Source organism: Puma concolor, chromosome C1, assembly GCF_028749965.1.
Source record: "Puma concolor isolate L17-30 chromosome C1, mPumCon1.1.hap2, whole genome shotgun sequence".
Taxonomy (NCBI): domain Eukaryota; kingdom Metazoa; phylum Chordata; class Mammalia; order Carnivora; family Felidae; genus Puma; species Puma concolor.
The window spans coordinates 77,543,493-77,831,850 of NC_141674.1; the positions used below are offsets into that span (position 1 = coordinate 77,543,493).

A 288,358-nucleotide genomic window follows, 5' to 3' on the forward strand; every position below is an offset into this window, starting at 1 on the left:
CAGAAGTAACCTTCATGGGTTTTGTTACCACTTTCCGCCGCAGGACAGATAAAACTGCCGCAAAGTTCCTTAAGGGATACTTAAGAACAGGTCCTTCCAACTACCCATCACTCCCCTGATATGACGAGCTATCTTCAGTGGCTATAGTGAGCCTTCTGCTGGAAGTGACTGCCTTCCACACAGCACCACCATTTTTTTTTGCCAGGCACCTCCATAGCCTAACTGTCAATCTGGAATACACATGGTGCTAAGGCAGCGCTGGGACCCCTAGTCTAAGCTTCCATTTCCATGGACTATTTTTTTTTTTTAAATACCTACCACATGTCAGGCCTTTTACTAGTCACTGCAGAGACTGTAGTGAAAAATCCACATGCTCACTACGTACAGCTGTGGAGTTTGTGCACTACACAAAGATACTCAGCCAAGCAGGAAGTGGAGGCTAAAATCCAGCCTGTTTTCCACTCACCAAATCGTGCCCATAGTGCAGGGCTGAATTTTTCTTCAGGAAAGGATGCTGTTTTCCTCCTACAAAAGTGCCTTTCCTTGTGGAGCAATCCTCACACCTGTGGGTCTGCACTACACATTTACAATTCTTCTGCACAAAGCATCACCTATTTTTTTTTTAAGCATTTATTTATTTATTTATTTTTTGAGAGAAAGTGAAAATGGAGGAAGGGCAAAGAGGGGGGGGGAGAGAGAGAGAGAGAGAGAGAGAGAGAGAGAGAGAGACAGAGACACAGAGACACAGAGACACAGAGAGAGAGATAATTCCAAGTAAACTCCATTCTGTCAGTGTGGAGCCAGACCCAGGGTTTGAACCGTAAACCATGAGATCATTACCTGAGCCAATATCAAGAATCAGATGCTTAACTGACTGAGCCACCCAGGTACCCCTAGAGCATCACCTTTTTAACCTCTCTGCCAGAGAGTCTTTCTTGGTGTTTCCACTTCACACAAAGGGAATTGATAGGCTACTTGGTCCTAAATACTCATTCTCTGCCCTCAAGGAGCTTACAGTCTAATGGAGGGAGATGAACGAAGAAAAAGACCATTGGGGTGTGTGTGATAAATGTAAGACAGGAGTAAGCACACAGTAGGGCCTTGGAAACATGAAGGAGGAGGACCTAAGCTAGTCTGGGGGATCAGAGAAGGCTCTCCTTGCCTGGAACCATCTTTCTACTCCTTCACCTGGTCTAACTCCTATTCATCCTTCAAGTTGCAGTTGAATATCCCTGTCTCAGAGAGGCTTTGCCCCACTCCCTTACTTCACACCCACATACCTCTTTGTTTTCCCTTTGTTATACTTGTCTTCTACGTACAGTAACCCCCACCACGACTGAACAAATAGAGCCCCCAAATTCGATTTCATAAATTACAAGTTCATATTATTATGAGATTAATGAAACAACTGGAGTGAGCCTGTATAATTTGCTGGCTAGAGTTCCAGAGGTCTGGCTGTGTGATTAAAATTCATCCTCGGCTCAGCTAGAGTTTGGAGCAATCTGCTGGTACTTAACCTCTCCAGCTTAAATATAGTAGGAGTGATTCTAGGTCCTGTAACTAGCCAGGAATTCCAAAATCACAGCACTGATTCTAGGAATCTTTCAGTTACTTTCAGTTACTTTCAGTTACTCGGCACCCATTTCACTTGCTTAATCCAGGAAGATTGGGTTGAGAGAATATTGGGAATACAGAATCCCACTTCTTCCACTTCACCTTGTCTCTCTCCATCCCAATTTAAGAATGTTAGTCTAACTTATATGAAAATGGAAACTGGGCAGAGGACAGGATTAATGGCCAGATGTATTACACTGGTTTTGCATTATCAGGGAACATGATTTTATTAGATGTTATTTTCTACATCATCGTAGATATGGATTTTACTTACTAAGACTCACAAGATAAATACTTGTTTATGTCCTTTTCCTCCTGTAGACTCTATGCTACATGAGGGTGTTAGATACCCATATTGTATCTCTTACTCATAGTGCAGTTTTTAACTCATAGTAGTTGTTTAACAAACATTTGCTGAACTGAGCTGATGTTATGGCTAAGCTAAGATTTACAAGACTTCTAAAAGCTAGCTTGCGGAAAAGAGCTGGAGGGAAATTTTCTATGTAGAAGGAGAATATGAAAAATACCTAAGAAGAGCAAGAGAGGGTGGTATGTTTGGGGAATGGCACGTAATTCACACGGCTAGAATATAGCACACAACTGGAGAGTGGGGAATGCTAAGAATTGAAACTGAAAGGGAAAGCAGACGTTGGATCTCAAAGGTCAAGAACCTTGGATTTTACCCTAAAGGCAATTAGGAAATGACTGATGAAGTTTTCAAAGGAAATTATAAGATTAGAAAGGTCTACTATGTAAAAAAAAATTATTTTATTATTGTTTTAAACTTTTTTTGTATTTTTTATTAAGTCGGCTCCATGCCCAACATGGGACTTGATCTCACAATCCTGAGATCAAGAGTTGCACACTTTACCAACTGAGCCAGGCAGGCACCCCCTTAAAAAATTTATTGAAGGGAGTAAAACTTCAGGCAGAGAAAGAGTGGGATATTTTCAGGATAGAACGTGGTGCCATATAACCATAGCACATGTTAAAGGAAACTGTCCTGCCCTCAGCCCACATGGATAGTTCTCAGCAACTCTCCTTTGTACTTTGTGAGCCTGCTCCCTCTAACACTTGGCTGCAGTGACTGGCCAATTCATAGGCTGGCAAGTGGTCTATGATGTAACCAGCATGGAAAATACTAATCGTGATAGTGTGGCAGTGTGGCATTGTGATAGACAAATAGATAAATGGAAGAGAATAGAGGGCCCAGATATAGACCCACAAATACATGGTCAATTAATTTTCAGCAAAGGAGAAAAGGTAATTCAGTTAAGAATCAGCTTTTCAACAAATGATACTGGAAAAAATGAATATCCATATGCAAACTTTGAATCCATATATAAAAATTAACTCAAAACAAATCATAGACCTCATGTAAAACCTAAATTGGAAAACTTCTAGGAAGAAAAAAACCTTTGTGAACTCAAGTTAGGCAAGGATTTCTGAAATAATGACACCAAACACACTACTCATAAAAGAAAAAAATGATAAAATGAGCTTCATCAAAATTAAGAATTTTTGTTCTTTGAGAGACTGTTAAGAGAATGAAAAGACAACCCACAGATGGGCAGAAATTTTTTGCAAACGTCCTAATTGTTAAAGGACTTACATTCATAACATATAAAGAATTCTCAAAACTCAATAAGTAAACAAACAACCTGATAAAAAGTAGACAAAAGAGTTAACAGTTACTTTGCCAACAAAAGATATACTGACACCAAATAAGCCCAGGAAAAATGTTCATTAGTCATTAGTGAAATACAAAGTAAAACCACAAAAGAGATACCACAACATACCTGGAAGATGGCTAAAATTGACAAGACTGACCATGCCAAGTGTGGCCCAGGATACCTAGCAACTAGGATTCTACTACACTGCTTGTGGAAACGTAAAATCATACAACAACCTTGGAAAAAAGCTTGGTGGTTTCTTTAAGAAATTAAACATACACACCATGTAGTTAATATGGTTCATCCCTTTCATCCCCGAGTATTTACCCAAGATAGAAGAAACATACATCCACACAAAGACTTATACAAGAATGTTCATGCTAGCTTTATCTGTAATAGCCCCAAAAGTCCATCAGTAGTCGAGTGCATAAACCCAGCCACCCAAAAGAATATTTAATGTATGATTTTCTTTAGGCACAACTCTAGAAAATGCAAACTAATCTATAGTGACAGAAAGCGGATCAGTGTTTGCCTGCCATGGAAGAGGAAAAAGAGACAAGGGTGGAGGTAAGGGGTTATAGAGGGACACAAGGATATATTTGGAGGTGATGGATATGTTCATTTCATTATCTTGATTGTAACGATGGCTTCGGAGGCTTACCAAATTGTATACTTTAAAGATGTACAGTTTATTGCTTCAATAAAAGAGTTTCAATAAAGAGATTCCATGAAAAACTTTAAAAATTTTCTAAGAGATAATGGAAGGAGTGAGTTCCTTGAAGGAATGGAATAGAAGGGTATTAAGATTAGACTTGGACAGGGAGAGATAACACCCCCATTTGACACATTTCTACATGAGGTGTCAGGCAGATGAGCTTATTTCTTTTGCTAGATGTTATCCAATTTCTCTGCAAAGTTGGCAGCAAGACTTTCCATACTAAGTGACCTGAAGGAGGCAGGCAGAAGGCTGGAGGATAGTGGAGCAAGTCCGAAACAGCTGCTGCAGAGAGTGAGTGAGCCCAGACATTAACATTTGGACATCATCGGGGTTTCCGTTGATATTAGAGAACAAGAATGTCTACTTCTGTATAATTATGTAATTTTCTCTAGCACAAGTCAGCAGTACAAGTGAAGGAACAGTTCTCTCACTTCTCTGAACACATCTTTCAGAAACTTCAGAAATCTTTCGAGCACTCAGATTTCTATGGCATCTGTTCCACCATTTTGTCAGGCATATCAAGACATTTTTCGTTCATTCATCCGTTCACCCAGAAAATATATATTGAGTCTTTTGACTCAGGTATGAGGCGTCTAATGGCAGTGAAGATACAATAGTCTAAATAAATATGGTCCCTGCTTTCAGGCTTCCATGCCTAAATAAGCAATGTGCTCCCCCAGGCTCTACTGTGATCCCTTGCAGACTTCAGGAGACCACACACTACCTAAGTATATAGGTCACCATGGGACTCACACCAGTTACAGGTCACTTGACCATCCATGATCAAGGTGACTCCATTTTCAAACTGGACTCAATTATGTTCCTTCTTTCTAGGGTGAGTATTGTGAGCTGGGAGAAGTATATGGCCAATATTGAATTCCTAGGATCTATAGCTAGAGACCCAACGGTGAAAGGAAGTATACACAGCCATCTAGTACACTGTCAGCAACAGCTCCAGGTATTTTCTTCCCTTAAAATTCAATAAACTTTCACAATGACCTTCCACTAAAGATGAATGCTAACCTGGTATCTCACTCAGTTTGGATAACAGATTATTGAGAAATCTTTACATATTAAATAATGTGGCTCTACTGCATAAAATGAAAGTGACACATTAAATCAGTTTCTTTGCCTTCTGAAAAGAGATATATCAGATGTATAATAGTCAAATGCATACAAGTGTGTATTTAGACATTTTGAACATTGGGTTAGGAATCCCTTCACACCGCTTTGAAGGAAGACAGAAAAGCAAGAGTTTCTTCCTACTTTTGTAAATCTGTTTTCAGTAGAGTAAGAAATCTTACATGAACTCGTGTTTTGGGGCCAGAATCCAGGGCACAGTGGTCACCTAGCTGACTGTCAATATTCTGTCTGTGAGAGCACTAAGAAGAGACAGTTAACAGTAATAAAAGAAAAAACAAGATATAAAAAGATATATGCATGTCATTTCCTCTACTGTTGTGATCCAAAAAATTAAAATTAAAAATATACACAGATGCATAAGGGATGTTTCTTTTAGTGAAAAGGGGAAAAATGAATCCCCAAGGGTTGAAGATACAAATTGATGAGTTTGGCAGTAGGTTTTGGAAAAGAGCAGTGATAGCCAACCTGACTAATAAGAAAAAAATGTTGCAAAGAAGCACTAGGACCAAAAAAGCAACTTTTTTTTTTAATTGCACAGGAAGACAAAATGGTCTTGTAATTGCCCCTGAGGGAAGCTTTCTTGTGACAATGAAAATTTTCCAAAGGAACAAAATGGAAAAAGGGGACTCTTCCGCAATATCTCTAAAGAGATCAAGTATTAATCTCTTTATCCCTATGGGTAATAATAAAGTTTTTAAGTTTAAAACTTTTTTTTATGTTTATTTATTTTTGAGAGACAGGGAAAGACAGAGGGTGAGCAAGGGAGGGGCAGAGAGAGAGGGAGACACAGAATCCGAAGCAGGCTCCAGGCTCTGAGCTGTCAGCATAGAGCCTGATGCAGGGCTTGAACTCACGAACCGTGAGATCATGACCTGATTCGAAGTCAGACGCTCAGCCGACTGAGACACCCAGGCGCCCCAATAAAGTTTTTTAAGTTTATTTTTATTTATTTTGAGAGAGAAAGAGAGAGAGAGAGAGAGAGAGAGAGAGAGAGAGAGAGAGAGAGGAGAGAGAATCCCAAGCAGGCTCCATGCTGTCAGTGCTGGGGCTGACACAGGGCTCAAACTCACAACTGTGAGATCATGACCTGAACCACAATCAAGAGTCAGACGCTTAACTGACTGAGTCACCCAGGCGCCCCAATAATGAATTTTTTTTATAGGAAAAGTAATCGTGTACCAGATATTTCCCTAAATCAGGTCAATGCACAAATTCTCCACGTAGCCATCTGTGGTAAGGAATCTTGCATAGATTCCAGGATGATCACCATTCATAAATGGGTGTAAAGGTCATATCTAGCCAACTATTAATATTTTGCCTGCAAATCTATGTGGCAGAAGAAATTTCTGAAATGGTAACAGAAAACAAGAGATGATCCACGAATTAACTGTAATTTGATCAGCATCCACCTGCCCCACCAAATGAAGAAGATTGGTGCTGGGATTCATCATTTCCCCCAGCTTTTTGAAACCTTAACTATTGAGATAGGGAATTCTGAGAAGTTTATTATTATAAGTATGTTCTTAGTATTTTTGTTTAGATAAATAATCAGAGAATAATACTTATATAAATAATTCTGAAACATTCTTTTTTTAATATGTTTTTTAATGTTTATTTTTATTTTTGAAGGAGAGAGAGACACAGTGTGAGCAGGGAGGGCCACAGAGAGAGGGAGACACAGAATCTGAAGCAGGCTCCAGGCTCTGAGCTGTCAGTACAGGGCCTGACGTGGGGCTCGAACTCACGAATGGTGAGATCAAGATCTGAGCCGAAGTCAGACACTTAACCAACTGAACCACCCAGGCGCCCCAATTCTAAAACGTTCTTAAGACGATTACTTTGTGAATTCTTTATGATGACTGGTGAAGAATTTCCCTTTCTCCCATAGACAACTTGCTGTGTCTCTCCTCACTCATTCATTGGTTTGTGTCCAGAAGGACTGGCCTGCAGGGCCTTTAGGCAACCTTCATGAAAATGGTCTTAATCAGCTGAGCTTCCGATGGGTACTTGACATCCGTGAATTTATGATTTTCTTCTTTGTCAAGTGCCAGAGTACAAATATCTGTGTTGCTGTGATTGTCAGCCAAGTTAGGGGCTACATCACCATCAAATGAATTCAGTCAACTATTACCTATCAAGTGCTACTGGATGCTGGGAATCACACTGTTCCTGACACTGGGCATAATTCTGCAAACAAGATCAACAAGGTCCTGTCTTCATGAAGCTTTCACTCTAGTATGTTGACTATAACTCAACACAAGGGGTTGATGTGTAAGAAATCACTCTGGCCCTTCAAGCAAAGACTTCAGAGGTAATCCTATGAGTAAAGTGGGATAAGAACTGTTTGGAAAAGAAAAAAAAAAATGAAATTAGAGTATTGAACCCAAGACAGACCTCCTGCTTGGGAAGCCAAGGTTTGCTCAGGCAGGCAGGCTTAGGGGAGGGAATGAAGAAAAAAACCTATTGTTTGGCAGGTTGGGTGGGCAACTCAGTGGGGGCTCAATCGGACCCAGAATAAAGCATTCTTGGAGTGAGAGCATATTGTTGCTTATGTGCTATGATTTGAGATGAATTGGGAATGCTGCCAGTTCAAAAACGTCTCTTCCACAGATGTCTGGAAAATGTGAATGTTTACTTCTCTTGGGAGAAGTGGTGGTTAAAAGCATGGACTTTGGAATCAAGCAGATTTATTTGTGAATTGCAGCTGTGTAATTTACTGACTATGTAATTTTGGAGAACTTACTTTTCTCTCTTAGCCTCAGTTTTTTCATCTATAAGATGGGAACAGTCATGCCTCATCGTAGGGTTTTTATAAGGCTTAAAAGAGTTATTATAAATCAAGTACCAACACAGCGCCCAGACACAGAAAAATATTCAATAAATGATAGATATTCTCAATCATATTTCTATTGATTAATTTACTCATTCATTCAATGAACATTTATTGAACTCCCACGATGTGCCAGGTTTTGTGCTGGTCATGATATACCAGGAAAGATACTCATGGAAGCAACAGACTATAGTAAAATGTGAAAGGTGTCCTAGGAGACAGTAATACATTGAAACTTTTTTTTCTCTTTCCCAAAGCAGAGAGGAGAGAGAGGACATTCCAGGGAGATGGGACATAAAAGGCTCAGTAAATGAAAAATGTTTGAGATCATTTCTTCCTAGAAACAGATGTAGATATTAGAAATTGGACTATCAGTATAAGAGGATACTTGCTCCTAAAAACACTGGCTTCAGTGACACCTTACTCTCCTGCTTTTTCTGTAGTCTCTCTGGTAGGTCTGTCTCAGTCTCCTTTGTGGTGTCTTTCTCCTTTACCATTATATGTTGGAGTTCCTTAAGATTGTCTGAGATGATTTTCTCACTCTGTATACTCCTCCCCTTAGGCATCTCATCCATTACCGATAATATCCTAAGGATTTTAATTACCACCCACATGATAACTCTCAAATTTGTGTATCCATGTCAGATCTCTCTTATAAACTTCTCCTATTTCTGACTCATATTTCCAGTTATTTAGTGAATATCTTCACCTGGTTGTCTTAAAAATTAGAATATGCACAAAATTAGAATACCCAAAACTAACTTATCTCTTTTTTCTTTGATGTTTTTATTTATTTATTTTTTGAGAGAGAGAGACGGAGAATGAGAGAGAGAGAGAGAGAGAGAGAGAGAGAGAGAGAGCATGAGTGGGGGAGGGGCAGAGGGAGAGAGGGAGACACAGAATCCAAAGCAGGCTCCAGGTTCTGGGCTGTCAGCACAGGGCCTGACATGGGGCTCCAACTCACGAGCCATGAAATCATGACCTGAGCCAAAGTTGGACACTTAACCAACTGAGCCAACCAGGCGCCCCTAACTTACCTCTCTTCCAAAGCCCTTCCCAGTGTTCTCTATCTCAGTATGTGCACCATTATCCACTCAAGTACTGTCCAAGTTAAAAACTTGGCAGTCATTCCTGACTCCACCCTCTCCTTCATCACATTTAATCAGTCATCAAGTCTATTCCTTCTACCATCTTCAATATGGGCCTCAAGTCTACCTTGCCAAGTTCATTGCAACCACCATAGTCTACCTAGACCTTCAGGTCATCTCCCCACATTTAGCCTCCTACAACCCCACCCAATCCAGTCTCTAACAGCAGACAAGAAGTGCAAATATATAGGCCACTACCTTGCTTAAACACTTCAAAGTCTCCTCACTGTCCTTAGGATAAATTCCAAACTCTTTACCAAGCTCCAGTCATTCTGTGACTTTCATTTTCTGGGATACACTATCCAGGGTATTGCTTGCCTCATAGGTTTCCTCACTTGTTGTACCCTCTGCCTTGAATGCTTTGTTCTCCTTCTCTTCACCCGACTGCTTAGTTATCCTCCCTGTCTCACTTAAAGGTCACTTTCCTCCCTGAAACCTCACAACCCTCATTCTAGGGTCTAACTCCCCTCTGACTCTGGTGTTTCAATATCGTGGATACTTATCAAGAACCTTCTATGGGCCAGATACTGGAACTGGAACCCAAGGTACATGTTAGCAAGGGAAAAGAGACATAGTACCTTCCTTACATAGCTCAGAGCCTTATGGGAGAGACAGAAATTACCAAACAATCATACATGTAAATGTAAAACTGTAACAATGAAAAGGGCTACGAAATAGAGGTACATGATACTTTGAGAGGACTTGGCAGGACAGGAAAGCATCCCCAAGGCAATGATGATTGATCCAGATGTGAAGGTTGAAGAGGAGCTAACAGTGAGCTGGATGGAGGAAGTGAGTTGCCTTCCTGAAGACAGCATATCCCTGAGGGAGGAGGGATTTAGATGCATTTAAAAACAGAAAGAAGGCCAGAATAATTGGAGAGCAAAGAGCAAGAGGACACCCATCAAATGTCCCAAAGCAGAAGATGGGGCCAGACTTTGCAAGACTGTCAGGGCTATGCAAGGGATTTGAGTTTTTAACACTAAGAGCTAAGAATAAGGGGGAAAGTAGAAAGGATGAGAAGAAAAATTATGATCAGATTTGCATTGTGAAAATGATCGCTATGGATAATGTGTGGAGAACAGGTAGGAAATAGGTTGTCCTATAAGAAAGAGATTGTCCTTCTGAGGGGAGGGCTGCAGTGGTGTGGTGCTCCCTGGGACCGGATAGGTAAATCCCCCTAAAGCTGGGATTCAGAGTTGTGAAACTCATTTTTGCCATGTACCTAAGTCACATTCTTCAACCTGGTCTTTATCAGTACTAAAGCTGATCTCTGTCTTTCTGAGTCTTAATCTTAATTTATTCAGATCTCAGATGGGGTTTGGGGGAGGGAGTAGACAATGAACAATGATGACTCCTCAATTTCTAGCTTAATACAACTGCATGATTTATGGTGCCATTCTTTTTCCTTCTTCCTTCCTTCCTTCCTTCCTTCCTTCCTTCCTTCCTTCCTTCCTCCCTTCCTTCCTTCCTCCCTTCTTTCCTTCCTCCCTTCTTTCCTTCCTTCCTTCCTTCCTTCCTTCCTTCCTTCCTTCCTTCCTTCCTCCCTTCTTTCCTTCCTCCCTTCTTTCCTTCCTTCTTTCCTTCCCTCCTCCTTTTCTTTTTTTCAAATGGGACAGTCAGAACTCACAAATTCAAATTTGGGGACATGTTGAACTTGAGATAACTTTAAAATGTGATATGGAAATTTCAAGTAGGCAACTGTATATACAGGTCTGGGGCTTAAGGACCCAGCCTAGACCAGAGATAGAAATTTGGGTGCTGTCAGCACATAGGTCAATCATGGGCATGGATGAACTCACCCGGGGAGAGATTATAGAGAAGAGAAGGAAGTTAGGCCTGAGAGTCAGTGAACTAGAATATTAAATATCCAGCTTGAGGTAGACAAGTCTGGGAATATAGGCCAGTTTGTTGATATTGGAGCAGTTCCAGACCCCAGAGAGGAAGGATTTAGAAGATGAGCAATGGGGAAGGACTGAACAAGGGGCAAGAAAACACAGAGCCTTATGAAGATGACAATGCATAGAGATAGAAGACCAAAGGTGGGTTTATATTTTGGGCAGTGAACACAGGGCTCAGATTTAGTCTTAGAGCTTATAATAACGTAATTATTTATCATTATTTGTATAATGCATGGCTTCCCCTCCAGTTAAAGACTTTGAAAGACTCTCATTTCTTGGTCACTGATAAATCCCCAGCCATATCCAACAGCACAATTCCAAAAATAAAGTAGTAACTCAATATCCTTTGATATTCCTACCCCTTTATTTACTGCTAAGATCTGAGAAAGAGAAACCCTACTAGCATTTCTTAGGGTAAGCACTAATTACAGGCATAAAGAGAAAGGGACTGGTGAGAAGAAATACATGTTTGTTACTTAGTGCATTCCATACTGACTAAATGTACGTTCTTACCCATTAGTATTAGCCAGAACTATTCTCCTTTGGTGTTATAATTATTTGAATGCATGGATCCCCTCATCGAATAATTTGAAATAAATATTCAGGCTCCCCCAAATATATCTTACTGAAAAAATCATAATTGCAACTATGTCAAAATATGCATTAAAACAAGACTGGAAGGGGGTGCCTGGGTGGCTCAGTCGGTTATGGGTCAGACTCTTGATTTCAGCTAAGGGTTTGCAAGATCAAGCCCTGCATCGGGCTCTGTGCTGACAGTGCTGAGGCTGCCTCAGATTCTCTCTTCCCCTCTTTCTGTCTTTCTCTTTCTCAAAATAACTAAATAAACTTTAAGGAAACTGCTAAATTGTTCCTAAGTAGCTGTAACAATGTGAGAGGCTTTCAGTTTCTTCAAATCCTTGTCATCTCTTAGTATTGTCAGTCTGAGATTTTAGCCACTCTTTGAGTGTGTACTGAAACCTCATTGTGCTTTTAATTTGCACTTACCTAATCACTAATGATTCTGGGCATCTTTTCATGTCCTTATTGTCATCTGTGTATGTTTTCAAGGAAGTAACTAAACAAACATTTTGTCCGTGTCTTTTATTGGGTTGTCTGTCTTTATTATTGAGTTGTAGGAGTTTTTTAAAATATATTCTGGATACAACTCTTTTCTGAAATACGTGTCTTGCAAATATTTCCTCTCAGTCTGTGGCTTATCTTTTAGTTTTTAAAATGGTACTCTTACAAGAATAAGCCTATTTAATTTTAGTAAATTTAAATTTATCAATTTAAACATTTTATTGTTTGGGGCACCTGAGTAGTTCAGCAGTTAAGCTCCTGACTCTTGATCTCAGCTAGATGTTGACCTCAGGGTCATAAGTTCAAGCCCTGTGTTTGGCTCTGTGCTGGACAAGAAGTCTACTAAAAAAAAGAAAAAAATTACTCTTTGTGCTTTTTGTGTCATGTCTAAGAAATCTTTGCTTACCCAAGATCACAAAGATTTTTCTCATGTTTTCTAAAAGCTCCAGAGTTTTGGCTCTTATATTTTGGTGTATTATATATTACAAACCATTCTATTTTGACTCAAGTTATGTGTATAAGTGAGGTAAGAGCCACAGTTTTGTTTTGTTTCTACAAAGATGTCCAATTATACTAGCGCCAGTATTTGAAAAAAAATTCCTTCCACTGATTTATCTTGGCACCTTGCCAAAAAAATCAATTAGCCTCAAACGTATGTCTAAATTTTCTATTTTATTTCCTTAATCTGTATGTCTATCCTTACACCCAAACCATATTGTTTTGGTTACTATAGCTTTAAGGTATGTTCTGAAATCGGGTGTAAACGTCCTCCAACCTGTTTCTTCTTTTTCAAAATTGTTGTGGTAATTCTAGGCTCTTTGTGTTTTCAACATAAATTTTAGAATCAGTTTCAATACCTACAAACAACAAAACGCACAAACACACATACACATACACACACACACAACAAAACAAAACAAAAAACAAAAATACCCGCTAACTTATTAAGTATTGCATCGAACCTATAGATCAATCTAGGAAGAATTGCCATTTAACAATATTTAGTGTTCTAATTCTTGAAGATGGTCTAGCTCTCCAACTATTTAGATATCTATGTGCATTATTTTTATTATCAGAAAAAAAATCAACAACACTTCTCCCCCTTTCCTCCAATAGCTTTTTGTTGTTGTTGTTGGCACCATATATTCTTAAAAGAGAATGGATTTCTCCTATAGCTACTAGTTACAGGTGAAGGTAAGTGTCACAGGCAGGTGGGGAGGCTGCTCTAAGGGAAGTACTCTAAGCTATTCAGAATGTTGCTGACACTGGTAATTTGCTACAGAAGAAAGAGATGCAATGAAAGTGTGGTGAGTGGGCTGCAGAGGTCAATCGGTCAAAATCATTCTCTGCTCTGCTTCTTTTCCACTTGTTTACAATACTTTTAAGAAAGAGTCATTTAATTTGCCCATTTTCATGAAGACTAAATATGTAATCTTATAGAAAGTAAGTACCCAATAATTTTTAGTTATTGAAAAATCCTTAGAAAATTCTGGAAGAATTGCTCATGATAGTACTTTCAACACAAGAAGAATAACAGGTGAATACATTGCTGTTTTTTAGAGATCATTATTTAAGACTTTTCTTGCTGCATTTTGTTGATAAAGTAAATTACCTTGAAATGCATATTCTTATCCAAACCAGACAATTTAAGGAATGTCACTCAAATATCAATCCCAATATAAGTAAATTGTAAATGCGGTAAACCTACTGGAAGATTTTTTCAAAACGCTATTACCTGTGAATATATTAAAAATACTAGATGTATGTATAAAGTAACTTTAATAAATGAAAAGGAAACAACAGCAAACCTTCCTTTATACAGAGTGAGAACAATTTTTTTCTTTACAATTTTCCTATTTGAGGAAGCAAAATACATTTGCACTAAGATAGAATAAACTAAAAAAAGAGCAAGCAGTAGCCTGCAGAAAATAAAATGTAACACTTGGTAGCTCCAATTACAGAACTGTAGAATAAGACAGAAATAAATGAGATGCAACAAATATAAACACTTTGTATCTTTCATATTCAATGCTTCATATTATCAGCTTCAATCATAAGGAAAACATAAAAAGACTGCAGTAAAAAAAAAAAAAAAGGAGAAAGATACAAAGCTAACCCAACTGCATTCTTAAATCTGTAAATTTTCCTCAAATATAAAAAGACACACTTCTAAACAATCAACTATGATAATGCTACTTAGAGTAGAAAATATTAGGATTCAAATATTTCTACCTATTTAATAATTTATTAATACTAAATGGCTTTATTAATGGCCCAGTGGTAACTAAATATATAGGTCAAAAAGAAATGTTGTACATAGAAAGGAGATAGGCAACAGATATAAATTTTTGTGACACTTCTACTTAGGTATGTTTTTTCACTGTATTTTATCTTTCTGGAGGATCATTTTGTAGGCCCTTAATAATGTTTCTGAATGGATGGATGAATTAATCTGTCCTGATTTCTTCATTTTGCATTTGACAGATTGGTGGTCCAGAAAAGTAAAGTGACTGGTGCTCATTCATTCATGCCCACATACAATTACTGAACAAATAATTTTTGAGCACCTACTATGTGCCAAGTCCTGAGCTAAAAAGTGGGAATTCAAGGGTAAACCACAACCCACAAAGTACTTGACCTAACTTACTGTATAGTGGAGGAGACAGACATTAATTAAACAAATCAATTACAACTGTGGAAAGTGCCCCAAGAGGTATGTGTGGAGCTCTGCCGAAATAGAAGATGATGTCATCAGGTACATCAAGGAAGAGTCCCCAAGGTGAAGTCATATGAAATAGTAGTTTGGAAGGTGCCTTTTCTCCACGAGTTTCAGAGTGAGGTCCTGGAGCTCCCAGTAAAGAGCAGAAAGTTTGGAATCAGAAAGTCTGGGGTTTGAAGTCTCTCTACTACTTACTAGCTACGGGATTTAGAACAACTTACATAACTTACCTCCGACTTAGTTTCCTCTTCTGGAACATGGGATTTATAAAATCCCTACTTCTCTGGTTTATTATAAAGATTAAGGGAGATGTTTGTTAAGAATAAATGTCCAGTAAAATATAGCTATTCTTAAAAACAAACACACATACCTGTGCTAGAACCTACAGGTCCTTTCTGGATAGACATCACTTCCACATCAAGCTTGCAATCCTTTCCTGGATTGGTCTTGCTTTTCCTTGAAATACAGTGACCAGCTTTAAGTATGTTCTGATAAATCAGCTATTGTGTAATGCAAACCTGTTATGACCCTCAAAGACCAGGACAAAGATCAAGGCTAGGAAGGATTGTGCCTTTTCCTTTGCACCTATGGTACCCTTCAGTCATTTGTGTGCTGTTGTAATTATTTGTCCTCTTAAATAGAGGATAGAAATAAAACATTATACAACGCCATTTACAAATATCTAGAAAAACATTTCTTACAGACTACGCCAAAAAAAAAAAAATCAGGGCTGTTAGCACATCGGAAAGGAGTGAATAAATACCGTTAATTGTGCTTTAAAATAATCTCTTTTTAATATGCTAAGAATCCCCACAAAGGATACTATGTTGAAAATCATCCACATAGTTATTTGAGTTAATTTGCTCATTTAATGACTCAGCAGAAAAATGCAAGGGTATCTTCAATGCCTCAGGAAATCCATCATCTTCCCCTTAAGCCTGCTCTTCTACCGTATTCCACCAAATGTCACTACTAGAGAGCCGTTTCTGAGTCTGCCTGGCCACAACATCCACATGTAATCAGTTACCAAAGCCATTTGATTACTAACTGGTCTTAGCCCCTTCTATTCTAGTTAGATTACCGCATACAGCCTGCTGAGTAGCCTAGCAAAAAAATATGATCACAAAACATGGAAGTAGAGTTCTCTCCCTCACCAGTCTGAAAAGTGCCCTGATCCCTGGAACCTTTGAATGTCACACTACATGGCAGAGTAATTAAGGCTCGAAGCCTCATTATAGGGAGTTTGTCCTGGAGTATCTGTGTGGGCCTAATCTTGTCACATTAGTCCTTAAAAGTAGAGAACTTTCTCCAGCCAGAGTCAGAGAAATGTAGAGTGGGAGAGGAAGAAGAGAGATATGGCCAAAGGGGAAGTCAGAGAGATATCAAGGGAGAGAAGGATTTGACATGTTGTTAGTTACTGGCTCTGAGAGTAGGCGCCTATGAGAGGCCTCTAGGGGCTAAGAATAGCCCCCAGGTAACAGCAGCAAAGAACTGGATACCTTGGTCCCTGTAACCATAAAGGGCTAAATTTTGGCCAAAACCATGAATGAGCTTAAGAACAGATTCTTCCCAGGAATCTCTAATAAGAAACACAGCTCAACTGGCACCTTTATTTTAGCTTGATGAGACCTATGTTGGAGTTTTAACTTTCAGGTGTCATTTTAAAGTGTTTTTTTTTTTTTCCCCTAAGTTGTATTTATTTATTTATTTGGGAGAGACAGAGACAGCATCAGTGGGGAAGAGGCAGAGAGGGAGGGAGAGAGAGAATCCCAAGCAGGTTCCATGCTGCCAGCAGAAAGCCTGATGCAGGGCTCGAACTCACAAAACTGCAAGATCATAACCTGAGCCAAAACCAAGTGTCAGATGGTTACCCGAGTGAGCCACCCAGGCACCCCTCAGGTGTCATTTTAAATTGTGGTCATTTTGCTACAGTATCAATAGAGAACTAATATACAAGAGTTCACTGTTCAAAGTTAATGAGTGGTTCCAGTCATACAAAGGATAAAATCTAAGCCCCTTAGCATAATGTAAAAGTGTCAGCATTCTCTGTTTCCAGCTTACCCACCTCGCATGCTCTCCCAACATTACCTCTCTCCCCATTCTTGTTCTTCTTATACCCCAATTCTCTGAACACATGTTGTTTATTCACATTCTGAATGTGTCAACCTGGCAGACTTTAGCTTATTCATGTCCTGACCAGAAGTTCCCTTCTCGGTGAAGATCTCAGTGACACTCCTGGGAAGTTTCTCTTTTATTCACTTAATAAATATTTATTTAACACCTACCATGCCAGGCACTGTTCTAGGTGCTGTGAACCAGACATTAATTAAAAGCCTAGGGGTGCCTGGCTGGCTCAATCAGTAGAGCATGTGACTCTTCTTTTTTTAATGTTTATTTTTGAGAGACAGAGAGAGACAGAGCGTGAGTGGGGGAAGGACAGAGAGAGAGGGAGACACAGAATCTGAAGCAGGCTCCAGGCTCTGAGCTGTCAGCACAGAGCCCGATGTGGGGTTTGAACTCATGAACCACAAATTCATGACCTGAGCTGAAATCTGATGGTTAACTGACTGAGCCACCCAGGCACCCCAAGCATGTGATTCTTGATCTCAAGGGCTGTAAATTCAAGCCCCATGCTGGGTGTAGAGATTATATTAAAAAATGAAATCTTAAAAAAAAAAAAAGTCTTAGTTTTCATGGAGCTACCACTCCAGTTGAAAGAAGGGGAGAAAGAATGTAAAATAAACACGCAAGCAAACACATAATTAGGTTCATATCTTGATAAATGTTATGAAGGAAATGAATAGGTTGACATGATAGTGTTTTGATGCAGAAACAGTAACTTTAGGTACGGAGGCCCCAAAAGGATTTGAAGGCAGATCTGTAGGACGTGATGAGCTGACCATATAGATGAGCTATGGAAGGGCAGTCCAGTCAGAGGAACCTCGAGTGAAAAGGTCCTGGAACATAGCCTGTTCCAAGGAAAGAAAAGCTACCAAGGTAGGGGGAGAGCTGCGCTGAGAGGAATTATAGACCAAGATGAGGCTCCTCTGTGAAGAGCAGACTGTAGAAATATAAACATAGGAGTAGGAAGAGCCATGCTAGTGGTTGAGTGGGAGAAAGAGAAGGTCTGGCTGAGAGTGGTACCCATGGAGAATAAGCAAAGCAGACAGACTGGAAAGATACCCTGGAAGTGAGATCAAGGGCATTTGTTGTTAGATGAGCCTGAAGATAAAAATCTGTTAAATATTCCTTAGTTCCAGCCCTTATTCTTGGTTTCCTGGTTTTTTGATTCCTTTCCCAGAGCTCGGTCCAAGTTTTTGTTCTGGATGGTTGGTGGTGCCATTTACTAAGACAAGGAAACCACGGAGAGGAACAGGTTTGGGATAAAAAACCAATAGTTCTGTTTATATTGTGTTAAATTTATGCCTCTTAGGCATCAAAGAGGAAATATCAAATAGTTTTTGTATATGCCTGGAAGCAAGAGAGAGGTCAAGGTTAGAAATGTAAAACTTGAAGTCATTGATTTGCAGATGGTATATAGACTCAGGCACTCTTTTCCATGCTCTAACCGAACTGTGTAGAGATCTCTCTTTCAACAACTATCACACCATCTTGTTAAGTGTCTTTGCATGAATGTCTTCTCATTGTAACCCTTTTAGCGAAGGAATTGTGTTATGTCTGTATTCTCCTTTGTTACATGATGGTTCCCTCAAGTGATAGATAGAATATATATATATATATATATATATATATATATATATATACACACACACACACACATACATATATATATATACACACACACATATATATACATATATGTACACACACATATATATATACATATACATACACATATATATATATATGCTCATTTAATCCTCACAAAGAACCTCATAGAGCAAATATTATCAGCATCCTGATTTTCTTGAATTTATAGAAAAGGATACTGGGGAACAGGGAGGCAAGTAACTTGCCCAAGATCACATAGATAATAAGTGATAGAGGAGGGATCTAAGCCTAGCACCCTGGCTCCTGGGGCTCCAACTTGTAACCATACTCTCCAGGAATGCGGTATTGTTCAATACTGTTCAAAGCACAACATATTGTGTTAGAACAAAATTATGAAAACATTATTGCAACTTTACAATTCTCACAAATGGAACTCTATCTCAGACCTGTACTCTAAAGGGCCACTGTGATGGACAACTCCAAATGTACTCCTCCGCATAGAAGAGGACGTGAATGCTGTGCTTCCCAGAATTGTGCAAAGTGGTAGACCCTCTTGGCTGATAATTAAGTTAACTATTTCCACACAGGTTTGGGTTTGAGTAATTATTAAAAAGAACCTCATTTAGGGTCAAGATTTTTTTTTTAAGTAGGCTCCACACCCAGCATGGAGCCTGACACAGGGCTTGAACTCACAACCCTGAGATCAAGACCTGAGCTGAGATCAAGAGTAGGATGCTTAACTGACTGAGCCACCCATGCACCCCTAAAGTTAAGATTCTTGGTGTCTAACTTATTCTAACTTCCTGACTTGGTTAAAGTTTAATATTTAAACTTGGCATTTTGTCATCATGTGAAACAATAGGCAATTGTTGGAACATATGTATTGGATATTCCTCAAATCCATAAGCGCACAGGAAAGGGAGAAATCAAGTAGAAGCAATAGAGCATTAAACACTTTTCTATTTATTGAGCAGTGAGTATGGACCAAGCACAGTGCTGAACACTCATTTCACTTTCCATCAGCAGTATAGTTAGACAAAAAATGGGAAGTAATTCACCCCAGAGAAACCCTAAGGGAGATGATTCAGCTAAGCCATGCCCAGATCCACAGAAATAGGGAGATGATAAATGCGTGGGTTTTAAGCCATTAAATTTGTGCTAATTTGTTATACATCAATAGATTACTCTCTTAGGATATGAACAGGCAATTTATAAAGGAAAATATACCAATGATTAACAAATATACTTTAAAAATGCTTAATCTCACAAGTGAATAGAAAAAGCAGAGGAAAAGAGTTCTCTTATACAGTGTTGGAAACAGTGTGAACTGGTACAATATCCTTTTTGGAAAATACTTTGGCAGCACCTTTGAAAGGTTTAAACACATAGACTGTCAACTTGTTTAAATCTCTCTCTTGGAATCTATGCCACAGAAAGAATAGAGACATGTATCTCAATGTACATTGCAGCATTTGATGTAGCAAAATATTGGAAATTATATAAATATCCATTAATGGGGCAAGTGACTGAATAAATTATGACATATTCATATAATCAATGGTAGTCAATAAAAGTGGATCTGTGTGTAATAACCTGGAAATGTATTCATGATTTACTAGTGGGTTAAAAATCAAGTTGCAAAACAATCTGTTTAGTATGATACCATTTCTATGATATAGATCTACTCATATATATGTTCATATATGCACACATATGTATGTGCATAGGAAAAAGTCTAGAAGAATCCACACCAGCTGTTATCGATGGTTACTCCTAGGAAGTAGGAATAGAGCAGATGAGAGAGGTGCTTTCACTTTGTACTTCCTATTGTTTGGATTTTTTTCAGGGAGCAGTTCATCCTTTTTATATAATATTCGTAACTTTTCAACCAGTGAAAATAAATAAAAGGAAATATAAAGCAAAACTAAAGCATTCTTTTCTTGTTGAAGGAGGAGAACTTTGATATTCCACTTTGTCGTGTAACAAAAGAAGACTGAAAACAGAAACAGATGTCCCTCATTCAAGCATAGAGAAGGAAGCAAAAATAAGAGAACTGTTTAGGAAAGAAAGGTTTTAAAACAAAAGTAATCTCTTAGAATTTAATCTACACAAACGCATATGGCTTACATTAAAAAAAAAATCGGTTTATAAACGTAAAGGAGAAACAGAAATAACTTGTTCATTTTACCACTAAGAACAAAAAATACATTTGATAGCCATGAAAACTTTACCAAATAGAAAGTGTCCAAGAAAAGACAGATAAAACAAACAAAACAATGGAAACTATTTCTCAAAGAAACCAAGATTATATGTGATTAAATGAGGAAACTTTTAGGTTGAACAATATGAAATTGCCATTTCTGTAAGTCAAAAATAGTAGACAATCAGAGTTTTATATTGTTCAACCAAATATACAGGAGAGTTTCCACCTTAAACAAGACTTCAGGAAAACAGCAAAAGTAAAGAAAAATTTAAATCTCAAGGGCTTTTCACCCTTTTTTTTTAAATATACCATTAAACTTTATGGGACAAACCTGAGACCCCTCTTTATTTTCCAGACAGGACAAGTCACTTTTTTCATACTAAATTCTAAGTATAAAGGCTAATGTTTGAGGGGATCACTCAGATATCTTTCGTGCCTAATTAGTGTTCAAAGAAGAAAAGAAATAAATAACTTAAAAAGTCATCCTTCAAAACAAGAACAACAACAAACACAAAAAGTTATCTTTCATGAAACTCTGGTTGAGAATAAGAGATAAAGTTTAGACAAAGCTTTTCCACCAACAGCTAAACTTTGAAACAATCTCTAGATACAGAGAAAGCATCAAAATTCAGATTGTTCCAAATCTAAATTAATTTTTTTAAGCAAAGGAAAACAAAAACCCACTTAGCTGTAGACAAATACATTGCTTTAACAGTGTAACCTGTAGATAATTGGTTCAGAGTGAACGCTATGGTGTCAGAAGATAAAAGTAGAGAAAAGAGTTGAGTTGAGACCCCGCCTGGGCCCCGAGAACACAGGGATGAGACGACACAGCCTGCGCCCTCTGGAAACTCACGGTGACATAGGGATCTAGGCCATGTAAACAACAACCTCAGTCCAATGTGGTAAGAGCTGCAAGTGTGGGATGTAGAAGCTGCAGTACCCAAGAGAGAGGCCGTGACCAGACCATGGGCTGGGGTGGGGGTATCAGAAAAGTCCTCATCTTTGCATTGAGTGTTAAAGGAAGCAGAGACTTTAGTCAGGTGAATGAGGGAGGAGAAGGATGCCCCAGGATGGGGGAGCAGTGTGCAAGGCACGTCGTAGAGTTACTACCGACCAATGGAGTGGCATTAGCTCGATATGTAGCTATTGATCTCTTTTATCACAAAAATGGGGTCATGAAAACTTTCAGACACAAAAAAAAGTTGAAGGAATATTATAGTGAAAACCCATATACTGCTTCTCAGGTCTCACCACTAATATTTGTATGCTATTTTATCACATATCTATCCATAGGAATTTCTAAATGCTAAGAAAAAAAAAAAAGTATGTGCTAATAAGGATATTTTTCGTCCATAATAAATTACCATGGTTTTGTAGCTCTTTCCAAATTCGAATTTATATTGGAATCGGAGGTTATATGAATATAATTTTTTGATAAGACCTCAAATAAAGAAATTAAGGGCATATTTGTGGTATTAAAAAACAAAGAAAAATGCTATTATGGAAAATTATAATCCATATGCTTTCATCTATCGAGAAAGTGCCTTTGTTTTGTGTTATTTTTGTCTTTTACATATTTTGTTGCAACTGCATAAGGCCTTATCCTGATTAGGAATACTAGGTTTGTGATTTAAATTATATTTGGTGGTCTAACTTCCCCATTCAACTGATAATTGGATTTCCAGTTCCTAGATTTTTATGAAGGTTGTGCTGTCAAGCATTCTCAGGATTTTTAAAGTTTTATACACTCCTTATGGTAATTTAAGTATGCTACTAAGAATATGTTATGAATATGTATTATAAATATGAAGAAAATGAAAAGATGTACTGAGAAATAATCTCTCTCTTATAAATGAATGCTTGGCTAATGCATATTCCAGGCGGGAAAGCTTTAGAAACATTCCGTTTCTGGGAATGTATGAGATTTAATTTGGAACCATGCCTTAGTTCAATTGTTCTGAACTTCGGTGCACACAAGAATTACCTGCAGAGCTTATAAAAATGCAGATCTGGTTTGATCCCCCAGATTCTAATCAGAAGGCCTAGGATGGGCTCCAGAATCTGCATTTCTGGCAGAGGATGCAATTAGCACAATGGCACCCTTTCAGAGACTCCGTGAAGCAGGTCTCAATTCTGTGGCTCTTGGGCTTGACCTAGCAGATCCTAGTAGATCTCCCTAGTCCTTTTGGACACAATATTAGTGACCTCTTCTTTAAGTACTTATTGTATGCTAATATTAGGAATGTGAGGACAGGTGATTTGAACTAACCCTCCTGCTAGAAACAACTAAAAATTCTGGATGAAAAATGTTTTAAAATATCTTCTTAAGAGTATGTTAACATTATCAGGCCAAAATCTGGGTGAAGGTAGGAATCCTGAGTGTAGCTCAGAAGCAAAGCTACTTTTACTCCGAGAGTGTTTGCTGAAAAGGGGGGAAAATGAGGGGCAGTTTTCGTAGTTTTGGCTTATGGGACACTCAAGCTAGGGAGTCTAATGGGGACCCCCCCCCAGTAAAGTTGAGACTCACAAGTGCTAGACTCTAGAGTAGAATAACCCAGAAGCAACTTCCCCAATCCTCACTGCTAGAGTAAACAAGGAAAATTGCCCTGTTCTGAGGAGTTGGGGAGGAAAAGAAGACCCTTATGTGAGAACTTGTAGCCACAAGCTGGCATTTGTTCTGTTTTCCAGCCCAGATTTATATCATCTGAGTTGCACAAAACTATTACACCATGTAAGCAGAAGGCAGATGGATTGCCAGCCTGGAGGCTTGTAGAGTGGGAACTTTCTAGGGGTCTCCAGACTAAACCAGGGTAAAGGGTACCTGACATTTGTTTCCCCACCCTCCTTTCTGTTAGCGAGATGAAGTTCAACTGCTCCAGCAAGAAAGAGAATCTTGAGTTCAGTGGTATGCAGCTGTCCCCTAGACACTGTTTCAGGGTACAGTGGCAAGAGCAGAGTTTCTCAGCCTGCAGGGCTGAAAACCATAGCCTGCCTGTGAAGTCCTTTGTCAGTTATTGCTACACTGGGAAGTTTTGCTCGGAGGCCATCAAATCAAGCCACCAACCCATTGCTTCCAAACAACTACTGGAAATTTCTTCCCAAAGTTAGTACACTTAAAAGAAGCATGCAACTGTTTTCCACAGAATCCCTATAAACCAAGAGCAGATCTGAAAGAGCTTTCTTCCAAAAAGAGCACTGTCCTAGGAGTCAGAAGAAGTAGGTTTAAATTTCATCTCTGCTACTTACTAGCTTGTGAGATGTTTAAACAGTTTCAACATCTGTAAAATGGGGTTGACAATATTTGTTTGCAGTATTATCATGAAGATTAAATAGAGTTACATATGAATATGTATAACATCTAACATAATGCATGGCCTTTAATAATAAATATCAATAAATATCAGTTTCCTTCCTTGCTTCCACTACTTTTTTTAAGTTTATTTCTGTATTTATTTATTTATTTTTTAAAGTAATATCTACACCCAATGTGGAGCTCGAACTCATCACCCAAGTCACATCACTAAGAGTCACATGTTCCTCTGACTGAGCCAGCCAGGTGTCCCAATTTCTTTCTTTCTTTCTTTCTTTCTTTCTTTCTTTCTTTCTTTCTTTCTTTCTTTCTTTCTTTCTTTCTTTCTTTTCTTTCTTAATTTGTGTTTTTTAAAGTGTATTTATTTATTTATTTACTTACTTACTTATTTTTAGTAATCTCTACACCCAATGTGGGGCTTGAACTCACAATCCTGAGAGCAAGAGTTGCATGGTCTTCTGACTGAGCTGCCAGGTGCACCAACTACTTTCTAATAATACTGACACATTTGAGAATTTTTTGACCCCTCATCCTATCAAATTTGTATCTGGAAGGGCTGGTGGCTGGTTTGCTGCTATTGATAATCACAGTAAGGAGAAGAGTAATACAGAAAAATCAGTGCCAGGTTTAATCAAGGAAGTTTGGTTTTCTAGATTTTTCTTTTATCCCCCAAGGAAGAAAGGAAATGCCAAAAAGATTGAGCAGTAGCGACCCTAGAAGTACAAAGAAAAGCAGTGAAGGATGATGTTCTGGAGACCAAGGGAAGAAGGAATTTCAAAAAGAGAGTGATTAAAATGTGGTAGAGATTAAATAAAGACCGAACTTTCCATCTGACTTAGTAACTTGGAGGCCCTTGGTGGCTTTAACAGGTTTGCAACGGAACTGAGTGGGGAAACCAGTTTGCAACACGTTGAGGAAAGAGAGGGGAAAAAAGGAAGTAGAAGAGTTTGGACAAATGTTTTCAAGTCTCAGTATGAAGAAAAGGGAGGAGGTAAGGCAGTAGCTGTAGAAGGACATGGCATTGAGAAGGCTTGTTTGTTCAGATAGGAGAGAGAAGTGTGGAAGTTAAAATGCTGGATGGAGAGGAGACAGAAGAGAGGGGAAGGTACAAGATACGGAGGACAGAGAATAATGGAGAGAGGAAAGTTCCTGGAGAGGCAAAAGAGACTGGGACCAGGACTCAAGGGGAAAGAAGGCCTCCTATTTAATTGTAATGGGAAAAGGCAGGGTGCAGACACAGGTTCACTCGTAGATTTGGAGCCAGGAAGCTGAAGGAGCACTCCTTGGATGACTTCTGGGTTTTTTCTGTGAAGTAGGAATTTACATTGTCTTCTTAGAGGTTGGAGAAGGAGGGGGAGGGTTAGATGTTGGAAGGAAGTGGAGAAGGTAAGGAAAATGCCCATCTGCAGTGTGGAGGAGGAAACTGACCAGAGAAACACAAGACTGCAGAGCAGAGCTGAGAGCCCATCTGAAATGGATTTCCCTGAATTATACCAACACCGATACGTACAGCTCTGTAGTTTTCTTCAGGCTTTGTAGAGGGAATACCTGGGTTCTCCTGTCGTGTTGCACAGTGAGGTCCTGGTAAATACTGTGCAACTGCTTTAGGGGTTGCAATGGGAAGAACCCTGATTCTGTAGCAGGGATGTAAACAATCCCACTATGGCTGACTTCGAGCTGTCAATGGGATGTCACTGAACTCAGACTCAGAAAGAGACGCCCAGTGGCACACTATTGCATAGTATTCCTACCATACAGATACAAGAGACATGAATAACCATAAGCGCATAGAAAATAGTAAAATGTGGTAAAATAATTAAGAAGTAAAAAGTTTTATTTATTACCTTTGGTTTTATATAATTTTCTTACTTGTAAGTTTATATAACTTAATTTTTTTAAGTTTGTTTACTTATTTTGAGAGAGAGAGAGAGAGAGAGAGAGAGAGCGTGAGCAAGCATGCACATGAGCTGGGGAGGAGCAGAGAGAGAGAATCCCAAGCAGGCTCTCAAGGTCAGTGTGGAGCCCAATCTCATGAACTGTGAGATCATGACCTGAGCTGAAACCAAGAGTCAGATGCTTATGTGGGGCGCCTTGGGTGGCTCAGTCGGTTGAGCATCCCACTTCAGCTCAGGTCAAGATCTCACAGTTGGTTCGTGGGTTCGAGCCCCAGATCGAGCCTGGGTTGGGATTCTGTGTTTTCCTCTCTCTACTCCTCCCCCGCCCCCAATTAAAAAAAGAAAAAAAAGTCAGACCCTTAGCTGAGGGAACCACCCACATGCCCCTACACATTTAATTTTTAATAATAACTATTTTAACATCTGGCTTGCGAAACTCCTGGAAATTTTACAATCAGCCTGAGCTGGCTGCAGGCATACCACTGGCTGTAGAAAACCCATGTTCAAATGGCCCGCTCTATAAATTTCATATTAAAAAAATAAATTAAAAAAAAAAAAAAGAAATGGTCTGCTCTAAGCGATTGGGCGGGGCTGGGCACGGGGAGGGAGCTGAGACATAAGTGACTAGATTGCTTTCTTGGGCAGAAGGACTCTCCCCTGGGCCTGGCAGAGGAAGTCTGAGTTCCCTGGGAAAGGGGGTGGGAAATGATGGAAAAAAGCTTGACCCTGGGGAAGGGGTAGGAGGTGTTAGGTGGGACACGAATCAATTGTCAAACAATTCCATATTGGAGTAGTTACCAACTTTGTATCTATTTTGTGGCCATTTTCTCTTACTGTACCGTAAATAGTCATAAAGATCCGACAGAGTAGATTGCCACAGAGTGGGGGAAGGGCGCTGCTGGCGAAGAGCAGAGAGAGTGGTTGTGAGCCCAGGGGCAGGAAACCTGGGCCCCCTGGATAATGTCAGAAGAAAGTCACCTCTGCAAAGGCAAAACCAGCTGGGAGTCTTGCTGTTGGCAGTTTCCCTGAGCTGTGCTTTGTTATAGGTTGGCAGGAAGATACTGGTGGGGGGGGGGGGGGTTGGAAGCTCTTTTTGGTTCTAAAATTACACTATAGGAATGAATGCCCGTACCTAAGTGTCTTCTTTCAAGTAGCTTACTAAATAAACTTAGACAAAAATCCTTTTGTTGTCATTCTTTGAAGTTCTTTGCATAAGGTACAGGTACGAGAATAAATTCGCTTCGCTTCTGTGCAGTACACTTTTCTGGTATTGGAAAGTCACTCTCCACAAAAGAGCTAACACATTAATGACATCAGTCTGGCTTTTATAATCGTGACTGGGTGCAATTCAGAACCATGTTTGGTGTGAGATACCTCAGCAGGCAGCATTTTCACTCTTTTTAGAGAAAATATTTCAGAGAGTAGCTGTATTGTCAACATCTCCCTGTTTGCAAAAATCCTGCCTGTTCAGGCTACAGTCACAATTACAAAGACATTTAGAGATTTTATTACATTTGATCAGATTTCAGAAGCAGTAACAAGAACAGGAGGATCTAGGAGAAAAATAGGCAAATGTATTAACATTATTTTTAAAAAAGCATATGTTAGGGTAGCAGTTCCCAGAGCAGTAAAATTATGGAGAGAGGCAGGAAGCGGGAGGCAGGGCAAACACATAGTTGCCAAGTCATGCCATTAAAGAGAAATTACCCGTTACTATCATGATCATTTCTTAAAAGAAAGATATTTTAATATAGATAAATAGTAAGAAAAGAATCTTTGAATAAAGAGATTACATTTAGTTTATAGAAAACTCAGCACATCGTTTTTATTTTTCTCGTTTAGGGCTTAGTAGTGAAAAGCATCTCCATGAGCCAGTGTAGGACACTGATATTTGAGGGTTTTTAAGAATTTAGTGATTCTCTCTTCTACTTTTTCTAAAAAAATTTTTTATTTTTGAGAGAGCACAAGCACAAGCAGGGTAAGGGCAGAGAGAGAGGACGACACAGAATCTGAAGCAGGCTCCAGGCTCTGAGCTGTCAGCACAGAGGCCAATGCGGGGCTTGAACCCATGAACCACAGGATCATGGCCTGAACTGAAGTCAGATGCATAACCAACTGAGCCACCCAGGTACTCCTTTCTTCTACTTTTTTGATAAATCTTTAATATTCTGCTACAAAGAGAAAGGAAAGAAAGAAAAGAAAAAGAAATAAAGGGGCAGTGTAATGTTTCTAGCTTAAAAAGCTAGTTTTCGGGGCGCCTGGGTGGCGCAGTCGGTTAAGCGTCCGACTTCAGCCAGGTCACGATCTCGCGGTCCGTGAGTTCGAGCCCCGCGTCGGGCTCTGGGCTGATGGCTCAGAGCCTGGAGCCTGTTTCCGATTCTGTGTCTCCCTCTGTCTCTGCCCCTCCCCCGTTCATGCTCTGTCTCTCTCTGTCCCAAAAATAAAAATAAAAACGTTGAAAAAAAAATTTTTTTTAAATAAAAAAATAAAAAAAAGCCAGTTTTCTTTGAAAAGTAAAAAGAACTATGGGCGTTTCCCATGGCTCTGAGAGGAAGAAGAAGGATGTGATTGGGAGGAAAGTTATGATTATGTAAAGTCTGGCATAATAGGGAGAACACGGTTTTCAGAACTGGGACAGGCCTAAACAAAGGAACATCTGAAAAAAAAAAATAAAGAAAACAATCCCATTCACAAGAGCATCAAAAACAATAAAATACTTCGCAATAAATTTAACGAAGGAAGTGAAAGACCTATACACTGAAAACTATAAGACTTTGATGAAAGAAACTGAAGAAGATACAAATGGAAAGATACCCCGTGATCATAAATAAGAAGGGTTAATATTGTTTAAATTCCCAGTTTATTCAAAGCTGTTTATAAATTCAATACAATCCCTATTGAAATTCCATGGCATTTTCACAGAAATAGAAAAACAATTCTAAACTTTCTACAGAGCCACAAAAGATCCCCAATAGCCAAAGCAATCTTGAGAAAGATGGAGGCATATGCTTCCTAATTGCAAACTATGCTACAAAGCTATAGTAATTAAAATGGTCTGATACTATCCCAAAAATAGAAACATTGACCAATGGAACAGAACAGAGAGCCCAGAAATAAACTCCTGCACATATGTCAACTAATATTTGACAAGAGAGTCAAGAATACTCAATGGAAAAAGAATAGTCTCTTAAGCAAATGGTGTTTGAAAAACTGGATAGCCACATGCAGAAAAATGAAATTGGATCTCTATCTTACATCACTCACAAACATTGACAGAAATTGATTTAAAGACAAACATAAGATCTGATACTATAAAACTCCTAGAAGAAAACATAAGGAAGAAGATCCTTGATATTAGTCTTAGCAATGATTTTTGGATATGACATCAAAAGCACAAGCAACAAATGCAAAAATCAACATGTGGGACTACATCAAACTAAAAAGCTTCTGTGCGGTGGAGGAAACCATCAACAAAAGAAAAAAACAACCTGGAATGGGAGAGGGTATTTGCAAACCAAACCACATATTGAATAAGGGATTAATATCCAAAATATATAAAGAATTCATACAACTCAATAACAAAAAACGAACAAATAGATTTTAGAAGTGGACAGAGGAACCAAATGGACATTTTTCCAAAGAAGATATCCAAATGTCCAATGGGCATGAAAAGATGCTCTACATCACTAACCATCAGGGAAATGCAAATCAAAACCACAAGGAGATATCATCTCACACTCATTAGAATGGCTATCATCAAGAAGACGAAAGATAACATGTATTACTGAGGATATAGAGAGAAGGGATTCCTTGTGTACTGTTGGTGGGAATGAATTGGTTCCGCCACTATGGGAAATAGTACAGAGGGTCCTCAAAAAATTAAAAATACAACTACCATATGATCCAGCTATCCCACTTCCAGGTATAAATCCAAAGGAAATAAAAACAGAATATTTTTACTGACGTATTATGCACTCTCATGTTTATTGAAGTATCATTCACAATTGCCAAGATATGGAAACAACCTAAGTGTCTGTCAGTGGATGAATGGATAAAGAAGAAACGGCAAGTATATACAATGGGATAATATTCAGCCATGAGAAAGAAGAAAATCCTGTCATTTGCAAGAGCATGGATGGACCTTGAGGGTGTTATGCTAAGTGAGGTAACTCAGATCAACATAGATAAATTCTGCATGATATCACTTGTATATGGACTCTAAAAAAGCCAAAATCAGGGCACCTGGGTGACTCAGTCAGTTGACTGTCAGACTCTTGATGTCGGCTCAGGTCACGATCTCACAGTTGTGAGATCGAGCCCTGTGTCAGTGATGAGTGTGGAGTCTGCTTGGGATTCTCTCTCTCCTCTGCTGCTGCCCTGCCCTCTCCACATGCCCCCCTCCTGCTTGTGCTCTCTCTCTTTCAAAATAAATAAACATTTTTTTTAATTAAGTAATAAGTAAATAAATAAACAATCCAAACTCTTAGAATTGGAGAGTAGAATGGTGGGTACCAGGGACTGGATATGGGGAAATTGAGAAGATGTTGTTTAAGGGTACAGACTATCAACCAACAGGTAAGTTCTGAAGATGTAATGCACAGCATAGTGACCATAGTCAACAATACTGTTTCAGTTGCTATTACTGGTTGGATTGTGAAAGTTGTTTTAAAATATTTGTGTTTATATACTAGAGAAATGTTTGGTCTGTAACTTTTTTCCTTATAATATCTTTGTCCAGTTTTTGTATCAAGGATATGCTGGCTTCATAATGCAGTATTCTCTCCTCTTGATACTTTTTGAGTTTGCATAAGATTTATGTTGTTTCTTAAATGTTTGATAGCATTACCAGGGAAAATAAATCTATGTCTTAATCTGTATTAACTTTTTAGTTAATGAGTACCTTATGTTTATGCAATGATTTTCTTATTGTGACCTCAAATAGAAATGATTATGAGAATAGGAGCATCTGAGTGGCTCAGATGGTTACATATCTGACTCTTGATTTCAGCTCAGGTCATGATCTTGCAGTCGTGGGTTCAAGCCCTGCATCAGGCTTTGCAATGACAGCATGGAGCCTGCTGGGGATCTCTCTCTCCCTCTCTCTGCCTCTCCCCCACTTGCATGTGCTCTCTCTCTCAAAATACATAAACATTATTTTTTTAAGGGAAAAAAAGAAATGATTACCAGGATAATTCAGTTGGGAAATTATAATGTATTTAATTATAAAACAAAAAAATATTGTATGATAAGCTTCAAAGTTGCTAAGAGATTATTAGATCATAATTATTCCAGCCACAAAAAAGAAAATTGTGTGATGCATTGTGATAGAGGTGTTAGCTGATGCTGTGGTGGTAAACGTACTGGAATATATAAGGTGTATCAAATCAACATACTGTATACCTTAGACTTAGACAGTTACATTCAGTTATATCAAAAACAAACAAACAAACAAAAACAAAAAAACTGAGACCCAGGTTCAAATCCTAGCCCTGCCACTTATAACCAGGGGACTTGGACAAGTAGCTGAACGAGTCCAAACCTCAGGTTTCTTCTTTTCAAAAGTAGGATAAGGATACAGGATCCCAAATGGTCATGATGATTTGATGAAATAAAATATAAAATATGGCTGGAAGATTGTCTAACATTCAGTAATTGTTTGCTCTTATCTTCTGTCATCCTCATATCTTCCCATTTAAAATGATAATGACAAAAACTGGTAATAATTTCTTTCCAATGTCTTGAACCTGACTTTATGTTGGTAACCTCACACTCTTTAGAAACACACACATACACCCTTCCCCCTCTGACACCAATTTTTCTGGTCTGGGAACTAACAAAAGTAAGTTCCCTGTAGTAAGTCCCCACTAAAAATTAGCTATATGGTTTTTTATACTTCACTATTTTCCTTTTTTGTTTTAAAATGGATTTCTCATGCTTGTAAATTGGTGTCGCAGTCTCGTGAATACTCAGCGCTTCCCAAATTTGATCAGCATGAACTGCTTGGAGCTGCTGAACTAAGCAGACGAATATCCAGAAGCCAGGGCCCTCTCCTAGTGGCACCAGTTGCTTACCTAACGCTTTCCATTCAGGTGGTGACCCAGCTTGCCCCTGGCTACTTTGTGCTTCTATACCTCTAATGTTTTATTGCATTTTTTTGCATAAGGGAATGAGTATAAGGTTAACTGTCAGTTAAGTCGAATGTGAAGTCGAATGTGAATGTGGAGCATCTGTAGTTCATTTATCTCATTAACATTGTCAACAGAAATGTATTGTCTGGGTTAGATGCTGGAGTTAAGATACAAAAACAAGAACTCCAGTTCCTGCCTTCCAGAAACTCAGTGTGGGGAAGGGGTGACAGCCACTTGAGCAATTAGACATTTGGACAAGGGTGTTGTTAGGGGTCTTCATGGAGATGTGGTTGCTCCTGCTGCTAGTGAGCAGGAGTTGGGGGGGGTGGGCAAGGTGGAGTGCAGATGAGCCCCCCCACACCAGCAAGAGCTTAGGTCTGCCTCAGCCCCAGAGGCATAGATGGGGAGGAAGGTGGGTGTTCAAAGCAGTGGGGACAGCGCCAACAAAGACATGGAAGCTAGAAACAGCTTGTGGTGTGTGAGCGTATATATGTCAAGAACCAAAAGCAGGAAGAGCAGGAATGAGAGTGTGTCTGGGCCCCCGACAGAGACCACAGCACAGAAGCCCCTGGGAGTCCCAAGACAGCAACAGGGAGGGAGCCCTTGCAGATCCACCACAGGGTCTGATTTGCCATCTCTGTCCTCTGTGCTCAGACAATTTCCATCTGCCTGAAATGCCAGCTTACTCAGACTGTAAGGACTTGGTCCCTGCCAGCTCAAGGCCACGTTTCCTCTGACTCTCTCTGGCCACAGCAATTTCTGCTTTCTTTAAACTCTTACAACATTCAGTGTATAAACCTTATGGAAGTTAATACTCATGGCCCTGCCCAGTGAATTATTTCTATATGAAAATGTTTCTTGGCTCTTCTGTAAGATAGTGATTCCTTGAGCACACGATCTACTTCTACTCTTTCTGTCCTCCACAGAGGCCATATTAGAGCTTTAAAATACTAATTGCAATACATGTTTGTTGTTAGAGGGTTGTATCTCGGGCTTTGTGAGAAAAGTAGAACCAGGGTCAGATCCAGAAGTCTGATGCAGACATGCTATATTCGGGGGAATTTCCGGCCTTCCAGGCCACAGACAGGGAAACAGGACGATAGTCTCAAAATCTTTTTTTTCTAGGTTGCAAGTTACCACTTTCTCCTGGTTTCCTCCCATCTCTGACTCTTCCTTCTCCGTCTCTTTTGTCAGCCTCTCCTTAAGGAAACATGCTGAAAAGCCTTTCTTTCTTTGAAATTCTCTCTCCTTGGAAGATTTCAGCTCACTCCTGAAGCTTCAAGTTGCCATTTTTATACCAATGGCTCTCTGATCAGGACTTCTGCTGGCCCAGCCCTTCTCTCTGACCCCACCCACCACCCCCAGCCCATCTCCCCATGACTCTTCACTCAATCTCTGCTTGGGCATCTCACAGACACTTCAGTGTTCCTGAAACTGAACTCATCTTCATATTCCCTACCTTGCAAAGTAAAAAACCAATAGAAAACAAACAAAACTCCTGCCACTCCTCCAGTGTCACCCTGCTTCATAAACGGCCCTTGGCATTCAGTTGCTCAAGTCAAAAACCTGGGAGCCCTTCTGGCCTCCTTCCCCCAACTCCCCCACCCCCTGCCCCAATTCCCACATCAAGTCAATCACCCATTGCCAAATCTTCCCCTACTTCTCCCCGCTCCCATTCATGGAAACCTAGCTCCCTGCCTGGATCACTTCAAAGGGTTCCCTGGATACACTCCTGACCCTCTTACAATCTATTCGCTGTCCTACAGCTAGGAAAAAAAAAAAAACGTATAATCATGTTAATCTGATTATGTGATTTCTTTTTTTTTTTTTTTAATGTTTATTAATTTTTGAACGAGGGAGAGACAGAGCATGAGCAGGGGAGGAGCAGAGAGAGAGAGAGAGAGACAGAATTCAAAGTAGGCTCCAGGCTCTGAGCTGTCAGCACAGAGCCTTGAAGCTGGGCTCAAACCCATGAACCGTGAGATCATGACCTGAGCCAAAGTCAGATGCTCAGCCCACTGAGGCACCCAGGAGCCCCAGATTATGTGACTTCTTTACTTAATGCTCCTCAGTGGCTTCCCACTGCCCTTAGGACGAGGCAAAACCCTTGCAGACTTGGACTCTTCTCCATATGCTGCCTCTCTTCTTACTCTTCTCAATCTGCACACCTAACTTTCCCCGACTTATTTCTGTAGTATTCCATGCTCTGTCTCATCTCTAGGTCTCTATGTCTGCTGATTTCTTTTCCTTGATCGCTCTACTTGCTTACTCTCAGCCTGGCAAACAAATAAATTATGAGTCACTTGCTGCTGCTCTGCTTGGAAACATGAACAAGGCAAGGAGGTGGTAGGGTCTAGCATACTGAATGGCCAGGTCTCAGCCTTGTCAAATTTCACGTCTTCTATGTATTAAAGTTATCAATATGTCTGCAGGCTCTTGTCCTGCTTTCTGGTGTACCCAGACTCAGTGGGTCTACGATAACTGATGGGTATGTGCCGAGCCCTCTTCTAGGTATGGTTTGGGGACCCATGCTGTACCTCTCTCTAGTGTGTGGGTTTTTTTTAACATATGTAGTAATCAGGAATGTTCCATTTGTTCTAGACAATATGTATTTCAGAGATGAGGTACAATGATAGGAAATTCATGGCCCAAGAAAATAAATATCACATGATTTAATGTTTTTAAATATGAGGACTGCTGCTTAGGTCTATGCCATCTTGGAATGATTACCCCAAGATACTCATTAAGCCTGGGTGTCAATTTACGGGGCAGCAACTGTATTTCACCAACAATTGAACTGGAGTCCTGGAAGGCCATTAAAATGAAATGAATAACCTAATCTCCTCTGCAAAATCAGCATAAGATTCTAATTTATACTTATCGAAAAAATCACTTCTATCCAAATTAACCAATCAGTAATATAATTTTAAGGCAATTATATCAGACAATGTTTCTAAGAGATTGAATTACATCAAATTAATTCCACATTGGCTTAGATCTCCAAGCCAGGTATTTTCCAGAAGCCATGTGTTATGAATATTTGTGCCACATCTGGGTTTCTCTGGGCCAAGAGGGGTCCTCATAATCATAACATGAATTAAACATGTTTATATGACCCACAGTATAATGAACGATGGTAAACTATTTTGGAGCAATTGATTAGGAAAGGTTAAAGAGGCTAATGCCATAGTCGGGAAAGAGATATTCAACCACCAGCAGTAAGACATTAAAAAAAAATTTCTAGGACAAGTGAGTCCTATATATGAGTATATATATTTAGTATATATAACAGTCAACAGCGTGTCCAGAATATTTTTAAAAAACACATGCTTTCCTAGCTCAATAGCTGAGTATCTTCAACAGCATCACATCACATGCACACATACAAATCCAAATAAAAAATGATTGTTTTCTCACTAGGCACAATTCAATATATTTGAAAATAATAATTTGGCAGCTTGATAGAAACAGGGAGAAGCTAACTCTGCCCAAAAGAGGGGGCACTGAAGTGCTGCATGCCACCTTTCTCTTTTTGAGACAGAAGTTGCTGCTTTAACCATTTCATGCCAGATGTGACCACGGGCGTTCCGGGCTCTCTTTGGGTATTGGTGTCCTGAAGTCCAGCACAACGTAATCCCTTCCCAGAAAGGAAAGAAATTCACTATTTCAGTGCTTAATACGAGCTTGCTTATTTGCTGTATGGTATCTAATTTAATCTCCCTCCAGCAGCTTTATTGGTAGAGAGGTATGAGAATCCCAGTTTTGCCAGTGAGGAAACTGAGGTCCAGGGAACAGAGAGGATTTACCTAGCTTCATGGCTAATTTCAGCAGAGAGCTCAGGCTCCTCAAGGCATCCCAGAACATTTTATACCCATCAAGCCGCCTCTCCTGGCACAAAACCCATGCTGTAAGAAACTTCTATAGCATGTGATTCCACTGACAGAAGACCAAGCCCAAACGAGCAGGAAATCGTTGCTGCTTGGAGAGGCCACAGCACGAGATGTCAATCCAAACCACCCACCCACCCACCCACCCATCCACCCAACCAACCAACCAACAAACAACAAAACAAAACAAAACAAAACAAAAACACAAAAAACGTCTCTTTACTTTCAAGGAAGATTTGGATCTAAATTCAGCAGATGTTCACCAAGTACCTTCTATGACCAGATCCTGTGCTATGTACTTTCATATATCTCTTCACTGTCATAAGAAAGTATTTGACTGATATGCACGAAGGTAGCAGAAGCTTCAGATTTAAAAAGAACCAAGTACACCCTGTGGATAAGGAGGGGCACTTTTAGAATTTTCTCTGTGTCTCCCATTCTTGGAAACAGGTGGGATTACGGTCTTAAAAGTAAGCTCATTTGAATGCCCAGACATCAGCTAGTGCACATTTACTTTGTTCTATCAAGCTTTGTGGGTTTTTTTTTAATCTTTAGCGTGACTAAGAATTAGCATTGTATACCCATTTTAGAGGTTTTGCAAGGATGATTTTGAGATGTGTGATATTTTAGCTTTAGGCTGATGTCAGGACCTAGCCAGTCAATGCTCCAGATATGACCTTTTGGTCAACTACGACTGGGGAGGCTGCCAATAATTCTCCTCGCATCCATGTTGGTATCATCCCCTTCTTTGGGTGCACAACTCTTCCTTCCTGCACTCTCACCTGATGGTCTAAACGGAAGTGGCCATCTTCTTGTGGGATGCCTCCCTGGCCCCAGTGATCGGTTCCAGATATTGGACTATGATCCATATGATCCAAGCTGGAACATCGCAACTGTTTTCCCAGGACTTTTCAAAGAGGAGTTACAGAGATTCACACATACTTTCTCCTTTCTGGTTGTGGTGCTCCGAGCGTGTGAGCCTGGAGCCACCACTGCCTCCCATGAAGAGATAGACAATGCTGGTGGTGCTGGGGTCTCTGAATCCAGTCTTTCCTCAGGCCAGCTTCATCCTGCCCGTCCCAGGCTCTGTGAGTCCATAGATTTACCAATTTTCTTAGGCACAAATTAGGGGGTTGTGTTGTGCAACTAAAGAGTTCTGACTAAAGACATCAGTGAAATATTTTTTGAGCGTACACTTAGCTAAAAGGCAGTATGCTGTAATAAAAGGCATGCCGGTTTTAAAATAACATTAGAAAGAATTTTGAGTATTAGGAAGTATCAAGCATCTATTGTTAACACGTGGTGTTGGGGGAGAGTGTGAGAGAGTATGAAAGAGAGCTAAACAGTTCATTTAGCTCAATTCAGGAATTGGTCAGTCTGCCGCTCTGACCCAGATGCATCAGAATTCTCTTCACAACCTGGGCGCCTGGATGGCTCAATCCATTGAGTGTCAGACTTCGGCGCAGGTCTTGATCTCCCAGTTTGTGAGATCGGGCTGTCTGCTGTCAGCACAGGGCCCTCTTCAGATCCTCTGTCCCCCTCTGTCTCTGCTTCTCTCCTGCTCATGCTCTCTCTCTCTCTCAAAAATAAATAAACATTAAAAAAACAAACAAAACCTAACGAACTGTTTCACCTTGACCGTTTCCCCATTGAGTTGTGAGGGCCCATCTTCTGTTAACCTTTTTGCCCACAGAAATGGCAGAGCCCTTGTCCTTCCAGGTACTGAGCTGACCACGAGCACAAGCATGCAAATGCCAGTCCCGAACACCAGCAGCTGTACAGATACAACTGCTCATAGGCAATCCTACACTATTGAGCCACAGGGGCAGGGATAAAGTGTGGGGGACATTTAGAGCCCCGCAGAACTTGGTTTTAATTTCACTCTGTTGCTTACCCACTGAACTCTCTGAGCGCCAGGTTTTTCATCTATAAAGTGAGAATGATAATATTAAACCTTTAGGGCTTTCATGGGGATTAAATAAAGGAACTATGGAAAGCACATAGTTAGCACTTAATATGCGGTACTTGTAGTGAGGATGATGATGTAGGTAGTGATAATAACAGTAACATTTTAACTAGAAAGTAGTCCCATTCTTTTTTTCCAATAGACAAATACTGCATGGGAAAGTGGTCTTTTTTTTTTTTTTCAAGGCCACATGATGAGTAGCTAACAAAGACAGGATTCAAATAACCGACTCATTTTAGGGATTTTATTATGAGCCAAAAAGGTTTCAAATGCTAGAAGTGCCTAGTTAGTTTCATGAATGAAGTGTGGATCACTGTTATTTTGCTTTTTAAAAAATATTTCAGTTTCCAGAATAAGATTTAATGGAAGTATGCTTTTGCAGTGTCTTAGACCCCAATTTGGGGTGGTGCTTACTCTTAGATTATACTGGAAACATACTTTTAAATTCTTCCTTCTTGATGCTGATATTTTTTCAAAATTTTAAAGTTTTCTTCTCATTTTTCAAAGGTGAGGCACTGTTTCCTATCTTAATGAAAAGAAAATGAAGCTATTGCATTTACCCAAAGAGATGTCTTGAGGAAACGCAGATCCCTGAGAGGATATTGTTAACTGCCTGCTTCTTATAATTGAGGTCTCTTCTCAAACAACTCTGCTGGTTAATTCCGGCTCGCACCAATAACCCTTTCCTCTTTTTGATCAAGTGTTTAATTTCCTTGAAAGATTTTCTCAGATTTCAACTATTATTGAGGGGATTTTCATTTCACCCCAACCCTTTAATGGCTAAATCTTGCATATCCATTATTTCAAAAAAGGGTATTTCTGTTCATCTGGGTAAATAGTTCACGGATTTGATCTTCTTTTCTTGCCTATCACTGCTGAAATGAGGAATTATTTGGGAACTTCTTTTGCTAAACGACTATCTTGTAAAAAATCTCGTAAAATAAAGCATTTACAAAAACCAATCTTAGACAACTCTCAATTATCTACAGCAATATAGATTAAAGCGTAGATTACTAAAAACGGATAAACTCCTGAACATAATTTTGGCCATTCTGTTACTTTCTTCCAAGTAAAATATATGCTTAACCTTCAGTTCCGTTTTTCTTACAACGCTTAAAAACTTTCTAATTTTAGGAAAACATAAAATATTCATAAGGAAGTAACAGGAAAATGAAGAAAGAGGTGGCCAGGATAACACAGAAGTCTAAGGGTAAGAAATATTGCCATTAATTTTTAAATATATAAGAAAGAAAATTATTCTTTTTAAAAACACATGAAAATGAAAATAATAGTAACAAACCAATCCAGTGTAGCCTTTGCTACATTCTTCCACAGACTTCAATTTATCTCGACGCTAATTATAAACCTTAGCTGGCTTTCAAATCTGGGTTAGGTCCTGTATACTAAGGAATTGGCTTTATCTGAGGAGAAGGTCTGACCTTTGCTCTCAGCTTCTGGGATGCACTCTGTCATATCTGGTAGGAGTGTCTTTGTTTAGGGCAGGGACTGTCCATACAAGAAAGACCAACAATGTACTTGGGGTCAGGGCTTTGGGTCATGCAGTGTCATTGGACCTGGAGCCTGAGTTCACTCGTGTGGCAATCAACTGGCCACGCCTACGTAACGAAGCCCCAGAGAAAACTCTGGACACTGAAGCTCAGGCTTCTGTGCCCCTGTGAGCATTGTCATTCACTGATGTTGGGAGCATAACACATCCTAACTCTATGAGAAGGGTACAATGGAAGCTTTAAATTTGAAGCCGTCTCAGTCTCTGCCATATGCGTTTCTTCTTTCACTTGATTTTTATCTGTATTCTTTCCCTGTAATTCAACTGTGACGGCTTTCTGTGAGTTCTGAGACGTTACAGGGAATTATGGAAGCTGAAGATGATTTGGGGACTCCCTGAACATGGAGTTCGTGAGGGCAGTCTTGGGGACTATGCCTTCAAATTTGGAAGCTTGTCTAACTGTGTGGTGTACATCTTCAATCCTCCCACAGCACGCTGTCACTACTCCTATTATAGCATCCAACACATTGTTCTTCTTGTCTGTCTGTTTTTTAAATATTTAATTATGTTATGGCAATAAAAATGCCCAGTAGAAAGGTGTGTCTGTTTTCCTATCAGTCGTCGTATAGTGATAATGGGGAAACTGAGGTTCAGAGTGAATAAGCAGCTTGCCCAGAGTCACTTAGTTAGTAAGGGGTAGAGCCAGGATTCATCGGAGCCTAGTCACTCTGGCTCCAGAGTTCAAGTTATTAATCACCACACCATTCTGCCTCAGCGTTTGCTGCAAATAACGGAAACACAACATAGAACTTAAGTTTAAATCCTAACCCCCACAAACAAACAAAGAATTCGTTGTTAGTTCTCCTCCTCTTCCTCCTCTTGTTTCACTCTCTCCTTCTCCCCACTCTGCTTCTGCTTTTGTCTGTGCAAGACAGATGAAAACAATAGATGTACAGCATGGGGAAGTACGGAAGGGAGTAACAAATGGAGAGACTTCAAAGGGAAAAGCCACTGGACCTCTGGCTAACTGGATTTGGAAGACAAAGAAGGAAAAGTCAACAAAGTCTTCACAGTTTTTAACCTGGTTAACTTGGAGGATGTTCTGGTCCATGATAGAGAGAGACAATTTCAAGGGAAAATAATAAAATTGCTTTTTTTTTTTTTTTTACTTTATTAAGGTATAATTTACATACAATAAAATTTACACACGTTGAGCACATAAGTTGACTTTTGACAAATGTACATCAAGAGATAAAACATTTACAGGTCACCCAAAAGTTCCCACACATCCCTTCTTTCCCTTGTCATGTCTCACAGCCACTAATTTGATTTCTATTTCTAAAGATTGATTTTACCTGTTCCAGAACTTCATTTAAACAGAATTATACTCCTCCTTATATTGTTTGTATCTAGTTTCTTTTGCTTAGTATAATGGCTATGTGTCTCATCCGTGGTGTTGCATATATCAGTAATTTGCAGAGGTGAGGGATGGTGTAAATGGTATCTCATTGTATGAACAAACCATAATTTGTTTATTCCTTTATCGGTTTATGAACATGTAGTTAGGTTTCCAATTTAGAGTAATTGTAAATGAAGCTGCCATAAACATCCAGTATATGTTGTCGGGGGGCAAGAATTTCTTGTTTCCTTCAAGGTCCTTCTAGCTGGACTAGGAATCAAATTGACATGAGACAGAAGAAAATCAAATTTAATAGCGTACCTATGGGGAATGTGCATAGACATGGAAATTCCAAAGGTAGGCAAAGTGAGATATATATATATATATATATATATATATATATATATATACCTCCTGAACTAAGGAGAAAGGGGTAGGGTTCAAGGCGACTTCAAAGGGAAGGAATGCAATTCACAGGAAGATGAAAAAGAGTAAGTGTTTGGTAAACAAAGGTTTATGGGGCCACTTAGAAATAATGGGATCTGGAGCATTTGATCAAACAGGCCTTGCTGTTCCTCCCTATCTACAATTACCTACTTCACAGTATAATGTTGTTTTCTACGGTGATAGCTCTCTTCGTGGAGCAGGTCCTCTATCTAAATTCTTTTTAGGCAATGGTAGGGGAGGTAAAGGGCTTTTCCTGAATCTGTTGGGTTTTTGATGGCTTTTTAACTCAAAATAATCTTCATGCCAAAGTGAGCAGGGGAGGCCTGCTCTTGTCCCCTTTTATTGACAGATGTTTTCATTTCTTGTGGCTAAATACCTAGGAGGCAGAATTACTGGCTCATAGGGTTGATGTGTGTTAAACTCCTAAATGGTTTTTGGAAGTGGTCGCCCCATTTTATGCTCCGACCAGCAATGCAGGAGTGCTGCTTCCCAACTTTGCCAATCCACACGGTAGCCAGTCTTTTTAATTTTGTGAATCTGTGAGTGTGAAATAGCATCTAACTGTGTGTATTAAACACCTATTGGTATTACCAATATACCACACCATAAGAATTCACCCCTTATAAGTACACACACTGTTCAATGACTTTTTAAAAAAATTTTCCCTAATGCTTATTTTTGAGAGAGAGAGACAGAGTGAGTGGGGAAAGGGCAGAGAGAGAGAGAGAGAGAGACAGAATCCAAAGCAGGTCCAGGCTCTGAGCTGTCAGCACAGAGCCAGCTCAGAGCCTGACACGGGGCTCGAACTCATAGACTGCAAGATCATGACCTGAGCCAAAGTCAGATGCTTACCCGACTGAGCCACCCAGGTGCCCCCTACACAGTTCAATGATTTTTAGTAAATTTAGAGACTTGCGTAAATATGACCACAAGCCAGTTTTAGAATATTTCTATTTTCCCCAAAAAAGTTTCCTCACATTCACTTGCAATTGGTCTCTGCTCCCATTCCCAGCCCAAGGGAATCTACCCATCTACTTTCTGTCTCTGTAAATTCACCTGTTCTGGCTATTTTAGGTAAATGGGATCCTACAATGGGTAGTCTTTTGCATCTGGCTTCTTCTGCTTATAATATTTTTGAGATTCATTCATGTTGTAGTTTGTATGTCAAGAACCATGGAAGGTCTGAAATTTTACCCTAATTGCAAGCTAGCAACTTAGCCTGCCACAATTTCATGACTGAAGACAGGAGGCTCCCGGGTCAGGGAGAAAGGACTTCATTACTCATGGCCCAGCAGGCAGCATGAGCTCACTTTTGTGCTGATCCCTCTGCCCCTCAAGTCCCACAGGTATGCTGCAAGTGGGGCCACATGAATGCACATCCAGTGGGCTTATGTCAAAGCTGAGGAATTCTAAGCTTAGGAAATCCCAATTTTTTTGTAATGGGCTGCAAGCAAACCCACTCGACGTTTGCGCTGGAGAGAGACATTATCTTTATTATACTGGACATTAAACAAATCTTCCCTCTGCTCCACAGGGAGGCACTATCTCAATCTTCCCCATCTGTTTGCTAAACAACCATCATTGGGAAAAAATGGTCTGGAATGAAGACAATCAGTGCCCTAGACCATGGAGAATTTTCTCCAAACAATATTTCAGTAGTTTCTTTCTTTCTTTCTTTCTTTCTTTCTTTCTTTCTTTCTTTCTTTCTTTCTTTCTTTCTTTCTTTCTTTCTTTCTTTTTTTTTGCAAAATAATATTCCATAGGAAAAAAAGATCTTATATGTAGAAAGAAAGAAAGTTTTTTTTTTTGGTAGAGTATGCCACATTTTGTTGATGTCTTCCTCGGTTGTTAGATATTTGGATTATTTCCAGTTTGGGACTATGATTCACAAGCATGCCTTTGAACGAGAAATTTCATTTCTCTAGATTCTTAGGAGTGGGATTGCTGGATCATATGGTAACTTAATGTTAAATTTTTAAAGAAACTGCCAAACCGTGGGGCGCCTGGGTGGCTCAGTTGGTTGAGCGTCCGACTTCAGCTCAGGTCATGCTCTCACACTCCGTGGGTTCAAGCCCCATGTCGGACTCTGTGCTTACAGCTTGGAGCCTGAGGCCTGCCTCAGATTCTGTGTCTCCCCCATTCTCTGCCCCTCCCCTGCTCATGCTCTGTCTCAAAAATAAATAAAAACATTTTAAAAACATTAAGAAAAAAGAAACTGCCCAACTGTTTTCCAAATTGGCTCTATCATTGTACATTCCCATTAGCAAAGTATGACGGTTCCGGTATCTAAACATCTTTTCCAACACTGAGCATTAGCTATCTTTTTGAGAGTAGCCATTCTACAGGATATGAAGTGTTCTAATTTGTAGTTCTAATTTGCATTTCCCTAATGACTAATGCTGTTCAGCATCTTTTCACATGCTTATTAGCCATTTGTGTAGTTTTCTTAGTGAAAGGTCTACTTAAACCTTTTTCTCATTTCATAATTAGATCATTTGTCTTATTATTGAGTTATAAGTGTTCTTCCTCCCTTCTGGATACAAGTTCTCTTCCACAAATGTGATCTGCAAATATTTTTTCCCAGTCTGTGTCTTGTTCTTTCATTTTCTTAATGGTGTCTTTTGTTGTTGTTATTAGTTTTTTGAAGTTTTATTGAGATAAAATTTTCATACCATAAAGCCCACCTGTTCAAAATGTACATACAACTCTATGGCTTTTAGTGTACTTACAGAGTTGTGCAGTATCACCATATTCTTATTTTAGAACATTTTCATCATTTTCAAAAGAAACTTTGAACCCATTAGCAGTCATTCTCCATTCTCCCCTCCCATGTAGCCTCTGGCAATAATGAATCTTTCTGTGTCTGAAAACTTGCCTATTCTGGACATTTCATATAAAAGGGATTATACAATATGTAGTCTTTTGTGACTGGCTGCATTTACTTAGCATGATGTTTTTGTTCATCCATACTGTCACATATATTAATACTTCCTTTTTTTTCCTTTGAATCAATGATAATGTGGCATTGCATGGATATACCACATTTTGTTTAGCCACTAACCTAGTTGATGGACATTTGGGTTGTTTCTACTTTTTGGCTGTTATGAATAATGCTCATTCATGTGCAAGTTTTAGCATAGACATATGTTTTCAGTTATTGTGGGTAGATATCTAAGACTGGACTTGCTGGGTCAGATGACACCTCTATGTTTGACATTTTGATGACCTGCCAAACTGTTTTCCAAAGTGGCTGCGTCTTTTCACATTCCCCCCAGCAGTATATGACAGTTCTAATTTTCCCACTTCCTCACCAATAGTTGCTATTCTTTTTAAAAAAAATTTTTTAATGTTTATTTATTTTTGAGAGAGAGAGACAGAGTGTGAGTGGGGGAGGAGCAGAGAGAGAGGGAGACACAGAATCCGAAGCAGCCTCCAGGCTCTGAGCCGTCAGCACAGAGCCCTATGCGGGGCTTGAACTCAGGAACGGTGAGATCATGACCTGGGCTGAAGTCGGACGTTTACTGACTGAGCCACCCAGGCACCCCAATCTTTTTTTTTTTATCATAGTCATTCCAGCAGATGTAAATTGGTATCTTATTGCAGGTGTTAATCTGCATTTTCCTAGTGACTACTGATGTTGAGCAGCTCTTCATGTGTGTATTTACCATTTGTGTATGTCTGAAGAAATATCCACTCAAAAGCCTTGCTCATTTTCTAATTTCATTATTTTTTTATTGTTGGGTTATAAGAGCTCTCTCATATTCTAGCTATGAGTGCCTTATCAGATTAATGGTGTTTTTTGAAGTGGCAAAGATTTTCATTTTCGTGAGTTTGCTTTGGGCATTGTATCTAAGAAAACTTTGCCTCATCCAAAGTCACAAAGGTTGCCTTCCATGTTTTCTTGTAGAAGTTTTATATTTAACTATTACACTTAGGTCCATGATCCGACACTGAGGTCTTTAAGATCATCTTTGTGTATTTCGTGAGGTAAGTGCACTTTTTTGTATATGCATATCAGATTGTAGGGATTCCTGCATATGGACATCCAGTCCCAGCATTTATTTATTGGAAAGGTTACAGTTGGCTCATTGAATTGTGTTTGTACCTCTGTTGAAAATCAACTCACCACAACTGTGAGATTTATTTCTGGACTCTCAATTCCGTTCTATTGACCTACATGTCTGTCCTTGTACCAATGCTACACTGTCTTCACTACTGTGATTCCTGTGTCTCTATAGGAAACTCTGTGAGTGAGTAGTATAAGTCCTCTTTGTTCTTTTTGACAATGGTTTTGGGCTATTCCAGTTCCTTTGTATTTCCATGTAAACTTTAAGATCATGTTGTCAACATATACGAAAAGGCTGGGATTTTGATAGGGATGTGTTGAATTTATGAATCAATTTGGGGAGAAATGTCACCCTAACAATATTGATTGATTCTTCTAATTCATGGGCCTGGGATGTCTTTTCCTCTATTTAGATCTTCTCTAATGTGTCCCATCCACGTATTGTCCTTTTTAGTGTATGTCTTCCACCGTTAAATTAAATTTATTGCTACATATATTTTTTGATGTTATTGCGAATGCAATTGTTTTCTTAATCTTATTTTTGGATTGTTGGATGTGCATATACAGGAGTATAACTGGTTTTTGTGTCTAGCTCTTGTGTCTTGGGACCTAACTCAACCTGCTCGTTTGTTCTAGTATTTTGTCCTAGATTCTTTGGGATTCTCTACGTACAACGCTTTTTTAAATATTTTTTTTAAGTTTATTTATTTGTTTTGAGAGAGAGAGAACATGAGCAGGGGAGGGGCGGAGAGAGAGGGAGAGAGAGAATCCCAAGCAGGCTGCCAGCGCAGAGCGCGATGCTGGGCTCGAACTCACAAACTGCGAGAACATGACCTGAGCGGAAACAGAGTCGGATGCTTAACCTACTGAGCTCCCCAGGAACCCCCTGTACATACAATGTTGTGTCATGCATGAATGAAGATAGTTTTACCTATTTCTTTCCAATCTAAATGCATACATTTATTTGCCTCACAGAAAGGGTAGGAGGAAACATCCTTGCCTTGTTCCTGATCTTAGAGAGAAAGTATTTCATCTTTCACTATAAATATAATGTTAGTTGTATGCAATTGCTCCTCAAGAGTTTTCAGAAACACAGAAAACAAGAGTGTACATCCTGATGATAGAGTCCTTGCTAATCTAATTGGCTTGGCTGAAAGAAGAGAAAGAGAATGGGACAGAGACAGGGATAGAGATGGATATAGAGATAGGATGGTAAAGGCATGAACGATTCATGTGAATGACATCAGCCACGTTGATTCTGTCAATGGGTTGTAACCAAGAAGGAAGGAGGGCCTGGACAGGAAATGATAAAAATCAAGACAATGCCCAGTGGCATTCTGTCATCACAAAAATCCTTATCTCAAGATAAGAGTAAGTGCTATCTTAAACTGAGAGCTGGGAAAAAGAGGCTCCCTGAACTGGCATTATCTGTGTGGAAAATGCTGTTGGAAGGATTGGGACAGGATGTAGACATGCATTAAGGGAGGGCAAATCCCTTCAGTATGAAAACAGAGCTTGAAATATTACATTAGCCAAGTGTACCGGCTGCCCTGCGCATTAAATATTCATACTAAAATCCCCGTCAATCAACAGGAACAACCTTGTCCCACTCAGATCTACTAAAGAGAAGCTGTGCAGGTTATTCAACAAATTACAACGGAAAAGGGACTTGGCTTTTGTTGTCCACAATGTTGCCAAAGATGCATTTGGTACTGAAGATCAGACTGTCCCCTTTCTTGCCTATCTTTTGACAGACATGATGCATTACGCTGGAAGTGTAACTTAACCTGTAAGGGCCTCAGTTTTCTCACCTGATGGATGGAGATCATAAGAGTGCTTATGTCCTCAGAGGGCTATAGTAAGAATCAAAGGAAATAATGTGGGTAAAGTACCGATATGAAACACTCAAGAAATGGGGGCTATTGTTATCCTGAATTCAGGCAGAAATACATTCATTAGCCAACTCATAACCACATCAGCAGGAACCTTAGGCCCCACTGCACCTCACAACCCTATATACATTGGGATGTAGCAAAGAGTTAAATATCCCCCAAAGGCCTTTGGCTTGGCTCCGAGGCTGACACGGGGAAACCACGCTTCCCACAGAGAGGTGGTGGCCTGACCTATGGGGCCGGGGTGCGGTGATCTATTGGCCAAGTCTGCTTTACAAAACCCTGCCCGCAGGGGTCTGTGTGACCTGAGACTTTCCTTACTTGGCCTCTGCGTGAAGGGCCTGCAGGGAATATTAGCCGTTCAGGAAGCTGTGCTGTGTGAAGGAAGGCACACTGACCCAATTTCCCGTCCCGCCTTTCCCTCTTGTAAGCTGAGAGATTGTGCACCCGTCAGGTCATTTCTGTCAACGTTAGTCTCCTATCTCCCAAAATAAGGACAGATCGGAGATTTATATGTGGGCATGGGGTTTAGCACTTTAACATACAGTCTCCCTTTTGATTCCTGCAAGACTGTGGGTTGCTCAAAGCAGGAATTCTCTCTCCCAATTCACCGTGAGCACACTGAGCCTGAAAAGGTTAAAGGGCTTGTTCAAAGTCACAGAGCTCACCCCTGATTCCTCCAGGGCACTACATGGAGGAAAGAAGATTAAGGATGTGAAAGCACTTGGCACACTTTGTGACTTGAAAGCACCATGCCACATCCTCGCATCCTCATCAGCCGGACCAGAACACGCAGGTGGGGGGCTATTTATAGAGAACTACGGTTTGGCTTTGGCCTGCTGCACCACTGTATTTTAGAGGAATATCGACGCCACCAATGCTTAGTATACCAAGATTTCTTAAACGTATTGTGTGGAAAAAGTGTGCTCTCACCATCTCACTGTCATCTTCCTTACCATTGACAACACCATTGCTGAAGTCATGCTGGCACAACATGCACCAGGGCCCCGTAGGGCTTCACGTTCCACATCACATTTATTCCCCCAATGTCAACTGAGGACTTAAAAAATACCTCTGAGAAAGGTACTATTATTATATACCCATTACATAGAAGAAGCAACTGAGGAACAGAGTTTGAATACTTGACTATCGTTTATGTATAACAAAATAGAAACGGCATTATATTTGGGTACTTGAAAAAGTTACATTTTGCAGGCATGTAAACATTTATTAATTTTGATGCTGTACAGTTTACAGCCAGTTTTTTTTTAAGTCTGAAACCTTTTTTATAGGTCCTTAGGAATTGTGCCTATAATGCCTTGTTCACGTCCCTGCAGGAAGAAACCACTGTGAGCTGAGACATGAGCTTTACATAACAATGAGAGAAGGAACTGCGATCTAGCAGATGGTTGTGCTGGCTCACTGTCATGCAAAACATGACACCACTAATGGAGAAGCTCCCAAATTGAATCCTTGGCGGAAGCTTAAAAAAAATACAGATTCTTAGGCCAAGTTTCTCTGTGTGCTCAAGGCCCCATCCCCAGCCCTACCTCCCTCCTACTGGTCTGTTAGGTCTAATCCACCGCCCCCTATTTTAATTCTGTCAAATGGCAAAACAAAAACAATTTAGTAATGAATATGACGTCCTTCATTTAAGGGAAAACAATCCATGGGTTGGGGGAGTACAGCACTCACACAAGCAGTGGAGCCCTCTTGCAGAGGGATATTTGGGCAAGAGCCAGTGGAAGAGGCAACAAGAAACAGCATGATTGGCTAGAAGATGAGAATTTCCTTATAAGGCTAGCAGGTCCTGTTTTGTAGGGTAAGGTGAGCTAGCCAAATCGGAGTTGGTGTTCTGATTGGTGTATGTTAGGTTTCCTTGGCAGTGAGGTGTTTTCCTGTAAATGCAGGCTGACTTAGGTTTTAGATCTGTGACCTGGGACAGGGCACTGTGGGGTGGCCTCCATTTTGTGGGTTTCAATACACGAATTGGCTTTGTCACTATAGAGTGCTATGTAGACATAGCTTCAAATCACCATTCTGTCAGGATTACTGCCCTCGAGTCCCTGCACCAGAATTCCTGGAGAGGCCTTTAGAGTCTCTCCCCTCCCCTGACTTCACTCTGCTTGTAAAGTCAACGTGTCCTCCCCCTTGGCTCACCCCTCGGCCTCGATTTCTCCCTGATTCAACTTCCCTGTCTCCTCTGGGCCCACCCCCTCCCCATTGCCTCATCTGCTGCTCTCTCTTGATGGGCTGGTTCTCTACCCTTTGCCTGCAGACTTGCTGGTGACCCACCTGCTCTTGCTTCCAGCTGGACCTGGACCAGAATTGTGAGGCAGTTTCTCTGGTGGTGAAATACTTCATATCAGGTGCAAATTATGGTCACCCCTGAATAGCTGCCCTCAATAGGCCTTACCCATGCATGCGTCTGTTACGGGAATTCATCAATGTTTTCAGGTTTCATCCAATCATCCCCTTCTGACATTATGAAATAAATCTCCGAGGCAGGTAGGCACGGCAGCAGTTTTGATTGAAGGAAGGAGTTTGGGGGCAGGTGGGAGGAGGGCAGAAGCAGCAGAAAATGAAAGTAATATTTACTGAGCATTTGTTTGGAGCATTTAAATATCGGAGGAAGGAGATCTCAGCGTACTAAGTCATAAGTACTCACAACAAGCCTGTGAGGACAATGTTGTTATTCCTGTCACACAAATAAAGATACTGGGACTTAAAGAATTTAACTATTTTGTCTCAGGTCAGACTATCAATAGGAAACAGAACCAGGACTAGAATCCACACTTTGGAATTGGCCCCAAAGCCCATTGCTCTATGAGGTCATAATTCCTGAGACTACTAGATGACTACTTTTTAACCTTCCCAGATGATCCCTTGTGTCTAGAAACCCCCAGCTGAACTTTAAGGAGGCTGAACCCCGCCTCCGCTGGGCTTCACTTTAGAGCATCCTTGCTTTCTGGCTCCACAAAGCCCAAGGAAAGACTTTTCCCTTTGAAGTACAGCTTCTCTCTCAGGTGATTTGTAACATGCGAGGCAAAGCACGAGCGTTTGCCTGGTTCATAAGCACAAGTCCCCGAGAACCTGCAGAGATCACGTGGTGCAGTGAAAAGCTGGCGCATGCCCATAGAGGCGCGGCTTCTGCCACCAGCCGGCTCTACCCAGCTTCAGCGGCTCTGAGCTGTATAGGCCCCTGCAGTTGCTGCCCAAGTCTTGTATGGATCTGCTTTCTAATGCTTCTAATTGGGCTTTTCGATTTTATAAGGTTGCATTTGACAGGAAAACTCATTTCTGTTCTTTAGAGAAGGTTGGTTGCGTGGAGCCTTTCGTGTATCAGGAAAACTTCTTTTACACTCCAGAGTCGTCTGTCTCTGACCAAATGAAAATCACAGAGGAGACAGATTTTAAATGAGAGGAAACGAAGGGTGAGTCAAACAGTAACACTAGACTGGGCTCTTGCTTTTAGCAGATAATCTCCAATAATCCACATAAAGCAAGAATAAAATGCCACAGTTATGAAATGCCCTGAGGTTCTTGCTTTAATCCTTCTTTCCTTAAAAAAGTTATCTGCTCCATATGTACATGCCACTTCCTACCATCCCCCACTCCCTCCACACCACTCCCTCCCCAGAGCTGAGAGATTCATTTATTCAAGGATTTATTTAGTGTCAATCCACAGCCCATCTGCCTTGCACCAAAAAAAAAAAAAAAAAAAATTAAAAAGCAAAATATGCTCCCTTTCTGTTCTTTCAACACAGGAATGAACACCCTTCCCCCACACTCCTCACTCACTCACTTGCCTCCTTTTTCAGTTATTCTGTGTGTAAAGCAAAGAAATTCTTTGCTTCACTTATCCTTCCTAAACTTACCAAATCTAGGCTTTGTTCCTAGGCCTCTAAAATCACTCCTCCAGAAACACAAGTTTTTGAGGAGTGAGGTTGGACCAAAGTTGGTATTTTGTCAATCAGTCTGTTTGAGAGCTTTTTACACTTGTAAAGTCCTTTCAAAAGTCTTTATGATTCTGGATAAACATCTGGATGCAGGCTGCCTGAGGGGGGCTCAGGAAACTTCATTTTACCTTTCTTTTGCATGAATATTGGTAAGAAGTTTTGCAAAAAGATGACAATAACACTGACAGCAACACTAAGTGGTGACTAAAACAAGAAAATGGATAAATGTTACACGCAGAGGCTGAAGGTGAAGTCGGTGAAATTAGTGATTTTGATAAAACCAAAGAGCCAGTCTCCACAGTTGCTTTTCTCTCTGCTTTTTCTAAATCGACCAGAGGTAGCTTCTCCTAGTCACATTTTCTTTCCTGTGACATCTGGAGACCTGGGGTACTGAACTCAGGCAGCAGATCATGAACAAACCAGTAAGCACCTGCTGTAAGAAACAGAACATGCTTCTCGCACAGCATCCGTGGGACAGAGGACAAGCTTTTGCTTTCACTGCAGATGGATTAGAGGCAGTGATTGGGGAGCGGGTTAGAGGGACTGCTGTTTTGTCAGGACCTAGAGACACTCACAAGACTTGTGAATTTTAAACAGGTTGCCCGACCTGACCTCACTTTGATTCAGGGGAACTTACCCATCTGGGACCATTAGAGACTTTTCATTATTCTAAGGTTCCAAGAGAAAAGGTGTTATGGACGCCTGAGAGTTGCTTATATGTGAAAGCAAATGCAATATCAGGAGAGAGGCTGGGAAAGAGGCTTGGGGTGTGTGAGCCTTTGGATAAGAGAGAACAGAATGGTCAGTATCTGGCTGGCCACCAGCCAAAGGACCATCAGCACCAGTGATTCCCAGAAGGCTGGTTTAAAATGCAGATGCCCCAGATGGACTGACCCAGAGTCCTTGGGGGTGGGCCCAGCACTCCAGAGTTTCCCTAGCTTTTCAGGCCTTTCTGATGCACATTGCAGTTTGAAAACCATTGCTTTAAAAACCATTGGAGGAGTGCCTGACTGGCTCTCGGGGTGGTGAGTTTGAGACCCATGTTGGGTGTAGAGATTACTTAAAAAATTTTTTTAAGTTTGTTTATTTTTGAGAGAGAGAGAGAGAGAGAGAGAGAGTGAGAGTGAGCATGCAGGGGAGGGGCAGAAAGAGAGGGAGAGAGAGAATCCCAAGCAGGCTCCTCACTGTCAGTGAGGAGCCAGATGAGAGCCAGTTCTCTCATGAACTGTGAGATCAAGACCTGAGCCTAAGTCAGATGCTTAACTGACTAAGCCACCCAGGTGCCCCTCACCAAGTTTTTTTTTTTTTTTTTTTTTTAACTATAGAAACAAAAGAAAAAAAAAAACTGGAGCCAATCTTACCTGTCACAACTTGGAGGTAGATACAGATGATCACTCATTGATTCTAACAAATGAACATATACTTAACTATAGCTTGTTTCATGTGGGTGCCTAGATAGCACCTAGCCAGGACCATTGGGGCCCCTATTCAGCAGAAAGTGGCCACATGGAGACTGCAGATTCTGACCAGTCCCTCTTAACATCTCTCCTTCTTCATCTCCTTTACCTCCCTTCTTTCGTTTGTACATTGTAAAATGTATAAACTCACTGTATTGCCATTACTTTTCTCTACGTTGCCACTTTCTAAGAACTGTGGAATGCTGACTTTATCTAAGGGCAATACAGCTTGACTCATTGGAATAGATTAAATGTGGGGACAGTTGGCCGAGGCTACCTTCTCTGCTTGGTGAGAGGAAAGGACATTTGAGAAGGTGGGTTCTAGCTGGATCTTGAGTGCTAGGCAGGCTTTTAGCATTTTAGAATCAGTTTCTAGAACCGAGATAGTAAAGCCTAGGCATGGGAGTTGGGCGTTTGGGGTACACTGGAAGACACAAAATCCAATGGGTCTCTCAGACTCAGATTAGAGAAGATGAGTTGAACACAGAAAGGATCTTACCAAAGGGGCACCTGGGTGGCTCAGTTGGTTAAGCATCTGACTTCAGCTCAGGTCATGATCTCACAGTTCAGGAGTTTGAACCCTGCATCAGGCTCTCTGCTGTCATGCAGAGCCTGCTTCAGATCTTCTGTCCCCCTCTCTCTCTGCCCCTCCCCTACTCACATGCTCTCTCTCAAAAATAAATAAAACATTAAAAAAAGAGAGAGAAAGAATCTTACCAATTATCTTCATTGATCAATATCAATCATCTTCATTGATCACCATGAGCTGGGTACCTTACTTATTACATCCCATTTCATAACAATCCTACAAGGTGGAATTCTACCTTACAAATATATAAAGCGAAGCACAAAGAGACCACATTTGTATGGATCTGAACTGAAATATTTCTACGTCTGGCTCCAAAGTCCATGCTCTTTCTTTGTACCAACTTTCTCCGTTGACCTTGAGTGACAGGATAATTATGGCTGGCAGTCACATCCAGTACTTCCTATGTGCCAGGAACTGCACAAAGCACTTTATATCCATCAGCTCATTTACTCTTTACAATAAGCCTATGAGTTAAGTATTCTTGTTACCATTACAGATAAGGAACTGAAGCCCAGAGAAAATTAGCAAATACAGAGCCAGGTTTTAACCTAGGACTCTGATTCTGGAACCCAGGCTCTTAATCATACTGTGAGATTGTGTCTGTTGTGGAAAAGTTTCTGAGCTGGGGTCCCAGAATCCTGGTACCATATACTAATACTTTTCCTGGATGAAGCCAGTAACAGATCAGGGAATTGTTCTTTCTTCCCTTAAGTCCTCAGCCTTTCCTGTATCCTCCTTGTTCCTCTCTGTCCCAAACACACAACTGTGCTGCATTTGTTTAACAGACAATGTACATTGGAACTCGTTGAGCTCAAGAAACTAGCTGTCTCCCCTACCTGAGTAGGGTCTTTGGCGATGGCAATGGCCCCCTAAGTTCCCCTGACAGGGACAAAAGATTGTTCTTGCAGTGCTAATGCCTGGGAAGACACCCTGATTATGAAACCTCTGGTCAACCATGTTTAAAAAAAACATCTCATACTAGTCTTTCTTTGGTTTAGAAGGTACTTCAGTTCTATCAGGGGTGTCTATACACAACTGAGAAAACATTAGTACAAGTTCACAGTTTTTAGTACAAGTTCAACTAAAAGCATTTATTGAGCACTTATTTTATATCAAGCACAAGGAATATTGAAGGGTTTGGGGGATATTTTCCATGTAGAGTGGCCAACCCAATCCAAGTTTTTTGGGACTGTCTTGGTTTTATAACTGAAAGTCCTAAGCCCCAGAAAAACCTTCAGTCCTGGGCAAACCAGGATGGTTGGTCATTCTAACAGATGACCTACATAGGGTCTCTGTCCTCAAAGAGCTCACTGTCCAGAGATGATGTAGGAAAACACATAAAGTAATCATGACAATGTAAAGATTTAGGCGCAGGGTTTCATTAAGGAGGAAATGGCAACCTGATGTATTTACTGGGCCCATTAATTCTGTAATACAGAAATAGTTTTGGGGCGCCTGGCTGGCTCCGTGGAGTGGACAACTCTTAATCTCAGGGTTGTGAGTTCGAGTCCCATGTTGGGTAAAGAGATTACTTAAAAATAAAATCTTTTAAAAAAATAAAAGAAAGAATTTCCATTCATTATAACCTCTGGGCATTAGCTCATTAATGGATTGCACTGTGAAATGGAAATTATGATGGAACTAATAATTCAAGCAAAGTTTTGGTTTTGTCTAAAATGAACTATTTTCCCCTGTAAGGAATTCTCCCTTCACTCTGTTGGTGATCCAATCTTCATGGTTTTTTTTTGCTACAATATTTACTGAGTGCATCTAGGCATTGTCTCTACCAGTGCTGTCCAATAGAAATATAATACAGATCACGTATGTAATATAAAAATTTCCATTAACCATGTTTAAAAAAAGTAAAAAGGAACAGTTAATATTAATTTTAGTACTATATTAAACCAACATATTAAAATGTTATTATTTAAAAATTTTTGAATGTTTATTTTTGAGAGAGAGACAGAGTGTAAGCAGGGGAAGGGCAGAGAGAGAGGGAGGTACAGAATCTGAAGCAGGCTCTGAGCTGTCAGCACAAAGCCTGATGCAGAGCTTAAGCTCACAAACAGTGAGATCCTGAGCTGAAGTCAGACACTTAACCAACTGAGCCACCCAAGCACTCCTAAAATGTTATTATTTTAATATGTGATCAATGTTAAAATTATTGAGGGTTTTTTTTTGTTTTTTTTTTTTGTAACTAAGCCTTCAAAATTCAGCCTAGACATACTTCAAGGGCTCAGTAGCCGGAATTGGCTAGTGGTTAGTTATAGTAGTTACAGTTTGTGGTGCCACCCAGCCAAGTGTAGAATAGAAACAGTTTGCTAATTCAAGTCAAAACTCTTTGACTAAATTAATAGACTATTTTGAAGGAAAGTACTCACTTCTGCATACATTTTTGACTCATCAATAATCTGGATTATCCTGCCACTTGTCCCTAGGTTTAAACTGAGCTGAACACGAATTCTAAGTAAAGAAGAAGGCTGTGAGCTTGAAACTGTGTGCTCTTTCTTAACCATGGGAGCCCTGCTGAGCACCTTGGGAAATGGCCATTCTTAGGCCTGGTTTCACAACATCACCAGGTATTTCCAGTTATCTCAAAGGGGTATCATGAAGTTTGCAAAGCAAAATATAATTTAAATTCTTGGATATATAAAAAGCAATTATTGTATGTGCCTCATGGTATGTGCTTGATGGGAAGGGAGAATTGTGAAACCCAGCAGACAGCGAATTGATGTTGTAATCCCCAAAAGGCTGCAAAACACAAACAAAAATAATGTGACAGAGATGATAAAGCCAGTATGAAAACAACATTGAGCTGGGGTTTAGAAAACCCAGGCCTCCCTCAGCATGCTCTGCCAAATGACTTATCTGTCCAATAATGCTGAATGAACTTTCCATCTTTCTCTCTGTCAAATTTTTCACTCTCCCCACCTTTTGTTTGCTATAAGCAGTTCTGCTATTTTTCTTCATTGACTCTCAAAATGGCTGCCCCCTTACTCTTTTTATTTTTCTTTCTTTGTTCGTTTTGCAAACATTTACTAGGTCTTCCTATGTTTCCAGCATTGAGCGAGGCTCTGGAATTGGGGAAGGAATCACAAAAATGCTCACGATCTAGAGGCTGAGCTGGAGAAACAAACAAAAGTGCTGCAGACTGATCATTTCTGGAAGCAAGTTCTACATAAAGGGTAAGGGTACAGAACTGTGAAGTCAGTTCTGTTCTGCGTCTGGCTAGGTATGGGTTAGTCCGAGCGGGGATGACTTTACAGTGGTATTACTTGACCCAGTTGGAGGGTAGGGCAGAGACAGAGGAAGCCTCTCAATGCAAACAGGCTGGGTCAGGGAGCAAATGTGTTGAACTTTTATGAACTTTCATTGTCAGTTAACATCTCAGCAGCTTGTGGTTAGACTGGAATTGGACCAGGACCCAGAAGGGCATCAGAAGCAGGCAGGACCGGAATGACTCTGGATGAGAAGCAACTTTTATTGACTTTAACACAGTTTTCTCCAGGGTTGGCCTTGACCTGCCATTCAAAGTAACATCAGTGACACCTCTCACACCATTCCTTCCTCCCTTTTATTTATTCATCAAATAGTGTTGAACACTTACTAGATTCCAGGTGTAGGCTGGTGCTAAGAGCAGGAAAATGAATATGAACAATCCCTTATGCTGGGGTGCAGGTGAGGGAATCACTCACAGGCACGTGTGTTAGGATGTGGTGTCTTCACTGATAAAGACAAACGTGGAAAATGGGGAAAGTCCCCTACTCAGTACCTTGGAGTTCAGGAGCCAGAGCGCTGGCAAATGGAACATCACCCCACTGCTCCCCTGAGTTCTCAGAAATATTCAAGAGGGCTTTTGACTTCCACAGGCCATGGGAATTGGGGACGTGTATAAGGCAGACACTGTACAATTTCACCTGGGTTTTGAGGGCAAAGGAGAGCCCCAGCTGGCATCCAGTCCTGGGAGGGAAGCTATGACTGGAAGCAAGTGATCTCAATGTCCTCACTTTGGGGGCAATGGTGTGTGTGTGTGTGTGTGTGTGTGTGTGTGTGTGTGTGTGTGTGCATGTGTGTGCAAGAACTGGGTAAGCACTCTCAGAGTGGTGCCACTGTCTGTTCTCTGACTCCTGAATCACAGCTTTTGTTGGAACCAGATTGTCCTTAGCCATCCTTTCTTCTTTTTTCAAAATCCTTTCTTTAACGACTGAGAAGTCTGGCATAGAAAGAAATGCAATGTGTCCTCAAATATTGTGACTGGACTCCATTATTTCCTGACTCCCCGTGTCCCTATTGCCATCATGCTGCCTTTCTGACCAACTTTGTGAACAAATAGGGGGGCACAGTGATAGACACAGGAAGACCATATCCAAGCCCACTCTGAGCAAGTTTGGGCAGCACTGGCCCAGGCCTTCTGCTCTGTCAGCATGCCCTGAGCAATTACTTAAAGCTCCACTTCTTTCTGGCTGGAGAGCCTTGTCTGTCTTGTTCAGGGCTGCGTCCCAGCACCTGAGAGTTAGGGGCTACTCTGTCACTATTGATTGATGGATGGGATGTAACTTCATTTAGTTCCAGTCATACAAACCCACACTAAAGCCTCAAGAAACTCTGGGCTCCTTCCCACCGTCAGCAGCAGCTGCCATAGTGGCAATAATGCCCTGCATTCAGATGGCCATTTGCTATTTCCAAACCATTTCACTTGCTTGGCCACATTCAATCTCAAGTATCCCTTCAGGGTGAGCATTTGCCTGAGAGTAAAGGAAGCCTGAAAAGTTGTAACCTATTCTTTGGTACTTTCATTTAGGCCCACAAAGCCTGAAAAACCAACAAATTACTGTATGTTATATAGACTCTGGGGGGAATTGCATAGTTTACCAGAGTTTAAGGTGGATTCTTAAACGTATGGCATTAAAGGGGCTGTTCTAAAGGTACATTTAGCCCAATCTTAGGGGCACTTGGTGAGCACAAACGCAGGTTTCTTATAAGCCTTTTGGTTTGGGAATGCAAAGAAATTTTAGGCCAATACAGGCTTGAGTTCACGCCTTCCTCACATCTGACTGGAAGCTCCCTGAGGGGAAGGACCACATCTGTGATCAACTCTGCAATCCAAGACCTAGCAATCTCAGTGGATGGATGGATGGATGGATGGATGCTTGAATGGGTGGAAGGAAAGACTGGTGACACTTTACAGCATCTTCCCACTTCAGAGAAGTTTTGAGTCCTCCCTTTTTTGCCATTCCAGTTGATTTCTTCACATGAGAGTGTTGTGATGGGCGGACAAAAAGGAGTGCATTAGTTGATTTAGAGAATAGTTAAAAAGGCTAGACAGCAGGGAGTTCCCCATAGGGATTTTCTCCACAGAGAGAAAGAAACTAGAGGAAAAGTAATGTTAAAAATACGCATGTTTGTGGGACATCTGGGTGGCTCCTTCGGTTAGGCATCTGACTCCTCAGTTTGGCTCGAGTCATGATGTCACAGTGGTGGGGTTGAGCCCCGAGTTGGGTTCTGTGCTGACAGCATACAGCCTGTTTAGGATTCTCTCGCTCCCTCTCTCTCTTTGCCTCTGCCTTTGTCTCTCAGACTCTCTCTCTCAAAATAAATAAATTTTAAAAAAGAAAGAAAAAAGATTCAGGACCCTGTGGGATTATTTCAAAAATCATTCTTTTTAAACAAACTTACTTTATTGAAAAGGCATTTCATGCTCTTGGTATAACATTCAAACCATACAAAAGGGGATACAGTGAAAACTGATTTTTCTCTCCCCTATCCTTCAATTACCGTAGTTCCCTTCCCAAGAACTACTCACTCTCCAACACTAGGGGTATATGTGTGAGGGATAACCTCAGCCTGTCCCACCCCCCAATACACACACACACACACACACACACACACACACGAGGTGGGGGAGTCTCCACAGGGGAAGGGACAGAGAGGAAGAAGAGGATGGAGGCCATGGAATGAATGACATCTGCCCCTCCTGGCTCCCTCTGGAGACAGGAAGTTAGAGACCAAGGTGATGTAACTATGGGAGGGACACTGAGTGAGACCCTGGAGCCCAGCCCCACTGCGTCGGGTGAGTGGGGGGGGGTCCCTTCCTCCTCCTCACTGCAGTAAAGTCCACCCAGTCTGTCACTGGCACTGGGAGCTTTGGGAACATCCAGAGTCCACTCCCACTGGCACTTTTCTGATTGGCTGGGAGTCACCTCTATGGGACACAAGAGGAGGAAGAAGGCTGAGGCAGCCTGGTAATAGTAGCTGACCACTTGGGTGTGAGACATGTCCCCTCTGGGGACATTTTGGGGGTGTGGACTGAGGTCACACTTTTAAATGAATGGAGGCAATCAAGCAATACACATAAACCTAAACCTAAACCTAAATGTGCTACTGGGCTACATGAGTTACAGCTCAGCCCTGCATGAGAACTCCTCAGAGGGAAACAGCTTGGGCTGGCCCAGTATTCGTCTCCCTGGAGGCTGGTGAAAGTAGAGGATACTGGAAAAACAATGAAGAAAGAAGTCTTGCTCAATGCCCAGATCGTACGTAGCTTAAAGGGGAGAAATGCCTGACCTCTATGGTTGGCAGCAGAAAATGTCCTGTGAATGACATTGGTTACTGCTGTTTTAGTCAGCCTGGAAGAAGCCCTCAAGATGATTTTATCTAGATCTCTTCCACTCATAGAGGAAAAGCTGTGGCCCAGTGACATGCCCAAGGTCACACGGTCAGTACACGTGTCACCTGGCTGGAGACCCATCTGGCTGGCAGGTGGAGGATCCATCCCACTTGGTCCCAGCCTGGCCAGAGCAGTTCCCCACAGCCCTGTTAGTGCTTGTCTGCATGTTCATTGTCTCTGAGTTCTAGGGCTGGAAAATCAGGTTTTTCAAGTCTAAAAACCCCACAACCTATTCTTCATTTCCCCAATAGTGCCTCAGAGGCCTCAGGAAATAGACTTATGATAACTAAACTCTGCTGAGGTTGATTTGTAATCAAGGAAGCTAATAATTTACAAGGGGGACTTATTCTATTCCAGAATCTCTTTACCTGGTAGTAGGCTTGCTTGTGAAATCAAAAACATAATAGGATAGGCAGAGAATGATATAGCAGGAAGAATATATCTAGTAAAATTTATTCAATATTGGGGCTGGAAAATGTTATCCTTGGCTTAATACAAAGAGTTGCATCTTGGGATTGAATTTTAGTTCTGACATTGTTAGCTGTGTGACTTTGGACAAGTTGTTTAACCCCTCTGAGATTTCACTTCTCTGTAAGTCTGAAGGGAATCACTACCAAATATAGTCTCTTTCTCTTGGATGGTGTGGGATGCACTGAGATTTGGCTTCTCAAATGTTATTACGTGGGCTGTCATTTTTCACCAGTCCTTTGTTGGGTGAAAAAGGACAATGTAGAGGGTTTCCATCATGTTCAATTCATTGAAATATTGAATGCTAAAATGTCCTTTATTTCGTCAAATGATGGTGATGAGAGATCATTTTTTAAAAAATGTTTTTACTGGGGTGCCTGGGTGGTTCAGTTGGTTAACTGTCCAACTCTTGGTTTCAGCTCAGGTGATGAGTACATGGGTTTGAGTCCTGCCGTTGGGCTCTGCACTGACAGTGTGGAGCCTGCTTGTGATTCTCTTTCTCCTGTCTCTGCCCCTCCCCCACTCATATTCTCTCTCTCTCTCTATCTATCTATCTATCTATCTCAAAATAAATAAACTTAAAAAATATTTTTACTTAGCTATCTAAGAAGTCAGTCTCTTAATCTAGTTACTTGGGACTTGTACCTACATAGGCAGAAGTATTTGGATTAAACAACTCCAGTGAAATAAAAAGGTGTGCCCTCTTCTGCATTCAGGTCTTCTATTTAGTTAGTGGTTTCAGTTAATTTAGGAATAAAAATGGAAATTTCTAAAACGAAATTGTATGTCCATGCTTCATTCTCTCATACCTGTCATTTGTCTCAAGAGAGAATGTTAGCATTTGGTGGTATCCAGGTTTTGGTGGCATTTTCTTCCCCATCTGCCTACCACATCAACCTTCGTAGCCCTCCTTTGAATCCTCCAGTGTCTAGTGACTTAGATTATATAAGACCTTTAATGAGGGTGCAGATATTATGACTGAATCTGTTGAAGTTTCTAGCTCGGGTTGGGAGGTTTGTCCAGCAGGTAGAAATAGGAAGAGGGGAGCTCAGAGCCAGGACAGTAGTGTCACTCTGCTTAAGGGCCAGTAACTTCTAGAACCATCAGAAGGGATGGATGAGGCTGCTGAGGAAGACTTCAGTCTGTGGCTTTATATGAAGAGAAAAGAAAAGAGGAAAAAGAAAGTGAGAAGGAGGGAGAGAGGGAGGGAGGAAGGAAGGGAGGGAGGGAGAAAGGAAGGCCAGAAGAGGGTGAGAGGTGGAGATTATTATTTGAGCCAGGCAAGCTCTTCAAATAAAAAATCCATATGGCCCTCTGGAGAAAACAAAACAAAACAAACAGTTAAACTTTGGGATCTAGATTGTGAGGGACACCTGTTGTGTTTAGAGGCAGAGCTATTTAAATAGCAGCACCCCAGGCACCACTTCAGGTTCACACAAGCTGTTATTTCGCTCTGAAAACAGGCATGGGGAAGGGAGAAGGAAAAAGAGCCTGGGTGAACTAACTAAACCCAAGGTTGGGTTAGATGAAGGGCATATCTGGCTGCTACTTTAAGCCTCAGGTAACTGTAACTCAGTAAGAGAACCCTGGGGTAGGGACCCTCACTCTACCCCTTGTCCTTGTTAGATAGTCACCTGGTTCCATTCTAAACCAGCCAGCAAAAACCAAGATTTTCATCTCATTCACAAACTTGCAAGTTTTTTTTTATACTTTTATTTGCAACCTATAGCTGTAGACTGTAATTATTTTCACTCTTGTGGATCTTTTCATGGAAATCAGGAGAGGTTGAAAACCCAAGGATGGCCTTTCTGGAAGCTTTCTGGCTGCCCCCTCCTTGGAACAGTTGGGGAGAAGTGTTACCAGAATATCTGAGGGTGTTTGCAAACATGGGTCTGGGAAGATGAGCTAAAGGGGGAGGAGATATTTCTTTGTTGATTCTCTTTTTGTTTTGTTTTGTTTTCGTTTTTTTTTTTTTTTTTTTTTTTTTTTTTTTTTTTTTTTTTTTTTTTTAATGTTTATTTACTTATTTAGGCAGAGAGAAAATCCCAGGCAGGCTCCCCACTCAGCACCAAGCCTGACCTGGGGCCCAATCTTAAAACGGTGAAATCATGACCTGAGCTGAAATCAAGAGTCACATGCTTAACTAAGTCACACAGGCGCCCCTCTTTGCTCACTCTTAAAGGATGTAGGCCCACACTTTTGTCCTGGAGGTAAGACTGTACATGAATGCTAGGGAGATAGGGAGATAGCCTCACCCTCATATGTCATAGCAATGTTTGGAAAATCTTGGTGATATTTGGTGGCGGTGGTGATGTTTGTGGTGGAGCAGGGAGTTTCAGCCACTGGCATACACAGAACACTGGGTTAGCTCCAGCTGTGTGTTCAAAGGACATGAAAGTTTAGACTACCATCATCTTTTTTTCTGGAGTAGCTTTCTAACTCGCTTTATTGCCTCAGCATCACTGAAACCATCTCTACAGGTTCACAAGAGTTGATCATGCATGTCTCTGCCTGAGTCTGCATTCAGTAGCATCAAATTGGTGAGTGTGAGGTTGGCCATGGCAGGAGTATTTACACACCATAAATCAACAAGTGCCACAAATCCAGGCTTTTGTTTTTCCCCAAAGATGCCATCTGTCAGCACAGCCTAGTGGCTTCCACTCCTGTGCCCCTTCATTGACCTCCTTCCATAGCTACAGTGGGCCTTCGACAGCTACAGCTGAGATTGTTGTCACCATCCAATGTCTTCCATTGCTCTAAGAAAGACCACAGCCTTCACCATGGCTTATGAAGCCAGCCTACACAGTCTGAGCCCTACAGGTCTCCCCTGCCCTTTTTTGCATTATGCTTCATCTCTCTACTTGCGCCCTATCATTTCTCCCAAAGGAGCTTCAGTTTCTCACCACACATTCTTTGTCTGTGGTACCTGGAGCCATTTGCTGCTCACCAAATATTCACAAACTTTCTCACATCTTCCAGCCCTCTTGCAGTTGGGTGGGGCCCTGTGACCAGTTCTGTGAGTGGACGTGACACAGAACAGAAGAGTTAGGAGCTGATGTGCCATTTTCCAGCTTTCTTTTCCAGAACAGCAATGGTGGAGGCCATATGTCGAGACAGCAGAACCACAAGATGGAGTAACCTGGGTGCTGAGTCAGCGCGTGGAAGACAGCTGTCTTTGGAGAGTTGCCTGATTGTGCATGAGACAGACATAAACATTTGTTCTGTGTGGCCAGAGATTCAAGACAATTTTGTTACTGCAAAATAATCTAGTCCAGCAGTTCTCAACTATTTGGGTCTCAGGACCCCTTTAAACTCTTAAAAATTATTGATGATCCCAAAGAGCTTTTGTTTATGTGGATTATATCTGGCAATATTTCCAGATTAGACATTAAAACTGAGACATTTAAAAAATGTGTACATATTAATTCATTTTAAAATAACAATATAACCATTACATGTTAATATAAATAACATATTTTTATGAAAACCAGCCAGCTTCCAAAACAAACTAGTGAGAATGACAGTATTTCACATTTTTGCAAGTTTCTGGATTAATTGAAGACAGCTGGATTCTCATCTCTGCTCCTGCATTTAATCAGTTGCAATCTGTTTTGTTACTGTTGTTGAGGTATGTGAAGAAAATCTGGCCTCAAACAGATCATGTAGTTAAAAGGGGAGTATTTTAATAGCCTTTTCTGATGATGGTGGATATTCTTTTTGCATAATACATCAAAACTTGACAAGTGGAAGTTTCTTAAAAGTTAGTTAAAATATGGAGGCACCTGGGTGGCTCAGTCAATTAAGCATCTGACTCTTGGTTTCAGATATGTCATGATCTTGGGGTCATGGGATGGAGCCCCACATCGAGACCCTCCTCGGACTCCATGCTGAGTGTGCAGCCTGCTTAAGATTCTGTCTCTCTCTCCCTCTCTGAATCCCTCTCTCCACTCGCACTCTTTTTCTCTCTCTAAAATGATAAAAAAATTTTTTTAAATTTAAAAGTGAGTTACAGTATGGAGTCTGAAACTATGCCAATGAAAATTTCATACTCTGTTATATTAAGCCCATTAGGGCTATCTTGCACTTTGAATGGATCCTTTACTCATGGCATGATTTTGTAACCTCTTGCATTGGTTATTTGGAAAAGACAGGTTCACCGAGTTAAACACATCTTCCAAATGGTGACATATTTCATTATATAATATATACAAAATCACATTAATTAGTATCACCATCAACCTCATTGCAGTCTTTAAGTATTAGGAAGATATTAAGCTCATGGTAGTACGTACAAGTTTTAAAGTTCTAATTTTTGTTTGAAAGCTTGAGTTTCATCTTTGGTAACAAACACTTTCAGTTATTTTCCTTGAAGTGACAGATGGGCTTCATTCATTATAAAACAAGAACAAGAACAACAACAACAACAAAGGTCTGCCAAGAACCTAAGTTTGAATAACCACGAACTATGGTTTATGGTTTATGGTCAGTAGTTTTTGGTTTTGGTTTCTTTTTTTTTTTTTCCCCAGCGAAAACTGTATTTCATGATAAAAGCAGCTAGTTCCATTTACAGCTCAAAAAATCAAACAAGTGCTTTTTCTCAAGGCAGCCATTACACTTTGTATGCAGAAGTGCTTTATGCGTACTTCCCATTTGTCACCCAGAATATTAAAAAGATGTGTACTCAAGGGTGGTGATTTAATTAAAGAATAACTTTTATTGCTTAATCAAAGGCATTTCTAGGTGAAACTGGCTTTTCTCCCAGCTACAAGTACGTGGAAAAGGAATAGTGGTTACAAGTACAGTTCAGTGCCACTGCCTTGCTGACACCCCAAAGTTTTGCCACCAGTGCTTTTATGTCATTGGTGCAGATGTCAACCCAGTGAAAAGGAGCAATGACATCCTGGTATAATTATGAGAATACTTTTGACCTCATGGAACCTCTGAAAGGACCTTTGGTACCCACAGCAGTCTGAACACCACACTCTGAGAACCAATAGCCCATCCTTGCTAATTCTAGCCTATCCTCACTAATTCATTTATACTTTTCCTTCTGACTGGAATGAAATGCCACCACCACCTCGTCACCAGCCCATCACATTGTAGATGTGATGCTCAGGTTCACGATCGAGTTCTGGGGGGGTCCTTCCTCGATGTCCTGGGTCTGTTTCCATTTTAACAATATTACATCCCTCAATGTACCTTCACTTACAACAGTAGTAATTTTACACTCACATTTGTCTTCCTCACTAGATTTTAAGCACCAGTAGGGTAGGGGGGATGGTGTCAGGGGTTCACTATAACATTTTTTAGTGTCTAGCATGGTATCTGCATAACAGGGCTCAAATCTTAGTTGACTGAATGAACGCGGGGGTCTGAAGCAGCCATGTGCAAAGGCACATTGAGCTTAGATGGGGGCTCCTGTTCCTTAGAAGGACTCTGCAGCCTTGATTAAACTTTAGTTCACTCAGGTTTTCCTACAAACAGGTTCCCTATAAAAAAAGATAGCAGGCCTGTGGCTGGTATCTAAAATATCTATGTTTAGCCCTTTCCTGTTTCTGAAGAAGGTATGTGTCTGTGTGCACATGTGCATGCACTGGAGAGAGACAGAAAGAGAGAGAGAGACAGAGAGAGGCAGAGAGAGACAGAGAGAGAGAATGGATCTGGGAGAAGAGACTTTAAAGTCGTTAATTAACTCTATAATGGGGAAAAGCACCAATAATCTCTGAAAATGTTATGTAATCCTACTTTTATGTCTCATCTCAACCTTTAATAAGAGCTGTTAAGGGGCGCCTGGGTGGCGCAGTCGGTTGAGCGTCCGACTTCAGCCAGGTCACGATCTCGCGGTCCGTGAGTTCGAGCCCCGCGTCAGGCTCTGGGCTGATGGCTCAGAGCCTGGAGCCTGTTTCCGATTCTGTGTCTCCCTCTCTCTCTGCCCCTCCCCCGTTCATGCTCTGTCTCTCTCTGTCCCAAAAATAAATAAATGTTGAAAAAAAAAAAATTAAAAAAAAAAAAAAAAAAAATAAGAGCTGTTAATATGTAGGAAACTGATTTCCATACTATTGTATTTGCTTCCCTGGTGAAGGTTGTTGTTAAACTCTCTGAGGATAAGGACCATGTCTTTTTCTTCTCTTTCTCTGTATATTGCCCAGCCCAGCACCTGGCATATGAAAATATTCCGTAAATGTTCATTAAATTGTCATGTGGCAATAAGACCATGTGATGGGAAGAAAGGCAAGAAACTTGAGTTGGGGGCTGCCCACGAGGATCATACAGTCCTACCATCTTCCTTGTGCAATAGAGGCTTAGGTACAGCTGGCCCACCCAGTGGCTGCTGTCAGCCATGAGTAGCAGCTCTGAGGCCCACCTCATTTCTATTTTTTTATATCCAAGATGTCCAGGACCAAAGTACTCAACCAAGCTGGAGAAGGGTCGAGGCCACTCCCATGCTTCTCAGCTCGGGCTGCTCATTAGGTCCTCCCAGGGAGCTTGTAAAAAATACCATCCTTTTGATAAGACCCCTAGGCATCAGTATTTTAAAGAGCTCCCCAGGTAATTCTGACACTCAGCCAGGATACAGAACCACTGGGCTAGTTGAGGAGAAGGGGCCTCAGGTGCTCCCCCTACCTCCATGGGAATAACCTGAAAACCAGATAATGAGTCCCTGAGAAGTTATCATGGCTTCCAGTTGCCATGATGGTTGTCACTGCTAGAGAAGAGTGCACAGGACTGGAGCCATTTCCATGCCTGATTCCTGAGCCATGGGACCACCTTTGAGTAGTTTCAGCCTTGTGCTGCTTGAGTTCTCCCTGCATAGTCAACCTCTAAGGCATCATGATCTCAAAATCCATTGTTCACACTTTTCAGGTACTTGAACTAGAGGCAAGTGGAGTGGTATGATGCCCTGGAAAGACAGATGTGTGATTAAATTCTGCTTGCAATGAAACTCCCAAAGGGAGTCACAGGCTGAGTACTGGGAGCAGAGCTTATAATAAGCCCTTGTTTGTTGTTCAATTAGAGTTCAATAGCTCAACAACCCCCTTCTCTCCCTTCTGCTCCCCACCCTTACACCCAATGGTTTTCTTCTAATAAGGTTCTTTAAGCTACTCTCTATTGGTGGGGTAGATACACAACCCGGGTCCAGTTATGCTTTTAATGGTGTTTACACAAAGTAGCTCAGCTTGTTAGACCCTCGAGCCACAAGGACAGGCAGAGCATCTGCTGGGGGCTCTGTTAAATTAACCTTTAGTCAGTTTGCCCTAATTGATCCAGTGCTTCACTCCCAGGGTGTTCTAAGTATTTAAAAGCATGTAATGAAAGATCTGACTAGCCTGGAACCATAGAGGTTTAAGAGAACTGCTGCAGATTCCTTTTGAAATATCTCATTGAATTCAATATTACTGAGGAGAGATACAGGGCTGAGCCTAAATTAATTCATTTTGGGTGAAATTCGTCTCCAAAATGTAGACCAAAAAATGTGTAAATATGAAATAACTTGTTTTATATTCAAGGAAGAGCTGCTGCAACTCTGACATCCCTTCACGTGGTGAGAATGTTTATAGGAGCCTGGATGCCCTGGCGGCTTCCACAGGAGAGAGGTACATGGTGACCCCAGTGTCAACAAATGGAATTCACACGGCAGAGATGCTTGGACTTCAGAGGCCTGTCTCAGCTGGACTGGGCTCTAGTTCTGGCCAGAAGCTTGCCAGCCACAGGCCGACGGAATATATGGCATAGGGTCTGGAATGGGGGGAGGCCCAGGTTAAAATCTCAGCTTTCATACCTACGGGCTTTGTGACTTTAGTCTGTTATAGCCTCTTTAAGCTTCCATGTTCATATCTGTAAAGTGAGGATGATGATACCACTCACCTCCCAGCATTGTTATGAGGATTAACAGAGATAACACATGTTAAGTGCTTAGTGTAGCCCTTAGCATATAGTAACTATATAATGAATGTTCACAAAAGAAAAAACAAAGCAAAACAAAACGAAATTCAGTCAGCCAAATAACAACAAAAATAGGACAATATGGGGCACCTGGGTAGCTCAGTCAGTTGAGCATTGGACTCTTGATTTTGGCTCAGGTCACAATCCCAGGGTCGTGGGATTGAGCCCCATGTTGGGCTCTGCACTGAGTATGGAACCTGCTTGGGATTCTCTCTCTCACTCGCTCTCTCTCTCTCTCTCTCTCACTCTGCCCCTCTCCCCTGCTCACTCTCAATCTCTTTCTTAAAAAAAAAAAAAAAAAAAAAAAAATAGGACAAGCAACCTATATGAAATTTTTAGCAGCTTAAAACTGCCACTGCCCCCTCCTTTCCCCCCTGTTTACAAGTGTGCTAACTGCAGTGACCTCAAAGGAAACCATATTTAAATAAATATATTATAGGGACCTAAAGTTCAAGTGCCCATAGTAAATTCAGGACAAAATTACAAAGTGAAGACAGGCCCCTTGATCCTGCTCCTCTCAAGAGATACTTCTAGAACTCATGAGTGTCCATGAGAGTGCTCTTCTTCCAGAGCACAGACTACATTTCCCAGAGTCCCTTGCAGTTACATGTGGCCCCCTGACTGAATTCCAGACAATGGAAGTGAGATGGGCCACTTCCAGGCCTGGCCTGCTAAACCCTCCCAGGTACCATCCTTGCTCTGTTTTTTTAATTTTCATTTGCTGGCTGAATGAACAGGACACCAAGAACACCAAGAGCCTAAGAGAGGGCTCACCCAGAGGGAAGGGGGAAGGCCCACCGGCTACTTACATTGGATTGTGACAGAAACAAGAAACAAATTCTCATTGTATCAAGCTACTGATACTTGTGGCAGTGTTTATAGCAGGTGGCCTATCCTGATGAGTACAATGAGCTTTTCTATTTTTTTGCTCATGTCTGCGGGGTGGGTAAAGCACCAGATAGGCAGTCAGGAGAGCTGGTCCTGGTCTGGGCTCTATCCCTCACTTCCTGATGGACCTAAATGGTTTCAGAGATCTGAGAGTCTAAGAAGGTCAACAAGTGCTTCCTCTGTGATGACGACACGGCTGCCTCTCTGCCTCTGCAGAGACTTGGCTGGGAAAGCAGCTGTGCTTGGAAGAAGATGCCAGCTGTCTTTCCTCTCCTTTTCCTGTAGCCTGTCCCATGCGCAAGCTCTGCGGCTCCTCACACTGCAAAGATTATCTGGTGCATTCACTTAAATTACTTCAATGCCTTTGGCCAAGTCCCTTAGCCACTTTGTGTCTCAGTTTCCTCATCCATATAATGGGAATAATGATTCACCTACAAAAGAGAGTTCTGCTGAGAATTAGAAATCATTTTTAGGGGTGCCTGCCTGGCTCAGTCAGTGGAGTGTGACACTCTTGATCTCAGGGTGGTGGCTTTGGGCCCCACGTTGGGTGTAGAGATTACTTAAAAATAAAAAAAATCTTTAAAAAGGAAAAAAAAAAAAGAAATCATTTTTTAGAAAGCATGGGTCACAGTGTCTGGCACTGTGGTTATTGCTAATGAATTAGCATACTTAAACGTGATGCATTCCGCACCCATTTGCAGAGTACTTGCTACAGCCAGGCAAATCGCTAAGGATGCAAAGGCAAAAGGAAGGACAAATCTCTGCCCTCAGTGCATTTATGGTCTAGTCCTGCACCCTCTAGCCTCCCCCTCCCCTCCTCCTCACCGCTAACATGCACATAGGTAGGACATGACAATATGAAGTAGAAAACAAATACATTTTCCAGGGGATAAATTCAAGGGGGTACCTGGGCCAGACTTTGGTTCGCCCCCAGGTTGTTACATGGAGTCAAGTGTTCTTTCCTTAAGGAATTTTTCCCTCTGTGGCAAAACTCCCTGGTGGGACCCTGGGCAGAAGGAGTCAAATCTCAGAGGGCTTGTGGTCAGTAGAAAAACCAGATCTTTAACAGCAGCTTAAGCCTGACTCCTTTGCCCTGAAGGAGGCTGGGAAGAAAGGAGAGGTCAGAGTTCAGAATCATTACTTTGTTGCTCTGGAATAGGATGAGGGAAACCAGAAGCTGCGCAGTGTTAAGATGGGGAACAGATAATTATATGTTCGTGCATTACTGTTCTGAATGTAAAATCTCCAATAGTCATTCCACACACAATGTAACAAAGCCTTTAAGGACAGGCTTAAGAAGGATTAATTTACAAAGACTCAACAGCTAGAAACCTCTAAAATAATTGTAAATGGAAAAAAGGATGCTCAAAATCACAGAGTTTAAAAGCTAGAGAGAACTTCAAAGTGTCATCCAACTTAGATTGTTAAATGCTGATCCATGATGAAATTGTTGCTGGTCTGTGATGAAATGAAAACAATCAGGACAATTTATTGTCTTTCCATACAAGAAAGGCTATTTATTTTAAATGACTTATCCTTTATTTTAAGATTATATAGTCTTCCTAGTTTTTTGGTTGTAATAGTCTTTCTCTTTCAGAACAATGATAGTATTTTAGATGGCAGTGTGTCTTTGTTTTTCCTCTTTTGCCTGTGGGTTTTAGAAAAACCTTACCTGTAAAAATGAAATGGCAATTCTGTGTTGGTCCCTAAGTTTTTAAAAATTTTGTTTCCTGAAACCCAGTCTAGAAACCAGTCATCAAACTTAACCATCATTCATAATATATTAAGAAACTGGCTCCTAAAAAGCAGTTATGTAATTTCTCCCAAGTTTTGAGAATACATCCATTTTTTTGAGAGAGAGAGAGAGAGAGAGAGAGAGAGTGAGCATTCACAAGCAGGGGAGGGGAGAGAGAGAGAGAGAGAGAGAGAGAGAGAGAATCTTAAGCAGGCTCCACATTCAGTGCAGAGTCTGACATGCAGGGCTCTATCTCATGACCCTGAGATCATGACCTGAGACATTCAGGTGCCCCAAGAATATATCCAAATATGGAAGCTTACTTTGATAAGTAGGACACAGAAACAACTCCCTCAAAGCAAAGTGAATCTGAAGATAGCATTTCTGCAGATGCTAATAAAATTAGCCTAAAAAATATTAACTTATAAAGTGGAGTAGTGAGGGAAACACATTGAAATGAAAGCCGGGTCCTGGGTTTTAGTCCATCTTGCGCCTCTAACAAGATTTGCTGTCTTAGGAAAATCTCTTTCATTTGCCTCAGGCTCTGTTTCCCTTCTGTAGAATGAGGGGATAGAAGCAAGGTGATTTCTAAGACCATTTCCTGCTTAAATGTTTGCTATTCTAATTGGAGACAACATGGTTTAGTAGCAGAAGATTCAGACTCTAGAAGAGACCGTCTGGTTTGACTACTGACTCTGATACTTACTGAATGAGGGCCTGGGTAAATTATTTAATCTTTCTGTGCCTTAATTTCCTCATTAGTAAAGTGGGGTGAGGATAGTAATTACCTCATGAGGAATAAACTACATAAAAATTGCAAAGCACTAAATGTAGAGTCTGATATTAATAAGCTTTCAACAAATACTAAATATTAGTAGCAATAGTCGGTGATTTTTTCTAAATTAAATGCTTTACCCTCCTCACTTGGGAATATAATTGCTCTGCATAAACTGGACTACACCACAGAGCAGATCCCATTCTGAAAGGGAGACTAACTCGGGAGGCTGCCAAGAGGATTCCAGATGCTAAGATGTAATAATTAAGTGCAGGTGCAACTCAAAGCACTTTACATACGTTATCTTATTTAGTCCTCAAAACAAATCTCTGAGGTCAGCAGAATATGTTGGTTTCTCAGCCACAGTCCAACCCAAAAGCTCACTAAAATCACTGCTCTGCTTTGCCCTAAATTTTGAATCTCCTCCCTTCAGGGTCGAGGGGAATGGCTGGGGTAGAGGGTGGGTAGAGATGGGGTGCTGGCGTATCATGGCTAGGAGAGAGGTACCTCTTATGCCAAGCAGCAAGTGTGAGCCACAGCAGCGTGGGTCATGGGAAGGAGGAGGATGGCTTGGGGACAGTGGTGGGATCTGGAGAATTAACCCAAGGCATTCCAGAAGGCACATGAAAGGTAGGGGTGGGCGGAGAGCTGCTATTGGAGCTGTGGTCAAGGCTGTTTTCTAGGTACAGTGCTTCCTGTGTAAATGGATAAGCCTCATTTAAAGGCTGGGGATTGAGTGCACACTGGGCAGCAGCTTATTGTTCTAGGAACAGATAAAACAAAGTTCCAAAAGTCTCTGATATTGTTCCAGGACATTGTATTGTATGGATGATCAGACATTGTTTGGAGGATGACTATAAAATCATCTCCTTTAGAACATATGAAGCAAATTAGAACTATGGCCCTATCTTCTATCCACAAAAGTAATACTCTTAGGGCCAAATTTAGCAACGCGGTACAGCGACATGCCCTTTCCCTTTATCCCTTTATAAGGGTAACTGCCCTCCCATACTCCCCTGCTTCAGGAATCAGGGCCTTAGGCTGGGGTTGCAGGAATCAGGGCCTTAGGCTGGGGTTGAAACATGGCATGGCCCCTGGACTGGACCAAGGCAGGGCGGCCACCAAAGGCAGCCAATCCAGGGGATGGATACAGATCTGTGAAATGGTCTTGTCTGAGAAGCTCTGCTCTGCCCAGGAAACCATTTCAGGTAACTTTGAATGGGGAGGCAGAGAGAGAACCAGTTTTAATGCAGAGAGGCAGGGAGGAGAAAGGAGAAAGGAGCAGACACATGGCTGCAAGATGTACAGGGCCAGCAAGATTAGGAGTCACCATAACAATAGAGAAGAATGGAGACACTTGGCTCTTGTAACTGAAGAAGAGACAAAAACACTTGGATCTCGGGCCTGTCTTGGATCTTGAGCAGGTGCTACTCCTTGGTTTCCATGAGCTTCTTTACCTAGTACCTCCATGTAATAGATACGCCAAGAACAACCCCCCTCCACCTCCCCCCCCCCCCATTACTGGAGGTACCTTAGATTTCTATTCTTTACAACCAAAAGAACCTAACAAAGTATGAATCTTGGTCTTAGTACTTATGAACTGGAGCTGTAGAGTCAGGGGAAGGATCTGATTGGATGACTAAAATTTACTAGGCTCTGTGGGGGGAGACTTTTCTAGGGGGACACAGCTCACCCAGGTATAGAGGCATGGAAGGTCAAGGTGGGTGCTGAAAAAAGGTGGGAAGATGGATATGATTTCAGAGAAGGATGGGAGAGGATGGCAGTCTTTGGGGTTGGAACAGTAGGGTCCAGATTGTCAGCAGTCTGCTTGTTATGCTGAGGTTTACACAAGATCCTTAAGCAGGGTGGAGAATGGGGACATGATCAGATTCACTCCTCTGTTTGTTTCCTTGAGGTTACAAATGCAGTTAATACTGGTGAAGAGACACTGAGAAAAAGGAGGCCAAGAAACCATCACATCAGCTACACTTTCTGGTTTCATGGAGAAGTGGAATGTCAGTCAGGACAGGCATAGCTCTAGGGAAATTGAGGCCTTTAAAAAGATTATTTTGAATTCTAGATGATGCCATTTTGCTTTTTCACAACTCAATATTCCAGCCACAGAATTGTCCCCTTGGAACATTCTCCTACTTGAAGTTTCCACGGCTTGAATGAAAGACGTGTAAGAAATATTTTCATATTGTCCTTCACACTTAAATTCAAATGTTCATGTTTAATGAACCACAGGGTACTGATCTCAAAAAGAAAGCATTAATTGTTCAAGGACTAGAGTGAAGTCAGAATTAGTGTGATAATGAGAATCCCTTTGACCACATTATTTAAGTGATGGGATGTTGGTCCTTCACAAAACATGGCATGAAAGACCCATGTAATATGTTGTAATCAAAATAATAATAAATTGATGTAAGCTTCCTGGAAGACTATTTGACAGTATGTGTCAGAAGCCTTATAAATATAGGCTTAGACTCAGAAATTCCACCTTTAGGAATAACATCTTAATCAAATATGTCTCAAGACAAATACCCAAGGATGTTTATCACAGCATTATTTATACTAGACCCAAACTAAAAACTTTTGAAAGGTCCAATTGTAAGTAAGTTATTAAGTAAATTATGGTGAAGCCATATGGTAAATTATTAAGAAGTCATATGTTGTTTTCAAAGAATACTTAATGACATGGAAAATTACTCATAACCTGAGTAAAAGAAGGACATAAAACTATACACACATGTACACACACATGTATATAAAGTTTCTTGTATGTATTTATATGTTCTTTGTAAATGCTCTAAAAGATAACCTGGAAGAAAATACTCCAAATTGAAATATGCAATGATTAAAATGTTAATAGAGTTTATCTTTCAGTAGTAGAATTACAAATGCTTTAATATTTTCTTTTTCTATTAATTTTTCAAATTTTCATGACTGCATATACATTATTAATATAATCAGGAAAGATTTTACTTACCCACATACAAAATTATCATTTGGGCTAGCTGTGACCAGACAGCATGATTATAGTTAGAAAACAAAGAATAGACACCAGAGCTTTCAGTCCCTTAACCTATTGACATCATTACAGGGAATAAGCAGGTGACCTGATTTGGGTCTCTGCTCTTTTTCAGCTCACTCCTTGGGGGAATTCCCAAGATTCACTGAGATCTTCCAGGCTTATCACCATCACCACCATCATCATCACCATTATCATCATCAACGCAAACAGTCATTGAGCACGTACGAGGTACCAGGCATTGTTGGAAGGGTTTAACAAATATTGTCAATTCCCCCTCACAACTCTTGGAAGTAGGTACTACTATTACTCCTGTTTTACTGAGGAAGAAACCAAGCAACAGAGAAACTTGCTCAAGGCCCCACCATTAGTAAGGGGTAGAGCTGGATTCAGACTCCAGGCAGTCTGATGTGCTGTAACACAATGCCTTAGGTTGCATGGCCTCTCAAAAAGCCACGAAGAACTTTGGAATTTGGGGGACTAGAGATCACATAGCTTTTTTTTAAGCAAAGGGAAATTTTTTCAAATCTAACTCTATGTATAATTCCCTTATTCCTGGTTTAGTTGAAAGAGATGCTAGGGTCCCTTCTGTGCCTCTCCCTCATTTCCCAATGAGGTCACTGTGGTGCCTCACCTCTGTATAACTCTTCTGAGAAACTACTGCCCTAATCTAACTATTTCTACTATGAAATGAGAAATCTGGGCCCAGAGCTTTTAAAAGAGGCCTCCCAGTTAGTATGTGCATAAGCTAATGTTTCTTTACTATCACCGCAGAGCACACACATACATTATTCGGGACTCCTTTTGTTACAACTCAAATTTGCTTAGACAGAAAAGGGAATTTATTAGTTTAAATAATCAGGTAGTCCAAAGAGATTCCGGCTTCAGGTATAGCTAGATCTAGGAGTCCAATATGACACAAAAGGCTCTGTCCCTCCCTCTATTTCTAGCTCTGCATCCCTGTAAATTCACCTCATTCTCAGGAAGGCTCTCTACATTATAAACCTATATACCCTTGTAGCTCTAGATGTCCAGCACGCCTGCAGGGTAAACTAGATAATCACTGTCATCTGTGGATCTTTCTAGTCAAAACCGTTGACGTTTATTTCTGTTGGACAAAGAATGGTGTGATAGTTAGACCTCCCATTCTTCCTTTAAAAAACAGAAGTCGTGAACATATATTAATCCGTGGTCCATTGCATGTACCACCACGCTGCGTAAGCCTAGTGGGGATGAGTTCCTTATAGCCAGACAATCTCTAGGTCTACCTTTTCACCAAAACCATCCTGTCTTTTGCACATGTGCAGAGAGTCCGTTGGGAGACTTGAACTCAGAGCCATAAGATCATGACCTGAGCTAAAGTCAGACACTTAGCTAACTGAGCAATCCAAGTACCTCAATACACCATCTTGGTTACTATAGCTTTATAGTGTGTCTTGCCCTCAGGTAGTGTAACTCTCCTACTTGGTGGTGGTAGTCCTCCTCCTCTCCCTCCTTCTCCTCCTCTGCCTCCCTCTTCTATCAGATTTATTGATGTATAGTTTATATATAACAAAACTCACCAAGTAGTGTGATTTGTAACTTCTCACAAACGTATATAGTCATGTAATGACTACAGTCATGAGATAGAAAATTTTCATCACCCCATCTCTTCTATCTTCCCATTGTCTTCTTTTCTGTCTTCATTAGAACTAATCAAGCATTTTTAATAATTTTATCTCCATTTCCACCATTGACTTATTTAGCTACACCTCTTTGAGTTCGTGTGTCTATGTGTGATAACTATACAATTTACAATATCCATTTTCAACTTACACAATATCACACTTTCAACTTATGTACAGTTTATAGTACATATTCATTTTCAACTAAATACTGTCTGCCTTCAACTACCATACTATTTACATGTGGCTCAAGATTCTTACAAAAGCACATTTTTCTTTTATTCTTCCCATCCTTTATACCACTTTTGTCATAGATTTTACCTCTACAAATATTAGTCATTTTCACTACTTAAATAGTTGACTATCTTTTAAAGAGATTTTAAAATTAAGAAAAATGTTTTATGTTTACTCACATATTTGTTGCCCTTAATTCCTTTGAACAGATCCAAATTTCTATCTGGTACCATGTTTCTTTTGTTTGAAGGATTACTTTTATACTCTTGTCCTCAGTGACGTGCTGGTAAAGTTGCTCTCTGCAAAATAAAAAAGAGCCCTGATTTGTAGTGTTTGCTGATTTCCATGGTGTAAATTCTCCCATCATTACCAATTTTAAGCCGCTAACATTTTAACAATCAATTTGCAAAATTCCTAAATATTTAGCAATCAGTTTGTGTGAAGTGGTATGAACTGGCTTAAGTTTGTGATGCTAATCTGCTGGTAATGTATTCTCCCAGGCTTTATTTTTCTGAATAAAGTCTTTTTTTTTCTCTTCAGTTTTGAAAAAAATTCCTTCCAGGATACAATACTAGGCTGATGGTTTCTTGTTCCAGTAATTTATTTTTTGAATTATTATTAGTTTTCTATTTTTATTTTTTAAGGAAGCTCTAGGCCCCACGTGGGGCTTGAACTCACAGCCTGAGATTAAGAGTGACACGCTCCACCTGCTGAGTCAGCCAGCTGCCCCTTCGTTTCAGCACTTTTAAGTTGTTGCTCTGTTGTCTTTGGGCATATACCGCTTCTGATGAGAAGTCTGCCGTAATTCTTATTTTTGTTCCTCTGTATCTAGTTTGTTTCTCTACTCCTCCTCCCACTCTACATCCCTGGCTGCTTTTAACATTTTCTTTTTATCGTTGGTATTCCGTAATGTGATTATGATGTGTTTTGCTGTGGTTTTCTTCCTGTTTCTGTTGCTTGACCCTGACATGGCCCTTAGACAGATCACATGGGGCTGCTGTGCTCAAACTGGCCCTTCAGGTGTCTGATACATCCTAGTGGCCAGGGCCCAAGAGGGTGTGCTACTGGAAGACTAGTCTTTGAATATGAATTAAATGAGATTTTTAGATTTCCTCATTACTTATTAGTAATGATATTTTATATTTCTATAGCAGTTTAACAATTTAAAAGAATTTAACCTACATTTTATTAGTGTGTAGATTATTTCAAGTGTATATCAGAATTACCTGAAGATCTTTTTAGTACAGAATCCTGGGTCCCACTTTTTTTGGTTTTTGTTTTGTTTTGTTTTGTTTTTACTTTTAAATCCAAATCTTTGGGGAAGACACATTTTCAAAAGCTTGAGAAACCGCAACATGACCTGATTTATATTTCTTGTAAAAGTTCTGTCGTGTAGGTTTGGTTATTTTCTTACATATGAAGAATCGGAGGTTACCAAGACGAATGACTTACCCAAGGTTTCCGAGTCCATCAGCTCAGCTAGAGCACGGGCCAAGTTTCTCTGTTAGTTTCACTGTTTTTGAGGAAAGAGCCATATTTTATTATAATGGACGAGGATTTTTGTCACATCCCATGTCACATGGTTACAATGTCACCAAATCCATTCCTACAAACTTTCCGTTTTAATCTGTTTAATAATAATACCTTTCTTTATGTTATTCAAAGAATTATCTCAGTGCCTCCAGGTTTTCATGGAGAAAACACACTAAACTGATGTTTCTAACTGAAACAAAGATGTCGGGAGCAAATTTAAATCAGACGTGGTTTTACATGTGGCTGGTTATGTGTAACCACCAATAGGTTAGCATCCCTTTATTTTTCTTCAAGAGAAAAAAAAGATCCGGTAGAATGGGGTTTGCAAATAGTTAACTGGCAGCGTGAGGGACTTGTGTAGAAAGTTGAGGTGACAACTGAAAGTCAAGACTACACATGTTCATGTGTTTCCCAGGGAAAATAAGATCTCCAATTTAGAGAGACTTGGGTGCCGCTATTATTTCTTCAGATAAGACACATACAGATGGGAAAGATGACTTTTCTGAAGGAAACATGAGATGTAAATGAAAGAAACATAAGTAGAAAAAGTGACTTTTTTTCCTTTCTCCAATTTTTTAGCTTCTTTCTTGGTTTTATTATGCAGTGTTTTGATGTTGACATCGTCTTAATGTGCTTCAGGACACTCATTTTTCAGCAGCAGCTCCTAGGGACAGGACAACTGCATGTCTTCAGCAAGCAGAAGTCTTGCATATCCCCTTGGGCTTTCCACACATGGTCTACCGCCATTTCCTTGTGTGCCTCCCTGTCTCCGAGACACCCTCCTCAGTGTCCTGTGTCCTGTTCTTGGCTCCATCCTTGTGCCATCTCCTATGACAACTCTCCCTGCTCAAATTCACACTGTCCTTTCCCTTCTCAGTTCCTGGTGGATTTCTACCTGTTCACTATCTTTTATTCTTTTCTTTAAAGTTTATTTACTTATTTTGAGAGAGAGACAGTGCAAATGGGGAAGGGGCAGAGAGGGAGAGGGAGAGAGGGAGAATCTCAAGCAGGCTCTGCACCACCAGCACGGAGCCTGATGTGGGGCTCCAACCCACGAACCGCGAGATCATGACCTGAGCCGAAGTCGGACACTTAACTAACTGAGCCACCCAGGCGCCCCTGTTCACTATATTTTAACATTAGTCATAGATTACAGAGTTGATGAGCAGCGTGAGCTCCTAAAAGGGTTGCCCGTGGATCAAGGTAGAAAATTAAGATAATCAGATTGCTGAAATCAAGTGACTTTTGTAACAGTTACAGGCACTTGTCCATCAGGCATTCTTCCAGGAGCTTTAGCTCTTGAGCACTGTGATCAAAATCAGAAGCAAAAAGTGTTCTAAGTGATGAGTAAAATAGCTGTCACAGAATCCACATAACTTTATTCCTTTGATTAAATTTAACAAACAGTTATTGAGTATTTTCTATCTGCCAGACACTGGCCTGGGTGGTAGGAATAGTGAGATGAATAATTTATCTCTCTCTCACCTTGTTCCAGAAAGGATCTGAGGTGGCTTGTAGCAGAAACATATAAAATAAAATGGCCAAATACAGGTTTTAAAACTCAGAGCAAGGGAAATATAAATTAAAGTAGGTCAAGTCTAGGGGGAAAAGAGGACACAGATACACGGCCAAGTATAATCGTTATACTTGAGCTGTGAATTTGGCTCTAAGTACATTAGGTGGCCAGGGGGAAAGGGAAACGTGGTGAGTTACACATTTCCCATTGTAAAAACAAAGAAATTGCATAGTCACTCAGGGGGGAAAAGATGAATAAGGCATGGTTCCTAATGGCAAGGAATTTATAATCCAGCAGGAGAGACAGATCTGTAGCAAACATCTGTGAAACAAAGCTGTATTATGAGATCTGTGTGAAGCGCTAAGGGAATAGAGATAGGGGGGCAATTTATTTGGCTTACTAGAGAGAGAAGATGCTATAGGAACAGCGCCCTAAAAGAAGAAGTGGACAAGGAGGAGAAGGGCACATGAGACAGAGGGAAAGAGTACAGTGACTTGAGATTAGCAGCCTCCAGCTATGTTTGCATAAAAATTGCTTTGAATGCTTGTCAAAAGACTCTGAATCAATAGGACTGGGATTTTTCACAAGCACCCCAGAATGCTAATTCTGGTGCTCAGCGACCATACTTTGAGAAACATTGATGTGTAGAGCAGTGAAAGATGAGGTTGGAAATGCCGACTGGGCCCACCTGGTGTGGGCTTCGTATTCCACAGTTAGAAACTTGGACTTTATGGGTAATGGGGAGCCTCTGGATGCCTTTAAGCCTAAGCAGGTGAATAACACTGTCAACTCTGTGTGTGTGTGCGCATGTGTTTCTTTTCTTTTTCTGATTACAAGTGCAGCAGCTGGAGGATGAAGGGCAGGAAGAAAGAGGCTACAAACAGGTAACCACTAGGAGTGTGGCATTGTCCAGGTGCAAAAGGACAAGAATGCGTTGAGGTAGTGGCAGGGGAAATGGGGCACGGTGAACACTTTCTGCAATGAGCATGAACCTGTTAGTTTATTGTTAGTCACAGATTTACTTTTCTGGTTAATCTATGTTGTTTCTCATGTCTAATTATTATTTTACTTTATTTTTTACTCTCAGGTGGCCAGCCTAAACCAACAAGCAGCAGCAGTGACCTGCTGGGGAGCAGGTCCTCGCTGAGCTCTGCCTGGTCCACGTGTGTGAGCTGGGGGGCTGGTGAGGGACATTTGCTCAGCATAGTGGAGGGGAGACTTCTTCTTTTTTTTTTTTTAATATAATTTATTGTCAAGTTAGCTAACATACAGTGTATATAGTGTGCTTTTGGCTTTGGGAGTAGATTCCTCTGATTCATCTCTTACATACAACAGCCAGTGCTCATCCCATCGAGTGCCCTCCTCAATGCCTATCCCCCATCCCCCCCCTCCCCCCCCCCCCCCCCCCCCCCCCCCGCCCCTCCGGCCAACCATCAGTTTGTTCCCTGTATTTAAGAGTCTGTCATGGTTAGGGGAGGTGACTTCTCTTATGGTGAACTCACATTGGAGGGTGACTTAGTACATCAGGATTTTTTTCTTTTAATTTACTCTTAAAAACTTCTTGTTTTAAAAACACAAAAAAGAGAAGACAGTTCTGAGTCCCTATAACCAGTTACTCAGATTTGGCAACTCAAGGTTTTGACAACATATTTTCAGCTTTATTGAGGCATAATTGACAAATAAAATGACACATATTTAAAGTGTCCAACACGATGATTTGGCATACATATACTTTGTGAAATGATTCCCACAATCAAATTAATTAACACTTTCATCCCTTACATAGTTACTTTTTTTGTATGTGTGGTGAGAATGCTTAAGGTCTCTTCTCTTATCAACTTTCAAGTACACAACACAGTATTATTAACTATAGTCACCATGCTGTCCCTACATCCCCAGAGCTTATTCATCTTATAACTGGAGGCTTAGAACCTTTGGCCAGTACCTCTTATCTCCTCCAACCTCCAGCAGCCCCTGGTAACCACCATTCTATTCTCTCTTTTAGGAGTTCAACTTTTTTTTTTTTTTTTTTTTTTTTTTTTTTTTAAGATTCCACAGGTGAGTGAGGCCATAGAGTATTTGTCTATTTTGGTCTGGCGAATTTCACTTAGCATAATGTCTTCTATTTTTATCCCTGCTGTTGCAAGCAGCAGGATTTCCTTCTTTCTCATGGCTGACTATTATTCCATTCTACGTATATACCACACCTTTTTAATCATTGATCTGTTGAAGGACACTTGCATTGTTTCCATATCTTAGCTAATGTGAATGATGTTGCAATGAGCATGGGAGTGCAGATTTCTCTTTGAGATCCTGATTTCATTTTCTTCAGTTACATACTCAGAAGTGACATTGCTGGATCATATAGTAGTTCGCAGTAGTTTGAATTACTATAATCTACTATGGTAGATCATGTAGTAAATTTTAAGGAGCCTGCATATGGTTTGCCATAATCACTGTACCAATTTACATTCCTACCAACAATACACAGTGGTTCCCTTTTCTCCACAACCTTGCCAACACTTTTATCTGTTGTCTTTTTGATAAAAACCATCCTAACAGGTATGAGGTGTATCTCAGTGTGGTTTTAGTTTACATTTTCCTGATGATTAGTGATCTTGAGCATTGTTTCATGTAGCTTTTGGCCATTTTTATGTCAAATTTGGGAAAATTCTCAAATTCTTTGCCCATTTTTAAATTGGATTATTTGGTTTTTCTTTGTTTTTCTTTTTTTTTTTTAATTTTTTTTTTTTTTTTGCTATCAACTTGTTAGTTTGGATACTCACCCATTATCAGATATATGGTTTGCAAATATCTTTTCCCATTACTGTAAGTTGTCTTTTCATTGTGATGGTTTCCTTTATTGTGCAGAAGCTTTTTAGTTTGATGTAGTCCCACTTGTTTATTTTTGGTTTGTTGCCTGTGCTTTTGGTGTCAAATAAAAAAAAAGTCATTGCCAAGACCAATGTCAAGGAGCTTTGCTCCTATATTCTAGGAGTTTTATGGTTTCAGGTCTTATGTTCGAGTCTTTAATCCATTTTGAGTTGATTTTTGTGTATGGTGTAAGATAGGAGTCCAGTTTTATTCCTTCCCATGTGACTGTTCAGTTTTCCCAGCACCAGTAATAGAAGACATTGTTCTTTCCCCCACTATGTGTTCCTGGTGCCCTTCTCAAAGATTTGTTGACTGTATATGCATGGACTTCTGCCTGGGCTCTTTATTCTGCTCCATTGATCTGTGTGTCTATCTTTATACCAGTACCATACTGCTGTAATTATTATATCTTCATAATGTAGTTTGAAATCAGGAAGTGTGATTCCTCCAGCTTTGTTCTTTTTCAGGATTGCTTTGGCTATTCAGGGTCTTTTGTGGATATGAATATGAAATTTAGTATTATTTTTTCTATATCTTTGAAAATGTCAATGGAATTTTGATAAGGTTGCATTGAATCTATAGATTACTCTGAGGAGTGTGGGTAGACATTTAACAATATTAATTCTTCCAATTCATGAGCATGGGATATCTTTCCATTTACTCTGTCTTCTTCTATTTCTTTCATTAAATGTCATAGTTTTCAGGGTGCAGGTCTTTCACCTCCTTATTAAACTTATTCCTAAGTATTTTATTGTTTTTTTTAATGCCTATTTATTTTGAGAGAGAGAGAGAGAGAGAGAATGTGTGCGAACCACGGAGGGGCAGAGGGAGGGGGAGAGAGAGAGAGAGAGAGAGAGAGAGAGAGAGAGAGAGAGAATCTCAAGCAGGCTCTGGACGGTCAGCACAGACTCCGATGTGGGGTGCAAACTCATGAACTATGAGATCATGACCTGAGCCAAAATCAGGAGTCAGATGCTTAACCAACTGAGCCATGCAGGCACCCATTCATATTTTGTTGCTTTGATAGCATCGTAAATGGGATGATTTTCTTCATTTTCTTGATTTTTCATATTCCTTGGAGCCTTGCATTGCTGTCGTCACATCTGAAGAAACAATTACCTTCTGTAGTCTTTATTGAATGCTTTGGGAAAGAAATACATGCTGCCAGTTCTGCTAAGGATTCTGAGGCTTCTCAGACCTTTTCTATGGATATACATGCTTCTCATTTCTTGTTCCCTCTTAGGGGGATTTCTTAAGATCGTGTGTATGCTTCTCTTGCTTTCCCTAGAATGGTGCTAAACGCTCGTTAGTGTGTTTTCTCCCAATCTGTTTTTTTTTTTTAAGTTTCTTTCTTTTTTTTTTTTTTTTGAGTGGGGGAAGGGGCAGAGACAGAGAGAGAGAGAGAGAGAATCCAAAGCAGGCGCTGCACTGTCAGCTCAGCCTGACGCGTGGCACAAACTCACAAACCGTGAGATCATGACTTGAGCTGAAATCTAGAGTCTTAACTGCCTGAGCCCTGCAGGCGCCCCTCTGTTCTCCCAGGCTTGCAGAGTCAGAGCCAGCTTTCTGCCCGTGCTCACCAGCTGTCTACAAAGGCTCATACTCCCCCCTCATGGAACACACACAACCAGCCAGCCACAGGGTGTGGTGTGTGTGAGGGAGGTAAACGGAGTGTTCAGGAACCCCCGGGGCCATCTGGGGGGAATCCTCAAATGAAACATCCCCCGCAGCTTGTGGGCCTGCTTCCTGATGAATTCCACAAAGTGGTTGGTAAGATCCGTGTCTTTCTGATGCCCTCTGAGAGCCCTGTCTGCTGTTCTCCCAGCCACTCTCTGCCCCTGATTTGTGCAGCATGCCTCTGTACTCTGGATGGGGTGAGAGAGAAGTGGGCCTTTTTGGTAGCATTACACACGGCTGGGAAGCCAGGTACTCATTCACACACTCTCAGTTTCGCCCTTGAAAGAAGCCACAGATCTAGAAGGTCTACCTTGGCATTGATCTATATCTGTGCCTTGGGGGAGGGGTGACATAGGTAAAAAAAAAAAACTGTTTCTGTCACCCTCTTCACTGCATCCAATCTGGTTGTTTTTTGCTCCAGTGGTTTGCTGGAACTTCTCTGCTGGACTCCTGGACTGCCACAAATGCATTCTCCTCTGTGGGTGATTGTCAAACTTGCTGTTTTGCGGGAAGAACACAGAAGAAGACTCTTATTCCACCATTTTGCTGATGTCATTCCCACATGTTTTTATTTGTTCTAAGAAAAAAAGGTACCAATGTCCAGTTCACTGGATTCTGCTAACACAATGTCTGCCCTTCAAAAGTGGCAATAAATGTCAGCACCTTGCATTGTGGTTTACAAAAACCAGAGTGCCTGAAGTTGGACAATGTTCCCATGCAAAGACCTATTGTTTTGAGTCTGCTCTCATGCGTGCAGAGCGTTTGTGAGCAACAAGCCTGTGGTCTAATCCATTATTTCATTCATGGTACAGGAACTACTGAGCTTAGTCCCAAGACAAAGTGAAGTTAATACCATTTGGCTACGATCCACTGTTCAAACGTGTGGTAAGTGGAATAATGGCCCTCCGGAAGATGTCCATGTCCTAATCCCCAGAACCAGTGAATATGATACCTTACATGGCAAAAGAGATACGTTTGTTTGGTAAGGTCACCATAACCAAGTACTACGAACTGGGTGGCTTGAACAGAAATGTATTCTTTCGCAGTTCTGAAGGCTAGAAGATCAAAATCAAGACATCAGCAGGTTGGTTTCTTTTAAAAGCTGTGAGGGAGAGATCTATTCCAGGCCTTTCTCCTTGGTTTGTATAGGTGGCTGTCTCCTCCCCGTGTTTCTCCTTCTGTGGGTGTCTGTGTCCAAATTCCACCCCCACTGGTTTCTAAACGTTTGTTTGTTTAGAGAGAGAGGAAAACAGGATCTGAAGTGGGCTCTGTGCTGATAGCAGAGAGCCCGATGCAGGGCTTGAACTCATGAACTTCGAGATCACGACCTAAACTGAAGTCAGAGGCTCAACCGACTGAGCGACCCAGGTGCCCCCACCCCCTTCTGATACACACACCCGTCCTGTTGAATTAAGGCCCACCCGAATGATCTAATCTTAACTGATTACATTTGCTGTGACCCTGTCTTCAAGTAAGTTCACATTCTTGGGTTTACAACTTCAAAATACAAATTTGGACACAATTCAACCCATAACAAGAGACTTTGCGAATATGATTAAAGTTAAGGACTTTGAGAAGAGGGAGGGCATCCTGAATCATCCAGGTGGATTCAATCTAATCACATAGTCCTTAAACGTGAAGACACTTTCCCTTCTGTCCTCAGTGAGAAAGAGTTGTGGTAACAGAAAAGAGGTCAGAGAGAGGCAGCATTGCTGGCTTTTAAGGATGGTGGAAGATGCTACAAGGGAAGAAATGCTTGTGGCCTCAGAAGCCAGAAAAGGCAGGGTGATGGGCATTGAGGAGGGCACCTGTTGGGATGCGCACTGGGTGTTGTATGGAAACCAATTTAACAATAAATTTCATATTAAAAAAAAAGCCAGAAAAGGCAAAGAAGTAGTCTCCTCTAGAGGCTCCAGAAAGGAATTTGGCCCTGCCAATACCTTGATCTCAGTGCAGTGAGACCAGTTGTTAGAATTCTTACCTCCAGAACCGTACGACAGCACATTTGTGTTGTTCTAAACCATTAAGTTTGTGGTGATTTGTTATGGCAGCAACAGAAAACCAAAACAATTTCCTCCCAACCACAGCCCCTCCATTCACCATACCATCTCCCTTCCCCCTTATCTAATGACTCTCCCTGGGACTCAGTCCACAGAACTCCCCCCACCCCTACCACAGCCACTCATAAAAGTCAAGTCATGTAGGGGCACCTGGGTGGCTCAGTCGGTTAGGAATCCAACTTTTCATTTCAGCTTACGTCATGATCTCATGGTTCTCGGGCTCTGCACTGACAGCACGGAGCCTGCTTGGGATTCTCTCTCTCCTCTATCTCTCTGCCCCTTCCCCCCACATGCACATGGGAGCTGTCTCTCTCTCTCACTCACTCCAAACTAAACTTAAAAAAAAAAACAAGCCAAGTCTTGTAAAGTGAGGGATTCCTCCCTGAGTATCAGGCCAGCTCATGACCCACTCCCACTGCACATTCCCCAGCCTCGGAACACTCACATGAGACCCTCCTACCTGGACTGAGCTGCCTGGAGCGTGCGGGCATGTGAGCCAAGCGGGAACCGTCTCTGTCTAGATTTTGAGCTAGGAGTCCCCAAGGCCAGGAGTCGGGAGCTGATTCCTGTTGATGGCAGGGGTCTAGAGGGAAGGTCCGTGGATTAGTGTTGCTGAGGTTCTGAAGGCTGTGACGTTTCACTTAAACCGGGTGGCAGTCGGTTGGTTTGACTTGCCAAAGAGCCTGAGCACTTACTTACATTCGCTCATCCAAAAACTGTGCCATGGAGAGGAGGCGGGAAGGGAGGTGCAGCAAGGGCCAGGACAGGATGCGGCCGAGAGCCCTGGTGTGGAGAAGGCTGCCGCTCCCGGCTAAAATGAGTCTCACAGAAGTTTCTGGTTCTTCGTTACCATGACATGTTGTGAAATGACTTCATGTTTTCTGCAAAACCGGTCACCAATTTCTGGAAGGCTTGTTTTCCTCTAGAAGAGCCAAACCGCATATCCCTTATTGTAGGTAGTTCTTGTACCACAGACATGCTATCTCTTTACACAAGTGATTGCAAAATGTGCAACTGCCTCTCAGGGCTTTTGTTTTGTATTGTTTTGTTTGAACGTGTTTGATTTTTGAAAGCTGTTAAGACCTAGACTGGAAGCTCTCAGATGATCAGATCCTTTCTGGTGTCAGGATGCAAACACGCTACTCCGTACTTAAACAAGGCTCTAGTCTTTTGTGTCTCTTCCATCAGGAACTGCTGCAGATAAAAGCAAATGTCTTAGAAGAGCAAGTGTGACATCTGGTTCGCTATCAGGAATAAATCTCTACCTGCCAAGCAAGACTGTAAGGCAATCTGGAACCGGTTACCACATAAACTTGTTTTATTTCAAAACCGTATCACCTGACTTACCTTTCTATTTATCGCCTGCCTTGAGTTCTTTTTCACTATCAAGGTGCTTCTAATGAAACACAGTTGACCTGAGTTTTGAGGTGAATTGTGAGAGAGTTTGTAAAAGGGGCTTAAAGGGGAAGAGCCCTCATTTCCTCTGGCTTGTGGGGTGGAAAGGTCACCACAGAAACCACGCCCCAGCTCTGAAGGGAAGGGAAGGGAGAAGGGAAATCAGCGGTGCTCTGATGCCAACCCCCCGTCCTAGCAGCCGGTTTTCAGATGTGGCAAATGCACAGTGAATTTCTGCTCTGATGTGTAATGTGGTCAGATGCCTGTGGGGCCACTGTGTGGTGCGTGAAGGGCGCTCAGACGGAAGATGCCTGTGTGACTCGCTCTCAGCTGTGTCACACCCAGGCGGGGACTTTGTGCAAGCCTTCCGATGGCGGACTGATATCTGGGGGTACCTGCCGGCTGCCGCGTGCTGACCAAGTAGTGCCCTAGCTTTTACAGATGCCCGTGTCTTCCCAGGTGAGTATGCCTCCATACATCCTCAGTGCAAGCACGAAAGGAGTGGGGGTGCCAGTGGGGGCGCCTGGGGGGCTCAGTCAGTTGAACTTCTGACTTTGGCTGGGATCATGATCTCGTGGTTGGTGAGTTCGAGCCCCACGTCAGCCTCGCTGCTATCCACGCACTGGCTTCCGATCCTCTCTCCCCCCTCCTGCCCCCTCCCCCGCTCATGCGCACGCGCGCTCTCTTTCTCTCTCTCAAAAATAAATAAACATTAAAAAAAAAAACCCCAAAACGATGGGTGCAAGGGGCCCGTGATACAGGGCTAATATTTGTGTGATAGCCTTGACGTTTTCTCTTTTCCTTTTTAAAGTTTATTTGTGTATAGCCTTGACGTTTCCTTACATACTGTCACATACATCATCTCATAGTGCCCTTCACTGAAGCCTGGTGAAGACACTGCGTCTTTTCCATTCTCCAGATGAGGGTATGGAGACTCAAAGGGCTGGCTGACTCATTAGTAAGTTGAAGAGGGTGGGGTCTCCAGCCCAGCTCCTCTGATTCTAATACAGGGCTCTGAAACTCAAATGGCTAAGGGACCAGGAGAGGAATCTAAGGGACAGCATGACCCGGGAAGCACACACCCTGCCCACAGGGGCAGCCACTACTCAGCAAAAGCTGGGCCCTGCCAAGCAAGAGCACAGGTCCACACTTGCCATAGCGGTCTAGTTTTTGCCCCACATTACGGACTTTTGTGCATGAGGTTCCAACCTATTCAAAACACCTTGCTAAAAACTAACACAAAAAAAACTTGGGGCACCTGAGTGGCTCAGTCGGTTAAGCCTCTGACTCTTGATTTCGGCTCAGGTCATGATCTTACAGTTTGTGGGATCGAGCCCCACACTGGGCTCCTCTTTGTCAGCAAGGAGAATCCCTGCTTGGGATTCTCTGTCCCCCCTTCTCTCTCTGCACCTCCTCTGCTCGAATTCTCTGTCTCTCAAAATAAATAAACTTAAAAAACATAGAACAAAACAAAAACAACTTTGTGAGCCCTAAACATGTCTTAAAGCCCTGTCCAGTTTCCTTGCCAGAGTGCAACTTTGGCTGGTGGTTCATTTGACATTTATTGAGCACCTATTGTGTCAAGGAATTGTGCTGGGGGGTGGGGGTGGGGCAGGCACAGTCACTGTTTGAACAAAGCCAGCCTGCTGGTGGAAGGTTTCTTTATTCACATGTACTGAGTGAGTCTATGTAGACTCAGCTTCTGTTACTGTTCAAGTGCAGGCTGTGAGGGATTGAAAAAAAAAAAACAACACATGGTTGCACAACGATGTGAAGGTATTTAATGCTACTGATTGTACAGTTTAAAATGGTTAAAATGGTAAATTTTATGTATATGTTACCACAAAAAAAAAATCATGCTTATATGTGTGTGTGTGTGTGTGTGTGTGTGTGTGTAATTTTTATCCGTAACAAAGATAAAATCTACATGAGAAGAATTTAATGTTCTCAAATAACTTCACCAAACACTTGAGCACCCACTGTGTATCAAACACCATCCGAAGTGCTGGGAATACAAATTAAGGAAAATTAGTTCTTGTCTTGAAATGTAGCTTCTGCCGAGAAATGACAGTGACATTGGGAGCAGTCTAGGTTCACGCAGTTAATAATAGCTGCTATTTATGGAATGCTAGCTCCGTGCCAGGCTCTTTAGTGAGTGCTTCACGGGCACCGTCTATCTCCTTTGAGCCTCACCGCTGCCCTATGGGGCAGATGCTTCTATCGACCTCATTTTACAGAAGGGGCAACAGAAGCTCAGAGAGGCTCAGTCTCTTGCCCTAGGTCCCACAGTGACAGCGAGTGGAGAAATCACGTTTTGAGCCCAGGTACGCTTTACCCCAGACCCCCTAGCATAGAGATGCCACAAGCCCTGGTGTAACCGGCCAGCAGAGGTCAACGTGGGGCTTGGGAGGCAGGAGCAGTGAGGAGGCTGGGAGAGAGGAGGTCCGAATCAAGGTAAGGTGCTGCAGTCCCAGGCAGGGAAGTGTGCCAGTGTCTCTGGCCCCAGATGCAGGGCCAGTTTCACACAGGTTGTTCTTTTGGTCCGTTCGTGCTACTGTCGCAAAATACCACAGACCGGTGAGCTTATAAACAGCAGAACGTTACTGCTCACATTTTTCAAGGCTGGGAGTGTGAGATCAGGGGGCCAGAATGGTCAGTGAAGGCCTTCTTCCAGGCCACAGACATGTATCCTCACATGGTGGATGGGGCTGGAGGGGGCGTGGTCGGCGGGATAGAACTTATATCCTACAGAGCACTAATATTTTATAAGAGTGTTAATCCCATTCAAGAGGGTTCCACCCTCATGACCTAATCACCTCCCCAAGGCCCCACCTCCTAACACCATCACCTTGGTGGTTAGGATTTCAGCATAGGAATTCAAGGGCGGGGGCACATTCAGATGATTATGGCAATCATTAATACTGATTCCAAAAGGATGAGAGACGGACAAAATGGAAGGACATTCTGGTCACACAGAGAAGGCTAACACGAGGGCAGAGGAGAGGGGCTTGTCCGTGTAATTTAGCCCTTAATACCCAGAGCTGTGACACAGCAAAAGATGACATCACACACCGTGGAGGGACATGTGAGGGGGCTGGCAGCCATGGCAGGGCCTGGGAAGCTCCATGGGGCTTGTGGACCCCAGCAACCTCAGCAGCCGACACTCCACCTGGAACTGGACCAGAGGAAAGTGTCAGAAACCACCTGGCAGCCTGTGGGCTAAAGGCAAAAACTTGAAATTGTGGGAAAGTTGGCTTTGAACGGCCACTCAAGGTTCTACCAAGCAGGGGGTGGCCACCAAGAACCATCAATGGATGCAGATGTTGTGGCACTGTGTTATGTAGATGAACTCAACTGTAGGTTCCGGGGATGTGACACTACAGGAGGGTGGCTCTGGGACACACTTCATTCCTTCCTTAAGAAACATGGAATCCCCACTAATGCCATGCTCTGTTTTAGATGTTGGGGATACAGCAGTGAACAGGACAGACAAGGTACTCATCCCCATGGAGCTTACATTCTAGGTAGGGTTTGTTATCTGACTAGATGACAATACACACGTAAACAAAAAGTACATGAGACAATTTCAGAAGAAAGGGAGGAGCATAGGGTGTGATGGCAGTTGACAATGTAGATAGAATGGTCAGGGAAGGCTTCTCTGAGGACACATTATTTGAGGTGACACCTGAATGGGAAGATAGAGGTGGGCATGAATGGGAGTGCAGAAGGCAGAGGGAACAGTAGTGCAAAGGTCCTGAGGCAGGTGTGAGCTTGGTTTCTGCAGCTTTGAACATATCTTTTTAAGGAAAGAAGGAATGTCAGTGCAGTCTGTGGGGAAGGCTGAGGAAGGAAGAGATGTGACTGGAGTAAGCCAGATCATATGGGACATTGCAGGCCTGGGGCTGTAAATACACATGTATTGGGGATATGTGGGGAGGAGGGGGACAGCCTCACCACTGGTTCAAAGAGGAAGAGGCTCCTGGACCAGCTGGAGAGGGGCCAGGGAAAACTAGCTTGGCCATAGGGCAAACTCCTATGAGACTATAGTCCAGGGTGCCATGTCCTTAGGAACGTGAAAATTCAAGCTTCATACAAGAGGGCATGGTCATATAATGTTCTGATGCAAAGCAGAATATGACTGTGGAAGTCCATGAGGAAAGTGCTCAGCCAAATCAGCCCCAGCCAGCCCTGGAGGGGTTGGGGTTGGGTCAACACAGGAAAAGATCCTGGAGGGGAGGGAGCCAGCAAGGAACTAGGCCTCTGTGGGAGTTTCAGAGCACTGGAGAAGAGAAGCCAAAGCTCGAGTAACAATTAGGTGAATAGATTGGCAGGCTGAAGCGGGGCTGTAGAGAAGGGAGTGTTTGCCCAGAAGGATGATGGTGGAGGCTACTGGCACCTGGCGTAGTCCTAGGTGGAGCCCCCCAATTAAGGCTGATTGGGGTGCCACCTGCTGGTAGCCTGAGGCTACTGCTAGTCTCCTGGTGCTGGTCAGGTCCGCCTCAAATGGAGGCCAGGAGGAATTTGTATTGTAACAGCATTTATGATGGGATTCTTATTATCTCAGTTTTGGCTGAGGCATGAATACTAAATCCCATGATGTTAAATTCCAAAGGATTCACTGTGCAGAAACCTCAAAGTGGTATCACGAACAGGGCAAAACAAGTCTTAAATTCCTTAACCACTAGGAAAAGACCAGGAGGATTTGCAAAGAGAATATTTAGAGCGAGCTGCTGTCAAATCCAGTGCTTCCCAGGGTTAGTGGCTGCTCCTGGCGTCAAGCCTAGAGGGACACTCTAAGAAGAATACTTGGAGAGCATGATAAGCATTTCCTGAATAGAGAGATATTAGACTGGGGTCTGCCTTTTGCCTGGAAGATCTAGCAGGCTAGCAATGGGCTGGCTGGAAGCAGCAGTGAAGAAATGGCTGGTGCTTCAGGCAGAAGTAATAAAGGCAAAGCGAGTGCATGTGTGCGTGTGTGTGTGCTTCCAGGTGGGCAGAGAAAGAGAATGAGAAGGGTTTTTGATGTGTGGTTGTTGTAACTGCTGCTTTTAAAGCAAACAGCAGGGATCGATGAAGCAGCTAGATATGATAAACATCGCAAGATAATGAAATACTGTATTTCCCAATTTAAATATCTAGATTTTTTTCTGACTATAAAAATAACACATACGAATCAAAACTCAGACAGCTCAGAAATATACACTAGCAGAGAGAGCATTTCCCTATTTCCCACCCTGATCTTTAAGACCTTTTCCTGCATTAAAGCTTCTCAGGCTTCCTGGGGCACGTTCTGTTTTGTGACCAGCAGGTGGCAGTGCACCACCGCTTTAGGGGGTACCCAGAAAAGTGGATTTAAGAGGAAACTCCCATGCAGCAGAGAGCTTTGCAAACTGGTTTTAATTTGAAACAATCTTTAAGTTTTCTAAAATGATGTCAGGAAAAATTCCTAGTGATTTTTTTTTTACATGTTTAAGCTGTTCGCTTTTGGCCACAGTGCCCTGGATTATTGCCCCTGGGCTTTGAAAGTAAGGGGAAAAAAAACAAAGGGAATGTATTGGCTCATGTAATTGAAAAGTCCAGAGGTTTGTTCTGAGGAGAGAGAGATGTGCTTCAGGTCTGGTTTGATCTGGCTTCACCCCCTCATCAAAGCCTTGGGTCTGTTTCGCTGATATTTTCTGCTATTCCTGGCTAGCTTCATCCTAGGGCTTCCTTCCCTTATGTTAGAAAACAGTCATAGCAGTTGCAGTCCTCAGATCTGCACAATTCACCTTCTGGAGCCCCCAAAATTACTGCCTTGGGTCTCAGTGGCCTGAGTTGAATCACTTGCTCATTCTTAAAGCAAACACTGTGACCAGGAGATAGAGTTGCATCATTCACTTTAGCCTAAGCTTCATGTCCCAGGAGAGCAGTCAAGTTTCCACCTGAAGTACATGGGCTGTGTTGGGTGAGGGAAATACCTAGATGATTGAGAACAGTTAACATGGTGGCAGGGACTAGGGGGGCCATGCTGGTGGATGTTTGCTGGCAATATGTAGAATGTCAGTGTGACTCTGGTGCCCTGGGTCTCTAGAAAGTCCTACTGCTCACCAGGGAACCAGGAAAAGGTATAGGACCAAGCCTCCAGGTGGCTAACTGGACAACCTCCTCCAGGCCTGCCCACCCCACTCACTTTCCACCCCGCCAGTCCCTGAATGGCTTCTCCAGATTACACATTTGATTGCATAGTTCCTCTGCCCAAAACTGCTGTGGCTCCCATCCTCCAAGCTCAAATCCTTAACAAGGCACATGAAGCCTCATACCCTCTGGTCTCCAGCCTCATCTGCCTCCACTGACTCCAGCCTCATCTGCCTCCATGACTATGGCTAAGTCCAATGTAGGGCTTGATCTCCCAACAGAAAGATCATGATCTGAGCTGATATTAAGAGCCCTCTGACTGAGCCACTCAGGCACCTCCCTTCCAGTCTTAAAGTGTATGATTCTTCACCAGAGGCGCATGGGAGGAACAGAGGAGAACTGGTCCCACTGATCCAAGATGGTAGAGGATCATAGCGTCCCTCTGTGGTGGGTCAGCTTGGATCATTAGGCAACAGCTCCAGTTTTGGTTCTGAGTGAATCATATAAGCTACGCATGATCCGCAAACAGCCCCTCTTCTCTCTCCTTAGAAAGATATTTTCACGTTTGCAGAAATTCCTAACGTTTTTCTTCCCAGCTTCCCAGTGGCCTGCCAGAGTGGAGAGGTCCCAGTGTTCTTCGAATGAGGGAGGTCAATGGAGTTGGACTATTAGGAATGACATTACCATGACTGATAAGGACAGCTCACATTCTTTGCACAATCATTTTGTTAGCTCTCATTTTAAGTATAATACATGTAATAAACCATTTGGTGTTTACAAGAAACCATCCTATGAGGTAGATGCCACTATTGTCCCCATTTATAGACAAGAAAACTGAGATATAGAAATGTTAAATATGTTGCCTAAGGACATGAAGCTACTCAGTAACAGAGACAGGGTTCAAATGCAGGCAGTCTGGTCCCCCATACCTTCAACTGCCACCCTATATTGCCAGCCTTAGCCAGGCTGTGGAGGATAGAGGAGGGAGCGAGGCCAGGTTGGAAAAGGGCATCAGAGCCAGGGGAACTCTCCCTTCATTGCTGCCATGGCTGCTGGTTCTAAAGACCAAACCTGGCTCAGTTCTACCACCCAGGATTCTTTAAACCATCATAAATACTGATTATTATAAGTGAAATGCCTGTTATTAATCTATCATGTTATAGCTCTTAGAACACGTCACAAGCATGAGTGGGGGAAGGGCAGAGAGAGAGAGAGAGAGAGAGAGAGAGAGAGAGAGGGAGACAGAGGATCAGAAGCTGGCTCTGCACTGACGGCATTGAGCTTGATGCGGGGCTCGAACTCACAAACCATGAGATCATGACCTGAGCCAAAGTCGGTGGCTCAACTGACTGAGCCACCCAGGTGCCCCAAGCCTTATTTCATTAGAGATGGACAATGGCTCTGTGAAGGAGGCATATTAACTCCATTTCACAGGAGGGGCGAGTCTCAGCTTGGCGAAGTGACCACCCAAAGACCCCAAACAGGTAGACAGAGAGTTGGGACCTGCTCCTGAATCACCCGTCTGTGGACCCAGGGCCGACATCACAAAACCTCTTATGGATGAGGGCCTCTCCATTGTGGGAGAGTCTCCAGTGAAAATGGCTCTGGGGAGGCTTGTTCTTATTTTCCATTCCCTAAAGCCCCCAGATAACACCCAGATATGTTGCTTCCTCAGTTCACAGCCCCCTGCTTAGAGGACCAGGGAGGTCTGAGGATGGAGAACCACCTCTGTGTCTAGGACAGCCTTCCAGCTCTATCCACTCCCCACCCACTGCCTCTCCCTCTCCTCCAAACATCATCTTTTCCTTTTGCCTACACATGTTTGAGGTTTCATAGTTTCTGCCTCTGAGGTACCAACCAACCTCAGCCGGTGGCCAGGACTTTTTCCCATGCTCCCTGCAGGGTGGAACTTATTGCTTTCATGGATCATCATCCCCCACTTCCCTTCAGAGTCCTTCTTGGGCCTGTGGACTTTCAGGTACATTAGAGCCTGAAGTGCCAGCCAAGGTCAGGTCTGGACTCTGCCACCCTTTCCAGTGTCATCCAAGGACCCCTTAGGGACGGGGTCTGGGAAAAGTGTGAAGGTTGTGTTTAGGGTCTTCTTTTTTCGAGCAGATGTTGATGAATTCCTACTATTGGGTCATTCAAACAGCCAAGGTAGGCCACTTCAGGGAAAACACCCCCATCTCTGTTCAGCAGCATCCCTGACGGCCCCAGCGAATCAGTTCTCCAAATGAATCCAATCGCCTTCACTTGCACACTTGGAAGAGAACCCTGGGCTAATGTGGGAAGGTCAAGGGGGGTCTGGCCATTTGGAATGACATTTATCATGACTGATAAGGACAGCTCACATTTTTTGAGAGCTCATTTTGTTTGCTAAGATTTATTGATTGCAAGATACCATTTTAAGTATAATACATGTATAAATCCTCCAACAGTCACAGCCTCCGAGGAGGTGGACATCATCATCATTCCCATCTTATAGACAAGGAAACTGAGGTGTAGAAAGGTGACGTACCTTGCCTAAGGCCGTGAAGCTAGTGCACATAAAAGAAGGTAGGAGTTACGGTCAATCTCTACTCCATCCCCAGGCTCCCCAAGCAGGTGGACACATTCATTGGTTTGAGTACCTCTAAGTTCAGGGCATATAAGGAAAATAAGGTCTAGGCCTTGGCCTCTGTCAGTTAAACACCAATAGTAAAGACAGACATATGGGTTATGGTACAAAGAAACATGTGCTGAGAGAGAGGTGGGGGGGGGAGTATGTGGTGGGGAGGGGAGAACAACCCCCCCAAACAACTGGATTACCCCTGAGTTTCCCAGTCCGTGGCCAAATACCCACTGGGTCCTCTCCACAGAGAGTCAGGGATGGGTGATGGGAAAAATGGTGAATTACCAGGGATGTATCATGATAGCATGAGTCCTGCTTTCTGGACCCTTTTAAAATGCATGCTGTGGTTTTCTGATATTTTCCATATGTCACAAAATTTACGAGTCTGATCTCACAGAGCAGCCAGAAAACTCAGAGGCAATTGGTGATGTATGTGGACCGTCTGGCTCCTCTGAGAAAAGATTCAGTTGTGTCTCTTAAAGTGATTTAATCCTACATCTAAGGCAGGAATGAATAGAAAATGCAAATCTATCTTCCTTATTTAAGGATTTTGCATTTTTGATAGTTTCAAAACAATCATCCAGAGGGGGAAAAAAACCATATCTTAACAAGTATATCTTGTTGGAAAGTGTAGATGCTTTGACAAATTAGAAAGCCAACCAAGTCACACACTTCCTTGTCAACTCTTGCTTCCAGCAGGCAAGCATTTAAAATAATATTCCAAGGAGGTTTAACATTCATGATTGTATTGTTTGATTATTGCACTTTCTAGATAATGGTTTTTCAAAATTGTATCTTGCAGCTAAAAATTAAATAGCGACTTCTGGGTATGCACGACATCCTTTAATAAAATGAGACCCAATATAATATTCTCAGAGGCTGAGCAGTAATATAGGAGAGATTTACTGTAGTCCAAAAGAGTGAGATCATTGATCCTATAGGATTCTTATTATTGTCTCAAGCTAAACTCCAGAGAATGCTGGGAATGGAGCCACATTCTCTATGCACATCTGCCAGGATCCTAGGTGGGCTTTCTTTTCCCACATTGATCTCTGAAGAATTCGTGGGGGTCTTTTGGCTGTGTGCTGGGAAAATGCCTCAGAAGAGAAAGCCGTGGACAAAGCCGCTTACCTGTGTCCACTGTAAAAATGTACCTCTGATCTTCAGGGCAGTGAAACTATTATACACTTGCCAAAACCTATAGAATGTACAACACCAAGGGTGAACTATAATATAAGCTACGGATTTTGAGTGATGATGGCGTATAATGTAGGCTCATCAGTTATAACAAATGTACCACTCTGCTGGGGGATGTTGATAGTGGGGGAGACTAGCATGTGGGGGGCAGGAGGCATATCAGAACTATCTGTACTTTCTAAGTTTGCTGTGAACCTCAATTTGGGCTTAAAGAAAACATGCACCTCTAGGCAGCTCAGTATACCATGCAAGCCTTCCTGCCAAGGTAGCACTCCATTCTCAGACTGCTGCCTCCTGCTCCACTGTACTTTAAAAAAAAATTTTTTTTTAATGTTTATTTATTCTTGAGAGAGAGACACACACAGAGCATGAGCAGGGGAGGGGCAGAGCAAGAGAGGGACACAGAATCAGAAGCAGGCTCCAGGCTCCAAGCTGTCAGCACAGAGCCTGATGTGGGGCTTGAACTCACGAGCTGTGAGATCATGACCTGAGCCAAAGTCAGACGCTTAACCAACTGAGCCACCCAGGTGCCCCTCCACTGTACTTTTTAATTTTTTTTTTTTTTTGAGAGAGAGAGAGAGAGAGAAAGAGGCAGGAGGGAGGGGCAGAGAGAGAGACACAGACAGACAGAAAGACAGAGAGACAGAGGATCCAGAGTGGGCTCTGCACTGACAGCCCGAGCCCAATGCGGGGCTAAACTCATGAAATGTGAGATCATGACCTGAGCCAAAGTCAGACGCTTAACTGACTGAGCCACCCAGGCATCCACTGTACTTTCTACCAGCCTCTAACCCTTGACATTGTTTCTTGATTGTACCTCACGATCTCGCTGTTCAACCAATGTTTGTGGAGATTCCAATATGTGCCAGGCACTGGCTTACACTTGGATTCAAACTTTGATCTGGCTACTCCTCAAGGACATCGGCTCAGACTCAGACCCAGCCTTAAAGCAGAGCCTATTTTGAATAGGCCCCAGGTTAAGTTTGAGTGCAATATTAGGTCTGATGGGGCTTTCCATCTGGAATATTTATTTCATAAGAAAATCACTTACAAATGTGCTGCAAAGTAGGGAGCTGGCTGGATTCCCAGGGAAAAAGTGACCTGGATTGTAGGTGCATCTGCATTCATACATCAGAACAAGGAGGATACATGTGCCTGATGATGAAATCCATGGAGTACCTTGGTAACATATTACTCACTGGGTTTGCCTGCTTCTGATAGTCAGGTTGGGCTAGGTGAGTGTGATAACTGACAGCTACACAATCTCAGGGGTTTAACACAACAAACAATGAAAGCTATTCTTCATTCACACAAAGTCCAACGTGCATGTTGCTGGTTGTGTGACTTGAAGTCATGAGGTCAGGGTTCCAGCTCCTAACATCACGTGTGGCTCTGACATAGCGGAGTCCTTTGTTCCAGGCACAGAGATGGCAAGGTGAGGGACCAGGGAAGATCTTGCTGGGCATTTTAGGAGCCAGGCCCCAAATGCCTGGCATACACACCTGGGATCTGAATGAGCACCGACAGCCTCTGCCACACACAAGAGGGGAGCCATTTCCATTGCAGACAATCTTAAAACTAAAAAGTCATTTTCCATTCTTTCTAGGATTTTTCTATCTCATCCAGCAGGCTTTTTTTTTTTTCTTATATGTCGCTAGTCAGTCATTAAGCCAGAGACCCTTTGAGGCAAATGTTCTAAATTTCCCCTCTCCTACTCTGAGTCACGGGACAGCCATATGTGTTAGAAGAAGGAGCACATGGGGGGACAGCTTCTTTGCTTGTCAAGAAATGGATCTAATAATACAAGCAATGTAATGACATATGCAGCAAGAATTCTGTAAAGGGAACTGGTAAGAAAGACAAATCCACCCTATTATTTCGGCGACCCATAAATAAGCCCAGAATATGTGGCATATCCTGAATTACAGGTCTGTCTTAGGCTTTAAAAGCATCATTCTCTTCCTGACTGGAAATATATGGTTAGATCTATATAGCATTTGATAGTTTTCTGATCATTATCTGCAAATATTCTTCACTGAACATCTGTTGTCCAAACGCATCCTACACAAAGTTACAATCATAAATTCTATTAAGCTTAGAGAAAATGCAAGTGTCCTCCTTTGTCACTTTAGGCCATCACATCTTCATTCAAAAGGATTTTCCCATTAGAGGATCTCAAAGTAGAGATGATGGTACATGCATTTTCATACATGTGCATTCTGGTGCCTGCCCAAATCCAAACCTTGTTCATGTCAGTAGTTAGAAATATATTAGGATGATAGAGCCTTTATTTGTATAGTTGGAGCTTCAGTATGTAGTCCCTGCAACCTCACCCCACACCCCCAAGAACCAGGAAATAAGGCTGCCCTTCGAGTACCAAACAATAAGATCAACATCAGAGAGAAGCAAAGTCACGTGAAGGAGAGCCCCTACTAGCAATGTAAAATCCCACCAGCAACACAGGGAAAGTGTAACATACACAAGGGAAGACTACATCCATTAGAAGAGCAGCTCGTCAGCGCTGGAAGACTGGAAAAAGGAGAGAATCAAGGGCATGTGCTGATGGCATAAGCAAAGGACCTTGAATGCCAGTGCAGGGGATTGAGACTGGATCCCGAAGTGATGAAGTAGGTATGTTTGTCTTCGGTGCCTTTCTATTTCCCCCTTGTTTACCTAATTCAACTATTTTTAAAACCCTCTCTCCCTCATTTCCTCCAGACAGCCAATACTATACCCATTTCTTCCAAAAACCAGTATTTTCGGAGGCAATAGGAAGTCATGGATGGTTCTGGAATTACTCAATTACTGATTCTTAACTTTATTATACATATCATATATGTTCAAATACAAGACGAGATGGGTTTTTTTCCTGAAACACTATTCTTTGGTAAAAAGGAAACAGCCTTATATTTACGGCCTCAACAAGGCTCTTGTGAGGCTACTCTCTCAATTACTTTATTGTGCATGGCAAAGTGCTATTTGGGAAAGATTCGTCCAGGTCAAAGGGGGTCTAACTCAATAAACTGAGCCACTGGGTCTCATTTACAAAGGCATCTGTGATGTGAAGATGAACACAGAGAGTTGAGACCAGTTGAATTCTAGTCTTCAAGCCCCAATTAGTTCTAGATCCATTTGCCAGATGGAAGCATCAGTCTATATTCATTTGGTTTCATATTCAGGTCATCTATCCCTTCTTTTTCTGATCCCATTACCCTTCCTCTACTCACCCCCCCCCCCCCCACCCCGGCCTGGCAATTCTGCTCATGACTCTGAGTCTACCTTCAGGAAAAGAACATATTAGTCATGGAGACTTTTGAGCACTGGGGTCCTGATGGAGGTTATTTCTCATTGCTGACTAGTGAACCAGCAAATTGCCTTTATTCTTCAGTCTCTCTACTTGGCTAATGAATCTCTACCCCCAAGAAAAAGGATCTGTTCTTGGTTGTTAAAGTACTGAGTCTGCAACACTGAAGTCCAGATCAGCCCCTGGGCAATCCCCAAAGGTAGTGATGGGCACAAAGCAAGACTTCCCGGCAGATGGAACTACTGATCTTGTTTCTCAAGAAAACTTTTGGACTTGTTGTGTGGATGAAAGAGAGCCCTTGATTTGGTCATACGATGAATATTTTCTATTTTGGACGGCAAGCTTTCAGCCTTCATCTCTGTGCAGCTCTAGGGGGTTTCTCTTTTGTATACTGAGAATGAATTTTGCAAGTAATACCCACAATTTGTGTGTTGCTGGCAGTTTTGGAGGAAACAGACTTCTCAGTTCATATTAGCAATTCACAAATAAGAAGTCACAGTATACTCAACACAAAGTGTGAATAAGAGCTGAACTGATGTATGCTGTGCCTTCCAGATCTGAAAACAAAGACTGGGGCCAATAGGTTGGCAAGCAATACTTTGTCTTTTTTGGTGTAAAGCTCCCTCCCCTAGCTCCTTAGGGGATCTGTTTCTTGGCAAGTTCACCTGTATACAGGCATGCACACCTGAAGCACATGTCTATGAAATAAAGTTGTGATGGGTGTTTTGGTCTGTTGCCTTTTTTTCTTTGATGACTCTATTCTAGACATGTTAAGTAAGCTTTCTCTAACCAAGGGAGGCTAGTTTAAAACATGGATTGTAAATAAAAGCTGAAAACATCAGGAGCCACTGCTTACCTAGAACTTGGGAAATGAGAAATCTTCCCTGGCAGTTTTGTATGATAGGAGAGCAGAGGTCACAGAAAAACTAAGTGGCTAATTCTGATAGGCTAATTCTGTAACTCCCTGGAACATGCGCATGATCACACGGCACCCTGTCCCCTCTTTTGTAACTTTTGCCATGGGTGCAATTAACCAATTATGAAATCATTAGGTTGATGTCTACATTTTTGTAATATTTCAAGTTCCAAGAAGGCAGGAACTGTGTCTGGCTTTTTTCCCCTCTAAAAACTCAGCCCCTTCTACAGTGTCTTGTACCTCGAAGATGTTTAGTTAATATTAGATGAATGGATAATATACAATCCAAGGGACTATGTCTTTCATCTTTGAACCACTCACTAATGCCTGGCAGAGTGTCTGGCACAGCAAGAACTCAGGCATCAGTTGTGGAAGGAGAAAAGGAAGGAAGAAAGGAAAGAAGGAAAGAAGAAGAGGTCATCTCCATCCCATGAACTCAGCACAATTGGACTCGAGGTTTCCTGATTAATATCATCAAAGGGGAAATCCTCTTCTGTTAGCAAAAGGTGTGAAAAATAAACAGAATGCCATCTAATTTAATTTGAGCTGCAAAGAAAGTGACTAACGAGGCATTTCTGTATTTGGGTGGGAGGAGGACACTCTAAGTGCTACCTGGAAATGGCTTTAGTTACTTTGGTGACTGTTATAGTCTTGTGAGAATAATCTCTTCTTAATAAGGACAATTACTTAGATTTATTACTCCTCTGTGGTCTTGTTAAAGATCTAAGAAGAATCCTATTTAAATGTAAAGAACAATAGGAGCTTTTTAACAGGGAGCAAGTTTTAATTAAAGCCCAAGCATCAGATTGGTGCCTCTGTGGCTGGGTGGAAAAACTGGGTTAAAAAAAAAAAGAATAAATAAACAATGACACCTACTTTACCTACTTTTGAAGGAAAGTCCATTTTGAATGAAAAGCCTCAAAAGGGTATCTGTATTCAGATTACACAAAACATCCCTGTTTTGAGGGTGGCCTTTTGGAATCAAGTCCTTTTCCTTCACTTAATGAAACATCCTTTAGGGTTGAGGTAATGAGCTGGATTACATGCTGGGAGCCCAATCCAAGAAGCAGAGCTGGGATGACTGATGGGAATCACTGCAATAACACACAGTGGTATTTAAAAACTATTTTAGAATGTTCCTAGGGAGGAACAGGGACCCAGAGTGCTCCCAAAGAAATGCATTGTCCCAGAGACTCCCATCCCACAGGTAGAAAAGTTCAGGGTTCTTTCTGCTTGAGTTAGATTAGCAAGAGCTGTTTGGAAACCCCAAAAGCTCTGGCCCTGAGGAAATGTCATTAAAAAGACAAAAACATAGAATGAAACAAACAAAAAGTCTGATAAGCCATTGGATGGGTAATCTAATAAGCCAACGGGTGTGCACCAAGCAAACAGTTTCTCAGCTGTCTGATGTGGCTAATGTTTCCATGTTGGAGTAGTGCATACAAATGCAGCTGTCTGCTGTCTGTAACATTATTCTGCTCTAAATAAATAACCAACAGCAGTCATTTAGATGCATTTTGGGTGACGGTGGCACATGGGAACTCATGTCATCTAACCTGAGCCAGAAGTATTTCCACATTAAATTATATTATTGAAAACAATGAAGGAGTAAGCATGGGGTGGGGTGGGAGTAGGGAGGCTCTTTCTTGGCTTATGGGGTATGTTCTGATTTTATGTCACCCTAGTGGTCAACAAATGTCATACCAAGAACAGATGAACACTAAATGAATCTCTTCTTGTGATGATTATAACAAGACTGTAAAATGGAAAACAGTAAATATAACTCATCCTTATTAAGGCTCCCTGGTATTTGTTTCCAGCTAGAGCTCCTAACAAGAGAGTAAACAATACTTGGTCTCTTGTGATTGCTAATTAAAATGCAATAAATTATGGAATCAATTTAAATTCTGGATCAGCTCTACAGTGAGTTCAACAAACCTCCTAAATTTTATTTTCCCCTTGGGGTCTCTTCCGGAACGTTGAGGTACAGGAGTGTGTGTGCATGGTCTCTCTTTTGTTTGATTTTTAATTGCTCTGGTGGCTCTTTCAAGGAAAGATGGCCAATAGAGAACAAATTCCAGGGTCTTGGCATGTTTTCCCTGCCTCTGAGTTACCTCCTTGTTTTGGCTTACTGTGTGGATAACGGAAAGTCTTGGGCAACTGCCCAAAGTTGTTTAGTAGCAGTGGCCTTTGCAAAGTACCCAGAATAACCAAATAGCCCTGGTTCCCCACAGTCTTGTTTGGGCTGGGAACAATGGGGTCTAGGTGGAATCCTTATGTAGCTAATACATGAAGGTAGAGTGTTTGTCAGCAAGACCCAGCAGGAGAGGAGGCTAGTGCCTCCTAAAAGAGGAAGATAGATAGATATAGATACGGGGGCGCCTGGGTGGCTCAGTTGGTCAAACATCCGACTTCAGCTCAGGTCATGATCTCACGTCCGTGAGTTCAAACCCCGCGTCAGGCTCTGTGCTGACAGCTCAGAGCCTGGAGCCTGCTTCGGATTCTGTGTCTCCCTCTCTCTCTGACCCTCCCCTGTTCATGCTCTGTCTCTCTGTCTCAAAAATAAATAAACATTAAAAAATTTTTTATAAAAAATTAAAAAAAGATATAGATATAGACAGGTATAGATATATGGATAGATATAGATAGTTATATATATAGATACAGTATTATAAGTCAGAAATGTTTCTACATTAAATTATATTATTGGAAACACTAGGGGCGCCTGGGTGGCTTGGTCAGTTATGCATCCAACTTTGGCTCAGTTCATGATCTTGTGGTTTGTAGGTTGGAGCCCCACATAAGGCTCTGTGCTGACAGCTCAGAGCCTGGAGCCTGCTTCAGATCCTGGGTCGCCCTCTCTCTCTGCTCCTCACCTGCTCATGCTCTGTCTCTCTCTTTCTCTCTCTCTCTGTCAAAAATAAACATTAAAAAAACACCACTAAGGGCGCCTGGGTGGCTCAGTCGGTTGAGCATCCAACTTCAGCTCAGGTCATGATCTCACACTCCATGAGTTCAAGCCCCGCGTCGGGCTCTGTGCTGACAGCTCAGAGCCTGGAGCCCGCTTCAGATTCTGTGCTTCCCCCTCTCTCTGCCCCTCCCCTGCTCATGCTCTGTCTCTCTCTGTCTCAAAAATAAATAAAAACATTAAAAAAAATTTTTTTAAATAAAAAAAATACTAACGGAGTAAGAATATACAGATATAGTTATATCTGTCCTTATATCTATGTATTCTTTTCTATATATCTATAGTTATATAGATACATAGAGTGTATATATATATATATAATGTATATATATTATACATTATGGCTATATATTACAGATAACTATATCCATATAATATATCATAGATAGTAGTTAATAATTTTGAGTTATTAGCAATAATTATATCACATACATTGTCTATATATTGATCTACAGCTATATCTCCATATATAGATATATAGTTTCATTCTGTGGCTATTTTAAATTTAGTAGATTCTGCAAGAAAGCAAAATATTCTAACAAAGATTCCCTCTGGGAAAAACAAAGTTACTTTAACCAGATGTGGCAGTAGCTCTTTTAAACTGTCAGAGAGAAGACAGGAACAACTTGCTGTGACTTATAAGTCTAATCTCAGACACTGGGTAGGGTGCCCACAGGGAGACCCTTGCAAGTCTTTGTTGACAGCTCCTGATTTGCATCTGTGACAGGCAGGTAAAGTGTGAAGAGGAGATGTGCGTGGTTCCAGCAAGAATACAGTTCAACTAGGGCTGCCCTCGGAGCCGAGCCCCCTAAACAGAGCTGATCCACGACCCATGCCTGCTCTTTCCCTGTGTAGACATGCCTAGTTCCTTTCTGCCTCCTTCAGACAAACAACACCAGCAGTTTCATCTTGTGCTTCCTAAGAAGTAAGTTTGGCACAGTGAGAGATGTGCCATCTACTGACCGTTACTCAGCTATAACTCCAGAGAATTAATGTCTGTCCTATTTGAATGTGTGGCGTGCTCCCCCTTCCTTCCCCTCATTAGTATTTCACAAACTCTTGTGGGTCATTTGCAAGGCAAAGGACATTTTCACCTTATAGATAGACTGTATGATCTCTTTGAAAGCCAACATGACACAGGGGAATAAACATGGACTTAAAAAAAATTTTTTTTTTACATTTATTTATTTTTGAGAAGCAGAGTGAGACAAAGTGTGAGCGGGGGAGGGGCAGAGAGAGGAGACACAGAATCTGAGGCAGGCTCCAGACTCTGAGCAAGCGGTCAGCACACAGCCTGATGCGGGGCTCGAACCCATGAACTATGAGATCATGACCTGAGGCGAAGTCAGACGCTCAACTGACTGAGCCACCCAGGAGCCCCTAGGGAATAAACATGGACTTTAAAGTAAGACAAAGTTGGATTCAAACCTGTTTTGTCTCTTGTTAACTGCATATTCTTCAGCAAGTTATTCTGCCTCATATATAAAATAAGGTTAATGATGTCTACCTAGGGGGCACCCGACTGGCTCAGTCAGTAGAGCACGTGACTCTTAATCTCAGGGTCCTGAGTTTAAGTCCCATGTTGGGTGTGAAGCCTACTTAAAATACAAAAATAATAAATAATGCCTACCTAACCAGGATTATTACAAATGTTAAGCAAGTTCTTATATATATAATGCCTGTAATAGCTAGTAGACACTCAATAAAAGTTAAAACAATTTAAAATTTGGTTTAGTCTGTTCTGTTGCTTTATATCCATTTATCATTTCATATAATTTTAAACTCCTAAATATAAATGCTTCCATGCCTATTGTCCCAGATTACTTTCTTAAAGGAGTAGCATGACAATATACTTTTTTGAGAGAGGGAGGGAGGGAGGGAGGGAGAGAGAGAGAGAGATAATGCACACACGCACACACACATAGACACACACGTGAGTGGAGGAGGGGCAGAGGGAGAGAGAATCTTAAGGAGGCTCCATGCTTGTGGAGCCTGATGCAGGGCTCCATTTCACAACTGTGAGATCAAGACCTGAGCTGAAATCAGAAGTTGGACACTCAACTGACTGAGCCACTCAGCCACTCTGCTGGGAGAACACACATACATATGTACATAGAGCACACACACACACATACACAGACATAGCACATGCACACACAGAAGCAGAGGCAGATAGATGACTTTCTAAAGTACCTCAAGCTTTGAGTTGTCATCATCATTAAGAAGGAAACATGTCCAGTGTGAGAAAACACACTCAAGCAGTTAATGCACAATGCATCATAGGAGATGTCTTCTTCCCTGACCTTTAAAAAACATGTTCTAAAGAGCCCAGCAGAAGCAGGGTGGGCTGCCTGCTGGTCAGGATGACCAAATTCTGTGCACCTGTGTTGGAAGAAAATGTAAAAACCAAAACTCAGCAATCACTTGCTCTGATCCAAATATGTGGTAGCTGGTAATGAACATATAATGGTGATTAGTTTCATTCTGCCCTGGAATATCTCACAGGAGTACTATTGGCAGAGCTACAAACAGTAACTAAAAAAGACCACATCTTTAAAAAGAATACTTGGCCACAGAAAGGTTTTTTTTTCCCTCTCCAAGCTACAGCAACCAGAGAAGAAAAAGAAATAAATGCCATTTAAATTGGTTAGGAACAAGTAAAACAGTCACTCTGCAGATGACATGATACAATATAGAGAAAACCCTAAAGATGCCACCAAAAAATTATTAGAATAAGTTAATTCTGAAAAGTTGTAGGACACAAAATGAATATATGGAAATTGGTTGTGCTTTTATACACTAATAACAAACTAGGAGAAAGAGAAATTAAGAAAATCATTCCATTACATGCAATCAATTTGCATTCAACAAAAAGATTCCTAGGAGTAAATTTTTAAAAATATCTTTTATTTTAGAGAGTGAACGAGCATGTGCAAGTGGGGGAGAGGGGCAGAGAGAGGGAAAGAGAGGTACAGAGAGAGAGGGAAAGGGAGAGAATCTTAAGTCAGCTCCACACTCAGCACAGAGCCCGATGCAGGGCTTGATCCCACGACCCTGGAATCATGACCTGAGCCGAAATCAAGAATTGGACACTCAACTGACTAAGCCACCCAGGTGCCCCTCTAGGAATAAATTTAACCAAGGAAGTTAAATCTTGTACTCTGAAAATTCTGAGACTGATGAAAGAAACTGAAGATGACACAAATAAATGCAAAGATATATTATGCTCATTAACCAGAAGAGTTAATATTGTTAAAATGTTCATATCATCCAAAGCAATCTACAGACTCAACGCAGTCCCTATCAAAATACCAATAGCATCTTCACAGAATTAGGATAAATAATCCTAAAGTTTGTATGGGACCACAAAAGGCCCTCAAAAGCCAAAGAAATCTTGAAAAAGAACAAAGTTGGAGGCATCACACTCCCTGATTTCAAGTTATACTACAAAGCTGTAGTAATCAAAATAGTATGGTACTGGCACAAAAATAGACACTAACATCAATAGAACGGAATAGAGAGCCCAGAAATAAACCCATATTTATATGGTCAATTAATCTACAACAAAGGAGGCAAGAATATACAATAGGGAAAAGACAGTTTCTTCAATAAATGGTACTGGGAAAACTGGACAACTACATGTAAAAGGTTGAAACTAGACCCAGTTTCTTGCACCATACACAAAAGTAAACTCAAAATGGATCAAATATTAGATATTTGATATTCAGATATTAGACCTGAAACCATAAAACCCCTTAAAAAACACAAATAAACAAAAAAAAAATGTAGTCTCTTTGATGTCAGTCTCAGCAATGTTTTTTTTGATCTGTGTCCTCAGGCAAATGCAACAAAAGCAAAAATAAACTATTGGGATTGTTTCAAACTACAAAGCTTTTGCACAGTGAAGGAAATCATCAGCAGACAAAAACACAACTTACTTAATGGAGGAAGATATTTGCAAATAATATACCCAATAATGGGTTAATATGTATACATATGTGTGTGTGTGTGTGTGCGCGTGTGTGTATATATATATATACACATATATATATATATATATATATATATATATATCATACAGCTCAACACCAAAAAAAAAAAAAAAAAAAACCCCAAAGAATGTGATTTTAAAATGGGCGGAGGACCTGAATAAGACATTTTTTCCAAAGAAGGCATTCAGATGGCCCACAGACATGTGCAAAGATGCTCAACATCATTAACCATCAGGGAAATGCAAATCAAAACCACAGTGTCACCTCACACCTGTCAGAATGGCTAGAATAAAAAAGATAAGAAGTAACAAATGTTGGTGAGAATGTGGAGAAAAAGAAACCCTCATGCACTGTAGGTAGGAATGTAAATTGGTGCAGTCACTTTGGAAAACAGTATGGAGTTTCCTCAAAAAATTAAAAATACAAATACCATATGATCTAGTAATTCTACTACTAGGTATATTTACTCAAAGGAAAAAGTGTGAATCTGAAAAGATATCTGCACCCCTATGCCAACTGTGGTATCATTTACAATAACCAAGATACAGAAGTAGCCCAAGTGTCCATCGATAGAGAAATGGATAAAGAAGATATGGTACACACACACACACACACACACACACACAGAGGAATACTACTCAGCCATAAAAAATAATGAAATCTTGCCATCTGCAACAATATGTATGGACCTAGAGGGTATTATGCTACATGAAAGAAGTCAGACTGAGACAGACAAAATGCCATATGATTTTACTAATATGTGGAATCTAAAAAAAAAAAAATGAAAAAACAAAACAGAAACAGACTCATAAACACAGAGAATAAACTAGTGGTTGCCAGAGGGCAGGTGGGTAAGGGGACGAAGAAGTACAAATATCCAGTGATAAGACAAATAAGTCATGGGGGTGAAAAGCACAGCATAGAGAATAGTCAGTAATATTTTCACAATGTGTTTGGTGACAGCAGTCACCACTACACTTACCACGGCCAGCATTTCCTAATGTATATAAATGTTGAATCACTGTGTTGTATACCTAGAACTAATATAATATTGCATATCAACCACACTCCAATTGAAAATTCATGCATTCATACAGAAGTTTCTTCTCTGTGTCCTAATTGCTCTTGTATTTTTGATATGACAGTGCCCCGTGTAATAAGCCTTTTCCGTTTGTGCTCGTTCTTGTGTATGTAGTAAATCGAATGTTATCTTCCCGTTCCTCTCTTCTGCCTGGTGACTTCTCTGCATTGATACTGCTCAGTGTTGGAGGGGGTCCTGCAGAGCCAGTGCTGAGTCAGCTCAAGAAGAGGAGCCCTGGCCTGGAGACAGGCTGTGAGCAGACCACCGTCCCCAGAGAGGAGAGAGTCCCCAGAAAAATTCTGTTAGAAAATAAATGCTTCCCAGGGCTGTAAGAGGACAAGGGAATCCTTTTATCACAGAAGGCCACCAATCTTAATAGATGAAAAAGGAATTTTTCTTAAAAAGCCCCAACGCAGGACAGAGGCCTGGGGAGACCACAGTCAACTGGCCCACCAGACCTTTGGAAAGAGGTGTATCAGGTTCTTCAGGCCCTCTCTTTTTTTCATATCTCATAATCAGTAAATAAACTCTGTTGCCTTAACCTTAAAATATATCCTGGATTTGACCACTTCCCACCATCGCCACCATCACACGCTGGTCCAGGCCCTCACTGTGTCTCACCTGGATTCTGCAATAGCCACCTACTTCTCCCTTGCTCTCCTATTAGGCCATTCCCCACACAGCTGCCAGGGTGACCTTGCTAAAACTACAACCTGCCACGTCACCCCTCGCCTCAAAACCCTCCAGTGACTTCCTCTGCATGCAGAACAAAACCAAGTCTTTACAAAAGCCCACCAGACCTGCCTGATCTGCTTTCCAGCCTGCCCCACTCTGACCTGTTCTCCTGCTTCCTGTCCAGAGCTCCCCCCAGCCCCGCCAGGATCTTCCTCTGGGTGCCTGGGGCGGTGAGCTGCTACCTCCCGTTTGTACTTTGCCTTTCCTTCCTGCGTTCAGATCTTGTCAAAGGGGCTGCCCTGGCTGGCCCATCTCAGCCCCATGCCAGACTCCTACTCTTCTTCCCTGTGTTATCTTTTTCTCTCACTGCCTAACATACCGATCTTTTATATATTGCATCTCTGTTTTATTTTATCCTGCTTATTGTCTGTCTCCTCCTACTTCTATTCACTCCTGAGTCACCATTGCCCCAAACCTGTGCCTGGCGCACAGGTGTTTCATAAGTAAGTGAATACCGCAGGCTCTGCGGGTGGCTCCTTGGGGGAGCACAGAAGGGCAAGGTGGAAGTGGCATGCAGATGTCATGGAACCTGGCTTTGGAGGAAGACGTGGGAGAATAGCCGGTAAAACAAGCTGTTTGAAGCCGGCGTGATGGCCTCAGCATCTGGCACGCAGCCAGGCCCCCTGCAGCCACTTGGAAATATTACTGAACTAATAATGGACACCTTTTCTTCAGACTGGAGAAATCTGAAAAAGGATCGAGCCAAAACCAATCAGAGTTGTTGATTTCAGAATCCTATGATGCCAGGTTACCCAGAGCCTTTCACCTGGATGTCCTCTTGCTAGGGCACCTTTCCTTTACTAATTAAATGCAAACATCTCAAGTTTTATGGGCCAAATGCTATGGGAAGCCTAGTAACTTCCCCAAGGGTCACAGTAAGTCCCTGTGGCCCACATACTCTGAGTCACCTCTCTCACAGACCTCCTGGGCCTGCCAACCTGTGTCTGACATGTGTCAGGATCCGACTTGGGCTGTACTCCTCCCTCATCCTGTGGAGTCCACAACCCTATAAACCCCGATAATACAGAGTAGTGTATACAGCAGGCTCATCCTCAGATTAGGCATCAATACAACACATCAAACAATTAATTTGAAAATTAGTTATCCTTCTTCCTAAAACCTAAAAGTTCTTCGGCTCCTTCCATCCCATGATTTCTCACTGCCCCACTTTTCTCCTCAGGCCACACAGACGCAGGCAGGGTGAACCTGGCCCATAGCTATACCTTTCCTCATTGGGTCTGGCACAGAGTTCCCTGGAACACCTTCATCTGCAATGTCAGAGACATTGAGACTAGGTCTTAGGAAGCCGTTTTCCATTTCAGTTAAGTACGTGTGATTTGAATTTTAGGAACATGGTTTGGAGTTATCTCAATTAAATGTTTTATGAACACGATTTCCAGCTTGCAAGTAGTTAGAAAACTGCTTCTTTCTCACTCCTGTGTGTGGTGGGAAATTAAGAACAATTTAAACAGGTCCCACCTTCCCCAAGAACTAATAATTCAGACCACAAGCCCCACTCACACCCCCTGTCAATCAGCCACTGTGGATTTAGGGGAGGAAATAAGAGAAAGACAGGCACCAGAGAAGGTGCTCTGGCTCTGTGCATTTTGTAGGCAATGGAGTGTGGGAAGGAATTAAGACTACAAGAAAATCTGCCTTACACCTCACTTCCATCATACTCTTTAGGAATCAAGTTGCAAATCACCACTTACCCCTGAGAGCAGGCTTTATTTCAGCAGAATGCGAGCCCTCAGCTGGCCTCTGGAGGATCATGAGCACAGGAGTGCCGAGTGCTCCTGGCTGATTGCAAATCAACAACACCTATTTTACCTTGGATTCTCAGAGTGTGGTCCCCAGACAAGCAACATCAGCATCAGCTTTCCCTGGGAACCCATCAGATGTAAATTCTCAAGTCCCACCCCAGACCCACTGAACCAGAAACTCTGGTGTGGGGCTCAGGAATGTGTTTTAACAGGACCTTCACGTGGTACTGATAGACGCTTAAGTCTGAGGACTTCTGACCTGAGGACCCCTGCCCCCAGGTCTTCTTGAAGTTAATGTTGGGCATTCTGTGTAGCTTATATGCAAAGTCAGGCCTCCAAATCTGGTGAGATCTGCTCAAGCATTTCCATGTAATGGGAAAACAGTAAAAAGCAACTTAACTTTATTTATACAGATAGATGAACAAAAAAGGCCCAGAGAGGAGGCTGGATGGTGCCACTTAAAATTTTTTTAAATGTTTTATTTATTTTTGAGAGAGAGAGAGAGACAGACAGACAGAGCATGAGTGGGGGAGGGGCAGAGAGAGGGGGAGACAGAATTCGAAGCAGGCTCTAGGATCTGCACTGTCAGCACAGAGCCTGATGCTGGGCTCGAACCCATGAACCATGAGATCATGATCTGAGCTGAGGTCAGATGCTTAACCTACTGAGCCTGGATGGTGCCACTTTAAATCACGAGGCACAACAATGGTGTGGCTATCCATGTCTTCAGGGGTGAGATGCTGGCAAGATCAGCCTTCCAGTAGCCAGGAGCCGACACACAAGGGAGAAAAGAAGGCCCCTGAAGTCCACTGAGCTGTTGCAAAGCCCTCAGGTCCTCTTGGTACTGACTTACTTTCCCATGTACCCGATGGAAGCCTGACAACTGTGCCTCAGCTCCCAGAAGTCTGTGCTGGATTCTGTACTAAGCGTCCTTCATCTTACAACAACCCTACAGTGGGTATTTCTTTTCCATTTTATAAACAAGGAAACAGAGGAAGTTAATTGTTCAAGTTCACACAGGTAGTAAGTAGTGAAGCTGGAATTTACTCCAGAATGTTGGACTCTAAAACACCTGGCTTCACCTGCAAAACTCTGCCTTCTCTACTCAGAAGTGATGAATGGGATTTATAGGTAAGCTTATGGGAGAAGGAAATGCTAAGGCCAGGGAGAAGCCTGAAAGCCACAGCCGAACAGCCATGTGCAGCTCAGCAGCCCAGGCAGCCACTGGGAGGTACCTAGTGGCAAGAATTCATTTACACAAAGAAAAGGTTGGTATATATGCTAACCCAAATCCAAAAGCTAGGGAGGCAAGCAGTTATGTTAGAAAGTTTGAAATGCAGGGCGCCTGGGTGGCTCAGTGGGTTAAACGTCCGATTTTGGCTCAGGTCATGATCTCACAGTGTGTGAATTCGAGCACCATGTTGGACTCTGTGCTGACAGCTCAGAGCCTGGAGCCTGCTTCGGATTCTGTGTCTCCCTCTGTCTCTGCCCCTCCCCCACTCACCTTCTGTCTCTCTCTCTCTCTCTCTCTCTCTCTCTCTCAAAAATAAATAAACTTAAAAAAAATAAAATTTGAAATGCAATGTGGTTACACTGAGTGGGTTACAATAAAAATATCATTTAGTTATTTTGGAAGATTTTTACCCTCCCAGAAAACAACCCATTTTACTGATGGTGCCAGCTAGATAAATGATTACTGCAATATACTTTTGTTCAAATGCATGATGGGTTTTTTGAAGGATGAGTTTAGTTCTGAATTCTAGACAGGTGAAGAGTGTAGCCATTCCTGGTGTCTCAACTGATGAGCCCCAGCGACAATGCAGGCAGCCAAAGCACTTCTCCTGTGGTTTGGGTAGGCAGCAACCTCCTGGGAATGCACCTGAACCTCGAAAGTGTAACCATAGCCAAGCAGGTGTAAGCACTTTGTTATTACCATGATTGTTTTAATAAGCATCTTCGGCAAACTTACCAAACTTATCTTCTTGAAAAAAAGAATGTAATTCTTTTTCCCTGGTAACAGGGGAATAACTTATGAAAATAATGCCTTACCATACACAGACAACACTCAAACAGGCGATTAATTAGTACTTGGGCCTCCTGCCTGTTCCTCACATGCATATGGGCTCTGCCCTTGCAAGAAGGGGTAGAGGTATTCATGTGAAACACTAGAGAAGCTAAAGCATTCCTATTCTGAGGATGGAAGAAAGATTAATTATTCCTTTGAATCCTATTGGGTGAAGTGGGTTTTTTTTCCTTTCCATCCCATAACACAACAGGAGAATTATTTCCTAATAAAACTTCCACTAGGCCAGACAGTGTTGATGGAACATAATTTTTAATATGCAGTGGCCTGGAATCTGACAGATATTGGCAGAGTGGGTGCCCCTGTTTTAAAAAGCTGAATGTGGCTGACAGTAATATCACTGCTTCCTTATGTCTATTATAGTCAGTGCAAGGTTAGACAAATACATTCCCACCAGCACAAAATAGCAACCTTCCAAAATGTATGTCAGTGGTGTATTTACAGCCAAATCCAGAAGGAGCTTGTACTTCTTATGCTGTTCCCATTAATGAGACAAATGTCAGCATCCATAAGCTATTTTTTTGTTCCTGCTTATCAAATCTTTCAAAAAATTGATAACTAGTCTTTATAGATTGTGAAAGTCAGATATAACTCTGAATGTATTACTTTACTGGACCCCTTGGGGTAAACTTATCACCTGGAAACCATTTTACATGGACGATTTGACTTTCATGTGGCGTGTCATAATGCACCCTAGATGGAAATCTAAAATAAAATATCTGGACTACAACCTTCCTCTTGGTGGAATTTATGATTCCCTCAGTACAATAATTTTGAAAATTGTATCCCTTAAGCTACAAGACTTGATATATTATTAACTGCTTGAATTGAAGAAGCTTTCCAATAGGCTTACATGCTATCTAGAGGCATGGATTAATTTCTATGGAACCACAAGCTTATCTCAAACTGTTTTTCAGCAATCTAAACTGCCAGCTTCATCTTCTTCCTAGGATGGAACAGAGTGTCCATTTCATCCAGGATGCGCTGCTTTTAGCAAAGCTCTTCCAGAAGATGGGGACCATGGATCCACTAGAGAATTGGTTGTTTTCAGTCAATCACACCCCAGGGAGACTGATGTCCACTTGGGGCTCTTATCTTTCTATTTCTTGTGACATTTCTTGTGGTTTTAAGTCTAGTCTGGCCAAACTGAACTGGTGAACAAAGAATGCTGATAGGAGGGAGTTTGGAGGGCAGTGTTTTCATGAATTTGGAAAACAACTTTTTTCTTTCCCTCGAAGGGGCTTGTACTGCTGAGAGAAACTGTTCAACTGTCTTCTGCTTGCTTTCTCTGTTCCTCTTCTCTCACCACAGATTCTGGGCAATGAAAATCAGCAATGACCAGGTACATAGGAACCATGAGACTCTCCAAGGGCAGAGGGGGCCAGGAATCTTTCAGCAGGGCTCATTCTAATAAGATTCGTTTTCCGTGCCAAAGTTGTGTTGCGAATTCATTTAATTATATATGTTACAGTCAATTCCATATACTGTAAAGATATTACCAATTGTCCTGATATAAGGACAGCTTCCATAAATACTATTTCTAGGGACACCAAAGGGCTTGAGAGCACATCACCATGGAAACCAGTGTGGCCTATGGCTGTAGGTACTCTGAAAACACGGAAGTGTTTAGGATCAGTCATTCCACAAGGAGACTTGAAATTCCCTGGAATTTTACAGCCCATGCGTGAAAGAAATAGTTTTCCCCAATTTGACAACAATCCTAAAACCTTACGTGACATTTCCTGTAGCAAGTTGCAGAAATGATATAAACTTTAAAAAACTAGCATTAATAAAAAACCCTTTTTTAATCAGTCATATTAGAGGTAGTCAATTGTAGGGAAAAGTGTTGAGGTGTGTAGCCAGCTAATCGATCACGCCAGGTTACTTTTGTGGCTTTTGTGAGGTTTGTAATTTGTTGTGATTTTAGTTTGTAGTTTTGTTGTGATTTTTTTTCTCAACCTAATTAATATTCATATTTACCCAATTTTGTATCAGTAATTTTGTATTCTTTTAAAGAGAGCCCTCCAAATTGTGTAAGCTTCAGGCCCCACAATTACTGGCTCCACCCCCGGGTGGTTTAATCACCCTTCTCTGTTAATCAGATGCCTAACTTTGGATAATATAATCACCTTCTATGTGTGTAATTTGATCAATGACCAGAACTAAACTTTTTAAAATTTTGAGTTTTAAAATCTTTCTTAAAGCTAAAGCATCATATGTATCTCCACAAATTATTTTAAGAGACTATATTGAATACATCAGCAAATTGACATTGGGATTGTTTTTCAAGTTAGCATAATCGAGTTCTATAAAGTCTCTAAGGTTCTCTATGAAAAACATACATTTATTGTGAGTTTCTAAATTTCCCTTGTTCCTTGATAGCTATTTCATTATTTATTAGTCATCTTTAATCATCTCTTTTAGAAAGTGTGTATAGACCAAGGACTTTATTCATCTAGTAAATGTTCACATGTAGGGTTTAAAAATATGTTGAGAATTAGCTACCTGACTTATTTAATAAGTAATTCAGTGATCAAATACTGAGTCAATAGGAATCAAGTCTCTTACTTAAAGTTACTATTTTTTTATGAGCAAATCTGAAGTTAACACTTAAGTGATCATCATTTAGAGGAAAATGTTCTCCCTGAGGGAGCCGTGGGCTGGATTACAAGGTGAAGGTAGTATTGTGTATTCCTATGGCCTTCTCAGCAGCCAAGGTACCACAAGCAGTTTCTAAACAAATTTGTTTTGCAGATGGGAAAGGAGTCAACAAGCAGCCTGACTGGTGCAGGGCCAAAATTTGGGGCATATTTGAGAGAAACCCATCTACTTCCTCCAGGCAGCCTGGAGGATGCTTGCCTGGGAGCAGTGCGGATGATTCCAGGATGTGTCTCTTGCCAGCTGTGAACTCCAAGCCACAGGTCATGGGGCAACGAAACAACAGTGGGCACTTGGCAAATTTGTGGTCATTTCTGGGCTACAGTAATTTCCCCACTCATCTTATGGTCAGGCTGTTCGAAAACTTCTTAGAATATAAAAACTGGAGCCTCCTTTAGCCCTTCAAAAAACAGGTTGTCCCTGCAGCGGACAGACTAAAATTAGAGAAAGCGCCACACAATCTCTTCCACGGGAGACTCCTGGGCACACATGCTTCTTTGTTAGCTGTACAGAAAACCCAAGTTTGCAGTTGGTAACTTTGGCTGTCACGAAGTCTTTGCATTTGTAGAGCGTTTAGCTTATTGACCTAAATGTTCTCATGTTTAGGAAAAAAAAAAGTAGTTTAATTAATTCACAATAAAAATCCTCCATTTCATAGAAGATAAAACTCATATAACCCAAACAGAATTGAATGTGTTATATGATGCAGTCATCAGCATGCAGCAGCCTTAAAAATTACAATATCTGACCTTAATATGTGTGAATCTATCAGGATTCCATTGTCGACATGTATATTTTTCAATATTCTTCTCTGAGCTGAAATCATGTCATTTATATGCAAATGACCACATCTTCAGCAGCTGCTGCTTCTCCGTTGAAGCCGAGGGACTTATTTGCACTTAATAAAGCCTCATAAATAGGTTTTGCCTCTAAAAGGGTGGGGGAGCAGGAAACCCATCGTAGCCTTTTACAGTTACCAGCTTCTTTTTGTTTTGAAAGCTAGCGGCCACCCCTAAAAAGGATGGTTCTCAGTTTGCAAAGAAACACGATCTTCACCCAGCCAGTTCTCCTCCTTCCCTCCTTAGAATACAAATCTCTTGTCCTTCCTGGGGCCTTCTGCCATTGAAGCTGTAGACAACGTCCAATCTCCAGCAGGGACTGTGATTTAATCCAGACTTCAGTGCAAGAAGGGCGGCCCTGTCAGCAGAGCCTCTTGCCAGGTGGTCGGAGCAGGTGTCCAGCTGGGGAAGACCCTCTCAGGCTCCCTCGGGCTGTCCTGTCTGAGGGGAGGTGGCGATGGAGAACTTCCGGGCCAGCAGAGAGGAATTTTTCCTTTTTGGAGTTACGAGTTTCCCTTTGAAAACACTCTACATAGAAAAGGGGGAACATTTGGGGACTGTGTGTACACTCTGCTGGCCCAATCAAACAGTGTTAAGACCACATTAAAAATGCCGTCATTCATGTGATAAGCACACGTAGCTCTCTTTTCTCCTCTCACTACCATCTTCCTAGCTGGCCATTCTTGTTCAACAGAACTGGATGAAAAAGGAGGATTGTATGCATTTGGAATGAATCCCACCCATTTTTTAATTAATGCTCCTATAAAACCACCCAGGTTTCTACTTTAGGGTCAACAGAAACATTTAATTTACCACTTAAAACCATTTAAGACAGGCTGAAGACGAAGAAGATGAAGATGAAGACGAAGACGAAGAAGAAGAAGAAGAAGAAGAAGAAGATGATGATTATGGGATAATTGTCTCCTGCTGTTAGATGCTAAGACAAATCTGAGGCACTTATGAAAAATAAATAATGATGGGAAGCAGGGTCATTTATTTTTAAAGCACTGTGTTGCTGATTTGGTAATAATGACCTATTATCCTTGTCAGAGTAATAGACTGTTACTGGAGCTTCATTTCTGGTGTGTGGGCAACTGGTGTAGTAGAGATGATTATACGGTCTGATAAATGTGTATAACCATCAAAGACACTGGTTGACAATACTATCATTAAATTGTCACCAGCTTGGCAAAGAGACAAACATCGCTACCACATCGAACTAGCAGAGAGGTTTATAACTGCAACAACATCCTAGCATGATATTAATGCAGATAACTGAAATCATATGCACACCCTCAAAATCCAGCCAATAGGAGCGACATGTAGCAGGGGAGGAGTCAGAAGGGGGAGATAGCTTGCTCTTGATATATTTAAGATTTTACGTTGCTATACTTTTAAAAAATGTGATAAAATACATTTAACATAAAACTTACCATCTTAACCATTTTTAAGAGCACACTTCATTGTTAGGTATATTTATATTGCTGTGCAACTATCACAACATCCATTTCCAGAACTCTTAATCTTGCAAGTCTGAAACTTTGCACTGATTAGATAATAACTCCTCATTCCCCTCTACCCCTCCAGACTCTGGAAATAATCATCCTACTTTTTGTATCTATGAATTTGACTACTCTAGATGCCTCAGGTGAGGAGTCACACAAGTGCTTGTCCTTTTGTGACTGATGTAATGTCCTCAAGGTTCATCCTTGTTGTAACATGTGTCAGAATTTCCTTCCTTTTTCAGGCTGAGTAATATTCCATTGTATGTATATATCACACTTTTAATACATCCATCCAGTGATAGATACCTGGGTTGCTTTTATTTCTTGGCTATTGTGAGTAATACTGCTGTGACATGAATAAACAAATAGCTCTTTGAAATTCTGCTTTAAATTCTTTTGATTGTATACCAAGAAGTAGAATTGCTGGATCATATGGTAATTTTATTTATTTTTTGAGGTATCTTCATACTGTTTTCCATAGTAGCTACACCATTTAACATTCCTACCAACAGTATGAAGGATTCTAATTTCTCCACATTCTCATCACCACTTATTTTGGGTTTTTTTCTATAGTAATCATCCTCATAGGGGTAAGGTGGCACACATTGATTTACTTTTTAATACAATGATGTACAAGAATAATTGTTTATGACATCATCATGAAATTTTTCACATTTTGAATGACTTATTTAATGAGAGATTAAATACTAATTTGCCAAGTATATTTACAACTACAGTAGAGAGTGATTTAGGAGCTTCTCTGGCACCTGTACTATGTATTTTTATTTTTTTTTCCAACGTTTATTTATTTTTGGGACAGAGAGAGACAGAGCATGAACGGGGGAGGGGCAGAGAGAGAGGGAGACACAGAATCGGAAACAGGCTCCAGGCTCCGAGCCATCAGGCCAGAGCCCGATGCGGGGCTCGAACTCGTGGACCGCGAGATCGTGACCTGGCTGAAGTCGGACGCTTAACCGATGCGCCACCCAGGCGCCCCTGTACTATGTATTTTTAATAGAAATTTGTCCCCCCCAAATTATTTGTATGCTTAATTATATAACTCATACACATATAGTGATACCTAAGAAGCTTCCAACCCATCAAATCCAAACCCATCCCATCCAAACCCATCCCATCAAATTTAGTGGAATCCCTTCAATAAAGTTCTGTCAAGTAGTTGTCTTCTCTGTGTTTCAACATTACCAGGGATGGAAGCAAAACATTATGATTGTCTTACACTCAGCTTGTTTTTGAATAAAAAATTTCTTTAAAGATTTTATTTTTAATTAATCTCTACACCCAATGCAGGGTTTGAATGCACAAGCACAAAATCAAAACACACTCTACCAACTGAGCCAGCCAAGTTCCCCTCGAATAAAACTTTTGAAAAAATAATACAAGTTGCTTAGACATGTACCCCATACTCTACTTATAGGGTTTGATGTTACACTAAAGTCAAAGACTAGAATTTTGTGGGAAAATTCCACATTGTTATATTTAGTCTGTTGTTTTGGCCACATGAGAATCTTTTGAATCCTAATTTTACAATTTAGCATTCTTTCACTAATCAGCAAGCTGTAAATGCTAACATAAAAGTCGTTAGTGAAAACGTCAAACAATTTAGGACTGAGGGGCCAATCTCTAAGTTATTCCTCCCAGAAATCTTCCAGTGGAGTTATATTTCTTAAGTAGCAATGTTAGGATTATTCAACAAGTTAAAAGTTTTCCTACCTGTAGCAACCAGTGCAGTTCTTTCATAAGGGTATCACAAGATTCTTGGTCAGGCTGTAATACCAATAATCTTGGTCTATAAAAATTCCTCTGGTTTCCAGTATATATCCCTTTAGAGAAAGGAAAATGCATTTAGGTTGGCATGACCTTACTGAACCTACACTATTCCTGGAGATCACTATTTACCTTGGAAACAGGTGAAACTATCTTTAATATAATTAGTTCTAGGTTTATTAACTATTAATTCACAATATTTATTCCTCACAATTAAAGATTTCTGATGTCATGTAAACTATTTAGTCTATAAAAATAATAATGATACAATGAGTAGCCACTGTGCATCAAGTATTTATTATGTGACAGGTGCTGGCTAAAGTGCTCTATGCTGCATTGTTTCCCTCCCCTATGAGGCAGCCTATTATCCCAATTTTACAGGGGAAAAAACTGAAATTTGGAACTGTTGAGTAACTTGCCAGGAGAATAAAGTAGATGCTAGGTGTATCAGACCCCAAAGCCTATTTTCCCAACCTATTATATTACCTTCCCTTGGGATGCAATGGTTCAGATGTGGATTCTTGGACAAGTTGGGGTGCCACTTCCTTTTGCTAACACTTGTCCACACTTTCCAGTCAATCTTCCAATCTTCTTACCAAGAAAAAAAAAAGATGGTAAAATAGGAGTGGAGAAGTTCTTTTCCTCACTGTTATTATATACTAACTTAGCATCATTATTTTCAAGCTGGGGCTTTTCCCTTCCCAGAATTCCTCCTGCTCTAAATTTTTTATTTTCTTTAGCGTTTTTACCTGTTTCTGACCATTAATCTTCTTCTAAGACTTGAGTTATTCCAGGACCTTGGGTATGTGTCATCCTGTTCACTGTTCACCCATGTTCATCAGAAAGCTTGCTATCCAACCTAAATGGTCTCACTAGATTCCTCCAGCTTTTCTTCCTCATTGGGTCCACTGCAATGGTCAGAATCAAACTGTGCACTTATTCCTTTTCATTGTTTGTATTTCTTCTAATGGAGTCATGATCATGCCATCAGTTAACAGGCCTTTCCATCAGGCCCATAAGAACTAGTGTGCCTCAGAGAAAGCAAAGCTTGCACTGCACAACCTACCCGTTCTTTGACTGCATTTGACAAGAGGACTTTGCTTCGTGTTGTAGTGATATATACATTTCCTCTTGCAAACTCTGCCTGCATTCTCAAGAATTTGCTGGGGTGGCACACTCAGAACATCAAGAAAACAACAAATCTGCCATAATTCTGTCTATAGAACACTTTCCAAGAGTTCCAAGAATTTTCCAGGGAAGTTCTGATGTGGAGAGGGGACATGGAGTAGTGGTTAACAGCCCAGCCCTTGAGTAAGCCTGCTATAGGTGACAGTGGGCACGGTGCCATTTCTTCAGCTTTACTTTCCTCAGTTGAAAGTCGGGATAATAAGCATGGGATAATAGGATAATGCACATGTTACTTAATGGATGTAAGTGCTCCTTAGCACAGTGGCTGTATATATTACCATTTTTTAAAAGTAGGCTCCACACCCCGAGTGGAGCCCAACATGGGGCTTGAACCTCACAACCCTGAGATCAAGACCTGAGCTAATTCGAGTTGGACATTTAACCGACTGAGTCACCCATGTGCCCCATTTATCTTTAAAAACTCCTTGACCCCATGTAAGATTTTGATCAGCTGCCCAAAACTCCTACCTTTTCTACCCTATTAGCTCAAGGCCATGTCCAGGGCCAGTGACTCCCGGTGAAGATACTTAACCACTTTCTAAAGGTTTTGGCCAGAACAGAGGCCAAGTTGATTACAAGACATTGTTTATAGTTGAAAATCATTTTAGAAAATGTCTTTGGAGTTTAAAACCTGAGGAAAGGGGAATTAACTCATAAGAGGACTGATTTCTTCCCACACTTAGGAACCTTCGCTAATACTCCATTTCTCTAAAAGGCCTCAGAATAAATGGGAACAAAGTGAGCTTGTGATGAATAAAAGGCCAAGCAAGAGCTTCTGCTGTGTGCTTCCCTGGTTTGCCCTAGCTCTGTCTTGGATTATAGGTCCAGTTTGGGAAAGTCATTTCAATCCAACTAAAATGACACTAGTGTAGCTCTATGCCATGAGCCCCAAAAGTGGCACGTAGTTTCTCTTGCTGCTATAACAAATTACCACCAACTCTGTGGCTTAAAACAATACAAATTTATTACTCACAATTCTAGAGGTCAGAAGTCCAAAAATTAATGTCACTGGGCTAAAATCAAGGTTGCTTGATTTTAAAATCCAGGGCTACATTTCTTCTGGAGGCTCTAGGGGAGAATCCATTCCCTTGACTTTTCCAGAAGCTGCCTACCTTCCCTGACTTACAGCCTTTTTCTCCATCACCGAAGCTAGAGGCAGAGCATCTTCAAACCTATCTCCCTTTCTCCTTCTCTCTGTCTCTCTGGCCTTTGCTTCCATCCTTATATCTCTTTCTCTGACTCTCCAGCTTCCTTCTTTCCATTATAGGAACTCTTGTGAGTACATTGGACCCACCTGGATGATCCAGGATATTCTCTCCATCTCAAGATTCCTAACTTCACATGTGCAAAGTCCCTTTTGCCATGTAATGTGACATAGTTACAAATTTGGGGGATTAAAACGTGAACATGTTGGGAGACTTTATTTTGCCTACCACAGGCATGTGTTACACATTCTTTCCTCAATCATAGGGCTCAGATATTATCAGTCCCAGTTTATATTTGGCAGCCAGTACTTCAAATGGAACAAGCTGACATTCAAAGGAGCTGTAAGTTAATCAAATAAAATGCAGGTATCAGCATGCACTTTATCACATCACCAAGAGAATCAAAACAGTATGATAGTAAATTTGACTTCTTGTCATGTTGAATTCTTCTTTCAGTGCTACCTTATCAGAAAGAGGCAGTATTGGTATAATGTAATTTATATAGTGCCTTCCCCTGAGTGACAAACAGAATATTCCTCAGGATCCTCAGAGAATTAGTCTATCTCTTTTTATCCCAGCTCAGCCACTCCAGCAATATAATATGTAGCAATATAATATCTGTGTGCAAGGAATAAATCAGGCTCACTAAATTTAAGGATGTTCACTTAAAGAAATCCCTTTTGGAGTTGCTTTTTTCCCCCTTTTCATTTGAAAATGTTCTTTGGGTAGGATAGAGCCATTGACCCACATTAGATTAATTAGGTCAATTAGCCTTTATATAGTAATTGCACTCAGATGGCTTTGAATGATTCCCCTTTAATAAAGATGTGCCTTGAAAAGAGATTATAACTTTAAATTCCTGCCACATAGCGGCATTAAGAAAACATGCATTTAGCAGTTCTTCCTGCAATATGGCTTTAGGTATAGCAATGATACTGGGTAGAAAAAGCTTAAAGACTTTACCTTGATGAGTTGATTATTCACATTCACACCTGGTTAAAAGCCACGTAGGTATTTTCCATTTTGACGGGCTGTTGGTAACCCTGAATACTGAGCCTAATTCAGAGCAACTCCTTTTCTTCTTCCAAGCTGTCAATATTAATTTCCACATTTCCAAACTCACAGTGGCCCTAGAACCTGATCTCGGGCTCTCACCAGCAATCCAGACTATCTGAAATTCTTTGCTTTCAGCTTCTCTCCTTCAACAACATCCCTTTACTTTATCTTAATATGACAATAGCTACCACTTAGTATTTTCTAGATTCCAGACGTTTCACATTCATTATTGCTAATTGTTACCTTGAATGAACGAACAAATATTTGTTGATATATTTGTTCTAGATACTGGAGATACAACCCAATGGAGGTTCTTACCTCTGTGTAATACCATGAGGAAATAGACAAGTTTAGTAACTAGCCTAAGGTCCTGTGGCCACATGACTTTGCACACAGCCCAGGGTCAGCCTGGCTCTACAGCCCAGCTCTGTCCACCCCACCACGCTGGAATTGTTGTCTGATTGGGAGGCTATGTTTAAAAATGAATTTGACTGTTGCCAATGAGGTCAAAACCTTCAAAACACAATAAAAGCCACTTTAGGAATGAAGTTGAAAAACAGACAACTCACAACTACTTAGAATATAGATCCCACTATTAGTAATTAAAGACTTTAATTTTTTTGACATTCAAGATTACGATGCATGTACAAGTGCAAAAAAGTTGATGTGCTACTTAAGTGAATCTGCATCCTTTCTGCTTTTCTCTGGTAGTTCACTCAGTCCCTGATGTATAGGTCAGACCAAGGCAGTGCTAAATAGTCAGCTGTGTAATGACATTAACATGGTTTGTAGTCTTTGACCTCCCACTGAACAGAAGGTACTAAGTGAGTAAATTAATTCTATTGAGGAGATCTGGACATTTGGATGGCCTGGAATATGGAGATAATTTTGTTGCTGTTTGTTTTACAAGTGTTTTAAGCTTTAACACCTTGTGAGAATCAGAAAGTTTCATATTATGAATGTGAAAATGGTATTTCTGGAAGGCAGTTTGACAACGTGTTTCAATAATTAAAATTTTTCTTAATGTTTATTTTTGAAAGAGAGACAGAGCACGAGAGGGAGAGGAGCAGAGAGAGAGGGAGACACAGAATCTGAAGCAGGTTCCAGGTTTTGAGCCGTCAGCACAGAGCCCGGTGTGGGGCTTGAACTCATGAACTGCAAGATCATGACCTGAGCTAAGTCGGACGACTAGCCGACTGAGCCACTCAGGTGCCCCTGTTTCAATAATTTAAATGGGCATTTCTAGTGAAAGGCAAGTAGATAAAGATATATGTATAAGAATGTTAATTGTAACATTAGTCATTAAAAAGAACTGGAAAAAACCTAAATATACATCCATGGGGTAGTCATTGAATAGGTTATGAAGATCCATGCACGTACTACATTAAAAATGATTTATATCAACAGATTTATATTATACTGTTTAATGAAAATAAGATTAAAAACAGATTATAATCCCACTTTAAAATGTGTGTGTGCATGCATGTGTATGTGTATGCATGTGTATGTGTGTGTTATCTGGATGTCTATATTCCAAACTATGCGCTGTGATATTATCAAGGAGTGGAATTGAAGGTGATTTTAAATTCCTCACACTTTTAAATGATCTGAAATTTCTTCTTTTACTATCTTTGAACCCCATTTCCTACTTAGATCACCCAAACCACCCCCACTAACAACTATCCTAATACATTTAATATAAATCTTTTATTTTGTTTGTATAGTCCTAAAAATTTTTTTTTGTACAGATATTTTAAATTTACTTAAATGGTTTCTCATCCGTTTCTTACATTTTCCACCTAGTACTATGTGTTTCAGATCTATGTTGCTATGTGTACAAGTCTACTGCATGTAACTGCTGAATTATTTTTATAGTATAGTTATTGTAAATAAGCATGTGCTTTCATAATCAGAAAAAATCTAATAAAGCTCTTTTTATTGTGAAGAAAGAAGAGAAAGAAAACAATCTTTCTTATAAGAGCATGAAGCTATAAATTGCTTTACATAATTTTGCCAATAGAAATATCCCAATGGAGAAATATTTATTACACTGGAGATTCTATGTTACTAAACACCTCTACTTTATAAAAGTGCTTAGACACATGGAATTCTTTTAAAGAGAAAAGAGAATGTTTCTTTCTATGAAGTCTCTGAAATGCTTGACTTAATTTAGGAGGCAGAAATTTCAAAAGACAAAGTTATTTTGAAACTGAAAAGTAGTGAAATGAACTTATTACAGTGTGTTCTCACTATATATTAAAAATGAAATTAAAGTCATTTAAAATAAAAGAAATATGACATTGTAATGCAAACAGAAATTGAGGAAAATCCCAAAAGGATAGGAAACAGTTGGTTGATGGACAGCACATGAAAATGAAAAGACAATCAGAAGAAGTAATAAAGCCTATTGGGAAAAACCTGAAATTTATATATTGAAAGTTCATAATTTTTAACATAAAAATCTAATAATAACTGCTAATCCCTTTTCTTTCTTTAAACTTTAATTTAAGGATAAAAATAGAACTTCAGGTGTAACTTTATTCAGTCATATTTTTATAAGATAGATAATTAAATACTCTCAGTAAAGGTTTGTGTTTAACTTTCAAACTTTTCTTCAAAACAATATATTCCTAAATGAGAGGTGTGAAAAAAATCACATGTAACTATATATTATGGAGAAAAATAGCCAGATGACAATTATATTCCAAGCAGATATGACTGAAGTACTATAATCCCAGAAGAGGTCACAAAAAGCTGTGTCTCCTCTCTTATTTAGGCTAGTTTTCATGGATTAGCAGCAGGGAAGCTTTATAACACAGCACTGGCAAAACAAAACAAAATAAAACACCACACACAAAAACACACACAAAAAAAAACAAAAACGAAACAAAAAAACCCAAGTTTCCCTTTTTAAGAGTATTTTGTTAAAAACAGGGCCTCCTTTTTTCCCCTCTCTTTTCAAAATACTGGGTTTCGGAATGAAGTCATCGATCTAGGGAAGATAAATAGCCTTGGGAGAGGCAGGTCAGAGAAACAAACTAAAATACAGTAGCTTAAGTGTAAAAACTAAAAATCAAAATAGAGACCTGAAGTTTCAGAGCCAAATGGGAAGAAAAGATGTCTACTCGTGTCGATAGGTGACGTGTAAAGGGGAAGGCTTGGTTCAATGATCGGGACATCTATGGAGAAGGTCATGGTCATCTTGCTTCTCTGGAAACCAGAGAAAGAGACTGTAGAATGTGTCTTGACTAAGAGCCTCCTTGAATTTGTCTTAAATTCTCCAACAGGAAAACTCTGAAGATTAGAAAAACATGGATTTTGATGATTGGATGTAACTTTAAAGATGTAGTATTTCAGTACTTCATTCTAGACAGAACAGCGAAATGATTATGCAAAGCGTTCTCAAATCACATAAAGTTCAAAATTTGCAACCTTTGGCAATACATTTAGCTTTTGCATGCATAAGATACATACATAATGAGTGTATTTACCTCATAGGACTATTGAAAGGATTAAATATGCCATCCATAGGGCTTAGGACAAAGTACAGAACATATACTTAGTAATGTTAGCTAGTACTGTTTTGTTCTATTTTGCTTTTTTTTTTTTTTCAACGTTTATTTATTTTTGGGACAGAGAGAGACAGAGCATGAACGGGGGAGGGGCAGAGAGAGAGGGAGACACAGAATCGGAAACAGGCTCCAGGCTCTGAGCCATCAGCCCAGAGCCTGATGCGGGGCTCGAACTCACGGACCGCGAGATCGTGACCTGGCTGAAGTCGGACGCTTAACCAACTGCGCCACCCAGGCGCCCCTATTTTTCTTTTTTTAAAAAGAGAAGATATGTTTAGCACCTGAGCAAAATCTCTACCTGATGACTGAGATTCAGATCTGAGTTTCTACACCAGTTGACATTAGTATGTCGTAATGCTTTTGGTAGATCATATTGAATCTGAAGATGTTACTTGTTACTAATGATATTACAAAATGAGACTTCTTTCACAAACCTATCACTGTTAATAATATAGTGGGTCCAAGTTTAAGATCATAAACTCAAGTATGCAAGAAACGCCAACTTTTAGTTTCTATTGCAAACCCCCATTCCACTAGATGTTGGAGAATCAATCTCCATCAATGCGGTCTCCCCTCCCCTTATGCTGGGATTGTGTTTATGATCCAGGGGACCATCTCCTGTTGTTAGTTGTCATCCTCTCTGTGCTACTATCTGATGAGGCACACATCCTGGTCCTGATTGGCAGTCCACAAAGTTTACAGCTGTGTACTCCTTGTGTTGGACACTAGTTTCTGTGACCTCTGGGAGAGTGAGAAAAGGAATGTGGCACCAACAGGTCCTATCTCGTCCCTATAGTAGCCTTTGGCTCATGGGAAATGCTTCTGCTGCTCTACATGCCCACAGGGACTCTACAAGGCTACCTCAGTGTCCCCTTTTAACATTAACCTACCACACTACCATCTCTACCCTATTGCTCTGTGCCATCGGCATGCGGGAGTGAGGGAGAACTCTGGGGTCTTGCCACCTTCTCAAAGTACACAGGAATAGTGACATTCCTTCTGCTCTTAAATTTCTAAAATTGAGCAGAGAGGAGTATTCTATTTTTCCCCCAATCTTACCACACGTGACTTTAGAATAAATCCAAGAGAAAGCTGAGCCCGGGTCTTCTTTCAGGTACCCAGCATCTGAGCTCTTTTCTTTTCCACTGACTTCTCTCCTTTTCTCCAAGTCTAGAGAATCTTCAGTCTTGGGGGCAGGAAAAATAGGTTTTGACCCATCAGGTATTTTTCAAACTATTTTATCTCAAGTCTGGATCTTAGATTTGAAATTTTAAAATTCAAGGATTTGATAACCCTTCCTTGAGGAACATCTAATTTATAGTTTAGCTGCCTCAATGAAGGAGACAACAGGAAAAACAAAACAAAACAAAATAACAACAACAACGTTGGTTAATATCTCAAAAATACATTAAAGTAGGGAAGGATGTATGTTTTATCGTTCCCATCTAAAACTATTTTAAATTTTAAATACTTTAACTTCCCATAATGAATAAGTCTTCCAACTAAAATATTTTTCTTTCATTAGAAACATGGGTTACTTTATACACTGATAATAAGTTTTCGACTTTGTAATTTCCTTTCAGCCCAAATTGTACATTTTAATTACATACCATATATGCATGTAAATGATCCTGACTCCAATCTGTCAGATGCCCATGACTCGTTTCTTCAGTCCCTTTATTCCCTTCTTCTTCCAGAATCTGTCAATCTGTACTGTGATCTCTTGCTCCTTTCCAAAGTCACTCCATTCTCTAACTTTTTATAATCCACTATCTAAAAGAATGTGTAGCCTTCCTTTTCTAAGATTTGACTATGTCTGCATGTTACCTCCATAAGAAGTCCAGACACTATAAATCTTTTGTAGAGTCTAGAAAAAAACATGTCGGTAATGTAATTTGATGGTGATGATATTAATTTTTTAAAAACATTGATAACTTTAGCAGCACCTGGGTGGCTCACTTGGTTAAACGTCTGACTTTTGATCTTAGGTCATGATCTCGCAGTTCATAGGATCGAGCCCCGTGTTGGGCGTCTGCAGTGACAGTGTGGAGCCTGCTTGGGATTCTCCCTCTCTATCACTGCTCCTCCCCTGCTCTTTTTCAAAATAAACAAACATTTAAAAAAAAAAAAAAACACCTTGATAACTTTAAAAGGCCTATGTTTTTGTTGCATTTTGATCATTGTTACCTGGATCATCTATGGGTCCCTTGAAACATGACCTGCTCATATTCATCTTTCTAATATAGGTAGTATAAAACAGCTCTTCAATCACTATGTTCAATGAAAGAACCATAAGATATTTGGTCATTTTCAAACAGTGATGCATAGCAAGACCATTCTAATCTACAATACAATATACTAAAATTTATACGTGTGCAATATTCCAAAACTATAAGTATAGCAATAGCTGTACTTCTATCTAAATTGTATTTAGAATTTAACTATTTTGCCTCATAGCTAGAAAAGAATTCCTTAATACATTTAGGGAAGAAGAGAGTGAAGTACATTTTACATTTATGATAAAAGATAAAAAGTTTACAAAAGTAAGTATGAGGTATAACCTCATTGCTTAAGAATAGGAATTAAAGTAGGAAAAGTATAATGCCAACCTGGGTTCAATTCTGGTTCTGCCAAGGGCAAGTAATTCTACTGCGGGTAAGTAATTTAGTATTTTAGTGGGCTGTTTTCTAGTGCTGTAAGTTGAAATTCTGAATTAGAATCTAAGGTTTGTTTTATTGTACCATTCAATTATTTCCCTATTTAAAAATGTATCAGATAACAACGGAAAGAAAAAATTAATTTTAAAAGTAAAATAAAACTTTTGTAGTGAATTAATCAGTAAAGGTGATTGTAGTAGTGGACTTTAGTGCCTTTTCTGGGCAGTGTAGTTCTGAAGCACATTAAAGGACAGGATCCCAGGGAGAGGAGAGTGTTATCAGTACAGGAGCAAAAGGATTGGATCAGTTGTCCTTGATTGAATCAGTTTGTTCCTGATTTTTCTCTATTTAAAGATTCAAGTATTGGAGCTATTGGAACAATGATTTAGCATCCTCAATGTTTTACGAGTTTTTTGTTTTTTTTTTTTTTTGACATTGCCATTAATAATCAACCTGCTGGAAGAGTCGTCTTTGAATTTTTTTCTGATGTGTTCCCCCAAACATGGGATGAATTTCATTGTTTTTTTACAAGTGAAAAGGGGTCAGGGATATTCACTCAGGGCCATTATAAGAGTTTTCTTTTTCACAGCATTGTCAAAGATATTATGGTTCAGGTGGTGACTTCAGTGAAGAAAATGGAGGATATTTTGAAGATGAGGATTTCATTGTTAAACACGAGAGAATCTCTCTTATCAGTGAAAGAAGGAAGGATACAAACGGTTCATAGTTCTTCCTAACAAAAACAGCTCCTCATTTAGATGGGTATCATGTTGTTTTGGGGGCAAATGACTTCTCTGCAAGAAGTTGTGTAAGAGAGAAAACCAGAAAACAGATGCAGTGAGCAAACCATTTGCTGAGGTAGACACTCAGTTGTGGAGGGCTAATTCCCAAACTAAAGAAAGAAAAAAAACGCATAAATCCTCCTCCTCCTCCCTCCCCATCCAGTGACTCATATAGCTCACGAGATTCTCAGTCCCATTCTGATTCTAAAAGTGCTTCTGAAAAGAAATTTTAAAATTTCTCTTAAATTTTCTTTAAAAAAAAAGAAAAAAAGAAACATAGAAAAAATGCCCCCCCACACACAATAGAAAGAAAAGAAAATCACATCTAGTGAAAGTGAGGCTGAAAATCTTAAAGCATAACACAAGTGTATTGTTTATCCAGAAGAGTTCCCTCCTATGCCTGAAAATTGATTCTTAATTAGAAAAAGTGCTCCCAGAGCTGATGGCAAAGAAAGAAGAGAGGAGAGAAAGAGAGAGAGAGAGAGAGAGAGAGAGAGAGAGAGAGAGAGAGAGATTGATCTACCTAACTTCCAGCCTACTTCACAGCAGAGGAGACTTTCAGTTACTAGGTCGGGCAATAAAATTAAAGGAATAGAACTACGACATTATCAAACTCCTTCCAGATCCAGTTCAAGGGATCGTTTCAGATGTAGTGAGACTACTTCACAGTGGAGGCACGAGATTCAGAAAGCTCAAAGAATGAGGGTATCCAATGGTGAAAGATGAATCAAAGGAGCTTAAGAATGAGTTAGCTAAAACTGAAACAAAAGAAAATCAAAAAAGCCCAGTTGGAGTAAAAGAGAAAAATATAACTGACCATAGGCATGTGTCCAAGAGTCCAAACAGAAAGTAAAGAAGAAAAGAAAGTTTAAGACCATAAATCTAACAGCAAAGAGAGAGACATCAGAAGAAATTCAGAAAAAAAGATAATATAATAAAAACAAGGCGAAAAAGGGGCCAAATCTAAAAGAGGCAATAAGAGCAAACAGAAATCAGAGTTAAGAAAAGCGAAATACAAAAAAAGAAAAAAAAATTAATACAAAGTATAATGGACATGAAGAAAAGAATATGGGGTCAAGGAGTAAAGGAAGGGATCATGAGAATGTTAAAGAAAAGTCAAAGTCTAAAGGAAAAGATCAGGAAAGGGGTAAAATTAAAGAGAAGTTTAAATAGAAATCAAAGAGCAAGTGAGCATGATCACAATAAAAGTGAGACAAATAACAGATGCACATAGTCTAGAAGGGAACGTGATACAACCAAAGGCGAACAGTTACATGGTCATCACTCATCAACAGTTACTCCTCTGTCCTCACTCGTCCTGGGGCCTCAGCCCTCCTCCTAGTACCTCACTCTCATCAGGAAGGAATTGGGCTCCAACAAACACATAGGAGACAGGGTGCCCAGCAGGATTCTAAAAAAGAAAAGAAAGAGCTTTTCTTCTTTTTCCATAGTTGAGGTGTGGCTGAAATACAATAAAATGGTCCCATTTTTTCAACAAAAATTAATTCTACCAGCTACAAAAAGACTGTAAACCAGATGCCACTTCTTAATAGTTTAAGAAACATGTGACCTGGAGAATCAACTCAATTTTGTCACCCATAAAGTGAGGTTCTTTTATCTGACCCCAATATCAAAGGGATATTATGAGAAACATGTATACAGTATCTTTAAAGTGCTTGTGGTTGTCAGAGAAGAAAGTGGTGTACAGGGTAAAACTGTAAAATAAAGCATCCCCAAAGGAAAACCAGTTACAATGGTAGAATGAGAGAAAGAAGCAGTAGGGCTGGAGTGGAAGGGTGCAATCTAGAAGCCCTGATAGAACTAGCAGCAGAAGCAAGGAGTCCCACTGATACAGAGAACAGGGTACAAGAGGGGAAGGTCATAAAGCAGAGAAAAGTAACATCAAGAAAAAAAGATAGGAGAAGGAGGAGAGGTTTATGGAGCTCAGAGGGAGAAGAAAATCAAAGCAGAAACAACAAAAAATACAGAAACGAAGAAAGTTCACACTGGAAAGAAAATGCTGAAGGTCAGAAAAGAATGTATCTTTTTTTTTTTAATATTTATTTATTTTTGAGAGAGAGGGAAAGTGAGAGAGCGAGAATCCGAAGCAAGCTTCAGGCTCCTAGCTGTCAGCACAGAGCCCAACACAGGGCTCAGACCCACGAACAGAACCGTGAGATCATGGCCTGAGCCGAAGTCTCACTCTCAACCTACTGAGCCACCCAGGTGCCCTGAAAAGAATCTACTCTTAAAAACATCCTAACAGCCCAAATAATAACAGGGGGGAAAGGCTGATAGAGATCAAAGTCATTCTTAAAATGAGAACAAAGTAGGACAAAGAATTAAAGTTCTTCACATTGAAAAATAAGGAGCATGCAAAGTCCATATCCTCAGTGGAAAAGGAAAACCAAAAATCAAAGGGCTAACAAAATGACCACGTGCATGATAAAAATTAAAACTTTGAGGGGCGCCTGGGTGGCGCAGTCGGTTAAGCGTCCGACTTCAGCCAGGTCACGATCTCGCGGTCCGGGAGTTCGAGCCCCGCGTCGGGCTCTGGGCTCGGAGCCTGGAGCCTGTTTCCGATTCTGTGTCTCCCTCTCTCTCTGCCCCTCCCCCGTTCATGCTCTGTCTCTCTCTGTCCCAAAAATAAAATAAACGTTGAAAAAAAAAAAATTAAAAAAAAAAAAAAAAAAAACTTTGACCATAAAGAAGTTGACTATAAGTCCAGCTCTAGAACACTTGAAGACAATAGTGGATGAGTGAGTTGTGGAAAGTTCGTTTCCATTTTGTCTCAAATTTTAAGTTGTAGAGTCTTGCTGATAAATCTTTTTGTTGTCTTCCTCTTTTCATTGTTTTTGGTTTGTTTTATGTTTGTCCTTTTTTTTTTTTTAATGTGGACTTCATCTGAGTTGATCTTTTGATAAATTGCAACCTGAATAATTTGTACTGCTAATATTTTAATAAACTTGAAATGAGAAAAAATATTGTAGTAAAATTCATTTAAATTTCAAAATTTTTAAAAATTTCTAAATGGTAAAAGGTTTATATTTCCAAACTGATCAATACAGAAACAAACCCCAGAATAATGACTTTATTGTGTGTGTACTTTCTAAAGGATTGAAGCCACCTACTGTCATAAGGATGTGCTTCAATGGGCAAAATGCTAATATCAGCTGAATTTTCATTCCTTTTTTGATAAAAAAAATTATAGTTATAACATATATGAGTGCAGGTTTATGCACATTTTTCTAAATCTTTCAGAATAGTATGGGGTTTGGGTTTTTTTTGTTTGTTTCATTCTGTTTTGCTGAAATATGTAAGAAGTTTTAAGGCATATGTTAGTTTAGGGAAAGGTTTCTGAACTGAAATGTGAAAATAAGCAAGACAAAGATTGCTCTTTTGAATTATCGGCTTTTATTATGTTAATTAAAACAAAACTCTATAGAGCATCTAAGTGCCTCTCAAGCTACATAAAAAAAAAATACCCAGTTGATGCATGGGAATTATAAAGATAATTTACACAGTTGGTGAAGAAAACAACCTATACTGAAAGGCAATTAAACAAGAGTGATATCACCATATTACATTTAAAATAGGAAATATATGTGCAGAAAACCAACTAATCATCATTACTCTTCTACTTGTCTTCTGGAATGGATTCTCTTAAAATTCTGATATTGCCTCCTTTCCTTTCCTTTCCACCTTAGATAAGTGCTTCTCACAATGTAACGTGCATGTAACCAACCCAGGATCTTGTTAAAATGCAGATTCTGGTTCAGTAGTTCTGGAATGAGGCCTGAGAACTTCTAACTCCAGCTCCAAGGAGTTTCTCCTATTACTGGTCTTTGGATCAGACATCGAGTGGCAAGGCCTTTAACTACTGGCAGCCAGGAAGTGACAAGCTAAAGGATAAGAAGTGCCAGTATTTTCCTTTCTTTTTGTTTTGTTTGTTCCACTAACCAAAACCCACGTTGAAATTCTTAGATTATTTACATAATAAACTTAGTAAACTTAGTTTAGTTTACTTCTCTTTGCCCTAACTTTCTCCTCACGGTATCTTCTCTAGTCCCACAAAAGTAGAAGTTCTTAAATTAAAAAAAAAATTTTTAATGTTTATTTTTCAGAGAGAGAGAGAGAGAGAGGCAGAGTGTGAGCAGGGGAGATACAGACAGAGCCAGAGACACAGCATCTGAAGCAGGCTCCGGGCTCTGAACTGTTAGCACAGAGCCCCACGCGGGGCTCGAACTCACTCTGAGCCGAAGTCAGACACTCAACCGACTGAGCCACCCAGGCACCCCAAGAGGTTCTTTATATCGACACCTGTTCCGATGTAAGATGCCACAGGTGTTATCCATATAACCCCTAGGCTACAGATCCTCAAGGAGTAGCTCCCTAACTATCCTTGATGAGGGTGTTTTCTATAAATGGGGTCAAAGTAAAGAGACACTTTGTGTGACCCTACTAAGGAGTAAACTGTGAATAATTCAGCAATCATTTCTATCTGGTTTTGGAATGCATAATAATAGAATTTGAAGATTTATTTTTTAATGTGTATTTATTTAGAGATTGCACGTGTGCACATGATTTGGGGGGACCAGAGAGAGAGGAGAGCAAGAATTCCAAGCAGGTTCCATGCTGTCAGTATGAAACATGATGTGGGACTCAGTCTCACAAATCATGAGATCATGACCTGAACCGAAATCAGATGCTTAACCAACTGAGTCACCCAGGTGCCCCAGAAGATTTATTTTCTAATTACATTGTACTTAAGGTAATACTAAAATAGATATATATGCTCTGACCATAAAACAACTAAGAATGCTGGTGAGGAGGGGACAGAGATAGAGCAATCTACCTGAAAGCATGAGGAAGTGTACATAGGAGGGAGGTCCAAGAGAAAATTTCTATGGATGATTCATCTATGGAAAGTCAAAGAGTTCATTTGTCAAGTCCTATGCAACTTACTGCAATTCAAATATGACAAATGAATGCAGATTTTCCTTGACTTACACTTACGATGAGGTTATATCCTGATGAACCCATTATAAGTAGAAAATACCATTAAGTCAAAAATGCATTTGGGGTGCCTGGGTGGCTCAGTCAGTTAAGTGTTGACTCTTTGATTTTGGCTCAGGTCATGATCTCACGGTTCATGGGTTCGAGCCCTGCACTGGAGCTCCACTGATAGTGTGGAGCCTGCTTGGGATTCTGTCTCTCCCTCTCTCTGTTCTTCCCCCGCTCGCGCTCTGTCTCTCTCTTTCTCTATCTCTCAAAAAAATAAATAAAACATTTTTATTTTATTTTTTTTTTGAGAGAGAGAGAGAGAGAGAGAGAGAGAGAGAGAGCGAGCATGAGTGGGGGAGGGGCAAAAAGAGAGGGAGACACAGAATCTGAAGCAGGCTCCAGGCTCTGAGCTGTCAGTACAGCTGTCAGTGGGGCTCGAACTCACGAACCATGAAATCCTGACTTGAGCTGAAGTTGGATGCTTAACTGACTGACGCACCCAGGCGCCCCAATAAAACATCTTTTAAAGAACATTTAATACACCAAACATACTGAGCATCATTGCTTAGCCTAGCCTGTCTTAAACATGCTCAGAACAATTATATTAGCCTACAGTTGCACAAAATCATCTCACACAAAGCCTATCTCATAATAGAGTGTTGAATATTTCACGTACTTTATTGAATACTGTACTGAAAGTAAAACAGTTTGGTTGCATGGGTACAAAATGGTTTGTCAGTGTATGGTTGTCTATCCTCATGGTCCTGTGGCTGACTGGGAGCTGCAGCTCCTTGCTCCTGCCCAACGTTGCCACAGAGTATCCTATGCATATCACCAGCCTGGGAAAAGATCAAAATTCACAGACCAAGTATGGTTTCTATTGAATGCATATCATTTTCACACCATCATAAAGTTAAAAAACTATGAGTCCAAACAGAAGGTGGGGACAGTCTGTTTGTATTATTTCACCCGTTCCCCATGGGCTATTTAAAGTACTGCTCAGTAGGGGGCACCTGGGTGGCTCAGTCAGTTAAGTGTCCGACTTTGGCTCAGGTCATGGTCTCACAGCTTGTGGGCTGCTTCAGGCTCTGTGCTGACAGCTCAGAGCCTGGAGCCTGCTTTGGATTCTGTGTTTCCCTCTCTTTCTGCCCTTGGCCCACTTGCACTCTCTCTCCTTCAAAAATAAATAAACTTTGAAAAATAATAATGATAAAATAAAGTACTGCTAAGGATATTTTTTAAGTATGAACAACTACCACTTACTAAGAACATATTATGCATCAGTCCCTAAACTAAGAGCGTCCTACACAGTGGCTTATTAAATTCTTGTTTCATACCTATGAGGTAGGAGCCATTATGCCAACACTGTGAGAAAAATACAGCCTGTTAAGGACTTTTTTAACTGAAAAAAAAAAACAAAAGATGAAAAAATTGAATCCAACAAAGATTTTTGTGTAAAGCTCTGTTGTGTGGTTCATTGAAATATATTTAAACCTTATGTTACAAAATGGAAACCGTAGGGTTATTCACTCATGGAAAGAATACCCAGTGACTAGACTCCTTTAAGAGATCAGTCTACTTCTTAAGAACTACTACACTTAACTTTCCAGGTAAACACTTGCACAAAATAAGGCATGTCTATGATAAAGCTGTTAATTTGCCATTTGTTTTACTTATGAAGTGAACCTACCCATGTGTTTCCAAAATTGGCTTGATAATAAAGAACAACCTGAAGTCTTGTTAAAACTATAGAATTTCCAGTCCCTTTCACCTGGCGATTCTGAAACAGGTAAGGTCTAGGAATTTTTATATTTAATATATTATCCATATGTTTCTTATGATCAGGCAAGTTTGGGAAACATTTGTCTGCTGAATAAAGCTCAGGTTTCTTAGCATTTAAAGTCCTCCACAGTCTGGCCTTAAGATACATTTCAAACACCTCCTACAACACTAACCTATGTTTAATATTATCTATTCATTATTCCCCAAATAGATATTTTCCTCCCTAGGAGCTTTGCTCAAGCTGTTTCCTCTGCCAGAATGTTTTTCTCTCATGTGTTTGTTCATCAAGATCATTTTCATCTTTTAAAGCTCAGCTCAAATTTTAACTCCTGTATAGGGGCGCCTGAGTGGCTCAGTCGGTTGAGCGTCCGACTTCGGCTCAGGTTATGATCTCACGGTCTGTGAGTTCGAGCCCCATGTCAGGCTCTGTGCTGACAGTTCAGAGCCTGGAGCCTGCTTCAGATTCTGTGTCTCCCTCTCTCTCTGCCCCTCCCCTGCTCATGCTCTGTCTCTCTCTCTGTCAACAATAAATAAACATTAAAAAAATAAAAAAAAAATTTAACTCCTGTATAAAGGCTTCCCCGACTCTATGGTCAGGATTATGTTCTCTCTCCTATGAACTCCCAGAGCTCTTTAAACCTCTATTGCAGTGTTTCTCAAGGTGCAATCCTTGGACCAGCAACATCAGCATTTATTTGGGCATTTGTTAGAAATGCACATTCTCAGGTCCCAGCCCAGACTTACTGAGTCAGAAACTCTGCGTATGGTTCCCTGCATTGTTTCCAAACAAGCCCTCTAGATGACTGCAATGTACCCTGAAGCTTGAGAACCACTTCTCTAATGTATTCTGTATTTTATTGCATTACTATATGTCTTAGTTTCTCTCCCAGAATGTAAAGTAGGCTCCATGAGAGCAAAAACAGTATTTTCATCATTTGCTTCCTTTGCAGTATCAAGCAGAGTGCTTTTGCTTAGCAGATCATAATAAGTCTCGTTGAATTAAATTGCTATTTCTTTAGTGTCATAGTCTATGTATGCAAGATGAGCAGATTGCAGTGCACCAATTTTTCATTTTAATGGTGTTTAATAACCTTTAAAGGTTGTAGCATGATTGATTCAGATGCAGAAACATGCCAATTGTAAAGATGACTAAAATAAAGGAACTGGTTGCTCTTATTTTTCAACATGGTAATAAAGCTTCTTAGTTTTGTTTTAAGCTTTTTCTCTATGCTTAATATACGATGCCTCATAAATGTTTACCAATGATAATAACAACAATCTCATCTGGAAGTTTCTCTTCTCTACTTTTCTCATCTCTAAGGCTTTTATGCTTAAAGAAAAATTTCTAAAATTTCTTTTATTTATTTATTTATTTATTTATTTATTTTGAGAGTGAGAGTGAGCGAGCTTGAGAGGGGGAGGGGCAGAGAGAGAGAGAGAGAGAGGGAATCCTAAGCAGGTTCTGCGCTGTCAGTGCAGAGCACAATGTAGAGCTTGAACTCATTAACTGTGAGGTCATGATTTGAGCTGAAATCAAGAGTCGGACACTTAACCAACTAAACCACTCAGATGCCCCTAAATTCCTAAAATTTCTTAAGTGGGCTTCAACTTCACCTGTATCTATAAATAAACAGAATAATAAACACTTCTTAGACTGCCTATACACTACTTATCAATAAATATCAATAAATTTGAGAGAAAATTCATGGGAAAATTACATGAAATAGTGTTTGCTAAAGGTCAACGTAACAAAGTTTTAGGATTCACCATACTGGAAAACAAGCTAAAGGAAAACAATCTATGTTGATTAATGTTTCATTTATTATTATTTGAAGTTATATAACAACAGGTTCAGACAGCCACAGATTCTTAAAAATCTTTAGTAAAACAAAACAGTATTGGTGAATAATCCATACAATAAACAGATTCGGTAACCTAGCATCATTTCTTTTCATAGAATACCTTTCTTCTTGTTGAGAAAATTAAGAATAATTTTTTTTTGTTTTTTGTTTTTGAAGAACAATTTTTTAATTAGTTCCTGTCAAAATCCAATCAAGATGTATTTAATAACCAAATAATTGCTAAGAGCAACTTAATTTTCAGCTTACTGAAACAAACCCACTGTGAGAATGCTTTTCATGAAGTTACAATAGGAAAATGAATCTGTCCAAATATTTTGTTGCAAATCAGTCAACAGAACTGATCATATCCAAGAGAAAAAAAAATTGAACAATTATGAACTACCTTTAAAAAATAAAATGCTTGCTTTATAACTGGATGTCTTTATATTTTGTCTTATTAATATAAGATAAAATTTTTTGGTTTGTTTTAGAAAATACCATCAAATATTCCCAGAAAAGACTTTATTTCCTCAGCTTCATCATCGGGATGATACCTACTGGGGGGAAAAGCAAATATAGAAATATATATAGATTGCTGAGAGGTAATACATCAAATGAACTTCAATATGCATAACTTTAAGAAGTCTGTTGGGGGTAAATCAGATTTCATAAACTGTGAGAAGTAGGGATCAAACATCTTAGGTATTTCTTTAAGCATTTAAAAAAGTAATATTTAATCAATATGTGAACAAGTCTGTAAACCTTGACTATTAAAGAGAGATAGAGAAATTGCTATAGTTAGCCATAGAAGTGACCAGTCATGGGGGCACTAATTTGACTTAATATGACTTTTCATCGAACCTGTACAATTGTGAAAAAGCTCCATGGCTAAAATACAACTTGAACTTTTGAAAAACTAGCAAATCTCATTTGGATTTTAGTAATTTTACACTTTACATTATCAACATGTTGTGTTCAAATCCTTAAAAAAAAAGTTTAGCAACAAAATATATTTTAATTAAAAGTATCAAACATATATTCTCAAAAACTGACATACTTAAAATTATGAATTGTCTTAAGGGTTTAGGTCACCAGGGGTATAACTTTTCAATGTCTTTAAGTAAATAAAATGTTTAGGTTATTTTTAAAATAAATCAAGGAAAAAGGAATGCTGAATTTCTTCACAGAAAGTTTTTATTGGTATAGTCTTGAAAGACTTTAAAGAATTCTTACCTGAAATCAATTTCCTTTTTACATTCATTGTTGCTAATAAAGAAATCCACTTTCTCAATAAAATGTGAAGAATTTGGTATTTTTTTAGAGTGAGTAAAGCACAGCTTTTCAATCTCTGGTGACAGACTCTGCTGTTTTCTTTCTTGTAAACAGACCTATATTTTGAGGAAAACAGAAAAAAAGCAATCACTGAAAAGTTTAACTCTTCAGGCAGAATTTAAAAGAAAAACAGTGAAGTGCTTCTTACAATATCTGCATTTCCAGCTTGTGGAGGCAATTTTGTCATGGAGGATGCATCAAACTTGAACACAGGAGAATCTGATAAATAAATATCTGGCTTCTCATGTGATGAAACAACACTAAAAATCAAAATTAATTATTTGTAAAATATGGGAATAAGAGAAACAAACCATCTTAATTAGATCAATAGTGATTCTCTGGGGAAGATGATTATAGTCTGTCAAATTTATTACAAAAAAAAAAAGATGCTGTTTCTTAGACTCATGGAAAATCTGGTGTTATCTCCTTTCCTTTAGACAAAATACCACTTTATACATATTTTTTTAAATTTATTTTGGTTTTTTTTTTGAGAAAGAGGAAGAGTGTGAGCACAAGCAGGGGAGGTGCAGAGGGAGAGGGAGAGAGAGAATCTTAAGCAGGTTCCATGCTCAGGGCAGGGCTGGATGGAAGGCTTGATCTCACGACTGTGAAATCATGACCTGAGCAGAAATCAAGAGTTGGACGCTTAACTGACTGAGCCATCTAGGTGTCCCCCAATCTATATATATTTCAAATTAGATAAAAATACTATTTTTAAAAGGCTACAGAAGTAATCATTAATTTTCCTTAAAATTGGGTCTCATGCTTAATTTTTTATTACCTAGCAGTCTGTAAATCTTTTCTAAATCTCACTTGGCTCAACTTTTCGTCTCCTTTCCCTGCTCTGGTCTCACTGTAGATAGACACCTTTATTTATCTTCCAATCTAAAACTACACTAGGATTCACCTTCAATCTTCTGTATTAAATTTATTCATTAAAAAACATTTATTATTCACTACCTTATGCTAGATATTGTACTAGGAGCTAGGTATGAAGAGGTAAACAAATCCTGAGGGAGTTATCATCTAGTAGAGGAGCAGACAATGAGTAAACAATAAATACACATAATTATAGATCCTGAAGTTATATGAAGGAAATTAATTGAGTAATATTACAAGAAAAAGTATGAAGACATAAACCCACTTTAAAAAGGTAGTCATGGGGCGCCTGGGTGGCGCAGTCGGTTGAGCGTCCGACTTCAGCCAGGTCACGATCTCACGGTCCGTGAGTTCGAGCCCCGCGTCAGGCTCTGGGCTGATGGCTCAGAGCCTGGAGCCTGTTTCCGATTCTGTGTCTCCCTCTCTCTCTGCCCCTCCCCCGTTCATGCTCTGTCTCTCTCTGTCCCAAAAATAAATAAATGTTGAAAAAAAAAATTTAAAAAAAATAAAAAGGTAGTCATGAATGCATGTCTGAGGAGGTGACAATTTAAGATGACACTCAAAGGCTAAAATATGATAGTCATGTAAACAGTAATAAACACCAGTTTGCATTCCCACCAAAAAAAGAGAGAGAGAGAGAGAGAGAGAGAGGGAGAGAGCCAAAACATAAGAGACTCTTAAAAACTGAGAACAAACTGAGGGTTGATGGGGGGTGGGAGGGAGGGGAGGGTGGGTAATGGGTATTGAGAAGGGCACCTGTTGGGATGAGCACCAGGTGTTGTATGGAAACCAATTTGACAATAAATTTCATATAAAGAAAAAAAAAAGGAGTAATAAGCAATGGATACAGATAGTAGAGAAGTACATGTATTGATAGGATTGAATCTTTTTGTTTTTGATCAAAAGCAAGGAATTAGGGGCGCCTGGGTGGCGCAGTCGGTTAAGCGTCCGACTTCAGCCAGGTCACGATCTCGCGGTCCGTGAGTTCGAGCCCCGCGTCGGGCTCTGGGCTGATGGCTGAGAGCCTGGAGCCTGTTTCCGATTCTGTGTCTCCCTCTCTCTGCCCCTCCCCCGTTCATGCTCTGTCTCTCTCTGTCCCCAAAATAAATAAACGTTGAAAAAAAAAAAAAAATTAAAAAAAAAAAAAAAAAAAAAAAAGCAAGGAATTAAAATAGTCAAAAAGGGTACAAAAGGAAAAGCATGATTCCTTCCCACCCCAAATCTTCAGGTCCCACAGGCCTTCTTTCTAGTTCCAACTTATGGCACAATTTTTTCTTTAGAGGCTACTTGATAAGGATTCCCTTTTAAATCCACTTATTTTCTGTTCATCACTTTTAAACTCTCCCCAAATTATTTATAGCTTCTAAAAGTATGGCTCACCAAACTGTCTATGTGCTTTGTTATCTTCCTACTTTCTACCTATTTTTTGCTTTTCTACACCCACAGCTTTGTTCTACTTTGATGCTTCTAATCCATTTATTTTGTATGACTCAGAGTTACAACCAATGAATGGAAATAGTAAGAAGACAAATTTTAGACAAATATTCTTGAAAGCTATTGAATGGTCTGAGAGATCCAAACATGGATCAGGCATGTTGAAGTGAATGAGCTCCTGGTCACTAGAGCTGTTTTAGTAGAGATGTCATGAATACCTATGGCAATGACGTTGGATGGTGATTCAAGTATCTTGCAGTGGAGAAACTAAATGATGCTTAAATTAAGCACACTTCAGCTCTGGAATTCTCTGAAATCTATGATTCTATGATGTTGATAAGTAAAATGACTAAATAAGAGCAAAAATACCAAGAGACACCACAAATTTCATATTTTTTTAAACTAGGAGAAATAAATAATCCTTAAGTAAATTAGACCCTGAATAAAAAGTTGTCAGTATTTCTTTTGGGGAAAGTTTTGGCTGTGGCTATAATTACTCTCCATGACTTCTAGCCAAGTCCACTATCCAGATGCACTTCGCATTTCTGCAAAAATACTTCAAGTTGAAGTTTTTTTTTCTTTTTACAATTTTTTAAAGTAGGCTCCACACCCAATGTGGGACTTGAACTCACAACTCTAAGATCACAAGTCTCATGCTCTACTGACTGAGTCAGCCAGGTTCCCCAAAATTGAACATTTTAAAAATTACTATTTACTTTTACAAATGTCTGTGTGTCTTATATTCTCAGATTAACATCTTTGTGTACTCACTTGCCATGTATTTTTTTTCCCTCTTCCTCAACTACTGTAGTATGTGCTATCTATGAAATGTTTCAAAAATCTAACTACCTCTCAGTTCCCATCACCTCTGCTCTAGTTTGGGCCTTACCATAACCTGTCTTTTGTGCTGGCCACCATGCTTCTCATGGTCCCACCTTCTACAATTCAATCTCTCTATATATATCATATACCTATATCTCATCTACAAATAATTTTGTCTCATCAAATTGTTTATCCTGTGCGTAAGTATCTTGGAAGGCTTCCTACTGCTTACTATGGAGACTAAAAACTAGACTATACCTGGAGTGGGGGTTGCTATAGATTATATCACATTTTTAAAAATTAGTTTTCAAAATTTAAGTCAGGAGATGTCACACCGAATTTTAGATACCTAGCTTTTTTTGAAAATCAGAATATTTGACAACACTAGATACTTACTTCTTGCACAGCAACAACTGGCTGGACCTGAGTAGTGGTTGCTCCTTTTATTTATTTATTTTACTTTTTATTATTGAAATATAATTGACATACAATGTTATATTAAATTCAGGCATATAACTTACTGATTCATCAGTTTTATACATTACTCAGTGCTCGCCACAGAAGTGTATTACCATCTGTCACCATACAATGTCATTAGAATATTATTGACTATATTCCCTGTGCTGTACTTTTCATCTCTGTGACTTCTTTATTTTACCAGTGGAAATCTTGTACATCTTAATCCCCTTTATCTGTTTTGTCATCCACCACCACACAACCATCAGTTTGTTCTCTGTATTTAAAAGTCTTGTTTTTGTGTTTGTTTGTTCATTTGCTTTGTTTTTGTAGATTTCACATCTAAGTGAAATCACATGATCTGACTTATTTCATTTAGCATAACACCCTCTTGGTCCATCTATGTTGTTGGAAATGGAAAGATCTCATTCTTCTTTATGGACGAGTAATATTATAAATACAAATATATAAATATCTCCTATCTTCTTTAGCCATTCATCGATACCCACAACTTGGGCTGCTTCCATATGTTGGCTATTGTAAATGCTGCTGCAAAAACACAGGGGTGCATTTTCTTTTTGAATTAGTGTTTTTTTCTCTGGGTAAATACCCAGCAGTCGTATTACTATAGTTGTATTTCTAATTTTTGAGGAACCTCCATACTGTTTTCCACAGAAGTTGCACCAATTTATATTCCCACAACAGTGCACAAGAGTTCCCTTTTCTCTACCTCCTCACTTACTATTTCTTGTCTTTTTGATATCACCCATTCTAACTGGTGTGAAGTAATATCGCATGGTTTTGATTTGCATTTTCCTGATAATTAGTGATGTTGAGCATCTTTCCATGCGTCTGTCAGCCATCTGTATGTCTTCTTTGGAAAAATGTCTATTCAGGCCCTCTGCCCATTTTTTAAATCAAATTGGTTTTTTGGTGTGAGTTGTAAAAGTGTTTATATATTTTGGATATTAGCCCCTTATTGGATATATTATTTGCAAATATCTTCTCCCATTTAGTAGGTTGCCTTTTTGTTTTGCTCATGGTTTCCTTTGCTGTGCAAAAGCTTTTTATTTTGGCCTAGTCCCAATAGTTTATTTTTGTTTTTGTTTCCCTTGCCTGAGGAAATATATCCATAAATATATTGCTAAAATTGATGTCAAAGAGATTATCGCCTGTGTATTTTTTTTAGGAGTTTTATGGTTTCAAGTCTTATACTTAGGGCTTTAATCCATTTTGAGTTTATTTTGTATATGGTATAAAAAAGTGGTTGTGTCTATTTTTTTGCCAGTACCATACCATTTTGATTAATATTTTTTGTAGTGTATCTTTTTTTAAGATTTTATTATTTAAAAATTTTTTTTAATGTGTATTTATTTTTGAGAGACAGAGAGAGAGAGAGAGAGCAAGCATGAGTGGGGGAGGGGCAGAGAGAGATTGAAACACAGAACATGAAGCAGGCTCCAGGCTCTGAGCTGTCAGCACAGAGCCCAACGCGGGGCTCGAACTCACAGAGTGTGAGATCATGACCCAGGCCAAAGTCGGACGCTTAACCAACTGAGCCACCCAGGTGCCCCATTTAAGATTTTAGTTTTAAGTAATCTCTACACCCAATGTGGGGCTCAAACTTACAAACCCAAGATCAAGAGTTGTATGCTCTACAGACTGAGCCAGCCAGGTGCCCCAGCTTTGTAGTATACCTTGAAATCTGTAATTGTGATATCTCTACAGCTGTGCCTTTTAGATGGGACACTCTGTGATTGGCCTTGGCCCACTACATCTTGAAGGTGGTTTCAGTTTGTGAGCCCTGACCTACTGGACATGGTAAAGTTATCTAACTATGGCATTTGAGGCTCTTTACAATCAGACCTCAGCACTCTCAGCCTCAATGCTGTGACCATACAGACAACACTTTATTGACCCTTGAGCATGAGATGCTTTTTCAAGCCATATCCCTTCACACATGCTTCTTCTATCTGGAATGCCTTATCTTCCTCTTTTCTACCTGTCAAATTTCTACTATTTAGTTTTCAAGTCTTTTGAGAAGTGAAAATTCCTGCGCACCAGCCCTAGAGATCATGATATAGTAGGTCTAGTGTGGGGCCCAGGAATGTGTTTTGTTTTGTTTTTTGTTTTTTTTTTTAGGAATGTGCACTTTTAATATATTTCAATACTTTTGAAGTAGTTGGTCTGTCAATAGATCTTTGAGAAACACAGCTCTAAGAGTAAGAAGGTTCAGGTTAGCTAATACCTTATAGCTTCTCTGACATCTAATGATTTGATCCCCATTCTCCAATTATATGTCAGGAGGATATACACTTGTAAAGTATTTCAAACCAAAATTCCAAAACTTGCCTTTTTGACATTTCTCCTTGGAATTTGCTCTTTGACTCTTGAAGGGATAGCTTACTTCCCTGGATACTTGAACTCAAAGTGTTTCTAAATCCTATGTAAAGAGATAACATTTTGAAGTAAAATGTCAGGAAACAGAAGAATGGATCTTTTCAGAAGTTCTACAAGGGCTGTCTCCAACAGATATGATCTGATTAAAGAAGGAATGAATACTTCTCACTAATCACATTTAATTTGCATAGAGAAATAAGGGAGCAAAGCTAAGGGAGTAAAACTATAAACACACGGGTTAGCTTATTAGTCACTATACTAAAAGGTCCCAAACCACTTTTACTTACTTACTTAACTCATGTAAATGATCAGTTTGAATTTCATTCAATATTTTCAATGGTCTGCATGTAGCTAAGTTCATTTAAAGTGCTATATACATGACATTTATTGAGACTGATTTTTCCAGTGTCAAAGCTATGCCCTCACAGGATTAAGCTACCTCAAAGAATCAGTACAAATTGCCTCTTAAATTGCAATACACATGACTATTAATTTTGAGGTAGGGACCAGTAGTTGTACAGTGATACAGGAAATTGTGCCTACTAACTCCACATCATATATTCTCCTGACCTATTTTGTGAACGTGGTCAAATCCTATTCCTTCTGGAAGGAATAACAGCTCTTTAGGCAATTCTTAGAGCCCTAAAACAATAATATTTTGACTTCTAATTGCTTCCCTTAAGAAGATTTTTTTTTTAAAGAGCACTGGGGTGGGATACATTAAGAGGCAACTATAGTTCTGAAGGACTGATTTCCTTCCGTCAGCCATCAGTATCTCCATTTTGCTGTCTTCTCATATACTTACCAAGATTTTCATTTTCTGTTTTAGTGAGATAGAGTGAATCTGCCAGTAATTCAGAAAATTCAGTCCCATTATTTTGGGGTTGTAAATGATTTAAATACAATATCCAATACAGAAGAAATTAATTTTTTCCTAATTTTGTTTACTTATACCTGAAAAAAAATCAGTTATGTCTGCTAAAAATAAAAGGTGTCTTTCATTTTCCTGGCTAACAGATGAATACTTTTAAAAATGGAGTATTTTTTGTCCTTCACAAACATTAGCAGATTATGTGTGATCACAGAATTGAGAGCTGGATAGTGTGTTTTATAAGGGAAAATTCAATAAATAATCTGAATTTGAATAGCGTTTTTAACAATATAGGGGAGCAATAGAATAGAAAAAGCTCATGTGCTGCATCATTATCATGGAATAACCTTGACCTCTGTCCTTAGAGGAGGAAATGCAATTTATGGAAGGGTTACTTTTTCAGTTTCGCTAAATATCATAATCTCAACAAACCAAAGCTAGTTAAGCAAGCGCATAAAAAAGACAAAGAAAATGAGTCCCAGAAACTGAACTGAAAAATATTCAAAGAATTTCTCACGAAATTATTTCATGCTAAGATACAATTTTACCTGATGTATTTGTCTTCTCAGTACCGGCTGAAAAATCAGTAACTTCTATTAAGTTCTCATCATCAAAATCATCCCAAACTTCATCTCCCAATTCAAAGTTCACATTTGGAACTTCTGAGAATGGAGAATTACTTTTATCCGCATCTGTCAAATTCTGGTTTCCAGATGCATTAAGATGTCTGTTGAACAGTACTGTTTGAGGGGCTTTCTCATTTGAAGTTGTAGAAGAGTTCCATCTAGAAAAATCTGTCATGTGCATGTATAAAAGAGTATAGGCACTTTTTAAACCATTAACATCAGTTTCTATTGATATATCAAACACATCTTTCAACTACTAAACTGAGGTTTGAACAGTAGTTTTCAAAAGTATTGGGTCAAGCAATATTGTTGAATATTGTTTTCAACCAATTCTATTTACTGTAGTACATATATTGATAGTTGCACTAAACTGAATTTTCAATAGATTCTTCCAGACAGAATTAATTTTCCCTATTAATTTCTAGATGAGAATAGCCATACTCTAAAAATGAATAATTTCTAAAATGGTATTCCTCCCCCCAGCTCTTTTCCCTACAGGTGAATTTTGAATATTGTTATGAAATATATCCAAAATAGATCTTAATTTTCTCCTGCTAAAAAGTCCTCAGTGTTATCTATTATTTATAGCCTGGGCTTAGAACCAGACTACCTGGGTGAAAAATTCCACTTCTCTCATTGTATAATCTTAGACAAGTAATTTAAAGTCTCTGAGCCTAATTTCTCCTCTGCAAAATGGGAATTATAAAAGTTCCTTTTTCATAAGATTGTTGTAGGGAATAAATGCCTTTACTCTTGCAGTTTTCCAAAGTAATTGTGCTAATAAATGTTTAATAAATTGCTTCTCAAAACATGTATGCATTTATATACACACATGTGTTTATTATATGTATTTATTATAGGTAAAAGATATGTAGCACATGATTTACAAGTAATAATAAAATATATAACATGCATAATTATAAATTCCATATATCTGATTTTCACTGAATGTTTTCATTGAGTTTTGCCAAACTCTTACATCTATAGCCAACCTATCATTACAATTAACAAATGAATACAGTTCTCGCATAAATGCTATTTAACATTCTTGTTGACTTTAGTAACTAAGATGAAAGTAAAATAACAAAGACAGAGGTTGGGACTTTACTCATTCATTCACTGACTTAGGCTACTTCTTCGCTAAATTAGACAATGGTTTTCAAATACTACAATATTCCTTCAATTTTTCATGGTATTCTCAATGTAATAGCTATGTACACAACATACTATTAAATTTAATCTGCATGATTTTTTTTAATGTTTATTTATTTTTGAGAGAGCATGAGTGGAAAAGGGGTGGGGGGGGCGGGGGACAGAGGATCCAAAGAGGGCTCTGCGCTGACAGCAATGAGCCCAATGTGGAGCTCACACTCACGTACCATGAGATCAGGAGCTGAGCCAAAGGTGGACACTCAACCAACTGAGCCACCTAGGTGCCTCTAATCTGCGCTATTAACATTTTATCCATCACTTTCATAAATCTAAACAAAACAATAAATCAAGTCCTAATTTGTAGTGTTTGCTGATTTCTATGGTATAAATATTCCCATTATGATTAATTTCAAGCTTCCAATGTAATATCTCTAAAAGTAAAGTTGAGAAGAAATGCATAGTAGCACCCCATAATATAGTATTTCCACCATACAGATACAAATATAGAGGTAAATAATCTCAAGAACACAGAAAACAGTAATATATGGTAGAATATTAGTTCTGAATACAGTCTTTGTTTTTAGTATAACTTATTTAATTGAAATTTTATATAATTAGACTTTTAATAATGGCTAAACGATTCCCAAGAATAATCATCTCTCACAAGCCAGCACAAGTTTGCTCCAGTGCACTGAGTTTCCTTCACTTTTAAATATCCTCTACACTTTTCTTCACCTAGCCAAATCTTATATTATCTCTCAACTGTTCTTCAACTCCAGTTCACATTTTTCTACTTCTATTCATTGATATACATACACAATATAATACATACTAAAAATAGAAGTAGGCACAAAGTGCAATGAGAATGCAAAGGAAACAGGACTTAAACCTATAACGAAGTCAGAGGGGACACCTCTAAGAGGGTAAAATGCTTAGAAGTTAATGTTGGAATTTGAGCTTGATAGAGTGGTGCCTGCAGAAATGGGCAAGAGGGGAAGGCAAGATACTCTGTGAGGGGAGAGCAACATGTGAAAGACACAGCAGTATGGGAGACCAGAGAATGTTTGGTAAACTATGTTTTCAGGATTTCTAGAGCACAAAGTAGAAGAAAAGGGCTCATTGAGACCGCACAAGCATTTAAGTGCCAAATTATGTTGATGCTTAACTTCAATGTTAAGGAATTCATTTTTTTTTTCCATATAGGCAATGGATAACTACTGAAGATATATTAGCAAGAGGTTTACGTGATGGGAGATGCCTGTTAGATCATTCAGAATAGTTACAGATGGAATGATAATGAGACTGAAAGCAAAGAGAAAAGTAAGACATATTACAATGGGAAAGACATTGAATGTCTAAGCTAGAGTATCAGCAGAAGGGAGAGAGAAGAAGAACAGTTATGAGAGATGTTTAGGAGACAAAATAGATAGGACATGGCGATTACTTGCATGTAAGGTAAGATACTTAGGATGACTCTTTTTCTGCCTTTAGCAGCTTAGAAGAGAATTCATTCACCAACCTAAGGAGAAAAGAAAAGGAGCAGTGTGAGATACAGAGAAGACAGAAAGAGTTCAGAGGCTGATATGTTAACTTTTAGGTGGATATGTCCAGGAAGGTGATTGTATAGATGGGTCAGGGGCTAGACAGAAAGATACAGATGCAGATGTAGAAATCATCTAAATATAGTTAGTAATTGTAGACATGGACTTGAGTGGCAGTGAATAAGAAAAGTTTACAAAGCAAGAAGAATAAAGAAGCAAGAAAGAAACTTTTCTAATATAAAAAGGAAGAAAAGCCCAAGCAATTCAAGAAGTAGTAGGAGAAGCAGAATGGCTTAATTAAAACCAAAGGAGAGATTTCCAAAAGGAAGGAAAGACCAAATGTGTCAAATACAAAGGTCAAAGAAAATAAAAACTGAAAAGAGTTCACTGAATTCAGAACTTAGAAGATCACTAAATAGTCTAAATGAAACCAGTTTCAAAGGAGTGATGGAGAATCCAAATTTTAGTGAATGAAAAGTGACTAGGAGGTAAGGAAATGAGCACAGTGAGTATAAATTGCCTTTTGAAGAATTTTTGTTTTGATGTGGAAAGCAAGACATTAAAGTATATAAAGACTGGTGATTCTGTTTTTTTGTCTGCCTGACATGCTTTCCCTTAAAAAAAAATTTTTTTTTAAGTTTATTTATTTTGAGAGAGATGCAAGAAGGGGCAGAGAGAGAGAGGGTAAGAGAGAATCCCAAGCAGGCTCCGTGCAGGCTGTAAGCATAGAGCCTGACATGGGACTCAAACTCACAAGCTGTAAGATCATAACCTGAGCCAAAATCAAGAGTTGGATGCTTAACCAACTGAGCCATCCACGTGCCCCTTTTCACTTCTTTTAATAGGAGTATCTTTTTCATCCTTTGGGGAAACTGCCTCCACCCATTCCATGTGATCCTGGTGAGGATGTCTTTCATGGTACCCTGGTCCCTAGGGCTACAGCGGGGGAACATATGACCCAATCCCCAGGCTGTAGGAATTGATCAAGAGAGAAATACAAGACTCAGCTGAGGCCAGTTAGAATGAACTCTGGTTTACCAAAGGTAAAAGGGGAAGGCTGTTTTTCTACCAAGTCTGTTAAACTGGGAAGATGTGAGTTAGGGGTGACCTGTCATGTGAGAAAGACTATTGAAAAAAATAAAGCCAAGTAGTAACAGGCATATCTAAAAGATTGAGAGAAAACTAGAAGCATGACTAAAATCATAGTGCCTGGATCTAGCAAGATTAAAGCCAGATGCATGTCTGGATTTACAAGTTTACATGAGTGGTCTTCTTTTTTTGTGATTAAGTCACTTTGAGTAGCATTTCTGCCACTTACCACCAAAACGATCAGGAGTAGCTAGATGAGAACAGGGAGCTGAAGAAGGAAGAGACATGAGCATATTTATATGTTGAAGAGAAAGAAATAAGGAAGAGAGATGGACAATATGGGAAAGAGGAAATGGATACTGGTCTCCTAAGGCCCTCCCTAAGGGGAGGCAGGATTGGAAAGATTAAAACTACAGCTAGAGAGATAAGCCTTGAATAGAATAAAAGATAATTCTTCTTTTAAGACAGAGTTAAGGATGGATGCAGAAATAGAGAAATATATAGTTGTACAGTGGAAAGTTGAAAGAGTTCATATAGATTCAATTTTCAATTCTCCACTGACAACTAAAAGTCAATTTCATTTTATAGAAATGGCATTGGACTGGGAATCAAGAGATATAGAATCTATTTCTGGTCCTGCCATTAATTAGATATGTGATTTTAGGCAAGTAATTTAATCTCTCAGAGTCTTGGTTTCTTTCACTATAAAATGAAAAATTACACAAAGGTCCCTTACAATTTAAATTTTATGATTCAACATGCTTTCTCATATAGTTTCTGACATTTTTCTTTTTCCTTTCTTGAAATTGGAATTAGGATGACAAAAATTGGCATGTTTTTCTTAAAACATTCTCAAGAGCAATATTTGAATACATATAAAGTATGTTTTGCCATGCACAACTAATAGTTGTGAAAGGAATAATGAATATACTCAATTACTATTAATAACAGTACCAGATACTAGCTAAGAGCTTTCTGTACATTATCTCATTTAATTGTAAAATCCCTAAAACATAAGCAGATGAGGGAATTGAGATAAAGTGGTTAGATATATTATGAAATGTGACACAACTAATAAATGGCAGACCTAGAATTTGAACCTAAGACAGATTATTCTAAGCATTTATTTTTTAGTAATTTCTAAGCCCAATGTGGGTCTCGAACTCAAAACCCTGAGATCAAGACTCGCATACTCTACCAACTGATTCAGTTAGGCACCACTAGACAGATTATTATAGATCCTGTGAATTTAAGTACTATACTACACAGCTTCTTCTATTAAAAAAAAAAAGTGGCCCATTCAGTAAAACAGGGATACAATTATCAATGATGTCTAATGAGACTTTAATATCATAATATAAACTGGATTTGGAATGGGGGTGGGAAAGAAATCAAAGTAGGGAAACCATGTAAAGACAGCATGAAAGTAAACAGAGGGATACGTAAGTAAAGAGGGATAATTAAAGTAAGCAGAAGTGCAGGGAACAGAGCAGCAGAACAAGGAATAAGTTAGAGGGCTATAGGTTGAAGGGATATAAAAATAAGAGTAGACAATCTCATACCTTCTCTCCCTGTTGTAATGATATTCAGGCTTTGAGGAAGTTGGATAAATGCTCTGATACTCTAAGTGAGATTAGGGGACTTTTCTTGTTCTTATTTGGGCCTAATGACTGCCATGTCATAAGAGGTGATTGGTACGCCAGCCCTTGCCTACTTAAGATCTTAAATTATGGCCAGAGGAAGCATTAAGTGACAGCATGAAAGAAAGAGTGTCAACAGATGCTAAGGTCACACACATGAAATTATTTGTGGGAAACCCCAAGTTCACCATTTCTATATACAGCAACTCAAACAAACAACTCTATAGCCAGGATTATTTCTCACACATTTTAACAGACTAGCTATTAATGGCATGACCCAGACAAAGGATGCTATTAATATCAGGATCCAGAGTATTGATAAACCAATCCCAATGTTGAAAAAGAATTTAATGACTGACACAGATGAAAAGCAAATCTAGACTACATACAAGCTATATTCTCTTATTATCATGGAAGTTGTAAGAATCAGAGGTTTAGAAACTGGAGAGATATTAAAGGACACCTAATTTAATCCCCTAATTTAAAAGATAAGACTAAGACCTAAAGGGGTTAAATAATTTTCCCAAGGTCACACAGATATTTTGTAAAACTGGACTAATTTTATAAACATAAAATTATTTTAAATAATTCTAAAGACATATAAAAGTAATAGTTCAGCATTTTAACACTTTGTGTATCTTGAGATCCCTTATTTTCTCAGCTTTTCCTCATATTATCTTTAAATAAAAATAGTCAATGCTATGTAGGGCAGAGATTTTTTAAAAATCTGTGACAAATATAGCAAGACCATCTGAAATAACAGACCTAAGAATTTGAAACTGGTCCAATAACCCAAGAGAAAAATGTTGCCAAGTTAATCATAGTAATTTCAGATGCTGGTTTTTCAATAACATTGTCATTCTGAAGTAATAATAAATAATTTTCTCTTTCAAGGCAGTATCAATGGTAATTTACCTTTGTCTTGATATTCAGATGGTTCTTGTTGAACTTTTGCACAGATTTCATGCTGATCCCTCTGTTCCATTATAGACAATTCAGGTATATTTAAACACTCTGACCTTTATAAAGATAAAGCCATAAAAATATTAAATATTAAAATTAAATCAACACTTAAATCAAAATTAGATCAACAATTAAAATTAAAATCAACACTTTTATGATAGACTGCATTAGCCTGGGTAGTAAAGGGTAAAAAAAATAGGTGTTTAATGGAAGCAAGATAGTCATCTTTACATGTCCCAAATATGTAGATATCTGCTATCTGTGTATAGCCTTAAAAATCTATTGCTAATGCTACTTTCAATTAGATAACAAAAGCTAGGATATCTTGAAGTAGTGTTGGCATCTGTTCTGATTGGTCAGTGGCTGTTCTGTACTGTTTGTTAAGTATATTAAATGTCATCCCTGAATATAGAATACCCTTATCTGGAAGGGAAATGACATATACGATTCCTTCCAGGCATCATGATATAGGAAAAGAATGCTGAGTTATCATCTAGGGTCTTCTCCTTAAAACCAGGAATATGAGTTTCGGTTATTTTATCTATAAGATGGGATAGAAATACCTCATTTTATGAGCTAGGTTGTTGTTAAGGTCAAAAGAGATAATGCACAATGTGCAATTTTTAAATTGTAAATTATTTATAAATCTGAAGTGTTATTAATATAGAGTGGGCCCCTAAATGGAAAAGATTAGACTTTGTACAGCAACATGATTTCTCTTTCTAAAATATACTTTTGTCTCCTGTTAAGTTTAGAAGGCAGAAAAAGCCTGAGGTCATGACATATAGGATGGGTAGTTTCCCACGAAAGAGATGATTCAATGAATGTTAAAATATTCTATAACTACAGAGTTCTAAATAAATTTAGATAACCAAACTCTTATGATGCCATTACTTCATTACGGAACTACATGATTACTGTGATTTGAATGTAGCCAGTGTTCACCTTTCTCTGAACACATGATTATTTGGAGAAGCAAAGAATTTATGAGGACTATTCTACCTTGGATATTAACATTATATTTATACCTTGATATGCTGGAAAGAGAAGGTTTTGGAGTAAAACCAAATTCTTTAAGATCCACACTTTGAGATTTATTCATTTGCATCTATTAATGAAAAAAAAATTCAACTATCAATTTCATAGCAACACTTTTTAACAAGCCAAACAGCAAAATTCCTGCCAGTACATAAAGTCCCAAAATCAATGAATTATGAGAAATTCAGGCTAGTTTTCAAATCAAATCTCCTTCTCAGGCACTTCTTAAACGTAGGCATTTCTTCATGGTTCTTTACTAGGCCTTCTCTTCTCCCTCTACACATTTTCAAACACCTCACTTACTTCCCTGGCTTCAATTATCATCTACATGTGAATGACTTTCAAATATGTATTTCTACTCAGCTCCTTCTCCTGGTTTTCTGTTATATTCAACTGTCTGTGGAACATCTTTACCTAGACATCTTGCAGGTTTCTAAATTCAGTATTTACCAGATTGAAATTAATGTATATCTACTTCTCTAAACTTGTTTTTCCTTTGGAATTCCTACCCTAGTGAAGCCTCACTTTGTTCCTAGCTGCTCAACCCAGAAAGCTGGTCATCATCTTGATCCTTCTACGTCACCCCTCACAAGCAATTAAGTACCAGGGTAGTTGATTCTATCTCTGAGAAATATTTTAAACCTAGCCACTACTCTCCACTGCTACTGCCATTACATTAGAGTAGGCCAATCTTGCCTAGATTACTGCAAAACCTATCTAATGAGTCTTTATGTTCCTTTCCTATCATCCTCTAATCCATTCTCTACATTGCATCCGGAGTGAATTTATAAAATGCAATTCTGGTAATGTCACTGCTTTAAGCCCTTTAGTGGTTTCCCAATACTTTCAGGATAAAGTCCAAATCCTTAAAATAGCAAAAAGGCCTTCATTATCCAGCTCTTACTTACCTCTTCAGCCTTTTCACCCTCATCTCTCCACTCCCCAACATGTAACTGAACTCCAGACGTACTGTATAACTTCAGTGTTTTAAAAGATCTCCTCTGGCACTTTATTAGCTCTGGACCACTGCACATTTTCTGTCTGGAATACTTTTTTATCCCTCTCCACCACCACTATGGTGCCTCCCTCTCCATACTTGGCTTCAAGTCTCAGTCATGTTTGTTTGGAATCCCTTCCTGGCCTATCAAATGTGGAATGAGTACACTTTCTATCCAAATTCAAGTTATCTTAAATTTCTGTCATAGAATCATCCATCACACTACATTGAAAAAGCCTATTTAGCTATCTATATCCTTTACTCAGCTATAAGCTCTATGAGGATTGGGACTAAAGCTGTCTTTTTCACAGCAGTATCTTAGCATCTATAACAGTCCTTGGCATATTCTTGGTGCTCAATGAATACAGAAGGGGGGCACTTGGCTGGCTTAGTTGGAAGAGTGTGAGACCCTTGATCTCAGGGTTGTGGATTTGAGCCCCATGCTAGATGTACATATTACTAAAAACAATAAATCAATTTAAAAAAATGAATATGGAGAGAAAGAAGGAATAATATGGAATGGAGAAGGAAAGAGGAAGGAAAGATGGAAGAAAGGGAGGGAGAAAGGGAGGGAGGAAAAGCTTGGGCTACTAAAAAATTATCTCAGAGAAGGTGGTAGCTGTTTCAAAATGCATGTCACTCCCTGTTTCCTAATATTCCCCTTGTTTAAGCCTCATGACTTAAAATCTTCATTCTTGTTAAAGAAGAGAAGAGAAACAGAAGAAACAGACATTCTGCTATTTTCTTGCCTCTCTTCTGTGGCCTGATCAATTATTTTGCCCTGGATATGATGATGCAGGCTCAGAATAAGTCTGCTACTGACTAGCCTATCAATTGTATAAGCTACCATTCTTTCATGACTTGGAAAGCAGGCTCTTGCTCAGTACTCATCCAAGTACATGAATCAAAATCAACTTCAGACTTTCCACACCAGTTTCAACACAAACAGAACACAGGAAAGGGTAAGTGTCTCTAGTTTCAATTGCTGGTTAACAACAACAAAAAGACTAATAAGGGACTATGTAGAACTGTGTCCCAAAAGTAGATTTACAGATTCATTGTTAAGAAGTATATTTTCCTTCAGAAGAAGTATTTTGAAAATACAGCCCTGAAGTAACTAAAGTACACTGCAGATACCTACCTAATTGATATACAGAAAGAATATAAAGGAATATTCATATATATTAAATTACAGAGCAAGGGATAAATGTTATTAAAACTAACCTTGAGACGTTTAACTGGAGGAAGTGATGAAACAGCATTCCTGTTTCTTAAATCAGATAAATATGAAGAGATTGTTGACTCTTTCATTACTGACTTTTGTGCAACTCCAGTTTTACCTATGAGAAGAAATTCTAGATCCTTTAGGTTAAACTTTAGGTAGTGTTCATGTAAAGCCAAATTTCTTTATAATTTCTAATCTAATTTTTTTCATGAAAGAAAATCATTTGAATTATAAACTGCATAATATAAATATCATACATAGATAATTAGGCTGTTATTACTATTCAAAGACCTTTCAATTTTTAAAACCTGAAATAAATATCTTTTATGGAACTCACAGCAGTCATGTCCACATGTATGTTTATTTTTACAGTGATGATTACATTCTCGGTTCCCAGGTTTTTTGCAAGCAGTCATTCCTAAATTAATATAAGAAAAAAACCTGCTTTTTACTAGCATTTATTTCCTTTCAGACAGTACAAAAAGATTATGATTTTACACTTCCTCAAGTGTTAACCCGTTTAATATTTTAAAATGGTATTTCTGATAACAGCTAGTCCCTGTTGGGCTATTTGCCCAATCCCAGCTTTTTGCAAGGAGCATCGACCCACCTATAAACTTCTCTTAACCTCCCTGACATAAATAGAGCCAAATACCACAGAATATCAGTAACTCTTATCTTGAATGAGGTAAGAATTAGGGTGGAGTTTTTAAACTTCTCTGCTGCTTTATACTTACACTTAAGAAGAACCTGGAAAGAAGCAAACGTCATGTCATTTTAATGGCATCAGTGATAGTTTCTAGTAGGGAGGAAACCATACGTATTTAATAAACATTGAAATAAGTGTTTTAGGGGTATAAGAAATTTGCTATATGAATTCATAAAGAAAAGAGATTGCTGCCTGCTTGACCCACTGAGCTAGTATATCTAAATACATAATTTACTCTTCATAATATTTTAAGTAGGTTTTTTCTTGATCTTAGTAACATGGGGGAAGGGACAGACATCTGAATTGATACACAGGATCTGGACATGAGAAGGGGACCAGGGGAACATGTTCACATAGAGGGCATAATACCCAAAGAGGGCAAACCACATACTGTAGAAATAGAAATAAGTTTATTTTTGCTGGAGCACACATCTTAACTAGAAATGTTGAAGATAGTGAAGAATTTTGAAAACCATTACAATCATTTTTTGGTCCTTTACTCTTAATTTTCAACGCTGTTGCTCATTTTCAGACATGACATATCTGGACAACGATAACATCTGTATAGCATCCTGGACTACATGGATAAGTCTACTCACCACAAGAGGGAACTGGTTAGATGCCTTAAGGGCCAGCAGATCAATGTATTGGGTAGTGATAAAGTAATGAAACTGCAAGCTGACAGCTGGAACATAGTGCTCCCAACTGAATACAATCAACTTTGGCAGAATATAAACAATACTCAGATAAGACCATTCTGTGACTGTGGTAAAGACAGAGATAAAAACTACTGTGTAATTATTTCTGAAACTAGAGGCAAGGACACTCACGAACCACAAAAATAACTAAACATCCCCCTCTTCTGGCTAACACAAATGACTACTATTTCCTTAATCCTCCCATCTCTAAGATAAGATACCAAAATATCCAACTCCACTTTTTGAAAATATCCAATGTACAATTGACCTCTGCTCTCCCTAAAATCTCCCAAGAATCACCAGCACAAGCTGAAATCCTATAAATAAGCTCCTCTCAACTCCCTGAGATAACCCACAGCTCTGCCACAGCTGTGCTCTTTTGCTATAGCAAGTTTAAAAATACTTAATCAACTTTCCTCAAATATATGTGTATTCCCAGTGGTCTTTGGCTGAAAGGTTTCAATATTATGCTTTGCAAGATATGCCATGGCTTACTGGTTAGAAGTTTTGCCCCCGTTCATAATTTCATCTCTCAGTCACCTGGTCTCCTTGTCTAGTCCTACCAAGCTACAATTTATTCTCCACGCTGTTGTTTAATTAGTCCTCCTAAAGTTCAACTCTGATCAGATCATTTGCCCACTTAGAAATGTTAGTTACTTCCTACTGCTAACAAAATTAATTCCATATTTAAAGTCTTCCACAATGTAATTCTAGCCTCCCTTTCTGGCACCCCTATTAACCCTAATTCATCAGAACACATTCGCTTGCCATTATTCAAACAGTCTCAAGACTTTCTATGATTGTACCTTTGATATTACCTCGTCTTAGAAGCCCCTCACTTCTTCATTCATCAGAGGTCTATCAACTTTCAAGGCCAACTTAAATGGCACTTTTATCATGATCTATCCTTATCACTCCATCTGAAGTGATTTCTCCCTCCTTTTGAGCCCCTCCAGCATTTTCTTTGTCCCTCTGGCTCACAGCATGCTGCCTTACATGAAATGTATTTACACAAAAAACACAGTGGTGAAGTACAGGGTACCCTAAACTAAAGTAAGAAAACATGAGTTTGGGGGAGGTTGTGGCAAGTTCAGTCAGCAGAGCATGTAACTTACAATCTCAGGGTCATGAGTTCAAGCCTCATGTTGGGTGTGGCCTACTTTTAAATAAATAAATATACAAATAAATAAATAAATAGAAAACACGAGTCTTAATATAGGCTCTTATCTGTAAAAAACAGATTAAAAATAATACCTGTTTTGTTCATCTCAGAGATGAAAAGATAAAATGAAATTAAGTATATGAAAGCATTTTAAGTTTTTAAACGTTTATTCATTAAAAAAAAATTTTTTTAATGTTTATTTTTGATAGAGAGAGAGAGACACACACACACAGCATGAGTGGGGGAGGGGCAGAGAGAGAGGAAGCAGGCTCCAGGCTCTGAGCTGTCAGCACAGAGCCCGATGCAGGGCTCGAACTCAAAAACTGCGAGTTCATGACCCAAGCCAAAGTCAGACCCTCAACCGACTGAGCCATCCAGGCGCCCCTTAAACATTTATTCATTTTTTTGAGAGAGAGCGCAAGCGCGAGTTGGGAAGGAGCAGAGAGAGACAAACACAATCAGAAGCAGGCTCCAAGCTCTGGGCTGTCAGCATAGAGCCCAATGTGGGGCTCGAACTCATGAACCATGAGATCATGACCTGAGCTGAAGTCAGCCACTTAACTGACTGAACCACCCAGGCGCCTCTGAAAGCATTTTTAAATTAAGTGATAAACTAATATATTAGAGTATGTATTATCTTTACTATCATTACTTAAAGATTATACAAGTAACTATAAAATTAAAATTGTTCAGAATGCTATGAAGGAGAGGGACACAATGCTATATGACGACAGGAGGCACTGTTCTGGTTAGGGGATGTCTTGGAAGGCTTTCCTAAGAAGCAACAACTGAGTTGAGGATTAAAAAAAAAGAATGGGAGTTAAGAAGGCAGAGGTAGGAGAAAGAGTACTTCAGGCAGAGAGGCTGGCATATGCAAAAGCCCTATGACAAGGGAAAGCATGGCATATCATAGAAATTGAAAGGTCAGTGTGGCTGATGCTTAGCATCTAAGAGAGAGTACACAAAATGAGATTAGTGGAGAAAGGTCAGGCTACATTTGTAGGAGAATGGTTCCACCATGGTACCCTGGCAATTCCAGGTCTCCACATAGGCCACATAGGTAAGACTCAATCATTTTCAGAATGCCTTCTGATCCTCTTTGGGATATTTCTAGATAGGCAGTCTTGTAAGGAGGTGTTAAAAACCATTTCTCATCTGTCTCCTTAGCTTGCAAGAGGCTCCAGATCTTGCATGAGACTGCCATGAAGCAGTTTCCCATCCACCTCTGGTTCCACTAAGGCACTGGACTTTCAACCTTGCGTCTTGCAAGGTACAGGTGCAGCCTATGGTTGATGTCTCAAAAACAAAGCAAACCACCATTTCTATCATCTGGTCCCTCCGGTTCAGTGTTATCCTGTGGGGTTAGGAATGTAAGCAGTTGAGAACATTATGATTTTGTTTTGCTGTCTATGTAAATAATACACTACCTAGATCCATTTAGGTTTCTTATGTCCTTACCAGGCAATTCTATGGAGGTGGGGCGAGATTACCTAGCGGCTGCCACGCTACTGCTGCTTAGGAACTGACCGAACACGTCCCAGTATGGAACCTTGTAGGGATGTTAATGATTTGGATCTTTTATTCTAAGACCTATGGGGAGTTACTACAAAGCTTCAACCAAGGAAGGGACATAACTGAATCTGCATTTTGAAAAAAGGCTACCATAGGAGTCTAGGCAAAAAGAAAAAAAAAATGATGGTAACTCAGTCTAGAGTGGTGGCAGTAGTAGAGTCAGAGAATGGACTGATTTAAGAGCTATACAGAAAGTAAAAATATTTTTAATACAGAACCAAGTGAAGTGCTTTTCTTTCTTGAGCAGCACATTGTTTTCTCTCAAGTTTTACTGCCTTTCTTTTAGTCTAGCAATAGCTAAAGTGTTTTTTTTAAGTGTATTTGATATTTTAAAGACAAAGACAAATACATGGAAACACCAGCCATTTATTCTCCCCCTCATAGATACCTCCTTCCTTGAGCCTTATATCTTCCTCCTAATGCAATCTAGGCCTGCCCTATAGTTGTCATCCAGGAACTTCCTTTCATTTAGCTTCTTGACTGAATCCAATATTCTTGGATTCTTTGACTTTTTTTTTTGAGAGAGAGAGAGAGAGAGAGAGCGCGCACAAAAGTAGGTGAGGGGCAGAGAGAAGGAAAGAGAGAATCTCAAGCAAGGTCCACGCCATCAGTGCAGAGCCCGATGCAGGGCTTGAACCCACAAGACATGAGATCATGACCTGAGCTGAGATCAAGAGTTGGACGCTTAACTGACTGAGCTACCCAGGCACCCCTCTTTGACTTTTTCTTTCTTGGTTAACTGCTTGGTTAACTGCTTGTGCTCATCCTCAAGCAACTGCTTTGGAAAAGATGTTTATGAGTTAAACATTCCAAATCCTTGAATGTGTTAAGATTACTTTCACACTTACTAGTTTGGCTGGGTATAGAACACAGGGTTGAAAATCATTTCCCCCTGGATTTTTAAGTCTATTAAATTTTCTACCATCCAGTGCTGCTGATAAAGATTAATAAAATTTCAATTTTTGTTCCCTGGAAGTATTTATGATTTATCCATGATGTTCTAAAATGTTGCAATTATTCCCCCTTCGTAGATATTCCTTCATTTATCCTAACTAGCATTGAGTACGCCTTTTTGATCTGCAGATTTATATCTCCAAGTGTAGGAAATTTTCATAAATTATTTCTGATTTGTTCGTTCTTTCTGGAACAGTTATTAGCTATCAGACTCTTATATTTCCCTTTATCTCCTACACTTTCTGTCTCATCTTTTTGCTTTCATTTAGATCATACTGACTTTATCTTCTGGTTCTCCAGCTTTTTTTTTTTCCCATAGTTTTTACTTCCCTGTGTTCACTGTTGTTTTCTAATTGTTCTTCCTCCCTCCCCATGGCATCCTATTCTGTATCATGTTTGCAATTAAATCTTTAATTTCTCTGATGTTACTAATTTGTTCATATGATGTTTTATTACATTCCTGAATTATCCTGTTGTCCTTTTATCCATTTTTGGTTTACTTATTTTGGGCTTTCTTTCATATACTCCAGATTTTCCTCAAATGTCTCATCTTTGGTTATCTGTCTATAAGGCAGCCCTATTATATCTCCATTTCACAGATGAGAAAAGTAGTTCATACATAGATTAAGTAATATGTTCAAGGCTATCCAGATAATAAATATCAAATCTGAGATTCTAACTAAGGTAGTTTAATTCCAGAGCCTTATCTCTCAACCAATCTGCCTCCCTAGTTATACTAGCTACCTTAGTTTTTCCCCAAATAATGCATTTAATTTATCTAGTAAAGAAATAGAAGGAGGGGCACCTGGGTGGCTTAGTCAGTTGAGCGTCCGACTTCAGCTCAGGTCATGATCTCACAGTTCATGAGTTCCAGCCCCGCGTCGGGGCTCTGTGCTGACAGCTCAGAGCCTGGAGCCTGCTTCTGATTGTGTCTCCCTCTCTCTGCCCCTCCCCTGCTCACTTTCTGTCTCTCTCTCTCAAAGATGAATAAATGTTAAAAAAAATTTTTTTTAGGAATAGAAGGAGCTGGAGATGGGAAAAGTAAGAGGAAGTGCCTTATAGCTTGTTGTTTTGCAATAAGGGGTAAGGAATTGCTTTCGTCTCTTAATCCAAGGACTCCTAATAGATGTATTTCTAAATGTCACCACAAGATGGTGCACAATGACTACACATATTTACTCCCAGTGGTTAAAAACCACCATTTGGGAGCTGAATTTTAGAGATTCTGGAGAATCCCAAAAAATTCAAGGCAGAGTTGGCAAATCTTGTCAGGAATAAGGACTGTATACAAATTTCTTTATAGAATATTAGCACATGGATGTTAATTATCTAAGGGAGAAAAACTTTATTTCTGTTAGAAATGGTACTTAGAAACTGTAAGTGCTCCCCCATCCCGACCCACCTCCCATATCCTGAGAATTGTCTGAATTTGTCTTGTTAGCAAATATAAACTTAAGCTTACAGAGATTGATAATTGGAAAAATTAATTAGGCTCTCAAAGAAAACTGACCTATGCTGTACTCAGGTATAATTTAAAGAGACCATGGGGCGCCTGGGAGGCTCAGTCGGTTAAGCGGCCGACTTCGGCTCAGGTCATGATCTCGCGGTTTGTGAGTTCGAGCCCCGCGTCGGGCTCAGTGCTGACAGCTCGGAGCCTGGAGCCTGTTTCAGAATCTGTGTCTCCCTCTCTCTGACCCTCCCCCGTTCATGCTCTGTCTCTCTCTGACTCAAAAATAAATAAACGGTAGGGGCGCCTGGGTGGCGCAGTCGGTTAAGTGTCCGACTTCAGCCAGGTCACGATCTCGCGGTCCGTGAGTTCGAGCCCCGCGTCAGGCTCTGGGCTGATAGCTCAGAGCCTGGAGCCTGTTTCTGATTCTGTGTCTCCCTCTCTCTCTGCCCCCTCCCCCATTCATGCTCTGTCTGTCTCTGTCCCAAAAATAAATAAACGTTGGAAAAAAAAAAATTTAAAAAATAAATAAATAAATAAAATAAATAAACGGTAAAAAAAAAAAAAAATTAAAGAGACCCATAACTCCATCACTATAATAATCTGAAATACATACATTTTCACAGATTTGTCACATATGAATTTACATGTTTTTAAACCTCTAAGTATTTAAAGTAAAATAAATTTATTTAAAACATAAATTTATTAATGTCAACTAGAACAGTATTTAAGGAAAATATTTAAAATGACTTTAAGACAGGGCGCCTGGGTGGCTGTCTGTTAAGCATCCAACTTCGGCTCAGGTCATGATCTCACAGTTCATGGGTTTGAGCCCTGCGTCGGACTCTGTGCTGATAGCTCAGAGCCTGGAGCCTGCTTCTGACTCTGTGTCTCCCTCTCTCTCTGCCCCTTCCATGCTCATGCTCTGTCTCTGTCTCTGAATAATAAATAAAAGTTTAAAAAAAAGTTAAAAAATAAAATAAAATGACTTTAAGAGGATCAATAAGGGTTGGTGGGGCAAAGGTTAGTTGCTTGAAAAAAAATCTTAAGGAAAACTGATAATAGTAGGCACATAATCCCTGATGCACTTAGCTTCACATCCTAATTATAAATTTAATAAGTGGTCTGTGCCTAAGCTACTGAAGTTAGTATTTCTAAAAGAATATTACTTTGACTTTTGCAGTTTCTGATTTATGCTAATCAGATTTATGCACTTTATGACTTCACTTTTTAAATGAGAACATCTCCTCTTAATTTTTTGTCAAATCTTATACGATCATGTTATTTATCAGGAAAAGGTTAACACTATGAATTGGAGTCCTTGGTTTTGCAATTTAATGTATTTATACACCAAAAGGTATAAAGAACAACTAAATGCATTTTGACTAGCATTTAAATCTGCATACTTTCACAGTGCTCAGGCATTTGTTTTATCCTTGCATTTTTCAAATATATTAAATTTTCAACTCAGAATGGCATAGTAAATGCAAATGAATTTATTAGTGTCAAATCAATTTTCTTCAAATTAAACAAAGTCCATACTTCTTATTATGAATCTATTTAAAGAATAAGAAGTTTAAATGCTTAAACCTCATATATTAAGAATTGACCTGGGGCGCCTAGGTGGCTTAGTCGCTTAAGCATCCAACTGTGGATTGTGGTCAGGTCAAGATCTCCTGGTTGTGAGATTGAGCCCTGAGTCGGGTTCTGCTCTGCAATGGGTCTGGAGCCTGCTTGGGGTTCTCTCTCTCTCCCTCTCCCATTACCCCTCTCCCACTCACACACAAGTGCATGCTTGCATGCACACACACACTCTCAAAATAAGCATTAAAAAAAAAGAATTGACCTGAAAATATTTAAAACTTTTTAAAACCAAAAAGTGTATTTTTCACATTGCTATATCTTAAAAAGAGCAAAATTATTTTTCCTTTAACAAAAGAGTTATCTATTGGACTGTCACTATATATGAGAAACTACTGCTAAAAGAATGCTTTCGGGTTTTTTGCTAAATTGGGTTGGGTGGCGCTTGGCTACTTCAGTTGTGATGCCACTTCATCCTGTCTTTCCTGATACTCTCATATCTGGAGATCTTCAGATTTCTCTAAGTTCTTCCATCTAGATACATAAGCCTGTATCTCCCTCTTTTTTTTCTTCTCTACCCTCAGCTCACCAATATGAGCCTGGATCCAGTTCAGCCCCAATGCCTGCTTTGCCCCGAAGCCCCCAATTCTAGGGAGTCTTCTCCAATGCCTGAGATTTATGGGCCTGAAGAAAATTATGCATCCTTGCAAATGTCATCTGCTGAGACCCTCCCTCACCCCCTCCCCCGGAGACTGTCTCTCCTCTTCCTTCCTCCATGGATCTGCTTATTCAGGACAACCCAGGTTCTTCCACCAGTCCCAGAGTAAAAGTGCTACCCACTTCTGCAGAGATCATGGTGAAGAAGGAAGATCCAGGTCAGGGCAAGAAACAGAAGATAAGAACCATCTTCTCTCAGACCCAGCTATATGTACTCAATGATAGATTTCAGAGGCAGAAATATCTCAATCTCCAGCAGATGCAAGAACTTCCCAACATTGTGAACCTTAGCTATAAGCAGGTTAAGATCTGGTTCCAGAACCAGAAAATGAAATATAAGAGGTGGCAGAAAAGCAACTGTCCAGATAATAATAACAGTGTGATTCAGAACAGCTTTGCAACTCCAGAATACCCAGGCTTCTATTCCTATCACCCGGGATACCTGATGAACACTTCCGGAAACCTTCCAATATGGAGCAACCAGACCTGGAACGGCCAGTCGTGGAGCAACCATTCCTGAAACAGTCAGGCATGGTGCCCCCAAGCCTGGAACGACCAGGCCTGGAACAACCAGCTGCATGACTGTGGAGAGGAATCCTTGCAGCCCCAGATCCAGTTCTAGCAAAATTCTGTCAGCAATTTGTAGTCCATCTTAGAAACTGCTCGGGAAAGCCATAGTGTAATACAGCAAACCACTAAGTATTTTAATGTTCAGCAAATAATAGATTTATTTCCAAATACCTCTGAACCTACAGCCTGAAGATGCGAGAGGATGAGTATATTAGCCAATCTCCATTTGGGTGGTGGCTATATTACTTCTCCTAGGATTTGTCTTTTAGGGTCCAGTATCTCTGCCTTGATATTGTTTTTCGTTATGCTTATTCTGTCAATCAAGGGAGTACGGTTGGAGTCTAATCAAAGAGGATTCCACAGCTTTGGTTGCTATGGACAACATGCTTAAAGATGTTTCTGGCTATACATAACTAGATATAATACTAATTTGGATATCTTTAGGCTCCAGAATTTAATCTCAAGAAGAGAAAGTAAAAATACAGAGACATGTGATGAAGGATTATTTGTATTTTCTGAGATTGTGAGGCTTGTTAACAACCTCAGTTGTTAATGGTGGAGGGTTAAGTTATAATGTGTGTCACTGATTTTCTCTGCCCCAACTCCTAACCTGTTCATTATAACCAGTATTTGTAGAAAGCTGTTTTATATTTTAATGTATCATGATAATAAGGCCAGTTTGGCTGGTGGTTTATAGGTTTAAGTACAAATAAATACCCACTTTATCTTTAAAAAAAAGAGAAGAATGCTTTCAAAGACTTACAGGAAGCATGAAAATAATTTTTAACTATATTATGTAAATTAAGGTGCATACTTCTATTTTTATATGCAGTAGAACCTTGGACTGTAACTTATTCTGCGAGTGTTCCACAAGACGAGCAAAGATTTCTAATAAATTTTAACTTGATAAATGAGCAATGTCTTGCAATATGAGTAGTACGTGACACTGAATGTTGCATGATCACAACTGAGCCAATGGTTCTCTCTTTCTCTCTCTGCGGGACTGTGGGTGATCATCTCCCATGCTCAGATGCTCAGTTTGGCAGGAATCAGTGATTTTTCAGAATGTTGGAAGATGCCCATACAGGCACCAGTGTATTTTTTTGTCACAGCACCTATGGACAGTCCTTTGCTTTTCCATAAAAGAATAAGCCTAGGAATGCTTTGCTTCATTCTAGGTCAGGCTGCCTGCAAACATAGACCCTTTCATCTGCTGCCTTAATGCCAATTACATTAAGTACACTATATGACAAGAGTTTGTTAACACTGTACTGTAGTCAACATCTGTGTGAGTGTATACAATGGCCCCCATGCAGATAAAGGTTGAAATGAAAGGCAGTGAGAAGGAGATGATTACAGTTGAAGGAAATCATCGAGAAATACAAATGAGGTATGCAAGTGGCCGAAATTCCAAGATTTTATAAGAGGGTCTACATGTGCATCTCATCTACAAACAGGGAGGAGAAAAAGGCAGAGAATCCCTCACTTAAAATGAGACTAGAGAGATGTGTAAAATGTGGTAAGCAGTACAAAATTTTACAGAAAAGCACCCCCTAAGGTTGTATCAGTGCGAGCAATGAATCTGTTTAACGACAACACAGTGTCACATTTCCTCCTCAGAAGGAGGCAAAAGTAAGTGTCATTGGATAGGTTCCTTGTTAAAATTGCAGGAAAAGAAAAAGATTCCATTGAGCCAACAGACAGCAATGATTTCATTAGTGACAGTGAAAGTCATCCTACACAAAAAACCTTCCTCTCTCATCTCCCTCACACCAGCCATGAAGGTTTTCAGAGGTTAAGTGCAGGTTGTTTATTTTTCTTTATATTTTGTATTTTCTTTATTATTTTGTATTATATTATAGCATTGTAATCATTTTTATATGACTATTTTTGGGTGGTGGAATGAATCATCTGAGTTTCCATTATTTCTTATGGGGAACTTTGCTTTGATATACAAATGCTTGGGATTACAAGCATGTTTCCAGAAAGAATTATGTGCACAAATCAAGGGTTTACTATAATTGGAATGTTCATAAGATTTGGGATAGTTATGTGTATGTGTATGTGAAGGGTGCATGTGTAAGTGAGTGTGTGTAATAAAACATTATTTGTATGATAGGAAGCATCTTTTATCTGTTTTCCACAGGATTGTTCTAAATATGTGGGGAACTTTTGCCCTCATAAAAGGCTCATGCTTGGGGAACCTGGGTGGCTCAGTCGGTTAAGCATCCGACTTCAGGTCAGGTCATGATCTCACAGTTTGTGAGTCTGAGCCCCGAGTTGGGCTCTATGTTGACAGTTCAGAGCCTGGAGCCTGCTTTGGATTCTGTGTCTCCTTCTCTCTCTGCTCCTCCCCTGCTCAGGCTCTGTCTCTCTCTCTCAAAAATAAATAAATTTTTTTTTTTAAAAGGCTCAAGCTAGCAGGAAGTATAGTAAACATTCCAACTTCTCACTACATTGTAAGTAACAAACAATTCAAGCTATTTTAAAGAAAAACAGCTGGTGAGTGGGGGAAATGTGTTACATGAACATAGATACGTCACAGAATCCAAAGCAGCAATTCAGCTAGGCATCAGAAGGGACTGAAACCAAGAAACTGAAAGTCATCAGAAACCTAGCTCTGGCATTTTTACCTTTGCACCTCTCTGTATCTCTACTTTAGTCTTCTCTTCCATAGTCCAGCTGTCTGTGATCCTGTATGTGGTAAAGGATGGCCAACCGACAGCTCTGACTTTATACTATCTTTGTGCAGCTCTAATTCTAAATTGTCTTTCTTAAACTGATTTCTGATGCTATAAATGGTATTATTAAAATTATGATTTCTATCTCTTTTGTGTTTGCTGGTATGTGGTAATTATTTTTCAAATTTTTTAGTTGAAATATAATTCATACTATAAATCCACCCTTTTAAGGTGTACAATTCAGTAGGTTTTTAGTATATTCCCAAGGTTGTATACCATTATCAGTATCTAAGTCCAGAACATTATCACTTTAAAAAAAAAAAAATCACATACCTATTAGTAGTTACTCCTTATTTCTTCCTACCCCACCCTCTGCAACTACTAATCTGCTTCCTATCTTTATAGATTTATTTATTCTAGACTTTTCATATAAATGGAATCTAACACTATCTGATATTTTTTGAATGGCTTCTCTCATTGGCATAGTGTTTTAGCATTCATCCTTGCATCAGTAGTTTATTCTTTTTTATGGCTGAATATCCCCTTATATAGTTCTAATACAGTTTACTTATCCATTCATCAGTTGATGAACATTCAGTTGTTTCTACTTTTTGGCTATTATGAATAATGTTGCTATAACATTCATGTACTAGTTTTTGTATGTTCTCAATTCTTTCGGAATTATAAACACAGAAAAGGAATTGCTGGGTCACATGGTAATTCTATGTTTAACTTCCAGAGGAACTGGCAAACTGTCTTCCAAAGCAGCTGCACAAGTTTACATTCCCACTCACAGTGTTATGAGGGTTTCAATATCTCTACATCCTCATCAACACTTATTTTTGTCTGCCTTTTTTTTTTTTTTAATTGTCCACCTTTTTGACTAAAGTAGGTGGGAAGTAGTATCACACTGTGGTTGTGATTTGCATTTCCATATTGACTAATGATGTTGAGCAATTTTTCATGTGTGTGTTGGCCATTTGTAGCTCTTCCTTGCACAAATACCTATTCACATCTTTTGACCTGTTTGAATTTGGTTATTTGCTTTTTTATTGTTGAGTTATAAGACTTCTGTATATATACTATACATAATTTGCAATCAGATATAATTTGCAAATATTTTTCTCCCATTCTTTAGATTGTCTTTCCACTTTTTTGATAGTATTATTTGAAGCAAAAGTGTTTTTAATCTTGATAAAGTCCAATTCATCTTTTTAGCGGCTTGAGCTTCATGTATCATATCTAAGAAACCACTGCCTAATCCAAGGTCATGAAGATACAAACCTATGTTTTCTTCTACGAGTTTCATAATTTTAACTCTTACTTTCAGGTCTTTCACCCATTTTGAGTTAATTTTCATATATGGTATGAAGTATTTATGGTATGAAGTAATACTGTAAATGATATAAAGTAATTACGGTATAATTAATGCAACTGAATATCAAGTTGCCTAGCCCTATTTGTTGAAAGCCTATTCTTTCCCCCTTGAATGGTTTGACATCTTTGTCCAAAATCAGTTGACCACCAATGTATGGGTTTATTTCTGTACTCTTAATTATATTTCATTAATCTGTGTCCATTATTATGCCAGTCCCACATTGTCTTGATTACCATAGCTTTGTAATAAGTTTTGAAATCAGGAATTATGTGGGCTCTGTGCTGACAGTGTGGAGCCTGCTTGCGATTCTCTCTCTTCCTCTTTCTTTGCCCCTCTGCTGCTTTTGCTCCCTTGCTTTCTCTCTCAAAATAAACTTTAAAAAACAAAGAATGTGTGTGGGTGGCTTAGTCTGTTAAGCATCTGACTCTCGATTTCAGCTCATTATGATCTCATGGTTCATGGGTTCAAGCCCATGTTGGGCTCTGTCCTGGCAGTGTGGAGCCTGCTTGGGATTCTCTCTCTCCCTCTCTCTCTGCCCATTCTGTGGTTGTGGTCTCTTGCTTTCTCTCTCAAAACACATAAATAAACTTTGAAACCAGGAATTATGAGTCCTCTTTTTTTTTTTCAAGACTCATTGGCTAATTTGGACCCTTACATTCCCATATGAATTTTAAAACCAGCTTATGAATTTCTTCCAAAAGCACAGCTGGGATTTTGACAGAGATGGCACTGAATCTGTGAATTGGAAAATGTTGCCATTTTAACAATATTAAGACTTCCAATCCATGAACATGGGATACCTTTCCATATATTTAGGTCTTTGTTAACTTCTCTCAATGGTGTTTTGTAGTTTCTGTTCATATCTTACACTAATTTTATTAAATGTATTCTTAAATAATTTATTCTTTTTAATGCTATTGCACAGGTTTGTTTCATATTGACTCTGTATCCAGTGTATTTCTAAACTTCCATGTTAATTCTAACAGTGTGTCTCTAGTCTTTTGGATTTTCTAGATACATAATCATGTTGCTTTCAAGTAATGACAGCTTATTTAGTTCTTCCCAATCCTTGCCATTTTTATTTTTTTATTATATAACTGTACTGAGCAGAACTTCTAGCACAACGTTAAATGGAAATTGTAATAAGAGAACACTCTTGTATCATTCTCCATCTAAATAGGAAACATTTTAAACTATTTCACTACTGTGCATGACATTTGTTACATGTATATATTTTTTAATGAAATGAGCACTGAATTTTTGTCAAACTTTTCTGATCTCTGTCAAGAAGACCACATGGTTGGTTGGGGGTTTTTTGTTTTGTTCTGTTTTGTTTTTTGCCAGTTAATGTAGTGAAATACACTGATCCATCTTTGAATGCTAAGATACTCTTGCATACGTGGAATAAGCCATACTTAATAGTGCTATATTATGCTTTTAAAATATATGGTTGGATTCAACTTGCTAATATTTTGTTAAGAACTTTTGGATGTACATCCATGAGAAAGATTGGTGAATAATTTCCCCCTTTTTTTTAATGTCCTTGTCAGGTTTAGAAATAAAGATCATGTTGGACTTGCTTTAAAAAATTAAAACATTAGAAAATATTCTTTTTTTATATTCTCTGAATAAGTTTGGGTAAGTTTGATATTTTTTCCTAAATGTTTGCAGAAATTTACCAGTGAAATCTGACCCTTAGGATTTCTTTGTTGAAAGATTTTCAATTGCTTAAATTTCATTACAAGTATCAGACTACTCAAATTTTCTATTTTTTCTGTGAGGGGTAAGTTTTGCTTCACAAGGATTTATTCATTTTTACCCAAATTATGTCAGACTTATTGGTATAAATTTATTCATAATATCTTTAACTTTTTGATGTCTGTAATGGTATCCCCCTTTTCATTCCTAATATTGTTAATTTATATTTATTTCTTTATCAGTCTTGATAAGGGCTTCTTAGTTTATTCTTTTCAAAGAACCAAATCTTAGCTTTGTTGATTTTTCTGCTGCACATTTGCATTCTATATTTCATTCACTTCTGCTTTTTTTTTAAATATTTTTTTTTAACGTTTATTCAGTTTTGAGAGACAGAGTGTGAGCAGCAGAGGAGCAGAGACAGAGGGAGACACAGAGTCTGAAGCAGGCTCCAGGCTCTGAGTTGTCAGCACAGAGCCCAGTGTGTGGGGCTAGAACCCATGAACTGTGAGATCATGACCGGAGCCGAAGTCAGAAACCTAACCGACTAAACCACCCAGGTGCCCCCTCTGCAGTTACTATTTATCATAAGTACCAATACTATTCAGAAAGCATAGTTGTTTAGGTTACTTTGGTAGGAGCCATTGCTCTCACGTTCCCAGTACCTATTAATTGCTCCCCTTACTGTGCCAAAGCAGTGAACTGGATGCCTCAAGTTAACAACATTCAGTTTTTGCTTTATAGATTTAACTATAGAACCATGTAAATGCTTTACATTAATATAAAAGAAAATTCCTAAAAGTTATTCTAAAAACATAAAATAAAATATAATATAAAATAAAACAAGGGCACCTCAGTGGCTCGGTTGGTTAAGCATCCAACTTTGGCTCAGGTCATGATCTCACAGTTCCCAGGTTCAAGCCCCACATCAGGCTCACTGCTGTCAGCACAGAGCCTGCTTTGGATCCTCTCTGCCCCTAACCTGCTTGAGCACACTTTCTCCCTCTCTCAAAAAAATTAACATTAAAAAAAATTGTTTAATAAATAAAATCAAAACAAAATGTACCCAGTAGTGGCACAGCCACATACAGATCTATTCCAAGTAACTTAAAACACAGTAATTTGATTATACATGCCTAGTGAGTTATATTCCAAGAACAAAAATATCTCCACAAACATCTTAAGCTATTTTTAACAATTATATTAAGAATGGTAGTTTGGTTTGTTATTCTGAGACTATTTGTTTTGTGTATAATGTGGAATAAAGAAAATGAGTGACATTCCATCATTTCTGGAGTCACTGAGAAGCAAATTTCTCAGCATGGCAAGAAGGATATACTAATAATTGCATTTAAGGATAAACCCTATAGCCTTGAATTTGACTTAGACATTTAAGCATGGGTTACTTATGTATTTTATCTCTAAACACAAACAAAAATCACATACTTCCTAATTCTGTGCATGAAAAAAAAAGCCAAGAGATAAAGATCACATAATAGCAATGAGCTCCTCTAGCCCACAGACTGTGATCTTGGAAACGTATTTATCACTAAAAGAAACCAAGGATCCTTGGAGAAAAGGCTTATTACAGATTTGGGGCTAGAAATATACATGATAAGCCTGGAATATCATAGCATCCCATACATTAAGGAAGCTCTCAAAAGTACTAGGGACAGACCAAAAGGATTCAGGAGCCAATCTGGTATATCTAGATAGTATTAAGATGATAAAGCTGCACTTATGAGATAATTGTTCTTAAATCCTTACCATTTACAAATATATACTAATATTTACAGAGGATATGATAGGATACCTGATTTTCTTCAAACTATAGAAGGGGAAAACTAAAGAGAGGTATAGACAATATAAGCCATGAGTTGATCATTGTTTAAGGTGGGTGATGAGCATATAAAGTTCATTATACGTGTCTGTTTACTTTTGTGCATAGTTGAAATGTCCCATAATAAAAATTTTTAAGTTTACTGTCATCTGGTTTACCTCATCAAATCTACAGTTTTGTAAATCACTTGCTCTCCCCCAACAATGGCTGTAACAATATAGTGGGTATAAAAAAGAGGCACTGTATATCAAAAAACTAGCCAAATAATTTGTGCTACAAATATCACTCCAATATGACAAATATTAATTATAAGAAAGAATTCCTGCTATATATTATTAACTCAATTATTATGAAGCTTAAACATCTAATTCCAGAGTATCCACATCTGAATGGAACAGAACTGTAACAATGATACTCCTCCCTAGCCATAACTTTGCTTTAAGGCAAAACAAGAATAAATATAGCTATTTACCTTTATTGGATCCTGTTATAGTAGATCTATTAGAATGTTTAGAATGGGAAATCTCTGTTTCTGATTTTTTTTGCATAATTATTTGATTTCCAAACCTCTTAGGTCCTAAGTAAAAGACTGTAAATTTCTGCTGTATATCAAGTCCAACTGGAAAAAGGAAAAAAGTATAAAAGTGCTAATTTAAGTTGTATAAATCTAGCCATGAGACCATCTATTTGTTGTTATTTGTTGGTGAGTTGGTTTCAAGTTTGTATTTAAATTCTAGTTAGGTAACATACAGTGTAATATTAGTTTCAGGTGTAGAATTTACACACTTACATATGACCCACATTGCTCATCAGAACAAGTGCCCTCCTTAATACTCATCACCCATTTCTATACCTTTTGAAATGAAAGAGCCAACAAGTCCAGGAAGTAAAAATGTTTAAAAAAAAGGCATTAAAAATATAATGAAATTTATACATCTATCATCATAAAAATAAAAATCGAAGTTCCTACAAGTTCAAAATTTATCTTGGAAATTAAAATACCTATAAATGAACAAATAAAATTTTAATTTTGTTATCTTAGTCCATGCTACCTTTTATATCTCTAAATACATGAAACTTCCCTTAAAATTATTCATAGTATTTAAATGAATTATTTTTACACAATATCATTTAAATTGTTTTTCTGTTTCAGCATGAAAGAAATAACTTTTAAATGCTATCACATGCTTTACATTCATGTGTTCATTACTTCGATGAACCTACCATATTCAGAACTAATTAGATTTATGCTAAGATCTTCAGATTTAAAAGCTCTCCTCACATCAATCTTTTTAGTCCAATTTCCAGCTCTTAGCAAAACAGAATCCCTGAAAAAGAATAAGTTATCATTTAAACAGTGATCCAAATACTAAATGAAATAATATTATTGACCCTTAGATAAGTCCTATCTCATAGTAAACTAAAGTCAATACTGAAAATCACTTGCTACAAATTCTGAGGGGAGAAATGGGGTGTCAATGGAGATACCACAACCATTGACCAAACAGCTGATTCCAAACTGCATTGCCTCAATTCAGGCCCACCTGAACACATAGTTGCTGTCAACCACACAAGAGCTTGCCCCTAAATCACTACCACTTTTAAATGGCTATACACAGGTTACACAAATTTGTGAGAACTTTAGTATCTTTAAAATTAATATAAAATAGCTCATATCCAGTAACATCACAAACCAGCAACCAATATTGTGACTGAACTTATTTTAGCCTTAAATAGTCAAGACTATAATCAGATTTAATTTTCACAGAGAACAAAGATTTGTATAATGACATATTCTCTACAAATGTGCCATGGCTAGTTGCAGGAGAGTAGTTAACAGTGAAAGGGATATCCTATCAGACACTGTAATTCCTATAGGAATCTTGCATAGAACATTTCAGGATGGTATCCTCCAGTACTCTGGCAACAATGAGGAGTTTCCCATTTCAGAGTCAATGCCATTCCTGAACTTATAAGTAAATCAATATAATTAGGAACATAGCCTCTGGACTCAGAATGCTTAGGCTCAAATCTAGACTTTGCTATAAACTATCTATATGCCCTTGGACAAATTAATTAAACTCTCTTAGTCTCAATTTCCTTCCCTATTAAATGTAGATAATGATAGCACCTATCTATACAAAGATTAAATAATTCAATACCTGAACCTACTAAGTGCTCAAAAACTATTAGCTATAGCTATAACTGATATCCTTAGAGTTTGCTTATGACATCCTGGGAGAAAATAACAGTATTAGAAAAAAGGCTGATGTAAGAATTACAGAATGGCATGCTAGACAACTAGCATGAAGGTACCTCCTTTACATATTTGATCTGGTTGCCTGGATCCTACAGTGGAGGTACAGTAGGTTGTTACATTTTAATTTGGAAATAGAAGATGTACCTTAAAGGAGTAGGAGAAAGATAATCAGAGTAGTAAAGTCATGAATGGAGAAAAGCAACAAAGTAAGAAAGTTCAGCCAACAATGGACTACAGCCACCCCTAATGGTCATTTATTCGCTTGTTTCAAACCATGGTGATAGGTTTCACACTTTATTCATTTGAGTACTAACAACAAACCCAGAGTTAATAACTTCTTTAAAGGACAAGTGGAGAAACAACCCTACTACAGTGTAAGGAAAATGTAATTTAATTGATCCGCCAGTGATTTTATTACTTTCTCAGAATTTTTCTTTTAATAGTATACACTTAAAAATAAAAATCAAATAGAAATTATACACTTACATAATTTTGTGCTTGAAAACCAGTTGATTATCTGCATCACCTATGATTAAGGTAACATAGTGAGAATCTGGCGCTGTTCTTTTAGTTTGTAGCTGTTTAAAGTTTCTTAATATAATGGTCACTAATATTTCTGCCATGGTATCATTATATCTTGCAATCTTAAAAAAAAAAAAGATAGGAATAAAAAGTGTTAAAAATAACCTTACTGCTCATATTCAGTTCCAAGTCAGCTAGAGGTAGATTTATTCCTGAAAAGACAATGAAAATACCTAAAAAACAACAAAAACAAACAAAACCAAAATATTTACCTGTTCCACTTCAAGTTCATATTTTGGTAGATACATCACTGTTTCCTTTATTTGTGTTCCAAAAGGAGGGTGTCTATTTAAAATCTAAAAACATTTATATCATTATATTCTTACCACAACACCAGAAGTTCTTTTAGTAAAATAGTCAATAGTTTTAATAATGCTTATTATCCAAAACTTTAAATAACTTATGACCACAAGAAAGAAAGTATTTTTTAGAAGAAATAAAGATATAAAAGGTTAGAAGAAATAAAGATATAAAAGGTAGGCTTTATGGGAATGAAAGCTGGTGCAGCCACTCTGGAAAACAGTATGCAGGTTCCTCAAAAAACTAAAAATAGAACTACCCTGTATCCAAGGGATACAGGTGTGCTGTTTCAAAGGGACACATGCACCCCAATGTTTACAGCAGCACTATCAACAATAGCCAAAGTATGGAAAGAGCCGAAATGTCCATCGATGGATGAATGGATAAAGATGTAGTATATATATACAATGGAGTATTACTTGGCAATCAAAAAGAATGAAATCTTGCCATTTGCAACTAGGTGGATGAAACTGGAGGGTATTATGCTAAGTGAAATTAGTCAGAGAAAGACAAATATCATATGACTTCACTCATATGAGAACTTCAAGAGACAAAACAGATGAACATAAGAGAAGGGAAACAAAAATAATATAAAACAGGGAGGGGGACAAAACATAAGAGACTCATAAATATGGAGAACAAACAGAGAGTTACTGGAGGGGGTGTGGGGGGGAATGGGCTAATGGGTAAGAGGCACTAAGGAATCTACTCCTGAAATCATTGTTGTACTATATGCTAACTAATTTGGATGTAAATTTAAAAAAATAATATAACATAAAAATAAATAAAAGGTAGGCTTTAAAATTTAGATAAAATTCACATAACATTAGTAATAAGTGAATATTAAATACCAGTTCAAGCTCCCTTGCATCTGTTTCTTCTATTTTTTTAAAGGAGGTCAAACCTGCATTTACCATTGCATTTGACAATGTTATACCTGTGGAAAATTAATCAAATAGCAGTTTTTAAACAATCCATTTTAAACTCAATCTATACTTAAGTTTTCAACAATAGTAAAAAAAATATTTTAAAAGATCTAGAATAAGAACTAATTTTTAAAGTTTTTTTTAAGTTTTCAGTTGGATTAATTGGGCTGTGACATTTATTCAATTGTTCATATTTATTTTTTCAAACTAAAATAAAATATGTATTCATTTTATAGAAAAGGAACTCTAGTCCACATGATAACTCAACCCTTATTTTTATCATATGTCATCCACAGAGCAAGTACCAAGAGATTCCTATTGTTATACTCATGTTTGAAAAAAAACATGATTCATGGATGGGAATATTGCTTCATAAAGCTATCGTTCTCTGAGCATTTTTTTTTAATGTTTATTTTTGAGAGAGAGAGAGACGGAGAGAGAGAGGGAGAGAGAGAATGAGGAAGGAGCAGAGGGAGACAGAGGATCCAAAGTGGGCTCTGTGCTGACAGCAGAGTCCGATGTGGGGTTCTAACTCACCAACTGTGAGATCATGACCTGAGCCGAAGTTGGGATGCTTAACCGACTGAGCCACCCAGCTGCCCCATCTGAACATTTGTAACTTAGAAAGAGTTCTCTGTTTCTGTACTGAAATCAGATAACTTTATTCTTCTAAAATTTCATTACATTTAGAATAAAGTGAAAATTTCCTACCATGGCCAAAATCCCTTACCTATCTGACTTGACCACAGTCTACCTATCCCTCTAGTTAATTTCCTACCATTCTCTTGCTGACTCTCTAGTCACATTGGTTTTAATTTTGTTCTTCAAGTACATCAAGTTCATTTCCATATTTGTATCTTCCCTGTTTCTTTATGCTTTAAGAAACTGGAATTTAAAATTCTTACACTCATAAATGAATTTAACCAAACCCCCAAATAGGAGATACTGTCAGAAGTACAAAGTTCCAAAATATTACCATGTTGTCTAAGGCACATACATTACTGGTGGGAATATTACACTATTCTTTTTCCAGATCCTTAACTATCCTTGGGAATTTCTCTTATTCATTCTTAAGATACCACTCCTAGTATTAATAATTCCTTCATGTTCATTTTCCTTTAAAACTTTTCCTGAATTTTAATTTTTTATAAACATTGTTGAAAACCAATATGCATTCATTTTTTCCCCCTGATACTCAATAAGAACTTAGATTTGCTTTTTTGTTTGGATTCCCTCACTTTTCTATTATATGAGTTTTGCTGGGCGATTTTTGCTTCCTTCTCTTCAGCTGTACTAAGTAAGTATGAAAAATACATTAGTGTTTGACAATTTGGAAGGGAAAGAATGCAAATGATCCCTGATTGACAATATTCTAGAAAGTCAGACAGGCTGGCTTTTTCATTAGTAATTTTATTAGTAATCATTTAATCTAATTTCAAAATTTTCTATAAATTGCCATTTCCTAATGTTGTATGGAACCTCCTTCTCAATTTAGAACTCATCTTTGTGAGATGGGTGCAGCATTTGGTTTGCCAGGACCTCCACAGAAAGGTGAACCTTAATGTCAGGAACCTTTCCTTTAATTTGACCTTACTTTCACCAGCCAATCCCTATTTCCCCCCAGTTTCTATTTCCCCCCCAGAGGACTAATTAGTCCTCTGCCATCCCACTGATTTCAAACCTCAAGGAAATAAAAAAGGACTTCCTCACAAAATAGCTGGAGAACTTTGTTCTAAGGAATAATGAGACAATCTCTAATAACCCATTATATAATTTTTTAATGTCCCCAAGATGCATGTAAAATTATAAAGCTAACAAAGCTGTCAGTCATGGACTATAACAACTCTCTTCTTCTTAGAGTTCTAGGTATCTAGGAAAGAGTAAGGGTCACAAAGTCAAAGGCACCAAGCTGGAAAACTCTAGAGGACTTTAGTTATACCCTAATCTTTGTAATTGACATACTCCATAGTTTTCAGTTCATACCCAAGTTAGATCTCAATAGATAGGAAATAATTAGGCACAATCTTTTGTCTGCAGAGTCTCTATGAAGATAAGTACAAATATTGTGCTGTTACTGAAAAAAAAAAAGAGGAAAAGTTAAGATATAATTAGATGGCATAATTTTCTGTAATGTATTAGGAATAGCCAGGATTGCTAGCTCTGTAACTTATCATTGAGATCAAACCAAAATAATCATAAAAGTGGAAGAGAGAGCAACACAGCGTTACCCAATCACTAAAACAAAATTTCACTCTTGGTTTGAGAACAAATTTAAAAATAAGAGCATTCACTTTTATTGGGTTTCCCAATTGATTTCAAATAGAATCCTTCAAGGAGGAAACAAAAATCAGATTTTCAAGAGAAGTACAGTACTTATTTAGGCCTACAAACACATTTTTTCTTAAAGTCTATAAACACCACAGAATAATTTTCCTAACAATAAAAAATAAAATAAACTGCAGACATTGACAAATTGCCTGCCTGTATTTGGTACCTACCAATTTTTTCCAGCTGTTTTGATACATGCAGAGAGTTTTCCCAAAGTTTACATCTAAAACATTTAGCTAAAATCAAACTGTTCAACAGTACAGCAAACTTCTTTTCTTGAACAGCCACAAAATCTGACAACCCTAAAAAAAATTTTCTGATGTTAAATCTAGTATACTAGTTTACTGGAAAAAATACTGAAAAATCCATTAATCCTGTAACATACATCTTGTAATTCGTGAGCCATTTCTGAAAATCTTCGAGGTATCTTGAGTCAAAGCAAAGTCTTGTATGGGAATGCATCCTAGTTGAGCCTGAATAAGGCTGAGGGAAAGAAATTTCATGATTTCCTTTTACAAACTATTATCTCATAGTTTTTGATATCATTTATTGAAGTTATCTCTTCTTAACCTCTCTGCCTTAATCTCTGTGACACTAGATGATTCTATACCTCATATCATTATTGTCACAAGTCACTGCTGACTTTCTCTTTCCAATGTCTAAAAGTCCCCTTCTTTGTCTCTCCCAGAATGCCACTAACATTCAATACACATTTATTACATGTGTTTCTATACTGTTATCTTTATATACATGAATCTCATTCCAGCCAACCTGAAAGCTCCCGATGATGAAAAACTTAGCTTTTTTTCTGTCATTTAACTTGCTTCAGCAGAACACAATCTCAAAAAAACATTTGTTGATTTAAAAAAATCACAAATTATCTATTTTAACTGAAGTCTAAGAGATTTTGGACATTAATTTCACATCTATATTCTGATATATATTCTTGTTTTATGTAAATATGTTCTTTTTGTATTAAAGAAAACAAATTTAAAGGCTTAAAACTAAAAAAAAAACTTTCAGAAATATGAATCACAAATAATAGTCAGTATTTTAAGACATTTAACAATCATCTTTACCAATTTACTTTCATTTCTCTTGTTTTAATTCTTCCTTCCATTGGAAATCTGTAAATAAAAACACAAGGCAAAACTTTTATTACTACTTATTTTAACTAAATAAAACCTTTTAAAAGTTACTTAAAACATATTTCCATACCTGATAGTTACCCGATGTGGATCTTTGTTCAATGTATTCAATGTTTTCTTTTCATTTATCCTTAATTGCACATCTACAAATTCCTTGCAGCTGGCTATCATTGTGACCTATAAAATTTCACATTTGCTCATTCATTTATGTCCATTCTTTACTTCTTTCCTTTCATACTCTATGTATTTACTTTTTTTTAATTTTTAAAATGTTTATTTATTTATGTTGAGAGAGAGCAAGCAGGGCCAGGGCAGAGAGAGAGAGGGAGAGAGAGAGAATTCCAAGCTGACTCCACACTGTCAGCACAGAGCCTGATGTAGGGCTCAATCTCATGACTGTGAGATTTATGAACTAAGCCAAAATCAAGAGTCAGACACTTAGCCAACTGAGCTACCCAGGCACCCCAGTATTTACTTATTTTTCATGCTGCCTTGGGACATCACAGCTTTGTCATTTAGCATAACAGAATTAAAGATTTATTTTATATATTTTGCTTTTTAAAGGATTCATTCACTCATTCATTCATTCATTAACAAGTGTTTACAAACACTTGTTATATGCTAGACGTTATGTTACACACTGGGACTATGCCAATAAAATTGTAAATATTAACAAAATAAAATTTAAAATATTCAGTCCCATGCCTACCACATAGTAAGCACTCAATAAATGTAGCTTTCATTTCTACTACTATTATATTATTATTCACCCTTCTGTAGTTTGCAAAACATTATCCTGATTGAGACTAATTTTGTAATGAAAAGAGTACTTTAGATATTAAAAAATTTGTGTTATAGAGCCTAGTTCTGTCAGATGACTGAGCAAAGCACTCTTTGTACTTTGGTTTCTCATATCTGTAACATGAAACTCACATCCCTTCTAATTCTCTTACACACTTACTGAACTCAAATTAAGATGAGTTAATTTTAGTTTAATATTAAATATTAAGTGAATTTAATATTCTTGATTTCTTCTTAGTTAAGAATAATATTTACATAAAATACAAGCATTCTACTTTTCATCAATTTTGTGCATTTTTTCATATAATAATCTTATCTCAGTAATCAACGTAGATATTTTAAATAAAAATTAATGGTTGGGGCACCTGGGTGGCTCAGTCGGTTAAGCAGCCCGACTCTTGATTTTGGCTCAGGTTGTGATCTCACGGTTTTTGAGTTCGATCCCTGTATCTGGCTCTGTGCTGATGGTACAGAGCTTGCTTGGGATTTTTCTCTCTCCCTCTCTGCCCCTTCCCTGCTTGTGCACTCTCTCTCTCTCTAAATAAATAAATAAACTTAAAAAAATAATGGTTAAATTTGAGAATAAAAATAAATGTCTTATTGCATATTCATGTCCCCTGTAAAGAGAGAAAGGACCAATACAGTTGTCAGGTATCAACAACATGACTATGGTACTATTTACTGCTGTAGCTGCAAAGTTGTCCCCTCTGTTGATATCTCAGTATAACCTTGTTTTCACTCCCATTTTCTCCACAATCACTGCTTTTCTCTGGTCTATCATCAATACTATTCTATTTCTACTATTACTGTTATTCTTATGCAAAAGATTTAGGGAAGAATTACAAGTATATGGCACACTTGCCCCTCACTATCCGTCATTCACAGCAGACTGGCCTAATATATCATGCCATATCATCCTGGATCCTTCTCAACAAAGTATACTTAGTAGCCACTACTAAGGTAATTGGCATTATCACATAAATTGAAAGGCAGTTTCCATCCATACTTCGGGAATGTATATAAATTTTCTTAGCCCTGATACAGAAATATAATTGAAAATACATTATAAAGAGTAATATTCCATATCTAATGATCAAAGGTATATAAGGTTGGGAGACATAAGCACTATTAGAAATGCTTTCTTGGGTGCCTGGGTGGCTCAGTTGGTTAAGCATCCAACTTCGGCTCAGGTCATGATCTCACACTTCGCCAAGTTCAATCCCCGCATCCAGCTCTGTGCTGACACCTCAGAACCTGGAGCCTGCTTTGGATTCTGTGTCTCCTCTTTCTCTGCCTTTCCCCCATTCAGGCTCGCTCTCTCTCTCTCTCTCTCTCTCTCTCTCTCAAAAATAAATAAACATTAAAAAGTTAAAAAAAGGGGCGCCTGGGTGGCGCAGTCGGTTAAGCGTCCGACTTCAGCCAGGTCACGATCTCGCGGTCCGTGGGTTCGAGCCCCGCGTCAGTCTCTGGGCTGATGGCTCAGAGCCTGGAGCCTGTTTCCGATTCTGTGTCTCCCTCTCTCTCTGCCCCTCCCCCATTCATGCTCTGTCTCTCTCTGTCCCAAAAAAATAAATAAACGTTGGAAAAAAAAAAAAATTAAAAAAAAAAAAAAGTTAAAAAAAAAAAGAAATGCTTTCTTATCTGCTCAATTTTAAGTTGCAAGAGATATGCAAATTAGTTGTTTCCCCAATATTATTTTATAATATGTCATTACATATTTATTTTCTAGCGACAACTAATTTACCAGATCTAATAAAGTCTCTTTTCCACTGATGGTACAAAATTTCTTCACTGTCTCAAATGTAATATAATACCAAGCCATCAATCTTCCTGCCTCTGTGGAAAAAGATGAAAAAAGGAACATTGACTCCATCAGTTGAAGCAACCTGCTTTTTCATCAGTTTAACAAAGATTCCTTAACATGTATTCTGTACCTATAACAGCATCAGGTAAAAAGACACACCAAAAAATCTCGAAGACACAGTGTCTGGAATTTATAGGTTGACTAGGGAGATGGACATGCAAAATAGCTAGACTAGAGGACAAAATCCAGTTAATGATAATGTTTATATATACAACCTTAAGTTCAGAGGAAATTAAAACCTAAGAGAATGGTCAGTGTGGGACGGCTTGGTAGAGAAAATGGGGCTTGAGCAGGATTTTAAAATAACTAATATGCCTTGGCAGAAAGAAAATAAAGCTGTCATGACCTCAGTAAAAATCAAGCCTTGTTTATCAAAGGAGTAAAGTTAAAAAGACTATCTTTAGAAAAATAAAAAAGACTATCTTTAGAACACTATAATGAGAGATATGGCTTAACAGTGACTATGCGTTCAGGTCAAACTGACCTGCTTCAAATCACTGCTCCACCACTTGCTAAGGAGGTGATTATGTGCAGGTTATTTTACCAGTTTCTTAATGTAATGTGGGGATAACAGAAGTACGTATGTCATAGATTTTTTGTGAAGATTAAATGCAGTAATACATATATAGTACTTAGCAGAGTGCCTAACATTAAATAAATACTGCCTACTTTTATTGCCAAACCATGATGAATAATAAACTATGAAGGCCTGAAGAGCCTGGAAATACTAGTAAAGGAGTTTAGATTTTGGATTTGATTTGTAAAATAACAGAGGACCACTTAAAATTATAAAGCAAATTGTAATTAAACTGAAGTTTGAAAATAAATTGTTTTGAAATAGAACTTTGAATTGGTTGGGGGTAGCAAGATGGGTAGAGTGGGGGTGAGTAAATGATGAAATGAAATTCATTTAAAAAGCTACTGGTTTCAATTACAGGTTGTTAAAAGCATTACAAAGAATTTCAGTCTTGTGAACACACACACAGAAAACAGCTGGGAAGAGAAAAATGGCATGCTGCTTCTCAAGGAAAGGGCTAACATTTATGTATGTGCTACAGGTTTTGCTGAAGAAGGGAAGAATTTGACATCCCATCAGACATATAGGCATCAAGGACATGGTAGAGTAGAAAGAACTAAGAATCAAGAATAGAGAAGTAACCAGGGCAGCTTAGAAGTCACTTTATCAATTAGGATCCTGATGGATTTGTTCAGCCAAAATGTAGGTGATGCAGTGGTTCATAAAAGGGAGAATCTGGGAGCAGTGTGTGAGATATAGAGACTATGGTTACCATGGGAACTAGTACATTAACCCGTAGGATACATTTAAAGATGCTCCTCTTATCCTAGATGTTTATAAATTAATAAAAGGTTTCTCCCTGCCAGAGAAAATGAAATGTTTGAGAAAAGACTTGATACTTGCTGGCTTATTAGAAAGGATGAAAGTTTCCTAGTTAAGGGATAAAATTAACTTAGAAAGGAAGCCATGAAGCAAGTGAGTCAAAGAACTGGCAAAAGAGCATCTACAAGAGTTATAAGAGATTTAAAATGACCCTAAGATTTGAGTATTTCAACTCAAGTTACCAGAATCAGTGAAGACAAAGTCTGTGCCTGCCAAAAAGAAGCTCTATTAATTTTATAAACAGGACTCATGCAGCATAAATAGATCATGCTAACAATGATGATACCCTGTTATCATCATTGAGATAATGAGATATTTAACTGAGATCACAATTTAATTTTAGCATCATCTAAATTTTAGTAGAACATATTTTAAAATTTAGTTTTAAGCAAGTGTTAAATTTACTAACTGATGGAAAAATTACCAGTTGGTTTGAAATTAACATCTTCATCCATCCTAATCAAGTCCAGGGATGATAAATCATTCAGATTCTTCAAACACAATTCTGTTCAGTAATAAGAAACATATTTTTCTATTTTAGTAAGATAAGGGAGTAGCACAAAATAGAATTGATAATCAAATATGCTAAAGTTGTGTTTCTGTATATTTGCTGTGGGAAAAACTATAGTCTCTACTTAAGTGGTAAGAAAAAACTCATTAAATAAAAGAGCCAGCTAATAGGCTAAAAAGTATTGTTTCTAACAGTAACAATAATACAAATAATCAAAATAACATTAAGTGATAAAATAACATTTACAACTTGGAACTTTTCATTTTAATAAGGAAATTTGTATTTCCTCATTTAATCAAAATAACTCAATGAGGTTAAGTATTAATATTTGATATACAAGCTAGGAAACAAAGAAACGGGCTAGGTTACTTGCTCAAGGTCTTTGCAACCACTTTCTATCTGACTTCCAATATGGCATGGTTTTCTTTTTTTTTTCCTTTTTGTTTTTTAAAACTTTTATCAAACATGTATACACACGAAGTATAAAGTCAAATAGATCTATAAAGATTGTTCAAAAAAACACCAGTCTTTTCCCTCCTCTGAGTTTGCCACTTTTTTGAGTTTGCCACTTTTCTGAGTTCACCACTTAAGAACATTTCAGCTGATGCTTTTAGTACTTACTTCAGCATCTCTAAAATGCCACTATTGCTACCTGGAAGGAACTTTTGAACAGGAAGTTCACTCTCATTGACTGATGAAGATCAGAGCAATTATAGTAGCCTGCTGCTTACAGTGCTCTCATTGTTCCATGCTATAAAGCTCAGAAGACTGGAGGTTGTTCAGAGCAGGAGTGAAAACACCACAACCTGCTCAATCTTAAAGAGAGTAGCCACTCACAAAAACACAGCCCTTGGAAGGCAAAATTCTTTGAGAAATACTTCAGTTTAAGCAACATTGCTTAGGCAGCTTGATAGTTTTAAATATTTGTTTAAGTAAGGCTTTGAGGTCTTTGCTAATTTTCTTAATTTTTCACTAATAACTTTCAGTAAGTTAATCAGTCAAAGGAATGCTTATTACATTACATTCTGAGAGCACTATTCTAAGCTTTAGGTTTAAAGCAGTGAACAAGACAAGGTTCCTTCTCAAAAGAACTTACATTTTACTGAATGAAACAATCAGTACACAGTTTAACAATAATAAGATTTCAGGTATTGGTATGTTTAAGGAACAACAAGAGATCCAATTTAGAGACAGAATGAAGGAGGGGGAAAGTGACAAGAGATGAAATCAGAGAAACAGGCAGCGGGATATCAAGAAGGATTTGTGGGCTCTGGTGGAAAGTCTGCATTTTATTCTAAGAGTGATGAGGGAGCTACTGGAGCATACTGAGCAAATATAACAATATTTAGCAATATTTAACAATATAACAATATTGGGGCATACTGAGTAAAACATACCAAAGTTAGGAAAACAAAGGATCCTTTCTAAGAGATTTAATGCAGATCTCCAAGGATACCAAAACATTATATTCAGTTATATAATAAACTTGGCTATTCTTTATAAGCAAACTTAGCTACCCTATAATGACCAAAGATAAGGCAAATATAAACTGTGGTTCTACTAATTTAACAAAGTTAAATTAAGGCTTAATTAAACTAAATTAAACTTAATTAAATTATAGTTGTCAAAATATAGCAAGACATTTTTTGGACTATCTCTGATTTCTTGTGTTCCTTATGATCAAAATATGTTTTAAAAAACTCCATTCAAAATTGCCCAGTAAAGGACAATACAACTATTTTATAGATCTGTTTCTCAACAGCAGCATTATGAATATACGCTATTACTTATCACCTTGTTTCAACAATATATTCATTCTTTAATTTTTTAATGGTTTTTTGTTTTGTTTTGTTTTGTTTTGAGAAAGAGAGAGACAGAGGGCAAATGAGGGAGGGGCAGAGAGAGGAAAACACAGAATCTGAAGCAGGCTCCAGGCTCTGAGCTATCAGCACAGAGCCCGATGCGGGGCTCGAACTCATGAACTCTGAGATCATGACCTGAGCCGAAGTCGGACACTTAACTGACTCAGCCATCCAGGCGCCTCAACAATATATTTATTCTTTAATCAATACAGTTTTACTGCTTCATCCTTATCTCTGCATTTTAATATGCATATGTGTATATCCAAGTAAAGAATAAATAAAAGTTGGCTAAATATTTTTAGATCTACACCAGGTGAGGGTCCAGACTAGTATTGTTGCTCTGTAGATGAATATCTATTCCTTGATCCTTTTCTTTTCTTAAAGTAGTCTTTGTACCCAGCATGAAGCTCTGGGGCTTGAACTCACAACTCTAAGATCAGGAGATGTATGCTCTACTCATGACTGAGCCAGTGAGGTACCCCAAAAATGGCTAAATATTTTTAGTGAATCTAACATTTTTTCTTCTACTGAGAGTCTCAATACAATGAAAAGGTAACAATTTCTAATCTTAATAAATGCTCAACTATCTTTTGACATCTTAAAAGAGAGATCATGAAGTATTGAGTGATTAATTAGAATGAAGCTAGGGTTTGATGGGAATATACCATTAGCATAGATTAGGACAAGAAGCCCATAATCAAGGTAGGCTTATATTTTCAATTAAAATTAAAGTAGAAAAGAAAAAATGAAGAGTTGTGTATCTACAGCCAATATTTTCAAAGTCAAGGATCATTGTAAAAACAAAAACAAACCAAGTTAACATATTTTACAAAGGAAGATATTCTGATAGAATTAATTAAATAATTCAGAAAAAAAGTACATGTGCTAAACTTTATTTGCATGTGAAAAAGAAATAGTTCATTTTTTTTTTTCTGGAGGAAACAAGTTTACTTTTTAAAAATAATTTTAAATTAAATTTTAAATTAAAAATACTTTTAAAAAATAATTTACCAAAAAGTATTCTTACTTTCACCCTAACCAACCTTTTTCATTAAACTTTGTAAAATATAATTTTTTATAAGGAAATGCATCTAACCTTGTAATTTTGCTTCAATTCCATCTTTGTTCAATCCAGATGCAAAACCTATATGTTATGAAAATTGATAAAAAATAAAATAGAGAGGATTTAACTCACTTTATAGGCTCAGTTTACAGCTGTTTAACTAGAAAAGAGTAATCTAAATCTTAAATTGGGGAAAAAAACAGCTTACTGAGTTAAAGTAAGGCTTAACTATCCACAAAAGATAACCACTGTTGTGAAATCCTTTCAATATCAATTGACTATCTTTTGCATATTTTATAACCATGACCAGGCATTCTGTACTTTTTTCCCTTGGAGATCTTAAAGTTTTTTGTATTTTTGTTTGTTTGTTTGTTTTTGGGGTTTTTTTTTACTTAGGAATACATTTAATTAAAGATCTCTACTCTGAAAACCACAACATGTTGAGGAAAGAAATTACAGAAGATACAAATAAATGGAAAGGTAGGAGATCTTAAAGTTTCAAACGTGTGTGCATTAGAATAGTATTGCAGCAAGTCAGGTTTTAATTTGATATTCAGCAATTGTAAGTATTTTTACTTTATAATCTGTACTACATGAAGAACCCTCTAGAAGCAATATAACCACATGTATATTAGCTTTAGAAGCAGGATTCAAATTCCAGCAGCAAGAGCAGTACTACACACTTTGATGTGAACATTAGTTCAGACAAAATTCAGGAATTTTTTATTTTAACTTTTTAAAAATAATTTTAGGCATATTTAAAATTTTTATTCGAGTTAATTTTTTTTCTAAAAGATCTATTTTTAATGGTGCTGATTTCTAACCTTATTAAAAGACTAGAAGCATAAAAGATAAAGATTTCTCACATTTGTCTACTCTTGCCTCTAAATGTATTTCTGAATGTTATTACTTTTTGCTTTTGTTACCTACTAGTGTCCATAATCTATTCTGTGACCTAATACTATGCCTAATAGTATAAATATAGAACCATCTGGCTTGAAAAATTTACTACTTTTTCAAATCAAAGTAACAAACCATAATGAGATGGATTTTTCAAGGCTCTGATATAAAGCAAAGTTGATCGTATCCATTCCAAAGCAATATTCACATCTGTGATGGTATGCAGCACTATCTCTGCATTTAAATGTTCAATAAGATGTCTGTGTAAACTAACAGAAAAAAAAAAAACAACTTTGCCTTAGTAACATGTATTTCAATGCCATAACGTTTACTTTTTTAAAACTTCAATAATATTTTGAATAATTCAATAATATAATTGAATATACTCATTGCTATATAAAAATTCATGAAAGATAACTTAATTTTCAAAATATAAGAGAAAACTTTAACAAATGAGTTAAACTGTTAAAAAATTATAGATTTTTCTCTACTACATGCCTCTAGAAGACATTATTACTTAAAAAACAAGTGAATTTTCTCCCAGAGTATTAAAATTATATACTTTACTAAAAGGTCCCAGATTGCCTATCTATTATTAAACAAATTTTAAAGATGTGAAGAGATGTGAAAATTATAGTCTTCCTCTTATTACTAATTTGGCCTTTTATAACAAGGATACATGCTACCACATGCTAAGAAACTACTGGATAAAAATATTATGTTGTCTTTTTTTTTTTTTTACTACTAAGTTTTTTAAAAGGATACAAACTTTCCACTTAGATTATTGAAAAATTTCAAGAAAATAGCCTTAGAAAATCTCCTAATCAAATTTCCTTTTATATGTGAAAAGGAAAAATATAGGCTATATTAACATCTTTTTAGAATATTTTCTGTATTACCTGCTTTCTACAGTGTCACTACAAGCTAACATCTGAATATACTTCTCTTTTGTACTTAACCGAGTCATAATAACTGCAGTAGCTGTAGTGTCAAACTGGAAAAAAGCACACACACACACAGACACAGAGAAATGTAGTAAAAAAGAGTACATGTTGGTACCAGTCCTCTTCAATAACTCATGAATTTCATTTTATATTAAACAGTCTCTGTCTTAAACAATAGGTCAAAAGGGCCTTAAAAATACTTCTGAATTTGAATGTTCACTGAAAATGTAATTTAAAACCTTCCAAGAGTATAGATGCAAAACTATCACTTGGTTTCAATGTAATATACTTTTGGCAATGGTAAAATCAAAACAAACTTAGGCAACTGGATAAAAGTTATAAGATTTGGTGTATTTTACATATAATCTAATTGATCCTATAAAAATCATGGATTTGGATAACATAGTATTTTGACATTCTTTGAAAAATTATTTTTCCTACATGTTCCCTTACTACCCATACGAATGACTTCTATAAGTATTTGTTAGAGTAGGACATGTTTTGTAATATATATGGGCCAATTTTTAATTGTCACAATACCTGGGGACCACTATTGGCATTTTGTGCTAAGACTCTGGGATACTACACATTTTGCAAGTTATGACAGTCCTACACAATGAAACACTGTCCCATCTAAAATGCAAATAGCATCCCCATTCAACAAAAAAAACAAAAACCCTCAAAACCAAAAAAAGCATTACACACATTCATAAATCCAACTATCAGCCAATGGAAACTCAGAGGGAGTAGAGCAGTATGTGTCCTTTGGTAAGACTTGTTTTACTTCTATTAAAGTAGATTTTCCATTACATTTATTTTTAAACTTAATCTAAATAGGAAATGTTAATCTCCTGTTTAACAAAAAGTACACAAAAAGAGTTTTTGCTTTTTACCTCGTTTTAAAACAAGTTACGAAAATAAACATTGTCACTTACTTGAGGTCGACCCGCTCTACCAATCATCTGTAGAATATCTGTTTCACTGTATTCTTCAAACATTCCTCCAGCATAATGCATTGTAGATTTTATAACTACTAGGTGAGCAGGCAAATTTACTCCCATAGCTAACGTACTGGTAGTAACTGCATCGGATTAAGAAATAGTATTTTCAAGCTTTATAACTTTATTGCTTCAGGTAGATATCTTCTTATAAGATATATATTCTTATAAATGTAATAAAAACTCATACATAGGGAATTTATGAAGAACAAAGAGGAAAAGAACACTACAATGCAAAATAATGACACATCTAAAAACTATTAAATTCTTATTTTTCAAGTAGCACCGTGTTCAGTAACATAACTAAAACTGCCAAAAAGTTTACTGTAGCATGTGTATGCATGGGTAGTTACATAATTTTAGAATCTTGGAAGAAAAGCAGAAATAAGTCAGAATGATTAGGCTTTTTCTTTTTTTTTTTCTCTTAATAAATAGTTTTCCAAAATATCTTATAATAGCCACAAGAATTTGGTTTACTTACAAAGAACTGGTAGATCTCCAACAGTGAAAGCTCCTTCAACTACTTTTCTATCTGACGGCTCCATACCAGCATGATGATAAGCAACACCATAGATTAAGATATCTATAACAGAAATATATAATCTGTTATACACTGTTAATATTGCATCAATAATTGATTCCTTTTATCTATAGCTGAAAATGCAGTTCAAAAATAATCTCTAAACCTACCTCTCAGTTTTGAATCTCTTAAGGAATATGCACACTTCTGTAACCTATTTTAAAAAATCATAAAATTATTGTTATTCACTAATATAAAAACTCTTAGTTTATTAATTATTGTGAAGGTACAGATATCAAAACAGTTTCACAGTATCATTGTTTGAAATCATCTTTAAGAAGTAGAGAATATCTAAATGTTTGTCTGTTTGTTTGTTTATTTATTTATTTATGAAAGGGGGGTAAGGGCAGAGAGAGAGGGAGACAGAGAATCCCAAGCAGCCTCTGCACTGTCAGTGAAGAGCCCAACAGAGGGTTCAATCCTACAAACTGTGAGATCATGATCTGAGCCCAAAACAAGAGTCAAGATGCTTAACCAACTAAGCCACCCAGGGGCCCCAAGAAGTAAAGAATATCTAACTTTGATACTCAGACATCCCTAAATTCACAACTCAGCAAAACAAAACAAAAATCAAAAAACAATTTAAAAATGGTCAAAGGACCTAAAAGGACATTTTTCCAGAAAAGACACAAATGGCCAATAATACATGAAAAGGTGCTGAACATTATTAAACATCAGGGATAAATACAAATCAAAACTATAATGAGATGTCACCTGTTAGAATAGCTAGTATCAAAATGACAGGAGACAACAAATGTAGAGGATCTAGAGAAAAGAGAGCCCTTTCACACTGTTGGTGAGAATAGTAAACTAGTATGGCCACTATGGAAAATAGTATGAAGATTCCTCAAAAAATTAAAAATAGAACTACTAAATCATCCAGAAATTCTATATCTGAATTATATCCAAAGGAAACATCAGTATCTCAAAGAGATATCTGTATTCCTATGTTCACTGCAACATTATTCACAATAACCAAGACAGCCAAACAAGAGTCTCAGACAAATGAATGGACAGAGAACATTTGACTGACATACATACACACACACACACACACACACACACACACACACACACACACACACACACAGGAATATTATTCAGCCTTAAAAAAGAAGGAAATTCTGCCTTTTTTGACAACATGGATGAAACTAGAGGGTATAGTCCTAAGTGAAATTAGCTAAAAAAAGAAAGACAAGTACTGCATAGTGTCACTTCCATGTGAAATCTTAAAAGAAAGGAAGAAAGAAAGAAAGAAAAGAAAGGAACTCAGAAACAGAGTAGAAAAGTGGTTGCCAGAGGTTGAAGCTGGGGGAAACAGGAAGAGGTTCCCAAAAGGGTACAAATTACACGTGTGCACACACACACACACACACACACACACACAAAGAAGTCCCTATTTTATCAGCTGTAACACTGAAGCTCATTTTAAAACAGGAATTTGGAAACCTCACTTTCCACCAGAAAAAAACATAAATGCTGATTATTACATCCATGGGTCAGAATATAAGTCTATTCCCATAATTTGCCTGGAAATATTCACAGGGAGTAACAATTTTTAAATCTCTACTATATTACTAGTAAGCCAAAAAAGATAAAAATAAGAAGTAGTTGTTTATAGTCTTCTGAGATATGAAAGAAAGAAAACTAGGTTAAATCAAGAGAAGAGGAAGTTAAGAGAGTTTCTTGACAATCTGAAAAGGAATTCTGGGTACTTTAGAAGATTTTGGAGGTTGGTGGGCTTGGTTCTTATTTATGTCTAAGAACCACCAAATTTGTGTTTTTCCATTTCACTGTTGCAGATAATGACACTAGCACACATTATTTTTAATATAACATTCACAATTTTTTTAAGGATTCATAATGTAATGAAGAGAAGGCAAGAAGAAAAGACATGTTGGTATTAAGCACAAACTCTGTGCTATACACTGTTAAGTGTCTTAGAAATGTTGCTTTATTTAATTCTCACAATAACATAGTGATACAGATAGTCGACTCCCATATTAAGAAATTGAAACTGATTAAGAAATTGAAATGGAGAGGTGTGCCCAATGATACACTGCCAGTAAAGTGGCAACACTGCAATCCAAATCATGGTCACTAAGTTCGTGCTGTTTCTAACACTACCATTTCATTCCTGAAAAAAACAGGAATAAAAAAGGGGGCTAAAGAAAAAAAAAAGGAGAGACAAAGAGTGAAGACAGCAGGGAATTAAAAGAGCAATTTTTGAGTTACTTGGTAAGAGTGGGAAATGAGAAAAGGAGAAATATGATACATGCTTCTGTTTAAGAAAATGATTATCTGAAACAAAATTAGCTACTTTGTGTGCAGCAGACAACAGAGGAAAAGGGAGAGGATGGAATGGAAATTAGTTTTAAGGATGCTTAAAGGTTAACTATTTCAGTTCCTTACTCCTATAAATAGGCTCAGGTCCAAAATGCTAATTATTAAGTATTCATTTTGGGAGGCTATATAGTCATTCTGTATTAATGATGCCACCACTACACAAAAAATTCTATAGGTTTTTAAAAATTTCCTTCAGAGTTAGTTTTAGATCAAGAAAATAAGCTTCACTGCTTGACAGCCACATGTGTTTCTCACTAAAAGTCACATGACCCAACTTGATCAACTAGTTTATTCACCCAAGTAGTTTTCAAATTAGTCATTGCTACTTAGAGTCTTTTTATACCTACTTTTTTTTTTTTTTTAAACCGAGTTTACATTTATTCTATTACTAGTTTTATAATGACCTGGTCAGTTTTTGAAACACCATCTTTACTGAAAACATTTAGAAAATTAATAATCAAGAATGTTATAAAACCAAGTGCTGCTGGTTTGAAAACTATCAATTGTGATTCGATCATAGAAAAGGTTTGTGCTAGCAAAATGACCTGAGGGATGCATACAGTCTCCCAATGTGCTTGATCATGGCACATAAACAGCCAAGGAGTTTTCTTGATTAGAACCAAAGGCTCAGACTAGTTGATTAAAATAAAAACTTAAAAAAAAAAAAAAAAAGCTCAGGAAACATTCTCATTATGAAAATACTACCAATTAACTTCCTGAAGTTAATTAACAAATTTCAAAATACAGAAATATTTTGTTATTTGGATGTATGCTACAACAGAAAAAGTATTTGGGGTGTCTGGGTGGCTCAGTTGGTTAAGCATCCAACTCTTGATTTTGGCTGAGGTCATGATTTCACAGTTCGTGAGTTCGAACCCCATTTTGGGCTCTGTGCTGACAGTGCAGAACCTGCTTAAGATTCTCTTTTCCTTTCTCTCTGCCCCTCCAACGTTCTCGTTCTCTCATTCTCTCTCTCTCTCTCAAAAGTAAATAAGTAAACAGGGGCACAAGGGTGGCTCAGTGGGTTAAGCATCTTACTTTGGCTCAGGTCATGATCTCACGGTCTGTGAGGTCGGGCCCCACATCAGGCTCTGTGCTGACAGCTCAGAGCCTGGAGGCTGCTTTGGATTCTGTATCTCCCTCTTTCTCTGCCCCTCCCGCACTCACACTCTGCCTCTGTTTCTCTCTCAAAAACAAATAAACATTAAAAAAAAAATTTTTTAAATAAATATGTAAAAACAGAAGCAAAAGTATTTAATAAAAAGCTAAAGAAACCACAGTACAAAATAGGTCATAGCTGGGGATGTTAGACAGACTTAGAAACCTTAGTAACAGAATCTGGGGATTGATGGACAAAAAGAAGTCTTGTAGAAGTTGTTAGAATGTGAGCAGTTAAAGGCAAATTGAGGTAAGCATCAGTCTCTTTCCCTGGTCCACACCAACTCAAAATGGAATTCCATTCCTTTTCGTTCAATGTATCTAAAATAATTCTATTTTATGATTCTTTCTCTCAAACCAACTCCTCCTCCAGTGTTTCCCAGCTGAATTATATAGCACTCCCTGGTTGCTCATTGCAGAAACCTAACACTAACACCTCCCTCACCTTCCTCCACATAGGTAATCGATTACCAAGTCCTGTTGATTTTTACTTCTAAATATATGTTAAATATATAATTTTACCTCCATCAACACTGCCACCTCCTTAGTTCAAATCACTATTAGTTTCTAATAGTTTGAGATGCCCATAGATATGTAATTGGAGATGTCAGTTAGGCATGGACTATAGACCTGGAACTCACAATGGAGATCTGGGTTGGAGCTATAAATTCACAGACATATATAAATATGAGTGTATGTATATTCTTTGAACCCATGTGATAGATACAAATACTCAGAAGTGTGGAATTCGAAAGAATGAACCTTGGACAGAACCTCTAGAATGTCAACATTTAAGAGCTGAATAGAAGAGGTGAAAAGAGGGCTGAGAATGAGCAGCCGGCAAAGTAGGAAGAAATCTGATAGAGGATGATCTTGAAAGCACAGAGTCCAGAGTTTTTAAATCCGGTGGGAGGGACCAAATGTTTTAGAGGCTGCTGAGAGATCAACAGCAAAATTAGCTTTAGTGAAAGATTACAACAGATGCTGAATTGAAAATGGGCAAAAAAAAAAAAAAAAAAAAAAAAATGAGGACAGCAATATGAATAATTTTTCAAGAAACTTGGCTATGAAATAAAGACAAGATCATAGTGTCACTAAGATTCAGTCTCTCAATCTTCCAAATTACTATTATCCTTGTTTTACAGACAAGGAAACTGAGGCTTAGAGAGGTTGAGTAACTTCAAAAGGTTAAGGAATGAACCCAGATTTCTCATCTCATCAAGGTAATCCCTAAAAGTCTTTCTACCTCCAATAAAAAAAAGAAAAAAAAATACCTCTGCCTCTGTTCCACAGCCATAATAAACTTAGCATCTTTCACAAGAACCAAAGCAGCCTGTTGCACACCTTTCCTTGTTGCACAAAACTGAAAATAAATGAATAATTCTTGGATTAATCATATTAAAAACTGAATACTACACTCAAAAATATGCAACTAACAATCCGTACCACAAGTGTGGGTTTCTGATCAGAGTATGTTTGTATAACATTGGCAATTTTGTAGTTGAGGGTTAAATCAAACTTAAATTCGGTTTGGTTACTACTGCAGGGAAATCCAAGGACCACTTTCCGAAGTTTCACCGGCCGATGTTTCTCATCCACTTTCAGACATACAGCAGGTCTTTCACCATTTGAAAGCCATTCTGCAATCTTTAAATAACAGAAATATACATTAAAAGTTTTGTCTAGTGAAGTTTTATGGCTAAAAATAACCGAATAACAGAATACCTTAAAGTCAAGGTATAAAAATATGTAATCAAGTAGTCTTTTTCAGTATTACATATTCCATTGACACTGCTCTATTGATATATTGGTAAATATTATCAGTAGCAGTATTTTAAGATTATACCCCGTTTTCACTATGATAAATTCCCAATTAATTATAATTATTTTGTTTTATTTTCCTTCCTACAAAATTGATTTCAGCAGAGAAACTGAATTTCTCACTATCATTATAACCTTCCTATTTTTCAGAACTATGCCTAGATATGGGTGACACAACTTTTGAGTTGTGCTAAGTAACAGCCGAAGAGTACCAAAGTAATAGTTGGCCTAGATTGGCAAGAGCTGACAATTTTTAAACAAAGAGTAAATATGGGGCGCCTGGGTGTCGCAGTCGGTTAAGCGTCCGACTTCAGCCAGGTCACGATCTCGCGGTCTGTGGGTTCGAGCCCCGCGTCGGGCTCTGGGCTGATGGCTCAGAGCCTGGAGCCTGTTTCCGATTCTGTGTCTCCCTCTCTCTCTGCCCCTCCCCCGTTCATGCTCTGTCTCTCTCTGTCCCAAAAATAAATAAACGTTGAAAAAAAAAAAAATTTAAACAAAGAGTAAATAAATACTTGAGAAATGGCAATGCCAAAAGCACATTACAGGCTCAATGCTGAAGTCACTAATTTCTGGAACTATTGTGACCAGACCTCATTGTCACATAACCCGGTTAGTAATCAGACTTCATGCCCTGCTCTGAAACTGACCATTGCTTTTACAGGAAATTGTAGTTGCACAGGAAGGAAATATAAAAACATTTTCAAGACTATCATGGGTGTAAATAAGATCACACAAGAATTTAATTTGAAAGAAGCAGAAGGCCAAGAGTAAAGACACTAATTTAGGAGAAAATTGAGGAAGAGGATTTGTACAAAGAGATAGAAAAGTAGCATTCACAGATGTAGCAATTATCACAAAGGGGGAAAGAATTTCAAGAATTACAGAGTACTAATATTAAATACTGTTTACAAATCAAAAGAAAAGTTTATTATCCCAATGTGGAAAAAGGGTAAAGAACATGACCTGGCAAGTTGCAAAAAAGAACTTAAAGTAATTAATTTTTAAAAAATATTTATTTCACTAAAAATCAAAGCAGTATAAAATTTTAAAGTAAAGTACGTTTAAACAAGAAGTGTGACAACTATTTAAATGTAATAGTAACAATAATAACTTATTATAATATCCAGTGCTAGAATAGAGAAATGGCTAATGGTGGAAGTACAAATGCCTGTACCATTTATTGAAAGCACTACGTCCTTAGAGTTTTATATATCCTTTCACTCAGTTATTCTACACTAGAAGTTCATCCTAGAAAAATAATCATGTTTTCAAAGATATATTAATTTTAGCACCATTTACAATAGCAAGAATGGAAATAATCTTCTAATATTAAAGCTAGATAAATAAATTACAATAAAACCACAAAAATTGTATTAAAAAAGAATATTTAGGGATGCCTGTATGGCTCAGTCGGTTAAGCATCCAACTTTGGCTCAGGTCATGATCACGCGGTTTCTGAGTCTGAGCCCTGTATCGGGCTCTGTGCTAACAGCTCAGAGCCTGGAGCCTGCTTCAGATTGTGTCTCCCTCTCTCTCTGCTCCTCCCTTGCTCACACTCTGTTTCTCTCTCTCTCTCTCAAAAATAAACATTAAAATTTTTTTAAAAAAGAATACTTAATGACATGGAAAAGACTGTAGGTGACTTGCAAGTCACAAAAGAGCATGTACGTTTTGATTCCACCTATACATCTAGAATGACAAACACTGGGTTTCTGTTGATTACATATACTTAAAATTTTTCTTTATTATTCTTGAGCATGAACAAAACAAGTTGTCAATTTAAGAACAAAAAAATGTTTAATGGTGCCAATTAAAGATAAAGATAAAATTTTCCATTGTATTAGACAATATGGGAACAATTTGTGAAATTTCTAAGTAGTGGGAGAAAACAGTCATACTACAGTAAGCTGAGAAGTAAATACGAGGGAGAAATAATAATTATTTTTCAAGAAGTTTCCCTAAATATTGAGGAAAAAAATTAGGATATATATTCATTATAGCAAGTATAATATGGCATACAATTATTTCTTTACCTGTCTGTGTACCCCATTAACCATGAGATCCTCAAGTTCAGGGTCTATATGTTTTCACTTTTTTATCTATTGCTAGTGCTTACCATAATGCCATTCACATAGAATGTGGAAAGGTGGGTAGTAATCACTTAAGCAATTATTTTATTCTCTATTGTACTTTGCTATTCAACCAGAGTCAGCTGATTAGAACAACCATAACAAGTTATTAGTCAAGTTATTATGAGGCATCTGAAACTCATAAAAACTAAGACTCTTAGATATTAGTAAACAATAGACTTATCCCAAAAATGTTTTATTAAACAAATCAACCAAATATTGATACTGCCATATCTATGAGATACAGCCATAGCTTTCTACAACATACTTTCCTACTAAACTGGTTCTGAAATTTTCAGGAAAAAACCCTTTATTTCCTCTAAGATTAAAATGACAAAATGTTCCACCAGCACCAGTGATTAAAAAAAAATCTGACAGACTAAAATTCTAACTTACATCCTCAGCATTTGGAATTGTTGCAGATACAGCTACAAATCTCATTGGAATAATTGTGCTGCTATTTTCTGAAGCAGGAGATAAAGACTGTACAGTTTTCATTCTGCTGACTACAACTTCAAGAGTTGGTCCACGATTTTCATCTTTTACAACATGTACCTAAGAAAGAAATCAAGAAAAAATGATTGACTATAAAATTAAAAAATTCCTTAATCAATTAAAATCCTTAATATTATCACTCTTCCTTAAGAAAATAAACTTTTCCACTTGAAGGGATAAAACATATAGTTCAGTTGAAAATGTCTTGTTTCTTTCTATCCATTCTAATCATTTTACCTTTATCTCTAAAAGTGAAAATGTGTTCACTACCTCATCAATGAGGAACAGTCTAACCAGCTGGACCAAAGAGTTGTCTCTCCATTTTCTAGTCATGCTATCCCATTTTTCCTAGAGAAAAAATGCAAGTGGCTTAACATGATAAAGAATTATAATAAATATTATTAAGATATCAATAAAAAATTTTAACATGATACAAATCATGGGCAATATTTTAGTTCAAACTTTTAGTTCTTAAAAGTATCCTGAAAAAAATGTAAAGATTAAAAACACTTTAAAGGATTTTGATAGTCTTACAAGTGCTTAAAAAACTAAACCCCCATTTATTTTTAAGTTTAACCAAAAATATTCAAAATTCTAGTCTAATTGCCTTTTTAAGCCCTCCCAAGTTCTTCCCTCTGCGATACATAATATTTGGATAAAAGAAAGCAAGCAAAAAGTATCATTACAAATTATCCTAAATAACAAATTGCTTATTCATATCTTTTTCTTATTTTTCCCATTTGGTAATTTGTCTTTTACTGCTGATTAGTAAGTATTCTTTATATAACCTGAATACTAGTACTTTTTATGTTTGTTTGTTTTACATTGCAAATATATTCTTCTACTTTGTATTTTCTTTTAACTTTTATTCTTGGTGAAGAGAAACATATTTTCTAATAAACCAAAAAAATAAGAGTATAAATAACACCTACTGGAGTTGTCATTATTATATGGGCATGCTGAATCTCAAATAGGTCATCCATTACTGTATCTCCAGTGAGTTCTTTACAATTCAATCCTATTGATCCAAATTTTTCTTTCCAATCATCAAAACGCTGACTACACAGGGCTTTTATTGGTGCCACTACAACAATATGAGATATTTACTTTGAATGTCAGTACAGTTTTAAAATTACTTTCACAAACATTGGTTAATAAAATTAGGATAAAACTATACATCCAGGTGCTGTGTAATATTTATTGAGAGTTAATAATATAAACATATTATTTAGAGATATGTAATAACCAAACTGAACTAAAAATAGAAAAAGAAATAAGTGTTCAGGGAACTGTAACTAAGAATGAAGAGAGGTAAGGCAGGAGATTACTGGTCTTCATTACAAGCCTTTTTGTGATAATTGATTTTTTTAACCATGTACATAAATTACTTTGATGAAAAATTTTAAATACATATATACCTAAGAAAGGAGAGTAGAGGTTCCTATGGAAATTTTTAGAATTACAAAATGTTTCAATTTATTGTTCATTTTGTTGTCCTTTTAAAAATAAACTTGTAAAGGTCAAATACTCAATTCAAATATTACTTTTTATTTACAACTCTGGGAAAATGTGTGTTGAATTTAATATAACAGACAAGAGCAAATGTGATGTGTCTTCATTAAAAATGTATGGAGAACCAAATATTAATTCCTATGGCTTGAACTTGAATTTATTTCTTACTTTTGCCTTAGTGGTTTTTCATTATTATAATTAATCACTCTTACAATATATAAATACTTACTATAAACAATTTTAATGTTTGACCATGGCAATGGTACTTCCATTAACAATCTTGTTATAGCTAGTTCAAACATTACAGTTTTCCCAGAACCAGTTGGAGCACAAATCACAAAATTTCTATCTGTGTAAAGAAGCTAAAAAAAAAAAAAATTTAATCAATCATGATATATATAGAATTTTTCAATCACATTCTCAATTTGTTAGAAAATATGTAAGAAAGACTCTCTGGAATAATAATTCAAATTATTTCTACCTCTAAGCTTATTAAAATTCTAACCTTGTTCTAGACCTACAACTCTCAAAAAAACCTATTAATAATTTATCATTTTATTCTATATGTGAAAGTAATATGTCAGACCTAGAAGAAAATAATTTCTTTTGTTTCCAGAGAAATTTTAGAAATATAATAAATGTAAACAAACCCACCTATGAAAATCACATGCATTCATTAAGCAAACAGTTTTTGAGTTCCTGTAATGTACCAGTCACTGAGCATAGCACTAGAAACATAAAGATGAATGTTATCTAGTCCTTGCCCTTAAAGAACACACTATCTAGTAAGAAGAGGCAGATAAGTAAAAATCAGAATAAAATACTTACATCATCAAAGGCTTTGGATTGTATATAGTTAAAATATGGGAATTCTTTGAAAATACTTCTAAATTTTGATGCTTAGAATAGCATTAAGGAGTCAAATATTTCAGAATTTTAAGAATTGGTTACTTTTAATTTTAAAATTCAGTTAATTAACTGATAGTATTTAATAATGAGGCTTTAATACTTGCTATTTTAACATCATAAGAAAGGAATTAATAGGTATAGAGGAAAGGACCAACAGAGCAAGTGGCTCTTTAACTTCCCCTCCTGTCACAGATGCACCAAATACATAGCTACACATGGAGCAATTTTGAAAAAAATTCAAAAATTATTTAAGTGACTTCTACACATTGGGTAAATGAAAATACCTATGATGAAGGTAGGAAAGGCTGAGACAACTCTTACCCTAAATCCCATCCTTGGCACAGCACCATACAATTGGGAAGGAACTCTCAAGTCCCAGCTTCTCTCTCAGGAGCAAAGATTTCGGACCACACATCTATAGCTCCAACCTTTAAGGCTCCCACCCAAGGGATAAAATCCCCAAACACCTAACTCTGTAAACCAAAAGCGCTTGCATTCATGAGTCCCATAGGACTATAGCAAAGAAATAATTCTTTTTTTTTTTTTTTTGAGAGAGAGAGAGAGAGAGAGAGAGTGAGTGCGCATGAGCAGGGGAGAGGGGGAGAAAAAATTTCAATCAGGCTCCACACCCAGCGCAGAGCCTGACATGGGGCTCGATCTCACAAACCATGAAACCATGACCTGAACCAAAATCAAGAGTCAGATGCTTAACTGACTAAGCCACCCTGGCACCCCCACAAATAATCAATTCTTAAATGGACACAGGAACAACTTCCATTCCTCTACACATCTAGGCTTGGTGCAGAGAAAGCAGCAAAAATGTTCATCTCTAGTTTCCACCTAGAAAGGATTTCCACAGCAGACTTTCTCAGCTGCTGCCTCAGGTCCTGGTTTCTAATTAGTTTGCACCTAGATGCCAATTACAACCCTCCCCTTTGGGACACTGATAAATTTTGGCACACCCTCAACTTCTAGAAGCCACTAAGAACAAAGACAGTAAGTTGGGCAATCAAAAAGGTCTGAAAGGCAGCTAGGGAGCTTGGGTTAGGTTAATTGATGAGGCTCAGCCTGTCAAGACTGAGAGAGGCAGATATTTTATCGAGTGTGTAGAAACCAGCAGCACAGAGAGTTAAGTGAAGAAATGGGAATATGTTCCAAACAAAAGAACAAGATAAATCTCCAGAAACCAAACTTAATGAAATAGAGGTAAGTGATTTACTCAATATTTTTAAAAAATGCATAAAGATGCTCACCAAGGTTAGGAGAGCAATGCATAAACAAAGTGAGAATATCAACAAAGTCATAGAAGATACAAAAAAGTATCAAACAGAAATAATAAAGCTAATGAGTACAATAAGGGAACTGAAAAACTCAATAGAGGGGTTCAAATGCAGACAGATCGAACAGAAGAAAGAATCAATGAACTCAAAGATGGGGCAATGACATTAATCCAGTCAAAGGAGCAAAATGAGAAAAGAATGAAAAAAAAAATAGGATAGCTTAAGGGACTTATTTTACACGGATACCAAACCCAGGTAAGGATACTACAAAAAAAGAAAATTACAGGCCAATATCCCTAATGAACATAGATGCAGAAATCTTGTATAAAATATTAGCAAACTAAATTCAACAGCACATTAAAAGAATCATACATCATGAACAAATGGAATTTATTTATGGGATACAAAGATGGTGCAACATCCACAAATCAATCAGCAAGATACTCCCACATTAAAAAGTTAAAGATAGGGGTGCCTGACTGCCCCAATTGGTAGAGTATGTGATTTCTGATCTCAGGATCATGAGTTCAAGCCCCACATTGGGCAGAGAGCTTAATTAAAAAAAAAAAACAACTTAAAGATAAAAATCATATGATCATATCAATAGATGCAGAAAAAGCATTTGACAAATACAGTATTTTTTTCATGATAAAAAACTCTCTAGAAACTAGGTAAAGAATGTACCTCAATATAATAAAGGCCATATATGACAAGCCCACAGCTAACATATTCAATGGTAAAAAGCTGAAAGCTTTTTGTCTAAGATTAGAAACAAGACAAGGATGCCCTGTTTCACCACTTTTATTCAACATAGTAATGGCAATCCTAACCAAAGCATTTAGGCAAGAAAGATAAATGAAAGTTATCCAAATTGAAAAGGAAGAAGTAAAACAGTCTCTATTTGCAGACAACCTGATATAATATAGAGAAAACCCTAAAGACTCCACCAAAATATTATTGGAACTAATAAATTCAGTGAAGTTGCAGGATACAAAATAAATACACAAAAATCAGGTGCATTTCCTTACACTAATAACAAAATATCAGAAAGCGAAATGAAGAAAACAATCCCATTTATAATAGCATCAAAAACCAAAATACTAAGGAATAAATTTAACCAAGGGGACAAAAGATCTGTACATTGAAAACTAGAAGATGCTGATGAAAGAAAGTGAAGACACAAATAAATAGTAAGATAACTCTTCAAGGATTCAAGAATAATGCTAAATTGTAAACTGCCAAAGCAATCTACAGATTCAATGCAATTCTTATCAAAATTGCAATTGTATTTTTCAGAGAAATATAAAAAGCAATCACACAGGGAGCTACAAAAGACGCCGAACAGCCAAAGCACCCTTGAGAAAGAACAAAGCCAGAGGCATTACACTTCTTGACTTCAAACTGTATTACAGAGCTACAGTAATCAAAAACAGGATGGTATTGGCATAAAAACCACACACCTAGATCAATGAAACAGAAGAGAGAGCCTAGAAATAAATCTGTGCGTATATGGTCAATAAATTTTCAAAAAAGGAGCCAAGAACTGGGAAAAGATGATCTCTTCAATAAAGGATACTGGAAAAACTGAATATCCACATGCAAAATAATGAAACTGGACCCCTATATACAAAAATCAACTCAAAGTGGATTAACCACTTGAATGTAAGATGTGAAATTATAAAATTCCTAGAAGAAAACACAGGGAGTAAATTCTCCTACAGTGGTCTTAGCAATTATTTTTCTAGATTTAAAACCACAGGCAAGGGGCACCGGGGTGGCTCAGTTGGTTTAATGTCCCACTCTTGACTTCAGTTCAGGTCATGATCCCAGGGTCTTGGGATTGAGCCCTGTGTCGGGCTCCACACTGAGCATGGAGCCTGCTTACGATTATCTCTCTCTCTCCTTCTGTCCCTCTCCCCTGCTTACGTGCTCTCTCTCTCTCTCTCTCAAATTAAAGAAAAAAGGCAAGGGCAAAAATGCAAAATAAACAAGTGTACTACTTCAAACTAAAAAGCTTCTGTAGAGCAATTTAAAAATGAGCAAAGGACCTGAATAGATATTTTTCCAAAGAAGACACAAATGGTCAACAATACATGAAAAAGATTTCAACATCACTAATCATCAAGGAAATGCAAATTAAAACAACAATGAGATATCCAAAGCAAGCTCCAGGCTCTGAGCTGTCAGCACAGAGCCCAACATGGGGCTCAAACTCACGAACTATGAGACCATGACCTGAGCCGAAGTTGGACGCTTAACCGACTGGGCCACCCAGGTGTCCTCCAAATTTCACTTTTTAATGTTGACTGTGTTTCATTACCTGATGTGGGTTTCTGGTCACCTAACCCTGAATCCCTTTGTTATCAACAATTTGGTTGTACTAAGTGGTGGATTTAAATGCAATTAATCAGCATACTGGCTGAATAAGAACTTACACTGTACTTCCTCTGTAAGAAAGCTCAAAAATATTAGTAGATATGGAGAATAGACTGTCCCCTCTCCAAGGTGAGCCTGTTGTCAGTTTGGAAGATACTTGTATTTACATGGTATTCTTCTCAATCTGAGTCACATCTATCAACTACATCTATTAACACTATATGCAAAATACATTACTAGATTTAGAAAGCTAGGGGAAGCTATAAAGAAGAAAAGTGAGTTCCTACAATGGAGGCTGTTATAATCTATTAAGAGACATAAAATAGACAATATATCTAAAAATACAAATACATTATTATTTAAGCAATTATATTTTTATGAAGATCTATAAAAATTGATGCATTGTAGTAAGTGATCTTGTTGAAAAGTTAAATCAGAACATATTACTTCTCTGCTCAAATTCCCTGCTTTCTCTTAAAGCATATGGCTACAAGGCCCTACATGATCTTGCCTCTCCTCTCCATCTTTGTGATTCTGACCTCATATCCTACTACTCTTGCATCTGACTAATCTCCTCTAGCTATATTGGACTCTTTTTTGTTCTTCAAAAACAACAGAACTTTAGCTGTGCTAATATAGCATGAAAGTCTTTAAAACTCTTCAAAAGTGTCATATCATGGCAAATTCTAGGGATAAGAAGACTTTCCCATCGTACAGCTAATGAAACTAACTTTAACTATTTAAAGCTAAGCTATTTCCTATGTTCCAACCATATTTAGATCACCAGGGAGAAGAAAGTATAGCAGGATTGAGACATCATGCTGAACAGAAGCACTAAAGGCTAGCTATATCTGAAGTTATGATATCATCATGTATACCCTTTACTGTTCCTTCCCCTCATTCTAACTTAGTTCAGTTATCTGCATTGGAGGCAAAATTTCATGATGAGTCAGGAAAATATTTTCTAACTATACTTCAGAATTGTCTCAGTCCCCTGAGTACCCAGGATTAGAATCACTCTCCTCTAGATTCCTCCAACTTAACTGCCCAATATCTGGATTTCACTTTCTGTTTTGCCACCTAGACAACAACTTTTGTGGAGTCTAGAGCCTTCCCTAGCTTTGAGTCATTAATTCTATATTCCTAAAGCATGATTTTGATGACATAACTTGACCTGCTCAAAAATACTGCATGGTTGGGGCGCCTGCGTGGCTCAGTCAGTTAAGCGGCTGACTTCGGCTCAGGTCATGATCTCGCGGTCCGTGAGTTCGAGCCCCGCGTCAGGCTCTGTGCTGACAGCTCAGAGCCTGGAGCCTGTTTCAGATTCTGTGTCTCCCTCTCTCTGACCCTCCCCTGTTCATGCTCCGTCTCTCCCGGCCTCAAAAATTAAAAACAATTTTTAAAAAATTAAAAAAAAATACTGCATGGTTTCTCCTAAGTGCTTAATTAAAAAACAAAAACAAACCAAAAAACAAAACAAAACAAAAAAAAAACCTCTTCACCTCGGTATCCATGGCACTAAATAACCTGATCCTGGATACATATCAATCATTATTTCTGACTAGTCCTGGAATCATAGCTTTCATTTCAGCCAAACTGGAATGCTTGACCTTTCTAACATATTCCATATTATTCTACCCTCATCCTCACACATGGCTACTTTTTTGCTAGAACAACTTCCTTACTTTACCTGCTTTTCAACGTATTTGGCGATAGTAAGATAAATAAGGGATGGCCCTTGCCTTCAAGGAGTTCATAGGTCATAGGGAAACACAATAGTCACAGCTGATGAATTATAATTAAAAAAAACAGTAAGTACACTGTGTTACAGACATACACAGGGTATCAAAAAAGCAAAGAGGATGTTACCTCCAGAACACACATATGTACTCAAAATATTTATATTGGAAATGCCCAGACATGTAAATCAGATTATAGGTAGAAACTACAAATTTCTTTAAAAAAAAATACTAGATTTGTAAAAATGTTCCCAATCCACAGAATGTCCCACTCTCATTTATTTCCCCTACCCATGTTTATCCCAATATGCTCTCCTTACCCAAAGTATAAGAAATTATGTGTATCTATTTGTAAGTAAATATGCTAAGAGTTTAGCCAATAACACAAAACTTGTTTTTGTACTTATCTTGTCACAAAGATAACTTGTCACTGGTAACAAGCAGTTCACAAATTGGCACAGTCTGCAGACCACACTCTGAGTAGCACTGACTATCACACGCATTGGGTCTCTTATATGACCCCAAAAATTTACTTTCCCCTCTTTTTCTTTGTCAACCAAAATAAACATAGACACAATGAAACAGCATGTTTACAAATTATGATTTCAAATATAAAGCTGTTGTAGTAAAATAACTTAAAGGATACGGATTTCTGTGACAGCCTTCAAGGAATCTAAATCATTTTCTGTTACTCCTAAAAAAAAAAATTATACATATTTATATAGGTATTTTTTAACCTCTTCCATACAAACTGCTTCAATAAAAGTAGCATAACTTTTTACTGAGAGCGCAGTTAAAAAATATTAAATTGTAGTTTTATTTTTTAGGTAGGCTCCATGCCCAACATGGGGCTTGAACTCATGACCCTGATATCAAGAGTCACATGCTCTACTGACTGAGCCATCCAGGTGCCCCTATATCATAGTTAAAAAAATACAGTATGATAAAGAAATGCAAAAACTACACATAGATAATCTACTCAAATTTACTATTTTTTAACTTTTCCTTATGCTGAGAAACATAGACTTGTTTGTACTGTTTTAAAATTAACTAAAAAAAACAAGGAATAACCTTGAACTTCATGAGGCTGGGATGTAACTGAAAAAGTTGGTGCTTTGAATATGTCTTCTCTGATTTCAGAATGAGAAAAAACGTCACTTGCTGTAAACATGTTAATGTCTGAATATTGATGTCTCTGCTTATTATTGCTACATTTCCATGATTCCCCTTTGTTCATTTCCGTTGGGACAATTTTCACTGAAGCAACAGGAAAGTCCAGGTTTGTACTGTCATTAGAATAAACATCCTCATGTATGTTGTCAGATATTTTAAATAATCTGCAAAAAAAAAAAAAACACACCAAAAAAACCACATTTGCACTTGTAACAGCTGCTTAGAATGGAAAAAACTAACATAAAATTGGTCCCTTTAAAAATATCCATAGACTGTGGTTTATTCAAACATAAAATTCAATCACTCCCCTAAAATATGACTTGCTAAATTTACCACTGAATTATGTCTTTTCACTTTTCTAAAACCCAAATAAATCCATTTGTAGTAGCCAACCTTCAAGACAGCCCCAATGATCCCTGTCTCCTGCTATGCACACCCTTTTCAAGCTAGGACTTCAAGTCAGGACTGACTCATCAGACTAGAAGAATATGATGGAAGTACAAGTGTGTGACTTCCAAGGCTAGGTCATAAACAAACTGTCACTTCTGCATGGTCTCTTGGATCATTCAGTCTCAGAGGAGCTAGCCACTACATCATGAGAATACGCAGGCAACTTTATGGAGAGGCCCACAGAGACAGGTATTGCGGCCTCTTGTCAGTAACTGCATCAACGTCCCAAATATCCAATAATCATTTTAGTATAAGAAATACTAAAGAAGTATAGAAGTCAAGAATACTTTGCAAAGAAACATTTTTTTTTTTGCAAAGTTCTAGAAAACACAGGCCATCTTTAGGATTGTAATTTATTATATTCAACTGATCAAAAGACAACCCACCAACTAATTTGTTCACCAGGGCCCTAAGGGACGAAGTGACCATTAATTTCTTAATATAACATTTACAAAGTAAATAATAGGGATGACAGCAGGTATCAGAATTCTGTAAGAAATGACACCCAAACAAGTATTGTGCAAATACAGGACACTTTCTAAATTATTTTTACCATCAGTTAAAAAAAAAATTGTTATTATTATTTATTTTTGAGAGAGAGAGCACAAGCAGGGGACCGGCAGAGAGACAGGCAGACAAAACTTGTCAGCATGGAGCCTGATATGGGGCTTGAACTCAGAAACCACAAGACCATGACCTGAGCCAAAGTTGGACACTCAACCAACTGAGCCACTAAGGTGCCCCTACTATTAGTTTTAATGACATGTTTCCATATAAGAAAGAATGAGTCTTTAAAAACACTATAGATTGAGGAATACATTTGAGAGAAAACTGTAGGTACACATCCTCCAACACTAGCAGCTCTCTTTTTTAAATGTTTATTTATTTTTTAATATATGAAATTTACTGTCAAATTGGTTTCTATACAACACCCAGTGCTCATCCCAAAAGATGTCCTTTTCAATACCCATCACCTACCCTCCCCTCCCTCCCACCCCCCATCAACCCTCAGTTAGCAGCTCTCTTTGAAGATAGAAAATTCAAAAGCAGATGGTTAGCCTTGGATAATATAATAGAATCTGATTATGAAATAGTATCGAGGACAAGAAAAACAACTTATGCCACAGGATAACTCCTTGCTGTATGCTGTCATTATCAGTTAAAAGCATAGACTTTGGAGTCAGAAAAACCTGGGTTTATTTTTTGATGTTTACTTATTTTTGACAGAGAGACACAGCATGAGCAAGGAAGGGGCAGAGAGAGAGGGAGACACAGAATCCAAAGCAGGCTCCAGGCTCTGAGCTGTCAGCACAGAGCCCGATGTGGAGCACAAACCCACGAGCCACAAGATCATGACCTGAGCTGAAGTCTTACACTCAACCTACTGAGCCACCCCGGCGCCTCAGAAAAACCTGGGTTTAAATCTAAAGCTCTCGGGGCGCCTGGGTGGTTCAGTTGGTTAAGCAGCTGACTTCGGCTCAGGTCATGATCTTGCGGTCCCTGAGTTCGAGCCCCGCGTCGGGCTCTGTGCTGACAGCTCGGAGCCTGGAGCCTGGAGCCTGGAGCCTGGAGCCTGGAGCCTGGAGCCTGGAGCCTGGAGCCTGGAGCCTGGAGCCTGCTTCTGTTTCTGTGTCTCCCTCTCTCTCTGCCCCTCCCCCGTCCGCGCTCTGTCTCTCTCTGTCTTTCAAAAATGAATAAATGTTAAAAAATTTAAAAAAAAATAAATAAATCTAAAGCTCTCCACTTTCTAGCTGTGTGACTTTAAAGTTAAAAATAAGTTTTTCAAACAGTAAAATATTATCCATGTGCTAGTTATCTAAATTCTCTAGACCTCAGATTCTTCCTAGTTCCTCTAGAACTGCCAATCCATATACTCCTCCATGTTCTCAGCTTCTTCACTGATTGTTACAGTTACTTCCTGATCTTAACAAAAATATTGCATTACCCTAAAAAACTCTTGCTTCTTCAAATCTTAAGGAGAAACTGTTAAATCTTCCACATCCAATGTACTTGAGGGTTGAGAATCTGTGCCTCCTCCACCCTAAATCTGCATCATTATGCTTCCATTGTCTTACAAAAGTATCTATGCTATCTAGTTACACCACCTTGTAACCCTCCTCATGGCATTTATCATATATTAACCTCTGGTCACTTTAGAATCTTTTCCTCTCAATCTCAAATTCTGCCACTATCTGCGTTACTTCAACATTCACGTAGATGAGCCATTCAAAATCCCCTCCCCTCCATTTCTTAGGCATTCATCTCCAGTGGCTTTCTTCTTCAAACAATCTCATCCACCTATTCTATCATCTTAAACACTGTCATTATCCAGAACTGCTCCTCCTCTCAAATCAATCATTCTGATATATCATTCTCTGACCACAACCTCTTATCCTTTTAGCTTGTTTGCACAAGGTACCAATGAGGTAAAACAAAAACACAAAAACAAAAACAAATTTACTTTAATGAACCTCTTTATTTTCTCCCAAACTATCTTCCCTTCTCTTTTCTCATATATCTTTAATGAACTTAGATTCCATGGCCTATCTTTTTGACCACTCTTTTTTACCAATATTCTAAACTCCAATTCTCCTTTATCCTTTTAACATACTTATCTTGCAAAACCTCAATCCTGGATGAATCCATGTACTTTTTAAAATAATTGCAGCTTGGGGCACATAGGTGGCTCAGTCAGTTAAGGGTCCGACTTCAGCTCAGGTCATGATCTCACTGTTTGTGAGTTCGGGCCCCGCATACGGCTCTGTGCTGACAGCTCGGAGCCTGGAACCTGCTTCAGATTCTGTGTCTCCCTCTCTCTGCCCCTCCCCTGCTTGCACTCTGCCTCTCTCTCTCTCTCTCCAAAACAAATAAACATTTTTAAAAAAATAAAATAAAATAATTGCAGCTGGAGGGGCGTCTGGGTGGCTCAGTCGGTTAAGCATACGACTGCGGCTCAGGTCATGATCTCACAGTTTGTGGGTTCGAGCCCCGCGTCAGGCTCTGCGCTGACATCTCAGAGCCTGAAGCCTGCTTTGGATTCTGTGTCTCCTTCTCTTCTGCCCTTCCCCTGCTCACTCTCTCTCTCTCTCTCAAAAATAAATAAACATTAAAAAAAATTTTAAATACTTGCAGCTAGGCAGGGGAACACTCCTGGAAAGGAGTGGATGATATAATACTTGAACATTAAAATTCAGTGTCACAAAAAAAAAGGGAGGAGGTGCTTGGGCAGCTCAGTCAGTTAAGTGCCTGACTCTCGATTTCGGCCCAGGTCATGATCTCGCAGTTCGTAAGAATGAATCCTATGTTGGGCTCTGTGCTGACAATGTGGAGCCTGCTTGGGATTCTCTCTCCCCATCTCTCTGTGCCTCTCTCCAGCTCACGTGCACACGCACGCTCTCTCTCTCTCTCTCTCTCTCTCGCTCTAAGAAACATTTAAAAAAAAAAAAATTCAGAGTCATCATCACCAAGATTGCAGATACAAAAATCAGTATATACCAAAATCAATTGCTGATGTCTATACACTTGCGATGTACAATCTGAAAAAAAAAAAATTTATTTTAAAAAGTATCGAAAAGAATAAAATACTTAGGAATACATTTAACAAAATAAGTATGACCTGTCTACTGAAAACCTCACAACATCATTGAAAGAAACTAAATAAAAACTAAATAAATGGAAAGATATCCCATATTCACATAATGGAAGGCTTAATGTTAATAAGATGCCAATATTCTTCAAGTTGATCTATAGATTTGACACAATCCCTATCAAAATTCCAGCTGGCTTCTTTGCAGAAATTGACCAGTTTATCATAACATTCATATGAAAATGCAAAGAACCCAGAGGAGCCAAAAAAAATTCTTGAAAAAAGGAACAAAATTGGAAGATTCACACATCTCAATCTGAAACTTTACAACAAAGCTACAGCAATCAAGACAGTGTGGGATATGCCCTTATGCAAGTCATAAGGACAGACATGTTGGTTAATGGAATAGAATTCAGAGTCCAGAAATAAACCTTTATTTAGTATACAGTTAACTATTTAGTATAGTAGGACATTTCCTATTTAGCATAATAGGAAATATGTATTCACTTTGTCCTCAGTTCCTGGCACAGAGCTCCCAAAACCCTTAGAATTTTCTGTGTAATAGGAGTAAGAGAAGCATCATTTGTTATTCATGACAACCCCTTTCAATCCCACCTGAGTTTATGCTAATGAGGTGAATCTTGTAGGACCCCCACATAGTTTCAGGATTGGGGTTAACTGCCAGAAAAAATAAACTTTGATTAGAGGATTGAATTTTCAGCCTCACCTGTGGCATCCAAGGAAGGGAGAGTGATGGAGAGGCAGTTCAATCACCAATGGCCAATGATTTTATCAATCATGCCTATCTAATGAAACTACCATAAAGGAAAAACCCCTAAATGACAGGGGGTTCAGAGAACTTCCAAGGTGGTGAACAAACCAATGTGCTCAGAGGGTAATGAACCTGGAGAGGCATGGAAGCTCTACACACCCTCCTTCTGAATACCTTGCTCTATGCATCTCTTCCATTTGACTGTTTCTGAATAGTATCCTTTATAATGAAGCGGTAGACGTAAGTATAGTGTTTTCCTGAGTTCTATAAGTCATTCTAACAAGTTATTAAACCTAATGTGGGGATTATGGGAACCCCAAATTTGTAGTCTGCAGGGCAGAAATGTGGGTAGCCTGGCACCCTATTTGTGGATGGCATCTGAAATGGGGCAGTCTTATGGAACTGAGTCCTTAACATATAGGGTGTAATGCTAACTCTAGGAATTAGTATGAATATAGAATTGAATTGTTGGACACCCATTGGTACCAGAGATTCAGAGAACTTGCTGGGTTCAGAAAACCCCCCAGACTTTACATTTATGGTCAACTGATTTTCAATGAAAGTGCTATGACATTCAATGGGGAAAGAATAGTTTTTTCAACAAATGGTGTAGAACAACTGGATATCTACATACAAAAAAAAGTGAAGTTGGACTTCTACCTTGCATTATGTAAGTTAACTCAAAATAGATCACAGACCTAAATGTAAGAGCTAAAACTATAAAAATCTTAGATGAAAATGTAGTAGTTAATCTTTACAACTTTGTTTAGGGAATGGTTTCTTGGAAACGACACCAAAAGTCAAAGGAACAAAAGAAAAATCAGATAAACTGGACCTCATCAAAATTAAAAACTTTTATGCTGATAAAGAGTGAAAAATAGGGGCTCCTGGGTGGCTCAGTTGGTTAAGTGTCCAACTTCAGCTCAGGTCATGATCTCATGGTTCATGAGTTGAAGCCCCATGTCAGGCTCTGTGCTGACAGCTCAGAGCCTGGAGCCTGCTTCGGATTCTGTCTCCTTCTCTCTCTGCCCCTCCCCTGCTCATGCTCTGTCTCTGGTTCTGTTTGTCTGTCTGTCTGTCTCTCTCTCTCTCAAAAATAAATAAACATTAAAAAATTGCTTTAAAAAGTGAAAAAAAGCACAAAGAAAGGGAGAAAATATTTGAAATCATATAGCTGATGAGAGACTTTTATAAAGAATATATAAAGAATGCTTATAATTCAACAATAAAAAAAAACAGGCAAAGGATTTGAATAGACATCACTCCTAAGATGATATAAAAGTAGCCAATAATCACATGAAAAGATGCCCAATATCATTAATCATTAGGAAAATGCTAATCAATGAGAGGCACTCACACCTACTAGACTGGCTATAATAAAAAAGACAACTGCTAAGAAGGATGTGGAGAAACTGGAACCCTCACATATTATTTGTGGGATTGTAAAGTGGTGCAGTTAATCTGGAAAACACTTTGGCAGTTCCTCAAAAAAGTTAAGTAGAGAGTTACTATATGACCCAGAAATTCCAATTCTAGGTATAAATCCAAAAGAATTTCAAAATATTTTTAAAAATGGGGCACTTGGGTGGCTCAGTCAGTCGAGCACCTGACTCTTGATTTCAGCTCAGGTCATGATCTCACAGTCGTGGGATCGAGCTCCACAGGGGCTCCTCCGTGGGAGTCTCCAAGAGGAGATTCTTTGCCCCCTCTTCTCTTACCCTGCCCCTCCCCCTTCTCAAAAAAATAAAAATAAATAAAAATTAAAAATATGTTCACAGAAAAACGTGTATATGAATGTTCACAGCAACATTACTAGTAATAGCCAAAAAGTGGAAACAATTCAAATGTGCAACAATTGATGGGTAAACAAAATATGGTATTGTCCACACAATGGAATATTATTTGGCCATAAAAAGAATGAAGTACTGATATGTGACATAGTACAGATAAACCTTGAAAACATTATGCTAAGTGAAACAAGCCAGACACAAAAGACCAGACACTGTATGACTCCACTACATGAAATGTCTAGAATAGGTAAATCCATAGAAACAGAAAAATTAATGGTTGCCAGGGTCTGGGGAGAGGGGAGGATGATGAGTTGGAAAGGAGAGTGATCAATAATGAAGCAGAGTTTCTTTTGAGGATAGTAGTGATGACTGCACAACTCTTGTGACTATTCTAAAAACCAATGAACTGTACACAGAGTGAATTTATATGTAATTATATGTTAATAGAGCTATTATACAAAAATGCATAGACATAAACCTCAATCGGGCCCTTTAGAGTACCCAACAATCCTGTTATTATTCTAAGTGAATTGCTTTCCCATTTTCCATAATCTCTTCTACCCTTCTCATACTTGCTTAATACCTTTTCCCCTCAAACTCCATAAATAACTTCATCTCTTATGTCACAGAGAACACAAAAACTATCAACTAGATCTCTTCTGAATCTTAAACCCATACATCCAATTCTATTTAGACAATTTATAGGTACTTAATATCAACATATCAAAAAAAACCCCCAAAAAACCAACATGTCCGAATCTGTACTCATCGCCTTCTTCTAAACCTGTTTTTCCTTTAGTTTTCTAGATCACGAAAGGGCACTACCTCCTACGTCATTCGGGCTTAAGCCAGAAAACTAGGAGTCCAGGTGTCATATCTAATAATCCTTTGGGTCCTATGGGATACGATCTCATAAATCACTCTGAACTCTCATTCTTGCTACCACAGTCTACATCAGGCTCCCACTCTCTCTCACCTGGACTAATAAAACAACCTTCTAAGTAACTTTTCACAGTGCATCCTAGATCCCTTCTAATTCATCATACTGATGCCAAGATGGACTTTAAATTTTTTTTAAAAATCTGATTTTACTCCTTTGCTTAAAATGCAGGACCTCAGCACACTAGTTCTCAAACTTTAGTGTGCACAACAATCATCTAAAAAAATTATTAAAAATGGTCTGGGTTCCATCCTTACCTTTATCTAGACTATGATTCAATAGGTCAATGGTAGGATCCAAGAATCCAACTTTCTAGTAAGCACTCCAAGTGATTCTGATACAGTGGGTCCACAGGCCACAGTTTAACAAACAGTGCCTTTAAAAGGGGCACCTGGGTGGCTTAGTCAGTTAAGCGTCAGATTTCGACTCAGGTCATGATCTTACGGTTCGTGGGTTCGAGCCCTGCATCGGGCTCTGTGCTGACAGCTCGCAGCCTAGAGGCTGCTTCAGATTCTGTCTTCCTTTCTCTCTGCCCCTCCCCCACTCACAACGTGTCTCTCTCTTTCTCTCAAAAATAATAAACATTAAAAAAATTAAAAAAAAGAAAAAAGAAACAGTGCTTTAAGAAAAAGCACAAAGTTTATCATACCTACCTGACTCTGAATGACCTGGCCTTTCCAAACCTTACCCCTCAGCATTCCCTCTGATTCTAAACAAAAGGAATTTTTCTAAGAATAGGCCAAGCTCTGTGCTACCTTAGGTCTTTTCTGCACATAGAATTCCTTCTATCTGGAATACTCTCCTTCTTTATTTGTCCTTAGTTTAATTCTATATCTCCTTAAGGTTAAATTTATTTACATATTTTGAGAGACAGAGAGAGAGTGAGAGCATGCTGGTGTGAGGGGGAGGGGCAGAGAGAGAGAAAGAGAGAATCCTAACCAGGCTCCACACTAACAACACAGATCCCAAGTGGGGTCAAACTCATGAACCATGAGATCAAGGATGGTGGAGACTCTTTCAAAGAGTTCATAAGGTCAAAACAATTTTCATAATATTACTAACATGTTTGCCTTTAAAATTTTTCAGTTTTAATGTCTAATATGGTTAAATATTGATAGATATAAATCACATACACAAAAACTGTTGGGAATTCCCAATAATTTTTAAATGTAAAAGGGTCCTAACAACAAAAAGTTTGAGAACCTTTGTTTTAACCATATATTTCATCAAAATAATTGTCATACTACAAAGCATTTAATCAATTATTTTTAGTTATTTACTGTCTTTCTCCCATTAAGTTGTACCACTCCGAAGGCAAGAAACTATGACTACAATCCCAGAGTTAACAGGGCATCTGGTATATAGACTCTGTATTTGTTGTTGATGTTTTTCCCATTTAGATTCTATCATACTTCATACTTCTGGAAAGACACATAAACATTTAACTTTATCACTGAATAGTGTGTATTTCATTTAATTAATTACCTTTTTCGGAAGGCTGATGTGCTCTCTCCTTTATCTTCTGCAAAATTAACTAATTTTGTATCATCTGGAACATTTTTCTCAGGTGCTATCTCAGTGCCAATGTGATTTTTGTATTTCTGAGAAGAACCATACGTCAGCTTGCCAGGAACATGTGATAAGTCATCATTACCTGCCCCTCCTAAATTCAGATAATCTTCTTCATATTTTTTTGAGGAAAAGGCAAACTGGAATTTTTGTGTTGGTGAAATATAATTTGTGTCTTCATTAGTTATCTTTAAATTTGATGGTAACATTTTTGGCTTCTTTTCCTGACCTACAAAAATGGAATATATTGATTAATACATGTTCTTCATGAAAACAAATTTTTAAAATGACCATGAAAAATTGTAATAAAATTTTTCAAAAGTTTGAAATATAGGTAATTGTAACTATTAATGTATATTATATCACTGAAGGGCATTCAGAAATTAATCAGGAATTACTGAAATTTGAAATTTATATAAAAACTATATTATAGGACAGGTTTAATTCCTGACTCGCAGAAATAGCCATAATTATAATATTTAAGTATTTCTATCTATCATTTCTATCTACTAGAAATGATATGATTATACAATTATGAAGATTTGAAAATTTATATAACTAATTTACACACAGAAATACAATGAACAATCATAAAATGTTACTGAATTTGATTCAGTATTAAAATACATGATACAATCCTTTTAACTTTGTAATATTGCTTCTAAAATCAAAATAAAGGAATGCTTTCATCAAGGTGACAAAATGTTAAAGGTTTCTTTACAGAGACTTTACAAGCATCTTTGAGAAGTCAGGAGTCTATAGGCCTTGTTAGGGCATAAATTTGCTTTACCATCTTTATATATACTTTATACATACTATATATGGTATACATAGCCTATATATTCTATATATTATTTGGTACATACAAGAATATAAATAATGTACATTTTCATATACAAAATATATACAAATTACAAAGCTTAAGAAAATATACATATACGAACTATCACCTAATTTTTTTTTTTTTTTTTTTCAACGTTTATTTATTTTTGGGACAGAGAGAGACAGAGCATGAACGGGGGAGGGGCAGAGAAAGAGGAAGACACAGAATCGGAAACAGGCTCCAGGCTCTGAGCCATCAGCCCAGAGCCCGACGCGGGGCTCGAACTCACGGACCGCGAGATCGTGACCTGGCTGAAGTCGGACGCTTAACCGACCGCGCCACCCAGGCGCCCCTCACCTAATTTAAAAATAAAAGTTTTATCAACAATATCACATTAGATCACATATATTGAGTATGCTTATTTTTAGCTTTATAAAAATGGTACCAAACTATATATAATAATCTGCATATTGTTTTTTGGAATCTGTTTTGGTAAAGGTTTCCTTTATCTTTAGTAAAGGGGAAGAAACAAACTAAATGACAATGACAGTTTTAAGGGTAAGAGGAAACAAATTCATACAATAGAACACGTATATGTGCGACAGTGTATTGTAAACATATAATATGCATATGTATGTATATGTATGTAATGAGATGAAAAATGTTTTAGATTTTAAGATTTGGTGAGCACTATTTTGAATAAAAGAAGTCTCCTTTATTTTATTCCATTAAAATAAAGGAATTAGCACTTTAGTGTGTTACTAGATTTTTTACACTGACATAAGCTGCATGGGTTTATGTGATAGTTTACCTAACAGTTTATGACTTTCTATTTCATCCTCTAATGCCTGAGTATCTGGAATTTCCGATATCAATGGCGCAGGTGGGAGAAACCAATCCAATGATTTTTCAGTGTCTGGATAGCTGTATAAAATATAAAAGTGTGAATATATATGTTAATAAAGTTACATCAGAAACTATCTATTAATTAAACATTACTCAATTACAGACTCTTAGATAAATATCCTATAAATTAACTTTCTGTGGTGACTTTGATGTATCCCTATACACAGCAGTATGCTCAATCTTTTTTTTCTTGTGTGTTATAGGGTTAATGGCACTGCTATGTGAGATATGCTACCTAAATAATGGCTATAACTCCGTCTCTTTTTGTCTAATTCAAACGCTTGTGACAAGAATCTTAAATCTTCTCCAATATAAAAAATAGTAAATCATTCTGAAACATTAGCATCTTAACTATCACAAATAATAAATTACTTATGACACACCTTACAACTAATCATGGGTCATCAGTGTGTAAATAACACCACTGCTGGTACTCTAGAACATTCCTAAAACATTATTACAAATCAATGTACTAATCCAAATATTCTTGATCCAGAACCATCTACAAACCCCAGAAAATCCAAGAAACCAGTTGAAACTGACAATCCCTTTGTAAACCTACAGTAATTGTTGAGATTTTTGCCACTCTGTGACTCTGTTGTCACTGTGAACTAGTTCTCCTTATCTTTCACCCATGATCCTATTAACATATAATGCTTTAATATTTACTTTCCAATCAAAGTTGATTTGTCCTTCATTGGAAAAAAAGTATTAAGCGACAGGAAATAAAGTTGAGAAAAGCATCACATATACTGCCTACACCAAGTTAAAAGGATCTTATGATTTGCTTTTTACTCTCTTCATTTAGAATTTTAAGCCCTCAAAAGTGAGAGACCGAGCCTTTTACTTTTCTGCCTTTCACAGCATATAACACATAGCTACTACAACTATGTTTTCCAAATCAAAAACCTACAACACGTTATCTAACAATGTCTGACAGACTGTGTGATGATAGGCCAAAACATCTGAAATTTAGTATTATGTCAGAGGGTCCCCAAGATCACCCCAGAGCCAATGATGCAGTGGGCTGATTCACAGGACTCATCATTCAGTCCTACTCGTGACTATGGGGCAAATTTCAGGGGAAATCAGGCACAGGTTTCCAAAGATCCTTTCCCAGTACAGTAACACAGGACACCTTTAATTCCCTCAGCAACAATCTGTGACAACATGTGTGAAGTGTTGACAATGAGAGAAGCTCATTAGAGATTCAATGCCAAGGGTTTTTACTGGGGACTAATCATGTGGGCATCCCCTGTCTGGTACATACCTAAATTCTAGATTCTCAGAAGAAAAGCAGATGTTCAGCATAAACCATATTATCTGTATAAACAGTTTAGGCACTGAGCCACTCTTATCAGTAAATGGTGGGAACTTTCCTAAAGTTCTGACTCCAGCCAAAGGCCATTCTTGCAAGCAGGACTTTTTCAAGGACAGCAGTTTAGGCCTGATGTATTAACTCTTTTCTAGACAGAGACTATTTCAGAAAATCTAAGAAAGATGTTAACAAGATACAAAAAGCACACATCTAGCTCTACTATTCAGCCCCCACCCATAAAATCAAATCTTCTTTATGATTTGCCTATTTTTTTCTCTCAGCCATCCAGAATCCAAATCACAGTAAAATCTTTTACCACTATAACCACACATATACGTCTTACTTCATCTTCTTATAATGCTTCTTGAATTCATCATTTCCTTGTTTTTCCACTGTCACCATTCTAATCAAGGCTCTAATCAACTTATGTCTGCTTAAAAACAAAAGGGTTTTCACGGGCCTCACTGCCTCCAGCTGTCTCTAATATATTTTACACACTCCTGTCACATTAATTTAGAATTGTTTTCATCATATTTATTCCATTCAAAATACTTTAGTGGCTTCCAAATAATGCCAAACTTCAAGTGGCCTTAGGCTACCTTACAATTTTAATTCTCCTACACTACTTACCATAAGTCAAGACCAAAGTGAACTATCTGTATGCCAAATAGATGCTACATTCTGTCCTTCATCTTTGTTCAAAAATATTTCCTTTACACTGCTTGCCACTGTACATGACCCTTTGCCCTATCTACCCATAGAAGTTCAACTGTTTCATTCCTTCATTAACCTATTCAATAATTATTCACTGAGAATTGTGTTCTAAGTACTAGAGCTTATGTTCATTCGAAATCCAGCTCAAGTCCTATCCTCATGAAATCCTCCTAGGTTGTCTCCCTTCTCTCTCTGTAACTACTATGTGAACCTATAATATTTATCACAGTCCTACTGCATTGTGTGTGTCTGTGTGTAGGTCTATATAGAGGTAATAAAAACATTGATGATGGACAGATAGATCAGTCTGATACCACCCCCAGATCATAAACACACAAGGGTTTTGATTTACCTCCATTCACATCAATAATAGCACAGTCCTTTAGATAATTAGGCATATTAGTGAATAAATGTTTGTTGATTCAGTTCTGTGGCTTTCAACACATACAGTCATGTCCAAGATCCTTATTCTGACATTTATCTCCCACCACAATCTATCCTCAGTTTACTTTTCTAACTTTACGTCCCACAGTCTCTCCTTTATGAATCCTCTATTCCAGGAAATTTTTTACACAACTATCTCCTAAAAGTACTGCAAATTGCCCCACCTCCATTCTCTTTTCTTGCTGTTAAACTCTGCCTTCAAGTGGTCTTTTCCCCTTTGCTTCTCAGAATTATCAAATCCTTCAAAGTCTCCTGACATCTCTCCCCACTACCATAAAGCCTAACCTGATCAGTCTGTACCAGGTCTCCCTTGAAATCTGAAATTTCATTGCATGAAAATATGCTTATCATTTGTTTTGCACCCTTTCCTGACATTGTATTGTTAGAAACGCAACCATATGTTGCCAGTCCTGGCAACCATATGATTGCGCAGGCCAGTCCTGATTAACACGTGTTGTGCAAATGGATGCATTCTTTCACTCTCAAAGTGTCCTACTCTAGATAATGAATTACATGGTCGCATTATTTATTAATGGCCTTTCCATATGTGTGCTTAATCTCCTCAGTTTTATGTTCTGTTTAAGTAAAAGTCTGTTTCATCCTTCTTATACCCCTTTCAGCATTCAATCAATATTTGAAGATTTGAATGAATGAAAAAAATAAAGCAATAAATACTTTACACAATGCTTCCTTTTTTAAAAAAAGGATAATACAGGGACACCTGGCTGGCTCAGTCAGTGGAGCATGCAACTCTTGATCTCAGGGTTGTGAGTTTGAGCCCCATATTAGGTGTAGAGATTAGTTAAAAATAAAATCTTTTTGGAGGCACCTGGTGGCTCAGTCGGTTGAATGTTCAACTTTGGCTCACGATTCGTGAGTTCGAGCCCCACATCAGGCTTGCTGATGTCAGCACAAAACTCACTTTGGATCCTCTGTCCCCCTCTCTCCGCCCCTCCCCTGTTCACACAAACTCTCTCTCTCAAAAATAAACACCAAAAAAAATTTTTTTAATAAATAAAATAAAATCTTTTTTTACCAAAAAAAAAAAAAAAAAAAATTTTTTTTTTACAAAAAAAAAAAAAAATAACACAAGAGAATACACAGAAAACTTAGAATTGAGAACAATTCACATGTGAAAATCCATAAAAGCCTGTATTTAACATACTATCTATTCTCCATTCTTATTTCCTTTAGTGCCACATCTTTATTTCCACCCCTACTTCCTGCCTGCCCTGAATCTGGCCAACACACTTGGCCCTTGGCACACTGCCCATTCCGTTGCCAAAAGGTGCCATCACTCCTTGTCCAGGGCTACTGTTTGACCATTACTTCAAGTATTTACCTTGGCCAAAAATAATCTGAAAAAAACCCAGAAATGCAAATACATGAAAGCCAAACAGGCCAGAATCTACTCTATTTTTTAAGTTATAACATTTAAGATGTTAAACTTCAGTTACTCCCTTTATCTGACTTCCATGTTTACCTGAAACATCATTCTGTTGATCCCTCATTTTTCATTTGTATATTTCCAGAGAAAAAATTAAAACCCCTTAAAAATAAAAAATGTCTAAAACAATATACTACGTTATCATTCTTTAAGGCAGACTTACTTTTCAGCTTCATCTGGTCTTTCAAAAGACAAAGTATCCAAAGCAAACAAGGAGTCATTTGATTTCAGCATTGTTAAAAATTGGACTGTGTCATAAACCTACCAAAATACAGAAAAAGTAGTTTATATTTTATTTATAAAGCTATAAAAAATATTTCTATACACATTAACTATAATCATTAATTTCCCAGAATAACCACAGACCATCTTTCTGCTGTATCTTCTGCAGCTTCCTCCAAAGTGCCTCAATATTCAAATACATTATTCCCTGTTCTCCACTCATTCATGCATATTCACATTTGTACCCCTCTCTTCATACTACATCAATGCTTACAATGTGTTTTCTTCCATTCTCTACTTGGCAAATCCCTACCCATCCTTCATGTATAAGTCAAATGTCATTCCTTCTTCAAAGGCTTCTCTGAGTTTGTCCTGTTCTCTGAGGCAGAATTAATTGCTTCTTTGGGGCTCTTACAATATTTTGTTCATATCATTATTTTTTATTTAGGATAATGTACTTTACCATGAATGTGTGTGTCTCTAACAATATACCAGGTAATTATGCAAAGGTTTGCTTCAAAATAAATGGGGAGATGTAGAGGGACACTGATGAAACCAGACTGACAATGAGTTGATATTGGTTAAGCTATATAATAGGTACATGGAGTTTAGTATAATGTTCTGCCAATTTTATATATATGTTTGAACTTTTCCAAAATAAAAAAAATTGCAAGTTTAACATCTATATGTATATTTACATTCACACTACATAAAACATATACAAAGACAATTTTTACATTCATAGATGTTATCTAAATGTAAAGGATAAAAATAATCAGCATTGGCCACACGGGAATATAATAAAATTCTAGGGCTGAACAAAGCCTCAAATTTGAGAGGAGACTATAAAGAACCATGTCTACAGACACATACATTGCTCCATTCACATTGCCATTCTTTCTCCTGCACATCAACACTGCATCCCAATTTTTTTTCTGAATTCTGAAACATGATAGAAAATTCTAGATGACAAAACATGAAATAGATGCACAAATCACAAAGCACAAATCACATTTCTATTTATTCTGTGATAGTTAATACATTGCAAATCTTTCCTTAGGATAGAACCTAAAATCCAGGAAACTATATGAGTGCCATCTTGTGGGCAAATCCATATAACCAGGTCAGATAATGCCCCTTCAATTTTGAGTCTTCCACGATGTGGGGATAAGATACACATGGGAGTATGTGGAGGAGGGAAGAATGTTGCCACACGCACCCCTTGACAAAATTCTACTGGTAAGAGGACTAAATATATGCGTATCTTATGACTGTCCTTAGTTATCCAGAATGTTGCAGGATTTTTCATTGTTTTAGTTATTTTTTCTCCCTGTCATCAGTTTGACTTAATTGCCCTCTTTGTTTTTTTGAATTTATTAATCACTTAGTCACCAACAAAAAGAAACAGTGAAATTGAAACAAATTACCATGGTTCCATAAATGTCTAAAACAATTGACTATATTAACAATAGAAACCTAGGATAACAGGGTAGGAGACAGAAAGGAGTCCTTCAGAAATATGCGAAAGGAGTCTTTAATATCTGTTAGTAATCAATTTCAGAACTTGATAACAATTACCTGATGAAAGTATAAATGAAAATACTAACCATGCTGCTTACTATACTGTCCAAAAAGTAACAAGTAAAACATTCCCTTTCTCATCTTAGGAGAACTATATAATTTTAAGCAACAAAAAAAGTTTTGAAAATTAAAACTCACCAGGCCACTTTTATATGGCTTTGCTACCTCAGAATTTAAGTAGAAAATCCCAAGGCTTACATGTATGTGTTTCGATTCTTTATTCTAAAGGAAACTGCAAACAAAGCAAACCTATAAATTAAAAATATTTGTTTTGGAAAGACAATTATTTCCTAAACTAACCAATAAACCTCCCATACAAACAGCAAATATATTCAAAAGAACTTTTGATTCAGTTTCTAGTTCTGGCATAAAAGAGAATATACATTTTTTGGTTCAGAATAGAAACATGTATGCATTTTTGTTCTGATGTGCATCTATGAAAGAAAACACCACTTATCTAAGTCTCCATCCTTACCGTGCATTATTTTTCTTCATAACACTAACTGATAACTGGCATTACATTATAGGTTATTTACCTTTCTCCCTCTTGAGTGAGCAGGAACTTTTTGTTTACTAACATATTCTAATAACCCAGAACAGTGCCTGGCACATAGTAAATAATCCATAAGAATTCATTGTGGGATATACGCATTAGCAATGACCAGCTTATAAAAATAATTTTAAATAAAAATATTTTTCCATCAGCTCTGAAACTTAGAATTTCACCCCAAACTTTTAATATTCAATTTAGAAAATGTGATTTTTTTCCAGTTCAAGATTCATGCAATGAATTCTTTAAGGTTCTAAAAGGCTATTAATTTCACACTTTCATTACATAAAAAATTTTTTAATTTTTTTTTTTTGTTTACATTTACTTATTTTTGAGAGACAGAGTGAGACAAATGAGAGTGGGGAAAGGCAGAGAGAGAGGGAGACACAGGATGGGAAGAAGCTCCAGGCTGTGCGAGGCGGGGCTCGAACCCACACACGGTGAGATCATGACCTGAGCCGGAAGTCCATCGTTCAACCGACCGAGCCACCCAGGCACCACCATAAACAAATATTTTAAAACACAGGCCCTAAAAGGAACTTTGCTACATTTTAATATGAGTTTGTGATTGTAGAAGATGCTAGACTTTGAATTAATTAAAGTTTCAGGTCTAGAGTCAGATTTTCTGAGTAAGTTTCCATGTTAGATCATTTTTCACCAAGTTTTAGGTTCAGCATGTGGTATAAAATTATTTTTTTAGATATTTGCTTCTGCTCTAACCACTCTTAAAATACTTAAACTGTGTGTGACTACATCATTTGTTGCCTGTTGAGATGACCCGCATTTTATATAACTTAGTGACAATTTAGCTTTTTCTTCTCTTCTATAATGCTTATTATATAAACGTTTCTGATCTATTAGTCATTCCTTACGATTTGTACTCTCAGAAATAAACTCCTTGGGGCGCCTGGGTGGTTCAGTCGGTTGAACGTCCCACTATGGCTCAGGTCGTGATGTCGCGGTCCATGAGTTCCAGACCCCCGACGGTCTCTGTGCTGACAGCTCGGAGCCTGGAGCCTGTTTCGGATTCTGTGTCTCCCTCTCTCTCTGACCCTCCCCCGTTCATGCTCTGTCTCTCTCTGTCTCAAAAATAAATAAACGTTAAAAAAGAATTTAAAAACAAAAAAACTCCTTGTTTCAAAAGTTCAGAAACTCAGATATAAAGTATTAACTGGCCAGAAATAGGTAGTCCATAAAGAAGCTGAAATCAGCATTCACTGGAAAAAACCATCACAGGGACCGCAGGAATGTAACAAGGTAAGAGTATAAACAAGCCAACAAATTAGCCGAAGTCTCCGAGCCTGGGCCAGGGAGGGCTCCCTACCAGTCCGGGCCCCTGACCCGCATCACTTCCCCTGGGGTTCCCATGGGGCAAGCCCGTAAGCAAATCAGGGCTCGATGCAAAAATACCCTTCGGGGAATACCCGAATTCCAAGCAGACCCCCACGCCACACTCCTGAAGGAAGAAGCCTTCAGGACCCGCGCGTGGCCCAAGACCGCAGCGCCGGGGCCGATCGCTCCTCCCCTGAAGGTTCCCTCCGCTAGAAAGAGAGCAAGGTGGCCACAGTTACACACGCAGCCCCCACCTGCAATCGCTCAGGGGGGACAGACACACCTAGAAATGAACACAGCGGGTCCTGGCACCGCCACAACAAAACCGGAGTCGGCCAGCTCCGACCGCTCAGCGGCTCGGCCTTCCTCCCGCCAGCCCCGCCCCCGCGAGGGGTCGCCCCGCACGGAGCGCCTCAGGCCTCGCGCGGCTTCTGACAGGAACGCGGTGAGAGAGCGCCCGCGCGGGCGCCGGCCGGGGGCGCTGTCCTCAACTCACCAAGCCCTTCTGCCACCCGCCCGCGACTCGGAGTCGCCGAGGGTCGACCGCTTCCCCCGGCGGCCGGCCGTCCCCACCTCCCCGTGGGATCCCGGATCTCCGGTTCCAACTGCCTCCCGGAGACGTCCGACCAGACCCCACTCCTCACCCGGCGTGCGGACGCCTAGTTCTCAGAGCGGAGCGCCTATTTACCGGCCCCTCGGAGGACCCCCAGCCTGGCTAAGCGAGCTCCAAGCAATGGATCGCAGGGGTCTCCGACCTCTCCCTTCCCGCCTCTTACTTTTTAGCTCCAAAAGTTACTATTAGCTTTGCCTGCGTTGCTCTCTCCGTGTTCTGTGGCCTATTCTCATTAAATAAAGCTCTAAATCCTTCCCCCAGCGCCTCATAACCTCTATGCTACTTCTCCTCTCTATGAATTTGCCTATTCTAGGTAACTTATGTAAGTGGAAATACACAGTATTTGTCCTGTGTCTGGCTTATTTCATCTGGCGTAATGTCTTCAAAGCTCACCATTTGTAGCATACATCTGAATTTCATTTTTTTTATTCTTTTATAAGGTTGAGTATTCCATTGTGTATCTATCACATTTTGTTTATCCATTCATCTGTGGATAGACATTTGTGTTGCTTCCACCTTTTCGCTATTGTTATAATCATTCGTGTACAAATATCTGTTTGAGTCCCTGCTTTCGCTGCTTCAGATATTTACTTAGGGGTGCAGTTACTAAGTCATATGGTAACTCTAAGTTAAACCTTTTGAAAAACCACTAAACAGGTTTTCACAACTGCTGTATCACTTTGCACTCCCACTAATAATGCAAGAGGGCCCAATTTCTCTACATCCTTGCCCGCAGGTTATTTTCCATTTTAAAAAAGGTCTAGCCATCCTATTAAATGTGAAGTAGTATCTCATTGTGGTTTTGGTTTTCCTTTCCCTAAAGGCTAATGATGCTGAGCATCTTTTAATGTGCGTAATGGCCATTTTGAGTATCTTCTTTGGAGAAATATGTATTCAACTCCTGCACCAATTTTTTGTTATTTATCTTTTTATTATTAAATTGTAGGAGTGGTAGGGTTTTTTTTTTTAAGTTTGTTTATTTATTTATTTTTTTTTAATTTTTTTTTTCAACGTTTATTTATTTTTGGGACAGAGAGAGACAGAGCATGAACAGGCGAGAGGCAAAGAGAGAGGGAGACACAGAATCGGAAACAGGCTTATTTATTTATTTATTTTGAAAGAGAGAGAGAGAGAATACAAGTAGGGAAGGGGCAGAGAGAGAGGAAGAGAATCCCAAATGGGCTCCATACTGTCAGTGCAGGGCTCAATCCCAGGACCCATGAGATCATGACCTAAGCCAAAATCAAGAGTCAGACACTCTACTGACTGAGCCACCCAGGGACCCCTGAGTTGTAAGAGATTTTAAAATATATATTATGGATATTAATCCCTTGTAAGACATGATTTGCAAATATTTTCTCCCATCCAGTAGGTTGTCTTTTTGTTTTCTTGAAAGTATCCTTTGATGCTCAAAGGTTCTTATCTATTTTTTTCTTGCGCTGCCTGTGCTTTTGGTGTTATATCCACGAAGGCATTGCCAAATCCAGTATCATAAAGATTTTCTGAAATGTCTTCTAGGAGTTTTATAGGGTTAACTCTTAAATTTAGGTCTTTGATCTATTTTGGGCCTGTCAATGGACTAGTAAGTTTTATTCATGTAGAGTAAGGTTAGTAGAGAGGCCCATTTCAAACAAAAGGGTTGGGGGGATATAGTTTCCAGAAAGACTGGGAGACCTTGAAAGGCAAATAATAGGTGTTCGTGACACAAGAACAAGATGCATTTCTGCTAATACAACTGCTACCATAGGTTCTGGCTCAAAAATTCGAATCAACATCACCAAAATTTTTTCTACTTTGTAACCCCCACTCTGCTTAAATTCTGTTCAAGAGGAGTTGATATTGAAAAATTAGTGCTCTAGAGCAAGAAATGTTTCAGGACTATTTTTCTCTGGGTGACAGCCAGAACTGTGTTGCACTATTGTCAGACTTGAAAAAGAGAAGGTAAAGAGACCATTTTGGAAGAATCTGAAAATTGTAGAATGAATGTCTGAGAAAAGGAAAGAGAAAGGAAGGGAAGGGGAGGGAGGGGAGGGAAGAAAATGTAGTCTGGTACGATGGGATACTTGGGAGGAAAGAAAACTTTAGGGGGTCATGTACAATTCTGTGTAGGGGAGTCCAATGTTATCTATGCATTTAGTAGGTGTAAAACTAGCAACACCATAAATGAGTGAAGACCAAATCAATGGATAATTGTTCTTTAGGCAAAGATTTATTAAGTTTCAGTGGAACCAAGAAAATAGACATAAATTGATTAGAAAGTAATTCCTTGAGTTCCAGCTGCTCAGGAGTATGTTTAATGATGATGTACAAGACCCTAGTACCCATATTTCAGGAGATCTGTTTGTTTTTCAGGAAGAAATGGACTCCTCCAGCTCAAATGAATTTAAAATATCTTTTGTTCTCTAAAGCCAAGAATGTTAATTCTAATGGGACTGTCAGGGTGCTCCAATTAGACTGTGAACCAAACCCACAGCCACAGCTAGGCAGACAGTATTATTACAAAGAATATAAGCCATAGAAGTCAGTTGATAAAGATTCAGTATTCAACAGCTGTTCTTTGTGTAATCACACCGTCGTATCTAAAATGTGGTAACATAACCCCTGAAGTAAGAAGCAAACATCCCAGCACAGAAACTTTGGAACAACAAGCAGTATTTCACACTGTAATAGAATTATTTCCTAATTAAAAATCAATATCAGTTCTATCAGGAAGAGTAAATGGAAACTGGTTAACTAGTGTATAGTCTCTATGGGCAGTTGTATTTAGATTTGTGCAATAAACTGTACATACTTTTTCTTGTGGTATGTACTTTGTTTAACCATTCTTAGCAAAGTCTTCTGCCATTATGATAAAATCCGTGGGTAAATAAGAATTAACATATTCTGTCACGTGGTTAGTATCTTTTTTTTTTTTTTTAATTTTTTTTTCAACGTTTTTATTTATTTATGGGACAGACAGAGACAGAGCATGAACGCGGGAGGGGCAGAGAGAGAGGGAGACACAGAATCGGAAACAGGCTCCAGGCTCCGAGCCATCAGCCCAGAGCCTGACGCGGGGCTCGAACTCGCGGACCGCGAGATCGTGACCTGGCTGAAGTCGGACGCTTAACCGACTGCGCCACCCAGGCGCCCCCCGTGGCTAGTATCTTAAAGTAGACTTTACCTGACTCTTACAATCAAGGTTCTCACGTACAGAATCTTATATAATCTTACATGTTATCTTAATGAAACATGGGATGCATTACACCTGCAAAAAGATTATTTGAAAGAAGTTTTTAAAGCCACTCTAACACTTTTAAAGTTATTTAAATGTCAAGAATCAGAGTATAAAACAAATTTTAAGAACAAGCATTCTTTGTTTTATTTTTTATCTAAAGAGAAAAAAATAATTGGCAGGATCTTGCAGCAATATGATCAAAGATTAATTAGTATTGTTTATATGTTCTTTAGAAATAAGACAGTTTCTAGAGATGATATAATTTTGTAGTTAACAAAGAGATTTGCAATGATACAAGTAACCAGTTAAGATCCTGGGCAGATTGGGTGTGGACAGAATTACAGAAATAAGAAACACCATGAAGAAACAGGAATAATTCATCTGCGTAGAGTCCTTTCCCAAAAGGGAGTGTGGTAGGGGCATTGGTAAGAGATGCTATTGCAACTGGCAGATAATTATTCATTTGTGATATATGTTGAGTTATGATACATTTAAGCACAGGTTAATCTCATGTTTAAGTATGTCAAAGTATTGAGAAAGCACAGTGCAGATAATAGCGTATATTTTAGCATTTTGAATGATCCCTGGAACAAAGTTGGGAGTGCTATATCCCTGTCTGCCCAGAAACTGAAGCCACCGCAAAGAAAAATAGACACATTAGTTTTCTCACAACAGCTACCACCATTAATAATGGCCAGGGAAGAAAAGAAACTAAATCTAAAGATATTCTCTAGAAATTCTGGCTGTTCGTGGCTCCCACCAGTTCAGAGAACACAGGATAGCTTTCTGGAGGAAGAGTGGGCATTTTGAAGTGCAAAAGGAATAAAAGTAGCTCAGTGCCCAGGTTAGGACCCCCCTCAGCCTCAGTGCTAGGCACTCTATAAGGAAGATTCTTTCCCATTCAGGGAGCAGCCAACTCAGCAGGAAGCTGCAAGAGTAGCCAAGGGCGGGGCACCTGGGTGGCTCAGATGGTTAAGCTTTCCACTCTTGATTTCAGCTCAAGTTCTGACCCCAGGGCTGTAGGACCGAGCCCGTGTCTGGGGCTCTGCGCTGAGCTTGGAGCTGTGCTTGAGACTCTCTCTCTTTCTCTCTCTCTCTCTCTCTCTCTCTCTGCCCCTCTGCCCTCTCCCGCCCCTCTCTCTCTCTATTAAAAAAAAAAAAAAAATAGCCACAGGGACCAGGTTATGGAGGAGAGGCTGCTAAGCCATGCTCACAGTCCGCTCCAAGCTTCTAGCCTGCCCCTCCACACCCAGGCAAGATTCCCTTCCAAAGGGAAAAGTCCTGTCTTGGGAAAGATCTGCTGGCATCAGAACAGCGACCAAAGGCAGTGATATGGGCAGCAGAGCTGTGATTATGGCTACGGTGGCATAGGAGGAACTGTGAAATCAGCCAGGAAAGTGAGCCTGGCTAATGAAAAAGTATATGCTGTTTATAAGGGTGTACTGACTGCTGAAGCCAGGAGAGTTTACAAAGCCCCTTCCTCCCGTTGTCATCTGGGAAACAGGAGACTGTTGGGCAGGGTTCGTCAGAGAAGCTGGATTCCAACAATGAGGAGGCACAGTTTCAGAGTAATAATGTGTTTTATTATCTTCTGTGGGGAAAGAGTTAACCTACATTGTTACCTAACTTTATATAATTCAGATTAGTGACCTGTGGAAACACCAGTGTCACAACAAAATTCACATAGCATTCTAAAATTTACGAAAATCTATCCATTTAATGGATGGAGGGAAAGGTCTGGTAATTCATACAAATTGTGTGTGTGCGGGCCTGGCCCTGAGTGAATGAAGGAGAGAGTAGATTCATGGCATGTGGGTGTTAGGGAAGGGCAGTGGAACCAAATGGATGGAAAATAAATTACATATTCAAGTGGAAGGAACATTGTCCTTCCACTAGTAAACAGACACATGTGGGTTAAAACAAGTCCAGGTAAACAGCCCAAAAGGTGAAGGCTATGGATTTAAGAAAATACATAGAGGCTGGAAAGGAAATTAAAACCCTCAACCTAGGAAACACCAAGTAAGATTAAGAGAGTGATAAATATGAAAGTGAAATGAGCTAATGTGTACTGTTAGAACTTTTTCAGGTACCTGTGGAATAAAGCAGCTGTCAAATTATAAGACCTTATTGAACACTAGGAACTTTATTCACCTATTTTATGTATCTCTTAATTAACAAAACACTTAAAACATGCTATTCTAGGGGGAAAACAATTATAGAATTAACTCTAAAAAGAAGACCTGCCAAACCCCACAGCCTGTTTTCACAGTTTCTATTCCATCCACATGTGTAAGAATGGGCAAAGAACCAGTAGGAAACTTCTTTTTCCAGCACGATGCTTTGTATCACAAATCATTTGGGGAAGTTTTGACTAAACAAGTTATTTTGTAGGCTATGACCTATAATACTGGAGAATTAGAAATTATTTTTTTCCTAGATAAAAGTACTGTTCACAGAGTTTAGCTGAAAATTTCCCCAAATCAGGAAATATCCTAGAAATAAGTATTTGATATCTAACATAGTGAAGATACTTTGCCTGAATTTTCCTATACCTGGTCCCAGGCTCTTTCTACAAACCAGACGATTGACTCTGAACAGCAGTTGTTGCTGATTTTTTGCTATGTTGTTGTTTTTTAAATATGGTCATTAGAAAATGTATATTTTTTAAATCTCTGGCTTTGAACAAATTCCCATTTTACCTGCAACATCTGCTGTAACCTAGAGCAGACTTAAAGTATAAAGAAGATATATCTTTCCTTAGACTTCCCTTCCAAGTGGCATCTTTCTCAACATATTCATGTATACAAATCACATAAAATGTATGTTTATACCAATGCATCTTCTAAACAGCTCTGCAATTTAAAAATTTTTAATTTCTCCCAACCTAACATCTGAGATGCCATATTTTTTGAATTTTTCCAACTCACAGAGATTACATAGCAAGTCACAAACCTACATGATCTAAAGCACATGACTGGAAAATCTCTAACATCAGAAGTTTGGGGTCATTGATCCACACGCAAATGGAAAAATGTACAACCCTCCAAAAACAAATCTGATACAAAACTAAACAATTCTTTTCAAGTCACAAAACATTTTTTGTCAGCTTCAGTCATTTGTAAGCAGAATGTCTCAGTTGATTTATATTTCCTAATTGAGAAAGTTTCTCAGAGATTTTCTACCTGTGTTTTCATTTCTGGATGCTAAAAATGAATACAAATTCATAGGCTAAATAAATAATTCCACTTCCCTCATTATACTGAGAAATCTACAGTGACTGATTTGCTTAAGATCAAAACGCTTGTCATTCACTGGCAGAGCCAGACAACTTATGCTTCCCTACCCCTGGTCCCCTGCTCTTTCTACAAAGCATACTATCTCCCTTGAACAAGACAATGGATTGGTTACACATAGAGTGTTGCATTCAGTTTTGGATGACTCATTTGATTAGGAAAGTTGACAAACTAAACTTTGCTCAAAGGTGGGAAAACCAGAGTGTTAAAAAGCCTAGGACTTAAAGAATATCTAAAGAAACAGGCAAGGGGCAGAGGTTGGAGAGGAATAGTATATAATACGGGGAGGGGGGAAAGACATAGAGGAATACACAGGCTCTGTTCAAGTATTTGAGGGACTCTTGTAGTGGAATAAGTAATTTGTTCACAATTTTCTAGGTGTGGTTTCACTGGGCAGAACCAGGACCACAGAATTAGGGTAGGAAGAATGATGTAGAAAAGGCCTTTCCATGTTTTCTTATCAAATGTATTAATAAATTACTTAAAAAAATTTTTTTTCAACGTTTATTTATTTTTGGGACAGAGAGAGACAGAGCATGAACGGGGGAGGGGCAGAGAGAGAGGGAAACACAGAATCGGAAACAGGCTCCAGGCTCTGAGCCATCAGGCCAGAGCATGACGCGGGGCTCGAACTCACGGACCGCGAGATCGTGACCTGGCTGAAGTCCAACGCTCAACCGACTGCGCCACCCAGGCGCCCAATAAATTACTTTTATACAGTAAACTACAACCATTTACAATATACAATTCAATGAGTTATGACAGTTGCATACATCTATGAAATCCCCATCTTAATAAAAATACAGAACATTTCCACACCCCCAAGATTCCTCCTTCTCTTTATAGCCAATCTCTTTCTCTGCCCTTGGAACACAGGCAACCACTGATACACTTTTTATTACTCTATAGTAGTTTGCAATTTATATAAATGGAATCATACATCATGTACTCTTTTATGTCTGGTTTCTTTTACTCAGCCTAATGATTTTCAGATTTCCTATTGTTTTGTATATGAGTAGTTCAGTCTTCTTATGGGCTTAGTATTATTCCACTGAATGGATACACCCCATTCCATTTACCCTTTCACCAGCTGATGAACATTTTGGGCTGTTTACAACTTTGAATTATTGTGAATAAAGCTGCAATGAACAGTTATGTAAAAGTAAAAAACTTGTGTGGACATGGTGTTTTCATTTCTCCTGTGTTACACGTAGAAGTAAAATGAATAGACTGTACGTTAGAGGTATGTTTAACTTTTTAAGGAAAATTTCATATTGTGTTCCAAAGTAGCTGTGCCATTTTACATTCCCACCAGCAGTACATGAGAGTTCCAGTTAATCTACATCCTCACCAACACTTGTTACTGTTAGTCTTTTTCATTTTACCCCTTATAACGGGTATAATGGTACTTTGCTATGGTTTTAATTTGCATTTCCCTGGTGACAAATAAGGTTGAGTGTCTTTTCATGTACACAAAATAAGATGTCTTTCAAGAGATGTTACTGAGTTGTTCGTCTTCTTATCATTGAGCTGAAGAGGTCTTTATCATCTAAATACCAGTCGTTCTTTGTTATGTATTTGATAGAGAATATTTTCTCCCATTCTGTGGCTTGCTTTTTTGTTTTCTTATAGTATCTTTCAAAAAGAAAATATTTCAGGTTGATAAGTCCAATTATAAATGGATTCATGCTTTTTTTGTGTCCTAAGAAATCTTTGCCTACTCTAAGTCAGATAGTTCTATAGTTTTAGCTTTTACCTTTAGATCTCTGATGCATTTGAGTTAATTTGGGGTATTGTGTGAGGTAAGAGTTGATGCTCTTTTTTTTTTTTTTTTCATATGGATATCCAGGTTTTCCAGGAATGTTTGTTAATCTTCCTTTCCCCATTGAATTGCTTTGGTAACTTTGCTGAAAATTTTTGATCATATATGTATGTGTGGTTCTCTTTCTGGACCCTCTAATTCCATTAATGCATCCATCTATATTTCTATCTTATCTATATATTATTTTCACTGCATCTTTATATTTAAAGTGCATCCTTGTAGTTAGCAGATGGTTAGATCTGCATTTTAACTTGTTATGGTCATCTTTGTTTCCTCATTGGAGTGTTTAGCCAATTTACATTTAATGTAATTATTGTTAAAGTTGGATTTAGGTCTATAAATTTATTAATATTCTCTTTGTCATCTCAATTTTTTGTTTCTCTGTGCTTTCTTTCCTGCCTTCTTTTGGATTATCTGGATATTTTTTAGATGTTCATTTTTAACTTGTCTTTTGGCTTTTTAACTGTACCTCTTAATTGTTTTAGTGGTTGCTTTTGGCATTATAATATACTTTAAACTTTTCACAGTCCAGTTAGAGTTAATATAATACCCCACAGCTATATAGGTCCTTTTACTCCCATCCCTACCATTCATTATGTTATGGCTGTTCTATGTATTACTTCTGGATCTGTTTTAAACCCCTCAAGACAATGTTCTAATTTTTGCTTTTAAAAGTCGTATTTAGGGGCGCCTGGGTGGCGCAGTCGGTTAAGCGTCCGACTTCAGCCAGGTCACGATCTCGCGGTCCGTGAGTTCGAGCCCCGCGTCGGGCTCTGGGCTGATGGCTCGGAGCCTGGAGCCTGTTTCCGATTCTGTGTCTCCCTCTCTCTCTGCCCCTCCCCCGTTCATGCTCTGTCTCTCTCTGTCCCAAAAATAAATAAACGTTGAAAAATAAAATAAAATAAAAGTCGTATTTAGTTTAGGGGCGCCTGGGTGGCTCAGTCAATTAAGTGTCTGACTCTTGACTTTGGCTTAGGTCATGATCTCATGGTTCTTGAGTTGGAGCCCTGCATTGGGCTCTGTGCTGACCACAGGGAGCCTGCTTGAGATTCTGTCTCTTCTCTCTCTGCTCTCCCCTGCTTGCTCTCTATCTCTCTCTCAAAATAAAAATAAACTTAAAGGCATATATAGTTTAAAGAAATTAACATAAATATAGTTTCAACATTTACTTGTAAAGTGAGCATTTCTTATCCTCCCTATTTCTTCCTAAATAACCACATTTTCCTCTGGTATCATTTTCTTTCAACTTGAATAAACTCCTTTAGCATTTCTTGCACTATGGGTCTGGTGGGGACAATTCTCTTAGGTTTCTTTATCTGAAAATAGCTTTGTTCTACCTTTATTTTTCAAGAATATTTTCAATGAACATAGAATTCTGGGTTGGCAAGTTTTTCTTTCAGCATTTTAAAGATGTTATTGCATTGTAATATGGCCACCATGGTGTCTGATGAGAAATTTGTAATCATTTGAATCATTGTTCTCTTGTATGTAATATGTCATTTTTCTCTGGCATAAGATTTTTCCCTTATCTTTGGTTTTCTATGTTTTGACCATGATGTGCTTAGACTTAGATTTCTTCAAATTTATCCTGCTTAGGATTCACCAATCTCCTTGAGTCTACAAATTCATATCTTTCTTCACATTTGAGCAGTTTTCTGTTATGATTTCTTCAAATATATTTTTCTGCCCTATTACTTATTTCCTTGACTTGGGGACTCCAATTAATTGGATAATTGGGGACTCCAATTATCAGAACTTTTTGTTGTTGTTGTTCCACAGGTCCCTGAGATTCTGTTCAGCCTTTTTCAATCTTTTTTCCTCTCTCTCTCTTCTTCAGATTTAATAATTTCTGTGGACTTATCTTCTAGTTTACTAACTCTTCTGTCATCTCCATTCCTATATATCCAGTTGTGGCGGTTAATTTTATGTGTCAATTTGTGTGGGAAATCAAATAGCTATGTCCTGTTTAGGGAGATTATAGGGAACACATTACACTGCTTTCTGGCCATGCTGAAAACAGCTGACCAGTATCTAGTTAAGGCGTGTTTAGGGGTTGGGTCCTACCTGTGCTCATGAATTCCTTAGACCATGTTATCTATGGAATATCTTATCTTGTTTACCCTGCATTAAGCATCTGTTCTTTTGCAGTCTTGGAAACGCCTTGTTGTTTGTTTGTTTGTTTTTGTTTTTTCATGCTTTCTATGCTTTCTACACGTTCTTACTGGCATGTAGCCATGGACATATTGAGCAATGTTTTCCCTATAATGTATGTCTAATAAATACGGGAGCTTGAGAGCTACTCAAGGAGACTTCCTTTAGCCTCCCTCTCACCTCTGCTGACTTATGGAGTCTTGAGTAACCCTTTCTGCCATCCTGGGCTTTGCTGGACAAAGCCAAAAGCCCAACCCACAAACTTAACTGAGCTAAGGGATGCTCAGATAACTGGTAAAGCTTATTTTAGGTTGTATCTGTGAAAGTGTTTCTGGAATAGATTAGCATTTGATTTGGTAGAATGTGTAAACAAGAGCCACTTTCACCAATGTGATCAGGCACCATTTCGCCCACTGAAGGCCCAAATAGAATAAAATCCAAATAAAGGCAAACAGCTGAAAACCAGAAATTTTCATCAAAGAAATATAAGATAAAGAAGAAACAAACAGAAATTTTAGAACTGAAAAATATAATAGCTGAAATAAAAAAAATTCATTGGATTGTCTAACAGCAAAATAAATGGAAAAGAGGAAAGAATCTTGAAGTGGAAGATAGAACAACGGAAATTAAGCAATCAGGACAACAGAGAAAAAAATATACTGTAGAAGAAGGAGGAGGAGGACAAGGGGAGGAGGAGAAGAACTGGAAGAAGAGCCTGAGGAGACTGGGGAACTCTAATAGATCTTGTATTTAGGTCATCAGAGTGGCAGAAAGAGAGTGAAAGCCGGCAGAGCTGGACAAGTAATCAAATAAATAAATACTGGCTGAAATATTCTCAAATTTAACAAAAGACATAAACCCACATATTCCAGAAGCTAAGGAAATCCCAAATAGGATAAATCCCTCCAAGACACATCATAATCAACTTCTGAAAACTAAAGACAAAGAAAAAAAATCTTAAAAGCAGCCAGAGAGGAACATCATATAATCTATAGATGGGAAACAATTTGAATGACAGCAGATTTCTCATCAAAACCCATGGAGGCCAAAATTAAGTGTTATAACATTTTGCAAGTGCTGAAAGAAAAGAATTAGAAGCTTGCAATTCTGTATCTAATAAGAATCTCCTTAAGTTGGCAGTAGATATGGTAAGGGATATAAGATGTAGCAATTTGTTTGTGAAGTTTATTCTCATGGCTGTGACACCTCCTTTCTCTACTATGGCCCTAGTTGCCCCAGGATCCCTTCCTTGAGTTCTCTAGCCAGAGAGATGGCAGATTTTCTAAGGAAGTTTTAGCCACCTCTATACCACCTGCCTTCACTATGACTGCATTGGCCTTGGAACAAAGCATCAAAACTACAGGGATGTTTATTCCAGTTATAAGATTAACACATTCTGGGATGGTGATTATAGCTAACAATACTATATTGTATACTTGAATGCTGCTTAAAAATAAGATCTTAGATGTTCCACCACAAAAAAAAAAAAAAAAGAAAGAAATGGGAATCATGTGACAGGATGGAGGTGTTAGCTAATGCTATGGTGGTAATCATTTTGCAATGTATAAATGTATCAAATCAACATGTTATACACATTAAACTTATACAATATTATATACAAATTATATCCCAATAAAGCTAGGAATGAATGAATGAAGAGTTTGTTCTAGTTGCACAGTCCAAATTTTGCCTCCAAAATCTTTCTGCTTTGTTCAGTCTCCAGAATACTCAGGTAGTGATGTTTTTCTATACCCTGTTCAGTTTACACTATTGTTTGTGAAAGGACTCGTTCATTAGATACTCAAATTCTCCATACCAAAAGCAAACAAGGACTTACCATTTTAAATCTTGTATATTACTAAAATAATGGGCCCAAATATGTGATTTCCTTGCATACACTATGATTTATACAAAACTTTCTTAGGATAGAGTTTGTGACAACCCAAAACCAAAACCAGAAAGTAAGATTATTTTTCTGTAGTTACTCTATGTACTCTAAATCACAACAACCTCCCATTCTGTCCTAACACTATTACACTTTCATTATGTTAATATGAACTTTCAGAACAAAATCTTCAGTATGATTACATTAGAGAGTTACTCTAAAAAGGAATGTCTACCTTCATTCTTTTAATAACTATACCTCTCCTAACATTCAAAGTATTTGAATATTTATCATTAGTCAATTTATCATTAACAATTTGGATTTGGAAAGAAAGGGACAAAAAATTGTTAAGATATAGATTTAGAAATCTTGGCTATTTACAGATAAGTCAGAAATAGGAATAAAACTGAAATTGTAGTACACGATAGTACTTCCAAAGCAATTATAACTTTCAGGATTTGAGAATATTTTACAACAAATGGTATACGTAGCCCAGATACAAACAAAGCTCATAGGTGTGTTATTTTAATAATATTTATAAAATAATTTTATTGGTTCTGGGGTGCCTGGGTGGCTCAGTCAGTTAAGCCTCTGACTTCAGCTCAGGTCATGATCTCATGGTTGGTGAGTTCAAGCTCCACGTCAGGCTCTGTGCTGACAGCTGACAGCCTGGAGCCTGTTTCAGATTCTGTGTCTCCCTCTCTCTCCGCCCCTCCCCTGCTCTCTCTCTCTCTCTCTCTCTCTCAAAAATAACTAAACATTAAAAATTTTTAAATAATTTTATTGGTTCTATTTTATTCCCTCTATTATCTTTTGATGGGTACTGCTTCATGTCTACCGAGATCCATTTTTTCTACATTCCATGCAAAGCTACCACTGGAATTATCTAGTTAGTGACAACATTTGTGACTTCCACTTGTAGTTAAGTGTAGCCACTGAGGTCCCACCAAAGAACTGTGATGCAAATGAAGTGTGTCACTTCTAACTCAGATCTAAAGATACACTCTCTTTCCCATCAGCCAGGACCCACAGTGACCCAGTTTTGACCGTGCAGATGGTAACAATGCCCCAGGATGATAGCACAGTATGGTGGATGGACCATGGGTCCGTAAATGATCACAACCAGAAAGGTTGTCTGCCAGTCTGGAACACTCACAGCACGCTATTATGGGTTAGAAGAGTAAATGTTTACCTTCTTTAAGAAACTGAATTAGTGGTAGGTGTCTTTATTTCAATAGGTCAGCCTTTCCCTAACTAATATGCCCTGAGTTTGGTCTCAAATCTTCTAGGTAATAGTACAGGTAGGGAGAATAGTCTAAGCCACAGATTCTACAATTGTTCTGCCCCCCTCCCTTTTACACAAGGCACCAGAAGAAAAAGCACCTGTCATTCCAAGTATGAGACTCCTTCCAGGCAACTGTGTCAGCTGATTAGGCAGGGGAACAATGTAGCCAGAAGTTATTGTCTACAGAAACTTGACCAAGGTCAACATAAGAAATAACAAATATGCCTCATTCCCAGAAGCTCTCTTAAATAAGAGAGTTAAAATTAACCTTCTTAAAATAACTCACATTCTTCCCCTCCTGACCTCATTCTGTGTCTCTGGCACAAACCTGCCCAACTTCTCCCCAGACTTCTCCCAAAGTGAAGCTAAGAGGCTCAGGAGCACCATTTCCATCAATCCCAGAAGCTGCCTTTTACATCAGAGTCTAATTACTGTTTCCTACAAGTGTTTTTCCCTATTATAATGTTATTACCATTAAGTTTGTCCCATTGTCTGGGACATTTGGAGATGGCTGTAAGTTTTAGCTTTCCTTGTGAGAATTTAACTCTTCTTTTTTTTAAGTTACTTAGTTATTTGCAGGGGGTGGGGGTGCGGAGGGGAACAGGCACTCAAGCAGGAGAGAGGCAGAGAGAGAGGGACAAAGAGAATCCCAAGCAGGCTCGGCACTATCAGCTCAGAGCCTACAGAGCCCCCAGAGCCCCATGTGATGCGGGGCTCAATCTCAGGAATCTGAGCTGAAATCCAGAGTCAGATGCTTAACCAACCTGAGCCACCCAGGCACCCTGAGAATTTAACTCTTCTTGCTTAAATTTGTACCATGTTCTTGGCTTACTTTACTCTTGAGAGCAAAAGAATGCAAAATATTCCATAGTCCTGCCTGGTTTGTCTCCCTGTGTTATCTGTCTCATCTTAAAGACCCACTGATCTGTACAGTATCTCATGAACTGACTAACCTCCCAGAATCTGTTGCAAATACTTAACCTTGTTGCACACCTTCTTCCTCCAATGCAATTGTGTCCCCATTTTGAATTTTTGTCTAATGAATACCTCTCTTACAACAACCTCTTTCCCTTAAATCATGAAAGGATATTTCTTTTTCCAATTTCATTTTTATAACTTTGAATGCAACAAGATTGCCGATTAAGATGCCACTTTGTAACTCTTCCTGTTAGAATCCCCATCCCCAGCAGCTCCTTTCTGAGCACTTCTATAGTGACCTATGGTCTGCCTTGGGCTCCAGGTCTGTCAGAGATGGCTGCAGGATCACTAAAATCGTTTTTTATTCCTTACCACAGAGCATCCTACATTTCCCAGCCCCATTGTATTTTATAGGACCAAGTGACTAATTCTCATTATATAATTAGAAGGAATTTGGGGGCCAAGACAGTTAGAAGAAAGTATGTGTTCTCCACACTCTTTGTTTTTGCTCCTTGGCTGGCCAGATGGAGAGGGTCCAGGAGGAACTCAGGATCTTAAAGGAAAGCAGAGCTAGTAGACAGAAAGCACCTGGGCCCCTGAAACATCACCTGCCAAACATCTAATTAGACTGACGGAGCAAGAAACAAACTTTTGTTTTAAGCCACTGAGATTTGGGCATGTGGGGAGAGGAACATTTTTATTATGTCATAGCATAGCTTATCCTAACACACCAAATAATTTTCCCTCAGTTATACCTGAATATCCTCTAATTGAAACTTTAAAATCAGGGGCACCTGGGTGGCGCAGTCGGTTAAGCGTCCGACTTCAGCCAGGTCACGATCTCGCGGTCCGTGAGTTCGAGCCCCGTGTCGGGCTCTGGGCTGATGGCTCAGAGCCTGGAGCCTGTTTCCGATTCTGTGTCTCCCTCTCTCTCTGCCCCTCCCCCGTTCATGCTCTGTCTCTCTCTGTCCCAAAAAAATAAATAAACGTTAAAAAAAAATCTTTAAAAAAAAAAAGAAACTTTAAAATCAAAGTAATTATGTGAAAATAACTAAAGCAGACAACAGATAAATTTAAAGCACTTACAGGGGTGCCTGGGTGGCTCAGTCGGTTAAGCATCCGACTTCAGCTCAGGTTATGATCTCATAGTTCATGAGTTCGGGCCGCACGTCAGGTTCTGTGCTCACAGCTCAGAGCCTGGAGCCTGCTTCTGATTCTGTGTCTCCCTCTCTCTCTGCCCCTCCGCTGCTCGTGCTCTGTCCCTCTCTGTCTCTTAAAAAAAAATAATAAAACTTCAAAAAATTTTTTTTAATTAAAAAAAAAATGTTCTTTGTCTCTGAAACTGGGATGTAGACTCCATGAGAGCAGAAGCTTTGTCCCCTTTGCTGACTACTGTGTTCCAGAACCTAGAAGAATATGTGGCACACTGTAGGTTCTCAGTGAATGTTTTTTGAAGTAGCTAATTAATGTTCTGAGAATACCATTTTTGTCCTCCTCTCCTCATTTCCTGGTCAGTTCAACTTATCCTTCAGATCTGAAATCATATGCCATTTCGTCAAGGGACCTTCTCTGATCTCTCAGTCTGGGTCAGGTTCCCCTGTTATAAAACCCTGCACTTCTTTTTCAAAACTTACCTACCTACTATTATACAGTAATACTAGTTACTATGCAATATTATATATTATTTGACATCAGTCTCCCACTTAGAATATAAGCTGTGAGAGGACAAGAACCGAGCATATCTGAATTTCTTGCTCACTTCTATACCCCCAGTACCTGGTCTGGCAGCCTTGCACAAGGCCAGTGTCAAAAAAATTATTACATTATTTTCTAAAAGAGGCCTAGTCTCCCTCTTCTGTTTCTTAAAAATAGAAGTTATTATATTGTCAACACTTTTCTACTCTAACATCAAACATCTCTCCAGATGTTTTCTGCTGTTTTTATCCTCTGGATTGTTCGATGGGCCTTCTCTACCAGAATTCCTGAGGGGGGTCCTCCATGGCCCCCATCCCAGATTGGCTGAATCCGAAGACTCCTACATTGGAACTGGGGACGCTGCATTGCTAACAAACTCTGCAAGTAACTGTTGCACTCATGAGTTTGGCCTCCACTCCCTTGGACCACATTCATGACATGGCTGCTTTATCTCTGCACTCCACAATTTTTTTTAACGCTGCTCTGGGTCCAGTTACTCTTATCATCACTACCCATGTTGTGTTCTGCTTTTGCTCGCAAGGCCACATTTTCTCTTTGGCCATCTGCTCTCCGAGGACCACCAGAAGGCCACCCTGGCTGCCTAATCAAGAACCTCATTAATCTCATCTTTATCTTTCTGGTCATGGTGACCACCCCAGCCACAGGGGCCACACACTGTCTCAGTTCTCTGATCCAACTTCAGAGACAGTTGAAAAGGAAAAAAGGAAATAGCCCAAGATTTAGGGAATTTTGAACTGGGAAACCAAAATCTGCTGTCTGTGTGACATTGGAAATATCATTTAACTTCTCACTTCAGGTATAATAATAATACCTGCCCTCCCTACCTCATAAATGTTGTGAGAATCAAATGACATGATGTATCATTTGAGAATTTTATAAGCAGTCACTATATATAGATGCATATATATATATATATATATATATATATATATATATATATATGCATCCATATAAATGCATACACAGTCACTATAATAGATAACCTCAATCATCCAACTCTTTTTTTTTTAAAGATTTTCTTTTTGGGGCGCCTGGGTGGTTCAGTCGGATAAGCGTCCGACTTCAGCTCGGGTCATGATCTCACGGTCCATGAGTTCGAGCCCCACGTCAGGCTCTGTGCTGACAGCTCAGAGCCTGGAGCCTGCTTCCGATTCTGTGTCTCCCTCTCTCTCTGACCCTCTCTCATTCATGCTGTCTCTCTCTGTCTCAAAAATAAATAAACATTAAAAAAAAGATTTTATTTTTAAGTAATCTCTACACCCAATGTTGGGCTTGAACTTACAACCCCAGATTAAGAATCCCACGCTCCACCAACTGAGCCAACAAGGCACCCCACAATCACCCCACTCTTGGCAAGATGGGAGGGACTATTTACACCCTGCAGTGTTTAATGGGAAAGGACATCCTTCCTGTTGCTGTTTTGTTCCTTCTAAGAAGTAAACCAACCGGCTAACTATTGTCTTCTCTGACTTCAAAACATTGCATACACTATTCTTCTGCTGCATGGTAAAACCTTTCAACACTTTTGAGCTTTTCTGTATTTACTACTCATCTGTCTGGGTTACACAACTTTGCCTTGGTAAAACTAACACTTTTCAAGCAATGAAAATTGAAAACTATTGAGATATTCTTTTGGAAACCTGAAAAGTATTAACCTATAGGGTGAAATAATGATTTCCATCTCTGTAATGAACCTCAACGATCCTTCCCCTGAGGTCTACAACCCAATCCTGTGGATTCTTTTTTAATTTTTTTAATTTTTATTTTTTGAGAGAGAGTGAGAGTGCGCTCACTTATGCATGTGCATGCATGCACAAGATGGGGAAGGACAGAGGGAGAGGGTGGGAGAGAATCTCAAGCCGCTGCATGCTCAGTGCAGAGCTGGTCTCCAGGCTTGATCCCAGGACCATGAAATCATGACCTGAGCTGAAATCAAGAGTTGGCCACTCAACTGCCTGAGCCACCCAGGTGCCCAATCCTGTTGATACTATTTACTAGCTCTCTATTCCATCCTCTTCCCTCCATCTCTACTGCCTTTGTCTTATTCATTCTTTCTCAACCTTATTGTTAAGCATTATAAATCCCTCCTGACTTGATTAATTACCTTAACTGTTGTCTTCCAATTCTTCCTTCATGCTATCAGGGGTCAGCAAACCAAAACTGTGAACCAAAGCCAGCCCCTACAATTTTATTGGAACATAGCCGCACCCATCATTTACATATTTTCTACAACCATTTTGGTGCTACAACTGCATAACTGAGTAGTTTTGAAAAAGACTATAGAGCCTGTGCAGTGGGTTGAATGATGGTCCCGTAAAAGATATGCCCACTTCCAAAACCCTGGAACCTGTGAATGTTACCTTTTTTGGGAAAAGTATCTTTGCCGGTATAATTAAATGAGGGATCTTGAGATGAGATCATCCTGGCTTACACAGTTGGGCCCTAAATTCAATGATAAGTGTCTTTTTTTTTCATATAAACAACAGAAATTTACTTCTCACAGTTCCAGAGTCTTGAAATCTGAGATCAGAGTCCCACTATGATTGGGTAAGTGCCCTCTTTTGAATGTAGATTTCTTGGGCAAAAGGGGCTATGGAACTCTGTGGGATCTTTTTCATAAGAGCACTAATCCCATTAAATGGGGGCTCCACGCTCATGACCCAACCACCTCTCCAAAGCTCCACCTTCTCATCGGACCTTAGGATTACAACTTGTGGGTTTTGAGGGGACACAAACATGCAGACCATAGCAGACCATCATATGGAAAAACATGGCCATCACAAATCTGCAAACTTATTAAAATGTCTATCAGGTTACTTTTTCCTTCCCTTTCATTCACTATGGATGTTTATATCAGAGCAAATCTTTATTTTCTTTCGCCAAAAATTGAGTGGGTGGACAACTTTCCTTCCCTGTAGATTCACTATTTGGAAAAACAGCTGTGTTTGCACATTAAGATGCAAGTGGTGTTCTCCAGAGGCAGAAGTGTATCACTGGAGTCAAGACAAGAGACATCACCATTACTATGCCTGTGTGGTGAGTGGATAGAGGCCACTATTGACCCTCTGCGAGGACAGCTTGGGACTTCCACCCAGGAGTTCCTTAAAAACTATCTGGACAGCAATGAGTAGTGCTCTAACATTTGCATTTTCTGTTTCATATTTCTAATGTTCAAAATATACTTTATTTAAATGCTATTTCTTAGCAACTGATAAATGTCTTTATTAGAGATACACAGAGAAGACACACACAGAGAAGGTGATGTGAGGATAGAGACAGAGATTGGAATGATGTGGCCACTGTTGATCTTCTATTAAAGATTTTCAGAGCAGGATAATTCACATCTCTAGTGGTAACTGTTAGTATGGGAAGAAGAAGGAGAAAGAGGAGGAAAAAGAGGAGGAGAGGAGGAGAGGGAAATACTTAAAGGAGCCTTGAAAATAATGACCCTTTTAATTAATTTATTTATTTAGGATTTTTTATTTATTTTTGTTTTGTTATTCCACCTCCCCCCTGCCTTTTTTTAATTCTCAAGTTAGTTAACATATAGTGTAGTCTTGGCTTCAAGAGTAGAACCCAGTGATTCATCTCTTACATATGACACCCAGTGCTCATCCTAACAAGTGCCCTCCTTAATGCCAGTCACCCATTTAACGCAATCCCCACTGCTACCCCCCACCCTCGTCAACCCTCAGTTTGTTTTCTGTATTTAAGAGTCTCTTATTGCCTCTCCCTGTTTTTATCTTATTTTTCCTTCCCTTCCCCTGTGTTAATCTGTTAAGTTTCTCAAAGTCTACATATGAGTGAAATCATATGATATCTGTCTTTCTCTGACTGACTTATTTCACTTAGCATAATACCCTCCAGTTCCATCCACATTGTTGCAAATGGCAAGATTTCAGTCTTTTTCATTACTGAGAGGTATTCCATTGTGTGTGTGTGTGTGTGTGTGTGTGTGTGTGTGTGTATCACATCTTCTTAATCCATTCATCAGTTGATGGACATATGGGTTCTTTCCATATTTTGGCTATTGTTGCTAGTGCTGCTATAAACATTGGGGTGCATGTGCCCCTTTGATCAGCATTTTTGTATCCTTTGGATAAATTCCTACTAGTGCAATTGCTGGGTTGTAGGCTAGTTCTATTTTTAATTTTTTGAGGAACCTCCACACTGTTTTCCAGAGTGGTTGCACCAGTTTGCATTCCCACCGAAAGTGCAATCATGTTCCCCTTTCACCACATCCTCGCCAACATCTGTTGTTCCCTGAGTTGTTAACTTTAGCCATTCTGACCGGTGTGAGATGGTATCTCACTGTGGTTTTTGACTTCTATTTCCCTGATGATAAGCAATGTTGAGCATGTTTTCATTTGACAATGACCGTTTTTATTAAAACATTTCCAATCTCATCAGGATTTGAGCAGATGTGAGGGTACGCTCCAACAGCCACTTAAGGTTCCTTAGTGCCACCAACATGCCCAGATTTTGTGCACCTTAGAAACTGGGCTTGGCTGAAACATGAACAACAGCCAAATCCTTTTGTCTTTTTTCCCTAAACACAACTGAGAGCCCCAAATCTGATTTACATTCACCCTAAACATGAAATTGCTTAGAAATTATCCAGAACAACCTCATCAATAGGAAGAGGAAATATTTTGGTTACCAATTTTTAGAAACATGCAATTAAGGCTGTATGGTAGAGGCTTGTTATCCAGTATCCATTCTCCCCTTCTTCACTTTGTAATGCAACCTTTGAATTTTAGCTGCTCACAATAAAAGCTACATTTCCCAGTCGGCCAAGCAGCTAGCATCGTCATGCTACTGACTTCTGGCCCATGGAATTGGAGAAGTAATAAACATACCTCTTGGTCTAGTCTTAAAAGGGAAGGATATGCCCTCCATACCCTTTTGTGCCAACTGGAATACAGAAGTGATACTGAATAATTTGGGGCAGTATGTACATGGGAAGTGCCTTGTGGCAACAGGATAGAAATCTGGATTCCTGGACAACCTCATAGAGCAAAGCTACCCTTCTAGCACTAGAACACCAATAGACTGTTTCATAAGAAGAAATGAAGAAATGAGTGTCTGCCTTGGTAAAGCAATTGTTGAATTGGTTCTCAATCTAGGTGCTGAACCTATCATCTAACACAGACCAGCATGTAAATGGATTAGACAGAATAACCAAAATATCATAAGGCTAGAAAAGTAAAAATGGTGTTCAAAAAAATGCAGTGGAACTCAAGTGTAGTCAAAACAATCACATCACAAGTGAAATGCTGAAATTTAAATTTAAATAATTTTTACAAGCCTGATGTGTTATTTGAGGATTGATGACGGAATACTGAAATTGGTAAAAGTTTGACAAATAGCAAAGAACATTCAAAAGTTTAACAAACATGTCAGAAGAAATCAAAAGAATCTTATCACAGATGAAAGGCTACATTTTAGTTTTAAACAAAGGACAATAAGTATTTTGAATTGATAACAGTTTGCAGAAAGATTTGACATCCCTTCTACTCAAGCCAGTGGAAAGGAAATGATGATGTCTGGAAAAGATTATTAATATGAACTATATGTTTAATATCTCTAATAATATTCATACTTTCTTTCACCAATAACATAGTATAAGTATTTGGGAAGGATCAAACAAATTGATTCAACAAACTTAAAATGCTAAAAGATGGGTAAGGGGAGAAGTGACAGGATCAAACACATAATAAATTTTAAGTCTAAGTACTGATTTCTAGAAATAAACCAAGTTAAAAAATTGTTTGAAAAATTGGTGAGAGAATCCTATTGGCAAAATAGAAACGTCATTGAAAAAATTGAAAAGAAATTAGTATATACTGATTTTTAAAATTCTTACTACTGGGGCGCCTGGGTAGCTCAGTCGGTTAAGCGCCCGACTTCAGCTCAGGTCACGATCTTGCGGTCCGCGAGTTCGAGCCCCGCGTCAGGTTCTGGGCTGATGGCTCAGAGCCTGGAGCTTGCTTCCGATTCTGTGTCTCCCTCTCTCTCTGCCCCTCCCCCGTTCATGCTGTGTCTCTCTCTGTCTCAAAAATAAATAAACGTTAAAAAAAAAAATTTTTTTAAATTCTTACTACTGATGTGGGAGTAAGGGCGTGAGCATGGGGTACAGATATGGATAAGAATAGGGGGCTCTGAAAGCAATGATGTGAATTATAATTTCAACTTCAAATGAACTTTGCCCTTGACTGGGAATGAGGGCAACATTGACCAGATTTCTTACATTTTATTCCTGTTCAGCACGTAGGGGAAGGTTTTCTGCACCAATAGTTCCCAATCTTTTTGTAAGAAAAAAAAAAAAAAATGGTACTAATCTGTTTTCAAAGATAATCTTGTGTAAAATCCCAAAATACTCAGCAAGCAGTAAACAGAGTGGCTCTGCCTAAGGGTACAACAGAAATAATTGCCAGGGCCCAGGACTCCAGCCACCCAGATTGTTTGGCTTTCCCGTGTCTCTCTTCTCATGCTCCAGAGAATTATTCAGAGGTAGGGATTCCTTGCAGTCTTAGTCGTTCCATGAAGACTCATTTAAATGCCATATTTATATTCTTCCAGTTTGCTGCTCTGATCAGTGATACCATTCACGTCTATTTGCCTGGATAGCAAATATTAGTTTCCTACTGGAAGGAAGTGGTAATCCCTTTTAACCAATATTTAGTACCCATCATTTTGTTAAATATCAAGTTAAATTAGGTCCTTTTTTTCCCATGGTAGGTAAGTTAACCGCTGGACATGGTTTATTACCCTTTCCTGAATGTGGATATAGAATCTCTGCCCACTACTTGAGAAACACTGCTCAATAGTGACAAATATTTGGTCAGGTTCTGAATAAGAAGCTGTTTAAAACTTTTTGGTACTGGTTTCTAAGAAAGGACAAAAAATTCTGGGCATCTTCCTAACTTTCAGCACTTTTTACAAAGATGTCTTTTTCTCACCCACTTTTATTTATTTATTTATTTTTTTTTTTTTTCCAACGTTTATTTATTTTTGGGACAGAGAGAGACAGAGCATGAACGGGGGAGGGTCAGAGAGAGAGGGAGACACAGAATCAGAAGCAGGCTCCAGGCTCTGAGCCATCAGCCCAGAGCCCGACGCGGGGCTCGAACTCACGGACCGCGAGATCGTGACCTGGCTGAAGTCGGACGCTTAACCGACTGCGCCACCCAGGCGCCCCTCTCACCCACTTTTAAAAAGTGATTGACTATCTGTAGGAAGTTAAGTTCTGAGCCACAATATATAGTCAACCATTCATTAGGAGCCATCGCCAATGTCATGAGTTCTGTGCTCTGAGGACCATTGTGAAGATGAAACTGAACACTGAGTTCTGAACTGCCTGCTACTTCTGGCCAGACCCAGAGCCACAGCGTATATTATACTGCAAGACTTATTAGTGATGGAGGGAAGAATATACCGCCTTTCTAAAAACTGTGTTCATTAATTCCTAGTACAAGACAACAACTTCTTTAAATATGAAAAGTATGTACATCTTTTTTGTAATTTTTGTAATCTGAAATTAATACGAAATCTTATCATCATTGAGAAAAAAGAGTAAACATAATTCCAATGCCAAATAATAGAAAAGAAAAACATGCCACATCATACCAACCAACTAAATGTTTCATAACAATGTGTTGGTAAGTTACTATCATTATTTAGTAAAACTAAGAATTCTATATAACACTTGTCTAGTTTATTCAAAATTAAAAGCCACTAAAATTGTTATCATTAATGCTGAAAAAGGTTTTTTAGTTGTCTGGTTGTTTTTTGTTTTTTGTTTTTTGTTTTTTTGGCCTGGCCATAGTATACTATGATGCTCACTGGATACAGAACTTCAAGGGTTAAGAGAAGTAAACAGGGTGCAAAGTTTTCTGTGTGATTCTGTAGCCCTTTAATCATAGTGCTCCTAGAATAGAAGTAGAAGAGTGGGGATAGACTGGAACAGCTTCAGGGAACTAGCTACTTTGGAACACTAAACCATAGTCCCCAAGCAAATTCCATTTTAACAATAGCCACAGAGTCCTTTCTAAAGTATTGCCTCATCTTTAATATTTTAAACCCAATGCCTTAAGTGATGTACTGGTTATTTTCCTCTCTCTAGATGATTCCTGCTTTGATGAGTTACTTTATGTCTCAGGGTTTCAGCACATGGTCTGCTGGGTATGGCAAAAACATTTCACATTTGCCTGCTGAGATTTCTATATACTTCTGACAAGCTGTTGGATTTAGGGGTAAGGCAGATTTTCTCTGAATGTGCTTCTTTGTTCTATCTTGGGGTTTAAAATAATTTTCTTATAAATCCTCTACCTTTTTTTTCTTATTGAAAGTGAATGAAAAATAAGCAGAAACCCTATTATAGCTTAGTTTTGGCCTAAGCAGTACAATGGAAAAGCTTTGAAAATCCATAATCTTTGTGACTGAAAAGTTCATAGATTTTGGTTTCTTAAATATTCAAGTTAAATAGACTCAACTATGTTGTGGAAAAACTATAACTTGAAATAGTGTTTTCCAAGGTTTGAACCTAGTAGGTGCTTAACAGATTCACATTAATTACTTTCTTTTGAGGCCATCGGGAGGTTCTTCCTTCTTCCTCTAGAATCAGTATTATGCCAAAGTAATCCATGAAACTCTCATAGACCTGAAACAATTATGCTTCATAAGCATCTTATTACTTACTATACTCTAAAATTGGACTTTCAAACTCATCATTGCATTTATTATAGGGAGGGGGCAGAGAGGAGCACAGGGTGAGGCTAGGAGTGTGGGCTTTGGCATTATCCAGACCTGTGTTAGAGCTGACAGCACCTGGATGAGTCACTGGACTTCTCTGGGCCTTTATCTCCTCACCTATAAAAGGGAAGCAATAATACCTACCTCTAAAAGTGTCCGTGAAGGGGCGCCTGGGTGGCTCAGTCAGTTAAACGTCCAACTTCGCTCAGGCCATGATCTGCCGGTCCGTGAGTTCGAGCCCTGCATCGGGCTCTGTGCTGACAGCTCAGAGCCTGGAGCCTGTTTCAGATTCTGTGTCTCCCTCTCTCTCTGACCCTCCCCTGTTCATGCTCTGTCTCTCTCTGTCTCAAAAATAAATACAAAAATAAATAAACTTGGCCCAGTAACTTCCAATGTGAACATTGTAACTGAATATTGTTACTATCATTGCCATTATTATCAAATGACTGAAGTGTCAGAGGAGAAAAAGAACTTAAGTGTTAATATATTTATAAAGGTATGCCATCTGTATCCATACTAAGTTAGCACTTCCTACATGTGGTATGAAGACCATGAGAAACCTGTCATTTTCTACAGAATATGCTGAAGTATCAGATTTAAACATTAAATTATCAAAAATAATGTATTGTATATTCACATGTGTATGGAATCAGGACTAGCACTGACAGGGGAAATGCAAAACCAAAAACAATCCAGAGGCTTATGTAATATCCACTCAATCCTTCTAAGGTTCTGGGTTAAATAACAATAGTTTAATTTTTCCTCTGGCTTTTAAATTTTACCCTATAATACATTTCGCTGTCACCAGATGTAATAAGTTATCCATTGGAAAGAGCCAAATGAAGGTCACATTATACTTTTTAATATTCTTTCTTTAGTGATATTCTATAAATTTGATAATTAAATGAAATGACTCAGCCTAACAAGGCTATAAAACCAGAGTAAAGCAAAGGACAAGTTAGAAAAAAAAAAAAATCTTCCTAAGACCTGCATCCATGATAAGCACTATCCCAGCTTGCCCTTATAATATTATCTAGAAATTTTAATATACTGACTCCTGACTTTCTTTCTTACATGTAATTAAACTTACCCCATCCCTGGGGTGCCTAGGTAGCTCATTCGACTGAGCATCTGACTTCTGCTCAGGTCTTGATCTCACAGTTCGTGAGTTTGAGCCCCAGGTTGGGCTCTGTGCTGACAGCTGAGCCTGAAGCCTGCTTCAGATTCTATGTCTCCCTCTCTCTCTGTCCCTCTCCCACTCACATGTGCACTCTCTCTCTCAAAAATAAATAAATATTAAAAATTTTTGACAAAAAAATTACCCTATCCCAAAGTATCTTTTTTAGAAAAAGTTAATCCTTACCCCTTTCCCTTTTTCTTATACCATTCTGCTGCTGCCTTGCTTTTAACTTCTGCCCTGTTTTCCCTGGAGTTCCTTATTTAACATCAACCCAGCACATTATTGCTTAAAATCTCCCCTAATTTTCTTCCTCACTTGGATAGGCTGGCTTAATTCAATCCTTCTTTATTTTTTCCTCACAGAATATACAACAGAAAATAACTGTATTATTTAAGATTTTCTCCTAACAACTAAGAAATTACAATGCAATTATAGATATAATAAGGTTTAAATGTGCCATCTTGCCATTTGTTTTCTATTTTTCCATTTATGTTTTTTTTCCCTTTATTCTCCTCTTCTACCTTCTTTTGTACTAATTGAACATTTTATATTAATATAATTTACCCCCCCCCTTTTTTAAGCTTATTAGCTATGTTTTTTTGTATTGTTATTTTAGGGCTGTTTTAGGGTTGATAGTATACATCTTTAACATGTCACAGTCTACCTTCCAGCAATATTTGGCATTTCACATGTAGTATAAGAAATTTACAATAATGTATTTCTACCTCCTCCCCCCCCCCCACGCAGCCTTTGTGTCTTTATTGCCATCATGTTACTTCTACTTAATTTATTTTCAAAGTTTATTTATTTATTTTGACAGAGAAAAAGAGGCAGAGAGAGAGGGAGAGAGAGAAAATCCCAAGCAGCCTCCACGCTGTCAGTGCAGAACCCAATGTGGGGCTCAATCTCTCGAATTGTGAGACGGTGACCTGAGCCAAAATCAAGAGTCAGACACTTAACCGACTGAGCCACCCAGGCGCCCTTTACTTCTACTTATTTTATAATCAACATAATACATTATATATTTTTATTATTTTATATTATTATTATTATTCATCGGGATTGAGCAGTTTGAGCATGATGTTCCTCTGTGTAATTTTCTTTGTTTCTTGCACTTTGGCTTCATTGAGGTCCTTGGCTCCGTTGGTTTATACTTTTCAGCAAATTTGAAAAAGTTTTGTCTACTATGTCTTCAAATATTTTTTTCTGTTCCTCACTCCTCCTTCAGGGACTCCATTTACATGTATATTAGACTTCTTGATTGTCTCTGTTTTTTTTTTTAATTCTTTTCTCTTTTTTTATTTCAGATTGTTTCTAGTAATTTTGAGTTCACTAATCTTTTCTTCCCAGTGCCTAATCTGCTGTAATTTCATCCAGTATGTTATTGTTTTGCATACTGTTTCATCTGTAGAAATTAGAGTCAGGTCTTTTTGCATCTTCAATGTCTCTATTTCACTTTTTGAAGGTGTGAAATACAATTATAACAATCATTCTGATGCCTTTGTCTTATAATTCTAATTTTGTCAGCTCTGGGGCCAGTTTCGATTGATTAAGTTTGTCCTTATTATAATTTATATCTTCCTGCTTCTCCATATAGCTGGTAATGTTGGATTAGATGTATTGTGAATTTTAACTTTTGGATACTAGATACTTTTGTATTTCTATAATATTTTGGGGCTGTGTTCTAGGATACAGGCTAAATTACTTGGAAACAATTTAATCGTTTTGTGTCCTGCTTACAAGATTGGTAGACAGAAGCAGAGTAGCATTGAGTTTAGAGCTAATTATGCCCCACTATTGAGGTAAGTAGCTTTTATATACTCCATTGTCTAGTCCCCCTTAAACCTTGAGATTTTCCTGTCTGGCTGATGGGGCATGGGCATTATTCCTAGCCCTGTTACTTTGAATCCATTTGGGTGATTCTTTCCCAGCCGAAGGCACATACTTCCTGGCCACAGGTAAAGTTTTCTCCTTTCATGGTTGTGTTTATGCATACACAGCTGAATATTTGAGAGGATCCTTTGCAGGCGTCTGAAGTTCTCTCTGTGTATGTCACTTCTCTCTAATACTCTTTCTTGTGAACTCTAGCTGCCTTGGTTTCCCTGGACTCTCAGTTCTATCTACCTTCTCAACTCAGGGATTCTTCCAGATTCCACCTGAGTTCCCCCTTCCTGTGTTGTGACCTGGAAATTCTCCGAGCATACCCTACCCCCAAGTCATGAATGGATCACTAACAACAACAACTTTTGGAGTTAGTAACTTACAAACTCTGTAATTTATAGAGACTAGGGTACTCATGATACACAGAGAGACTGGAATCACATTTTTTAAGTGGGCATCTTCCTAGACAGTGGTCTTTTTTTGTTTTTATTTTAGAGAGAGCGAGAGTGCAAGCAAAGGAGAGGGGCAGAGTGAGACAGAGAATCTCAAGCAGGTTCCATTGTCAGCGCAGAGCCCCACATAGAGCTCAATCCCATGACCCTGGGATAATGACCTGAGCCAAAATTGACAGTCAGATGCTCAACCAACTGAGCCACCCACGCGCCCCAGGCAGTGGTCTTTTTGATTGTACATGATCTTACATGAGCAGGAAAAAAACAATTGTAGAGGAATACAGAGAAAGGGTCTTGGGAGAATAGGCTTAGCAACAGTGCCTGAGTTCCATATGGGTCAAATATCAGGAGAGCAGGAGGACTTTAAGCCATCTCACTTATACTCCAGCTGGATGAGAATGCTGCTGGTTGAAGTGACCCCAGCAGCAAAAGGCAATGGTGTACACCGTTTTTGAGGGTGTCAAGGAAGGGGTTCCTCTGAAGGATACCGTAAGTGCCCCCACTGAAACCAGCAGATGGACATCTGTCAGACAGAGGACACAAATGCCCAGTCAACATTAACCAGGGAAGCAGTGATTTACCACAATTTTAGCAAAGGGTTCAACTAAACAAAAAGATTGATGTCCTTTGCCTCTCCTCCCTGCCCTCAAGCCCAAGAGAGCTTGACAAGGGAGGGGAAGGGGAGAGCAGTAAAAAGACAGCTTCTGTCCCTCTATCCTTGTCCCTTGAGCCACAGTCAAGTCAGAGGTAATTGGAGGGAGAAGGTGAGATTAGGATTTTTAACTGAAGTTGACTGTAAAGTTATGCATTTGCCTAAGAGTCTGTTGAGAGAGCAATGATTAGAGAAAAATAAAATCACTTCATGTTTATTTCCCAGTAAGTTCAAACTGCTAGATAAATTGGTTACATTTTTACCCTCCAGCACGTAAGAACTATTTGCTAAATTAGTCGATTAATAAACCTTGATTATTTGGAATTATAATTATTAGATGATATGAATAATTAATGCAAATAAAAATATGTCAGGACTAAATCTTAGCCACTGGGCAGCAACCTGGATGCTCCAACATTTAATTTGATCAAAGAAACTCAATCACAGGAAACTAATTCTTCATTATAAAAGTAATTTCTTTCTACTATCAAATCAGATATCACTTATGTGTTGTTTTCAATATTTGTGATGAATTTCTCCCTTTCTTTACACTAGGAAAAATGATATGCTTTTACAAAATCTTGTCTGGGGCTAAGGTGATATTTGTGTCATTGTTCTCTGCTGTAAAAAGATAAGTGACTGACTCAAAATAACCCCCACCCTCATTTAGCAAAAATGTTAACCCCAGTGAATTTACACTGTCCCATGTGGTAATCCCCTTACCACTAGATGGCCTGATCCTCTCAAAAAATGAATAAGAGCAATTTAATATTGGAGATTCTGGCACTAATTGCCTTACAAAGAAAGAGGACTAAATTCAAGTAATTGTATGAGATTGATATATTTTTATTGTAATAAATATGCTCTGACTTAACTTGATTCTTTAAAAAAATTATTCCCACTTCTACTAATATATTTTAATAATTCCTCTCCATTTTATTTTTTCCAATTTGGTATGCTATTTTTTTCCAACTGCCTTTTAAAATTCTCAGAATATCTTGCTATGGTAATCATTAGGAATAAGCTGTCTAATTATCACACATTTTTCCAAACCACATTGTTACAGCTTAATCATCAGAAATATGCTCATTGTCTTTGAAGCATTTCATTAGGAAAAAAAAAAAAATGAAAAGAGGCTTCATGGTTAAAAAAAAAAAGTCAGTGTCTCTTTCATAAAAATCCTTTGGAGTTGATAAAGCATTAAAATTCTTTAATAAATAAATACTTTCAATATAATTTTCTTTCCTTTTACATGCATAGAACTTGCAATTATTTGGGGCCTGAGCATTAATTCTGTAGCTAATTTGGAGACCTCAAATCCCTGTTACCCTCTTAGGTACAACTTGCCTTTAGCTTATTTCTCTGCTCATTAGTACCTCGACCACAGGATGGACAAGGAAAACAAAAGCTCTTCTCTTTTCGAAATGCACTCCTGGAATATAAATGACTGGCACTGCAATAACTCATGTCCTTTATTTAGAAAGGAAATAGATAGAAAAGAATTAAAGATGAGATGTGTCAGGCACAGCTTTCTGTACCAAGCCCCACAGGCATAGCAAGGCTGAGACAAGTCCAGCTTTTAAAAAGCAGAACATAAGATCTCTTGTCCAGGTTCTTGGAATTTTCCTCCATTCATATTTGTGAGCATGATTAAAGCTGTCTGACCTTTGGTGCTTTCTGTGATCAGGCCATTTTGTGAGCCCAGAAATGTGGCACCACCTGTACACAGACAATATACACGTTTCTATGAAACCTCCACTTTATTATATATTCATGCGCTTGCTTTTCTTTCATAAAGAAGACATGGAAAGTTACGGCTACCCTGGCTGCATTCAAAATATAAAGTTCAGACTTACTGAAATATTTCCAGTTAATCTATGGACTACAAATACATAAGATAATAGCAATTGGCTTCCAGAGTTATTAGAGGATACTATTATTATTAAGGATTACAGATGTGAATAATGTACTTAACACAATACCTAGTACATTAATAATGCTTAAAAAATGATTATTGTTGTTAAATTGAACTATAATAAGATGTATTCGGTAATGACAAAAATCTTAATTATTTAATTATTTACAGTACCTACTAACAAATTTATATTATTATTCAACAATTTAAAAGGTATCTCAGAATCTGGCAGCATCTCAAGGTCCTTGGCCCCCATTTCCAGTCAGTCACCATTAGCCACTACAGCTCTGAATGCACCCAGGCGGCCTATATAAGCTAGCATGAATGGCCTCATCCAAAGCCCCTTGGAATGTCTACCAAACTTGATCTAACCTCTCTCTGCCTTCTGCATCTTTTTATGTACCTTCCGTATCTTGATTCCACACCTTCCACCTTCCCCATGGATTAGTAACCCTGATTTTGGTGATTTGCCCTAGCTCTAACCTTGGCATCCCTTCAGGGCACAATTTCTGAATCTCAGCAAAGATAAGAAGTATGAAATCTGTCACTTTCACCATTGTGGGAGGCTTGTCTGATGGTGGAGGAAATTCAGGCAATTAGACTTTACTGATTCTGATGAAAGTAGCAGACATATTTCAAATTAGCTTCTGCAAAAGAATTTATTGGTAATGATTCTGACTCCAGTTCCAAAGTGGAAGTTGGAGAACCACCAAGCAATTCTCTTATACCAGCTGGGTGTCCCACAATTCAATTCAATTCTGACACTATTTACCTGAAGATAGCATCAGATCCCACAGGTGAAGGGTTCAGTTCCACAAACGTATCTGCCTCCACCACCCTTCAGAGGCCAGTCACAAGCCCCAGTTATCACCTGTGCTTCTGAACAACTGGTTGTAGATTGGAGGGTCTAATGTCCCACTCCCTTTGGTTCGATTAATTTGTTGGAATGGCTCACAGAACTCAGAGAAATATTTGACTGGACTTACTGGATCATCTGTTTATTATGAAACTGAATACAAGAGACTTCATTTAAAATGAAGTTTGCATCCTCTCCAGCATTTATAGTCTCCTGATTTGTTCATTTTGGCCACTCTGACTGGTGTGAGGTGATATCTGAGTGTGGTTTTGATTTGTATTTCCCTGATGAGGAGCGACGTTGAGCATCTTTTCACGTGCCTGTTGGCCATCCAGATGTCTTCTTTAGAGAAGTGTCTATTCATGTTTTCTGCCCATTTCTTCACTGGATTATTTGTTTTTCGGGTCTGGAGTTTGGTGAGCTCTTTACAGATTTTGGATACTAGCCCTTTGTCTGATATGTCATTTGCAAATATCTTTTCCCATTCTGTTGGTTTCCTTTCAGTTTTGTTGATTGTTTCCTTTGCAGTGCAGAAGCTTTTTATCTTCAAGAGGCCCCAATAGTTCATTTTTGCTTTTAATTCCCTTGCCTTTGGAGATGTGTCAAGAACTTGCTGCAGCTGAGGTCAGAGAGGTCTTTTCCTGCTTTCTCCTCTAGGGTTTTGATGGTTTCCTGTCTCACATTCAGGTCCTTTATCCATTTTGAGTTTATTTTTGTGAATGGTGTAGGAAAGTGGTCTAGTTGATGTGGAGAAACGGGAACCCTCTTGCATTGTTGGTGGGAATGCAAACTGGTGCAGCCACTCTGGAAAAAAGTGTGGAAGTTCCTCAAAAAATTCTATGACCCAGCAATAGCACTGCTAGGAATTTACCCAAGGGATAAAGGAGTGCTGATGCATAGGGGCACTTGTACCCCAATGTTTATAGCAGCACTTTCAACAATAGCCAAATTATGGAAAGAGCCTAAATGTCTATCAACTGATGAATGGATAAAGAAATTGTTTTATATACACAATGGAATACTACTTGGCAATGAGAAAGAATGAAATATGGCCTTTGGTAGCAACATGGATGGAACTGGAGAGTGTTATGCTAAGTGAAATAAGTCATACAGAGAAAGACAGATACCCTATGTTTTCACTGATATGTGGATCCTGAGAAACTTAACATAAGACCATGGGAGGGAAGGAAAAAAAAAAGTTAGAGAGGGAGAGAGCCAAACTGTAAGAGACTCTTAAAAACTGAGAATAAACTGAGGGTTGATGGGGCGGGGGGGAGAGGGGGGTGATGGGCATTGAGGAGGGCACCTGTTGGGATGAGCACTGGGTATTGTATGGAAACCAATAAATTTCATATTAAAAAATAATAAATAAATAAATAAATAAATAAATAAATAAATAAATAAAAATGAAGTTCGGAGGCCAGGAGGGGGAGCTCTCACACGCGACCACTTGTGATCAATTGCAGACCCAAAGAGGAAGAGTACTTTGGATTCCCAACAGGGAAAAAGCCTACTTTACTGCTTCCAGCAGGAAGAAGGAAGAAATTCTCCTTGTTCTGTCATCAAGCTCAGGCAATAAGACAATGGTACAACTTAGCCAATGAGAAACCCTCACCACCCTGAACTCTCACTTTCCTACAACAAATTCCAAAGCAGCTTCTCCTAATTTCCTCCTTTTCTCTATAAAGTAACATTCCTCCTCTTTGATTACTAGACTTGACAATGCTTTACCATAGCTTACATGGCTGAACTGAAATTCCTCTGCTATTCCTGAATAAACCCATTTCGCTGGTAAAATAGCTAACTTTTATTTCTAAGTTCAACATTATAAATGGACCTCAGGAAATAACTTAGGAATGGCCAGATGGCAGATAGACTTAGGACAAGGTATAAGGGAGGACATGGATCTTGACCTCTCTGAGAGCACCACTCTCCCCGAATCTCCACATATTCCCCACATATTCACCAACCTGGAAGCTCTCTGAACCCTATTCTTTTGGGGTATTATGGTGGCTTCATTTCATAGACAAGACTGACTAAATCAGTGGCCACTGGGGATTGATTTAATCTCTAGCTCCCACCCCTCTAATTGCATGGTTAGTTCTCCTGGCAATCAGCCCCCATCCTTAGGTGGGGTCCAAAAGTCACTACATTAACATAACAAAAGACACCTTTATGGCTCTCATCACTTAGGAAATTCTAAGATTTTTAGGAGCTCTGTACCAGAAATGGGGATGAAGACCAAATGCATATTTCTTATTATAATCACAATATCACAGTTAGAAATTATGATTGCTTTACAGATTCAAAGGGCAAGAACTGATAGAGAGTCTCAGGGGAAAAAAGGGACGAGGGACCAGAAAGCCATCAGGAAAGTAGGCATCACCCAAATCTATCTCTTTCTTCCAAAGCTGCCCTCAACATTTTTATTTTTATGTAGACAACATAACTTCCTAATTAATACCATCTTTGTTCATGGGAAGATTTCAAACTTATCCAGTGTGTCAATCCAAATTGCAAATTCTCAGGCAAGAATATGATTGGCCCAGTTTAGGTTATGTCCACCTTGATGCAATCAGCTATGGACAAGAAATAGACTTGTGTAATGCAAATATAGCAATCTACTCTCATGTTCTTAGAAAAGAGCTGTGTGATCAGACACCCTGAATGATGTCTTCTACGTGGTATCTTTCCCATTTTTCCCTTATTTTCTATTACCACTTCCACCATTCCTGGCCCTTCAAGACAAGTAGACCTACCCGTTCACTGTTTCCCAACACTTTCCTTTCCTTTCTTTTCCACCTGTGACTTCTTTCATTCACTTTCACCTCTCTGGTTCTAACTTCTTGGTTCATACCTCAGCTTCTATTTCTGTTCCCTGTCTCTTTCTGATTTCATACCCCTTGACCACTTATCTGGCATGTTGAGCTTCAACTTTCTGCTATGATTTGTGAGTTGGCTTACTTCTATTGACCCAGCAAATCCATTGACCACCTCAGATGAAGGATCCTGTTATAATCCCTAAGCCCCCAGAACACCATTCCCTGGTTCTTTGCCCATTTAAGCAATGGTCTCATGTAAGGGGAGAAGGAGAACACAAGGCTGTCGATGCTTCCCAATGAGTACAATATTCCCAGAACATTCATATCATTCCTTGCCTCAAAAATCCTCCCATGATTATTTAGCCTGATAGTCAAAAGTCTTTCACAGGTAGGTTCCAAACTACTTTCCCAAACTTTTATCTCATTATTTCTTTACATGAAGGTTCTAATCGATGTATATTCTCTAAGTGCTTTGCACAGAATTGTATTGTGAGTCTATTGTATATCTGGCACATGGGACTCAATATATACTTACTGCCTGTGTGAATAAGTGCACAGTAAATGTTGATCTGGTGTAATTAGATTTATTTGACCCTGAACAGTTTTCAGTGTAGAGCTAGCTATATGGGAGATGTGAGAAATTACACTGAATCTGTACTGAACCTATGGTATATACTGGTTTTGATTGGTTTGGGGGTTGCTTTTTTGTTGTTGTTTTTTGTTTTTGATTTTTAAACCAAAATTCTGGCAACCATTTTTCCTATTTATCTTTTTTTCATAAAAATTGAGTGTAGAATAGGAAGGGAAAATATCCTAGCTATTTGCATATGCTGGTTGTTTGAATTCCAAGATAAACAAAAATTTACTGTATTCCTAAATCCATCCTTTACTAAATGCCAGGAACTTGAGTTGTATTGTGAAGCCATCTGTAATTTTTTGCCCCTAGGATCTTTTGGCCTCTGGACAATGCTGGACAATACTGTTGCTTATCCTTTCTATCACCCTTAGCCAAGTAAAATGAGACAAAGCCTGTTTTGTATGCTATAAGAGCAACCACTTCAAGTTAAATTCTTTAGAGTCTGTTCTCACGTTGTTTTGTGTCATAGATATAAAATACCTTGACCTTCACTCTCTAACATCTGCCTTTTGGAAGTCATAATGAATCACAAATACTAAAAAATGATTTAACTATTGACGTTTTTTGCTAATGTATGAAGATACTCTATGGTCAAAGAAATGTTTTACTATTAAATAGACTGTTTCAGCCCACCACATAAACCAAGCTTTAGTGTGGATATCAATAAATATTTGTCAAAAGAATGAATAAATAAATGGAAGTGAAAAGTAAGAGAGCTGTGCCTTTCTAGTTAATGGGAGCTATATTAAATGGAGTTAGATACAGGTCAACTAATTTTAGAAGTAATTACAGAAAATAAAATATCTAACAGAGTTAACTAGGTTCATCCTATTTTCTTCATTCCATAACTATCTTTCTTCTCTTTTCTCTTCTTTAAAAATAAAAATTGTATTTTTAAAATTTTGATCTTAAGAATTCTCAGCGGGGCGCCTGAGTGGCTCAGTTGAGCCTCTGACTTCAGATCAGGTCATGATCTCGCGGTCTGTGAGTTCAAGCCCCGCGTTGGGCTCTGTGCTGACAGCTCAGAGCCTGGAGCCTGCTTCAGATTCTGTTTCTCCCTCTATCTCTGCCCCTTCCCCGCTCATGCTCTGTCTCTCTGTCTCTCAAAAATGAATAAACGTTAAAAAAAATTAACAACAACAAAAAAGAATTTTCAGCTTTTACATTACCATGTACAATTAAATGCAATTTACTGCTTCTGTACTGGATTTTTAAAATGTCTTTTATCATGGCATATTTATTCAATTTGATAACCACCATGTTTACAAAGAGGCATTGGGGTAGGGTAGACATGGTGTCTCAACCTGAGTTCCTAAAATTAATGCTGTGATAATTTTTGAATGAAGGTTTCTTGGGTTAGTTTTATAGTGGTCAAATCCTGTCTTATTAAAGGGCTATTCAACCCTTGCTCTTTTGAAAATCATAATCAAAGTCTCTTTAAAGATTTTTAAGTTCTAGAAGATTTTTTTTATATATGAAGCTCATTCATGAAGCTATAATTCCAATAACTTTTCCCTTATAATATTGGAAATCATATTGCCAATTATTTTAAATTTATGATATATTTTCGAGCTCTTTTAAGATATCTACTAACACTAATAGCTAACATTTATTCAGGATCCTCACTCTATGTCAGATACTATGTCAGGGCTTTTACATAAATTACCTCACTGAATCCTCACAATAACCCTATGTGTGCCCATTATGCAGATTAAAAAAACAGGAAGTGAGAAGCAAAGCAAAGTTCTCAACATCACACAGCTGACAAATGACAGGACCAAGATTTGAAACCAGGTCTGTCTAATGTCAAAGCATCTGGTCTTTAAATCTGCAATATTACAGTGGGGTCTTCGTACTAGTAATGTAGTCCCACTTGGGGGGCATTTCAGAAAAGCAAAGCACTGAAGCAGATCTTTTCCTTTGGTATACCTTCCAGATCTTCAGTACAGATTAACATTTGCCTGCTTGCCAGAGACAAATGGAAATTGTACAACAGGAAAACAGGATAGTTAGTAGCTATCACATTTCTAGCATTATTGTACTGCAGTAGCTGCTACATCTCGGTATACCAGACCCTTGTCCTTTGGAAAATGGGTTAAAAACAGCTATGCTTAATCATGACAACAAAATACGAAGGAGAATGTGAAATCTAGAGACCTATTTTAGGCTGTGTGAGTGGGAGGGTGAGGGGATGACTGTTGAGGAGAAATAAAGGGACCCCCTCCACCCTAAGAGGAGAAAATACCTACTACCCTCGTGCTCATAGAAACATCTGGATTTTCCTCTTTACCTGGTCCTGCATGAATGTGACATCTCTGGGAATTTTTCAAAGTTAACTTGTTCCCAAATGGAATGCAAAGGAACAGCATGCTTTTATTTTTCTGTTTGCTGGTTTAAGCCAAGAATGATGCTTCTAGATAGCAGTGGGAGTCGGGTATGTGACTGAATGCAGCACGTGGTGCCTTAATTTTATTAGAGTTCTAACCCACAGACTGAGGTTGTTAGATGTCATCCTAAGTGCGTGTTTAATATTTCTCACTTGTGAACTTTGACCTTAATTTAATCCAGACAGGCCATATGTAGCTACTCACTTTTGAGCTCAGACACCAGCATTCCTCTTGTGTCAGTGTTTCAGGTCACAGTCCTTGGGCATCAAACATTCCCAGAAACAGTCTACCATTGCCAAACATTTTTTAAAAGACATCACTGATGCCTCTTGGAAAGAAAGACCAAGCTAGCATGCTAAAGTGCAATCTCTAAAGCTGAAAGTACAATAGCTTTTTTTTTTTTTTAGTTTTTATTTAAATTCCAGTTACTTATACAGTGTAATATAGTTTCAGGTGTACAATATAGTGATTCAACACTTGCGTGCTCATCATGACAAGTGCACTCCTCAGTCCCCATCACCTATTCCATCCATCCCCCCATCCACCTCCCCAAACCATCAGTTTGTTCTCTATAGTTAAGAGTCTGAGAACATAATAGTTTTTTAAAAGGTATTTAGCAATAATCTGATCTGGTTTTTCCCCTCAGGTTAAGTAACATATATTTGCATTTCTCACACATACACACACGCTCTCTCTCAACCTCCTTTTTTCTGGGAGTGGGCCTTTGTTCCTCAGCCTCCTCTCATCCCCACCCTATCACTATACCAAAACTGCTTTGTTAAGGTCACCAGAAAACTTTATGTTGCTAAATTCCAATATCTCTTTTCAGTTCTGTTGTTGTTGTTAATTCAATTAAGTTCCTCATCCCCTTATTTATATAGCAAAAGATACAGAAATTCAGTTCAAATGAAGTGTTTCCTCCCACCCACCCATGGCAGGATAGATGCAGCATGATGCAGAGGATTTTTCCAGCACTCTTCAAAGTCCCTAATAGGACATACTGCAGCCAGTGACCATATCTGCACCAGGTGGAATCTTGCTAAATCTCAGACACTTAACTGTGCAATGCCAAGCCATTTTATACTTAGAATTTACGTCACCATTCAAAGCACCTACATGTTTTCTTTAAATAGTTTCTGGGTTTGGTTTCCATGCAAGCACACTCCTGATTTTCTTTCAGCATTTTTTTTTTTTTTTTTTTGGCTATTCTTTCTTAGTCTCTTATGTCAGCTTCTCATCCTCTACCCAACAATGAAATGTTGGTGTTCCTCAGAACTCTGTCCTAGGCCCTCCACTCTTTGTTCTCTATGCTTTTTCAAGAAAATATCAATTCCCATGACTTCAGTTTTCTATACACTGACAAATCCAAATTTATATCTCTGGCACAGATCACACTTCTGAGTTACAGATCTGAATAGGTCACTGCCTACAGGACATTTCAAATTGAATGTCTCAGAGGCATTCCCAAATCATCCAGTATGTCCAAGCTGAACTCATGATCTCGTGTTCTTTACCTCAGTTTGTGGCTCCATTATTCATCCAGTTACTCAAGTCATAAACCTCAGGGTCATTTTTGACTCCTAATTTTCCCCCATACCTCACATCCAATCAATCAACTTTTTAGATATGATTTACCATTATTATCCAATGGAGAGAGTACCCCTGACTACAGATGCAAGCATCCTAATCCTTGGGGTGGGTATCTCTCCCCTATGGATCGTCTATTACCAAACACTGAGCTGAAGAAAGACCACATCTGTGGCAAAAACCTCCTCTCCCCACCTCCAGGGGTAATAGTTTACTGCCAGCTGGCCCAGGATAATATCAGCTACAGGTTGTGTGGAGTTCCTGGCACTAACACCAACTCTATCCATTTCCTTCTCACAGATGTATGACACATGAAACTCTCCTTACTCTAATCCTTACTCAGACTTCATATTCTAAGCAAGTATTCCAGTCTTTGGGAGAGTTACTAATATATAGATGCTCTGGCTTTTTCCATCGGTCTTTGTGGGCTGATTAATGTGAGTCACTAATGACAAATAGATCTATGTTGGAAGTGTTGATAAAATCCAGTTTCTAAATCTACAGAGCTGAGAGCCAGATCATAGGCTGTGGTAAACTCACCAAGATAATCCATCCTGTGGGGCCTCTTGAAAGGTAGCCAATTGATCTTGCCTGGAGATACCCATGTGCTTTCCATTTGAAATGTCTCTGAGGTCTTCTTGGGAAGATGCCTAAAGCCCATGAAACATTAGTTGAAAAAAATACAAAACTTCTTGACTTAGTGTAAGAAATGCACAGACTTTCTTTAGTGACGGGGATTATTTACAAAAATATGATGAAATCTGGGCTGCTTCACCAGCCATTTAGAGCACCTGGATGTGATGTTCCTCCTACACTGTTAAACATAGTGGCTACACAGAGAATTAAGAATGTGGTGTTTCTCATAATAGTAACCTGAACATAGTTGACTTTGTTCATCTAAAATCTTGTCCTTCTCCCTCCCCACCCCCCAAAAAGGAATAACCACCCCATGAAAGATGACTTTGGGGTCAGGTTTGTGACAAGTCACCTCAGAGATGGACCCACCCCAAATACAGCTATCTCTGGCACATGCAGTGCCTATCCAGTCCAGGCTACCACAGCTAGGACGCCAATTGGGCTTACTGAAAGCATCCTGCTAGAATCATTGCAGCTTACTCAGGAAAGAATTAGCCATTCTCTGTGTACAGCAGGTATTTTAAGGCTTCAAGGAGTCCTCCACTAGCTCATCCAGCAGAGAATACAAACTGCTTTTGCAACTTAGAAAGATAAAGGGGTGCCTAGGTGACTCTGTCAGTTAAGTGCTGACTTTGGCTCAGGTCATGGTCTCATGGTTTGTGGATTCGAGCCCTGAGTTGGGCTTTATGCTGACAACTCCAAGCCTGGAGCCTGCTTCGGATTCTGTGTCTCCCTCTCTCTCTGCTCTTTTTCCCGGTAGTGCTCTGTCTAGTGCTCTGTCTCTCAAAAATAAATAAACATTAAAAAAATTTAAGAAGAAAAAAAAGAAAGAAAGAAAGATGAGAAGCAATGAGGCCAAAATAGACAGAGGACTTGGCAGCATTCCCTAATTGCAAGGGTTGAGAAGGTAGGGCATTCCACACAGACAAGTTTTGAAAGCACATATGAGCTTTAAAGAGACCAGCCTGCAGAGGGCAGAGTGTGCAAATCAGGCCCTAGCTAGCAATACAATTCAAACCGAGGGTTGGTGCTTGATTGTGGAGGGCCTTGAGAGCCAGGAAGAATAGTTTAACCTTTACGTAGTTGGAGAGAGACGGAGAATCAAGAAGACCAACCAGGTGACTATTATATTAACCAGGGTCTGAAGATGTGAACCAAATTGATTGCTATAAGAAAAAAGAGAAACATTCTGAAAGGAAAGTGATGTAGTGGAAAATAACCCAATCCACAGCTATAACCAGCTGTCATGTAGAAGAGATAGTGCAGGCCCAGCACCATGAATCTCTTGGTGATGTCCATAAAACACATTCATAAACACCCTTCTTTGTTTCATTTCATCACACAAGACTTGATTCTGGAACACTTGGTTGTTCCTTACCTGAGCTGCGGAACTTTTTGCAAAAGAAGAAAGATTTCTGGGCTTCTAAAAGATTGTTGGCCTATAGGGCAAGGAAATTATCCTAGCTCTTCCTCTCTCTTTGTCTTTCATATTTAATCAGTCACCAAGCTTTCCTTGTATCTTCCCCTACAGTTCATCTCCACTGCTTCTGTTCTCATCACTACATTTGGGTTCCTACCAGAGACATCCAGAAAGTCGTCCATTTTCCAGTCTTACCCCTTTTCAATCCATCCACCATACTTCTATCAATGAACTGATAGTCTTTGTAAAACACAAATCTGATTATGTCAGTTTCCACTTAAAAACATTCAGTAATTTCCCACTGAATGTGTTTACGAAGAAGTTCAGTCATACAAAGTTTATTCATGATTTGGCCCAGATGTTGCAGGCACATGTATTTTGTTTGGCCACATGGTATTTTAATCAATTTGGGAAAATTCACATAAAAATCTATATACTAGGCTTCTCTCAAAAAATGAAAAAATATCTGACAACATATGGGTCTGTATTCACAGTGGCAACATCAGGCTACCGTAAGGAATAGTTGCCCATTTGGATGCTGTCTGTGCTCTCTGGTTTGTCACAGTCTCCATGGTCCCTATTGTATTTCACCCAGCCTGCTTCACTCATTGGCCTCATCTGCTTAGACTTTGCAACCATTTTTGTTTGTGACCTGTGGATACCCTCCTATCATTCCCTATTACTTCTTTCCACACACGCCTAATTTACTGAGCCTCTTGAAGTTTCTGCAATAGGTTTTGTAGCTTCCAGACTGTGTGATCTTGTAACTATTGCTTCTTCTATTTAGATCATTCTGATTTTACCCCAACCCATCCTTTACCAACCTTACCAACTTTTCCTTCAAGATTGAGTAGAAGGACTCCATCTTGAACTTTCCCTCAGTTTCCAGGTTCATTACTTTGACCCTTCTCTGTACTTTTTAACTTTTAAAATCTGACTTTGATTCTTTCAAATTCCAAAGAAGGGACACTCAGAACCATCAGATGCCCTAGAAAAATCAGGGATGGCAGAGCAGCATAGTGTGTTGAGAAAGCCCAGGCTTTAAGCAAATTGAAGTCCAAACCTCTGTTCCACCAGCAAGTCACAACTACCAATCTGTGATTCTAGCAAATAAATTACTCAACTTCCTTAGCTCTTTGAGACTCAGTTTCCTAACTTGTCAAATGGAACCTACTGAGGCAGGAAGGGAGCAGAGACAGGAAGTCAGAAACAGAGAACTACTCTTGTATAAAAGATTAGGATACATTGGAACCTCTTTATCAGTATGTGGCAAATGCATTCTCTATCGCTTTCACATAGAACACCATGTAACTTTGAAACCCTCAAGACGCCGGCAGTTGACAGTGGTAGTCAGTGGAATTGATAGTGAAACCTGGCACAGTCAATGGTACGTACTAGAAGCAGCAGTGGAGGACGATGACAAGGCTCTCACCAAAGCCCAGAGGAAGCAAGAGGAGTGACCAACAGTCCACAGCAGCCTGTGGATGGCGGACACAGAGGAACTCAGCAAAGATGGTCACTGGCTGAACTTGTCTGTGAATGTGTGTGAGGCCCCATCTGAGAACACCCAGAAATATTTTGGGGTAAGGAGAGAACTCTGAAGAACACCAGTAGGTGTTCTAAGAAGAACTCAGGTTATATTATTGTGGACAAGATAACACATGGAAAAACACCTCACAGAGTGCCTGGCACCTTGTAGGTAATTCATAGGCACTTTATAGGGACTCAGAAAAGATGACTTTTATTGCTGTTACCATTATGTTGTCATTGTGATTAGAGCCAATCATCACAAAGACCTTGTCACAACATCTCCCTTCCACTTGCTTTTTACAGACACTGTGCTTTACCTTTTCTTTGCCAATGTTTACCTCATGCTAAATAATTCAACCAAAAGGCCAGGCTTCTTTTCCATACCTGCCCATCTGTTTACCCCATGTGCTCCCTACTTTATTCTTTCTCCTGTCTCAGATTCCAATGTTGCAAAGCATCAGAGGAATCTGACAGAACTTTACTTCATTTAGCCTATAAAACATTTATTCCAGTCTTTTTAGCAATGGAAAATATGCCAGAGTATGCTTCATTGAGAAAAAAAAAAACACACTCATATTATTTTTATATGCTTGTCCTGATAACTGTTTGAGTACAAGTTACATTACCCAGTTTCACTATAAATATTGTTCACAATTTTAAAAAATTTATCAGCATTGCCATGTTCTATAAGTTCCTCAGAGCAAAGAACAATTAAATTTCATTTTTAAATGTTTATTTATTTTTGAGAAAGAGAGAAAGAGAGAGAGAGACAGAGCGCAAGCAGGGTGGGGGGCAGAGAGAGAGGGAGACACAGAATCCAAAGCAGGCTCCAGGCTCTGAGCTGTCAGCACAGAGCCGGAAGCGGGGCTCAAACTCACAAACTGCAAGATCATGACCTGAGCCAAAGTCGGCCACTTAACCAACTGAGCCATCCAGGCACCCCAATTTCATTTCTGAAATGTAAATTAAAAAAAATAATAAATCATTTCATAATGCTTACAGAATCTCTTAAAATTGTCTGGATATTAGGCCTACATAAACTTGACAGAAATAGAGCCAATATAGTTTTTCCATCAAGGCTGATCTTTAGGGGTGCCTGGGTGGCTCAGTTGATTGAGCATCTGATTCTCGATTTCGGCTTGGGTTATGATTCTGGGGGTCATAGGATCGAACTCTGCGTCGGCTCCGCTGAGCATGGAGCCCGCTTCAGATTTTCTCTCTCTCTTTCTCTGACCCTCTCCCCTGCTCATTCTCTCTCTAAAAAAATAAAAATAAAAATAAAAAATAAAAAAGTGATCTTTAAATATACTGTAAATGTAGAGTGAGACATTTGAAAGAGGAACTATAATGCCATGTACACAAAAACGAAAGAAGAGAGTTGTTTTAAACACTAGAGTTAGGTCATCAGGTTCTAGCATGCCTGTTGACCTGCTGACTGTCTGACCACTCTTGACAACTGATCTCCTAAGAAGCCAAGAGGCACTATAGGGGATCAGGGATGTGGCCTGCAGCAGAGAATTTGTGTTTACTGAAAATCGTCATGACTTCGGATCTCTTATTTCTGGTCTTCAGAATCAGATCAGCTTCACAGGACATACATATACGCATATGCCACCTACAGATAACATACACAATTTTGGCAATTTTCCTAGAAACTATCCTAGTGGAAGATCACATCAATAACTGAAAAGGAGAACATTTTATAGGCAGCATATGTTTTTATTTTACTCATGAATAATTAAGAACTCTAAAAATGTTGGTATGAAACACAGAACAGCAGATGATTTGAGATTCTGTTTGCCACCACAAATTGAATGGGCAAAAAGATTTAAGCAACCACAGTGGTATATGTGAATAATGAAACAAAGGAGAAGTGGATAAATAGTATACCCTTATTTATTTATATTAAAATTATGATTTTTTATATCAAGGTAACTGTTGACTTAGATAGTCCTATAATTAAAAACAAAGACCCTTTTCAATCTCACACTCATGGGTGATTTTGTTGATTTCATTATGTCAAGAAAAGTCTGGGTAACTAAGGCTTTTGGTGTCTCTAGCTTAGCTGCATATGGGAACATGTTAACAGGCTTATAGAAGGTAGAAAAAGGTGGCCATATAATTTATTGTCTAAGCCATGACAATTTTGAAAAAGAAAGGGGCACTTATCAGATGGCATATAAGGAAATGAAGTATAGAATAGGACTGTCCCAGGCACAGCAGTGTGCCTAGTCTAGCTAGAGACAAATTCTTTCTCTCATCCTAGCTTTCTATACACATTTCTCAATGTCTTTCTGTCCCACACCATGGCACTAGGGTGGCATTGAGGGAGAAATCCATCTGTCATCCCTACCCTAATTTCCCCCCAACTCAAAGAGGCTGGCTTCATCTTCTCTTTGAGAGATTTCTGCATCAGTAACATTCAGCACTGCCTGCACATCCAGCATCAATAAATCAAAAGAATATCAAAATTACACACAACATATCTGTCAACTAGAGGAAAGATAAAAGACTTTCAAAGGCTAAAGACAAAAGAGATTGTAGGTTATCGCCTGATGACTCTGTTTAAAATGTGGTGGCATAATATCTATGAAGTATTAATAGAATATTTTTCTTTGACATTTTCCCATCTTTTAGCACTTCCCCTCCTTCATGGCCTCAGGGAAGGGGTGTTACAGAAGAAAGCAGATTTTAAAAGAGACTCTTCCTTGCTTTTGAGTTTCAAAACCTAGGCCCTGAGGGGAACTGAACAGACTCTGCCAGTTTTTAGAAAAAAAAAAGAAAAAGAAGAAAGAAAACAAAGATAAGAACCTGGCTTCAGGCCTGGAAGGTAGAAGGAGAGGAGAGTCTGGAGAGGGAAGCAATAAGAGCTTAAAAGCTTGGGATCCTTGAGGAAAGGGCATCTGCACTTCCTCACTCCATCCCTCAGGTTGAATTGAGACCTGGGGGAGTCTACAGAAATTCTGGAGGGGTTTCGGAGAGTCAAGAACAGAAATAAGTCCTGCAGGTGGCAAGAGCCTGGAGAAGAACTAGCACCTTAGACAGCCTCACCCGCATGCCTCAGTGTGGTGCAGAAATGATGGAATGCCTCTACCTGCCAAAGAGGTCACAGAAGTGATGAATGACCCAACACCTTATAGAGTTTTCCACTGCTCAGCATATCATGGGACCACCTGACTGAGAAGCAATATACATGCTACTGCCCAGGAGGAGGGGCCTGAACCCAACGGGCTTTAGGAATGAACTTGAGAGGTGAGTCAAAATACAGCCCACATGGATCACAGACTGAAGACCCAGTGGGGTGATGGTAGCCTCTGAGGGTATCAGTTTGGCCAGGTGACACCAAGGAGCTAATGGTGAACCCCATCCCATATCCTGGAACTCCTATGACATAAGTATAACCTTAGGAAAAGGGAGGAAAAACCCCAATTTAAATGAAATTATGTTTTTGCTGTCCATGGGGAAGACTAAAAACAGATCTAAAGTTGAGCTGGAGAAAAAGACATTTATATTTCTTGTATATCTGTATTTGTGGATGAGGTTTGAACCCACTACCTATATAGATAAGGACATGCAATCCACTCAGAGAACAATGGAGGAAGAACATAAACCAGAACAGCTTTGAATCTGGACCTTCGTTACTCACCCAGTGAATTCAAATAGCTCCCCTGCCCCTCCACTCCTTTTAAAGTCAGGTTAATACACTCCATTAACAAGTCCTTTCCACTCCACTTCCTTGACATCATCCCCTTCTTCCTATTTCCACTGCCACCTTCTTAGCCCAGGCCCTCATCATTTCCCTTTTGCACTAATATACTAACAACAACAACAAGGTAGCATGTACTTGGGCCTCATTATGTGGCAGGCATTGTACTCTTTGCTGTATCTCTATTACTTTTTTTGAACTGTCACATCAATCTTATGAAGTAGGTACCATCTTTTTTTTTAATGTTTATTTATTTTTGAGGGGGGGGGTGGACAAATGGGGGAGGAGCAGAGAGAAAGGGGACAGAGAATCCAAAGCAGGCTCCAGGCTCTGAGCTGTTGGCACAGAGCCCGAAGCAGGGCTTGAACTCAAGAACCGCGAGATGATGACCTGAGCCGAAGTCGGACGCTTAACCGACTGAGCCACCCAGGTGCCCCAATTAGGTACCATCTTTATCCCCATTTCACAGATGAGAAAACTGAGGCGCAAAGAAGTCAATGATCCACGACCATACAACTAGAAAACAGTAAAGCCAAAAACATGTGGGCCCAGGTTAAACCACTGCACCACCCTGCCTCCCTTTAGTTTCCTCACTCTCCCTGCATCTAGTATTGTGTGTCTCCCTCCACATTGTTACCCACATAATCTTTCAGAGTACATCTTCGATAAAATCTTTCAATGGCTACCTAACCCTTTACTGTAAACTTTAAACTTCTTAGAAAAAGATACGGAGGTGGACATGATTCACCTCCTGCCTACTTGTCCACTCCATCTCCTAGACATATTTCCTTGCCAGTATGAAACTAGTGACGGTTATCCCCTGCCCCAAATAAACGGACAAGACACCCCCCCACACACACACACACACTCCTCAATTCCCATTTGTTCCTTTTAGGAATCCACGTATGTGCTTCCTGGTTTTAGAGGCACCTTTTTAGCATCCTATCCTAAATATTAGTATTAAATCACTAACTTTTTTGTCCGATCAGTGATTCTGTTCGGTTTTTTTTGCTCACTGTACTGTGAGCCTCCTAAAGTCAAGTCTCTATTTTCATTGTTTGGATTGGGCCAGAACATATCAGGTACGCAATACAATTACCAAACGAAATAACTGATGAAAATGTCTTTATTTTCCTCATGTTTTCTGCCTATTTCAACAACAATTTCACAAATATAAATTTCACACCTGCTAAATGCTAGGCACTTTGACATATACTTTTATTTATTTATTTATTTATTTATTTTTTTATTTTTGGGACAGAGAGAGACAGAGCATGAACGGGGAAGGGGCAGAGAGAGAGGGAGACACAGAATAGGAAGCAGGCTCCAGGCTCTGAGCCATCAGCCCAGAGCCCGACGCAGGGCTCGAACTCACGGACCGCAAGATCGTGACCTGGCTGAAGTCGGACGCTTAACCGACTGCGCCACCCAGGCGCCCCTGACATATACTTTTAAATTCGGATTTCTAAGCAACAGTGTAAGATAGATGTTACCATTCCAGCTTCAAAGATAAAAGAAAACTATAGCTAAGAAGTGAATATACAATAGGATGCTAGAGGCACCTGGCTGGCTCAGTCGGTAGAGCATGAGACTCTTGGTCTTGGAGTTGTGAGTTCAAGTCCCACATGGGGCATAGAGATTATTTTAAAAAGAGAGAACATAATGTGATAATATTACTTGCAGGATTTTCTGAGAATTGACGATAACATGAATAAGCATCAAGTATTAGATTCTGAACATAGGAGTAACTCAATGACTGGTAATCTTTAGAATTGTTTATCAGTGTTAAGTGCCAGGATTTATTAGTGCCTCCTAATTATGTGTCAGTGCGGCTGTAGATCTCCACAGCTGCTAATAACTTAAAATTAATGGCTCATCTTCCTTTCCTAAGGCTATTTGCTATCACTTTCTTTCCTCAGCATTCATTCTAATCCTTGGTGCTATCCTTAGTTCCCACAAGGTCCACATGTCTGGTTTCTAGAGATCATTTCACAAAATGAGACACAGTTCCCCTCTAGAGACTTCTTGACCTTGCTTTGGGGAATACATTCTTACATTTTTCCCAGCATTTTAAAACAATTTCCGTCCTGGCTTTAAAAAACTGAATGCTGCCCGCTTCTTGTCATTTTGAGAGTTGATGAGTTGCAGCCTTGCCTAAGCACAGTGAAGCTAGCACAGCTAAGGAGCACGGGGAGAGAACCAGCTGGCTCTTCTCAGATGAACCATGCAAGACTCACTCAAACCTTGGTTTCACTTTTCAGCCCCTCTCAGTGGCACCTGGAAATGCTCATGCTCTGTAATGCTAATGGAGCACCGTGCAGTATTTACTTCCCACTGTGGGGTGAGGTTGGCTCTTACCACCACAAATGAGCTGTCCCTGTCCCTTCTCAGATGCCAGTTCTAACCATGCCCCAACCGTGACTACGCCCGCCCCCTCTGGCACTCCCGGGGGATGTGGTCAGAAGGGAGGTGGGGAGAGAAAAGAATGCAAAGAAAAACCACAAGGGGTCCCAACCCAATGCATACTCACTCAGAAAGGAGGATCTAAACGTGAAGATCCTAGTGTTAGAGGAATGGACCTCAAAGCCAACTAGTTCACTGGCCATTAAACTTCTTTGCATGTGGGCCAATTCAGGAAAAATGAAAACATTTACAGGTGTGGCAGGAATGGATCTTTGCAAATTAACTGACATTTTTTACCCCAAGTTTCCTCATGCCACACGACCCTGTCTTTACTCAGGTAGCAGATAGAATATGAGATCAAAAAAAAGATGATAGAGGGGCGCCTGGGTGGCTCAGTCAGTTAAGCCTCAGACTTCCGGCTCAGGTCATGATCTCACGTCTCACAGTCCATGAGTTCAAGCCCCATGTGGGGCTCTGTGCTGACAGCTCAGAGCCTGGAGCCTGCTTTGGATTCTCCCTCTCTCTCTGCCCTTCCCCTGTTCACGCTCTCCTCTCTGTCTCTCTCTCAAAAATAAATAAACATTAAAAAAAAATTTTTTTAAAGATGACACAGCAGGCCCCAGATAATAATTCTTGGCTTATGAATTTCAAAAGCCTAAGCTGAGGTTTAATAATAATATTTAATTATAAAGCATTTTACATGTCTTCTCTTATTTAATGCCCACAATAATCCTATTATGCAGGATAGACAGAATAAACCCCTCAAAGATCTCCTTGCCCTAAGCCCTGAAACCTGTGAATATAATACAGGTAAAATTTAGTTAAGGATTTTGAGATGGGGAAATTAGCCTGGATTATCCAGGTGGGTCCTATGTAATCACACGGGTCCTTATAAGAGGAAGGCAGAAAAGTCATAGTCAAGGATGTGATGGTGGAAGCAGAGGGGTAGGGGAGAAGAGGGTGGAGGGGAGTTCAGGCAATCACTCATATAAGCCAGGATCAGGGAATGTTTGATTATTTTTCTGATTTGGACAAGGTTCGTATTTTGTCCTGACCCAAGTATGGAGGGGTCCCGTTTTTGCCTTGATCCATCCCAGTTGCAGAGTAGGCTTGACTGATGTTGCTGTTTTATTAAATTGTTTATGTTCAACAGGGAAACAGTAATGCCTGGCCAATAGCACCAGGCTAGCTGTCAGATCAGGGGCCACTTCTTTCTTTCTCATTTTTCATATAGTTTGTATAATCACCCATTCAATGTTTCATTCTTCATTCTCCAGTTGTTTCCAGATTTTCAGTAAAACTGTAAATTTAGGCCTCCAATTGCCTTAAACAATAAAAGAGTTTGGCTCTTGTGACTTATGTCAAGAAAATGAAAAGACCAGCCACAGACTGGGAGAAAATATGTGCAAATAAAATAAAGCCCTTGTGTGCGCAAGATACAATAAAGAACTCTCAAAACTCAAGAAAGCAAACAGCCTAATTTTTAAAGATGAAAGGAACAGCACTTTCAAAAGAAGATAGACATTTGGCACAAGACATGAAAATATGCTCAGCATCACTACTTAATAGCTAAATGCACAATGAGATGCTACTATACATTTACCAGGATGGCTAAAATGAAAAGACTAAGCATACAAGTGTTGACAAAAACGTAGCAGAACTGGAACTCTCAGCTGCTGCTGGTGGGCTGTAAGGTAGTACAGCTACTTTGGAAAACAGTGGGGCAATTTCTTTCAAAGCTAAAACATATACCTATTGTGTAATCCGGCCATTTTGCTCCTAGGTATTTACCCAAGAGAAATGGAAATATATGTCCCTACAAAGACTTGTATACAAATGATCACAGCAATTTTATTTGTACTAGCCAAAAACTAGAAACCACCAAAGGTCCATCAACAGGTAAGTAGACATGCAAATTATAGTACATCCATACAGTGGTATACTGCTAATAATAAGGAATCATACTCAGTAATAAAAAGGAATGAACTTTTGATGTCTACAACATAAATTTCAAAATAATTATGCTAAATGAAAGAAGCCAGACTCCCCTCCAATACATCTGTATGATTCTATTTATATAAAACTCAGAAAATGCAACTAAAAAAAAAAAGAAAATGCAACTAATCTGTAGTGAAAGAAAGCACATCAGCTGTTGGTGGGGAATGGGGAGGAGTGGGAGTGATTACAAAGGGGCTGAAGAAACTTCTGCAGGTAATGGATAGGTTCACTATCTTGTTTGTGGTGCCGGCTTTACAGGATATGTATATGTGAAAACTCATCAAATTCTACACTTTAAATACGTGCAATTTATCATATGTCATTATACCTCAACAAAACTCTTTTAAAAAGCAGGGGGCAGGGTGGGGATGGGTGGGTGGAGGGGCAGGTCACCTGGGTGGCTCAGTTGGTTGAAAATCCACTCTTGATTTTGGCTCAGGTCATGATACCAGGGTTGTGGGATTGAGCCCTTCTTTGGGCTCCAAGCTGGTCCTGGAGCCTGCTTCTCTCTCTATCCCCACCTCCGCCCCTACTGCCCGCCCCCCTCCACCCCGTCCATGCTCTCTCTCAAATTAAAAAAAAAAAAAAAAAGCAGGTGGCATGTAAAGATGGGTCAGTGAAACCAGTTATTGTCATCAGCGATCTAATTTCTTTCCCTTTCTCCACTCGTACTTCTTGGAAAACAAAGCTCCCCCCTGATTGACAGGGAATTTCCACACAAGCGACTGGGACCTGAAAATCACCCAGATTGGGTATGCATGGATCATGTGGTTACCAAACAATCACCACAGCCAGGAAACAATGTAGTGAACAGGGCCTACTGCTGGCTGCCATGTCATAAATCTTTGTAGCTCTCAGGATTTTCTTAAGAATTTTACAAGTAGAATTACTGTGGGGGGGAAAAAAGGTACCCCCAATTTTTTTTAATGTTTATTTATTATTTTTGAGAGAGAGAGAGAGAAAGATAGTCAGGCAGAGAGACAGGGAGACACAGAATCTGAAGCAGGCTCCAGGCTCTGAGCTGTCAACACAGAGCCCGATGCAGGGCTCAAACTCACAGTGAGATCATGACCTGAGCCAAAGTCAGATGCTTAACCAACTGAGCCACCCAGATGCCCCAAAAGGTACCCAAAATTTTGAAGTTTAATACCTTGGGGGAAAAGAAAAAGAAAGGAAGGCACACCCAAAAGGGTAATTAAGGAGAGATTATTGAAGGACTACTTACAAAGGAGTGAGAATTAAGGGCTGGTGAAACTTCTGGGCACTGACAACAGGGAGAGGTGGGGGTGGTGAAGGGTGGGGAAGCCTTTGCATTTTCTAGACCTGAAGGGTGAATGGAGAGCTGTTCTTGGAATCTGGTGAGGATGAAGACTGAAGGAGAGGAGCTTTTGGGATAGGTGGGTATGGCCTTAGGTAGGGAACACAGTTCAGCCAATCTGGGGCCTAGTAGGGAGGGAGCTGGGGAAATAAATCCACAATCTCTCTCCTGCTCCTCACCTCTCGCTTACTAGTTACCCAGCCTCACCCAGACACCAGTGTGTGATGTGACCCAGTCAGTAGAGATCAGCCTCCCAGGGCACAGAGCAGAGTGGAGGGAGTAGACAGTGGATGTAGAGACAATATTCAATACAATACTTCTTGCTAAATTGCTTTCCACAAAGCTACTGTTTATAAATTGGTATTTACGGGGCGCCTGGGTGGCTCAGTCAGTTAAGTTGTCAAGAGTTCAGCTCGGGTCACGATCTCACGGTTCCAGCCCCCAGTCGGGTTCTGTGCTGACAACTCAGAGCTTGGTTCAGATTGTGTCTCCCTCTCTCTGCCCCTCCCCCCCTCATGCTCTGTCTCTCTCAAAAATAAGTAAACACCAAAAAAAAAATCAATGAAGGGGAACCTGAGTGGCTCAGTCGGTTGAGCGTCTGACGTCGGCCCAGGTCATGATCCCACGCTTCGCTTCCTGGGTTCAAGCCCCATGCCCGGCTCTGTGCTGACAGGCTCAGAGCCTGGAGCCTGCTTCAGATTCTGTGTCTCCCTCTCTCTCTGCCCGTCCTCCACTCTGTCTCTCTGGCTCTCAAAAATAAACATTAAAAAGAAAAAATTCTTTAAAAAATTCAATAAAAATTTAAAAATAGATAAAAATTGGTATTTGCCTTTTTAAAAATACTGCTTGGAGGTGATTAATGAGGGGCTTCCATGCCCTGCTAAGAAAGAGCCTCCTGTCCTACCCTTGCCCCCAAATTGTTTGCCAAATATGTTTGATATTGTCCTACAACAACTGAAGTTCTCTGCAAGGCAGGACAGCAGAGCATCTAGCACAGCAAACAGGGAATGGCTGTGTGTGTGTGTGTTTTAATGTTTATTTATTTATTTATTTATTTATTTTGAGAAAGAGTGCCAGCATGAGAGGGGCAGAGAGAGAGGGAAAGAGAGAATCTCAAGCAGGCTCTGTGCTATTGAGTCAAAATCCAAGTCAGACACTCAACCAACTGAGCCACCCAGATGCCCACAGGAATGACTTTTTAAAGGAGAGTTTTGCCATTCCAGCGGCTCAAACCACCTTAAATCAAAAGAAAGTCCAGATGTTTTCTTTCTCTAGGCTCTTCACTCTCCCCAAATTCATAAGCTCAACAGTTTTAGTTGCATAAAAATATAAAATATCACGGTGCCTGGCTGGCTCAGTCAGAAGAGCATGAAACGCTTAATCCTGGGGTTGTGAGTTCAAGCCCCATGTTGGGTGTAGAGATTACAAAAACAAAACAAAACAAAACAAAAAAACCTTAAAAAACATATATACAAATAAAATATCAGTCCCCTCAATTTATCATTAAAGGTATAAACATACGGGAGGTGCCACAGAATAAAAAGAGATGGGACATTCTACCTGAGAATAAACCATATTAAGAAAGAGGAAAGCAACTGAAAAAAGATAGTGACTTCCATGTAAAACAGAGAGGAATTCTTTGATTTCCAAGGCTTGGTGTCTAATATAAAGTTATGTTGTTAATGGTTTTTATTGCAGTAGCAGGGAGCACAGTCTAAGCAGTGACTTTCTCCAGACCAGATTTGTCTGGTTGTATCTGCAAATCACTTAGGCCAAATCCTATCAAGTGTGGGCTATGGCATCTATATAAAAATGTATAAATCCTATATAAATACATATATTAAATATGTAAAGTCATATATATATTTATATGTATAAGTTATATAAATCCTATATATGGCAGGATTTCTCAAACTTTGATGTGCAGGGGAATCATGTAGGATCATTTAAAAATGCAGATTCCACTTCAGTAGGCCTGGGGTGGGGCTTGAGACCCTCTGCCTTCTCCTGAGTTGCCAGCAATGAATGCTGCTGCTGCTGGTTGAGGAGCACACACTGAATAGCAAGGCTATAAAACAGGGCTGCAAACTCAAAAGTCCAAGCCGGCAGCCGATGGAGGAGGATACAACATAACATGCTGGGGACCAGCGGGAAGTGTGGTGAACTGGGGCATGCATTCTCTGCCTTCAAGCATTCAAACAGCAATACTGCGCTCTCCCAAAGAAAGCAAGTCTGTGGTTGAATTCCACCCCACCAGTGTTCAGCCGCTGCACAAGGGAAGAGGCAGGCAGGCATGTGTGACCTAGTAGCAAAACCTGAATAATAAACAAGAGGCCTAATTCTTGCTTGCTCAGAATTTTCTGTTTAGCCCCACCATGGACTCATGTCTGTGTTATGGAGAACAGAGACATTGTATTGAGCTGTTGCACATAAAACCTCCTAAAAGATATTTGGGCACAGGTAGTATGCCTCTGCTCTCTCTCTCTCTCTCTCTCTCTCTCTCTCTGATAGTAAAACACGAAAGGATCAGAGCAACATTCTCCCCTAATTGCAGTTAGGTGTTATTTTGGCACCTTTGAAGTTTCCTCTAAAGTCACACAGGTGGCAGTTCCAAGTAGATGCAATGGTTCCCAGTGGAAGCAGCAGCCATGGTGCCAAGGCAAGGTGAGGCCTACAAGAAAAGGGCTGGAGCAAGAGGGAAAAAAACCACATAGGAACTAACATTTGCTCATGAGACCCCTTGGGAATACCCAGAAGTAACAGGATGGGATGAGATGGGGGTCTCCAAGAGCTAGGAACCTACATTGGTAGGTGGAGCAAGACTCAGCCAAACCCAGGTTACATTAAGATCACTAGAGGGGCATCTGAGTGGCTCAGTCAGTTAAGCATCTGACTTTGGCTTGGGTCATGATCTCACAGTCTGTGAGTTCAAGCTCTGCTTCAGGTTCTGTGTCTCCCTCTCTCTCTACCCCTCCCCCTGCTCATGCTCTTGTATGTCTCTCTCTCTCTCTCTCTCTCTCTTTCTCAAGAATTAATAAATATTTTTTAAAAATCACTAGAAATCATTTCATTTGTCTCATGTGATCATTTGTAACTCTATTGTTTTATATTCCATCTTCATTTCCATCTTTTGAAACAGGCTACACCAGCACAATTCAATAGAGATACAATGTGGGTCACATGTAATTTTAAATGTTCTAGAAGCCACATTTTCAAAAGTAAAAAAGTGCAATTGATTTTAATAATATATTTTAACCCAATATATCAAAAAATATCATTTCAACATGAATTCAACATTTAACAATTGAGATTTTTCACCTTTTTTCTACTAAATCTTCGACATAAGTGTGTGTTTTATTCTCAGAGCACATCTTCAACTCAGACTAGCCACATTTTGAGTGTTCAATAGCCATAAATGGGCAGCAAAGGATTAGACTATCCTTCACCTTGTTTTATAGTTTAAGAACTCACTTAACATACATACTCTTATCCTATAGGATGAGTTCCACAAAACATTAAACATCATGTATTTGTATCCTAAAGCTTATTCTAAAATGTATTACAATATAATTTATATGATCACTAATCTATTTTAATAAAATACATTCCAGATAATATATTTACTCATCTCTCTGAACTCCAATTGCTTTAGTGGAGAAAAAAAATATTGTGGTCTCATCTTGACCAGCCATGATGCTAAATGTTAACAGCTTTAGTTAATGGGACGTAATGAAATTAACAGAATTTTGTCTCACTATTGGTGCTGTGTATTTAAGTTAGAGGTTATTTGAAGATTTAAAAACCTGAAACAGGGACACATGGGTGGCTCAGTCAGTTAAGCATCCAATTCTTGGTTTCGGCTCAGGTTATGATCTCCCAGTTGGTGGGATCGAGCCCTGTGTCGGGTTCTGTGCTGGCAGCAAGGAGGCTGCTTGGGATTCTCTCTCTCTCTCTCTCTCTCTCTCTCTCTCTCTCTCTCTGCCCCTCCCCCACTCTTGTGCATGCACACTCTCTCTCCCTCTCTCAAAATAAATACACTTAAAAAAAAAAAAAACTGTAACAAAATACTGTGTAGCTTTTAAATGTTTTGGAGACCAGTGAGGCATGTTAAAACTTCCTACCTACTTTATTTGAGGCTGTTGAAGTGGTAGTTTGTTTGTTTTTTTGAAGATTTTATTTTTTTAAGTAATTTCTACACCCAACATGGGCCTCACATCCCCGAGATAAAGAGTCACACACTTTACCAACTGAGCCAGCAAGGTGATCCTGAAGTGATCATTTAAATAAGCTATATCTAGAGTGATCACAGGCTCCAGTTTTCCAGGAATAACACCAGTTTATACCTGTTGTTCCATCATAATTATTAATGATTCCCCCTTTCACCCTCAAAACTATCCCAGTTTGAACAATTTTGTATAAAGTATTACTAATGTGTACTGCTTATGCTTACATATTCTTTCTCAAAAAACCCAAAAACCTCCTATGTTGAGTTTTCCTGTGTACAATCTTTTACTCGGGGTAAAGAAAGAACAAAGGGCATTTCTGTCTTTTTTAAAATCTTTACTCCAAGACTATACTCAATAGACTCGATTTACTTAACTGAATTATAGAAAATTGACCCATGGGCATAACAGAGTCTCTTTATTTTCCGTGTTTCTTTCTTTAAGATTATTTTGTCCCCGTATGGTGTTCATTTCTGAACATAGCACTGTTAGCAATATGTTAGCATTCAAGTTTTGCAAAAAAATGCTATGTGGATATAAATAATTCTTCCTGCCATGAAGGTAATATAATTACTTACATTTTTTCCTTTGCTTTATTCACTTCAACAATTCTTTATTGAGCTTGCTTTTTTATTTTTATTTTTTTCTTCCAAGATTTTATTTAGTTTTTTTAAATATTTATTTATTTTCTAGAAAAACAGAGCATGAGCAGGGGAGGGCAGAGAAAGAGGGAGATACAGAATCTGAAGCAGGCTCCAGGCTCTGAGCTGTCAGTACAGACCCTGATGTGGGGCTCTAACTCATGAACCATGAGATCATGACCTGAGCTGACGTTGGACGCTTAACTGACTGAACCACCCAGGCGCCCCTCCCCCCAAGATTTTATTTAAATTCAGGTTAGTTAACATACAGGGTGGTATTGGTTTTAGAAGTAGAATTTAGTGATTCGTCACTTACATATATCCCAGTGCTCATCACAAGTGTCCTCCTTAATGCCCATCACCCATTTGGCCCACCCTTTCCTTTGTCTCTGACTGAGAAATCTCATGTCTTCTGCCTGCATCATGAAACTGTGACAGCCTAACTTGATAGCTCACAGGTAGGGTAAAAGTTGGGCTCTTTCCAGTTCTTGACGTGAACTTCATCAAACCCTGTTGACCACAACTCTCACTTCAGCCACTCCTGCAGCAACTTGTTCCTAATTTTGGGCAGAAGCAATTTGATAGTACCTTTGCTTCAACTTGTGATAAGTCCTTCTACCTGTCTGCTGCGGGGAACCTCTGACACCCCTGTGTAGAACACCCAGAAGATCCCCCTCCATGTTCTGGCATGTGCAACCTGCAAAAGAAGAGGAAGTTGACCAGTGGGAAACAGAAACCAATGGATACAAACTTGCTTCCTCTTTTAAACCCAGATGAA

General features: G+C 38.9%; 1 protein-coding gene, 1 long non-coding RNA gene and 2 pseudogenes across 8 annotated transcripts; 2 read left to right on the forward strand and 2 right to left on the reverse strand.

The window, feature by feature from the left end:
• Nucleotides 1–76,866: 76,866 nt before the first annotated feature.
• LOC147578167 (uncharacterized) lies at nt 76,867–126,616 on the reverse strand. The gene is made up of 4 exons (XR_015254870.1): nt 121,765–126,616; nt 121,225–121,334; nt 86,793–87,526; nt 76,867–76,971 (listed from the first exon to the last, which is right to left on the reverse strand). It is a non-coding gene; the product is annotated as an uncharacterized LOC147578167 (long non-coding RNA).
• A 3,562-nt stretch (nt 126,617–130,178) lies between these two features.
• On the forward strand, nt 130,179–133,080 carry LOC112864284 (peptidyl-prolyl cis-trans isomerase G pseudogene; annotated as a pseudogene).
• Nucleotides 133,081–137,067: 3,987 nt separating this feature from the next.
• On the reverse strand, nt 137,068–230,079 carry HFM1 (helicase for meiosis 1). Of its 7 annotated transcripts, XR_015254871.1 has the most exons (40): nt 229,966–230,079; nt 226,161–226,258; nt 221,980–222,092; nt 220,262–220,574; nt 211,137–211,402; nt 210,712–210,759; nt 204,590–204,660; nt 203,991–204,123; nt 203,182–203,333; nt 202,520–202,597; nt 202,151–202,309; nt 199,251–199,451; nt 199,079–199,167; nt 194,411–194,454; nt 194,202–194,303; nt 193,658–193,803; nt 192,678–192,772; nt 191,914–192,047; nt 190,912–190,959; nt 187,867–187,947; nt 185,924–186,015; nt 183,449–183,555; nt 183,310–183,357; nt 182,616–182,713; nt 182,401–182,532; nt 179,828–179,913; nt 178,889–178,972; nt 178,581–178,738; nt 177,059–177,162; nt 176,307–176,453; nt 159,168–159,248; nt 158,830–158,945; nt 156,599–156,678; nt 155,523–155,626; nt 149,108–149,353; nt 147,641–147,731; nt 141,846–141,957; nt 141,599–141,753; nt 140,769–140,922; nt 137,389–137,581 (listed from the first exon to the last, which is right to left on the reverse strand). XR_015254871.1 is itself a non-coding variant. In XM_086717521.1 (39 exons), exons 2-39 carry the CDS (start codon nt 226,229–226,231, stop codon nt 137,389–137,391), a joined length of 4,578 nt encoding a protein of 1,525 aa, XP_086573647.1. In that variant the 5' UTR covers nt 226,232–226,258; nt 229,966–230,079; the 3' UTR covers nt 137,069–137,388. The 7 variants fall into 7 exon arrangements, 5 of the variants coding, with proteins under 5 accessions (XP_086573650.1, XP_086573647.1, XP_086573649.1 ...); XM_086717521.1 differs by lacking the exon at nt 140,769–140,922 and having other exon boundaries at nt 137,069–137,581; XM_086717523.1 differs by lacking the exon at nt 137,389–137,581 and having other exon boundaries at nt 140,324–140,919.
• Nucleotides 167,547–168,520, forward strand: LOC147578168 (homeobox protein NANOG-like; annotated as a pseudogene).
• Nucleotides 230,080–288,358: the final 58,279 nt, after the last annotated feature.

What these genes read in the sequence shown, in the direction of transcription:
- HFM1 (XM_086717521.1), bottom strand. Translation starts at nt 226,231, where the DNA reads ATGCTGAAATCAAATGACTCCTTGTTTGCTTTGGATACTTTGTCTTTT. An exon ending in GACTGTTCCTCATTGATGAG is followed by an intron (nt 202,310 to 202,519) that starts GTAGTGAACACA and finishes TTTCTTTCTTAG; the next exon opens with GTACATGTTGTAAAAGATGA. An exon ending in TGGAGATCTACCAGTTCTTT is followed by an intron (nt 193,804 to 194,201) that starts GTAAGTAAACCA and finishes AATCCGATGCAG; the next exon opens with TTACTACCAGTACGTTAGCT.